The sequence below is a fragment of the Leucoraja erinacea genome, chromosome 33 (genome assembly GCF_028641065.1).
Source record: "Leucoraja erinacea ecotype New England chromosome 33, Leri_hhj_1, whole genome shotgun sequence".
NCBI classification, from domain to species: Eukaryota; Metazoa; Chordata; class Chondrichthyes; order Rajiformes; family Rajidae; genus Leucoraja; species Leucoraja erinaceus.
In genome coordinates this window covers 1,547,501-1,780,427 of record NC_073409.1, presented here as the reverse complement: position 1 = coordinate 1,780,427, position 232,927 = coordinate 1,547,501, and the positions used below count along the sequence as shown (strand labels likewise).

Sequence of the window (232,927 nt, the reverse complement as noted above, 5' to 3'; positions counted from 1 at the left end):
AGTGTCTATCTTCTTTTCCAATTAATGGTTATTGGACAATTCACTTGCACCTCATCAGCCCCACTCCTTATAAACCCAGGAGCCTTGGAGACGTGCATATTGTAGATCAATTCTGATATGTTTAAAAAAAAAAAATTAAATCCAGCTGCAGTTCTTAAAATTTGCTTTACGTCCAGGGTTGTGATATAATATGAGTCAATGAAGAAAACCAAAGACTCAAAGGTGGAGAGAACACTGCTCCTTGGTTCCTTGCTGTGTATGTTTGGGGTAGTTTGCCTGTTCACACTTGCCAATGAGTTTCACTTATAATAATACAGGTAATAATAATAGGTTTATTTATATAGCACATTTATAGTCAATTTTCATTGACCCCAAAGTGTTTTACATAATTTAAAAATCAGTTCCATACAAAGCATAAAGATGGGTTAACGAAATAATAAAATGCATAAACAGGACACAACATGTAACATAAACATCCACCATCCCGCTAACTGTCCTGGAAGGCACTTCCATGTGCCTGGGTCCTTCCCAATCTTCCCCCCCCCCCCCCCCCCAATTGGGAAAACCTAGTACAAAGTCCCCAATCAGTCCACACTGACTGGTACAAGGGAAGGACATATCCGAGATGCTTGTGAAAGGAACATAGGCAGGACACCCAAACGGGCACCTGTCAGAGGAACAGTTTCTTTCCGGCATGCTGTCACTTACTCTGACGTACATCTGTGACTGATCCATATCCCCTAATCCCCCCCCCCCCTATTATTAATCTTTCACAACGTTTGCTATGTGCTAAATAAAAATTTGTTGTCTCTGGACTGTACACTGACCATCCGAATGCTTGTCTGAAGAATGGAATCTGAAACGAACCTGTCCATTCCCTCCACAGATGCCTGGCCTGCTGGTGCCTGGCCTGCTGAGTTCCTCCAACACTTAGTGTTTTGTTCACAAATTCTGTCCTATTTTGATATAGATTAGACCATGACTCCTCATCAATTTACCAGATGAGTAGCAGAGATTTATGGATCTGGAGATTTATATTCTGGAAGATGATGGCTCTTAATGAAAGCTTCACATAGTCACACATTGAGGTTCACACAATGAGTCTCAGTTCTATGGAATGACCTTCTACTGATCTATTTGCAGCCAGAACCACATCAGTACTGCTGAACAAAATGAAAGAGCTCCTCAAAATGAATAGTTTTGGTTTCCTTTTCCTGGAATGCCATTGGGGTGCACCCTGTAATTTAGCATCTTGATTAATGTGTATCTGTGCTTTAGTTAGGCATACATTAAGCCAGCAACTAGTTTCACTGTCCTCCTGGTTAATTTTACTGTTTGTATGCCCTGTTGTCACCTTCTCCTCAGCCAACAATGAACCATTCTACATTTCCTTGATCAATGTCTGCTTTGATCTGTCGTTTTCACACCTTATCCTTCCATATCTCAAGTTTCCCTCTCCCTTGATTCTCGGTCTGAAATATCATATGCCTGACCCGCTGAGTTACATGTGACATGGGTGTCAGGGGTTATGGGGAGATGGCAGGAGAATGGGGTTAGGAGGGAAAGACTGATCATCCTTGGAGGAGTAGATTTGATGGGCCAAATGGCCTAAATCTGCTCCTATCATGAACTAAGCCAATGAATTGTTCCGAGAAGATGGCAAGAGCCTTCAGTGAGTAAACACTTCACTAGTGTGGTTAACAGATATGAGTTAGATGGCCAACATTGCCTTTAACGTATCTAGATCACCTCACATTCACTGAGTTCACTGAGAGGGGAAGGGCATTGAATGTGTCCCTGAATCTTTCCACAAAAGAAGTGCTTTACTGTTGCAATGATTTAGCTCCCATGACAAATAATTTGAGAGAGGCCAAAGTGGATTTCTTGGACAGAAATGCATTTCTAAAATCAGTTCACTTCACTGCTTCAAAGCTCCCCTTTCCAAGATTTTCTGTTCAAATTTCAAGCTTGGTTAATCACATGGACCTACAAATTCTTCTGCGCCTGCAAGCTGCACAGAACAGTTGGTGCTCCACGCACTAAAGACAACATTTCTCATGGGCCCGCTGGTGTAAAATCCTATTAGGCTTATTCCAAAATCATTAGTACCATAGTATCCATCTCGGACATTAGATGTGGTTACAGATGAATCAGAAAGCTGAAGAAAGGTCTTGACACGAAACATCACGTTGGGTTTCGGCCCGAAATGTTGCCTATTTCCTTCGCTCCATAGATGCTGCTGCACCCGCTGAGTTTCTCCAACACTTTTGTGTACCAGGCCATTCAATCATGGCTGATCTATGTTTGCCTCTCAACCCCATTCTCCTGCCTTCACCCCATAACCCATGGTATCCTTATTCTCATTGGCTACAAGTGGTTCTCCTTCTTTCCTTGCCATTTGCTGTCCAAAAACGATGTTATCATGTGTGCCGTTTATTGTCTTTTCCATGTCCACATTGTTTTGCCCTTTCTCATTTGTCTCAAATGGGCACGAGGTGTTCTGAAGGAAAAAATAATTTAAAGAGTTCACAAACAACAGAACTATTGTGTATTTAGAATTCTGACTCGTTCCTGAAAGTAGCAACGTTTGCAGTTTTCAAACCTGCTTTTCCACTTGCTGTGAAACATTTCTGTAGGGCTGTCATCCTTCACCACAACATGTCAGAGAAGACACAACGTGATTCCCAATGGGAATTTCTCGTTATTGTTGCTTTCGAAGAGGAGCATTTGATGGATGGTTGTTGAAGAGGTCCCAAAGGGTGAGGACATGGCAGGAACTGTTTCAACAAGGATAACAGCAACAGCCTGGAGTGAATGCTGAGGAAAACCCACTTCCAGCTCAAGGAGCGATCTGGCTTCTCTCAGACAGGCCATCTCCTCATGCCCTCCAAGTCTTCATTACTATTCAAAAGGTCATAAGTGATAGGAGCAGAGTTAGGCCTGCCTCTGTGGGCCGAAGGGCCTGTTTGGGTGCTGCATCATTAAAGTGTAAAGTCTAAAGGTGTAGTGGAAGGAGTAGTGGAACGCATATGTCAGTAGCATAAACCAAATTCTAAGTATTCATAAACCATAACTAAGTTTTCCTGAAACATATTACACTGAGACAATTACTGTACATAATTGTATCTTAATGGTACAAAAATGCCTGGGTACAAAAATGTTAGTTTCTGTATAATTTACCAAGCGTGGAAACAAATGATGTATAAAACGTTGTTTCAAATTTAATTGTCTAATTCGCAAGTAGACATGGCTCCATAGTTAATGAGGCATCGTTAGTATTTTAAATAATTCTAAACTTAAGCAACATTCAAATGTACAAAAGGATACCAAGTGCTGGAGTAACTGAGCGGGTCAGGCAGCATCTGTGGAGAACATGGATAGGTGACGTTTCACAGTGTGCTGGAGTAACTCAGGGGGTCAGGCAGCATCTGTGGAGAACATGGATAGGTGACGTTTCACAGAGTGCTAGAGTAACTCAGCGGGTCAGGCAGCATCTGTAGAGAACATGGATAGGAGACATTTCACAGAGTGCTGGAGTAACTCAGCGGGTCAGGCAGCATCTGTGGAGAACACGGATAGGTGACGTTTCACAGAGTGCTGGAGTAACTCAGCGGGTCAGGCAGCATCTCTGGAGAACATGGATGGGTGATGTTTCAGGTCAGGACCCTTCTTCGAATGTACAATATAATGTATCAAAATCTATCCTGCACTATTTTGCCAGAAACATTAACCAGCATATGTTAACCATATCTTGAAGGAACTATATTCAAGGTCATTGAAAGTGCCTCTTATAGTATCACACATAATTTCAGGGCAGCTATATGTACCTACAACAACAGATTAGTTAAAGCTAGCAAAGTAGAAAATATAGAGCTATAATTTGTCACACAGCTCTTGTTTGCTCAGAGGACCAATAACACAGTGAATAGCAGATCTTTAATTTTGTTTTTGATTGGAAAGTGGTTTGTACTATAGATATTAATTAGGAGTTATAACGACAGAATGTAAGATAAGCACTGTCTGTCGCCAGTGTTATGGGGGCTGTCATTTTTTACTCTGACCATGCATTTTAAAAACATAGATAATAGGTGCAGGAGTAGGCCATTCGACCCTTCGAGCCAGCACAGCTATTCAATATGATCATGGCTAATCATCCATAATCAGTACCCTGTTCCTGCTTTCTCCCCATATCCCTTGATTCCATTAGCCCTAGGAGCTAAATCTAACTATCTCTTGAAAACATCCTGCATCTAGCCTGTCCAATTCCTTAAGAATGTTATATTTTTTATAAAATTATATATTTTTGTAATGGAATCTGCTATTGTTGACAATTGTTCTATTTCCCTCACCCACATTAATAGAAGTAGCAAGGGACAACATAAATACAAGTTTCACATAGGCTGCTTTTAGCAGTAATTTATACGTGAAATAGAAACATGAGGTTAGAATTAGGAGATGAAAATAAAATAAGAATTGAATTATATCTGCACCCATTGGCCCAAATAACCCTTGAACTTTAACCTCATTCCACTTAAAAACTATAATTGGCTCCAAGATTCTGTGCACAATACCAGATGGGACTGATTAGCATTTTCCATAAATATTGTTTCTGGAAAGACAGGAAAAGCAATTATTGATCATCATGATTGTGAGAAAATATCGGTAAAATTATGCAGAATTTCATCACAAATCTATTTTTTAATCTTTCAAATAATGGAGATAGACTTATTTTAATTGTCTCTTTGCCCGTTTCCCTCTATCTCTGACACTGGGATTTCTGACAGCAAATTCCTTAATGCTACAGAGGACGGTTTTATTTGGTATTCCTTCTTTCTCTCCTTCGCTCCCTCGTCTCCTCCTCTGCATCTGTCTTTCTCTCTCTCCCCTTCCACGTCTCTGCATCTCTCTCTCTCTCACCCCCCCCCCCCCTTCTCTCTCTCTCTCTCTCTCTCTCTCTCTCTCTCTCTCTCTCTCTCTCTCTCTCTCTCTCTCTCTCTCTCTCTCTCTCTCTCTCTCTCTCTCTCTCTCTCTCTCTCTCTCTCTCTCTCTCTCTCTCTCTCTCTCTCCCTCCCTCTCACCTCTGTCTCTCTCTCTGTCTCTCTCTCCCCTCCTTCTCTGCATCTATCTCTCTCAGGCACAGCATTTCCGCTCAGAGAAATTCCTGTATGCTCTAGAGAATGGTGACTGCATTGTGTTTTATTGTCTTACCATCTCTCTGAGAACACTTTCTCACAAAGATATTCCTTTATGTTCTTAAGAATGATGATAGGTTACAATCTATTGTTTCTCTCCCCATTTCTCAATACCACTGCCACAGATTTTTCTCACAAAGAACTTCACTAATAATGCTCTAGAAAATAATGATAGAATGTACTTTATTATCTGTTTTACTCATTGCGATTCTACACACTCTCACAAAGAAATGCATTTCTGCTCCAGAGAATTGTGAGGGAATTGATTTTAGAATCTCTCTCTCCGCTTTTACATTCTATCTATGCATGTCTTACATTCTATCTATGCATGTCTTCCAATTTCTCTCTCCCTCTCTCTCTCTCTCTCTCTCTTTCCATAACTCTCTATTTATAGTGTATATGTTTAACCTTTGCAACAAGAGAGAGAGAGAGAGGGAGAGAGAGAGAGGGAGAGGGAGAGAGAGGGAGAGAGAGAGAGAGAGAGAGAGAGAGAGAGAGAGAGGGGAGAGAGAGGGGGAGAGGGGGGAGAGAGAGAGGGGGGAGGGGGGGGAGAGAGGGGGGAGAGAGAGAGGGGAGAGATGGGGAGAGGGTGAGAGAGAGAGAGAGAGAGAGAGAGAGAGAGAGAGAGAGAGAGAGAGAGAGAGAGAGAGAGAGAGAGAGAGAGAGAGAGAGAGAGCTCTTTCAAAGAACAACAAAGTAAATCATGCAGCTTTGTGTGTGCGCCAGAGATTTCTGTGCCACGCCTGAGTTAAAACCTCCCCCATAAATATGACGTTCCAATCTTTCAGTAAATACATTTGTTGCCATTATCGGTAAACATCGTATTGTTCTATTAATGAGCAATTTTCCTTTTCATTGATTCTATTAGCAAAGAAACAGAGAGTGTTTTATGAACACATGTTCCTGCCTCCTCAGAATGCAATGGTAGATGGACCTTGAAACTCTGACCTGTGATCATTGACATTTACCCACAGAATTAAAGGGTGGTCTTTTACAAAGGAGGTGAGGAGGAACTTCTTTAGTCAGAGGGCAGTTAATCCATGGAACTCATTGCCACAGAGGGCTGTGGAGGCCAAGTCTGTGGATATTTTTAATGCAGAGATAGACAAATTCTTGATTAGAACGGGTATCAAGGGTCATGGGGAGAAGGCAGGAAGATGGCAGAGAAGGAGGCAGGAAGAAGGCAGGAAGATGGGATTAGGAGGCAGAGATCAGCCATGATTGAATGGCGGAGTAGACTAGATGGGCCGAATGGCCCAATTCTACCCCTGTAACTTGTGAACTTGTGAATCTACAGTGGCTACATCAAGGTTCACTGTGTTCCCCAGCATGTGGTGTTGGAGGATGGAGTATACCAGTCGGCATCATATGGTTGTAAGAAGGTCCTTGTACTGAAACACCAGCAGGTTTCAGGCAGATACCAGAGCATCTTTCACCAAGTTTAGACTAGACTTTACTTTAGACTATACTATACAGTCGGCCCGTACACTAACCTACACACACTAGGGAAGATTTTACAACTTACCAAAGCAAATTAAACTGCATGTCTTTGGAACGTGGAAGGAAATCAGTGCATTAATCGATAATGTTATATTATTAATGTTTAATGTTTTATGTGTCATTCTTAATTGTCATGTTGTCACTTGTGAGCAGAGCACCAAGGCAAATTCCTTGTATGTGAACATACTTGGCCAACTTATTCATTCATTCATCCGGAGAAAACCCACGTGGTCACAGGGAGAACGTACAAACTTCATACAGAGAGCACCCGTGGTCAGGATCGAACCCTGGTCCCTGGCGGCAGCAGCTCCACTGCTGTACCACCGTGCCGTTCCTTGCATCACTGTACTGTCCTATCCACAGTTGTTAATCTTCTGGCAGCACTGGGCTCAGGGTGAGCTCCTGAGAAATGCCTGCATCACACAGCTGTCTGGAAGAAACTCAACAAACATGGCAACCTCCTTCAGGACCGTCTTGGCAAAAATTAATTCCAGAGAAAGGTAGTTGACCATCTCCTTCCCACCACTGTAACCGTGTGGTAATGGTACTGGTTCATTATTCTCAGGTATCAAGGCAAATAAAAAGCCTCTGTTTGCGTGCTATCCAGCCAAATCCAGTCTAATTCCAGATACAATCAGGATGCTTTCTGTTTCCCACTAATTGATCAGGTAGCTTTACATGGGTCTGTGTGAAGCTGTTATATCCAACTGATAATTCACTTAGTAAATTCAGTTTTAGAGGGGTGGGATGGCATGGTGGCGCAGCGATAGAGTTGCTGCCTTACAGTGCCAGGGACCCTGGTTCGATCCTGACTATGGGTGCTGTCTATATGGAGTTTGTATGTTCTCCCTGTGACCTGCATGGGTTTTCTCCAGGTGCTCTGGTATCCTCCCACATTCCAAAGACGTGCAGGTTTGTAGGTTAATTGGCTTCTGTCAGTTGCCGCCAGTGTACAGGATAGAACTAGTGTATGGGGTGACCGTTGGTCAGTTTGGACTCGCTGGGGCCTGTTTCTTCGCTGTATTTCTGAACTAAACTAAAGCGAATGAGCCCATTACATAGTCTGAAGAAGGGTTTCGGCCCGAAACGTTGCCTATTTCCTTCGCTCCATAGATGCTGCTGCACCCGCTGAGTTTCTCCAGCTTTTCTGTGTAACCACATATTCTGACATGCTGGACCAAGCCAAGTAAGAATGTGTCCATCCCCTAGTCCTGTGCAGACAGTCATATCCCAGAGCAGGGCAAGGCTACCAGCAACCATCCTGGAGTGTTGAGTACAGATCTGACCTGGGTGGATTATAAACTGCAGAGCAGAGCTGGTGAAGACCTTGAACTTACTGTGGCCAGACTGACAATTCCCATGCAGTGTTAACAAAATAAAACCACCAGCATGATCAAGGGTGAGTCTCACCCAGGTCGCTCCCTCTTCTCCCCTCTCCCATCAGGCAAGAGATACAGAAGTGTGAAAACGCACACCTCCAGATTCAGGGACTGTTTCTTCCCACCTGTTATCAGGCGATTGAGCTATCCCATCAACAACTAGAGAGCAGTCCTGAGCTGCTATCTATCTTATTGGAGACCCTCGGGCTATCTTTAATTGCACTTTATCTTGGACTAAACGTTACTCACTTTATCATTTATGTGTACACTGTGGACGGCTCGATTGTAATCATGTATTATCTTTCTGCTGACTGGGTAGCACGCAACAAAAGCTTTTCACTGCACCTCGGTACACGTGACAATAAACTAAACTAAAGTGAATTAAACTAAACTAAAAACAGCTGCCAAGTACGTTTTCGAGAGACGTCAACAGGCTATATATGACATTTTTACATGCTTCACAGCAAGAGCTAGTGAAAAGTAGTAGAAATTGAATCAATTTGGTCAAAGAAAATGACGGACGAAAAGCAAGAACTAAAATTCCTTCATAATATCTAAAAAGTCAACAGATTCATTTAAATGGAGGAAAATAATAGAGAGGGAATTGAGGGAAAATCGTTGAAGGCTAGAACAAATTGCTGGGAGTGATAGGGACGTACAATAATGTGTCACTTTACAAGAGTATAAACAAATGTTAAGACCAGAAGTGGTGGGAGAGTGGAAGAATGGGAAAAAAGAGTTGCTGGCGACGTTTTGGCAAAAAACGTAACTATGTTTATGTAAACTGGATCCAGAAGGGATAGAGCTGAAACTGGTGATTGTGACGAGCTAAAAAGAGGAAGAGAGGAGAAGGGGCCAGAGAAGGGGATCCAGTGAACTGGTGGAGGATTGAGAGAGTCAAAGGCTGAGACATGGAACAAAGAACCAAAACTGAAGGCCACAGATAAAAACACAGATTAAGGAGGATTTTTGAACAGCAGCTACTCTACAACATTTTAATTGAAGTAAATCATTTTATTACAATATATCAAGCAATGTGATTATTGAGCATATTTCAACATATTGTGATGCATAGTTTGTTTTTGGTCAGTTAGTAATATGCATTACATTTGCTTCTCTTAATTTTTTTAAAAAGCAGGCGGCACGGTGGCGCAGCAGTAGAGTTACTGCCTTACAGCGCCAGGGAACCGGGTTCGATCCTGACTATGGGTGCTGTCAGTATGGAGTTTGCATGTTCTCCCTATGGGACTTCGCTTTCCAGTCTTTGACTAAATAAACCTGTTTAACAATTCACACACAAGCAAAAATCTTATATTTTGTTGAATGATGAGAGGCATAGATAGGGTAGACAGTCAGAACCTTTTCCCCAGGAACCCAATTCCCAGGATTTAAATATCATAGACTAGAGGGTATAGGTTTAAGGTGAGAGAGGGAAAGTCAAAAGGAGATGTGAGGGGCAACATTGTTACACGGAGAGTGGTGGGTGTCTGGAACGCACTGGCAGGGGTGGAGGTGGAGGCAGATATGATTGAGGTATGTAAGAGGCTTTTTGATAGGCAATGAATATTCAGGAAATGGACGGATATGGATTGTGGCAGCCATCACAGATGAGTTTAGACCAGCTTGGCATCCTGTTGAGAGCAGACATTGTAGGTCACAGGGCCAGTTCCAGTGCTGTACTGTTCTATGTTCCATGTTTAGGACTACCTCATGTGTAACCAAATCCTCATATGTCTATGTCATCTGATAGAAATCTCAAATTAATTTCATCATAAAGTGAAACACACTCAAGGGCAGCAATGACGTAACGCATATCTCACATATATATTTACGCTATGAATAAATGTACCAGAACAGTGGTTGTTTATCCACTATATAATTATTTATACTGCTTGACCCAAGGATTGCCTATATTTAGATATGTATAAACATTTAAATTAATTACTCAATAGAGTGCATGATATCTGCTGGAGGCTGGGGTTTGGAGCACTGATATGTTTTCTATATTAATTTCTTAGCATGACTGCAGGACATAACCTTGTGGAGTGAATAACTGGTGATCAAGGTAGGATTCGTGTAAATAGGTGCTTGGTGGTCAGTACCACCTCAGACGGCCGAAGGACCTGTTTCCATGCTGCATGATTCCATACTTTGAAATTCTGAAGAGGACTGAAAGGTCCAATATGACAATGAGCCAGACATAAGCGGATTGCAGATGTAGAGGGGCAAAGAGGCGGCAATAAAACGGATGCCATTCAATGAAGAGGGTGGTGAAATTACACATTTGGAAGGAAACTGAGGTGGCTTAATGCAAGTTAAGTGGCACAGTAACTAGTGCTTATAGTGATTAACATATACATATGTTCTGGCAAAGGTACATCTTGACTTAAGTATCCCGGCATTATAAATAGGGTAGACACAAATGCTGGAGTAACTCAGCGGGTCAGGCAGCATCACTGGAGAGAAAGAATAGGTTACGTTTTGAGTCAAGGCTTTTCTGACAAAGGGTCTCAACCCTAAACATCACCCATTCCTTCTGTCCAGAGATGCCGCGCCATTCCTCCAGCACTTTGTGTCTGGCTTCGGTATAAACCAGCATCTGCAGTTCCTTTCTACACTATTGAACCTGGGACTTTCTTTACAAAGTGAGTGATTAGGATTTTAATTCAAATATTAAAAAAACCCAACCTCTTCTAGCTTTCACTTTTACTTTAGTCAGTCGAAAAAAAGGCCCCGCCACAAAACGTCGTCTATCCATTTTCTCCAGAGATGCTGCCTAACCCGGTGAGCTACTCCAGTACTTTGTGTCTTTTTTTAGTTGTAAACCAGCACCTGCAGTTCCTCATGTCTATCTTTAAAAAAAAGTGTTGGAAGGAACTGCAGATTCTGGTTTACACCGAAGATAGACACAAAATGCTGTAGTAACTCAACGGGACAGGAAAAGGAATAGGTGACATTTTGGGTCGAGACCCTTCGGAAAACTGTTAAAAGTAATGTGTTGACAAAGTATAAAGGGTTAAACTATGTTCACAAGGAGGCTGGTCGGTAATCACAATGAAGCTAATTTCCAAATAAGAAATTGCAGGAAGGAAATGGGAAGATATGGTTTCACTCAGCAAATTTGGATACTGAATTAGTGGGATACCCAAAATAGTGCAGCAGTAGATAAAATAAGAAGTGAATTACAATGTGCAAGGGGGTGGAATGCTAAGAGTGAAGGAGGAAATGTCCTTCTGTGCTGTGCGATTCGACAGGATCGAAAGTTTGAGTGTGTTTCTGATGAATGCACTCATGCCTTGGGCAGTAAATGGGAGTGGGCCCTCACACAAGGACGATAGACACAAAATGCTGGAGTAACTCAGCGGGTCAGGCAGCATGTCTGGAGAGAAGGAATGGGTGACGTTTCTTCTGCAAGGTCAGTATGGGAATGGGAGGGGGAGTTAAAGTGTCTGACAACTGGGAGATCATGGAGGAGAAATCAGACTTCCCCTCCCATTACCATACAGGCCTTTCTTTAGTCTGAAGAAGGATCTTGACCCAAAACGTCACCCATTCCTTCTCTCCAGAGGGCCTGTCCTGAGAGTTATTCCAGCATTTTGTGATTTCCCTGACTTCCAGTAACCCTTGCTTTCCCTCTCTCTCTCTCTCCCCCTCCCCCTCCCCCTCCCCACTCTCATTCTCCAACCAGTTCTGATGTCCTGCCACAGAAGGTAGTTGAGGCCAGTTCATTGGCTATATTTAAGAGGGAGTTAGATGTGGCCCTTGTGGCTAAAGGGATCAGGGGGTATGGAGAGAAGGCAGGTACAGGATACTGAATTGGATGATCAGCCATGATCATATTGAATGGCGGTGCAGGCTCGAAGGGCCGAATGGCCTACTCTTGCCCCTATTTTCTATGTTTCTATGTCCTCCTGACTAATTTTGCTGATTGTATGCCTCGTTGTTACTTCAGCCAACAATGAACCATTCTTCATTTCCTTGACCATTGTCTGTTTTGATCTGTGATTTTCACACCTTACCCTTCCTTATCTCTAATTCCCCCCATCTCCCCCCCCCCGACTCTCACTGAAGAAGGGTCTCGACCCGAAACGTTACCCAATCCTTCTCTCCAGAGATTCTGCCTGTCCCGCTAAGTTACTCTAGTTTTTAGTGTGTAAACCAGCATCTGCAGTTCTTACACATCTTTCTGTGTATGGAGAGAAGGCAGGTACGGGATACTGAGTTGGATGATCAGCCATGATCATATTGAATGGCGGTGCTGGCTCGAAGGGCCGAATGGCCTACTCCTGCACCTAATTTCTATGTTTTCTATGTTTTCTGCTCCATTGTCCAGAGACTGCATTTCGTTGTCTCTGTACTGTCCACTGACAATGACAATTAAAGTTGAATCTAAATCTGAAATATCCTCAAGGTATGTATGCCTACTTTGATGGAAGTTCTCCTCCTCTCTCTCCAAGGGGAGTTGTGCAGAGTCTGGAGAGGGATCTCGACTGGAAAAGTCACCCATGGCTCTTTCTCCAGAGATGCTGCCTTGCTGCCCTGGTCCCACTGAGTTCCTCCATCACATTGAGCGTCGAGCAAGTTCCTGCAGTTGACAGCCTCCCTCCCGTGCAACCTAACTTGACCCTGACCGAAATCCCGCCCTTTTGTGGGCGGCGGACAGCCCCGCGGCTGGGGGCGGGACATCGGCGGTGCGGACGCTGATTGGTCGCGGCTGCCGTCAGTCAGCTCGGCCCGGGGGCGGGAACAGGAGAGACGGGCGGGGATTGGCCGCGGCAGCTGTCAGTCACGGCTGACAGTCGGGTTTGGTTGACAGACGGCGGTGGCCTTCGCGTTCCCGGTGCCCGCCCGCCCGCCCGCCATGGGGGAGGACGTCGCCTCCACCAACGCCTCACCGGCCCCTCGTCATCATCATCATCGCCGCCTCCCCGCCGCCAGCTAGAGCCCAGGGCTCGGGGAGAAGGCGGACCAGGCTCGGGCCGGCCCCGGGACAAGAGGCAGAGGACCCGGCTCCCCTCGCAGCCTCCTCCCTCCCTCTGCATCCTCCCCGCCGGACCCGGACCCACTCGCACTGAGCGCGGCGGCGACGGTCTGTGTGAGGAGTGAGTGTGACTCTGCATTGAACAGGTCAGTGCCTCCTCCCCTCTGTTTCACCCTTCCTCCCTCCTCCCTCTGTTTCACCCTTCCTCCTCCTTCCTTCCCCTCCTCCCCGTCCCCTACCCCCCTCCCCCCACCCATACTGCCCCTTCCTCCTCCCCCCCCCCACCTCCCCCCTCCCCCCCCTCCACCACCTCCTACCCCTACCTCTCACACTCTCCTCAACCCTCCACCCCATCCCCTCCTCCGCCCCCCTCCATCCTCCCTCCCCCCCCTTCCTCCCCCCCTTCCTCCCCCCCTTCCTCCCCCCTTCCCCTTCCTCATCCCCCCCCTTCCCATCCCCCCGTCCTCCTCCCCCTTCCCTCCCCCCTCCTCCTCCCCCCCCCTTCTCCCTTCTTCCTCCCTCCCTTTCTTCCTCCCCCCTTCTTCCTCCCCCCCCTTCTTCCTCCCCCCTTCTTTCCTCCCCCCCCCTCTCTCCTCCCCCCCTTCTCCTTCCTCCCCCTCTTCTTCCTCCCTCCTCCCCCCCTCCTCCTCCCTCCTACCCTCCTCCTCCCCTCCTCCCCCCCCTCCTCCCCCCCGTCCTCCTACCCCCCCTTCCCTCCTCCTCCCCCTCCTTCCCTCCCCCCTCTCCTCCCCCCTCCTCCCCCCCTCTCCTCCCCCCCTTCCTCCCCCCCTCTCTCCTCCCCCCCTACCCTCTCTCCCCCCCTACCCTACCCTCTCTCCCCCCCTACCCCTCTCCCCTACCCTCTCCCCCGTCCTCCCTCCTCCCCCCTCCTGAAATTGTTTGAGGAAAATGGACATGGGAGAGGCAGTGGATGTAGTGTACCTGGACTTTCAGAAAGCATTTGATAAACATAGGAGAATAGTGGGCAACATTAGAGTACATTGGGGGTAGGGTACTGACATGGATAGAAAATTGGTTGGCAGACAGGAAACAAAGAGTAGGGATTAACGGGCCCCTTTCAGAATGGCAGGCAGTGACTAGTGGGGTACTGCAAGGCTCAGTGCTGGGACCGCAGTTATTTACAATATACATCAATGATTTAGATGAAGTAACATTAGCAAATTTGCAGGTGACACAAAGCTGGGTGGCAGTGTGAACTGTGAGGAGGATGCTATGAGAATGCAGGGTGACTTGGACAGGTTGGGTGAGTGGGCAGATGCATGGCAGATGCAGTTTAATGTGGATAAATGTGAGGTTACCCTCTTTGGTGGCAAGAACAGGAACGCAGATTAATATCTGGATGATGTCAGGAAGCATGTTGGCCTTCATAACAAGAGGAGTTGAGTATAGGACAAATAGGTCCTTCTGCTATTGGACAGCGTCCTAGTGAGACCACACCTGGAGTTTTGTGTGTAGTTTTGGTCTCCAAATTTGAGGAAGGATATTTTTGCTATTGAGGGAGTTCAGCGTAGCTTCACAAGGTTAATTCCCGGGATGACTGGACTGTCATATGTTGAGTGAATGGAGCAGCTAGGCTTGTATACTCTGTAATTGAGAGGGAATCTTATTGAATGTTCCCGATGTTGGGGGAGTCCAGAACCAGGGCCCCAATTCTCTGCCTCAGATGGCAGTGCAGGCCAATTGATAGCAGTCAGGCGATATGGGGAGAAAGCAGGAACGGGTACTGATTGTGGATGATCCTCTCTCTCTCTCTCTCTCCCCCCCTCTCCCCTCTCTCCCCCCCCCCCCCCCCTCTCCCCTTCTCCCCCCCCCCCCTTCTCTCTCTCCCTCCCCCCCTTCCCCCCCTCCCCCCCCCCCCCCCCCCTTCCCTCCCTGCCCCCCCCCCCCCCCCCCCCCCCCCCCCCCCCCCCCCCCCTCCCCCCCCCTCCCCCCCCCCCCCCCCCCCCCCCCCCCCCCCCCCCCCCCCCCCTCTCCCCCCCCCCCCCCCCCCCCCCCCCCCCCCCCCTCCCCCCCCCCCCCCGCCCCCCCCCCCCCCCCCCCCCCCCCCCCCCCTCCCCCCCCTCCCCCCCCCCCCCCCCCCCCCCCCTCCCCCCCCCCCCCCCCCCCCCCCCTCCCCCCCCCCCCCCCCCTCCCCCCACCCCCCCCCCCCCCTCCCCCCCCCTCTCCCCCCCCCCTCCCCCCCCCCCCCCCCCCCCCCCCCCCCCCCCCCCCCCCCCCCCCCCCCCCCCCTCCCCCCCCCCCCCTCCCCCCCCCCCCTCCCCTCCCCCCCCCCTCCTCCCCCCCCCCCTCTCCTCTCCTCCCCCCCCCTCCTCCCTCCCCTCCTCCTCCTCCCCCCCCCCCTCTCCCCCCCCCCCCCTCTCCTCCCCCCCCCCTCTCCCTCGCTCCATCTCCCCTCCCCCCCCTCTCCTCCCCCCCCCTCTCCTCTCTCTCTCGCCCTCTCTCTTTAACTTGGGGCCCCAGTCCCTCTCTCTCCCTCTAGCTAAACATGTCTTTCACTTCCACTTTCCCTCCTGCCACAGAGAGAGAGAGAGAGAGAGAGGGAGGGAGGGAGAGAGAGAGAGAGAGAGAGAGAGAGAGAGAGAGAGAGAGAGTGAGAGAGAAGTAAATGGCGTCTCCGCTGAGCAGACAAGAAGAGAATGGTTTGAAAGCTTATTCCTCACGACAGACAGGGTTGGAGGGAGGGGGTGAGAAAGGAGGCAATTTATGAAAACTCAAATTATACATGGGGGGGGGAAGAAACATAGTCTGTGGTTTTTCATCTTTTAATGAAGCATCTGCATGTTTTGTTGTCGCAATAATTTCTTTGTTGGGCCTGTTCAGTTATGGTAGTCTGTGTGGTTATTCCCAAAGTGAACTGAATTTTTTTTTTGAGGTAAAGGTTTTATCTTCAACATCTCTCTTTTCAGCTTTCTTTTGTGAACAATGTCTGCATTCTCTTTTCAAAGCTTCTCTTTCATTCACCCCCTTTCTGAAATTCTTTCTCTTTTGTCCCTCTACTCTTTTCTTTCCATCTCCCTCTATTCATCCCTTTTTCCTATTTTCCTGATTATTTTAAGATGGGTGAAGAGCTGTCAAAAAACTGGGGGGAGGGGGGGGGGGGGGTACTTTCCTGCCTTCATACAAAGCAGATGGTACCAATGGAGAGATCTTGAGTAAACTATATTTGGTAGTGGACTGGTCTGTAATGTTAATGGTAGGGTACAGTACCTGTTGACATAAGGATTTGGCTCTTTCATTCCAGTCGCATCAGCTTCTCACTTTCACCCAACAAACAGCTAACAAACTTAAGTGCAGTAGGCCATTCGGCTCTTCAAGCCAGCACCGCCATTCAATATGATCGTGGCTGATCATCCAAAATCAGTACCCCGTTCTGCCTTTTCCCCCCATATACCTTGATTCCCTTGCCCCTTAGAGCTAAATCTATCTCTCTTGAAAACAAAGGCCTGTTTCCTTTATCATCATTACTTTTTTGCATATCTTTCAATCATTGTTCTTTATTTCTCTACATCATTGTCTGTATCTCTTGTTTCCCTTTTGCCTAACTAGTCTGAAGAAGGGTCTCGACCTGAAACGTCCCCCCTTCCTTTTCTCCAGAGATGCTACCTGTTCCGCTTAGTCACTCCAGCTATTTGTGTCTATCTCCTTTCCATGTTGGGGTCAGTTGTTTAAATATAGGAAGTTACTGAGAGCTGAGATTAGTTTATTAAACAAACTGAAGTGGATGAGTCGAACTCACATTAGCAAATTTGCAGATGACACAAAGCTGGGTGGCAGTATGAACCGGGAGGAGGATGCTATGAGGATGCAAGGTGAGTTGGACAGGTTGGGTGAGTGAGCAGATGCATGGCAGATGCCGTTTAGTGTGGATAAATGTGAGGTTATCTACTTTGGAGGCAAGAACAGGAAGGCAGATTATTATCTGAATGATGTCAATTTGGGAAAAGGGGAAGTACAACGAGATCTGTGTGTCCTGTACATCAGTCACTAAAAGTAAACGGGCAGTGAAAAAAGCTAAGGGCATGTAGTCCTTCATAACAAGAGGTTGAGTATAGGAGCAAAGAGGTCCTTCTGCAGTTGTACAGGGCCCTGGTGTGACCACACCTGGAGTGTTGTGTGCAGTTTTGGTTTCCAAATTTAAGGAAGAACATTCTTGCTATTGAGGAAGTGCAGCGTAGGTTCACGAGGTTAATTCCTGGGATGGCAGGACTGTCATATGTTGAAAGAATGGAGCGACTGGGCTTGTATACACTGCAATTTAGAAGGATGAGAGGGATTCTTATTGAAACTTATAACATTATTAAGGGTTAGGACACGCTAGAGGCAGGAAACATGTTCCTGATGTTGGGGGAATCCAGAACCAGGAGCCATAGTTTAAGAATAAGGGGAAGGCCATTTAGAACAGAGATGAGGAAAAACCTTTTCGCCCAGAGTTGTGGATCTGTGGAATTCTCTGCCTCAGAAGGCAGTGGAGGCAGATTCTCTGGATGCTTTCAAGAGAGAGTGTTAGATGGAGCTCTTAAAGATAGTGGAGTCAAGGGATATGGGGAGAAGGCATGAAACTGGGTACTGATTGTGATTGATCAGCCATGGTCATAGTGAATGGCGGTAGTTGAAAAATGCTGGAGAAACTCAGCGGGTGAGGCAGCATCAATGGAGATGAAGAATAGGTGACGTTTTGGGTCCAAACCCTTCTTCAGACTGATATCGGGGGAGTGGGGTCTTGAGTTATTTCTTAAAAATGTAGATTTTTCCAGCATCTGCAGTTGTTTCTTAAAAAAAGATTGATTTTGCCAGCATCTGCAGTTCTTTCTTAAACAGTGAATGGTGGTGCTGGCTCGAAGGGCTGAATGGCCTACTCCTGCATCTATTGTCTATTCAACTGAGAGTTCTGGTTAAACCTGAGAAAAAAACAGCTCATAGAAACATAGAAAATAGGCGCAAGAGTAGGGTATTTGAGCAAGCTCCGCCATTCAATATGGTCATGGCTGATCATCCAAAATCAGTAATCCGTTCCTGCTTTTTCCCCATATCCCTTGAGCTAAATCTAACTCAAGGCAGCATCTCTGGAGAAAGAGCCATCTAACTAAATGCTTCCACATCGTAGTCTAAAGAGAAACGCATAAAAGCCAAAGGACTGATTTGGAGCAAGTAGTTTGTAGTTAAATACTGCAATTTATTTCCTCTTTTATTTGTCTGCTAGTTTAAAACAAACATGGTGCCACTGTTTTTTCAATGGTTGAATGAAAAGTCCCACAAAATAATAGTTTTGTTCAATAATTTGACAACGCTGCTCAAACTTTACTGAACCTCGGGTATAAATTTGTCAAGATTTGAATAGAGTTGGAGGTGGATGATATGGAGTTAAATCGTCATTCTAATTGATTATTCATTCTTATTAATTGCCTAGAATTTTGCTAAAATTCCAGTGTTTGTTAGTTTATACCTATATTCACGTTAGACATAAAATGCTGGAGTAACTTAGTGGGACAGGCCGCATCTCTGGAGAGAAGAAATAGTTGACGTTTCAGGTTGAGCCCCATTCTTCAGACTGATTTTATTCATTAAATTCTTGAGTGTGGAATTTAAGTACTCGGGGTATAGGTAATTGGTACTAATTTGATATTACCTTTTTCAGTTATCTGTATTTCAGAATTGTTCATTGTCTTTCCTCATCCTATTTTTAATCTACCGCAGCCCCAATGTTTCACCATCTTGACACTTTACTTTCTGCTGTTTGTCCCCTGTTTATCATTGCTTTACTATTAGTGTGATGAAAGTCCTAACTAAAATACTACGGATTCTGTAAACCTGTAATTAATAAAAATGACAGAAATATGTGTTGCGGGTCAGGCAACACCTTTGGAAAAGAAAACAGCTATTGTTTTGGGTCTGTGATCTTTCATGAATAATTTCACAAATAATTTATCTGAAATGTTAACGTGGTTTTCTCTCCATAGTTGCTTTTTGACGAGTATTTCTATTATTGTTTTGCTGTTTTAATTGGGTCATGTGAGTATACAAACAGAAACTACTGGAAGTACACTGTAGTTCAAATAGTATCCATAGTGAAGGAAATGGTCATTGACATTTCCATCAGAACTATGAAAAGTTAGGAAACTCAAAGTTAGGAGAAGGGGAGGGAATGGCGAAGGTAAAGGAAATGCCTATGATAGGGTGGAGCAGAGAGACTGAATGACCCACACATTGGTGGTGATGGCTGAGTGTGCAGTTAAAGCCTTGTTAATCACAGCTGATCCATCTTCTGCTTCCTGCATGTGCATGTCTTGCTCCAGTGGCCATAGGTTATTATACAATGTTAAAGGCATCATGTAAATGGATACAGTATCTTCAGTGATAAATAAACCAAGCAGTAGTTCAAGTATGATATTAAGAAAAAATGATTTTTACTGAGAAATTGAGGTTGTGTCCGTGAATTGAAGATTGAGATTAAGTATCAATTATTTTATTGTGTTTAATACTTCCTTACAATATGTGTATTGCTTTGAACTTTTCCAGTGGTAGAAATAATTTTTTGAAAGATTTGCTTCAAAATTGGAGCGGTCTCGACTCTGATTAAATGCATTGTGTGCCATTGCCTGTCACTCAAGGATGCCGTGAAGCTTATCCGGGCATCTTCAATTGAGTGTTTCTCGCTCTCCTTTGCAATCAGAATGCAGTATTGCTCAAATGGTCAAATAAATAATGGATGATTGTCTGTAGATAGACACAAAACGCTGGAGTAACTCAGTGGGACAGGCAGCATCTCTGGAGAGGACTTGGTAGAGATGTCAGGACTGGTGTGTAAGTTGAAGGATGAGATTGCAGATCTATTTATTAATTGGCTGGCTGTTCTCAGAACATTTGAAGCATTGGGTTCTTGCTCGTATGTTAGTCTTTGCTACTACTTCAACCGCTTAAAATTTCCAGTAAAATTTGTGTTTCATCTCTCAATTAGGGCACTGATTGCTTTTTTCCCCTCTTTTCTCATTAATCTTTTTCTATTTACACAACCAGACTAGTCAGCTGATCAAAGAGCTTTCAGTTGCCACCACTACTTGTTTCATTCAGTCTGCTTAGTTTCCACCCTATCGTAGACATTGCCTTTTGTCCCCTTTCCTATCTGCAACTTAAAATTTGATTTCTACATTTCCCAGTTCTGATGAAAGATCATCATCTTGTGTTAACTGCTAACTCCACAGATGCAGTCTGACTTATTGTTAAGTAAATACTTGGCAATAATGAATTCTGCAATATAAGTACCGGTACATAAACTCTTCTATTTCACCGTGAATTGATAATGATCATCCGTCCCAAATAAACGTAGAACTTCTAATTCTTGTGGTGTCTGCAGCAGCATTCTCCTTTATTCCTTTGAAGTGGATATTTTGAAGTAAAATAAAATATGAGACTATGAATAGATGTATGTTTGGTTTGGGATAGCTTTAGCAAAGTATAAATGATAATGCTGTCAAATGGGCAATGTAAGTAATCTTGTGAGTGGGATATCTTCACCTACGTATTATAATTCCTGCTTTATCTACTAAGCAATGCTCAAGAATATACATGTGGTAATGTTTTATCATCTGCAAAACCGTAATGTATCTAGCATACTATTGAACTAAGAGATCAGTGTCACTAATAATATATGAACTGCTCGAGAGTTAAAGAAAATGGAAGTTCTGGGTTTTTTTCCTATTACTTAATATAAATGTATATTGAAATGTCGAGAGAAAAATGTCCAGTATCCAGATATTCACCTGTCAAAAAAATGATGCTTTTAGTATCAAGATTTCAGTTTACCCATAATTTGTGTGGGCTAACTCAGCTGATCTACACGAGAACACAGGGTGACTGTCTTTGTCCTTTGTCTCTGACAATCAGATAGAATTTCTAGTTCTGAGTTCCCTTCAAAGTTCCAAGCCGGAAATGTAAGGAATAGAAGGCCATTTAACCATTCAAACCTACTTCATAATTCAGCACAATTCTGGCTGAACCATGATGTACCCACAAAGCTCTATTTGTCATGCATCCCTCCCTCAATGATGTGGGTTGCAGTTGACAGTGGTGTTTCCCAATGCGTAACTGCCCACCAAGTTTCACTGTTGCAGCTAATGGGTGCAGAATCTTGACAGTATGTTGAAAGGATGGGTGAACCATCATCCCAAAACATTTGCTAGCATATAATCCAAGTTTTCGAGATGGTAGAAGCCTGCTTGGGTCAGGGGTCTGACGGTGGGGAGTAAAGGTGCTTTACATTTCCCATTTCACAACTAAAACAAAGTTGCTCATTGTTGGGGATGAGCTGAAATTGATAACATGTGTAGGAAGGAGCTGCAGATGCAGATTTAAACCAAAGATAGACACAAAAAGCTAGAGTAAAAGCTAGGGTCAGACAGCATCTCTCCAACCAAAACATCACCTATTCCTTTTCTTCAGAGATGCTATCTGACCCGCTGAGTTACTCCAGCTTTTTGTATCTCTCTTCTGACAGTGATAACATCCGTGCACAAGTAGTCAACCCTCCTAGGTTGATTTGCTTCTCCATGCAGCTCCCCATTCCTGAATTCGTATCAATTAGTTGCAAGTAAATGTAAATGTACAACTTGTCGGCTATTAAACCTCAATGAAACAGTTTTGAGATTTAGTAGTTTGTGGTTAATATGGAAATGAAATGCTGCACTGATTTATAGGTCATCAATCATTTTATAAACCACACATAACTTTGTGTAGTTCTCCAGTTTCCATTAATCTTTCTACAACAACCACCTCATTAGTGTATTTTATCAATGTTTTAATCTATTTTTTTTTAATGCATATAACCAATTAGAAGAAGCTTCATGCATCCCTCCCCCCTGAACGCACTGCCATCGAATCACTCCGCAACAACCCAGATTAGGTTATCAAACCAGCCGACAAGGGAGGTGCCGTGGTAGTCTGGCGCGTCGATCTCTACAAAGCTGAGGTCACGCGCCAACTCTCGGACACCTCCTCCTACTTACCACTGGACCATGACCCCATTGACGAGCACCAGGCCACCATCTCTAGCACCATCACCGACTTCATCAACTCCCACACCCTGCCCGACCGAGCCTCCAACCTCATCGTTCCCCAGCCCTGCACGGCCCGTTTTTACCTTCTCCCCAAAATCCACAAACCTGACTGTCCCGGTAGACCCATTGTCTCTGCCTGTTCGTGCCCCACCGAACTCATCTCCACATACCTTGACTCCATACGATCCCCCTTGGTCAAATCCCTTCCTACCTATGTTCAAGACACCTCAGACGCTCTCCGCCGCCTCCGCGCATTCCATTCTCTAGGCCCTCACCCCCTCATCTTCACCATGGACGTCCAGTCACTCTACACCTCCATCCCCCACCAGGATGGCCTCAAAGCCCTCCGGTTCTCCCTCGACCAGCGGAGCAACCTATACCCAGCCACTGACACTCTCCTCCGCCTAGCAGAGCTGGTCCTTACCCTCAATAACTTCACGTTTGACTCCTCCCATTTCCTTCAAACACAAGGCGTAGCTATGGGCACACGCATGGGCCCCAGCTACGCCTGCCTCTTTGTCGGGTACGTCGAACAATCCTTGTTCAATACGTACCAGGACCCCATCCCCGACCTCTACCTCCGTTACATCAACGACTGCTTTGGGGCCACCTCCTGCACCCACACACAACTGACTGACTTCATCCACTTTACCACCAACTTCCATCCGGCACTGAAATACACCTGGACTATTTCCGACACTTCCCTACCATTCCTTGACCTCACTATCTCCATCACAGGTGATAGACTCCTGACCGACATCCACTACAAACCCACTGACTCCCATGGCTATCTGGACTACGCTTCTTCCCACCCTGCCTCCTGTAAGGACTCCATCCCCTACTCCCAATTCCTCCGCCTATGCCGCATCTGCTCCCATGATGAGGAGTTCCACACCAGGTCATCCGAAATGTCCTCATTCTTCAGGGAACGGGGATTCTCCTCCTCCACCATAGATGAGGCTCGCACCAGGGTCTCTTCCATACCCCGCAACACTGCTCTCTCTCCCCATCCCCACACTCGCAACAAGGGCAGAGACCCCCCTAGTCCTCACCTTTCACCCCACCAGCCGTCACATACAACAAATAATCCTACGTCATTTTCGCCACCTCCAACTTGACCCCACCACTCGCCACATCTTCCCATCTCCCCCAATGTCTGCATTCCGCAAAGACTACTCCCTCTGCAACTCCCTTGTCAATTCTTCCCTTCCCTCCCATACCACCCCCTCCACGGGCACTTTTTTTAATTTTTTTTTTTTTTAACTTTAATTGTCATTCAGGTATACACATAGACACAGTGCACATTGAACGAAATTTTGTTGCATTGACTCTTCAAAGTAGCAGCAGAATATAACATTTATATCAGACGATCAGTAAAAGTGCTTAGTGTGCCCATAAAAAGTGCTTCATGTGCATAGTTCTGTAAAATAGATATATAGGAAAGTTTTTAAAAGTGGCAATGTATAAGAAAGTTCCGTTGCAATCGCAAGAAATGCAACACCTGTCTCTTTACCTCCCCCCTCGACTCCATTCAAGGACCCAAGCAGCCGTTCCAGGTGCGACAGAGCTTCACCTGTATCTCCTCCAACCTCATCTACTGCATCCACTGCTCTAGATGTCAGCTGATCTACATCGGTGAGACTAAGCGGAGGTTGGGCGATCGTTTCGCCGAACACCTCCGCTCAGTCCGCAAAACCTACCTGACCTCCCGGTGGCTCAGCACTTCAACTCCCCCTCCCATTCCCAATCCGACCTCTCTGTCCTGGGTCTCCTCCATTGCCAGAATGAGCAACATCGGAAATTGGAGGAAAAGCACCTCATATTCCGCTTGGGGAGCCTGCATCCGGAGGGCATGAACATTGAATTCTCACAATTTTGTTAGCCCTTGCTGTCTCCTCCCCTTCCTTAGCCCTTGAACTGTCTCCTCCCATCCCCCAGCCCGCGGGCTCCTCCTCCTACCTTTTTCCTTCCTTCTCCCCGCCACCCCCTATCAGTCTGAAGAAGGGTTTCGGCCCGAAACTTTACCTATCTCCTTCGCTCCATAGATGCTGCTGCACCCGTTGAGTTTCTCCAGCATTTTTGTGTACCTTAGAAGAAGCTTCAGATGTTTTTCATCAGTATGCATCTAGTTTCCTGCAGTGCTAACAATTGCTGTTGATAGTACTTCACCTTCATATCGAAGATAGACACAAAAAGCTGGAGTAATTCAGCGGGACAGGTAGCATCTCTGGAGAGAAGGAATGGGTGACGTTTCGGGCCGAGACCTTTCTTCAGACTCTTTACCTTCATATTGTTTGGTTCAATTGTTAATCTGCCAGTAGTGGTAGCTTTACTTGTATGACAACATGATTCTGTCATACTTCCTCTTTTGTTTTTATACTTGAATATATCTTGATCTGTTTCCTGAATTTTGCTCTTGCACATTGCTCTGCAAATAAGAATCTTGCATGTGAACCTTTGATGCATCTAAATCTAAATTAATCTAAATGTTCCCTTTGCACATATTAAAATTAGATGCCATATACTACAATGAAGAGAAATAAAACCTTTGCACGGTCTTATTTTATTAAAATTGAGTGCATGAAGTAGAAATGAGTAAACTAATTGCAACCCGTTTTTGCAAATTTAAGTTAATTTCACTCTCTAACGCTCTCCACCCTCATCTCCTTTCTCCAGTGCAATTCAAGTACGTCTCACTACTTTCTTCAACCTATCTATCTGACTTGCGAAAAGGATTAAGAGATTGAAGGGAAGCAGAAAGGAATCTGTGCCATTGATCCAGAAGGAGCAAAATGTGATACGTTAAAATTAATATTTTAGTCTTGAGTTTGCAAATCATATAGCATACCTTTTTATTAAAATATTGTGTGGTCACTTTTCTCCCATGAGATTTGTACTTTTGTGTATATAATTGGGAGGTACAGATTTAGAATGTGTTCTCTTATTTTTGTGGTTAAAACAAGTTGACCTGTAAATTGTTTTATTGCACATAGTTTTGAATGCTTTAAGGAAATATCTTGATTTATTTTTCTTTCAGATATCTCTTGGAGAGTAGTCGGTAATGCATTGACAGTCATGGATCACCTTGTAAATACTGGAACCCAAACAGACCCTGTTGTGATACTAACTTTTGCGCAAGCAGTTACTTTGGGCCTTGTTGGTCAGAATGGCCCAATGAATTTTCCATTCAGAGAGAATGGAATGTATTATTTGCCAGATGGATCGGTTAACAAGAGCACTGTATATGAACACTTCACAGAGGAGCAGAACCCAGGACTGGATGTAATTAATACATCAGATTGTTTTGAACTGCATGTGGAAGATGGTTTAGAGGTGGAGAATGACTTTATTCCTTTTGAAAGGCAAGCTAGAAGGAGGAAAAGGCAGCCTGTGAAGCTAGTACATGCTGAAAAAAATGATGAAAATTGTAAGGAAGAAATTATAGAGGAGGATTACATCGCAGAAAATCAATCCAATACTGTTTTATACAGGAATGGAATTAAAATGATTGACATTAGTAACTTCAAAAGGAAACATCTGCATCGTCCCTTTCGTGAAAGAACTCTGGAGGTTCAATCTGTTGCCTTTCCTCCAGCTTTTAAGGAAAACCTCCACTGCAATTCCTCTGACCATCAGGAAAACATTGGCACTGAAGAAGAAAAAATAATGAGCAGCTATTTTGAGGCAAATAAATCAGCAAGTTTAAGCCAAATGGCAGATCAATTTTCAGATGAGTCGGACACTCAGGGGAATCGTAACTTTGTATGGCAGGGACAAGTGCCGTACGAGGTTGAGGTGTCTGCTTCACAGCAGGACGATCGGAACAGAAGAGCTCAGATAGACCGATTGGATATAAATGTACAGATTGACGATTCCTATTGTATTGATGCTGGGGAAGGACAAAAGCGGTGGCAGTGTCGGCTCTGCGAGAAATCGTACACTTCCAAATATAACTTGGTCACTCACATATTGGGCCACAGTGGTATTAAGCCTCACGAATGCCAACATTGTCATAAGCTTTTTAAGCAGCCAAGTCATTTACAGATGCACCTTCTCACCCACGATGGCATAAGGCCGCACAAGTGTGAGGTGTGTGACAAAGCCTTCACACAAACCAGCCATCTTAAACGGCACATGCTACTACACTCTGACATCAAGCCTTACAGCTGCAGAGTTTGCGGGCGAGGGTTTGCCTATCCAAGTGAGTTGAAAACCCATGAAGCAAAGCATGAAAACGGTAGGTGTCATGTCTGCATAGAATGTGGCTTTGATTTTGCGACACTCATTCAGCTGAAAAGGCACCTCGTTGCACATCAAGGCCCCACTCCGTATGAATGCACAGAGTGCGACAAAACTTTCAGTTATCGAAGCCAACTCCAGAATCACATGATGAAACATCAGAATATCCGGCCCTATGTCTGTACTGAATGTGGTATGGAATTTGCCCAGCCCCATCACCTGAAGCAGCACTCACTCACACACAAGGTAAAGCTCTTCACTTTCCAAATAGCGTCTGTGCGTGTAGGCTTTCATGTGAAGATTTGTGGAATGAAAATGTATGTGGTTTTCAATTCTCTCCTATATGTTCCTTGATATATAGCATTAGTCTTTTGCAATTAAAAAATTATACAAAAACACTCCTTGATTCAATTTTGAATTGTTTCCTCAGAAATGTAATTGAAGTACCACATTGTATTAGGGTTAAAGCAAATATTAAATTTAATAATATGTAATAACAAGGAACTGCAGTTGCTGGTTTATACCAAAGGTAGACACAAAGTACTGGAGTAACTCAGCAAGCCAGGCAGTATATCTGGAGGAAACGGATAGGCAATGTTTCTGGGGGCACAGTGGTGCAGCGGTAGAGTTGCTGCCCTACAGTGCTAGAGATCCGGGTTCGAGCCTGACCACGGGTGATGTCTGTATGGGGTTTGTGTGTTCTCCCTGTGATAGCGTGGTTTTTCTCTGGGTGCTAAGGTTTCCTTCCACATGCCAAAAACGTGCAGGATTGTAGGTAATTGGGTTCAGTAAGTTGTAAAATTGTCGCTAATGTGTAGGATAGTGTTAGTGTATGGGTGATCGCTGGTCGGCACAGACTCGGTGGGTTGAAGGGCCTATTTCCGCACTGTATCACTAAAGTCTAGAGGTCTAAAGCCTGAAGAAGGGTCTCAACATGAAACATCGCCTGTCTATTTTCCCAGGGACGCTGACTGACCAACTGAGTTGCTCCAGCACTTTGTGTCTATCTTTTCAGTTTAATAATAATATTTCATCCGAACAATCAAATTGGTCCAAATGCAACGACATAACAACTAGATGCTGCAAATGGAACTGCTTGGATTTTGCTTCTGTCAGTTACTGTAATTAGACATTTAGTAATTTAGTAGACATTCAGTAATCGCGTGTTGTAACAAGCATTCTAAATTATGTTCATTTATTATAAATTTTATTTTTCGTTAGATTAATGAGCAAAGCTAAGTCTAGTATTTGTGTATCAATTACTGTTTTACTGCAATGATTGTGACCCGAGGCTTGGAGGAAGATACCGTACAAGGATATTATTTTTTTTAACTTTTTAAAATGTGAACAGTAACCTTAAGTCTTCAGTGTGTTTGTGGATGTTTTTTTATTATTTTTTCTGCTGTCCTTGGGTCAAAAATGTTGTTTTGTTTCCTTGGCTGATGCACTATTTTCCAGCATAATTTGGCCATATTGAGGGTTCAGAGCCAATAAGAGTGTTTTCTCTTGGATTACCTCCGATCAGACTTTACTGGTTTTACCTTGCACTAAATGTTATTCTCCTATCATGTGTCTATACACTGCAAATGGCTCGATTGTAATCATGTATTGTCTTTCTGCTGACTGGTTAGTACGCAACAAAAGCTGTCACTGTACCTTGGTACATGTAACAATAAACTAAAAGAAATGTGATAGAAAAATATGTTAGTTAGTCTGTGCACTGAACATAGAACAATACAGCACAGAAACAGGGCCTTTGGCCCACAATGTCTGTGCCTGCCATGATACCAATCCCATTTGCTTACCATGTGGTCTATGTCCCTCCCCCATGGTCGATATCTGTCCATTCCCTATCTGTTCATATGCCTGTCTGAATCTTCTCAAATGTTGCTAATGTATCTGCTTCCACCACTTTCCCTGGCAGCCGGTTTTAGGCACCTACCACTCTGTGTATATCGGAGAAAAAATCAACTTGCCTTGTAAGTATCATTTAAACTCCCCCTGTCCTCCCCTCATCTTAAACCTATGCCCTTTAGTATTTGACATTTCATTCTTAGGGCAAAAAGCTTGATTGACAACCCTATCTACGCCTCTCTCAGTTTTACATACTTTTTATCAGGTCATCCTCAGGCTCTGGCATGCCATGCAAAACATCAAAGTTTGTCCAACCTCCTCATAGCTAATACTCTTTAATCTGGCCAGAACCTTTGTGAACAACTTCTGAATCCTCTCCCAAGTCTCCACATCCTTTTAAGTGTCAAAGAGAACTGCATACAATACAATGTGTCCTGACCAAGATTTTTATACAGCAGTAGCATAACTTACTCAGTTTTATACTCAAATCCCCAACTAATGAAGGCAACTATGCCATATTTTACTACCCCGTCTACATGCGCTGTCACTTTCAACGAGCTGTGGATTTGTACCCTAAGATCCCTCTGATTTGATCGACTTGGGTTCTTGAAACTTAATTGCAACAGAAGCTAATGTTTGTCAAACTCAGCATTTAAACGGTCTAATTGTAGTGATAGATCTATAGGCAATAGAATGGGTGGGAGATTTCAACCCTCACGTGGTCCGCCCTGTTTCGACGAATGCAATCAACCTGGCGTGCCCAATCAAATAATATCAATTAGTACAAGTTGTCCTACAACTTAGGCTGTGCACGCCATACGCAAGAAGCAGGCAATAGAAGTGATGTCTCATTTGGAGGAGCTAAATATGAATTGCAAGAGAATTTGGATGTCTTGCAAAGGAAAATGGTCATCTCTTTAAAGAATGAATAGAATCAGGAGCGGGGGTAGAAACAAGGAACTACAGATGCCGGTTTACAAAGAGCCAGTGTTGGAATAACTCAGTAGGTCAAGCAGCATTCGTGGAGAACATGGATAGGTGACATTTTGGGTCTTAATCCTTCAGACTTGGGTGACGTTTTGGGTCAGGACCCTTCTTTGGACAGATTGTTGGGGGTGGGGGGGAAACAAGCTGCAAGACAGGAGGGGCAGGATAAAAATAAGAAAGGTGCAAGTCGTCTGATGGGATTGTACTGTAGGCCCTCCAGTAGCAAGCAGAAGAAAGAGGAACAGATATGTAGACTGATTTCTGAAAGACATCAAGGCAACAGGGCTGTCTTAGTGAGTGACTAACTTCCCGAATATTGACTGGGACTTGTTCAGTGCCAAAGGGTTAGATAGGGCAGAATTAGTGAGGTGTATCCAAGAGGATTTCTTCAAACAGTATGTAGATAGTCCAACCCGAGAAGGTACCATACTGCCACCTGAGTGTTGTCATAACAGTCTCTCTGATTAGTCGTGCAACTCCTCCGTCTCTGTTGCCTCCCTCTTGATCACGTCTGAAACATCAAAACCCGGGAACATTGAACTGCCGTTGTTTCCCCCTAGCAACCTAGAAGCCTGCTCTAGATGCCAGAACTCAAAACTAATGGACAAAATTAGGCAACTTGGTCTATCAGCCTGTTTCAGACAAACCATTATGAAAGGTCGTGCTAATTCCTGAAAATAATTTATATTATTTCCTGAGTAATGAATGAATGTTTATTGGCCAAGTATTCAAATACAAGGAATTTGCCTTGGTGTTCTGCCCGTGAGTGATAACATGACATACAGTGACACATAAAACATTAAACATTAATAATAAAACATTATTTTTCAAAACATGTGAATTAAATAAAATACCAGAGCAAAAGGAGGCTACAGACTTTTGGTTATTGAGTAGAGCTACTACTCGTGGAAAAAAAATGTTTTTATATCTGGCTGTGGCAGTTTTGACAGTCCGGAGTCGCCTTCTAGAGGGAAGTGATTCAAAGAGTTTGTGGCCAGGGCGAGAGGGGTCAGAGATGATCTTATCCACTCACTTCCTGGCCCTTGCAGTGTACAGTTCAAGGGAAGGTTGCAGCCAATAACCTTCTCACCTGATCGGATGATTCGCTACAGCCTCCGGATGTCAACCATGATGGAGAAGGTGAGGACAGACTCTATGATGGCCGTATAGAATTGGACCATCATTGCCTGTGTCAGATTGTGCTTCCTCAGCTGCCGCAGGAAGTATATCCTCTGTTGTGCCTTTTTGACTGAAGTTGATGGTAGCCTCATTTACGGTCCTTGGAGATGATGGTTCCCAGGAACTTAAAATACTCCACAGATGTGACTGTGGTGTTGTTGATGGTGAGTAAGGGGAGGAGGAGCTCTCCTAAAGTCTACAATCAATTCCACTGTCTTAAAAGCATTGAGCTCCAGGTTGTTGCGATGGCACCAGGACGCCAGCTGTGTCACTTCATGTCTCTAGGCAGATTCCTCCACATTCTGGATCAGTCCAATCAGGGTTGTGTCATCTGCAAACTTGAGAAGCTTGACAGAGGTGTCTGTGGAGGTGCAGTCATTGGTGTAGAGGAGAGAGGGGAGAGTACGCAGCCTTGCGGTGCACCTAAGCTGAGGGTTTGCGGGTCCGAGATGTGCTTTCCCAGTCTCACATGCTGCTCCTGTCTGTCAGGAAGCTTGTGATTCACCGACAGAGGGGTTCAGGCCCAGTCAACTCGGAAAGTTTGGAGTGTAGTACCTCTGGCACAATGGCATTGAATGCAGAGCTAAAATCAACAAACAAAATCCTCGCATAGGTCCCCTGGCGGTCTAGGTGCTGGAGGATGAAGTGCAGGCCCAGGTTAACTGCGTCATCCTCAGATCTATTGACTCGAAATGCAAACTGCAGAGGGTCCAGCAGGGTCAGTGCGACAGAGGTCAGTGCGACAGGCCTGTAGTCATTAAGACCAGTAATCCTTGCGTTTTTGGGTAAAGGGACAACAGTAGAGACTTTGAAGCAGGCAGGGCCAGTACAGGTTGTGCCAGTTGTTCGGCACAGAGCTTGAGAGTAGAGGCGGAAACATTGTCCGATCCTGGAGATTTCCGGCTCTATGTAGTTCTAAAAAGTTATTTTAAACCTATGTATCTGGATCAAATTCATCAAGGGAGTCTTTGGTGTCACACAACATCCTAGCTGTAATTTTATTCAGTCTTGGTTGGTCAGGAGCTCCTCTTGCCCTCCTTACAAAGGGTCTAATGAATTTTCGCTTGCTGCATAAAGCCAACCATTTGTTCCAGAAGTTAATTACCCTCTTTGAAAAGAAGCACCTCAAAGGGAATGCTGCAGATGCTTGGTGAGTCTGGCAGCATCCATGGAAATGATCTACAGATGCTGCCTAACTTGCTCAGAATCATAAGAATTTGCATTTCAGAATTTTGGCATCTGCGTTTTTCTTCCCTTTCCCCCTCGAACTCCAACCTAGTTTTGAGTTTCTCTAATGTGCAAGCACAATCCCTTGTTCTCTTGGAAATGTATCTATGCATTCCATTGTTGTATTTAATAACTTGAATAAAACAGTCTCGTTTCTGGCAAAAAGAACACTCATTGCCCAAAGCGTTGACAATAACTCAAAGTTTAATCAATTAGTTAGCAATCTAATGGCCCTCGTCCAAATTTCTTCAAACATCTATTTAACTCGTGACCAGATCAAAATGTGATGGATTTTTAAATGAGGCCTGACTAAATACTTGGGGAGGAACATTATGGTGCTCTTTTTTTAAATTGGATTGTCCTTGCAATATTACTCATTACTATAAACTCACAGCATTGTTCATAACCCTTCCAAGTCTCTAACTCTCAAATGTAAATGCCATCCCAGCGGACTCTGTAACTAATTGGTGTTAGCTGTAATGATATTTTCATCAACGGGTTGGGTTCACTTTCCCCCATGCATCTAGAACCCCTTTCTATATAGGGTTCTGAAAGCACAATGCAATCATTAATGTTTAAACTACTATAAATAATTCATAAGGATTTTATGTATGTTTTTCCTTTTAAGCCACTGAATTTTAAAGCTGGCTGGCTACTGTTCAATTCACACACTCCATTTCACAAAGCATTATTTTTCTAATCTTCATCTACATTACCAAATTTAATTTGATGTGCTGTCATTTTTTGCTCTTGTAATCTTCTGCAGCAAAATGGGTGCATTTTTTCCCTCAATTCCAATACTCAGTGGTTATTTTCCTTCTAGTCCAATATTATTTTGCAAAGATGAATGTCTTATGTACAGTTGCATAGTCAGCGGATGAGATGGGCTTGCTATGTTTTGATGCTACTTTGAAGAACTTGTTGGCCATTTAAAATTATGGCCAAAGTATAGGGAGTGTTTTCATCTCCCTGTCGGGCAAAGGGGACAGAGAGGACTTACTGCAGTGTACATCCACTGAGATGATATGGGTGGAGCATAGAAATAAGAAAGGTGCTAGTACTCTGATGGGATTGTACAGTAGCAAGCAGAAGATAGAGGAACAGATATGTAGGCTGATATCTGAAAGATGCCAAAGCAACAGGGCTGCCTTAGTTCCCAAATATTGACTGGGACTTGCTCAGTGCCAAAGGGTTATACAGGGTAGAATTAGTGAGGTGTATATAAGAGGATTTATTCAAATAGTATGTGGATAGTCCAACCCGAGAAGGTACCATACTGCCACCTGAGTGCTGTCGTAACAGTCTCTCTGATTAGTAGTGCAACCCCTCCGTCTCTGTTGCCTCCCTCATGATCACGTCTGAAACGACAATACCCGGGAACATTGAACTGCCACTCGTGTGTCCCCCTAGCAACCACGTTTCTGCAATGACCACAGCATCATGGTCCCAAGCACTGATTCAGGCTCTTAAGTTTATTTACTCTCTCCACAATACTTCTTGCAGTGAAATAAACGGATTTCAACCTATCAGCCTTCCCATATTTCTTCACCTCTACCTGCCTGTCCTTTCCTTTTTGTCTTGCTGCTCCCAGTCTCCACCTTCCCACCACTCTTTCCAATTTCTGATCACCTTTTCTGGTTCTCACTTATTTATCTGATTACTGAATCTGCAGCCTGTTTTTCTTTTTGTCTCCACTAATAATGCAGCATCCGACTCTACCTCCACCCCCCTCCCCCCACCTGCCCCCTTCTCTCCTAATCTATGTCTATCTTTCACCTACTATCCGCAGTCTCCCAAATAATACATAGGAGCAGAATTAGACCATTTGGTCCATCAAGTTAATTCCGCCATTCGATCATGGCTGATCTATCTTTCCCTCTCAACCCCAATCTCCACTTTAAAAAAAGATGTTAGCTCTTTCTGATCAGTCTATTTTTCTTTCCTTGTTCTGTTTCCATTTTGTACCTTTCATTTTAATTATTTTTGTTTTCAATTCCAGTATTACCCATGTTCATTTTTAAAGAGATCTAATTTTTTAACTGATCATTTTATTCAGTTTAGTTTAGAGATATAGCTTCCGCACCGACCAGTGATTGCCCGTACACTAGTTCCATGCTACACACTAAGAACAATTTACAGAAAGCAATTAAACTACAATCCTGCACGTCTTTGGAGTATGGGACGAATTCGGAGCACCTGGACCAAACCAGGGAGAACATACAAACTCTGTACCGACAGCACCCATAGTCGGGATCGAACCCGGGTCTCTGGCGCTGTAAGGCAGCAACTCTACCGCTGCGCCACTGTGCTGCCGGTAACAAATTTGGATAACAACTTTATTTCAAGTCTTACCTGCTACCTCTTGTCCCTGCAGGGAGTTAAAGAGTTTAAGTGTGAGGTGTGTGGACGTGAATTCACCCTCCAAGCAAATTTGAAGAGGCACATGTTGATCCATACGAGTGTACGAGCTTATCAGTGCCACATCTGCTTTAAAACATTTGTTCAGAAACAGACTTTGAAGACCCACATGATTGTTCATTCACCTATCAAACCATTTAAATGTAAGGTAAGAGTAAAGGCTACCATTCTGATCCTCTACTCATAGTGACATAGAGCCAGCAACAGGCATTATGTAGGGACAGCTTTAGAAAAGGAATATGGAGCAGCTAAATAGTCATAGAGTGATACAGTGTGGAAACAGGCCCTTTGGCCCAACATGCCCACACCGGCCAACTTGTCCCAGCTACACTAGTCCCACCTGCCTGCGTTTGGTCCATATCCCTCCAAACTTGTCCTATCCCTGTACCTGTCTAACTGTTTCTTAAACATTGATAGTCCTAGCCTGAACTGCATCCTCTGGCAGCTTGTTCCATATACCCACCACTCTTTGTGTGAAAAAGTTACCCCTCGGTTTCCTATTAAATCTTTTCCTCTTCATCTTGAATAGTGTACTGATGAGAAAAGAATTGGTTATCTTGAGGATAGCTAGAGAAATAGCTAGATAGATTATGCCAGCTTCAAAGATCTTCACGTGACTGAAAAAAGAAAGCAAACACATCCGGCCCTTTTTCCCCAATTGACATTTTTTCCCCTCTGGCTGAAGCTGTGATACTGTTCTTAGTTCATTGATACAAGAAATCTGGGAGGAACTGAGCAGTGAAAAGGATGTAGGTGGAGTTTTAGGAGGAAGTATTCAATGAAGTATTCATTCAGATTAAATGAAGGGGCAGGGACTTGGCAGATGGAATGTGATGTGGGAAATTGTGCAATCTTTAGTAGAAAAATAATTGCATGTTGAGAGATTAAAAGGTGTGCTATTCAAAGAGAACTGGAAGTCCTTGTGCATCAATTACTAAAAGGTTAAAGTTTAGTACAGTGAGAAATCAGGCAAACAAATGGGATTTTGCCCTTTATTGCACAAAATAATGAGTACACGAGTGAATGTCTTAAAACAGTTATGGGACCTGCACATGGAATGTTGTGTACAGGTCTGGTGTCCCTGCCCAAGGAAAGATACACCTGTATTAAAGTTTTCACCATATTGATTCCCTGGGTGGTAAATGTGTTTTATGAAGATAGATTAAACAGACTAAGATTAAGTTGGCAAATTTCGAAGAACATGGGGTAATTCCATTGAAATGTACCAATTTCTTTGCTGGCTGGATGTTAGCAAGATTTAATCCTCTCCCTTTTTTAAAGTCGGCCTTTCCTGATTTCTAAAATGCTCCAAATCCCCCTAAATCTTTACTATCCATGTACCTGTCCAAATGGCGCTTTAGACATCATGCAAATATGTAACTGGAACCAAAGTAGTAAAGCTGTCACAATGTTTCAACAACAATACTGGTACATGGTTACTACTAGTGCCATGTAACCATCAACAATACAGATTGGTTATTGTTTTCATGCATACACGCACACATTCATGTGCATGAAAGCTACTACAATGTTGCTAATCAGCTTAGTTTCTAATTATGGAAACAACCAATATATAGTAAATTGCATCACCTGAAGGTGTAACTGCAGATTTTATTACCTTGCAATAGTGGGCCAAATGTTATTAGACTGAACCCTTGAACCACCCAAAATCTCCAGTGCTTCTACCTCCCTGGTTTGGTTTAGTTTAGGTTAGTTTAGAGATACAGCACAGAAACGCACCCTTCAGCCCACTGAGTCCGAGCTGACCAGCTGATCACCCCGTACTCTATCCTACACACTAGGAACAATTCATAATCTTTATCGAAGCCAATTGACCTACAAACCTGTACGTCTTTGGAGTGTGGGAGGAAACCAGAGAACCCAGAGAAAACCCACACGGTCACGGAGAGAACGTATAAACTCTGTACAGACAGCACCCATAGTCAGGATCGAACCCGGATCAACTGCACCACTGTGCCACCCCAGGCCTGGTGTGGGTGCAATGGGCAAACTGCTGGCCTCGAGAAAGGCAGTAGTTTTCTTACTAAAAAACACTTAGTAATTTAGTTCACTAAAAACATTGTTTGGTTTTAGATTGAAAGTGTTTGTAAATTTGTCAAAGAACAAAAGAATTGGAGAATTTTAGAAAGGATGACTTTAACAAAAGGAGACGATTAAATATTACGGAGCAAGACATAAAAATGGTTTGTAATTTCTCAAGGAAGAAGTTTTTTTTAAATGTTGGTCTTTTCAGAGTTCAAAAAGAGGAATTGATATTTTGTGTAAAGACAAATAATATTTAAAGCATACAAAAATATGAAGTACTACATTTAAAACGTACTGGGCAAACTAATGGGTTGAGGGTTGTCAAATTTTGATCCCATACCTATATCTTAGGGTTTAAGGGGTGAACATCATTATGAGAATTGTAACAAAATTTCCAAGATTCTGGTAAAGTCTCAGGAAATTGAACAGCAGTGTTAAGTTTGATGTTGAACAAAAGAATGTTGAATGAAAATAGTGATGGAAGTAGTTGTCAAAACAAATGATTGGGAAATGCTGTATCTGTGATATGGCAAAAAGAAGCACTGAGCATGATTAGGCAAAATTAATGTGACCTTATGAAGGGAACATTATTTAATCGCTTTTTTAACATTTTGTGGGTAGGGGGGTTATATAGATTTTTTAATTACATGGTTTTAGATTTTCTAAAGGCGTTTGATAAGATGAAAAAGTCACTCTGCAAGATGCACACTTAAAGGAAATATGTTTCATATACAGATAGTGGCGGAAGTGACAATAAATGGTTCATACAGGTTGGCAAAAGTGGAATGCCTTGAAATGTTCCTTGGGTTTTCTGCAATCTACAGTAATAACAAGTGAAGGAATTGTGAATACTGTATTTGGCTTCTTGATGTGATAGTGATATGTGGGATGTGACATTGATCAGAATCTCACATCGAATGATTCTGACTTTTAGGCATCAATTAGCTAGCACGTATTCTCCAATGGGTTTTCATTCTCTCAGAGGTATAGAAATTATCCAGCACTGAAATAGGCTGGACAAAGCAGACTATAGACAAGCCAACCCGCAACAAGGGACTGGCCTTCTAATTCCTGTGAACCTTTCTACAAGACACAGTCAGATGTGGGATGGAATACTGTCCACTTGGCTGGATGCAAGGCTCAGCACCATCTTGCACAAAGCCTCCCAATTAATTGATATCCCTTCCACTACAGGTGCATAGACTGTGTGCACTGAAGTTATTTGCCTTGACTACCCCGACATCTCCAAAGCCTCACTCTCTATTACCAGAAAGTACAATGGATACATGGGAACACTAATTGGTCTTCCAAATTGTACAAAATATTGACTTGGAAATATATTGCTGGCTCTAATTTCTGGAGCATTCTCCTCGACAGCAATATGAGATTACTCTCACGTGGACTGTAGTGATTCAAGAATGTGGCTCTCCCTACCACCTTGGGGGCAATGAGGCATGAGCAATAAATGTTGAGGTTCGCATCAATGCCCATATTTTGAGAAAAACAAAAATAGTTTCACTTGCCCATGCTTGCTATAATGCGAGTTTGTATATGATTTGACAATATCTATTCCATTGGATTAAAAAGAGGAAGCGAGCACTGAATGTGGCCAGAGTACAAACATTGAGTCCTGTCTATCCCTCTGTAGTGTATTGTAACCCTGTCATCTCTTCACCCACTGACCTTTCTGCAGACTTGGCTAATGATTGGGAGGAAGACTCAAATTTTCATTCATCTACAGTCTCTTGTGTCACAAATTTTAACGTGTTTTCCTCTGGTGCTGAATCTTTGTTGCCTGTTGTGTAGCATGTTGATGTTTAGTTATCTCAATTTATGCATGCTACCATCACATTGGAATAAGTACACTTGGTAATTCTTCATCGGGCTCAATGGTTTTATGGTAGCATTTTGTCTTTTTCAAAGCTATCAGAAAATTATAATGCCCTTCATTTTTGATGACTTTCTGTAACGTGTTCAGAGTTCAACTGCTAGGTATGTTGTAGTGTATGATTAACATCATAATATGAGAATGTTTAACCATAAGTTACTGTGGTAGTTCACCTGTTTCAGTCATTGTTTAGTACAATTGATTTGTAACAGTGCTGTGCCTTTTGTGCTTTTACATACAATCCAATGAAGAGTAGAGATGAATGAGAAAATTACTTCATGCAGTAGAAGCAAAGACAAACTGTTTCTTAGGGTGAGCCCCTCGAAGAATCATTTAATTTGGGGGGATTTTACCTTTAATGAGATTAAAGAACTTGCTGGGTTGTTTTTTCAGGTTTGTGGTAAAGAATTCAACCGGATGTACAATCTGCTGGGTCACATGCACCTCCACTCGGACAGCAAGCCGTTCAGATGTCCATACTGTTCCAGCAAATTTACCCTCAAAGGCAATTTAAGCCGGCACATGAAAGTCAAGCATGGTGTCATGGATATTGTTCTCGATGGACAAGGTACAGTACAGATGCTTGTACTCATGGCATATTATAAACTGAGATTGAGATTGAGATTGTTTCACTTGTTGCTTTTTAAAATCAGTCACAAAATCCTGATGCATTTCGTGAAACATGTAGTTGGTACTGTTGTAATCATCAATGTAATTTTACACAAAAGTTTGTTTTGTACGTCTGACTCTGCATTAGATTAGTGCTGTCTGAAGAAGGGTCTCAACCTGAAACACCCCTAGTTCCATGTTATTCCACTTTCATATCCACTACCTACACACTAGGGGCAATTTACAGCTGTCAATTAACCTTCAAACCCACATGTCTTTGGGATGTGGGAGGAACCGGAGCATCTGGAGGAAACCCACACGATCACAGGGATAACACGCAAATTCAATACACCCGAGGTCAGTTCGAACCCGGGTCCCTGGCGCTGTGAGGTAGTGGCTCTACCAGCTGCACCACCGTGTTTTCAGAATAAAATTAGAAGTGGGAGTGAGATAGTATAGTAACTGAAAAGCATTCTTGGATTCTGAAATGTAAAGAGAAAGTCATATCTGAGAGAATTTATTTGTGTGTCCCATCCTGAACTATTAAGTTAGTTTTTATGTTGTTTCCCTGTGGAAATCTCAGTATGTATAAGTGCTGATTATGTCTGTGTATCCATGTGTATGCAAGATGCAGCTGGGATGGTCATTGGAAACTTCAGACAGAAATTGTTCCTTCCGTATCACCTGCTGAATAATCCCCACAATGTACTGCCGTCAATCGGCGATGCCTAGATGCTTGTGCATGTCCATTCAGACCCCTGAATGTACAACGTAAACCTATCTCGTATGAGAAGAATTGGTGCGGAAAACAAAAAAATTGAGACAAACCGTACAACTGACAGTTTTAATTTTAAAAAGTACGAAGATGTTGGATGATTCGAGGAATCGGAAAATAAGGAGGTTGTTGACATTGACTATAATGTCGTCTCCTTGCTGAGCCCTTGATATGCTTACTATTGAAATGCAGTCAATTGCATATCAAGCATGACAATCAGTTTAGACAGGAAGATTCTACAACCAGAGAATATTGATCTGCTCTCTAGTCTTGGATGGTGATGAGCCGTCTGCTCTTTATTTTGAACAGTTGAAAGGGACTTTGCCAAATGTACAGCCTGTTCAAAATGGGATTGAGGGGAAGGTGTTAGATATTGTTTAGAATGAAACAGAATAAGCATTTGTAGAGAGAAGTGGTCCAGGGAGGCATTTTCTTATCTCAGAAGTAACATGCAAGTGAAATAAAGTAGAATAGAGGCAACAGGCCAACACACACGAGCTGAAGATTTGCAAGCTTTCAATCTCAAACTAAACATCTTTTTAAGGTGAGAAACTGAGACTTGTACATTAGTGTGATATAGAATATCAGAGGTTGTGATGCAAGCTTAACCAGGGGACAAGAGCATCTGAGCTCAAGGTGCTTCAATGCCATACTGAGGGTTTGTTGCAATTTTGGAGTTGCAAATGTGCATCTGAGGCAATGAGCAGTTAAATGACACATTTTCACACGTTTATTAATGTTTGGAATTTGCTTTAAACTAGTGATCCCTTCATTCCTTTGACACTTCCTTTTTTCTCACAGAAAGTTTATTGGACATTGGACATTCTGAACACATGGAAGGTCAGCAAGTAGACATTGATGATTATGAAGAAAATTCTTTTGATTACACAGCAGGGAGAAAAGGTCCCGATGACACTTCAGATTCAACAAAAATGTCGGATGAAGAAAGTATAAGAGATATATACTTTACTTTTGAAAAAGAAGCTGAACGATACGGAATGGACTTAAAACCGTAACTGAAGTGAAGCCAAAAATTAAATTGATCCTGTGCTTTGACCATTGTTAATTGTGCATAGCTTTTTATTAATGCTACAGTTGCAGATTTGAAATTACATTCCAACTCAGTCTATGTTCACAAAAACATTGTAATGTGAATCCATTTTACACGTTACTAATCTCAGGGTTCTGTGAGGATTTTTTCTTTAAGACGGTCTTTTCTGGACCAAAGCAGATGACTACTACCAAAATTATGTTGGTCTTTACTGTGTAAAATGTAACTTCAAAATAGGTTCTGTATATAAACATTAAACACACACACTTACTGGCAGTAATTCATTGAATTACATCGTGGAGTGGCTTTTGTGGATTTATTTTCTTACTGGACTATATAATCATCTACAATAGCAATAAAAATAACAAATCTGTTTAATGATTGTGTGAACGGAAGAGTTTCTTTGGCTGACCTGAAATTTAAATTCATTAAAATTGAAGAGAAGAAAAAAAACATGAAGTGACAAGGGATGAACCTGCTAAGGTGCTCTCCAAACCAAGATCTCTTCCAACCACCCTCATTTTATACCATTGGCAAATCACTATCTTTTCTGCTAAATTTCTCTTACACAAACATTCTGGATAGCATAAATGACTTGACTACAACTGGATTTAAACATCTCCCTGGTTTCCTGTGGATGGAGATGTTTAAAACTAGATGTAGTCATCAATTATCCCATCTCATAATCGACACATGAGCTTATGGACTCATTGGTTACTAAGCTTAAGACCAGCTCATTCTGACTTTCTCCTACCCCACTAGGTAAGATATATATATAGCTTTATTCTTAGCCCCAAACTTGCTTAATGTTCTATAATTCTTTCTTTAAGCTTCTCTATTTTTCTTTAAGTCACTCCTTAAAGGACCTACACTGAACCAAACGATTAGCTGCCCTAATAAGGCTCTGCATCACTTCTCTGTGAAGTGTCTTGGGTTGGTTGTGTTGTAGATGATTTGTTGAAGCTGTACAAATGCAAGTATTTAACAGGAAGGTTGGAAGAGAGAAGGTAAGTAAGTGTTGGTGGGCAGAGGGGATTATTTGGGACTGTTAATCTAATAGCACTTATGCAATATTAAATAATTTGGAAGACCAAACTAACCAACTTTTTGTCAACTATAAATTTTTGTCTCTGTATTGGAAGCCAACTATCTTATGGTTTAAGGAAATACTCAGATGACTAGGCTTAAAGTTCTGCAATTCTTGTGGGATTATATTATGTTGGTCTTTACATGGTAAATGGTAGGGAATTGAAGAATACAGTTGAACAGAGGGATCTGGGTATAACCGTGCATAGTTCCTTGAAGGTGGAATCTCATATAGATAGGGTGGTAAAGAAAGCTTTTGGTATGCTAGCCTTTATAAATCAGAGCATTGAGTATAGAAGCTGGGATGTAATGTTAAAATTGTACAAGGCATTGGTGAGGCCAAATCTGGAGTATGGTGTACAATTTTGGTCACCCAATTATAGGAAGGATGTCAACAAAATAGAGAGAGTACAGAGGAGATTTACTAGAATGTTGCCTGGGTTTCAACAACTAAGTTACAGAGATAGGTTGAATAAGTTAGGTCTTTATTCTCTGGAGCGCAGAAGGTTAAGGGGGGACCTGATAGAGGTCTTTAAAATGATGAGAGGGATAGACAGAGTTGATGTGGACAAGCTTTTCCCTTTGAGAATAGGGAAGATTCAAACCAGAGGACATGACTTCAGAATTAAGGGAAAGAAGTTTAGGGGTAATATGTGGGGGAACTTCTTTACGCAGAGAGTGGTGGCGGTGTGGAATGAGCTCCCAGTGGAAGTGGTGGAGGCAGGTTCATTGGTATAATTTAAAATAAATTGGATAGGCATATGGATGAGAAGGGAGTGGAGGGTTATGGTATGAGTGCAGGCAGGTGGGACTAAGGGGAAAAAATTTTGTTCGGCACGGACTTGTAGGGCCGAGATGGCCTGTTTCCGTGCTGTAATTGTTATATGGTTATATGTTATATGGTTATATGTAGAATGAGTTTTTAGTCACATTAAGACAAAGAAACAGTTTTAAGTCACATTGAGGAATACCAACTCTTCAGGTATAGTTCAATACAGATTTGTGGACAGGTTGGAGAATGGACTGCAAAAAGCCAGCCACCCACGCACACAAAGACATCTGTCACTTTAGAAAAGCTGGTAGACAGATTTGGGAGAAGAAAATGCTCAACAGCACTGAAGATCAGTGATGACCAAGAACATTTTTAGGGCTAAGAAAGCACCACTTTCACCACTTTTGTCTTCCTTTGGCTGCTAGGTTCCTTTGGTATAGGGAATTCAACTGTAGGTTATGTATTCACATGTTTAACCAAACCCTCGTATAGATGAGACAAAACGCTGGAGTAACTCCACAGGTCAAGCAGCATCTTTGGAGAACATGGATAGATGAGATTTTGGGTTGGAACCCTTTTTCTGACTGATTTAGAAGGGTTCTGACCCAAAATTATACTTATCTACGTTCTCCAACAATACTGCTTGACCTGCTTGTTGGTCTGTTTTGTGTCTTTGGTATAAACCAGCATCTGCTAATACTTGTTATTACAGGGGTAGGAAGGAAAACGGCAGATGCTGGTTTAAACCAAAGATAGACAAAAAGTTGGAGTAACTCAGCAGGACAGGCAGCATCTCTTGGAATAAGGAATAGGTGACGATTCAGATTGAGATCCTTCATTATACTGTAGGTAGACGGAGGGAGCCATTAACCTCTTCCTTATCCGTTATGTTGTGAGGTTCTTAAATGGTCAACATCCTCCAACTCATTTGATGTAAAGAAAAAACCTCTAATTGGTCCCAGTGTTGCCAGAAATCATTAGGTAAGATTATTTACAGATGTTGCCCTCCACTGAAAAGCAGCAATACCATGTTAAAATGTACAGCATTGTGACTTTCTACAAAACTATAGTATCAGTCGAATGACCAACAAATTCACACTAATGTCACATTTGTCTCAATGAGTTCCAAAACCCTGCCACTTGTGGTTAAAAAAATGTGTAGAGCGCCATCTGCTGGCTGTTACTTGAAACCTTTGTTTCCATGCATTGCATGTTTCCTTTGGTGTAGTAGCATCGGTCTCATCATAGTGATCTGAGCAACATACATTCGGCATTCATTTGCTACGAACGATTACAAAGCATTAGCTTGGGTGGTGCACTCGGGAGGGGACGGGGATGGCCCATCCAGTGGTGGTTCGCCAGTGTCAGAAACACGTGATCGATCCTGGCTGCGGATGAGGTGCAGGTCTGTGTCCATGCCGCCAAATGTTTTTCACTTGGAATAACGAACTCGCTTATAAATGCCAAATTTGTTACACCAAGTAATAATTATTTGTTTTGCCTGCACAGTTACTTTGTTGCATAAACTGTCCTTTGGAATGAAAATCAAAACAGTATACAAAGTTGCACTTTAAAATGTTTTTTATTGCTTCTTGTTAATTAATGCCAACTTCATTCCTAGTGACAAATATATTACAGATCTTGAAATGTTTCACAATACAAAACTCACATCAATTCCCAACAAACTTCTGTACAATGTCCTCCCAGGCAATACTGGGAAATCAGATCCTTAATAAATTTAAAACTTAAAAAAATATGTAATGACTGGCTTTTTCCCCTTCTATTTGATGTGACTTTATTCTTAAGTTAAAATGAGGTAAAATGGATCTTTTAGACCATCTACTTCTTGCCTAGGGCTTTTTCCAAGTTATTCTTTATAGCATCCAAGAAGTCAGTAGTGTTCACATAATGTTCGTTCAGTCGGACACTGCAGAAGGAAAATAGAAAAAAATCAATTTTAAGACAAATATTTATCTCGTGATTAAGTTCTCCTGCATCCTTATTTAAAAAAAAATCTAGGGCATATCTACATGAGGCCTTGCAATTGATTTTCCATTTGTTAAAAATCTGCAACCACCATATGTCACCACGGATTCCTTGGGTAACAATGACAATGCAATGGTTGACATGCTGACTCCCACTCCTAAATAGTGATACAGTGCAGAAAACAGGCCCTTCGGCCCAACATGTCCCACCTACACTAGCCAAATTAACTTGTCCTCTCACCCAGGCAACCCCAGTGCATTTACTCATCACGCTCACACCTTCACATAACCGACCGTATAAAAAGTGTGGGTGACAGTAGCAGTTCCCCATGCTTCTTGCCTTTATACCCAAACCTCAACAGCTTTAAAGTACTGTTAGATTTCCCCCTCTAACCCATAATCTATGTGAAAATCAACCTAAATCCCCATGTCCTCACCGTCTAGGCTACCAGTTTCTCTAATTCACATGGTGGCCATTCCAGTCTGGATTCTAATATGAATGCTCCAGGACAGCCCCCTAATAAATGCATACTAGTCAAGTGCTGAGATAAACCTAGCTGATAAGTGATTTGTGCACTCTCTTTGTACAGATCAAACAGTTCATCCTAAACAACCTTGTATTATCAGCATAATTTTAATTGTAAAATAGTAAATTAATCAAAATCTCAGAAGGACTTGGAATAACAATTGATGTAATTAAAACACTAAACTTACTGGCTGAGTCCATGGATACAACCAGCCAGATCCTTTGTCATGACACCACTCTCAACTGTTTCAACGCAAACCTGTTCCAATGTTAGAGCAAACCTTTAAAGGGAAAAATTATGTTAGAGTATCTGTATTAGCACATTTAAATATAACAAGTTACAATTGAATTGAATCCAATACTGTTGTTGCAGATAGAAGCTATACCTGAACAGTTCCTGGAGGATTAATACCAGATTTGGGACTGGTGAGCATTTTGCTAAAACACGGAACGTGGTCATTTTCAGGAATCTCTCTGATGTCAGCTGCAGGGTGCGATATGAATCAAGGAAGTGTTGCCCGAGACCAGGAAACACATTCCTGATGTCAGCTTTTACATTCACCTCTGCCAGTCAAGCAATGACACCCAGCCACAGGATGGATAAGGGACTACACCTGTACTTGAAAGGTCTTTCCCAGGCACTTATGCAGCCTGACAGTCAATCTCTTACTATTCAGGAAATCCTCCCAGTAAGGCCAGTTAAGAAATGAGTACTAGTTGTCAGGCGTTTGGGCGGCTAAGGCTATGTAGATGAAATCCACATGGTCCTATCTACAAATGTTTACAATGTTGTACAGCATTAATAAATCAGTCAGTGACCAAACTAAAACCATTTTAGGGCTAGATTAATTCCACAGGCTCCCCAGTGACCTCTGCAGTCAGAAGACAGTACTGACATGATTGGACTAATCACCGAGATGAATGCAATGGCTCCATAGGACCATTGATAAGCAGCTTGGATCTCAAACCCAAACTCATCCAGAGATACATTATTGAAATGGTAAAAAAAAAACAGGGTGATCAAAGAGTGCAACTGACTACACGCTAAATACATTTTTAAATGACTAAGTTATGCCAGTAGTTTCCTAACAGGTCACAGGGGACCCGTGGAATGAATCTGATCCTAAAACTATTTTAATTTGGTCACATGATCCATATCCTTCCAATATCTATATAAAAGCATCTTAGATACCACTGTAGTATCTGCGTCCATGGCAGCCAACACTTTACAATTTAACTGATTATTCAAGAAATATTTAACCCATGTCTTTACCTAATGAGCTCTTGATTGTCATCCAGCTTCCCACGGTGTTCAAGGCCTCGAGTCCATGCAAAAATACTAGCAATAGGATTGGTGCTAGTAGGATTGCCCTGCAAAAGGAACATTCAGATCAGCCTTTTCCAACCAAGAATATAGTGTAGTTGTTTCACCGAAGCCATGATATTAACACAGACTTAAATATTTAAAGATTTAACTCTGCATTATCAAAATTGTTTTTAGTTGAAATTAGGACAATCTAACCAGCTTTAGTAATTTCAAAGAGAATGGGTTAATTACTCAGAGGAACAAAATAGGGCTGGAGGATAAAAGCAATGAATGGAATTAATTGAACTTCTAAAGAGCCAATACAGGCGTGACAATGGCACCACAGGAAATGTAGATTGTAATTAATAAATTCAGAGTTTGAGATTAATTTTACAAAAGCCTACATTTAAAATCCTTATTTAAAAGGCTCCCTTTTGGATTAACACCAATGAGCATGGTAGTTAATGCAAGTTCAAGCCCAATTAAGCATGAATTATTGTAAGGATGCCCAGATAAATTAGGTTTATGATTGGGCTTACTCAGTATAAAAGGGCCCAATATTTATTTTTGGAATAGCAATTCTCAGAGGACATATTTGTGAAACCATTTAAGCACTGTTATACAAACATCGGGGTTGTGTGAGACAAAGCAGTGCAAAGGAAAAACAAAGCCCCAGTAATCTTCACTCCCAATGCCACAGCCCATTTTCCCCAACCATCAACCTCACTGCATACCTTCTGGTGTTCTCTGTAGTGACGCGTGACTGTGCCATGAGCGGCCTCTGCTTCAATTGTCTTCCCATCAGGACAAACCAAAACAGAAGTCATCAAGCCAAGAGAACCAAATCCTAAATAAAAACAAGAAAACATATATAAAACAGACCAGTTGATTATTCAGCATCACTTTAATTTGGGATCTTCAACATTGTCGTAAAGCACTGCGATCTGCCTTTGCAATAATATTTATATTATAGATTTACTGGCTTTACAACACAAATCATTTTCAATACTATTTTAAGCTTACTGGCACAAAGCAAATGGAGCACTCAAAGCAAGAAGACTTTCAATCCTTATAGGGTCAGAGAGGTTGAAACTGCACTTCTAATTTTGGTATGAAATTAGACATGTATTATTAGCACAGATGGTAGAATTAGAGCATGAAAACAGGCTCAGCTAACCTGTCTGTGCCGACTAAATCTGTATTCTGGCTGGTCACTTTTACCTGCACTTGGCCCATGTCTCTAAACCAGAGCTGCCAAGTTTTGTCAGAGCATTTTAGTATTCTAGTACCTGAAAACCAGTATTATACTGAGGAAATCAGTATTTTTACGCGGTGCCATATTTCTGAAAAAAGTTTTCTTCCTATGTGCGGTCACACCCATGTAAGAGTACAAGAATGCATAACTCTTCTATGCACCTAACTTGACAGTGCATTCATTGCCATCTCTTTGTATACTGCTGTTTGAACGGCTGCTTCCTGCTTTTAGCACCAAATGATGATGTGGAAGCCATTTTGGAAGCCCCCTTCTCTCTCCCTCCTTCCTTCCTTCCCCTCCCTCTCTCCCACCCCCTCCCTCTTCCCCCTTCCTTTTTTCTCCCTCCCACACTCTCTCCTTCTCCCTCCCCTAACAGTCTGTGACCTACAGCACTGTAGTCATTGCGCTCTGTGTATAGGCAATAGTGCACCAGCTGGGAGCGCTATTTTTAGAACCCATCGCGCTGTTCGTTTAAATTCCCACACGTTAAACTGACAACGCTGTGTAAACCTGGAGCGGGACAGGTAGATTAAAGTTTACAAAAATAATCATGCAGATCTTGAAATTTAAAATACTAATAGGTTTAATCTGCTATAATTATTAGAGGTACAGTATGACTTTTTATATCCTTGCATTTTTTAAGCAGCAAGATGAAACAGGAAGTCGGGCTGATTTTAAAAATAAAAATCCGTATTTTACAAAGGAAATCCGTACATCCGTATTCTGATCGCATTTCCGTACAAAATACGGAAAATCCGTACTACTTGGCAGCTCTGCTAAACCCTTCCTATCCATACACATGTACAAATGTTTTTAAGATTACCCTGGAAGATTCCTTGTGGCCTTGCTTTTAACAGATCTTGGCTGATCATGCTTTCAACAGAATCAACGTCCTCAGTATCTACATGGGCTATAAATGGACTCTCCAACCCCTGCATTTTAAAATTTCTCCAGCCCCAGAAATACACTACAAAGTCAAACTGGGTAAAAAAAAAACAAAAAAAAAAACATACTTTCCCCCTTTCCAATTTCTTCTCAACTGTCACCCTATGCTTTCTTCAGCTTCCGTGGACAGAGCCGAGTGAAATATACATTGTTAGATTTCAAAGACAAGTTTACTAATGATGGTTAAAATATGCAATCACCTTGAGCTAGAATATCAGACTGCACATCACCATCGTAGTTCTTGCAGGCCCACACAAATCCACCAGAGGATTTCAGCACTTGAGCAACCATATCATCAATGAGGCGATGCTCATACCATATGCCAGCCTTCTCATATTCTCCTTTGTACTTTCTGTGGGAGAAAATGATTAAATCCAAAATGATAACTCAACACAAAAAAACAATTTTAATAATCATACAACTCAGTTGATATTTTTAAGGCAGAGATAAATAAAAAGATTTTTGATTAATTCAGATATCAGAGGTTATGGGAGAATGCAGGAGAATGGGGTTAGGAGAGAGAGATAGATCAGCCATGATTGAATGGCAGAGTAGACTTGATTGGGGCAAATGACCTAATTCTACTTCTATCCCTTATGACCTTAGTACAATAAACAAAAAGGAACAGTGAATGTTTTCTGATGACCTGTTGAAAGTAATGGTTCCTTTATTCATTGCCACTTGTTCTGCCACTTTAAAAATGTCCCAAAACGTCATGCTACCCTCAACTATATTAGTAGCACAGTCAATTTAATAAACATGCAATTCATCATTTTTGCCATTGAACCTTCATCAGTTTTTCTCCACCAGATGAATCACAAATTGTAGGACAGCTTGGAATGGCAGAATTCCAATAGCTGAATGATAGTGGCTACAGGTACATGTACATTTTGATGTGATATCTCAAAGTTTAAAAATGTCATCCTTTATTTTGGACAAAGGTTGTAAGAGAAGCAAGACATACTTACTGCTGAAAAATCTCTTCAAAAATGTCCTTGAAACGCCCATCATAAGCTTTTAGAATAGTATTCTTTGTACTCATGTAAAGTGGCCACTTCTTCCGCAGAGCATATTGAAAGCAGCTGTGTGCAAAGCCACTGATGGACTAAAGAAAACAAGAGGAGTCAGTCTGACTGGAAGGTATAAACAGGCATTCTTAATTCAAATATTTCATTTCAAGCTCATTAACCACCCTGTCTGAATAATGGGCAGATGCAAAGAGTGCATCCATTGGAGTGTTTACATTACACCATGGAGTCAACAATCAAGCCATTTTTAAAAATAATTTTTCTTTAAATTAAAGGATTGGAAGACAGAAAAAAATACTCAGCAGCTCAAAATTGCCCTGATCCCATTTGCCAAATCTGCAGGTAACATTGCAAATACTGCACATCAAAGCAATGTTACACGTTGTTAGGGCCGAATGCCGATTCCAGGCTTGAACGTACCAGATTTGCTGACTACCATCCTCATGGCCATGTCATAACAAGACACAACTCTACCCCAAAAAGGGGAATGGGCACCCACTCAAAATACTAAAGGTAGGATTGCAACTCCATAGAAAACAACAGCCTTGCCCCAAGGAGTTGCACATTAAAGAAAATCCCACACTGGTCCTCCAGCAGACCTGTCTAGTTGTGAAAAAGGCATCATTAGAAATGGAGAAATTACCTCATCGGTGTTGTACATGCCCATTCCGACCCCACCGCCTGGAAAGTCAAACACCTCCCACTCCTTAACAGCACTGCCATCCTTTGGAGTGAAGACCAACTTGAATTTTCCTGGTTTGTCCACCACAAAGTCTACAGCTTTGTACTGTAAAATAAACTCAAGTTAATCGATTGGAGATACACAAACATCTAAATAATTTTAAAAAGATAGCAACTAAGAACAAAATTCTATAATATGAAATTGATTATTTCAACTCCAATTAAAGACTGCTGAATGCAAAACAAAATGTATGCATAGGTGTACTACACTGAATGAGAGAATAGAATTAAAATTGAAAATTACCCTTCGTAAATGACATTAAAAAAGGATATGCTGGACGAAAAATATTGGTCTGCATTGAGTGTTACCAAACAGGGCTCATCTGAATCAACCAGACAGGCAGAGGCAATAACATTCTTAATGAAATTAGACAAATAAACCGAAATGGCAATATGGTCATTCCTAGATAGATCACAATTTATGAATCACTTACCTGGTCACCATGTGCATGTCTGCCAATGGTAATGGGTTTAGCCCAACCGGGAACTAAGCGGGGGATGTTGTTGCAGATTATTGGCTCACGGAAGACTGTACCACCCAAGATGTTTCTGATTGTACCATTTGGACTCTTCCACATGTTCTTCAGTTTAAATTCTGCAAAATCATGAACAATAGAGGTATCAATTTAACAACTCAAAGAATGATCAACAGTCAAGGTGCATTCACATTTCAACATTTTAAATACAGAAAAGTCTTGCACCACTCGAAAAGTGAATTAAATGACCTTCTACATGCTTCCAGTTGTAGTTCAATATCTGACATTGCATTCAAGTTGTAATCGTAACTGCAACATAAACACAAATTAAACTGCTTCATAATGCCTCAATCTCTCTTTTGTGCTTTATAACACAAACAGGTGTTTCTGGCCATGTGTTGACTGCCACCCCATTTCACCTAACGACAATCAGCATCCTCTTCTGGAGACTGGAATCTTAAGCAAAACAAAGTACTGGAGGAACTCAGCAGGCCAGGCAGCATTGGTGGATGGAAAGGACAGAGTGTGCCAGGACAGGACTGAAGGGTCCCAGCCCAAAATGTCATCCGTCCATTCCCTCCACATTTGCTACCTGACCTACCGAGTTCCTCCAGGACTGTTTTGCTCAGCATTCACTTCCAATCCTTTCACACTGTGATCTCCACCTCACCAGTGCAATATACATCTTATTGGAGTGACAGTCCAACCACTTCTTGCAATAAAGCATTCATTAGTTTTACAGAGGAGACTATTTGGCCATTTGGGTTTCAAGGTCAGTTTATTGTCACATGTACCAATTAAGGTACAGTGAAATTTGAGTTACCATACAGCCATACTACGTGAAAAGCAACAAAACACACAACCACATAAAGTAAAAGTTAACATAAACATCCACCACAGCTGCTTACCACATTCCTCACTGTGATGGAAGGTAAAAAGTCCAATCTTCTCCCTCTTTATTCTCTCGCAGTTGGGGCTATGGAGCCATCCATAGTCGGGGCCATCAAAGCTCCAATATCCAAATCCCACTACACCCTTTTCTGCCACCTTGTGTCTCTAGGGTTTCAACTCATTTTCTCACATCCATCAACATCTCCAATTATTTTGCCCACAGTAATGAATAATTTATAGTCGCCAAATAACCTTCCAGCACGAGTTTGGGACATGGAAGAGACAAGTACCAGGTGGAAACATGGAGCCATGCAAGAACATGCAAACTCCACACACAAAGCACACAGTCATAATTAAACTGGGAACACTAGAAAAAGCTAAACGTCTGCCAAACAGACAGCCTTTATATAAATGCACTTTTGCAAAATACGAATATGCTATAAGAAAACTTGCATCCTTGCATCAACAGCATGGTTACATTATTGTAACAAAAGCAGTGCAGCATCAGGCAGCATCAGACTATGTCCATGGAAAGCAGTGCAGTTATGGTAATGCAGTACTTATCACTCCTACTAAATTTGGGCTAGTTTTGATGCTTCCATATATTTCTAATGAACGCTTTCAATTATAGGACACATCGGGATTTTTTTTCCAGCTTAGTTTATTTTTGAACAATTATCTCATGTACATATTTAACCTAGATTGACATCATCATGGCCACATCATCATCAATAAATTAGGCAATTTGTTTTGTTAATTGAAGGTTAAATATTGGCAGAAAATTAGAATCTGGTTTAGTTCAACCAAATAAGAGACTATTACATTAACTTAGGTCTTCTTATCACCAGTGCAGCAACATGGCAGGTCTAACATAGCTGACAACTACCAGCAGAGAGCAAATTTCAGAATTTCATCGAGGCAAAATTGATATTAATTAGACCAAGATAATGCAAATCTTGAGGCACTGAAACACGAACTATAGAAATACCAAGAAATAAAATTAATCAATAGTTATAGAGGTACTAACTGAAACAGAAAAGAGAAAAGGACGCATTTACCTACTACTCTGTCCTCATCAGGAGTAATTGTAGCACATTTAACCGCAACATGATACTTCTGGGTTGCTAGTGCAGAGTCAATAGTAACCTGATCATTAGTAGCATCGCGATGTGGCAATCCCAGGTCAAAGTACTTCATCTCCACATCAACATTGGAAAGGATGAGCTAAGATTTTAAAAAGTTTATTTTCAGATTAATAATTCTCAGACATGTAATAGCAAGAAAATTCAGCAGGTTTTCAGTTTTACAATATGTCAGCAACCAAATGTTTTAATCATGATATACAGTGCCAGTTTTGATGATTCAATAATAAACAGCATTTCACAGGAATAGACCCCAAAGCCCACATTATCGGCCCAGCTACTGCTCTACACACTGAATGCCCTTCACAGAGCATTAGAAATTAAAAATCTAAACCAGTTGTGTTGTGAGATGATACAGATCTAATTTCCATTTGTGGTCACTTGCTCAAAGTTTCTGACCTTCCACCCCCACCTCAACTCAACTTTTTCCAACATTTGTCCTTTTCCCCCCGCATATTTACATCATTAATCAAAAACAAAATCCTTGAACCACTCCTGCCTATCCATTAAATCTAACCCTCATATCAATACCCTCTGGCATCAGCAATTTGAAATAGCAGCAGAATCTGAAATCGTGCATTTCCCAATCTCCGATTACATGCCTATGACACACTCACTACAAACAACTATTTGCTAACATCTTGTTAGAAAAATATTTACCCTCGAATTCAAAGAAAATTGTTATAGTGTTAAATAAAAGCTCAAATCTTCAGCGGACTTACATTACACGTTATTTACTGATTAATCCCCACAGCCAGACAAGCACTGTCAAAATTACAAGACAAAAGATTCCTACCTTCTCCTTTATAAACGTCCAGATGATGCGGGTCATCTCATCACCATCCATTTCAACCACGGGGTTAGCCACTTTAATACGCTTGTCTGCATCTGTTCAAATAAAGGCTGCTTAGTCAAATAATCCAATCATTCAATCATTAAAATTAAGACCATCTATAAAGAACAGCTTATTCAATATGGGTTTAAATGCTGTAATTGTTCTTTCCATCTTCATTAAAATTGAAGTTTGTGCTGTCTTTGAAAAGAATCACAAATTAGGATTTCTAACTGCAGCAAACCAGATCTACAGTTGCCAATGAAAGGGCAGGATCCACAAATGAACAGTTTACAGTAATGTTGTTTGAAAGAGAGAAATGTAGTATTGCAGTTTGTTAAATTTGATTATAGAAACATAGACATAGAAAATAGGTGCAGGAGTAGGCCATTCAGCCCTTCGAACCTGCACCGCAATTCGATATGATCATGGCTGATCATCCAACTCAGTATCCCATCCCTGCCTTCTCTCCATACCTCCTCCTCCCCCCCCCACCCCCAATCCCTTTAGCCACAAGGGCCACATCTAACTCCCTCTTAAATATAGCCAATGAACTGGGCTCAACTACTTTCTGTGGCAGAGAATTCCACAGATTCACTACTCTCTGTGTAAAAAATGATTTTCTCATTTCTCGGTCCTAAAAGACTTCCCTCTTATCCATAAACTGTGACCACTAGTTCTGGACTTCCCCAACATCGGGAATAATCTTCCTGCATCTAGCCTGTCCAACCCCTGAAGAATTTTGTAAGTTTCTATAAGATTCCCCCTCAATCTTCTAAATTCTAGCGTGTACAAGCCGAGTTTAACCAGTCTTTCTTCATATGAAAGTCCTGACATCCCAGGAATCAGTCTGGTGAACCTTCTCTGTACTCCCTCTATGGCAAGAATGTCTTTCCTCAGATTAGGAGACCAAAACTGTATGCAATACTCAAGGTGTGGTCTCACCAAGACCCTGTACAACTGCAGTAGAACCTCCCTGCTCTTATACTCAAATCCTTTTGCTATGAATGCTAACATACCATTTGCTTTCTTCACTGCCTGCTGCACCTTATAGATTATAATCTAGGAAACCATTGATAAATTAATTTCAGGACTATCAATGAAAATAGAGGCAATTTTAATAAACTGTAACCTCAGAACTACAGACACCAACCTGAAAAACGAAAGCAAGATTCTTCCCAATATTTCAAAAACAGCAGAAAAAAAGTGTAATGGATTTCTTAGCAATGTCTAGACGCAAACCAAAAACCTCAGTAGTTTCAAGGTTATTGTGAACTTTGAGGGCAATTATATGCACAGAATGTGTCACTGCTTTGGCATACAGCCAATTTTACATGCCCAGGATTACTCGTGCTAGTTTATAATCGCCTACTCGTGGAAAAGGAGCAAGATATTTACAAGGTGACATTCGAAGGTCGCATTATTTGCAGCAAAAAGCCAATGTCCATACAAAGTCATTTAAAAGACTCAAAACAGAAATAAAGTAATTATAGAAAAGGTATTAGTTTTGATTCAACAAAATCAAGACGATGTTCTGAATCATGAAATGTGTGGCACGCAGAAAAGAAAGCACATTAAGAATATAAGAGATACGAGGAACTGCAAATGTTGGTTTATACAAAACAACAAGTGCTGGTATAATTCAGCGGGTCAGGCAGCATCAAACATGGATGATGTTTTGGGTTGGGTGCCTACTTCAAATTGATTTTGGTGGTGGGGGAGGGAAAGATAGGAGGGAGAAGTCAGAAGAGGGGTGATGGCAGAACAAAGCCTGATCTCCAGAAATACTAGATTGCATTGCACTGTTAACTACAAAAAAGATACTGCAGATTTACTTCACACATTACTCCTCAAGTAGAATGCAGTTACAGTTGAAGCAGCATGGTTTTGCACAGGCTGCATTGTTATCTGATTAAAACCTTTTATAAAAGCAGAGGGTCTAGTTAATGTTATAACTCAGCCTTGACCTACCAGCTAGGGACTCCACTTACATGATAGAAATCAAATAATCAGAATATTGTGAAGCTGAGCAGATATACAAGTAGGCAGATGCTAATTTCTTACAGTTCTACTTGCCCTTATATCTAAAAGCATGATATTGGCCTCTGATGACACATTGCAAGGTTAAACAGGGTTAAAGAGAAATTAAATGGGACAAATACAGAAGCTTTTTCCTCTGCCTGGGAGCCGAGAAAGAGATCAGAAAGTTTTAAAATGTCGACTTAAACCACTGAGAAATTAGAAAACACTGTACAAATGCAAATAAGAAAGTTTGCCCGAAAGTAGTTGATAAAATTTCAAGAAAGCAGATTGGTAGATTGCTAGGTACACAAACTGCTGGAGAAACTCAGCGGGTGCAGCAGCATCTATGGAGCGAAGGAAATAGGCAACGTTTCGGGCCGAACCCCTTCTTCAGACTTGCTAGTTTGATTAAGAATAATATCAAGGGACGTGAAGTGGCATAAAATTAGTAGAGATAAGATTGCCAGTAGTTTAACTTAGTGGCAGTGCGTCGATCAGAAGTTGATTGGCTTTCTGCTCCCATGAGAAACTAATGAGGCCACGGATAATAAGGCACGGGAAAATGGGAAAGCACAGATGTCTTCAATACCTTTCATACTAAATATTTATCAAGTTTTCCACTGCATTTCTGCACAAGTGGTGTTTTGAATATTCACATCCACTGCTGTATTAGAAATGCTAAAATTGGAATGCGAGAATGATTTGGATTTGAGTTTCACAATATTCCTCAAGACTAGCCAAAAAGTGAGAGAAAAACATGTGTCAGCCTATCGAAATGGACTAAAGTTAAATTTTAGCGATACTAAAAATTAATTTTATACTTAGTGGTAAATAACAGAAGAATTACCATTAAAATCTAAAAATTCCCCAAAGAAAAACGGTGACATAAGGAAGCCTTTATTTATCACTATGATCCAAATGCAACATCTTGCAAAAGATGGAAACAAGCAATAAAAAGACATATGATCATTTGTTGGTGGGTTAGGGTTTGGCTGAAGAGAAAAATGAAAATAATATTTCAGGTCAATGTCCCCCACAGAGGATGCAGATCGGTGGAGAGAAAAAATGTAACCCACAGCCAGTTATACACTCTTGAAAAAATAGAAGTCAGGGCTGCAATCAGGTTGAGAGGAGATTGCCAGCACGAAATCAGCAATTCGAGATAATTCTGGAAACCCACTTTAGCAATAACAACTCTTGATTTGAAAAATGCACTAAGAAGTCAGGCCTGCAGTCACGTGCAATCCAGAGAAAATCGTAGCAATCAAGCACCAACCACATTCGAGATCAGATTACAGAACTAAGCACTCAATCCGCAGCGCCCATATCAAGTGAGATTATGCGAAAGACAACCACGAATTTATTTAAACGATTTTCCAACTGATGCCACCAGAGAATCAGGGTAATAGCCACTGCCAATCGAACCAATCCAAGACATGTTACAAGATCAGATTTGTCCACACTTTGAACTTCAATCAAATAGAGCGACCGGGGATTGTGCTGCACATGTCCTCTCCTTTCATAAAAGGAGAGAGGGCATTGGGAATATAACATGCTGGGGAGTAGCGGAAGGGAAAGGCTCACAAAGCGGATTACTGCAGCAGATGCGGGAAACCGCTGAGCGAGACGGCCACGTCAACGGGGGAGGTCGGCTGGACAGGGAGGGGACGAAACTTCAAAGGAGAGGAGGGGGAGAGGAAAAGAGGGAGGGGGGGGAATTGAAATGAGGGGGGCTGGGAGGAGAGGGAGGGGGGGGGGGGGGGGGGAGGGGGGGGGGGGGGGGGGGGGGGGGAGGAGAGGGGAGGGGAGGGAGAGAGGAGAGGAGAGGGGAGGGGAGGGGAGAGGGGGAGGGGAGGGAGGGGAGAAGAGGAGGAGGAGGGATGGAGGAGAGGGAGCGGGAGGAGAGGGAAGGGGGGGGAGAGGAGAGGAGAGGGAGAGGAGGAGGGAGGGGGGGGGAGAGGAGGGAAGGGGAAAGGAGAGAGGGGAGGGGAGGGGAGAGGAGAGGGGAGGAGAGGGGAGGAAAGGAGAGGAGGAGGGGGGAGAGGAGGAGGGAGAGGGGAGGAGAGGAGAGGAATGAAGAGGGGAGGAGAGAGGAGAGGGGGGAGGAGAGGAGGGGAGGGAGGGGAGGCGGGGAGAGGAGAGAAGGAGCGGGAGGGAGGGGGAGAGGGGAGAGAGGAGAGGAGAAGGGGGAGGAGGGGGAGAGGGAGAGGAAGGGGGAGAGAGGGGGAGGGGGAGAGGAGAGGGAGGGGGGGGGGAGAGGAGGAGGAGGGGAGGAGAGGAGAGAGAGGAGGGGGGGAGAGGAGAGGAGGGGGGGGGAGGAGAGGAGGGAGTAGGAGAGGCGAGGGGGGGGGAGGGGAGGGGGGGGGGGGAGGGAGGAGAGAGAGAGGAGAGGGGGGGGGAGGAGAGGAGAGGGGGGGGGAGGAGAGGAGAGGGGAGGAGGGAGGGGGAGAGGAGAGGAAAGGAGAGGAGAGGAGAAGAGAGGAGAGGAGGGGAGGAGGGGAGGGGGGGGGAGGGGAGAGGAGGAGGGAGGGAGAGGGGGAGGGGAGAGAGAGGGAGGGGGGGGGAGTGTGAGGGAGAGGGGGAGGGAGAGAGGGAGGGGGGGTGAGAAAGGGAGGGGGAGAGAGAGAGAGAGAGAGAGAGACAGCGAGGGAGAGAGAGAGGGGGGGGGAGAGAGGGAGGGGGGGAGTGGGAGGGAGAGGGGAGGAGAGAGGAGGAGAGGAGGGGGGAGAGGGAGGAGGGGGGGAGGAGGGAGGGAGAGGGGGGGAGGGGGGAGGGAGGGAGGGGAGGGAGGGAGGGAGGAGGCAGGAGAGGAGGGGGGGAGAGAGGGAGGAAGGGAGAGGGGGGGGAGAAGAGAGAGGGAGAGGGGGAGAGAGGAGAGGAGGGAGGAGAGGAGGGGGAGGAGAAGGAGGAGGAGGAGAGAGGGAGAGAGAGGGGAGAGAGAGAGAGAGAGATGGAGAGAGAGAGGGAGAGGGAGAGAGATAAAGAGAGAGAGCAAGAAAGATAGAGAGAGAGAGAGAGAGAGAGAGAGAGAGGAAGAGAGGGAGAGAGAGAAAGGAAGAGTGGGGGGGGAGGGGGGAGGAGAGGAGGAGGAGGGGGGAGAGGGGAGGAGGGGAGAGGGAGCGGGGGGGGGGAGGGGAGGAGGGGAGGGGGAGGAAGGGGGGGAGGAGGGGGGAGGAGAGAGGGGGGCGGGAGAGGGAGGGGATAGTAGAGGGGGGGGGGAGGAGGAGGGAGGGAGGGGAGAAGGAGGAGGGGGGGGGAGGGAGAGGAAGGGGGGGGGGCATTGCTGGGGGGGGAAGGACAGTGGTTGGGGAAGGAGGATGGGGGGGGGGGGGGGAGGAAGGAGGAGAGGGAGGAATGTAGGGAGGTTGGTTCGAGGCGCCGCCGCCGCCGACCTTGAGTTGACCTACTGGGGTAGCAAGGACATTGCAGCGGGCCGGTCACTGCAGCTTCCGGAGCGCCGCTGACCCGACCCCCACCCCCCAGACCAAAGATCCTATAGCCCCAGACTAGCACCACCGTCGTCTCCCCACCACTACCCGGGCCTACCGGCTGCAAGCGCCGTGGGACGGGGTGAGCCGAGGGCGCAGGGAGGGAGGTGGAGGTGAATGGGCCGGCGATGAGCTGCGGGATGGAGGCGGGGAGGGAGCTGATGGCGGGGAGGGAGCTGATGTCCGTCCCGCCATAACGGGGCCCGGTTACCGAGGGACTGGGTCGGCTCCACAAGGTGAAGGAGGAGATGAGAGAATGCGGCAAACACACTCACAGCTGCGCCTCTGTACCGCCTGGCAGAGTGCGGGAGCTGCTGCCGCCGCCGCCACCGCGTTAGTGCTGGGCTGGCGGCTGATGTTGGTGTTGATGCCGAGCCGGCTCCATGCCCTGAGGTAAGCTGCCATCTCTCCCGCTGCCTTTGTCGACTACTCCGCTGTTGCCGCCTCGCGCCGCCCCCCCCCCCACCACGCGCCACGCGCGTGCTTTACACCCTCGGACCGGCTTGCGTGCGCGCGCCCGCCGACAGCGCTCCGCCCGGCGTGCTTACGTCAGCAGCCGACCACCCCATTGGCCTGGTATTCCGCTTGGATGGGGAGGGGGGGGGGGCAACGAAGGACGCTGACGTCAGCGCGCCGGGCGGTCCTCGGAGGGGGGGGGGGGGGGAAAGGGGGTCGCTGACGTCAGCGCGCCGGGCCCTCCTTGAGGGGGGGGGGGTCGATGACGTCAGCGCGCCGGGTACCCCCCTCCCCTACCGCCCGGCCGTTATGAAGACGCGCCATTTGCCCTGGAGCGGCTTTACTCACTCATCGACCCTCCTCACCACTCATCACACACCACACCACACAGACACACCTTTTGGCTGATGAAGAGATATCCAGGTAACATTCCTGGATGTTCTTAGAAGGTTCCTTGAATTTAAAAAAGAAAACATGAGGTAAAAAGGCATTTAGACAGGTAGACACCTAGACTCAGGTAGACAATAATTGCTAGCATATATTTCAAGAGGGCTAGAATTAGCAATGTTACAAAATTTTGAGATTAAAAAAATCAAGTCTGCAATTTATCCCATCAGATAAAGCATAACAATAAGTTTAATTTGACACCAAATTCACTTTCATATCTCAAGTATTAAAAAAGTTATGACCATTTTCATACTCGGAAATTAGCATCTTGTTCCCTATTGATTTTCAATGGACATTACAAAAAAGCTGTGATCTTGGATAGTCAAAAGCCCATTTCTTAAGGAAAGATTAACATTTTTAAATAGCCTAAGTGTCCAAAGATTATTCACAAATAATTCACAATATAACATGATTTTTATATCTAATTTACATTAATTTATAGGCCAAATGGAAGGAATTTAGTGTTCAATTGCTGTAAATAAATGCCCATTTAAATCGGCTTTCTAGTGGGTTCATGTGGAACGCGCTGGTTTAGAACGTTGACATAGCGCTGGATTAGTGCCCTCAAATGCCGAGAAAAATACTGCGGGATATAAAAAGCCCAAAATGAGCTACTCGCTATAGATAACTTGATATTCAGGGTTATATATATGCCCCATTTAATGTAAAAATAAGGTACATACCTTTAATTGTTTGCTCTATAAAACCCTGGGGCTGCGAGAGGTTGCGGAATCAGACAGTAATTTTAAAACTATTAGAACTATATTATCGAGGCCTATAAAACTAATAATACCTTTTGCGACCGGGTCTTGCAGCGATTTTTCGTTAATGATTTACTAGGCTGAACATGTGCGATTAGTACAGCCTAGTAAAAATCGCGTTTTAAACCCGCCCCCTCCAAACAGCGCCAAAATCGCCGACATGGCTGAGGGCAGATTCCTAATGACGATTCAGGTAGGTTTTGTAACATACCTACTAGAATACAAAAAACACAGGGATGTAATGATTTGTGCGGGTGTCAGGAGAATATGGGGAGAAGGCAGGAGAGTTCATTCATTCTTCCCCCGCACAATTAAAGCATGGAATAGTCTTCACCCTGCCATAGTTACTCAACCAGACGCAACTAAATGCAAGGTAGCCCTTCTTCTCCTTTTTTGTTTAAATCCACCCTCCGCCACCTCCAGTTTAAATTCCATTTCGAATATTTGAGGGCCAAGAACCAAGAATGGGGTTAGGAGGGAGAGATAGATCAGCCATGATTGAATGGCGGAGTAGACTTGATGGGCTGAATGGCCTAATTCTGCTCCTATCACCTATGACACAAAAAGCTGGAGTGACTCAGCGGATCAGGCAGCATTCGTGGAGAGAAGAAATAGAGCTCACTTCACAGTTGTATCACAACACCCACTGAAGAAATGTTCTGACCCGAAATCACCCATTCCTTCTCTCCAGAGATGCTGCCTGTCCTGCTGAGTTACTCCAGCTTTTTGTGTCTATCTTTATTGTAAACCAGCATCTGCTGTTCCTCCCCACACAATTTGGACAGGTACATTAATGGGAAAGGTTTAAAGGGCAATGCATATGGACCCAGTTGGTGGTGTACATTCAGGTTGCTGAACATTTGGACAGGTAAATGGATAGGACAGGTTTAGAGTGATATGGGCCAAATGCAGGCAGGTGGGACAAAGATAGATGGGGACATGTTGGTTGGTGTGGTCAAAGTTGGGCCAAAGGGCTTGTTTCCACACTGTATGACAATAATAAGAGAATGTGTGCTTATATATGGTGACAGTCTTGCTGAGCTATATGCACAAAGACATTTCACTGTGCCCTGGTGCCTACATGAAATGAGCTGGCAGAATGATAGTGGCGGGAAAAAAAAATTCTGCCTGACATGGTGAGTTTTGCCAACATTTTGTATTTTACTAAAGATTCCAGCATTGTCAGCTTGTGTTGCTTTGGGACAAGTACGTGGATTGGAAAGGTTTGCAGGGATATGGGGTATGTGCAGGCAAGTAGGACTAGCTCAGCAAGGCACCTTGGTCGACATGTTATATTGGGCTAAAATACTTGATTCCCTATGCTCCATGGCTCTATGATAGCACTGAAACCCCTAATCTATGCGTAAGAAGCACTCACGCCCAGGGTAAACGGCAATGTGCGCACCACCCATCTCTTCAGGCACCTCCTCCTACCTCTTGTTCAGAAGGGTTGGTTCATATCTGCCTCATTGACATACATCTTTTTCTTCCACAGATGCTGCTTGACCTGCTGAACTTGCAGGGTTTTAAAGACAAGTCATCTTCAATCTCGAGGGACTATCCAAGTAGAAGATCCAATAATTACCAAGATGAGGGAAATAGGTACAGGACGCTCTTCATCCCATCTAACATTCAATGGAAACAAAAGACTTTAATTTTTTTGACCAGAAGCCCTTAAGAAAAGTCCCAACCCAAAACGTTACTTATCCCTGCTGAGTTACTTCAGTACTTTGTGTCTTTTCTTACTTTAAATTCAGTAGTGCTCTACATAACAGGGATATTCCACAGCACATTACAGCCAAATAAATCAGGTCAGTGTTGTGTAAAATATCAGCAGTTAATTTGTGTTCATCAATCTTCCACAAACTTCAACAGATAGCACCAGATAATCTGCCTTAGTGATGTTGATCATATTAGCAGGATACTGCAGATAATCCTGATTAAGTCATGACTAATCCATATCTCAATTCCACTTCTACTCACAGTTGTTTATAATCTGTACATGGTAGTATTCCTACCTCTGAACTAATAGTTTATGGATTCAAATCCTAGTCTAGCATCTTGAAAGCTAAAATCTAGGTAGTCAGAGCAGTGAATTGCTGAGGGAGTGTTGGACTGCCAAAAAAAAAGTAAAAATCTAGGCCCTGCCTAGTTTCTTAGTTGGATTGAAAAGATCACATGGAATTTTTTTCCCCAAAGAATTAGAAATGATAGCAATTATTCTCAATGGTTAAACATGCCACCAGAAGAGTACTTTAAACATTGAAAAGTAAATGATTAATAAAACATAGCCAAATATTTGAAGATGGCTAGACTGGTTGATAAGGCATCTTAAAATGCATAAAAATCAGAAACAAATGAATAGATAGTGGCATTGAATAACAAAGGAAAGAGTCCATGATGAACCTTTATAATTTATTTGTCAGGCCTTATTTCTGGGCTGCACAGTATTAGAGTGGGGACAGAAATTTACCAGTATGTTCCTAATTTGAGAAACTTTATTAAGAGATACTAATTGTTTTCTTTGGAGCAGAGTAGGTTTAATTAAGATATTCAAACGTGGGGATTTCAATAAGATAGGAGGGGGGGAAATTATTTACATTGGCAAGAGAGTCAGTGAACATTTAATAAAATTGGGAATAAATGGAATTATTAAAGGAATTGATTTGCAAGGCATGTTCCTGCGTTCTGGAATTCACTACTTGTGGGCCAGTGGACAAAGTGATAGCAATATTCAAAGGGAAAATGAATAGCTGAAAAGAACAGGATGTGATGCTAATTAAATAGCTCTTTGAATAGCACCACAGAAGCAAATAACATTCTGTACTGCATGAAAGCATTGAAGGAACAAATCTGCCCAGCAAATGTGATCAACAGTTGGGAGTTGAGCAGGCTCGCCAAGACGTAGATTAGGCTTCACTTACATGGGTTTATGGTCTACTTATGTAAACAGAAGAGTGCTGCTGCAGCAGAAGCAGTTTGGAGGAGGATTATCGGACTGATATCTGGAATCGTCAGGCTGTCCTATGAGGGAAAGTTGGACAAGCTACACTTGCTGCTGCTGGAGTTTGGAAGAGTGAGAGGGAATTGATTGTAACTCAGACCATCCTGTGCCATCATGATCGGGTGGGTGTGGAGTGAATGCTTCCTCTTGTGGGAGAACTAAGGTCACTGTTTGAAAGTAGTGGGCCACCCTTTATTAGAGAGAAGAATCATGAATAGTTACAGAACTCTTCCTGAAAGAGCAGTGGAAATAGAATCTGGATATTTTTAAGGAAAAGGTAGATTGATTCTTGATAAACTAGTGAGTGAATGATAACTGTGAAGAAGTGTCTCGACCTGAAACGTCACCCATTCCTTCTCCAGAGATGCTGCCTGTCCCGCTGTCCTCCAGCAGTTTGTGTCTATCTTCAAGTGAATGATAACCACAGGTAGCAGGAATGCAGAATCCTGAAGAATAAAGATTCCTGCAGGTTGCTAAAATCTTAATAAGGGGCCAAATGGCTGTCCCTAATTCATATATTCTTATGTAAATTGTGATAAACATTGTTACCTCAAACTATCAGTGAACATCCAATTGGACAATCCATCCCAAAGTATTGGTATTGCATTCATGCCTCAGTTTCCACCCCCCCCCCTCCATTTTCTATTATACACTATTTAAATATCTGTGGTTAAAAGCACCTACTTTTCCACAGACATTCCCATTGAATCTCTGACCCATAATTTTCTAGTCTCAATAATATTTAACATCATAAATTGTTCCCTATTGTCAAAAACTATCAATCCTTTTCAAAATTACCAACATTCTTTTTTTAATTTTAAAATGTCAATGATTAATATTTGCAAAAATTTAAAGAAATTGCTGAAAAAATGTAACTGGTCAGGTCTGAAGAAGGGTCTCGACCCGAAACGTTACCTATTCCTTCGCTCCATAGATGCTGCCTCACCCGTTGAGTTTCTCCAGCATTTTTGTCTAGCTGGTCAGGTAGATCAGTGGGAAGAGAAACAGTTAATGTTTCAGGTCAAAGGTGTTTAGTCATCCTGAAAAAGAGAATAAAGTTATCATTCAGTTGCGGAGCGTGCGGAGAAGTGTTTTTTGCTTTGTTGTATGTTTCTGCTTCATGGGCATTGTTTCTTTCCTATAAAAGTATTTGCTTATTCTATCATTTCCCAGATCTGTTTATATTGCTCCCTTTTCCCTCCTTTGACATATGTTATGACATTTCCTATATTAAAGGTATTATTAAAGTGCCACGTTTTGAATTTAATAATGAGCTCAATTCAGTTTTGAAGAACATAAATTTATTTAAAATCTCCAAGTAACTATTCCAAATTAAAGCTATTAACATACAACATGGTGCTTCAATGGCACAAGAATATCTTTGTAGGATTGTTGAACCCATATCTGTTATCAATATTTAACTTTACCCACTAATTTAGTTTACTCTCGGCCGTTTTGAAGCTGATTTGTAAATCCTGAATTTTATCCGTGATTAAAATCTAAACATATTGAGGGATGGCAAATTGCCAAGTTTGTTCTCATTCCTTTCTGAATTGATTTGTGGTTTTTAAGAGATAATGCATGAATAAACTTTACAGAAAGAACTTTAGTTTTCACAACTTCAGTTGCAGTTTTAATGTGGGGAATGTGACAGGCTATTTGCACACAGAGGTTCTCATAAACAGTAATACGATAATGTCTGCATAATCTACTTTAGTGAAACCAATTGAAGGAAAATATAGGGCAGGCCACCAGGGAGAACCCTCCGTCAAATGACTGCAGTGGGATCCTTTGCAGTTACTGAAAGACGCATTGAAATCTAGTTTAACAGCTTACCCTAACAATAGCACATCCACCAGTTTAGCACTCAAACACTTTAACTTTTCATCAGTTTACTTTCAACCATAGTAACATATTTTTTATTTAATTGAAAGATACAGCATGGAAACAGGCTCTTTAACCCACTGAGACCACGCTGACCATCGATCACCTGCTCTACTAGCTGTTATCCCACTTTCGCTTCCACTCCCTACACACCAGGGACAATTTACAGAGCGCAATTAACCTACAAACCCGCACGTCTTTATGATGTGGGAGGAAACCTGAGCATCTGTAAGGAACTAAGGCGAACAAAGGGAGAAGATATAAAACCCACACAGACAGCACCCGAGGCCAGGATTTTTTAGTTTAGTTTAGATTAGTTTATTGTCACATGTACCGAGGTCCAGGGAAAAGCTTTTGTTGCATGCTAACCAGCTAGTGGCAGACAACACATGATTATAATTGAGCCATTCACAGTGTACAGATACATGATAAAGGAATAATGTTTAGTGCAAGGTAAAGCCAGTAAAGTCTGATCAAAGATAGTCCGGGGTTCCCCGATGAGGTAGGTAGTAGTACAGGTTCGCTCTCTAGTTGGTGATAGGATGGTTCAGTTGCCTGACAACAGCTGGGAAGAAACTTAATCTGGAGGTGTGCATTTTCACACTTCTTATACTAGGTCTCTGGTGATGTGAGGTGGCAATTCTGCCAGCTGCACCACCTTTGCTCAGAATAATTCCCAGGTAATAAGTTTAGTAACAGTCAGGCCTAAAAGGTAAGCTCACTGGGTAGATTGCTAGAAACATGAGTTACTCTTGCAGTCCATTTCTGCATGACGTTCTGCCACATGATGCAGGGAAACAGCATACTCCTGAGCTGAAAAAAACAATCATTCTGCCGCCATGACAACTGATTAGCAACAGCGTTGAAACTGTTGTATGGGAAGTACAGCGTTGCCAATTTTATGCGGTTGCTTGCTCAGTACAAACAGGATTAACACCAGTGAGAACACTTTGTGGATCATAACATTTACAGGTTAATGTAATGTTATGCTGTATTTTTGGATGAGTAAGTTCCCTGCAAATAATTATTGCTGATCCAGAAATCCATCAAGTATTGTAAATACAAATGTTTATCTTTTTTGTTCAGGATGTCATTCCTAATGCCGAATGCCATGATCACCATTCGATGGGACTTTGCCCAACAACCCCACCTCCTCAACTCCACCTCTGCTATTTGCAAAGCTGTGTATTATCTGATGGAATCCAGTGATAATATGTCTCCACACAATTTATCACAATAATATTGAAGTCTTTACTTCAATATAATCGTACGTCTTCAAACTGCTGTTTTAGGCACCAAAGAATTCTGCATATTCTGGTCTGGTCGCTGTTCAGCAGCCCTACTTGTGGTCAGCTGGCAATGACAGGATGTACAGCTTCCTATGGCTGAGCAGCTTGCTCACAATTTATTGCCAAAGGTCATTTAGATATTAGTGGAAGAGGTTAACATGTTCAGAATAGGATACCCAATAAAAGAATCTCAATGGTACTTATATTCTCACTTGTGGTAAAAACTAATACAGTGAAATACTTTTCATTACAAAAATCCAGAGTATTGTTATACCCCCGATTAGCAAATATACAGAAATAGTCTACTGAGCCTGCATGCATGAGACGCCATGTTTTGCAGCCAATTAGCAAAGTTCACACTCCAGTTCTTATGAGAGATGTCTGTTCCAGGCAAGTCCCAGGTTGTTGCAGGCAGCCAGCATCTCCTTTCTTGGACGCAACAGCCCTCTAGTCGCTCATCCACCTTTGGTCCCTGTGGGTGCCTTCCACACTGTGAGAAGCATAAAGTTTTGTTTCGAGCCAGTTTAGAGATGCAGTGTGGAAACAGGCCTTCGGAAACACGCCATTGATCACCCATACACTAGTTCTATGTTATCCAACTTTTACAGCCTACACACTAGGGCCAAGTTACAGAAGTCAATTAACCTACAATCTTTGGAATGTGGGAGGAAACCAGAGGACCTGGAGAAAACCCACGCGGTCACAGGGAGAATTGACAGACAGCACCCGAGGTCAGGATGGAACCTGGGTCTCTGGCGCTGTGAGGCAGTAACTCTACCGCACACTGAAAGTCAAAATAAAAGCTGAATACAAAAGTCTGAACAAGGCTTTCATCAGCATTATCACAGCTGCAGAGAATGTGGTTTTGATGCACATTTGATTTGTCAAGAATGTGCACCAAAGAAGCAACGCAGCCTGGCAATAACTGAAGCAAAAACAAATTGACTAAATGTGCAAAGTTCATGTCATAGTCACAGGGAAAAAGGGGTCTACTAAAGACAAGCGATGTGGTGCTGTGCACCATGAAACATCTTCGAGGGAGCATACACTGAATAAGTAGACAATCATTGACTTTTTCACTAAAGTATTACAGGTAATTGTGTTATAACGAGGGTTTACTGTAATAGGGTCATTACCAGGGATATTGTCATAAGTATTTAGAAAGCTTAAAGAACTAGGTCTCTACCTAAACTGATACGTAATCAGAACCTTGTCCCATACATGTCCCAAATCATGTTGGAATGTAGAATTTTTGTCCATTAGCTGTAAACTTGTGCTTTTATGACTCATTTTGCAATATAAATAGGAAAAAGGTAACAGTCACCGACTATGGAGGAAGGTTAAGAAACAAAATATGTCTAAAAAAAAAGAGGAAAGAAAAGCAAAGGATATAAATAGCCCAGGAAGTGGTCTAGAACAGCAATGTAATCAGCAAAGATCTTATAGCGCTATAAGATCTTTGGTAATCAGATGGTTATAAATACAGTGAAGAGTATCTGTTACTGAAACTGAGTTTAGCTTTTAACAGGGATGCGCATAGTGAATGTGATAAAACAGTGGAACTGTGGGCAACTACACATTCTAAAGAACCAGACACAGAAAGAATTACAGGATAGCAAGAGAAAAATCAGGGCAAGGAATTCAACATTGTAGTTTAAGATAGAGATGGAAAAAAAAGGAATGTGAAGTAGTGCTTTTGACACATAATGCAATCACTTTCTATGGGATCAAAGCTGATTTTGGCAGTGCCTTTCTTTTATAAATAGCTATGGAAACACTGTTTCTTTATATTTTTGACATGAATCTTTCAGTCATTCCTTGCTTTTTCTGTTTATAAGGACGTAAGGTCATAAATAATTGGAGTAGAATTAGGCCATTTGGCCCATCGAGTCTACTGCGCCATTCAATCATGGCTGATCTATCTCTCCCTCCTAACCCCATTATCCTGCCTTCTCCCCATAACCTCTGACACCTGTACTATTCAAAAACCTATCTATATCTGCCTTTAAAATATCCACCGATTTTTTTTTTTAATTGTTTTTATTTTATGCGTGAAATGTTTAAGTTTTTATGCGCGATGCTCCGGTATTCCCTGGGAAACGTCTTCTCATCATTTTACACTGTACAACTGTTGCTTTGCAAGATGACAATAAAGGATGATAATAATGACTTGGCCACCACAGCCCGCTGTGGCAAAGAATTCCACTAATTCACTACCCTCTGACTAAATAAATTTCTCCTCAACTCCTTCCTAAAAGAACGTCCTTTAATTTTGAGGCTATGACACCCACTCTTAACTGAACTGGAAAGCGTACTAAAAAGATTTACGAAGGTTTGTGGTGTACAAAAGACTTGATGGGCTAGGTGTTGCTATCCTGGAAAACAGAGGTGAGGGGTGACCTTACAGAGGTTTATAAAATCCTGAGAGGCATAGATACAGTGAATAGCCACAGTCATTGCCCCAGGTTAGGAGAGTCCAGAACTAGAGAGCATAGGTTTAAGATGAGAGGGGAAAGATTTAAAGGGGACATGAGGGACAGCTTTTTCATGAAAGGTGGGGTGTAAATTGAATGAGCTGTCAGAGGAAGTGATAGAGGTTAAAACAATTATGACATTTGAAAGACATTTAGACAGGTACATGGACAGGAAAGGTTTGGAGGGATATGGGACAGGTGCAGACAAGTGGGACTATCTCCATTAGACATTGGCAGTGATGATGTAGGGCTGAAGGGGGCGTTTCCATGCTCTATAGGTCTATTACACTACAATATGGTGAGTCCTTCTAAATGTTTCTTCAACCAAATTTGTCAGTTTTCCTTATTTCAACTGAAATACATGTGATTTTGAGGGCATGGAAGCAGAGTGTTACTGCTCACTGTTTGATAAAGACCATGACATTGCATTCCCCTTATTTCCTTGTCTGCAAACAGTTAAGAAAATGACACCAGGAAGTCCTCAGTGTCTGCTTGCTACCTCCCTCGGCTATGATTTGTAGCTTCATACGTCAGCATAAGGCAGTTTTTCTATTTGTAGCTTTCTGCATCTCTGCGTTACCATCTATTTTCAATTCCTGTTATCACTTGGCAAGGACATTTATCTCTGGAGAGGAATGGCTGATGTTTGCGGTTGAAACCTTTCTTCAGACTGAAGAAGGGTCTTGACCTGAAACGTCACACATTCCTTCTCTCCAGAGATACTGCCTGTCCTGCTGAGTTAATCCAGCATGTTTTGTCTATCTTTGATTTTAAAGCAGCATCTGCAGTTCTTTCCTACACAGGGACATTTATCTTATTGTTTCCCTGACCCTATTGTGTCAGGTGTGAGCCTCTAGGTTACCGTAATAGGATGCCAACCAAATGTACAGAGAAATAGCTTGAAGAGTTGATATAATTAACAGTGCTAAAACAGATGTGTGGGTAGGCATCTAGCATGATTGGTCTCCTCCTTATAGAGTTTTGCATCCGGCACAAAGAGTGCCTTTGAGTTTGAGTTTGTCATATGTACCGAGGTACAGTGAAAAGCTTGCATGCTAATCAGTCAGCGGAATGACAGATATATTCATTCATCATTCATCATCATTGAAAACATTAGTGATGCAGTGTTGCGGGTTTCTAGCAGGAATGGTGACGGATGCACTACAGATACATGATAAAGGGAATATCGTGAATAACATTTAGTGCAAAATAAAGTCCAGTAAAGTCCGATCAAAGATAGTCCGAGGGTCTCCAATGAGATAGATAGTACTCAGCAATGCTCTCATGTTGGTGATAGGACGGTTCAGTTGCCTGATAAAGGCTGGAAAGAAACTGTCCCCTGAACTGGAGGTGTGCGTTTTCAAACTTCTGTACCTCTTGCCTGATGGGAGAGGAGTGAAGAGGGAGAGAACATAGAATATGGAATTGTACAGCACAGGAACAGACCAGATCAGATGTCACCAGAAACCCACTGTAACCACTCTGGACACTGCTCTTCCAGGGTGCAGGACGTTACTCAGTACGTACCCTTCCAAAGGTTGTCCATGTAGACAGCAAGACTTAACCTGTTGGGGTCATGAGGACCAGTGGGTCTATTGTCCAACCAAAGAGTTGTTCGGAAGTCCTGACCTCCCATTCGTTTGCAGCAGGCGACTCAAATCCCACCCACCCTTTCAAAGGTCATTGTAAAAGTCACTAATAAAGAGCCGTGATCTTGTATATTGGTCTTTTTTTTATTTTGTGTCTCTGGAATTCTTGACTCTCAATACATCTCACTAAAGCTAAGTAATCTGGGTATGGTGTAACTGGGCGCAGGCACTGAATCCTACCGAGGTGAAACAAGAATCTGGTTTTCCTTTTGGAGGAGGGGCGGGGGGGGGGGGGGGGGGGGGGGGGGGGTGGGGAGATGGAGCATGGATTACAGTAAACCCTTGCTGTAGTGAACCACACTGGGCGGGCAGTGTTGGGGCCAACGTTCTGCTACAACCAAATAAAGGGCTTAATATGTACACTACTCTTGGAAAAAACCAGCAGATAAACATACAATAAATAAACAGTAAAGGGCACAAAATATACCATGGCTTGTGGTGGCACAGTGGTACTGCAGTAGAGGAATGTTTATTTATGATTAAAATTCTTGATTCTCTGCATTTTTTGCAAAACGAGCAGTGATTTGGTGAGAAATACGGCTCATCCTTTTTAGTCCCATTACGCCCCCAACCCCCCCCCTTCATCTCCCCCCCCCACCCCACTACCGTGTCCACTGAGTGCACCTCACACCCTGCCTCTCCAAAAAAAGTTATTTTTAAGAACTGCAGAAAAGAGCTCTGCCCTTTGTTTTACAAAGAAATATCGCTAATCACCAATTTCAGCCCTTCCAGCCCAGTGTGTGAATTGTTTTTCATAAACAGATTCATTGGTTGATTACGATAACACACTTCCTCCCTCAAAGACTTCGGCAATGATGTACCTGTAGTAATAACTGTTACACGGTTTGAAATCACAGAGCTTTGAAATCTTCACGGAATCACTCACGTGACTCCGAAGTAAAATAGTAAGATTAAACGAGAACTTACCAGTTTGAAGTTTGATCTGTATTTTATGCGGAGTTACGATGAGGGATTACGTGCCCTCCGCTCCCACCCTCAATAATATGGGTCAAATTCATAAACTGATGTCTCCTTGTCTTTACGATGTTTACTTCAATAACTGTGTCTATCTGTGATTCCACACCGCTGCTTTGAAGTATGCTGCGCATGCGTGCTGAGTGGGTTTTTCACGTAATCCCTCATCGTAACTCCTCATAAAATACAGATCAAACTTCAAACTTCTTGTTTAATCTTACTATTAAAGAATCTTTGCCTCAAGGTAGTGTTCTAGTGGTGAGATTTCAATCTCCATTTCATTGATACCTGGAGCAGCTGCCTCCATCAACCGTGCATGGTACAGATGTGCATCCATTAATGCTCAGTGTGGGCATCTGGGGAGCATCATTAATCAGAAATATACATTATCATGGGTCTGCAGTCACATTTATCTAAGTAGAAGTCGTTCCGTGAAACAGAAATATTTTCCACAAATTTATTTGACAATTCAAGAAAGCCTGCTGAATTCATCGTGGCAAAACACAAATGTTCTGGAGGACCTCAGCAGGTCAGGCAGCATCAATGGTGGGAATATGAGAGGAGCCAGTGGCCACAACAGGCCAGAAGGCACCATATTTCAGCCTCATGGGAGTTAACATAGAAACCACGAGGTATATTTGAAAATAGATAATTGGAGTTAGGTAATTACAATTTCTATTCACTGGTTTCCTTGTTGTCACGTGTACAGATATAGTGTTGGATGGTTTTATGCAAATTAAAATTATAGGTTATATAATAGACTTGTCACTTAAACTTTGATAAATGGAAAACAACTGTATTAAAAAATCAATGAGTTCTGGCCGAGATTTGAAATGCTTTTTTAAAAATTAGCAAAGGATTTCACAAATGGGCCTAGATGACTGATCTAATAAAAGATTTTAGATGGCAAGTATTTTCATTTTTAGTTAGGACTGCAGGGTTTTCATATATTTAGCCTTCATGCTAAACCCCCAGCAGAGGGAGTCATGAGCATAGATTACACGATAGTCAGAGTCTCACAGTGTTAAAACAGTCCCCTTGGCCCAACCTTCCCAAGCCGGCCAAAAACCCGCATCTACACTAGTCCCACCTGCCTGCATTTGGCCCATATCTCTCTAAACATATTCTATCCATGTACCTTTACAAATGTTTCTTAAACATTGCGATTGTACCTGCCTCAACTACCTCCTCCGGCAGCTCATTCCATACCCTCGCCATCCTTTGTATAAAAAAATTACCCCCCCAGGCTCCTATTAAATCTCCCCCCACCCGCCCACACCTTAAACCTATTTCCCCTGGTTATGTCAAATGGAAATCCATGTTGATCATGCATTATCTCCCCTTGAGCAAGTCTCAAATCCCTGTTGTTTCTGTACTGTACACTGCACAATGACAATAAAGTTGAATCTGAATCTGAAATCCTTTAATCATCTTCAGCACCCCAGTTAGATCATCCATACATCTGGCAGCACAAAATGGTGCATCTATGAGATACTGTGGACTATTAGCAAAGGGAGAAATGTTCACCAACACAAGCTGTAACCACATAGCCGGGCACTATATTTTAAAATGATTGTTAAAAGTATATTTAAAAGCAACAATGTCTCATATAGAAACATTTCAAGATGTTCGAAAAGCCTTTGTATGCAGTGAGCAGTCAATGTTAGTTGAGGATGGAACAGGATACACCTGAGGCCAACTCACCCAAGAGTCACTGGGTGTATGTACCCTGTGGGATTCCCACCAAGTGCCATGGTCAGTCTCACCCAGCCCACAGCTGGCAAAGGTAAATGCCCTGTGGTAAGTGTGGGCACCCTGCTGAAACAAGGATGGTTTGGCACATTGAATATGTTCATTTTCCCCTTCTGACTGGCGCAGCGGTAGAGTTGCTGCCTTACAGCGCCAGAGATCCGGGTTCCATCCTTACTACAGGTGCTGTCTGTACGGAGTTTGTACGTTCTCCCAGTGACCGTGTGGGTTTTCTCCGGGAGCTCCGGTTTCCTCCCGCACTCCAAAGACGTACATGTTTGTGGGTTAATTGGTTTTGGTAAAATTGTTCCTAGTGTGTAGGATGGTGTACGGGGATCGTTGGCCGGTGCGGACTCGATGGGCCGAAGGGCCTGTTTCTGCACTGTGTCACTAAACTAAACTAAACTAAGCTGATCCCAATAGGTTTTATAAGTTACAAGAAATTGCAATTTACTAAACTGAAAATATATCAGATTATAACTGCACATGCATCATATTACTTACCCATGCTGGCTCGAGGGGCTGAATGGCCTACTCCTCCGCCTATTTTCTATTTTTTTATGAAATGTCAAAGACTTGGGGACTGGAGGACATGGCTTTAAGATAAGAGAGGCAAAGTTTAAAAGTGATTTTCAGAGCAAGGTTTTCTTTACACAAAGAGTAGCAGGGGCCTGGAACGCACTACCAGAGGTGGTGGTGCTGGCAGATACGATAGTAGCGTTTAAGAGGCTTTTAGAAAGGCACATGGGTTGTTTCACCAACAGTCTGTTTGTCCCCTCTCTGTTTTTATGGTTTTAAGTATGTTTTAAAAGTATGTCTTGATGTTTCTTAAGTAGACAAAAAATGCTGGAGAAAGTCAGCAGGTGAGTTTCTTGGTCTGTTTTATGTGCGGGATGGGGGGGATGTTTATGTTAAATTTTATTTTATGTGGCTGTGTGTATTGTTGCTTTTCACTCAGTATGGCTGTATGGTAACTTAAATATCACTGTACCTTAATTGGTGCATGTGACAATAAATTCATGCTTGAACTTGGATATGTAGGGAATTGAGGGATGTGGTCCATGGGATCAGTTTATCTTGGCCTCGCGATCGGCATGAACAATGTGGGCCAGGGGCCTGTTCCTGTGCTGACCTGTTTTGTGTGTTTATTTCTTAGCCTACATGTCACACATAAACCTCTTCTGCATTTCCCTTGTTCCCTTGTCTAGCCTCATATGAAAAAGTCACAAATGTGTATGAAATAAAAGCAGAACGGCCGGTAATACCCAGTCGCACTGACACCATCAGTAGAGAGAGAAGAAGAATGCTTATAGCGCACAGCCTAAAGTCGGAGGACAACTTGTTCTATTTGATCTTATTTGATTGTGCACGCCAGGTTGATTGCATTGGACGAAACAGGGCGGACCACGTGAAGGTTGCAATCTCCCACCCCAAGAAAAGTGCAATTCTCTGCCGCAGAAGGCAGTGGTGGCCAATTCACTGGATGTTTTCAAGGGTGAGTTAGATTTAGCTCTTATTGGAATCAAGGGATATGGGGAAAAAAGCAGGAACGAGGTACTGATTTTGGTTGATCAACCATAATCATATTGAATGGCGATGTTGGCTCGACAGGGCGAATGGCCTATTCCTGCACCTATTTTCTATGTTGAGATTTTAAATTGATGTCCTTCATCTGCCCTTTTAGGCCATCCACCTGAAACATGAAATCTTAATAAAAAGCAGATTTGATATAAACTGCAGATGCTGGTTTATATCAAAGATAAACGCAAAATACTGGAGTAACTCGGCGAGTCAGGAAACATCTTTGTAAAACATGGATGGGTGACCTTTCGGGTCGGGAGCCTTCTTCAGACATGAAACATTAACCCCCCTTCTCCTTCCACAGATGCTGCCTGGCTGGCCTGCTGCGAGTTTCCATTTAGAAACATAGAAACATAGAAAATAGGTTCAGGAGTAGAGGCCATTCGGCCCTTCAAGCCTGCACCACCATTCGATATGATCATGGCTGATCATCCAACTCAGTATCCTGTACCTGCCTTCTCTCCATACCCCCTGATCCCTTTAGCCACAAGGGCCACATCTAACTCTCTCTTAAATATAGCCAATGAACTGACCTCAACTACCTTCTGTGGCAGAGAATTCCACAGATTCACCACTCTCTGTGTAAAAAATGATTTTCTCATCTCGGTCCTAAAAGACTTCCTTCTTATCCTTAATCTGTGACCCCTAGTTCTGGACTTCCCCAACATTGAGAATAATCTTTCTGCATCTAGCCTGTCCAACCCCTTAAGAATTTTGTAAGTTTCTATAAGATCCCCCCTCAATCTTCTAAATTCTAGCATGTACAACCCAAGTCTATCCAGTCTTTCTTCATATGAAAGTCCTGCCATCCCAGGTATCAGTCTGGTGAACCTTCTCTGTACTCCCTCTATGGCAAGAATGTCTTTCCTCAGATTAGGAGACCAAAACTGTACGTAATACTTCAGGTGTGGTCTCACCAAGACCCTGTACAACTGCAGTAGGACCTCCCTGCTCTTATACTCAAATCCTTTTGCTATGAATGCTAACATACCATTTGCTTTCTTCACTGCCTGCTGCACCTGCATGCCTATTTGTTTTGTATTGCTGCCAGCTCTGGTTTCCCTCATCAGATCCTTAAAGGGCGAGTAAAGGTTGTCGGATAAATAAATACCTGGGCCACAGGGTGAACGCACACACATTTAGCCTCAAAAAGGCTAACAGTATCATCAAAGACCCACACACTCATCTCCCTGCTACCTTCAGGTAGAAGGTACAGGAGCCTGAAGACTGTAACGACCAGGTTCAGGAATAGCTACTTCCCCAAAGCCATTAAACCTGGCTCGGACAAAACCCTGAACATTAATAGCCCATTATCTGTTTATTTGCACTTTATCAGTTTATTTATTCATGTGTGTATATATGTATATAATGGTATATGGACACACTGATCTGTTCTGTAGTCATGCCTACTATGTTCTGTTGTGCTGAAGCAAAGCAAGAATTTCATTGTCCGATCAGGGACACTTGACAATAAACTCTTAAATCTTGAATCATTTTCCTTTTTAACACGGGTTACTAAAGCTGGCCGTGCATGTAGCGTTTTTAATGTTAAAAGACACACCGTGCATGCAAATCAGTCCCACGCGTCTCCCTTGTTTGCAGCGACCCTTTAGTACAGAGGGACAGAGAGACACCCGCCCCTGTAAGTGACAACACAGCTGGCTGACGCACAAGGGGATGTGAAACCTTCTGACTTCAGAGATCAAATGTGATTATCAACGACTATAGCTCCAGCGCTCAGATCCCCAATCAAGGAGTGGCGACAACCCGCGGCACAACACTCCCCCAGCGTTATTAATGTTATTGTGTTGTTGCTTTGGTGTTGAAGGCAACGAGAGAGGGGAGTTTACTGATCTGTTTGGAGAGAGAACGAGCGATAACCTTGACCGGAGGCAGAGAGAGAATACAATCACCGGACTCTCACATACCGGAATCGCTGCAAGGAGAGATTAAAAAAGGATCAGACCGCGTATCTCTCATCTATAGAAACTATAATTTATTGGGGTTTTTTTGCAAACTATGGCTGCTTCATCTGCTACAAGGGTTTTTGTGTTATCCCTTGCGTCAATTCCAGTGGCCTATCTCTTTAATGCGTTGTCCACCAACAGCAGGTATGTATGTGTGTGTGTAGGTGTGTGTGTACTGTGTAGGTATGCGTTTAAGTATATGTGTATGTATGTTTGTCGGTATATGTGTATGTATGTGTGTAGGTATATGTGTCGATATATGTGTATGTATGTGTGTAGGTATATGTGTCGATATATGTGTATGTATGTGTGTAGGTATATGTGTCGATATATGTGTATGTATGTGTGTAGGTATATGTGTCGATATATGTGTATGTATGGGTGTAGGTATATGTGTCGATATATGTGTATGCATGTGTGTAGGTATATGTGTATGTATTTATGTATTGACTGTCCTGGACTGAAATGGGGCAAGATTGAGGAAGTTGTGTTGAAAGTCCATTAAAGTAAATGGGTGTTAGAAGGAACTGCAGATGCTGGTTCACACCGAAGATGTACAGCGACACAAAATGCTGGAGTGACTCAGCGGGTCGGGCAGCATCTCTGGAGAAAAGGAATAGGCGACGTTTCGGGTCGAGACCCTTCTTCAGTAAGTGGGTGGTGTGTTACCAATGTGAAGTGGAGCTCTGTTTAACCTGCGATGATTTTGTGGGATGTTACTAGTCGATGTGTATATTGAGGTTGTGTCTGTTTCCATTGTAGCAGATATTTATACTTCGTCTTTAAATTTTATTCTGGTCCCGCCTAAGTTTAGCTTTTATGTGTTGGGTGGTTTTAAACGTCGGGTTCGCCTTGTGTAGGGTAAACCCTTGTACATTTTCACAGTTGCTAGAACTGCAGCTTGGATCTGCTTTGTGTGGACCCACATTTGTCTGAAATGTTACACGCTAGAATGATGCATTTTCATTTTTAGAGGGGTTGTGATCAGCAAGCTTTGGTCAAGTTCCTCTGTGATCTGTAGCTTCACAAGCTGTTACAAGAAAGACAAGAGGTCTGAGGTCCAAGGGGAGGAGGGGAGGGGGTGGGATTGGTGTGTATCATCCATTGAAAGTGTATAGGAGGGGAACTGCAGACGCTGGTATAAACCAAAGCTGGAGTAACTCAAAGGATCAGACAGCATCGCTGGAGAAAAGGAATAGGTGACATTTCGGGTCTGAATTATCACATTCTGCACTGTCACCTCCCTGTGATGGAGACACAAGGAACTGCAGATGCTGGTATCTTGAGCTAAAACACAAAATGCTGGAGTATCTCAGTGATTTTATTTTTATGAATTCAACCAATCACCCTGTGCTGCTAATTCTTGTGAGCATTTAATTTGTTAGTATATTTTCCTCTCGCCTAATCTTGATGAAGTGTTGAATTTGTAGTACTCAACAAAATGTTTTTGTGTCAGTATGCTGGGTATATGGAACGAGTTGCCAGAGGAGGTAATTGAGGCAGGAATGATGACAACATTTCAAGGACATTTGGGCAGGTAATTGGAGGGGATATCCCACACAGGGCGAATTCTAAAACTATCTGTCACATAAAAGGCTGAGAGATGGGGGCTAAACGTGGCCAAATGGGACTAGTAAAGGTGGGGCATCTTGGTCTACTGTCATAGAGTCATAGAGTGATATAGTGTGGAAACAGGCCCTTCAGCCCATCTTGCCCACACCGGCCAACATGTCCCAGCTGCACTTGTCCCACCTGCCTGCGCTTGGTCCATAACTCTACAAACTTGGTGTTACTCATGTTAGCAATTCTTAATTGTACAACTGATGGCTTTCATTCAGCTGTCCAAGCTTTAAGATCTGGAATCCTCTCTCAAAGCATCTCTGCCTCAACTTCTCTCCCCTCTGTGATGCAGCCTCTTTATTGGTTGACCTTCTTATAATTCTCTATGTATTTTTGTGTCACATTTTCATTGGGTGTATTCTTCCTTTAAGAGTGTTGCAAAATGATATGTAATAAAAAGGAAATACACCTATTTTTAAATTGTGAATTTTATTTTCATTTTAGCAACCCATGGACAATCCTTATTGTTGCATTTTTGATCCTGATTTCTATTGCAATAGTGGCATTTTTCCTGGTTAAAAAAAAACCTCCAAAGGATCATTTATTCTACGGTGAGTAAAACATGACTCTGCTAAACGTACCCATGTGAAAATGCAACCCATCTGTGTAATTTATGCTGGTAAAATCTCTGAAATAGATCCCATAGTAACTGTACTATTTTCTTCCTGATAGTTTACACGGTGTTTGCATTCACTAGTGTGGTGGATCTTATTATTGGACTTGAGCAGGATGGACTTATTGATGGGTACATGACACACTACCTTAAAGAGGTAAGCAGATATAGTGTGTAATATTCAGAAAGTGATTACTGTAGAACATAGAACAATATTTCAATAATGTGTCTGAAGGAACTGCAGATCCTGGTTTAAACCAAAGATAGACACAAAGTGCTAGAGTAACTCAGTGGGGCAGTCAGCATCTTTGGAGAGAAGGAATGGGTGATGTTTTGGGTCGAGACCCTTCTTCAAACCTGTCTCGATCCGAAACGTCCTCCATTCCTCTCTCCAAAGATGCTGCCTCTCCTGCTGAGTTACTCCAGCATGTTATGTCCATATACAATACTACATACGGTGGAACAGGAGCACATTTTGCTTGTATAATCAGTTGCTGAGATTTGTGTGTATGAATTTAAACTCTAAAATAATAATATACTGCAAGTCAAACCTTCTTCATTGCATAAAGACTCTACTTGGGAGTTGCCTTTGTGACTCGATTGTTCACTATTGAAATAGTTGATACTGTCATTCATCTCTAGCAGTTTTGCATTGTGTTTTCAAATGACAATAGTGAAAGTTCAGCACCACATTTTCAATCTAATCTTGTAAGAGAAGATTAGTACAAAGTTCGTTTGGGATTAGGAAGGCAGTTTTCATATGGGTCTTAGTGGAGCATGTGTCATAGGAGATACATGCAATGAATTAAACCCTCCAATTATTTGGTGTTCATCCCACAGTCAAATGCGATTAGTCTGTTATCTTCATGAGTATTTTGACAGCTATGCTTGGAATTTTTGAAGTTGCATTAAAACAATAATGTTAAGTCAACATTGTATTGTTTATTGATGACACAAAGATTGATAAAAATGGAAATTATATTGGAAGTAGGAATTTGAAGATGGTTTAAATATACCATCTGGAAAACCTACCTTTTATTTTAAAACACCAAGTTCACTTAAAATGTGTTCAACTTGTTGTGAGGTTTGAGGATGCACTGAGACTGTAACATTCATTTTAGATATGCTAGTCCTTTTCCAATCAGTCTTTTTATGATATATTACAGCAGAGTTTAGTAAACATACAATTGCTCTTCCAGTTTATGAGTCTCTGGGCATCTTGAATACAATGTTCCTGTGAAGGTATTGCACTGAACACAATTCACAGATTTTATTTCATGCCTAATAAATCTTTTCAGCTGATGGAAATCTATTCTGAAATTACAGGTTCCAAATTCTCCTTGAAGAAGAGTTCAAACCGTATCTGAAGAAGGGTTCTGACCCGAAACGTTACCTATTCCTTCTCTCCAGAGATGCTGTCTGACTCACTGAGTTACTCCAGCACTTTGTGCCTTATCTCCTTCACTCAACCTCGGTCCCGATGATTTTTGCTGGCCTAGTGTTCTTCATTGCATCATCATAAGTAGTAATGAAAAAATGTAGTGCTCGTAAATGTGGAATAACGCATGTTTCATCTGGTTCAAAGCAAAGTTAGTTAGTGAACGTTCATTACCAACTTGCCTGTGACATTATTTATGGTGTCATTAAACCAATGCTGGACATCTAATACCCATGTAATCAAATACACTTCATTGGACAAGGACCAGACATCTTTTAGACACTTCATAATTAATAAGCTGAATTCTTACAGGATAAATAGCTTTAAAGTTATGATCTTGCCTTGAATATGTGATGCCACTGAGTATGAAAAATACATTAGCAGGGCAAGCAGTAAAGCCTAGTGCTAAATGTATGGGCGTGTGTAAATGCTATTATTGTTCATAAGTTGTAGGAGCAGAATTAGGCCATTCGGCCCAGCAAGTCTACTCCGCCATTCAATCATGGCTGATCTATCTGTCCCTCTCAACCCCATTCTCCTGCCTTCTCCCTATAACCCTTGACATCTGAACTAACCAAGAATCATTGGCCTTTTGTTTTTATTATACAGGGTGAACCGTACCTGAGCACAGGCCATGGCCACATGATTTGTTACTGGGATGGTTCAGCACACTACCTGATGTATCTCTTGATGGTTGCAGCGATTGCCTGGGAGTAAGTTGCATAAACGCCCCTCACATTAACACTATCCATAAATTCTAGCAGCAGAATTAGGCCCATTACGTCTTCTCCGCCATTCAAACGTGGTTGAGCTAACCTTCCCTCTCAACCCCATTCATCTGCTTTCTCCCTATAACCCCTGATACTGTCACTATTCAAGAATCTGTCAATCTCCGCCTTAAAAATACCCATTGACGGTCCCCATGGCAATGAGTCCCACATATTCACCACCCTCTGACTAAAATAATTCCTCCTCATCTCCGTTCTAAAGGAACATCCTTTAATTCTGAGGCTATGGCCTCTGGTCCTAGACTCTCCCACTAGTGGAAATATCCTCTCCACATTCATTCTATCCAGGTGTTGAATCCAAGGGAGGGAAGTTTTCTTCCAACTTTATAAACCCTTGAAGCCAGGCATAAAATACTGGAGTAATTCTCCAGGCCAGGCAGCATCCCTGGAGAATGAGAATAGGTGACGTTTTGGGTTGAGACCCTTTTTCAGACAAACCGTTGTCCAGACCTCAGCTGGAGTACTGGATGTAGTTCTTGTCACCACACTATAGGAAGGGTGTGATACCGCTGGAGAGAGTGCAGCGGAAATTCACCAGATTAAGAGTTTTAGTTTAGAAGAGGAGGAGTGGGCGCAGCGGTAGAGTTGCTGCCTTACAGCACTTGCAGCGCCGGAGACCCGGGTTCGATCTCGACTACGGGTGCTGTCAGTACGGAGTTTGTACATTCTCCCTGTGACCTGTTTTCTCCGAGATCTTCCGTTTCTTCCCACACTCCAAAGACGTAAGGTTTGTGGACTAATTGGCTTGGGTTTGTATACTTGTGTGTAGGCTTCTGTTAATGTGCGGGGATCGCTAGTCGATATGGACTTGATGGGCCTGTTTCTGCGCTATATCTCTAAAACAAAACTAAAAAAACGAAATTTGATCTACTTTAATTGGGTATCTGTGCTCAATTTATTTTAACTGGCACCTCATCGTCTTTCTAATTCCTTGCTTCTGGGAGAAAAAAAACCGTTGAGGTTTACCTTGTTGAATGGTTTCTTGTTCTACGAATCAAATGTTTGCACCATCTGGTGATAACGTGGTAGATAACGGGGCAATGTGAACCTTCATGCGATATCATTTAATTCTGGCTGCTTTTGGTTCAGTAGCATGCTCTTATTTAAAGCCTGTGGCATTTTCATTAAAATTGCAGCACAGACTAAACCAGAATGTTTATAATTCAACCTGATTTAAAGCAAGGAACAGCTTCTGTCAATATCTCACCTTATTTATTGCAATATCAGTGTTTCTTGGAAAATTGTTCGACTGAAGTTTTCTTGGTCAACCCAAAACATCACCCATTCTTCTCTCCAGAGATTCTGCCTGTCCCGCTGAGTTACTCCAGCTTTTGTGTCTATCTTCGGTTTAGACCAGCATCAGCAGTTCCTTGTTACACATAGAGCCTTACAGCGTGAAAACAGGCCCCTCAGCCCAACTTGCCCACACTAGCAAAGACCCCCCTTCTATTCTAGTCCCACCTTCCTGCGTTTGACCGATATTCCTCTAAACCTGTCCTATCCATGTAACATAGAAAATAGGTGCAGTAGGCCATTCGACCCTTCGAGCCATTCAATATGATCATGGCTGATCAAATGTCACCTGTCCAAATGTTTTTTAAACATTGTGATAGTACCCAACTCAACTACCTCTTCCAGCAGCTGGATCCATACACACATAATAAAACGTGGACACTTGAGAGGTTTGCAGAAGTGGGAACCTCAGCATGATTTAAGACCTTCAGGAGAGCAGAAGTAGTTATCGAAGGGGAACAAGAGGCACCGAGAGGCAAGACAGCAATGCAAAGTGTTCTATGAATGCAACCTCTGTTAAAACAAATCAGCACCATAACAAATATGTCTATTACAAAAGTTCTATTTTAAAGAAGAGGGGAATTTCTTTCACTGGAAATGTTCTGCTATATCTTTGTGGATGTTTGCTAAACAAGTCTTACTTGTTCAGTAATTTTTTACATGTTCTGCTTTTTGATGTTCCTAAGATCATACGTTCTAGGAGAGGAATTGGACCATTTGGCCCATTCAATCATGGCTGATCTATTTTTCCCTCTCAATCCCATTCTCCTGCCTTCTACCCATAACTCGACTCCGTTACTAATTAAAATACTATCAATCTCTACCTTAAAAATATCTATTAACTTGGCCTCCACAGCCATCTGTGGCAATGAATTCCTCATATTCTCCACCCTCTGGCTAAAGACATGCGTTAGTCTGGGATTGTGTATGAGATTGCTGCTTTGTTTTTCAGGCAGAGTTACAGGACTATTGGCTTGTTCTGGGTTGGATCGATTCTGATGAGTACTGTAGTATTTGTCTCTGGAAACCTTGTTGGTAGGAACAAACTTTTCACGGGTCTCTGTATCCTGCATTTGACCTTGCATGAGTTTTCTTTGCTATTTCTTTGAGTTATTCTGGATTAAATTAAAGTGTGACTATCCCCTTATCTTTCCCACTCATTCTCTCTATCCAATTATTTTATTGTTTGAACTGTGGGTAACAGAGAAATCCTTTTATGAAATATAGGATTTAAACTGAACGTGATCTAGAGGTTCTAAGGCTAAAATGTGGAAAAGGATGAAGGGAGAAGCAATTGTGCCCCTATTATTACATACTTTTAATAGTAAGTTGTAAGCCACACAACTCGGGCAGCACAGTGGCATGCTGGCATGATCTCTCACAGTGCCAGAGACCCAGGTTCGATCCTGACTTCAGGCGCTGTGGTGCGGAGTTTGCACGTTCTCCCTGTGACAACGTGGGTTTCCTCCGGGTGCCCCTGTTTCCTGCGACCCCCCAAAGACTTGCAGGTTTGTAGGTTAATTGGCCCTTTGTAAATTACCCCTGTTGTCAATAGTCAATTTAATAGTCAATTTAATTGTCATTTGGACCCCTGGAGGTCCAAACGAAATGCCGTTTCTGCGGCCATACATTACACACAAATCGACCCCAGACACAACATAACTACATTTTACATAAACCTCCCCCACATTGTGATGGAAGGCAAAATAAACTTACCTCTCCACTGCACTCTCCCCCCCCCCCCCCCCCGATGTGGAGTCAAAGTCAAAGCCCCCGGCTGGCGATGGCGATTAACGGCCATTAATGGATGATGGAAGGTCGCACACCGGGTCTTGGTGTTAGAGCCCCCAGCGTGCGCTCGCAGATTCCATTCCAAGCCGCGCGGGGCGGTGATGTTAGGCCCCGCTCCAGGAGCTCTTCGACCCCGCAACTCGGGCGGGAGAAGTCGGGGAGTGGATGAGAAAATGGGATAATGAATGGATGATGGAAGGTCAGTGTGGGCCAAGTGGCCTGTTTCCACACTGTATCTCTCATCTAAAACTTAGTTCTGAATCTTTGCTTCGATAGGAAAGTATGGCACCAAAGTTGGCCCTGCCAGTCTCCTGATCATCCCTTACTTTGTTCTTCCAATGTGGGCTGTTCTTCACATCTGCAACCAGCCTTTACCGAACGAGTCGACACCTAAGGTTAGTATCACGAGTCTGTGATTGCGTGTCTTCTTGTACTATTAACCTTGGTGCAAGTGTCAATGCTGCATGCGCTGAGAAGCAAACCCACTCTGTCCAAGAGGCATTCAGTCAACATTTTCAATGGAGAAGGGAAAATGACAGTAAATAACATGGGGTGGTTGGATTAATACTTATATACTATTATTAAAAATGCATGACCTAAAATGTCCATTTAGCTGCTCAATGTTCACCAGTCTCTGAATCCACCCCCACCTTGTGCAGAATTCATGGTAGAAGATTTTGTATCCTTACAAATAATTAAATCTATTTAAAATACTTGAAACTGGCCCCGCAGTGTGTGTTCTCCCAGTGACCACGTGGGTTTTCTCTGGGTGCTCTGGTTTCCTCCCACATCCCAAAAATGTCCAATATTTCAAATATTCGACAGTTAGAGTTTGTATTTTTCATTTTCATTTACTGTGACAATTATCTTATGAGGAAACAAAATGTGCAGGAAGGAACTGCAGGTGCTGGTTTTTACTGAAGATGGACACAAAATGCTAGAGTAACTCAGCGGGGCAGGCAGCATCTCGGGAGAAAAGGAATAGGTGATGTTCCAGGCATGAAGACTCGAAATGTTACCTATTCCTTTTCTCCAGAGATGTTGCCTGACCCGCTGAGTTCCTCCAGCATTTTGTGTCTATCTTCGTCTTATGAGGAACATTTGGACAGGCTGGGATTGTACAAGGGTGATGGAAACATATAAGATTCTGTGCTGGTTTGACAACATGGACGCTGAGAGAATGTATTCTTTAGTGGGAGAACATAGAACCAGCAATTACTGATTAAACATGAGGAACCAGTCAGTTGGACAGAGATGAGGCAAGTTCCTTTTCTCGAAGGTTCATCAGTCTGAGCTCTCTTCCTCAATAGGCAGTTGGTTATTTTTAAGATAGAGGTGGAAAGATCCTTGGGAAGTAAGATGTGAAAGGTTCCTATTGTACGTGAGAATGCAGAGTTGAAGTTATGGTCAGATGAGTACCAACTTTATACATTAGAGATACGGCGAGGAAACTGGCCCTTCGGCCCACCGAGTCCGTGCAGACCAGCGATCATCCCGTATACTAATACTATCCCACACACTAGGGACGATTTACAATTTTACCGAAGGTACTATTTTGACCTACAAACCTGTACCGGAGCACCCGGAGAAAACCTTCACCTTCACGGTGAGAACGTACAAACTCCATACAGACAGCACCCGTAGTCAGGATCGAACCCGGGTCTCTGGTGCTGTGAGGCAACAGCTCTACCCGCTACACCACCGTGCCGCACCTTGAGTCTTATATAGTGGAGTGTGCTTAAGGGTGCGAGTAACTACTTTATGTGCAAATTATGATATGCCTACATAGTCGTTTTAAGATTTAATGCAACATTATGTATTAATTCTAAATGTCTCGTCATGAACATGGTACTTCACACAGGGGAGATTGCACGGAATTGTTACCGCTAATGGTAACTTTTCTCACAGTCATTGTGCCTAGCCTACTATACTTCACCATTATCTATTACAATACTAACTTATTCCACAGTAAAAAATAGCCAGAACACCAGAGAATAATTCAACCAGAGAATAAGATCAAAATTATTTGCGATTAATTCAGCTTGGATTTAAGTCTATTCCACTCCTCGCAATGCTTTTCCACCACCAGACAGTTAGTATTGACGTGGCTGGTATGTGAACAATCTATTTTTAACATGGTCTGGGGTCTGGCAAGAAGTATTTAGAGTATTGTGTTCAGTTCTGGACACCATGTTATAGAAAAGATGTTGTCAAGCTCGATGGTACAGAGAAGATTTACGAGGATGTTGCCAGGACTAGAGGGTGTGAGGTTGAGTAGCCTGGGACTCTAATCGTTGGAGTGCAGGAGAATGATGGGTGATCTTATAGAGGTGTATACAATCACGAGATAAATAGATTGGGTAGATGCACAGAGTCTCTTGCCCAACGTGGGGGAATCAAAGACCAGAGGACATAGGTTTAAGGTGAAGGGAAAAAGATTTAATAGGTATCTGAGGGGTAACTTTTTCACACAAAGGCTGGTGAGTGTATGGAACAAGCTGCCGGAGGAGGTTGATAAGGAAGGGACTATTCCAATGTTTAAGAAACAGTTAGATAGGTACATGGATATGACAGGTGTGGAGGGATATGGGCCAACCACTGGCAGGCGGGACTAGTTTAGCTGGGACATGTTGGCCGCTGTGGGCAAGTTGGGCCAAGGGGCCTGTTTCCATGCTGTATCAGTCTATCACTCTAAGTCCCAAGTGAGTTTGGTGCTGATAGAGTGGTGCAACTTTTAGATGTACTGTCCCACACAATCTGACCTCATAATATTGTATTTATGCCTGCAGATGTAATTGTATTTCAGTTAGGGTGGGGGGAAATTGGCTGAACGGCTCACAGTATCAGCTGTTGCCCATACTCACCCCTTGGCATGCAGTGCTACTGAGGACCATGATCTTTGCAACAAAGGCTAAAGTGGCCAAGATTTTTTTTTTAATTCAATTTCAATTTCAATTTTATTTTTAATCTGTTTTATTATTTATTTATTATTTATTTATTTTTGTTATGATTTTTTTTTTTTTTTTATGATACTGCCTGTAAGGGAAATTCATTTCGTTGTCTCAAATTGAGACAATGACAATAAATTTGAATACAATTGAATACAATACAATACAAAGATCCACTTGGAAAACAAAACGGTGATTCTTGATGAGCAAGACTCAGCGCACCTGGTCACAGGGAGAACGTGCAAACTCTGCATAGATAGCACCTGAAGCCAGGATGGAACCCTGGTCTTTGGCACTGTGAGGTAGCAACTCTACCACTAAGCCTCTTTGGTTGTTGATTATCACCAGCGATCGTAAGCTTTAAATCGTGCGATGAAGTGTTTGAAGTAAAGCATGGTTTCCAACGTTTCAGGAGATTGAGATGGTCCATAAGAGGACCCTGATGCAGAGACCGCTGGACCTGGCGCTGGCCGTATCACTCCTCTTCACCACCAGCTTCAGTATCTTCAGAGGATTGGTGAGGAAAGCATCTTTACTCCCTAATCTCCACACCACCACAATATAATTAGAAGTCAAAGGTATAAGATTGAGCAGCTTTCAGCTTTGTGTTAACTTATTCAATTGCCATGGATCCAACCAGTTACTTTTTAAACAGTGTCTTTGATTTGACAATCAGTCTCCTCCACTCTGGTTTAGTGGGTTCTGTAATGGCTTCTAGAGGCCTAGAGAGAGTGGATATAGAAACATAGAAACATAGAAACATAGAAATTAGGTGCAGGAGTAGGCCATTCAGCCCTTCGTACCTGCCTTCTCTCCATACCCTCTGATCCCCTTGGCCACAAGGGCCACATCTAATGAATCTCCACACTATGGAGAGGATGTTATCAGTATCAGTTCCAGGAGCAGAATTAGGCCATTCGGCCCATCAAGTCTACTCTGCCATTCAATCATGGCTGATCTATCTGTCCCTCTCAACCCTATTCTCCTTCTACCCATAACCCCTGACACCCATACTAACCAAGAATCTGTCAATCTCCACCTTAAAAATACCCAATGACGTGGGAATGTATTCCACAGATTCACTACACTGACTAAAGAAATTCCTCCTCATCTTTCTAAAGGTATATCCTTTTATTCTGAGGCTATGGCCTCTGATCCTAGACTCTCCCACTAGTGGAAACATAAACTTTACATTCACTCTATCCAAGCCTTTCACTATTCGGTAAGTTTCAATGAGGTCCCCTCATCCTAAACTCAGTAGTGGGAGAGTCTAGGAGCATGGGGCCAAGTTAAACTGATCTCATCTGCCATATCCCTATATTCCATGGTAGACAAAAATTCCGAAGAAGAATTTGTCAGTCTGAAGAACGGTTTCGGCCCGAAACGTTGCCTATTTCTTTCGCTCCATAGATGCTGCCGCATCCCGCTGAGTTTCTCCAGCATTTCTGTCTACCTTCGATTTTCCAGCATCTGCAGTTCCTTCTTGAACATTCCCGCTATTCCATGCACTTCCATGTGCCTATCCAAAAGCCTCTTAAACACCACATCATATCTGCTTCCACCACCACCCTGGCAAAACTTTCCAGGCCCCCGTAAATTCTGAATTAAAATTGCCCCGTACATCTCCATTCAACTTTCTCTCCCTCACCCACCATCTATGCTTTCCAGTGTGTTACCTCATGCAGCTGCTTTCGATGGTGGGTGTGATGGTTTCTGTGATGGACCGCACTGTGTCCACCTCTCTCTGCAGCCTCCAGCTGGAGTTGCTGTACCAGGACATAAGCAACCGGTCAGTTCAATTCATGTGCTAAATGTTTCTTGTTGGTCCTAGGTGGCTTTAGACTGTCCCGCCAAGGTGTGTCGGCAATACCTGCAACAACAAGAGCCGTACCTGAGAGATCCTGCGGCTTATCCAAAGATACAGGTAACTCCAGGCCTGTCTCGTTATATGAGTGGCAATTGGTGCTGCTGCCTCATAATTCCAGCAACTAGCATTGGATCGTGACTTTGGATCATGTCTGTGTGGAGTTTGCACGTTCTCTCTGTGACCACATGGGCCTTCTCTCGAGTGCTCCGGTGGGTTTGATTTAGATTTGCCACTGTAAATTGCCGCCAGTATGTAGGGAATGGATGTAAAAGTGGAATGATATAGATCTAAACGGTGCAGGTGGTGCAGCGGTAGAGTTGCTGCCTTACAGCGTTAGAGACCCGGGTTCCTTCCTGACTACGGGTGCTGTCTGTACGGAGTTTGTACGTTCTTCCCCTGACCTGTGTGGGTTTTCTCCGGGTGCTCCAGTTTCCTCCCACACTCCAAAAACGAGCGGGTTTGTAGATGAATTGGTTTTGGTAAAAAAAATGTAATTGTCCCTAGTGTGTAATATAATGCTAGTGTATGGGGGTCGCTAGTCGGCACGGACTCAGTGGGCCGAAGGGCCTGTTTTCATGCTGTGTCTCTAAACTAATCTAAACTAGACTAAACTAGTGTGAACAGGTGATTGATGGTTGGCATGGACTCAACGGGCTGAAGCTATGCTGGTTGGTGAATTGGCTCTTGTAAACTTCACCGTTAGTTGAAAGTTAGTGCATATGGAAGATTTAGGACATTCTAGGTCTTTGTTGAAAGTGAGTTGGTAAGAGGAGTTCATTTCTCTGATGGGGGACAGAGTACTAGAGGACATAATCTTTACATCAAAGCTCGACCATTTAGTGCTGGAATTAGAAGGCATTATATTCGCAAACAAGTGGTAGTGTTGAACTGAGACTTTGGGATGATGAGACCTGAGATGTTGAGATAATGGGAGGTTTTCAAGACTCTTTCATGCTGAAGAACGGGGAGATCCACAGCACAGATGGGCAGTCACCTGAAACCGATAGAGGTACTTGTTTGGAAAGACCATTGAGCTATTTAATAGCCCTGTCACACGGTACGAGTTCATTCCAAGAGCTCTCCTAAGTTTTAAAAAAAATCAAACTCGTGGTAAATATATGGAGAATGAACGTAGCGGTTACGTCGGAGCTCGGGGACATCGCTTAGCGGCTCCTAACGCTAACGGCAGGTACTCGGGAAAACTCGCTAATTGCAGGTAAGCACGGGAAGACTCGTGAAGATTTTTCAACATGTTGAAAAATATCCATTAGAGCCCTGAGTACCGACGAGTGGCCATTACCGTAAATCTCCGAGTTCGAATCAGGGCAAACTCGGTAGAGCTCTTGGAATGAACTCGTACCGTGGGACAGGGGTTTAAGAGAGATAAGTGTTATCCACATAATGAAGGGTGAATTAAACAATTTTCAAAATTTTGTGATAATGTTCCAACTATTTTATTCCCACAAATATATTTTTTAAAGTGTCTGATACCCCCTAATTCAGGCAACATTCTGGTAAACCTCCTCAACATCCTCTCCAAAGCATCCACATATTCCTGTAATGTGGTGACCAGAACTGCACACAATACTCCAAATGCGGCCTAACCAAAGTAATAATTTTAGGGGCAGCCATCTACTCTTTTCATCCAGAGATCCTGCTTGACCCGCTGAGCTACTCCAGCATATTGTGTATATCATAAGGACATAAGGTCATGTGATAGGAGTAGAATTAGGCCATTCGGCCCATCAAGTCTACTCCGCCATTCAATCACGGCTGATCTATCTCCCCCTCCTAACCCAATTCTCCTGCCTTCTCCCCATAACCTCTGACACGCATACTAATCAAGAATCTATCTATATCTGCCTAAAAAATATCCACTGACTTGGTCTCCACAGCCTTCTGTGGTAAATAATTCCACAGATTCGCCACCCTCTGACTAAAGAAATTCATCCTCATCTCCTTCCTAAAGGAACGTCCTTTAATGCTGAGGCTAAGACTTCTACTCCTGGACTCTCCCACTAGTGGAAACATCCTCTCCACATTCACTCTATCCAAGCCTTTCAGTATTCAGTATGTTTCAATGAGGTCTCCTCTCATTGTTCTAAACTTCAGCGAGTACAGGCCCAGTGCCGTCTAAGTTTAACCCATTCATTCCTGTGATCATTCTTTTAAACCTTAATATCTTAATTATTGGTGACCTTTTTTCCTCATACTTTCTTTTGTCTTCCTGTCAGATGCTGGTGTACATGTTCTACTCTGTCCCTTTCAGCGGTGGAGCACTGTATGGTCTTCTGGTTCCTGGATGTTCCTGGCTCCCAGACTTGGCTCTACTGCACGCTGGAGGCCTTGCACAGGTACAATTGTCCCTCGAAGAGTCTGAAGAAGGGTCTCGACCCGAAACATCACCCACTCCTTCTCTCCAGAGATGCTGCCTGTCCCATAGAATTACCCCAGCTTTTTGTGTCTATCTTCGGTTTAAACCAGCATCTGCAGTTCCTTCCTCCAGCTGTCTCTCGTCTCCTCAATAAGAGCATGTTGTATTTCACGTGTAAACACTTTGCTTCTACTTCCTTGAGTTCTGAAGAAACACGTTCCACCTGAAACGCCACCTAATTATATTCTCCAGGAATGTGCCTGACCTGCTGAGTTGCTCCAGCACTTTGTGTCTTTTTGTGTATTAAGCAGCATCTGCAGTTCTTTATTTCTACAGAAATATATGTAATGCCGAGTTCTGCAGGGGCCAGTGTGGAATATGTTTAGTTTAGTTTAGAAATACAACATGGAAACAGACCCTTCAGCCCATTGTCCCCGCCAATCTACAATCACCTGTTCAATCCTAAACACAAAGGGCAATTTACAGAAGCCAATTAACCTGCAAACGTGCACGTCTTTGGAATGTGGGAGGAAACCGGAGACGCCCAAGCTGTCACAGGGAGAACATACAAATTCCGTACAGACAGCACCCGTGGTCAGGATTTAAACCCGGGTCTCTGGCGCTGTGAGGCAGCAACTACACCGCTGCATCACCGTGCCACCCTAAATACAACCAGCCTTTGTCTGTGCGTTTGCACGTGAAGGCTGTTGGGTTATTTGTCTACAAACTACTTAATAATCAGTAGATTGGTCGAGAACTAATAGTCTGAGGTGGGGGTGAGACAATCGTCTCTAAATTTCTCGGCCGTGTTAGGAGATTTTATGCCTAGCCTTGATGGAGTTTTTACAACACAGCAACACTCGCACAGCCACTGACGCCCAGAGACTAAGCACTCTGTAGAAACACTGTGCCTTTCTTCTTAAACTCCCCTCTACAATCAGTCTGAGGATGGGGCTCATATATGTTCTCCAGAGATGCTGCCTGACCCGCTGAGTTACTCCAGCACTCTGTGAAACGTCACCTATCCATGTTCTCCACAGATGCTGCCTGACCCACTGAGTTGCTCCAGCACTCTGTGAAACGTCACCTATCCATGTTCTCCACAGATGCTGCCTAACCTGCTGAGTTGCTCCAGCACTCTGTGAAACGTCACCTATCCATGTTCTCCAGAGATGCTGCCTGACCCGCTGAGTTACTCCAGCACTCTGTGTCCTTTGTCACAATGTTCCTTTCAAAGCCTTTGCGCCTGAACCGGTGGTAAACAGTCAAGTTCCAGCAAATCTAAGAGAGATTCGGACAGATTGACTCATTCCTAGAGTTGAATTCTGAAGACATCTCTATGTGATGCTTGTGATTTTTGCTATTTTTCATATCACCGTCATGTATAATTAGTGTATTCAACTTCATTCCTGAAACTGCCAGCTGGGTCAAAGGGCTTCTCTCTGTCGTTCTTGCCAAGTTTAAGCGGAGTAAAGTATTTAGAATATTTTAATTTGAATTAGTGACTGAGGGACTTTTGATAGATTGTCTGGATTTAATCTTTGTTTAATTTTGCTCTTGCTTGCATGAAGTCTAAATGACAGATGGACAATATGTTTACTGAATCACTTGGTCATTATTCCAGATTGCAGGCTCTCTGGTGTTCTTTATGTAACTGTGGTTTTAGTTTTCAGTTTTAGTTTTAGAGATACAGCATGGAAATTGACTTTTGGCCTACAGAGTCTGTGCCGACCAGTGATCACACCATGCACTAGTTCTATCCTGCACAGTTAGGGACAGCTTACATTATCCTACAAACCTACACGTCTTTGGGACATGGGAGGAAACAGGAGCACCCGGAGAAAACCCACGTGGTTGCAGGGAGAACATAGAAACTGCATATAGTACGTAGTCAGGATTGAACCTGAGTCCCTGGAGCTGTGAGGCTACAACTCTACCACTGCGCCACTGTGAAGGTCACTCAGTAAACGTCATCAGACAGAGTCAGATCTGTGGAAGGGTCTCGACCCAAAACGTCACCCATTCCTTCTATCCACAGATTCTGCCAGTCCCGCTGAGTTACTCCAGCGTTTTGTGCCTATCTCAGATTCAGATTCAGATTCAGATTCAATTTTAATTGTCATTGTCAGTGTACAGTACAGAGACAACGAAATGCATTAAATGCATAAACAAAATGCATCTTCAGTGTCAACCAGCATCTGCAGGTCCTTCCTATACATATAATGTTGTAGATACAGGAGTAAGCTATTCAGCTCCTCATCCTATTCCATAACATTCTGCAGTGATTCATTAAGTAACAGCCATCTCCAGCTCGACTAAATGTCAGGGAGATAAGAATCTGGGTTTGTATACGTATATTTTTACTGTTCTCCACAGCTGCAAATATGACTCATGCATTATCATTAGGGCTTTTCAGAAAATGTCACTTTATGTCATTTCTGTTTTTATAATGCGAAAAAAAGACTAATTATTTTTGGCAATCAACCACACAAAACATTGTCAATTTGCATAATTATCAAATACAGTTTCCAAGGCTGTCATTAAATCTCCGATTAGTTCTGCCTCCAGAAATAACGAGTGCTTCAAAGAAACAAATATCACTGCAAAACAGCAGTTCATTTACTGTAATAAAAAGGAACTGCAAGTGTTGGTTTATTCCAAAAAATGACACAAAATGCTGGAGTAACTCAATGGCAGCATCTCTGGACAAAATGGGCAGGTGATGTTTCAGGATCTCGATCCTGAGCCATTGAGTTACTCCAGTACTTTGTGTGTTTCTTTAGTATACCAGCATCTGCAATTCCTTCCTACGATATTCTTTGATATGAAATTCCCATCACAATGATAGATGACTCTTTCATTGACTGCACTGTTCCAGCTAGGTTATATCGACATTCTCTGATCATCCTTTTAATAAATCAGTCTTTACACTAAAAATATCTGTCTACTTGCTGCAACCTTAAGAATAATGCAAAGTTTAAAATGTATCTCCATCTCCCTAGAGGAGATCGGAGACATGGCCGCTCTTGCCCATAGCCCAGTAATACAGAATATTCCGATTCCACTTTCCAATATCAAGTCAACTTGGCATGGTTTACTTTTTAAAAAAACATTCATGAGAGGCATATTCTTGGCGAGACAATATTTATTGCCTTTAACAAGGAACTGCAGATGGCTGGAAAATCGAAGGTAGACAAAAGTGCTGGAGAAACTCAGCGGGTGCAGCAGCATCTATGGAGCGAAGGAAATAGGAAATCCTGAAGGAAATAGGTAACGTTTCGGGCCAAAACCCTGAAGGAAATAGGTAACGTTTCGGGCCGAAACCCTGAAGGAAATAGGTAACGTTTCGGGCCGAAATCCTGAAGGAATTAGGTAAGGTTTCGGGCCGAAACCCTGAAGGAAATAGGTAACGTTTCGGGCCGAAACCCTGAAGGAAATAGGTAAAGTTTCGGGCCGAAATCCTGAAGGAAATAGGTAACGTTTCGGGCCGAAACCCTGAAGGGTTTCGGCCCGAAACGTTGCCTATTTCCTTCGCTCCATAGATGCTGCTGCACCCGCTGAGTTTCTCCAGCACTTTTGTCTACCTAATATTTAATGCCTCTCTCTAGGTGGCCAGAGAAGGTGAAGCTGGCCAGAAATATGTGAAGAACAAATTTTGTTTTAATTTGAGATCCAAGCTCCAAAGCATCATAGAATGTTTCCCTGAAACACCCCAAAGAACATTCAACATCTGCAAGACCAGGAGCAGACGGGGTTTGATTTAGAGCTTGTATGGTGGACACTACAACTTTGAGAATAAACCTCCATAGCCAGAGTTGGCAATCAGTGTGTTAATGTAATAAGGAGAAACTGCAGGTGCTGCTGCTTAATACCAAAGATGGACACAGAGTGCTGGAGTAACTCAGTGGGTCAGGCAGCATCTGTGGAGAACATGGATAGGTGATGTTTCACAAAGTGCTGGAGTAACTCAGCGGGTCAGGCAGCATCTGTGGAGAACATGGATAGGTGACGTTTCACAGAGTGCTGGAGTAACTCAGCGGGTCAGGCAGCATCTGTGGAGAGCATGGATAGGTGACGTTTCACAGAGTGCTGGAGTAACTCAGTGGGTCAGGCAGCATCTGTGGAGAACATGGATAGGTGACGTTTCACAGAGTGCTGGAGTAACTCAGCGGGTCAGACAGCATCTGTGGAGAACATGGATAGGTGACGTTTCACAGAGTGCTGGAGTAACTCAGTGGGCCAGGCAGCATCTGTGGAGAAATATGTTTTTGCAGGTTCTCTGAATAAGACAGCAGGGTTTTTACAATGATTTTAATGTCTTTAAGGTTTGAGTCTTTTCCTTTAAATCAATCGATCCTTGAAGTATGAAGGTGACCTTTGGCCAGAGGTGATATCTATAATTACTTCAGGGTTTTTGATGATGTTCACTCTTGTATCCCAGTTCGGTGCTAACATACTTGTGTTATATTTGGACATGGTAAACCTCGGTGATACCTTTAAATGGTTGAGAACAAGATAACATTGGACACGCTAGAGGCAGGAAACATGTCCCTGATGTTGGGGGAGTCCAGAACCAGGGGCCACAGTTTAAGAATAAGGAGTAAGCCATTTAGAACAGAGGCGAGGAAACACTTTTTCTCACAGAGAGTGGTGAGTCTGTGGAATTCTCTGCCTCAGAGGGTGGTGGAGGCAGGTTCTCTGGATGCTTTCAAGAGAGAGCTAGATAGGGCTCTTAAAAATAGCAGAGTCAGGGGATATGGGGAGAAGGCAGGAACGGGGTACTGATTGGGGATGATCAGCCATGATTAAATTGAATGGCGGTGCTGGCTCGAAGGGCCGAATGGCCTACTCCTGCACCTATTGTCTAATGTCTATAACAGGAGAGATAATTGGCCCAGAGACTTCACTTACCAAAAATAATTTTGCTTCTTGATAATCTGTAAAATGAATTGATCCCTTTTTCACATGGTTGGGTGATGTAGTGTAAATCCTTAGCAGCTGCTGTAGATGTCACACCTCATCACTGTGGTCCTTTGCTTTCTCTTGCATTAATCTTCTGTCGGGACTGGTTTTGGATCAAGTGAGAGGTTAGAATTTTAAAATCTGTAATCTTATTTTTGGCTGATGTCCGTCATAACTAAGGGTGTAGTCGAATAACCCAACAGCATTCACATGCAGACACACAGGCAAAGGTTAGTTATATTTGGGACTGCATGGTGGTGCAACGGTAGAGTTGCAGCCTTATAGCGCCAGACAATCGGGTTCAATCCTAACTAACGATGCTGTCTGTACAGAGATTCAGATTCAATTCAATTTTAATTGTCTTGTCAGTGTACAGTACAGAGACAACGAAATGCATTTAGCATCTCTTGAAGAGCGACATAGCAAACGTTTGGGGAAAATAATAATAAGTGCAGGGGGGGGGGGGGGGGGGGGGGGATTGGCATCAGCCGAGGTACGTTGTTGAGTAGAGTGACAGCCGCCGGAAAGAAGCTGTTCCTCGACCTGCTGGTTCGGCAACGGAGAGACCTGTAGCGCCTCCCGGATGGTAGGAGGGTAAACAGTCCATGGTTGGGGTGAGAGCAGTCCTTGGCGATGCTGAGCGCCCTCTGCAGACAGCGCTTGCTTTGGACAGACTCAATGGAGGGGAGCGAGGAACCGTTGATGCGTTGGGCAATTTTCACCACCCTCTGCAATGCCTTCCGGTCTGATACAGAGCAGTTGCCATACCATACTGTGATGCAGTTGGTAAGGATGCTCTCGATGATGCAGCGGTAGAAGTTCACCAGAATCTGAGGAGACTGATGGACCTTCTTCAGTCTCCTCAGGAAGAAGAGACGCTGATGAGCGTTCTTGATCAGAGTAGAGGTATTGTGGGTCCAAGAGAGGTCATCGGAGATGTTGACTCCCAGGAACCTGAAGCTAGAAACACATTCCACCTCCGTCCCGGTAATGTGGATGGGGGTGTGCGTGCCGCCTCTGGACTTCCTGAAGTCTACAATGAGCTCCTTGGTCTTCTTGGAGTTAAGGGCCAGGTTGTTGTCAGCGCACCATGCTGCTAAGTGCTGGACCTCCTCCCTGTAGGCCAGCTCATCGTTGTTGCTGATGAGGCCAATCACCGTTGTATCATCTGCATACTTGATGATGGTGTTAGTACCATGTACAGGTGTGCAGTCATAGGTGAAGAGGGAGTAGAGGAGGGGGCTCAGATAGGTTACACATTCTCCCCCTGACCATGTGGGCTTTCTTCAGGTGCTCTGGTTTCCTCCCGCATTCCAAAGATGTGCAGGTTTGTGGGTTAATTGGCTTTGGTAAAATAGCAAATTGTCCCCAGTGTGTAGGATAGTGCTTGCGTGCAGGAATCGCTGGTCGGCGCAGACTTGATGGGCTGAAGGGCCTGTTTCCGTGCTGTATCTCTAAACAAAAATAAACCAATCTATACCTCAAGACGTGCTATACAGTCTCAGAGTCAGAGTCATACAGTGTGGAAATAGGCACTTTGACCCAACATGCCCACACCAGCCAACATGCCCCATCTACGTCAGTCCCACCTGCCTGTGTTTGGCACATATCCCACCCTATCCATGTACCTGTCTAAATGTATTTTAAACATAACGGTAGTGGCTGCTTCAAATATCTCCTCCCAAAGCCCGTTTCAAATACCTACCACCCTTTGTGTAAAAAATAAATTACCTCTCATGTTCCTATAAAATCTTTCACCCCTCACCCTCAACCTATGTCCACTAGTTGTTGATTCCACTCCTCTGGGTAAAGGACCCTGTGCATTTACCCAATCTATTCCTTTCATGATCTTATAAACCTCTTCTGCTGAACTTCATTAGTGTTATTGACTGAGGATACATTTCAAGAGAGAGATATTATCCCAAAGCATTGATTGCCATCTCCACGGTGATGTGTAGAAGAACAGTTGTCCCTTATCTGACATTGATAGAATATTCCCATTGTTATGTGTTATCTTGGCTGCCGCTTTATGTAATTACAGATTAATTAAACACATTCAGATATTCGGAGCTTGGAGAAGGTTTTATCTCCCCCCCACCCCCTGTTTTAACTAGGAAAATTAAGGCAAGAACGAAAATATTCACATCCTTAACTCCATCTTGATACAACATTTCTAATTGATTGAAGCCATGGTCTGAAACATGACACGAATTGTAACCTTTCATCTGCTGGATACAAGTTTCATCCTTGTTTCTTTTGGAAACATTTGGAAGAGGAAAATATTTAAGGGCCAGTCCCACTTGGCAATTTTTTTCGGCGACTGCCAGCATCATTGACTGACGTGTCAGGTCATCGAAAAATTCGCGACGTGACGCAGCGTGGTGTGTGTTTTTTCAAGTGTCGCAAATCTGCTGGATTTTGAAAATGTTCAAATCCTTTGACGACACTGATATGACGCTGGCAGTCGCCGAAAATAATCGGCAAGTGGGACAGGCCCTTTAGCAGGATGAGGTGGAACCCCATTATAACTCACCGAATAGTGAAAGCCCTGGATAGAGTTGATATGGAGAGGATGTTTCCAAGAGTGGGAGAGACTGGGATCAGAGGGAACAGCCTCAGAATAATAGGACATACTGTTAGAAAAGAGGTGAGGAGGAATTTCTTTAGTCAGAGGGTGGTGAATTACTACAGACGGCTGTGGAGGCTGTCAGTGGGCATTTCAAGGCGGAATTTGACATATTCTTTATTAGTACAGGTGTCAGGGGTTATGGGGAGAAGGCAGAAGAATGGGGTTAGGAGGGAGAGATAGATCAGCTATGATTTTAATAGCAAAGTAGACTCAATGACCCTAATTCTGCTCCAATTAATTATGAAAAGGTGTATATCCCCAGGTAAAACCTGAAGTGAGTTTTGAGAAATGAACCATTCTGATATATTCTGGGCGATTCTCCTATGTCATGAAAAGGCATGAAGCATTTTGGGGAAAAGCCTGAAGTAAGGAATGGTGCTGATATATTGTTTGCACTACATACGTGTACACTGTGGCAGTTGTGGCATGGAGAAAGATCACCATGGGAACCTGCTCCAGAATATTGAGCAGAGGCTATAACTGTGCAGAAACAAATCCAGCTTTGTGTGTGAATAATTTATAGAAGCTAGCCTCGCTGAGGATATTTTTAGAAGAGAGGAAGTTTAAAAAAAAATAATGATTTAATAGAGATGAGGCAGCTGATAGATGTGGAGGGTAGAAGCTGTTTCTACTCGAAATATCTAAAACTACTGGACAGAGCTTCATCCATCTGAGGTGAGAGGGGCAAAGATTTAAAGAGATGTGTGGGGTAGTGTCAGGAATCCGATGGTGGACACAGATATGTCTGAAAAAGGGTCTCGACCCAAAACATCACCCATTCCTTCTCTCCAGAGACGCTGCCTGTCCCGCTGAGTCACTCCAGCATTTTGTGTCTATCTTCGGTTTAAACCAGCATCTGCAGTTCCTTCCTACACAGGTACGATAGGTAGGGACTTTTGGATGGGCGCAGGGAATGGAGGGATATGGATTTGTGCATAAGGGTTGGTCGTGGTATCATGTTCGGCACAGACATTGTGGGCTGAAGGGCCTGTTCCTGTGCTGTACTGTTCTGTGTTCTCTATACTGCAGCAGGGTCAGTGACTACGGGGAACAGTAACAAGTTCATCAAAGTAGCAAACAAAGTAGCAAACAATTATGACACAAGGGCAGGTGTGCAAATTGAGAAAGTGAGTTATGTTTCATCGGAGAGAGTGCGTGCAGTGTTTATTGCTTGTCTTCCATGTTACGTTGTGCTGGAGTGCACTACCTGATAGACTGGTGGGTCTGACTCAATAACAACTTGCTATTAGGGACTAAAAGATCTAAAAGTACTTATTTTATCTGTAGCGAAGTGTGAAGACGCACGCCTCCAGATTCAGAAACATCTTCCCAGCTTTTATCAGGCAACTGAACCGTCCTCTCACCAACTAGCGAGCGGTCCTGACCTCCCATCTACCTTACTGGAGACGCGTGGACTGTAGTTAATCAGATTGGAATCATGACAATAGTACACTAAATCTAACTAAAGCTAAAACATTTGCTCCAACTGCAACACTATATTCTGTACCTTCTATATCTTCTCTTTTACATTACCTGATGAACTGTATGGTATCATTTGCCTGGACAGGGACTCAATACACGATAACAACACAATACAAAGCAGCTTCAGTCATGTCAGCCTCTCGTGAACATTGGCCACTAATGGGCAGCCCAGTGGCGCAGCAGGTAGAGCTGCTGCCTCACAGCGCCAGAGACCCGGGATCGATCCTGACCTCTGGTGCTGTCTCTGTGGAGTTTGCACGTTCTCCCTGTGATCGCATAGGCTTCCTCCCACACTCCAAAGACGTGCGGTTTTGTAGGTTCATTGGCCTCCGTAAATTGATCTGAGTATACAGGGAGTGGATGAGAGAGTGGGATAACATCTACTTTAAAATAGCGGAGTCAGGGGATATGGGGAGGTCGGGAACAGGGTACTGATTGGGGATGATCAGCCATGCTCACATTGAATGGTGGTGCTGGCTCGAAGGGTCAAATGGCCGACTCCTGCACCTATGGTCTATTGTCTATTGTCTAACATAGAACTAGTGTGAATGGGTCACCCATCGATTGTCGATATGGGCCTGTTTTCATGCTGTATCTCAAAACTGAACAATGAAGATTTTCAAGTGGAGAGGAATTGTTTCTGAGCTGGCTGCATGTGTGGATATCTCTAGACTCCATGGGGAGGAGGCACAGTACTTATTCCCTATTATACATTCTATTTATAAGACGTGGAGGTCACGTATGTTACAAACATGGATGGAATGTGAATCATGCATTCAGCTTTGAATGTCTGGCCCTACTTGGTGAAGGAAGGGTTTGGGGAAGGAATAAAATGAAGTTAGTTGGTTAACAATAGATGGGTGGAATGTGAAAATGCATGGAGGAAAAAATAGATTGGTGAACTGTTCTTTGCGAGATGGGTGTTCTACAGAATCTAGCAGTGTTGCGCTCCTAATTTAAGGATTTATTTGATCTCTTGCTTGCACTCAGTTGATGTTACAGAGCTAAGCAGTGGCCATACCCAATCTCAGAAACAATGATGCTATTTTAAACGTCAGCTGCCTGCTTTAAAAATAGCCGCAGAATTGTGTGAGCCCTGCAGCTTGATTGCAGCTTCCATGGAGACGAGACTATTCATCCAAATGCTCAGTATCACGCAAAGATTCATGCGAAGGCTGCAGGAGGGAAAGATGTAATTCACCAAGGACACTTCCTTGAGTCATAGAGTGATACAGTGTGGAAACAGGCCCTTCGGCCCAACTTGCCCACACCGGCCAACAATGTCAAGTCAAGTTAAGTCAAGTTTATTTGTCACATACACATACGAGATGTGGCAATGCTCGCGGACTTTGTGCAAAAAGACAAACAACCAAACAAACTATAAACACAATCATAAACACACACATATTCTTTTACATATTAAATATTGGAAGGAAAAACATTCAGTAAAGTTAGTCCCTAGTGAGATAGGAGTTTACAGCCCGAATGGCCTCTGGGAAGAATGTCCCAGCTACACTAATAATAATAATAATAAATTTTATTTTTGGGCGCCTTTCAGACATCTCAAGGACACCTTACAGAGATTAACAGGAATAAAAAACATATAATCAGAATAAAATAAATAATAAAGACATCACGGAAACACAAATTAAAAACAGAATTCAGTCCAAAAACAAAAAATCAAAAACACAATGTGAAGAGAGAGCAGCGGCAGCTAAAGCGCGCCAGCGTCCACTCTCCCTTCACGGCAGCCATCTTGGACAAAGACTAACAGGATTAAGTAACAGACAAAAAATCATCCCCCCACAATGGATACCACTGTCGGGGGAAGGCACAATGTCCAGTCCCCAACCCCAAGTTCACCCAAAGTCAGGCCTATTGAGGCCACCGCAGTTGCCTCTACGGAGGCCCGATGTTCCTGGCCGTTCTCACCGGGTGGTCTTGCCCTGGCGTCGGGAGAGTCCCACCTGCCCGCGTTTGGTCCATATCCCTCCAAACCTGTCCTATCCATGTACCTGTCTAACTGTCTATTAAACAATGGGATAGTCTCAGCCTCAACTACCTCCTCCGGCAGCTTGTTCCATACACCTACCACCCCTTTGTGTGAAAAAGTTACCCCTCGGATCCCTATTAAATCTTTTCTCCTGCACCTTGAACCTATGTCCTCTGGTCCTCGATTCCCCTTGACTCATCACTTGAAAAAAAAAACATAACTTCAATGGAATCAGCCATTAATGCAAATACCTACGAAGGAACTGCAGAAGCTGTTTCGACCAAAGATAGACACAAAGTGCTGGAGTAACTCAGCGGGACAGGCAGCATCTCTGGAGGGAAGGAATGGGTGACGTTTCAGGTCGTGAAGGGTCTGAAGAATTGGTCTCGACCTGAAGCGTCACCCATTCCTTCTGTCCAGAGATGCTGCCTATCCCGCTGAGATACTCCAGCATTTTGTGTCTATCTTTAATGCAAGTGCGCCAGGCTGCAGATTGTACATTGGTCACTTTATTGATTGTAAATATTTATAAATGCGTGTGTGTGTGTGTCTCTCTTCAATAACCAGGCCCAGTTTTCTCACATGGGAGCATCCCTCCATTCCAGGACCCCGTACATGTACCGAGTACCAGAGGACACCCAGCTGGCCTTTCTAATAATAAACGGACTGTACTGCATCCTGCCGCAGCTACTTGCCCTGCGATGTGTCCACTGCCCTGAGTTTTTCCTTAAAAGGAAAGAAGACCCAAAGACCAAGTAAACCCTCGTTGTATTAAATATTTTATTTTTCTGCCCCAAATATGTATAATTTGCTAATTAAATGGATCGGCAGATTGAATATTAGTAAATTTACCAGTAGGGAAATTGTATTAGTGCCTTGTAAATGAAGTTAATTTTCTATTTTGCTATTAATACTGTTTTATTAACTAAATGTACTGTTGTGCAAAGTTGTAGATTTGTGTATTTAAGAACAATCAATACATAAGTGCCAAACACAATGCACTTATGCTTCTGCCAGTGATTTTAGCTGCAAAATGCAAAATGCTTATTCTGTGCAGCCTACTTCTTGTGTGTGGCGTGCACAGCCTAAAGTTGTTGGACAACTTGTTCTATTTGATCTTATTTCATTGTGCACGCTGGGTTGCTTGCATTTGTCGAAACAGGGCGGACCACGTGAAGGTTGCAATCTCCCACCCCTTCTGTGCAATAGAGTTAGTTGGCAAGTTTCAGTGAGGACTAGGGAATGTCAAGGCGAAGATAGACACAAAATGCTGGTGTAACTCAGCGGGACAGGCAGCATCTCTGGTGAGAAGGAATGGGTGACGTTTCGGGTCGAGACCACCAGCTCAATCAAGGACCAGTCTCACCCCGGTCACTCCCTCTTCTCCCCTCTCCCATCAGGCAAGAGGTGCAGAAGTTTGAAAACGCACACCTCCAGATTTAGAGACAGTTTCTTCCCAGCTGTTATCAGGCAACTGAACTGCCTTCTCCCCACAGCCCCTGACACCCGTACTAATTAAGTATCTGTCAATCGCTGCCTTAAAAATATCTACTAATGACCTTCACCACCGTCTGTGTATCCATAACAATCCCTTCATTCTTCTGAATCTCTGTCCAACAGTAGACTTTCACTGAATGTTGTACCTTTGATCCTGAATCTACAGTGGACGGCTTGATTGTAATCATATACAGTCTTTACTTTGACAGATTAATGGTGGGAATGTTCATGTGATAGGGGCAGAATTAGGCCATTTGGCCCATCAAGTCTACTCCGCCACTCAATCATGACTGGTCTATCTCATCCTCCTAACTCCATTCTCCTGCCTTCTCCCAATAACCCCTGACACCCTTAGTAAAGAAAAACCTGTCAAATCTCTGCTTTAAAAATACCCAATCAAGTTGCTGGCCATATTGGACGAGGGGATGTTCTGAAACCGTTGTGTATCCAGGAGATCTGGCAGTCGGCAGCTCGTCCTCAGGAACCACCTTAGTTTAGTTTCGTTTAGAGATACAGCGCAGAAACAGGCCCTTCGGCCCATCGAGCCCGTGCTAACACTATCCTATATACCAGGGACAATTCTTACTGAAGCCAATTAACCTACAAACCTGTTCGTCTTTAGAATAAGTGAGGAAACTGGAGCACCCAGTGTGGTCATAGGGAGAAACGTACAAACTGTGTGTGGACAGCACCCTTGGCCAGGATCGAACCCAGGAGGCTGGTGTTGTAAGGCAGCAACTCTACCGCTGCACCACTGTGCCACCTCTTCTGCAGAGATGATGGTAAAGACATATCTCAGGAATCCAGCATACAGAGGTTAAATAACCACCTGCTTCCTTCAGCCAGATGTGCTCCTCAATCTCTATCCGGCCCGTGATCAGACAGGAAGCTGCGATGAGTTGACGGTGGGTTCAAGGCCGGACTCCTGGGCAAGATTTTAATCGCTACTCTGGCAAAAAGATTTTGAGCTAACATTTCTGCATATCCTTATCCGGCTCATGTCAAATGTTGGGTTTTACAGCTGCAGTTACTGCAACATTAAAGACTGTTGTGTTTGTATATCAGTGTGAGGTTGAATTGTTGCCTTGTGATTGCTGGAGGTACTGCTACCTTAAGGTACAGTGTTACGCAGGTAACCACTCCACCATTCTATGTACCAGTATCAATTGCTTCAATAAACCCATGTGTTCCCCTGATGCTCCTGGTTTGTGAATTATATTGTACTCACAATGCAAATATACTGCACTGGCAATGGCAGATTCACACAGATGTTGCCAGGACTTAAAGGCCTGAGCTAAAGGTGGTTGGGTAGGCTAGGATGTTATTCCTTGGAGCGCAGGAGGATGAGGTGTGATCCTATAGAGGTGTATAAGATCGTGACTAATTGCATTTTCATTGCAAAAGGATTTGAGTATAGGAGCAGAGAGGTTCTACTGCAGTTGTACAGGGTCTTGGTGAGAGACACACCTGGAGTATTGCGTACAGTTTTGGTCTCCAAATCTGAGGAAGGACATTATTGCCATAGAGGGAGTGCAGAGACGGTTCACCAGACTGATTCCTGGGATGTCAGGACTGTCTTATGAAGAAAGACTGGATAGACTTGGTTTATACTCTCTAGAATTTAGAAGATTGAGAGGGGATCTTATAGAAACTTACAAAATTCTTATGGGGTTGGACAGGCTAGATGCAGGAAGATTGTTCCCGATGTTAGGGAAGTCCAGGACAAGGGGTCACAGCTTAAGGATAAAGGGGAAATCCTTTAAAACCGAGATGAGAAGAACTTTTTTCACACAGAGAGTGGTGAATCTCTGGAACTCTCTGCCACAGAGGGTAGTTGAGGCCAGTTCATTGGCTATATTTAAGAGGGAGTTAGATGTGGCCCTTGTGGCTAAGGGGATCAGGGGGTATGGAGAGAAGGCAGGTACGGGATACTGAGTTGGATGATCAGCCATGATCATATTGAATGGCGGTGCAGGCTCGAAGGGCCGAATGGCCTACTCCTGCACCTATTTTCTATGTTTCTATGTTTCTATCTAATTGCAGCATTTTCGTGACTAATTGCAGCATGGACGAGGTGGCTATATTAAAGTCTGGGATGCTTGGCTAAGATTTTGGTTTTAGGGAAATCTGGCCTCAACTCCTCACTCAATTCATGTCTACTGCATCATACAAGTTCTAATTTTGTCGACAAGTGTAAGATTTATTTCCAGCCTTGTTAAAGGATTTGGTCATCCAGCATTGAAAGGGTTAAATAAGCCAGCAATGCCATTTGATTTGTTGAGTAGATTTACAATGAGCTGTGATGAAAGGAGTAACTCAGTACAGTGTGTCATTCAGCTAAATCACCTATCCATGTTCTCCACAGATGCTGCCTGACCCGCTGAGTTACTCCAGCACTCTGTGTCCTTCAGCTCCCCCCTGTGGTTCAAAGGAACAGGGACAACGTACTTTTATAACGTGGTTTCAACATGAGACACCAAGTCACTACATGTGAATGTTACACCAAATTTGACTTTGTGCAACATATTATGGCAGTTGACTAAAAACTTATTGAAAAAGATAATATCTTGCACTGAATGCTGTGCTCTGTACCTTGATTGTAATCATATTTCCCTGACTGGATATCCGCAACAAAGAAGCCTTTCCCATGTTTCTCGGTATACGTGACAATAGTCAGCTCAACTGAACTAGGATGCAACGAGTGTATTTAAGGAATAGAGAGAAAGACAGAAGGAACGAGACTGTGACGTGGAGAGAGATATACAGCAAAACGCAGGCAGGTGGGGGACTAGTGTAGATGGGGCATGTCGGCCGGTGTGGGCAGGTTGGGCCGAAGGGCCTGTTTCCACGCTGTATCACTAGATGGGGCATGTTGGTCGGCATGGGCAAGTTGGGCCGAAGGGCCTGTTTCCACGCTGTATCACTCCATAACTCTGACCTAAGGCTGAGTCTTGGCCCAATGTTTCGAACATTTCTATCAGCTTTAAAATAAGTAACACCAACATACGTGTATTCCATTAATTTTATTCTACCAGACAGTCATTTCTGAACAGCAGTAGAACAGACATTTTTGTGTAAAGATACTAAATAAATGCTTAAAAAATCCCGTAAGACAGATGGCACACACAAGAATAAAACTAAGCTGAGTACAAGAAAAGAAAGTTTATTTTTCACATTTAAAGCAAGCATCAAAAATAAATATTGTATCCTCTCTCAGTAACAGAACAGCGAGGCATTTATAAGAATGAAGTACAGTAAAGGGTGGATGGGATTCTGCTCAGAACAATCCAGAAAGAGGGAGAATATAAAATACATGATTTTTTTTCGTTGTGGTTTACTGATGGGCATGTGAGCAAAAGTATAGTTGGTAGCACAATGATGGGAAGCTGCACAGACTGCTGATGCCAACTTTGACAAAAGGAATGATCATATGTAAAATGTCCAAGCTTGGACAGCTATCTCCTGCTCCTCCGACATTAGTGGTCTGAATTCAGATGATCGAAGTCTGCAAGGAAAGATTTAGACAGTTAAATACAAATGCTACAGATGAAACAAAAACCAAATATCCCCGAAACGCCCCTAACGTAGATATAGTGTGTAGGAACTGAAGACTGACACAAAATGCTGGAGTAACTCAGCGGCTCAGGCAGTATCTCCGGGGAAAAGGAATAGGTGACCTTTCGGGTCGAAACCCTTCTTTCGACCTGAAACGTCACCCATTCCTTCTCTCCAGAGAGCATGGCTGACTGGCTGAGTTACTCAATCATTTTGTGTTTATTGTAGATATGGTGTCAGGAGCAGAAAGGGCTGGACACACTCAACAGATCAAACAACACCTTTGGAAAGAGAAACAGGTATTGACCTTGGAATCTATAGTGCAATGGCAGACATCATTTCCGTTTGAAGAAGGGTCTCAACCCGAAACGTCACCCATTCCATCTCTCCAGAGATGCTGCCTGTCCCGCTGAGTTACTCCAGCATTTGTGTCTATCTGTGATGACAGACATATCAGACTTAACCTTCAGTAGTTCCTGAAACAGGGTTTTACCGTGTTTATATCGAAATGTCATCATCTGGAACTTATTTCCAGTGAGTTGATGCAATACTGCAAGCTGTGTGTCTAATCTCAACAGAAAGGGGTTGCACAATGGTGCAGTGGTAGAGGAGCTGCCTCACAGAGACACAGGTTCAACCCTTACTACAGGTGATGTCCGTGCAGGGTTTGCCCCTTCTCCCTGTGACAGCATGGATTTTCTCCGTGTGCTCCAACACTCCAAAGACATGTAGGTTTGTAGGTTAATTGGCATGGGAAAATTGTAAAAATTGTCGCTAGTGTGTGTAGGATAGTGCGAATGTGAAGAGGTTGCTGTTCGGTTCGGACTTGGTGGGCCGAAGGGCCTGTTTCTACACTGTATCTCTAAAGTAAATGAACTAAACTAAAGCAACAAGGTTCACCGTACCACTGAAGAGAGCTCTGGGCCCCCTTATTGGTAGGAAGTTCATCTCTCTTGGATAACAAGGACTTAATATAAATAGAAATGAATGAAACAAAAAGTTGGCTCTGAATTATCAACGGTTTTTAACATTAAACAAACTGTTACGTATTAGTACATCACCAGTATAGTCCAGCTGGGACATTTCCCTATTCTATAAACGCTGTCAATATTTATTTGAAGGAGAAAGTTCAAACAGATTATAATGTATCCCCCCCCAGACTGGTCCCAAACCTCCACCAAACATTGAATAAATCTCTAAACTATAAAACATTTGTCAGGTCCTGACATCAATTCATAATTGTGTCATTCTTTGATGGTCTGAATGTGAAGGATAAATAAACAAACTAAATTAAATATCTTTCTTTGGTGTGCGTGGTGCATTTTGTTCTTTTGAGTTTATTCCCATTTATCTACTTTCTTTTCTCTGTGTCATCATTGTTTTCAGAAAGTTACTCCTTCAGTGGTATAGATAGAGTGGTCAGAATCATTTAAGGTGAGAGAGGAGATGTGGGGGGCTTGTTACTTTGACACGTTGGATGTCTGGATCATGTTGTCGGGGTGGTGGTTGAAACAGAGATGTTTGTGGCATTTAAAGGACTTTTGGAGAAGCTGATCTGAGGAAAGACATTCTTGCCATGGAGGGAGTACAGAGAAGGTTCACCAGACTGATTCCTGGGATGTCAAGACTTTCATATGAAGAAAGACTGGATAGACTTGGTTTATACTCACTAGAATTTAGAAGATCTTATAGAAACTTACAAAATTCTTAAGGGGTTGGACAGGCTAGATGCAGGAAGATTATTCCCGATGTTGGGGAAGTCAAGTACTAGGGGTCACAGTTTAAGGATAAGAGGGAAATCTTTTAGGACCGAGATGAGAAAATCATTTTTTACACAGAGAGTGGTGAATCTGTGGAATTCTCTGCCACAGAAGGTAGTTGAGGCCAGTTCATTGGCTATATTTAAGCGGGAGTTAGATGTGGCCCTTCTGGGTAAAGGGATCAGGGGGTATGGAGAGAAGGCAGGTATGGGATACTGAGTTGGATGATCAGCCATGATCATATTGAATGGCAGTTGCAGGCTCGAAGGGCTGAATGGCCTACTCCTGCACCTATTTTACATGTTTCTATGTTTCACATGGGTATGCAGGAAATGGTGGGACAGGGGTCATGTGCAGGTAAATATATATCCACGTTATATATGCATGTATCTGTACACTGTGAATGGCTCGATTGTAATCATGAAGCTGGTTAGCACGCAACTAAAACCTTTCACCGTACACGTGACAATTAGTGATGACCTTGGCATCATGCTTGGCACAGACATTGTGGGCTGAAGGGCCTGTTCTTGTGCTGTACTGTTATATGTTCCTTCGTGCTAGCACAAATTAACATGCAATCTAAAGCCTTAAATTAAACAAGTTAAACAGTTTCGGTTTGAAGAAGGGTCTCGACCGGAAACGCCACCCATTCCTTCTCTCCAGAGATGCTGCCTGTCCCGCTGAGTTACTCCAGCTTTTTGTGTCTACCTTTTCTCAATCATTCCTCTGGTGCAGCCGGGAGGATATTTTGTAAATAGGTGCAAGTGAGAACATCTACAATGTCCTTGTGTCAGTGGATATTTTTAAGACAGAGGTAGACAAATTCTTGATTAGAACGGACGTCAAGGGTTATGGAGAGAAGGCAGGAAAATGGGATTAGGAGGCAGAGATCAGCCATAATTGAATGGCAGCGTAGACTTGATGGGCCGAACGGCCTAATTCTACTACGAGAAACTGTGAACTTGTGGCGTTTGTGTTACCTCTTCGTTCATCTGCTGGTATTCAGCAGCATTCTTTGCATCCCCATCCGCTTCCCCTGTTTCCGAGCCACTCTTGTCCTCTTCCTCCTTCACGTCCTGGTCACCCTCGTCTTTTCCCTCTTGCTCAGCCGACTTCCGAAGCTGCTTCACTGACTTCTGGGAAACACAATCGCAGCGACACAGGAGATGAGCGGAGCAGAGAGGTCATTTATCCCACCCGCAACTGTGGAGATGCATCAATGCTTTGATGATCAGTACGGGGAGAAGGCGGGATAATGGGGTTGAATGACTTTGCTTGGTGAAATATATTATATATAAATAATACGAGGATGTTGCCAGGACTAGAGGGTGTGAGCTACAGGGAGAGGTTGGGTTGGCTGGGTCTCTATTCCATGGAGCACAGGAGGATGAGGGGAGATCTTATAGAGGTGTATAAAATCATGAGAGGAATAGATCGGGTAGATGCACAGAGTCTCTTGACCAGAGTAGGGGAATCGAGGACCAGAGGACATAGGTTCAATGTGAAGGGGAAAAGATTTAATAGGAATCTGAGGGGTAACTTTTTAACACAGAGGGGGGTGGGTGTATGGAACAAGCTGCCAGAGGAGGTAGTTGAGGCTGGGACTATCCCATCGGTTAAGAAACAGTTAGACAGGTACATGGATAGGACAGGTTTGGAGGGATATGGATCATGCGCAGGCAAGTGGGACTAGTGTAGCTGGGACATGTTGGCTGGTGCGGGTATGTTATGCCAAAGGGCCTGTTTCCACACTGTATCACTACATGACTCTAATACACATGTACAATATATATTTATTTATATATATTTTTCTATATGTATATGTAAATATGGATGTGTGTATATACACATACACACACACACACATATATATATATATATTATATATATACAATATCAATAATAACCAATAACACCATAATTAACAAAAAGGTACACACACACGTATGTATCTCAATCTATTTCTCTTTAATAGTTTAATCAACTATTAAAGGCACACGTGTCTTTCAATATTTCTATCATACAAAAATCTGTAAAAACTTAAAATTGAAGCAGATAATGAAAAAAAAATTACGAAGTTTGTGCTTTCTCCACTCCAGTTTCCTCCCACATTCCAAGGACATTCAAGTTGGTAGGTTAATTGGTTTTGGTAAAAATTATACGTAAAATGTGTGTGTGTGTGTGTGTGTGTGTGTGTGTGTGTGTGTGTGTGTGTGTGTGTGTGTGTGTGTGTGTGTGTGTGTGTGTGTGTGTGTGTGTGTACTGTTAATATACAGGGGTACTGTTAATATACAGGGGTCATTTAGAGATACAGTATGGAATCAGTGGGCCAAAAGGCCTGTTTCCGCACTGTATTTCTAAACTAAATTAAAATGATTAAGAATAGATTAATGAATAAATTCCAAAACATATATCATTACAAAAAACAAACTTAATATGAGGTGTTAAAGAGAATCATCTTATCTATCCTTAAATTTTTATTGAAATTAATAAGGTTTGGGATGTGGTGATTTTCCGGTATAAAAGGGGGAATTTGAGAAGCAGTGAGCTTGTTGGTCGATGTGGAGCCCAGTGCAGAGTGAACCATCTGATGTTCAGAATCTGTCCGTAAGCCCTTGATTTCTGCATTTGACAAGGAATGCATTGAAATGACCAAAGGGTGACTATTCCTTGCGGGAATGCTGGAACTAAGCCAGTGTGATCCAGCCAGTGTTTGTATCTCGGGAAAACATATTCTTTCCTTTTGTTCTTTGAGATTTACACATTAAACGTTGCAAGTGACCATTTTGAATCTGCTGCAAAGTGAGCTCAAAATGTCTGCTGATTTCTGTTTATGATGTTTACCATTATGCTGCAAGCTTTGTGTCCTGTACAGTGAATCGAGACACAAGCTTCAGTTCACGTCAAGCACAGTCGGTTTATAAATAATAATAGCTGCCCACACTGCTGCACACAACATGGTCTCTCGAAAGATTTGATCATTTGCTGGTTTATTCACCCGTCCAGAGTCTGTGGACAAAGAGGTTGCTTGATGGTATTATACTGAGAGTGCCAGCAGGTGGCAGCACCACTGTGCATCTTCATTGTAAACCATGACCTAGTGTTTCCTGAGAGAAACAAAATTGGAATCACAGCTCCTCAACTCAATCTGTTTATTGCCTGAAAATTACTGGACAAGATGATGATGGGGCACGTCAGGAATTTAGTGAATTACAGAATCTACCTCCAAATACGGTTCACAGGCTGGGAGAGAGGGGGGGAGGGGGGGGGAGAGAGGGGGAGAGAGGCGGAGAGGGGGGAGAGACAGAGGGGGAGGGGAGGGGGAGGGAGGAGAGGAGAGAGACAGAGAGGGGAGGGAGAGAGGGGAGAGGGGAGAGGGGGGGGGGAGAGAGGGGGGGGGAGAGGGGGGAGGGAGAGGGGGGGAGGGAAGGAGGGCAGGGGAGAGCGGGCAGCGCGGGAAGTGGAGAGGGGGAGAGAGGGGGGGAGGGGGGAGGGAGAGAGAGAGGGGAGAGACAGAGAGGGAGAGGGGCAGAGAGAGAGAGAGAGAGGAGTGTGTGAGAGAGAGAGAGAGAGGGGGAGGGAGGGAGTGAGAGAGAGAGGGGAGAGAGAGGGAGGAAGAGAGAGGGGGGGAGAGAGAGAGGGGAGTAGGGAGGAGAGGGGGGGGGGGGAGAGGGAGAGAGAGGGGAAGGGGGAGAGTGTTAAAGCTGCAATAAATAGAGATCTCAAACAGCAAGAAAGCATGAAATTTAAAAAAATGTTTCACTCTCATATACATTTATTATTTCCTAAATAGGTATTGTTATTGGGTAAGTTTGAAGAAGGGTCCCGACCAAAGCACCACCTATCCATGTCCTCCATATATGCTGCCTGACCCGCTGAGTTACTCCAGCACTCTGTGTCTTTTTTCTGCAGTTCCTTGTTTCTACATATGTGGTTTATTGTCAAGCCTACCGAGATACAGCGAAAAACTTTATTTGTGTGTTATCCAGTCAAATCATTCTACACACGTCATGTATGAGTCAAGCCACAAATGCAACAGGGTGGCACGGTGGCGCAGCGGTAGAGTTGCTGCCTCACAGCGCGGGAAACCTGGGTTTGATCCTGACTACGGGTGCTGCCTGTATGGAGTTTGTACGTTCTCCCCGTGACTTGCGTGGGTTTCCTCCGGGTGCTCCGGTTTCCTCCCACACTCCAAAGACATGCAGGTTTGTAGGTTAATTGGCTTGGTAAAATTGTAAAATTGTCAATAGTGTGTGCAGGGCAGTGTTAGTGTGCGGGGATCACAGGTCAGCGCAGACTCGATGGGCCGAAAGGCCTGTTTTCGCTCTGTATCTCCGAACTAAAACACATAGTGCAAAGAGAAACACATCTTTACACATCTATCGTAGAAACTCAGCGGGTGAGGCAGCATCTATGGACCGAAGGAATAGGCGACGTTTCGGGTCTCGATAGACGTTGCCTCACCCGTTGTTGAGTTTCTCCAGCATTTTTGTCTACCTTCCATTTTTCCAGCATCTGCAGTTCTTTCTTACACTTTACAGATCTATTGAAATGCCCATTCACTACTATTCCAAACTTTATGAACATCTGCAGGAATGAAGAGTGGTTTCACAGCTGGATAGATGAACAGAAGATGGTACTGGCTTGAATGTGTTGCTTTGCTATAAATACTCTGATTTGGACACAAAATGCAGGAGTAACTCAGCGGGACAGGCAACGTCTCTGAAGGAGGGTTCCAACCCGAAATGTCACCTATTCTTTTTCTCTAGAGATGCTGCCTGCCCCGCCGAGTTACTCCAGCACTTTGTATCTATCTTCGGTATAAACCAGCATCTGCAGTTCCTTCCTACACAAATATTCAGACTTATCCGGAGACACATCAAATAAAAAAACCCACAACAGCGTTATTTAGGAAACACTGCATGACACTGGGCAAGGCGATACTGGAGACCAAATACTTTTCAAACTCAGCACTTAAAATGGAGAGGAATTTAAAATGAGGTGATGAACTATTGTTGCAAGAACAGGAATTCTGAAGGCGACTCGGACAGCAATAAAGGGAATAAATGGAGAAATGCAAATGGCGACAGATTTTAAAAGGACCTTAGGATTTGCTGTCATGCTTTGACAGACTGATATCACCCCAACAGTAGATTAAATAAAACTTCAATTAAGTTGTTCCAAAGGTTTAGCACAAAACCATTTAAATATTAAATATTCCGGATGGGATCAATTTTTGAACATTCGTTCCATGCAATTCTCTTGCAAGCAGAATGTAATCTTACGCAGGCTTTCAACAGAAAATATTCAGACATTGTACTTGCTGCTATCATTAGAGAACATGGAAATTCACGCTCAATTTGTTTTACCTTAAGAGCAGCTTTTTTCCGTTTGGAGCCTGCTTTTTCATTTTTGCTCTTGGCCTTCCCTTCCTCATCCATTATCTCTGCCCCTTCACCATCACTGCTGGCATCTGCGGTGTTCCCCCCTTCCCCTTCCGTCTCCGAAGAGCTCTGCTGTTGCATCGCCTGAAACAAAACACGCAACAGGGTAGCAGAAAAATCACACACGCTCGCAAAATGAGCAGCAGCAAAAATGAAACCACCCATTCAGGGTTGAATAGGAATCAATATGGTCACATGTGGCTGGGTGGGAGATTGCAACCTTCACCTGGTCCGTCCTGTTTCGACGAATGCAATCAACCTGGCGTGCACAATTAAGTAAGATCAAACAGAACAGGTTGTCCTAAAACTTTAGGCTGTGCACACCATATGCAAGAAGAAGAAGTCACATGCGGTAAGTCACAGTGAGATGCTTTGATTGCACACCTTGCCATGGATGCAATTAGGTCCCTGTTGCTCTCCCCACCCCACACCCCCCCCCCCCTCCCCCCCGTCACCATGGTTAAATGTGAACCTCAGAAATCTATGCTAAATTTAAAACTAAAATTTAGTGCTTTTTCACTCCTGACATTTCGGATCGGGATTGATAAAGTCTGAAGAAAGGTCCCAAACCCGGGACATTGCCTGGTCAATCCCTCCACAGATGCTGCATGACCCGCTGTGTTCTTCCAGCACTTTGCTCAAGATTGCAGCATCTGCATAACTGCAGCAACGTTGGGATAGTCCCTGCCTCAACTAACTCCTCCGGCAGCTCGTTCCATACACCCAGCACCCTTTGTGTAAAAAAGTTACCCCTCAGATTCCCCATTACATTTTTTCCCCTTCACCTTGAACCTATGTCCTCTGGTTCTTGATTCCCCTACTCTGGGCAAGAGACTCTGTGCATCTCCCCGATCTAGTCCTAATGACAAACCCAGAGCACAAAAATAGAAGCACAATGTAAATAAACAGTGTGCTTCCTATAGAGGAGCATGATTGAAGACAGGAAATACAGGCGGAAAACCCGGTAGGGAATTAATTCTGTCAAAGAAAATATTTACAACTTCTATAATTTAAATGCAAAATGCTTCACAATAAAAAAAGTCTAATTTCAGTAGCAGCAAGTTATATTGAGTTGCAGAAATAATTAGTTTCAATAGTTGCAATCAACCTGATAATAGAGAATAAACCCCTGCAGGTAATATGGAGACAGGAGGAACTGCAGATGCTGGAATCTTGAGCAAAATACAGAGTGCTGGAGGAACCCAACAGTCAGGGGAGGAAAATGGACAATGGCATTTTGGATTGGGTCAACCCTCCACAGATGCTGCCTGACCTGCTGAGTTGCTCCAGCACGTTGTGCCTGGCTCCAGATTCCAGCAACTGCAGTTCCTCATGCCTCTAGTTTCAGGTTTACGTTATTTTACCAAGAGCATGTATTTGTAGGAAAGAACTGCAGATGCTGGTTTAAATCATAGGTAGACACAAGATTCCTCCAGCACTTTGTGTCTACTGTAGTTACTGCGTCCTGCAGCAGTTTGCTTATTGCCACAGGTTCAATAGATGTATTAAAATGAGTTTACCTTTATACTAATTAAGGGGCCAACAAAAGTGAACCTGGATATTAGGGAAGAAGCCTGCTAGATTTTGGATCTTTCAGTACTGTATTCTTGAGATTAGTTTGGAGACACAGCACCGAAACAGGCCCTTGTCCCCCCACCCCCTCCCCCTCAATCCTACACACTAGGGACAATTTACAGAAGCCAATTAACCTACAAACCTGCACATCATTAGAATGAGGGAGGAAACCGGAGAACCTGGGGCAAACCCACGCAGGTCACGGGAGAACGTACAAACTCCGTACAGACAGCACCCGTAGTCAGGAACAAACCCGGGTCTCTGGCGCTGTGAGGCAGCAACTCTACCGCTGTGCCAATTTGCCCATTTAAAGTGCCACCCTACTGTATTCTAGATTCTGAAAATGATCAAATCTTGCTTCACCAAAAACCCATGGCCCAAAATAATCTGATTTATGTGTGAAGGTGTATGCCTACAGTTGCTATGGTTAAAACTCTTGAGAGGCCAGGTAAAGAGATTTTCGAGAACTTGTGAAGTGGAACTAGATAATACAATTGGAAGATGTTACAAATGTTTCAAAGAACTGATTTTAGACGACCATGCTTCCCGGGGGTGAGTCAGCAGTGTTTGAGGCTGATAATTGACGGAAAATTGCCTTTCATTACAATTAATGCATTCATAAAATCCCCAAGAAAGCAGATGAAATAGTCTCTTGGCAAAAGAGTAAAGGAACCACAGGTGCGATGGCAAGGAATCAAAAAATCTGATTAAATGCTATGAATAAATTTATATGAGAAAATAAAAACCAATGAACAATAGTTCAGTTTCGTTTAGTGTTGAGATACAGCACGGAAACAGGCCCTTCGGCCCACCGAGTCCGTGCCGACCAGCGATCCCCCCAGCACTAACCTACACACACTAGGGACAATTTACAATCTTTTTTTTACTGAAGCCAATGAATCTACAAAAATGTATGCTTTTGGAGTGTGGGAGGAAACCGGAGCACCCGGGGAAAACCCACGCAGTTCACAGGGAGAACGTACAAACTCTGTACAGACAGCGTCTGTAGTCAGTATCGAACCCGGGTCTCTGGTGCTGTAAGGCAGCAACTCTACCGCTGCGCCACCGTGCCGCCCAATAGCTGAGACGATAATAAATATTGCAGAATGATACAACAGGGACGTACACTTTTGAAGAAGGTAAAACAGCAACTTAAAAACAAATGTTACCATTTGCTGAAAAGGGTAAAAATACTGAAATGCTAAAATTGTGTCCACAAATCAGGAAGAGCAAATGTTCAATTAATTCTTATTAAAAGTCTTATTGAATGACATTGTAAGACACAAAAAGACGGAGAATTGTGGACGCAGCCCAGACCATCGCACAAACCAACCACCTTTCCTTTGACTCCATCTACACCTCACGGAGCCTCGGCAAGGCCAGCAGCATCATCAAGGTCCAGTCCGACCCTGGCCACTCCCTCTTCTCCCCTCTCCCATCGGGCAAAAGGTACAGAAGTGTGAAAACACACACCTCCAGATTCAGGGACAGTTTCTTCCCAGCTGTTATCAGGCAACTGAATCATCCAACCACAACCAGAGTGGTCGTGAACTAGTATCTACCTCATTGGTGACCCTCAGACGATCCTTGATTGGAATTTACTGTTTTTTATCTTGCACTAGACTCGATTGTGATCATGTATTATCTGTCTGTTGACTGGTTAGCGTGCAAGAACAGCTTTTCACTGTGCCTCAGTACACGTAACAATAAACTAAACTCAAACTCAAAGTACTGGAGTAACTCAGTGGGTCAGGGAGAATTTCTGGACAACACAGGCAGGTGACATTTCGGGTTGAGACCCTCCTTCAGACTGGGTAAATACATATCAAGCGTTAAAATTTGCTGATACAAAGTGATTTTTTTCTGTTGGTCCAATGATTATGCATTAGCACATTACTTAAGAACTGAAGCCGCAAGTAATTGTTTTTACCTGATATCCTGTGAACTTGACACCAGGGTTGTTTTCAATCTCCCACAGACCTTCGTTGAAACCTTTTCGCTTGTTAGACTTCCCAAATTTTTCTTTATATTCTTGGTATGGTAAAAGGTCTTTTGGTCCCAGAAAGGCACTAGAATAGAAATCTCAGTGACTGATCTCAAATGATTTATTTCCAGTTTCATGGGTTACATATAGTACACATTGGAACATGGTCATGGCTGGCTGTCACATCCTGCTCAGCGGGAGAGTGGCGCAGCGGTAGAGTTGCTGCCTCAGCGCCAGAGACCCGGGTTCGATCCTGACTACGGGTGCTGTCTGTACGGAGTTTGCACGTTCTCCCCGTGACCTGCGTGGGTTTTCTCCGAGATCTTCGGTTTCCTTCCACACTCCAAACACATACAGGTTTGTAAGTTAATTGGTTTGGGAAATGTAAACATTGACACCAGTGTGTGTAGGAGAGTGTTAGTGTGCGGGGATCGCTGGTCGGCGTGGACACGGTGAGCCGAAGGGCCTGTTTCCGCGCTGTATCTCTAAACTAAACTAAACATGCATGTTGGGACACTCGAAGCCCTTGGACCAATTCGCTGCCATTTATTTCAATTGCTAATTTAATTTGTAGGGAGGTGCAGTGGTGCAGCGGTAGAGTTGCTGCCTTACAGCACCAGAGTCCCAGGTTTGAACCTGACTACGGGTGCTTGTTTGTACGGAGTTTGTACCTTCTCCCCGTGACCACGTGGGTTTTTGCCAGGTGCTCTGGTTTCCTCCCACCTTCCAAAGATGTACAGTTTTGTAGGTTAATTAGCTTTGGTAAAAATTGTGAAAAAATAGGATAGGGATCGTTGGTTGGTGTGGACTCGGTGGGTCAAAGGGCCTGTTTCCGCGCTGCATCCCTGTTTCTCTAAAGAAACATTTGCTTTTGGGGGAGATTTAAAACAGCAAGTTCTCTAGTTGTGTATCAATAACTTTCATCAGCAAACTGGAGGGGAATCAGCAGCCTAATACTTTTCCTCTGAGCTTGTTCGTACTGGGGGCCAATTTTAACTATGGCACCTCGAGTCCTGTCAGGATCAACTAATCTGTGGCAGGAGAAGGAAGCTGAGACCAATCTTGTTTGTACAAGTTAGTATATAGGTGAACATTTGTGGAATAATGTAAGCACAGTATACAACTTGAAAGCAGTACAGGAATTATTACCTACAAAGGAAATTCAAGCACACCTTAGAAACATACATTCTATAATTAATTGGTGCTGTTTATACTGAGCACGCTATTAATAATTGAGTACAGTCTCGGTCTGCAGAAGGGTTTCGACCTGAAACATTGCCTATTTCCTTCGCTCTATAGATGCTGCCTCACCCACTGAGTTTCGCCAGCATTTTTGTCTACCTTCGATTTTCCAGCATCTGCAGTTCCTTCTTAAACATTTTGTCTACTCCACTGTGAAATCTCCTCAAGGAATGCCAGCCTACTTTGAAGAAGTTCTCCTCCTTCCTCCATGAACCTACTTATATTAAGCTGTGAGGGGCAACACAGTGGTGCAGCGGTAGAGTTGCTGCCTTACAGCACCAGAGATCCAGGTTCAATCCTGACAACGGGTGGTTGTCTCTAAGGAGTTTGTACGTTCTCCCCGTGACCTGCGTGGGTTTTCTCCGAGAACATTGGTTTTGGCCCCACACTCCACAGATGTACAGTAGTTTAATTGGCTTAGTATAATTGTAAATTGCCCCTAGTTTGTGTAGATAGTGTTAATGCACGGGGATCGCTGGTCAGTGCGGACTCAGTGGGCCGAAGGGCCTGTTTCCGCGCTGTATCTCCTCCGAGATTGTGGTAGATTCTTCACCAGCGGCACTGCAATGGTTCAAGTAGGTAGAACACCAACACTTTCTCAAGGGAACATAATGGGCCTGTTCCACAGGCGATTTTTTAGGCGACTGCCGAAAATCTTTCAACTGGTTGAGCAATTTCCGCTGACAGTGGCGACAATTTGGGCTGTCGTAGGTTCTCACCGGTGCTGACTTTGGTGAATTCCATTGTCACAGTCGCTGGCAGTTGTCTAAAAAATCGCCTAAGTGGGACAGGTAAGACTGGGCAATCAATGCCTGTATCTTTTAAGCGATTAAATTAGAATATGCGTCTGTGTGGCCATCCATGGCGGATGTAAACATGCCATAAATTATCTGTCCTGAAACTCAAAAACCAGTTCTACCCCATCACAAAGCAGGCTATAATATCAATCCATTATCACAATATTTTTAAGGCAGATTTTTGATTAGTACGGGTGTCAGGGGTTCTTGGGCGAATGCAGGAGAATGGGGTTGAGAGGGAAAAATAGATTGAATGGCGGAGTAGACATGGCCTAATACTGTTCTTAGAGCTTATGAACTATTGGCACTATCTATGAAAGCCATCTGAAATTTTTTTTCTCTTAACTGATTTAATACAAAATCTACAAATTTTTTAGGTTTTTAGATTCACAGTAAATATCTGGCAGGAAATTGTTCAAAAGGATTTTATCAAATCTATTCCAGAACTGACCATCAAGATTTAGTTTTGGAACAATTTTACTTTTTCCTGTTACAAAATAAACATCACTGTCCATTTCATCCGTTACTTTTCGAGTGTACTTACGTCTCATGAGTTCCAAAGAAGAAAATAGGATATTTATTTGATGGAGGTTTCACAGCTCCCTCCGGCAGCTCGTCGATCTGTTCAAAAAGAGAGGATCACCATGAATGGGAGATTTAGCAGATGATGTGGGATGTTTTACAATCTACATGTTTGCACGATAAAACCTGTCTGAATGGCAAACTGGATCCATATTTCCTGACAGCAGAGAGAGAGAAGAAAGGAGGAGAGAGAGAGGGGAGAGTGGGAGACAAGGAGAGAGGGAGAGAGTTTTATTGCCATATCCCAGATAGAACAATGAAGTTCTTACTTGCAGCAGCACAAAAGAATATGCCGGAGGCCATTTGGCCCATCTAGTCTATGCTGGTTAACTGAGCAATTTGACCCCCTCCCCCCCCCCCCATTGATTTTCCCTGTTACCAACCCTCCAAACTTTATAATGAATGTTCCCACCCACCAGCATGAGTGATTTAGAATGGTCAACTAACCTGCCAACCTACACATCTTTGGGATGTGATTGTGAACTGGATCACACAGAATAAAACAGTCTCGGGGAGAATTACAACTGCAAACTTAAATCGCTTTTCCTTCCTTCTGCTCCGGTGCCTAACTTTGCGCTTACCAAATTGGTAAATGGCTGGAACATGATGACCACTGTAGGTTTGGATTGAACCTGACTTGTTTTGGGGTGGAACCTCTATTAGCTGTGAAATTGTTCCGTTCCTACTTATTGTCAATAGCAGTGGGCAAACTGCTGAGCCCCTTTCCCAGTTGGTTGGGACAAAATCAGGCACCAGAACTGAGGGCAGGAAAACTACTTTAAGTTGTAAGGTTTCAGTTGACAAAGTCACTACTAGTCTGAGAAGCCTCCAACCTGCCAGAAATGCTAGTTGTCATCATAGGTTCAAACAGAATGGAGAAAAGGGCATTTGGACCCATTTTCAATATTATTTTATAGTCATAGAGTGATACAGTGTGAAAACAGGCCATCCAGCCCAACTTGCCCACATTGGCCAACATGTCCCAGCTACACTTGTCCCACCTGCCTGCGCTTGGTCCATATCCCTCCAAACCTGTCCTATCCATGTTCCTGTCTAACTGTTTCTTAAACGTTGGGATGGTCCCAGCCTCAACTACCTCCTCTGGCAGCTCGTTCCATCCACCTACCACCCTTTGTGTGAAAAAGTTACCCCTCAGATTCCTATAAAATCTTTTCCCCTTCACCTTGAACCCATGTCCTCTGGTCCTCGATTCCCCTACTCTGGGCAAGAGACTCTGTGCATCTACCCGATCTATTCCTCTCATGAGGAACCATATATCTCATACGAGATATATCTCACATGAGAGGAATCTCACCTGTATCTGCCATTCAAAACTGGGTGTGATGACATTTAGCAGAAATATAAACCTTGCATCCAACACCTGGACAACGCAGCTCAAGAATCTGCTTATTCATCGATAAAACCTGAGGGGCAATATTCTGTAGAAATAATTCAACTCAGTGAAGATACAAGCAAGTGAATGTGCCTGACATGATTCTCATATGTCATTACAGCAAGCCTGCTGTGTCTTTATTCAACAGAAGATTTATTTAGCAAAAGCACCTTCAGGAAGCAGGAGGTGTTAAATATCAGGATGGAATTAAAAATATTAAACGATGACATCTTCACTCATGAATGGTTTCAATTATGTGAAAAACCAACAAAAACATCTGGATATAGAAGCAATTTCCCATTTGAAATAAAACTCTGATAACCAGCACACTGGTTGCTTGGAAAGCCTAATGGTTCAACATCTGGTTTACCTGCATAAGGGACATTCTGCTTCATTAACTAACTCATTTATATGGAAGATGATCATCTGCAGACCACGGATCACGTGTAAGCAGATGGGACCAGTTCAACTCGGTATCAATACACAATAGGTAATAGGTGCAGGAGTAGGATATTCGGCCTTTGAGCCAGCACTGCTATCCATGTTCGGCACAAACTTTGTGAGCTGATGTACCATTCATTCCTGTGCTGTGCTGCGTGCAGGAAGGAACTGCAGATGCTGGTTTAAAGCCGAAGATAGACACAAAAAGGTGGTGTGGCTCAGCGGGTCTGGAGTAAAGGAATGGGTGATATTCCGGGTCGAGACAAGAGTGTTCTATGGTTCTGCAGCTATGACGTTGCATTTGCTAATCTACACCAAGTTTCTCTCATTACTGAAGATGCCAATGTGTACAGTCACCCAGTTTGTAACTGTATACCTCACTGCATTGATTCCAACTGGCCTACAATCACTGGCTTCCCTCCCACACATTTTCTTAAGTGGCAGAGCAGTAAGCACAGTTTTCCTTCAATAGAAATAGTTCCCAAATCAAGAGACCTTCGAGAATAGACACAAAAAGCTGGAGTAACACTTCAGTCTGAAGAAGGGTCTCGACCTGAAACGTCACCCATTCCTTCTCTCCAGAGATGCTGCCTGTCCCGCTGAGTTACTCCAGCTTTTTGTGCCTATCTTCAGTTTAAACTAACATCTGCAGTTTCGTTCCACACGGACCTTCGAGAAATTATATTTGGGTAAACTAAATTGTTCCCATTTACTGCCTTCAAACACTGAAATGGAAACAGTTGTTTGGTTTAGAGATGCAGCATAGAAACAGGCCGTTCAGCCCATCGACAACCCGTTCACACTAGCCCTATATTATCCTACTTTCTCATCCACTCCCAACACACCAGGGACAATTTACGGATGCCATTTATCCTGCAAACCCGCAAGTCTTTGGGATGTGGAAGGAAACAGGAGCAACTGGTGGAAACCAACAGGAAAACGTGCAAACTCCGCGCAGACAGTAGCCAAGGTCAGGATGGAACTTGGGTTCCTGGCAGTGTGATGCAGCAGCTTGAGCCGTTATGCTGCATTATATCCGAGGAGTTCCCCATTGCTGGTATCTTGGTGAGTTACAACTTACTATTATGTAAAAAAATCCCCTGCAACTTACTATTATGTAAAAGAATATGTGTGTTATGATTGTGTTTATAATTTGTTTGGTTGTTTTGTTGTTTGTCTTTTGCACAAAAGTCCGCGAGCATTGCCACTTTCATTTCACTGCACATCTCGTATGTGTATGTAAACTTGACTTGACTTGACTTGAGTTAATTACAGTGGCCGTTGCCCTTTATGCCACCCTGGGAGCTGTGTCACATCCACTTCCCTCACTGTAAATATTGCTACAAAATAATATTTTAACATGTCTGCCATAAAAAACAATTGACATCATGACCATATTGTTTCCGAGCACAGTTGGCAGCACGGTGGCGCAGTGGTAGAGTTGCTGCCTCACAGCGCCAGAGACCCAGGTTTGTCTGCACGGAGTTTGCATGTTCTCCCCGTGACCTGCACGGACTTTATCCCGGCGCTCCGGTTTCCTACCACATTCCACAGACGCACAGGTTTGTAGATTGACTGGCTCCTGTAAATTGAAAGTTGTCCCTAGTATGTGGGACAGTGCTCATGCACATGGCAATCGCTGGTCGGCGTGGACTGGTTGGGCCAATGGGCCTGTTTCTCTAAAGTGTAAAGTAAAGCCACTCTCGTTTTCTTCACATAATTGCTAAGATTCATCTTACATTCAGTTTAATATCCCCTGCAACTTATGTTATGGATTCATGGCCCCAACCACGGATGAACTAAGGAGGGGGACTGACAAAGTTACTGCCTTCCACCACAGTGGAGAATGTTGATTCCACTGTGCTGGATGTTCATGTTATATTCTATTGCAGTGGTTCTCAACCTTTTTTCAGTGATGTACCCACTGTGAAATATTTTTTCAGCCAAGTACCCCCTAACCAGCGCAAAGCATTTTTGGTTGAAAAAAAAAAGACTTAAAACAGAGCACTGTGCCATCAGTGTCTGATTTATTAAACTTTGGAACTGATAAACACACACAAAATGCAAACATTTGAAAAAAAAACTATTTCGAACATTTTAAATGTTAATAATCCATGACTAAATTTATTGCAAATATTTCTTACCACTAAAATGTAGTGATTCAAACTAATGCAGTGAAAACAGTGACAATATAACCGTTTAAAACTATAAAATGAACCATTTAAAACTGCATAAATGCGCAAAACACTGCTCATTTGTAGCGGTCTCTCTTGAACTATTTGGAAATAAAAAGATATAACTAAAAAAAAGAAAGAAATAATTAACCTGGATTGGGGGAGACTCTGGGTTTTTAGGATAATGAAATTGAATAGCCTACTGAATATAAAATTCATTTTATGAACTTATACTTATGTTTTCCTGAAATATTTATTAAATAATTATTTTTAAAGGATTTTTGCATGGATGCTACTTTTTAAATATATGTAGGCCTATATTTTAAAATCTCACGTACCCCCTGGAGTGCCTTCATGTACCCCCAGGGGTACCCGTACCCCCCATTTGAGAACCACTGTTCTATGGTGTACTTTGCTCTTTTGTTTGTATGCCTGCATGGTAAATCAAATCCAACTGTACCTTAAGTGGTGCATGTGGCAATAAATGTGAACCTGAACTTTACACGCTCCATTGAACCAGTTATTCCCATCTGTTTCCTCACTTCCTCTCCCCCAACACTGGATCTTTTACTGGACTTTTCTTTTTTACACTTTAATTGACAACACATGTTAACCATTTGTGTTGTTCCTTCCCTCCATTGTCATCCAAAACGTCAGTGTTTATATTCTGCTCATATACACTGCTCTGCTGCAGTCTCACGGCTTAGCACACTTGGCTAGATTACAGTCTCAATACACTGATACTCGATACCATTCTGTCCTGGGCCTCCTCCATTGCCAGAATAAGGCCACACACAAACTGGAGGAACAGCACCTCATATTCCACTTGGGTAGATTACACCCCAGTGGCATCAACCTTGAATTCTCTGATTTTAGGTAACATACAAACACTGCCACTTCCTTCTACTAAATGCCAATTAATTAATTCCACAGTTTGCACCGATTTATCACTCTAGGGAATCGCACCATCCCTGGCCAACATCAGCCTATCAGGGAATCTCCCTGCTTGATGTCACCGTGTCACGGCCCTGATTTGTCCAGATCTTTTCTTGCTTCCAGTTGCTCCCCCTTACAGCCAGTTTGAAGAAGGGTCTCGACCCGAAACGTCACCAGGGTGGTGAATCTGTGGGATTCATTGCCACGGACAGAGATTGACACACTCTTGGTCAGTACAGGTGTCAGGGGTTATGGGGAGAAGGCAGGAGAATGGGGTTGAGAGGAAGTGATAGATCAGCCATGGTTGAATGGCGGAATAGACCTGTTGGGCCGAATGGCCTAATTCTACTCCAATTCCTTATGACGTCATGACCTTAATTGCCCACACCAATCAACTTGCCCCATCTACACCAGTCCCACCTGCCTGCATCACCTATTATGAACCTTTGGAATCTGGAGGATCAATTGCCTTGTCCATTCGAAACAAGAATGATTAGGTTTTTGGACATTAATGGAATAAAGGGATATAAAACTGACGAACATGGTGTTGAGGTAGATCAGCCATAGATAGTGATGAATGGTTTAGCATACTCAAGGAGATTGTTGGCCTAACCCTGCTCCTATTTTTATACTCTGACATTCCGAATGATTAGTTTAGTTTAGTTTAGAGATACAGCATGGAAACAGGCCCTTCTCCCACCGAGTCTGCACTGACCAGCGATCCCCGCACACTGACACTATCCTACATACACAAGGGATCATTTACACTTATACCGAGCCAATGAACCTACAAACCTGTACGTCTTTGGTGTGTGGGAGGAAACCAAAGATCTCGGATAAAACCCACGTGGTCACGGGGAGAACGTGCAAACTCCGTACAGACAGCACCCGTGGTCAGGATCGAACCTGGGTCTCTGGCGTTGCAAGCGCTGTAAGGCAGTAACTCTACCGCTGCGCCACCGTGCCGTACAAGGCCAAACTAGTTGTGAATCTCCACACCTGGCACACTACGCTTGCTAACAACCTTTCCATTAATGGCACAGAAATCTGAAGCACTCTCCTGTCAAAAGTAGGAATTCAGAAAACTCAAAATCCAAAATATTTGATGTGCAAGTTTCAAATTGGAATTCCAAAAATCAGGACAATTCAAAAAGACACGGGGAAACTACAATTTGTCAGAGTTCTTTATTCCCATGCTAAAGCAGCTGTAAGCATTATCTACAACATTACATTGACATTCATCTCAAGGCTAAACAATTCATCATAACTTGGGGACTCAACCTTGCTCAATTTGAAAAATGTAGCTGGAAATGACACATAAATTAAATGTGATATGCTGCTCCTTCTGTTATTTTTAAAATCAGTGAACAGGGAAACTTCTGTCTGAAGATTCTTAAATAACCCCAATATTTTGTCAGCATTATATTTAGAACACATTGATTTGTTGTTCAGGACCATGGATGTAAATTCTACACATGATATGGTTCTACTTGCATGCTGGCAGGATATTTATTTTTGAATGAATCATGTCACACTTCATGCCTGCTATAAATGAAAATATTAGAGTCTGCAAACTGTGATTACAGAAAGGAACACCTGAATTTAAATAATGATGCCAGGTCATTTTTATCCAGTATTTCTTTCACAATTTCACAGTGGAAAACGTTTGAAATGCTCCAACTAATATCCACAGAAAAGGGACAAAGTGCTGGAGTGACTCAGCGGGTCAGGCAGCATCCCTGGAGACCAAGGAAACCTCTGGTCCCAGACTCTCCCACTAGTGGCAACATCCTCTCCACATTCACTCTATCCAGTCCTTTCACAATAAACTCTTGTAAGAAAGACAAACGCAATGTGAGAGGACTGGAATATAAACGGGAGGATGTAACGCCGAGACAAAGAACAAACTAATGTGAAAAGCAAAGAACTGCAGATGCTGGTTTATGCCAAAGGTCGACACAAAGTGCTGGAGTGTCTCAGCGGGCCAGGCAGCGACTCTGGAGAAAAATCACAGGCGACGTGTCCCATGGTGCTGACGAACAACCCGATCTGAAACATTACCCGAGTTGCCCTTGAGGAGGCGATGGTGAGCAACCTTGTGGAACTGCTGCAGTTGGAGTGTTGGCTGAGGGACATGTAGAAACATAGAATGCGGAGGCGATGTGTCCACTAGTGGGAGAGTCTAGGATCAGAGGTCACAGCCTCAGTATAAAAGGTCATACCTTTAGAAAGGAGATGTGAAATAATTTATTTAGTCACTGGTTGGGTGAATGTGTGAAATTGTGTGTCTGGGTTATGGGGAGAAGGCTGGAGAATGGGGTTGAGAGGGAAAGATAGGTCAACCATGATTGAATGGCAGAGTGGACTTGGTGGGCTGAATGGCCTAACTTTAGGCTCCTAGGAACATAGACAATAGACAATAGGTGCAGGAGTAGGCCATTTGGCCCTTCGAGCCAGCACCGCCATTCAATGTGATCATGGCTGATCATCCCCAATCAGTTCCCTGTTCCTGCCTTCTCCCCATATCCCCTGACTCCGCTATTTTTAAGAGCTCTATCTAGCTCTCTCTTGAAAGCATCCAGAGAACCGGCCTCCACCCCCTCTGAGGCAGATAATTCCACAGACTCACCACTCTCGGTGAGAAACTTATGAAGTACTCCTGACTCACCCTGTGGGTTAACCCTTTGTGAATCTTGCACCAACACTTCCTTGTCCCTTTGCCTCTCCGATTTATGAGTTGGGACCCTGTTTGTTTTCTTAACTGCACTCTTAAATTACCCTCCCACTTTCAATGAATTATGCACATATGCCTCCAGAACTCCATTCTTGTAATCCTTTTACAATAGAGCCCTTTATACTACCTCTTCGCATTTTTTCAACCATAACATAACTATACACATTTATCAATAGAGTTTATGTGGCAACATTCCAGCAACCTGCAGTATCTATTTTCCCTTGAAGTCTAATGCTATCCATCTCACAGCTCACGACAGCTCCGAGTGCTGTGATATTGACAGGTATGGAAATTGTGCTCTGCAGGTCTCAGAACAAGTTATTAATATACACTGTGAATAGCAGTGTGTACAGAACCAACACAAAGACCTCCACCATTGTTCCCCTCCGCCCCCACCTCAATGAGTTCCCGGTTTGGCACATCAGTCTGAAGAAGGGTCTCGACCCGAAAAGTCACCCATTCCTTCTCTCCAGAGATGCTGCCTGTCCCGCTGAGTTACTCCAGCATTCTGTGTCTATCTACAAAGACCTCCACCGTACATTTCCCTTCAGTCCATAAAATATCTTCCATGACTACTTTCCGCCTACTGTTATTTAGCGGACTTCTTTCCACACAGATACAGATCTTTTTATTTGACATCATTCCACCCCGATTGCATAAAGGTGTCATGGTGGCGCAGCGGTAGAGTTGCTGCCTCACAGCGCCAGGGACCCGGGTTCGATCCTGACTACTGGTGCTTGTCTGTACGGAGTTTGTACGTTCTCCCTGTGACCTGCGTGGGTTTTCTCTGAGATCTTCGGTTTACTCCCACACTCCAAAGACGTGCAGGTTTGTAGGTTAATTGGCTTGGTATAAATATGTAAAATTGTAAAATTTTTCCCTAGTGTGTTTGGGTAGTGTTGATGTGCAGGGATCGTTGGTCGGTGCGGACTAGATGGGCCGAAGGGCTTGTTTCCTCACTGTATCTATATACTAAACTAGACTTATCATGTAGCTTTTTAATCAAACATATCCTGGAAGTCTCAACATTCCACCTGACCTGGATATTCACTTTCTTTGTTTATCGAAATGTTTGTTGTTAGTTTGACATAGAAACATAGAAAATAGGTGCAGGAGTAGGCCATTCGGCCCTTTGAGCCAGCACCTCCATTCATTGTGATCATGGCTGATCGTCCCCAATCAATAACCCATCCCTGTCTTCTCCCCATATCCCATGATTCCACCAACCCCCTTAGAGCTCTATCTAACTCTCTCTTAAATCCATCTAGTTATTTGGCCTCCACTGCCCTCTGTGGCAGGGAATTCCATAAATTCACAACTCTCTGGGTGGAAAAGTTTTCTCTCACCTCCGCCTTAAATGACCTCCCCTTTAGTCTAAGACTGTGTGGCCCCTGGTTCTGGACTCGCCCAACATTGGGAACATTTTTCCTGCATCTAGCTTGTCCAGTCCTTTTATAATTTTATATGTTTCTATAATGAACCTCCCCCTCATCCTAAACATGATCAAGACGCAGCTCTGTAAGACTTTGCTGAGGCCACATTTGGCGTATTGCGTGCACTTCTCGTTGCCCCATTACAAGAACAATGTCGGGGTTTGGAGAGGGTACAGAGAGTGCCTGGATTAATGAGTTTCAGCTTCAAGCAGCGAATGGATAAACTTGGATTGATTTCTCTGGAACGTCGGAGGTTGAGGGGAGACTTGATAGAAATACATAAAATTATGGGAGGCACAGATAGGGTAGACAGTCAGAACCATTTACCCCAGAGTGGAAAGGTCCAACATTAGAGGGCACAGATATAAGGTGAGAGGGGAAAGGTTTAATGGAGATGTGAGCGTCTAGTTTATTTTTTACACACAAAATAATGGGGGCCAAGAACACATTGCGGATGGTGGTGGTGAAGGCAGATACCATAGTGGTGTTTAAAAGGCTTTTAGATGGACACATGCAGGGAATAGAGGGATATGGATCACCTGCAGACTGATGAGATCAGTTTAACTTGGCATCATGCTTGGCACAGATTTGTGGGTCGAAATCTCTGCACTGTTCCATGTGTAGGAAAGAACAGTGGAGCTGTTTCCCTTGGGTAGCTTACACCCCAGTGGTATGAACATTGAATTCTCTAATTTCAAATACCCTCTCTCTCCATCTCCCCCCCCCCCCTTCCCAGTTCTCCCACCAGTCTTACTGTCTCCGACTGCATGCTATCTCTATCCCGCCCCCTCCCCTGACATCAGTCTGTAGAAGGGTCTCGACCCGAAACGTCACCCGTTTCTTCTCTCCAGAGATGCTGCCTGTCCCGCTGAGTTACTCCAGCATTGTGTGTCTACCTGCACTGTTCTCTGTTCCATCTGCGTTTACAGATCATGCTGGCTTTCTCTAATCTGTTGGAATGGTTCATCTGGTTTGCTTTCTCTTTCCAGATAATTCACGACACCGTGATAACATAATTATTGTCTAATCATTGCAATTTAAATGCGGAACTTGTTCCCCCAGCATTCATCAAACAAAGCCTGTTAATTTTGATCAATGGAATGAAGCGATTGAAATTTTATTTTTAGGATAAAGCACAAACCAAAAATGGCAAGTTTGTAATGAATATCAATAGAAATCTCATTGGCTGCTCCTCTGTTCTTCCCTAGACATAGTACAGTACAGCACAAAATCCATATTTTCCACCGTTCTAAATTAAAATGTATGACAGATACATTTTTCTACCATTTTGCAATTAACGAAATGCCATTTTCCTCTGTAGCAATAGAGTTTTAAATTGATATTTGGGTAATTGGGATGAAATTTAATTAAGGATACAGTCACACTATAATTATGGTTTTGAAATGCAAAATCATTTTGTGCTGCCTCAACAGTGCAGTTGGGGACCAAGCTTCACTTGAATGAGAGCCAAGACCTCCATCGGAACCGTGGCATGGACTTTGGTTCAGTTCAGAGATACAACGAGGAACCAAGTCCGTGCAGGCCAACAAGCCCCGTACACTAGCACTAACCTACGCGCCAGGGAAGATTTACAGTCTTTACCAAATTCAATTAACCTAGAAATCTTTGGGACATGGGAGGTAACCGGAGCACCCGGGGATAACCCACATGGACATGGGGAGAACGTACAAACTCCGCGCAGACAGCGGCCTTAGTCAGGATCGAACCCGGGTCTCTGCCACTGTAAGGCAACAACTCTACCGCTGCGCTCACTTGGAGGAAATTGGGCTCTCACTCCCAATTTACAGAAGACTGAGATTGATTTGTGATGCATGGCTTCAGGTTAAACCCTGCAGCTAGATTTGTAAAAGCTGGTAGACACAAAAAGCTGGAGTAACTCAACGGGACGGGCAGCATCACTGGAGAGAAGGAATGGGTGACATTTCGGGTCAGGACCCTTCTTCAGACCCGAAACGTCACCCATTCCTTCTCTCCACAGATGCTGCCTGTCCTGCTGAGTTACTCCAGCATTCTGTGTCTATCTACAAAGACCTCCACCATATATTTCACTTCCGTCCATAAAATATCTTCCATCACTACTTTCCGCTTTCTGTTATTTAGCTGATTTCTTTCCACACAGATGCAGATAATTGACATCTTTCCATCCCAATTGCGTGAGAGTGTCACGGTGGCGCAGCGGTAGAGTTGCTGCCTCACAGCGCCAGAGACCCGGGTTCGATCCTGACCGCGGGCGCTCTCTGTACGAAGTTTGTACGTTCTCCTCATGACCTGCGTGGGTTTTCTCCGAGATCTCCGGTTTACTCCTACACTCCAAAGACATGCAGGTTTGTAGGTTAATTGGCTTGGTATAAATGAATAAAATTGTAAAATTGTCCCCAGTTACTCCAGGATTTTCTGTCTATATTCGGTGTAAACCTTCCCTGCTACACATTGTCATTGGCCACCATCAGAATACTACTTGCTGATACCATCATCTATCTGGGCCTTTCCAATGTATTTCCAGTATATTTCTGACTCATGTAATTACTAATTCTCTCGCTATCATGGTGGTGACTAAGGGCATGATTAAATATATACAGCTACTTGGATATTATTCTCTGCAAAGTAGCAACACGATCAACTCATTCCCCTTTCCACTGACTCTCAGTCTGAAGAAGGGTCTCGACCCAAAACGTCACCCATTCCTTCTCTCCAAAGATGCTGCCTGTCCCGCTGAGTTACTCCAGCATTTTGCGTCTATCTTCAGTTTAACCAGCACCTGCTGTTCCTCCCTAAACAATACGAACTAATTACTAAAGCAAAAGGCTTTAGTTATTCTATGTTCTGTCTTTGGGGAAATAAAATATATTTCATTATTTAGCACATTGTTTATCTCAATAACATATTAAGTGAATTTCACATAACTATAGCCCACATTGTCATTTAGCAATAGTCACTCTGGACAAATTCATAGAAACATAGAAAATAGGTGCAGGTGTAGGCCATTCGGCCCTTCGAGCCTGCACCGCCATTCAATATGATCATGGCTGATCATCCAACTCAGTATCCTGTACCTGCCTTCTCTCCATGCCCCCTGATCCCTTTAGCCACAAGGGCCACATCTAACTCTCTCTTAAATATAGCCAATGAACTGGCCTCAACTACATTCTGTGGCAGAGAGTTCCAGAGATTCACCACTCTCTGTGTAAAAATTCATAGATTAAGACTGGTTAAAGGTCTGTCCCACTTTCACAACCTACTTCACGACCTTTTTTACTTGTGGACATTTTACATCAGGCTAGAAAAACGCCCCGACCTACTTCATGCCACGAGTATCTACGACTAGCATCACGATCTATCTACGACCTCGTGACGACCATGCTGTGAGTATGAGTCGAGGGCAAACTCAGCAGAGGTCGTGAAAGTGGGACAGGCCCTTTAACTCTCTTTGGTGATTCTGGTTAAGGAACAAATGTTGGCCTCTTAAAATTCTAAAAGCTAACCATGTGACAGACAAGCTGGTGGAACTAGGTTGGACCAATGCCACCATTTTTAATGAATTTACATCGCTCATTTGCTTGTAAAATTGAGTTTCTATTTACGTTAGCTATACATCAGCATTATCATTTGACAAAATTCCAACATTTGTAAAGATCAGATGAAAACAAAAAAACCCACTGTGCCAACATCACAATTAGTATCCATCATTTAAAATGCTCTCAAATTCTACGTCAATTCTACCGGCAGATAACATACATTGGAGAGAAAGGGAAATTAAATCACACAGTTTACAAAAGAGGCATTTGTTACAGGTTTTACTCAACAAATCCTATTTATCATTGATTCATTTGGACGGTATGCTGGCACAGCGGTAGAGTTGCTGCCTTACAGCGCTTGCAGCACCGGAGACTTGGCTTGGATCCCGACTACGGGTGCTGTCTGTACGGAGTTTGTACCTTCTCCCCGTGACCTGCGTGGGTTTTCTCCGAGATAGAAACAGAGAAACATAGAAATTAGGTGCAGGAGTAGGCCATTCGGCCCTTTGAGCCTGCACCGCCATTCAATATGATCATGGCTGATCATCCAACTCAGTATCCCGTACCTGCCTTCTCTCCATACCCCCTGATCCCCTTAGCCACAAGGGCCACATCTAACTCCCTCTTAAATATAGCCAATGAACTGGCCTCAACTACCCTCTGTGGCAGAGAGTTCCAGAGATTCACCACTCTCTGTGTGAAAAAAGTTCTCCTCATCTCGGTTTTAAAGGATTTCCCCCTTATCCTTAAGCTGTGACCCCTTGTCCTGGACTTCCCCAACATCGGGAACAATCTTCCTGCATCTAGCCTGTCCAACCCCTTAAGAATTTTGTAAGTTTCTATAAGATCCCCTCTCAATCTCCTAAATTCTAGAGCGTACAAACCAAGTCTATCCAGTCTCTCTTCATAAGACAGTCCTGACATCCCAGGAATCAGTCTGAGATCTTCGGATTCCTCCCATACTCCAGACGCATGGATATATAGGTAAATTGGCTTGGTATAAGTGTAAATTGTTCCTAGCGTGTGTGGGATAGTGTTGGTGTGCAGGGATCGCTGGTCGGTGTGGGCTCAGTGGCCCTGTTTCCGCGCTGTATCTCTGAACTAATCTAAACGTATCCATATTCTCAGTTTATGTTCATTCAGCCACATAAATACTTTACATTATTATAGATTTCCAACATCTGCAGTATTATGTACATAGGTTCCAGGAACAGAATTATGCCCTTCAGCCCAGCAAGTCTACTCCATCATTAAAATGTGGATGGATTATCTTTCCCTCTCAATCCCATTCTCTTGCCATTCACCACCTTCTGACTAAAGAAATTCCTCCTTATTTCTAAAGGTACATCCTTTTATTCAGAATCTGTGCCCTCTGGTCCCAGACTCTCCCACTAGTGGCAACATCTTCTCCACATCCACTCTATCCAGGCCTTTTTGCCTTTGTTTCAGAAGGCCTCAATTACAATGTTGTTCCCTTATTGCCATCTTTTGTTTGCTGTTATAACAGCCAGAGACTGGAACTCATCCCTGTCCTTTCTGAAGCCTTGCCCATTATATTAGCTGCCAACACACGTCAAAGACTGATCATTCTCTGCAACAAGGAAAACCTTCTGACTTTTAATCTATTATTGAAAATATATCACGTTCACTTGTTCCTTTTAGCTAATCTAATTAAAATTGCTTTTTCTTACGAACACGGACTAGTCCATTTATTATTGTAAAGATCTCAATTAAATTTCCATTATGTCCAGGTTTTTCAAGAATAAAGCTGCAGGCATTTACATTGACAATTACAATACTGAAAGCATCAATCTCTTGGGTCTCATCTGGACCTATTCCGAAACCTCACTATCATCTATCGAGTTAGGATATTCCAACAAGTCCCACTACACCAGTTCACATTAAACAACACAAAGCAAGTTTACTGCGATCGTATCTTTTATTCAATGTGATACATGTCAGGATTAAAATGGTTACAATCAATGCTTACAGTTGAGATTGTCATCACACTACTAGACTCCATCTACACTTCACGCTGCCTCGGCAAGGCCACCAGCTTTATCAAGGATGAGTCTCACCCTGGAGACTCCCTCATCTCTGCTCTCACATTAGGCATAGAAACATAGAAACATAGACAATAGGTACAGGAGTAGCCATTTGCCCCTTCGAGCCAGCACCACCATTCAATATGATCATGGCTGATCATCCACAATCAGTACCCCGTTCCTGCCTTCTCCCTATATCCCTTGCTTTCAATGGGTGATGTTTCAGGTCGAGACCCTTCTTTAGACTGAGATCCAGTCTGAAGAGGGGACCACCCAAAACGTCACCCATTCCTTCTCTCCAGAGATGCTGCCTGTCCCGCTGAGTTATTCCAGCATCTTGTGTCTATCTTCGAAGTAGACCAGCATCTGCAGCTCCTACACATATCTGTCTAAATGTTACTTGAACTTTGTGATAGTACCTGTCTCAACTACCTCCTCCGACAGCTGGTTCCATACAACGACCACACTTTGTGTGAAAAAGTTACCCCTCAGGTTCCTAATAAATTTTACCTCCCCCTCACCTTAAACCTACCTCCTTTGCTTCTTAATTCCTCTATTCTGGGCATGAGAAGGGATGGATATCTGCCGAATTGTCAGCTGCTTGAGGGAAGGTCTCCTATGTAATAATCACTCTCCACATACACTGTTGCTAAAAATTCTAATTGGGTTGTTATGAAGTGGAAAGCAACAACAGCGGATGTGGGTACTGCAAACCTATTTGCCATCAGTTTTCCCAAATTGTCCGCAGAATAGGCTAAACATTCATTTTCTTCATATTTTGCAATTGGAATATGTGTTTTAAATTGTTCCGTTGGTTTATATTTTTTTGAGAGAGTAAATTTTAGATAACAAAAAAATAATGTAAAATGACAAAATGCAAAATGACACAGTGGGAAAAAGCACATATATTTTGACCATTAATATAAAGATTAATGTGCAAATTGGCTCTGTGTCAAAATTATAAGCATAATGTTCTTTCAATTTTAAAATAATGTGAGCTTAACAATATGTAAGATTAACAACGAGGAACCAATAATTTAAATATTGTGACACTGTGTAATAAAGTTATTCTGTTTAGTTTAGAGATACTGCGCGGAAACAGTGAGTCTGCTCTGACCTGTGATGCCAGCACATTTACACCATCCTACACCAGAGACAATTGTTACATTTATTTCAAGCCAATTAACCTACATACCTTTGGAGTGTGGGAGGAAACCAAAGATCTCAGAGAAAACCCGCGCAGGTCACGGGGAGAAGGTACAAACTCTGTACAGACAGCACCTGTAGTTTGTCTACTAGACTCTGGGTCTCTGACATGGGTCTCTGGCACTGCCAGGGCTGTAAAGCAGCAACTCTACCGCTGCACCTCTGTGTCATCCTGTTATCATGCCTATAGTATTATTTTGTTAAACTGCTAATGGACTGGACATTTATCGATATGGTCTTGAATGAATTTGGGCAATGATCTATTTGCCAAGTCTATTTGCAACCACTATCTAGAATGCACACAGCATGTGAAGACAGAATGAGTTGCAGATTCTCCATGTACTTAAGTAATCTGTCAATACTCATTGTGTGTGGAGCTTCACATGTGGAAATCTAACCCAGTGATCAGACAGGCGAGCCCATGCAACGATGACATTGCAATATGTACCATGGTTTCACATTTCTGTCACAAGACTAAATTAAATGTCGAGAAACTATTTTCAATTCTGAGGGATTGAGTACTGATGAATCTTTCTTTGTGTTAAGCATGTTCATTAATTCTTCATTTAATCTTCGCTGAACACCATTGGCACATGCTGTATACCTCATAATGTGCAGGAAGGAACTACAGATGCTGGTTTAAACCGAAGATACACTCGACGAGCTGGAATAGCTCAGCGGGACAGGCAGCGTCTCTGGAGAGAAGGAATGGGTGACGTTTTGGGTCGACAGATGCTGCCCCCCTGCACAGATTTAAATGGGTGTGCAGTTTTGGTCTCCAAATTTGAAGAAGGACATTCTTGCAATTGGGGGAGTGCAGATAGGTTCACAAAGTTATTCAAGAGAGAACTAGATAGTGCTCTTAAAGATAGTGGAGTCAGGGGGTATGGGGAGAAGGCAGGAACGGGGTACTGTTTGGGGATGATCAGCCATGAACACATTGATTGGCAGTGCTGGCTTGAAGGGCCGAATGGCCTACTCCTGCACCTATTGTCTATTGTTATTTCAGGGATGGTGGGACTGTCGTATGCTGATAGAATGGAGCGGCTGGGCTTGTATCCACTGAAATTTACAAGGAAGAGAGAGGATCTTATTGAAACATATAATAAGGGATTGGATCCCTTATTATATCCTGCCTTCTCCCCATATCCCTTGACTCCACTATCTTCCAGAGCTCTATCTAACTCTCTCTTGAAAGCATCCAGAGAATTGGCCTCCACTGCCTTCTGAGGCAGAGAAGTCCACAGATTCACAACTCTCTGGGTGAAAAAGTTTTTCCTCATCTCTGTCCTAAATGGCCCACCCCTTATTCTTAAATTGTGACCACTGGTTCTGGACTCCCCTAACATCGGGAACATTTTTCTATGGCAGAGTATTCCACATAAAAGATAAAATCCTGCATAAAATACAGTCAAGCTAATGGGATTGAGAACAATTTCTCAGCCCGGTTAGAAGATTAGCAAAGCAGCTGGAAGCAAGAAAAAATGATAATGGACAGGTATGTCATTGGCATAGAGCCACTTTGCTGTATCCCACAGTGATCTTTGTTGTAACTGCTACGACTTACTATATTTATACACGCTATAAATAAGATAGATAGTCATTTGTTCAGACATGTCACAAAAACGAGCAACGCTCAGAGCAGTCACAGACACAAACTGCTGGAGTAACTCAGCGGGTCAGGCAGCATCTGTGGAGAACATGGATAGGTGACGTTTCACAGAGTGCTGGAGTAACTCAGCGGGTCAGGCAGCATCTGTGGAGAACATGGATAGGTGACGTTTCACAGAGTGCTGGAGTTACTCAGCGGGTCAGGCAGCATCTGTGGAGAACATGGATAGGTGACGTTTCACAGAGTGCTGGAGTAACTCAGCGGGTGCAGCAGCATCTATGGAGCTAAGGAAATAGGTAACGTTTCGGGCCGAAACCCTTCCGGGTTTCGGCCCGAAACGTTGCCTATTTCCAGAAGGGTTTCGGCCTGAAATGTTGCCTATTTCCTTAGCTCCATAGATGCTGCTGCACCATAACTCAGTGGGTCAGGCAGCATCTGTGGAGAACATGGATAGGTGACGTTTCACAGAGTCTGTGCTGGAGTAACTCAGTGGGTCAGGCAGCATCTGTGGAGAACACGGATAGGTGACGTTTCACAGAGTGCTGGAGTAACTCAGTGGGTCAGGCAGCATCTGTGGAGAACATGGATAGGTGACGTTTCACAGAGTGCTGGAGTAACTCAGCGGGTCAGGCAGCATCTGTGGAGAACATGGATAGGTGACGTTTCACAATGGTTAGATCATCTCTGAAGGACTGTTAGCTGTTCACAATGTCTCAGGGTGGTTGTATTCATCTTGCAGCAAATACAGAATGTATTTACCAAAATAATATTCAGATTCCAAAAGTTAGAATATATGAAAGAATACACTCAACCTAGAATTTCATCTCCTGGATTTCAGATGAATAAAGGGAACTGCTGAATGGATACACTGACGTTATATCTACTGGTTTTGAAACCGGGAATGACAGAACATCATCCTAAATATCAGCCAGACCTTTAGGGAATGAAGTTAGGAAACATCTCTCTGTACAGAGGTATAAAGTAGCTTCGAGGTGTCTCCTACAAACAGCTGATTCCAGATCATTTGACATTTTCAAAGCAAAACCGATAGATTATTGCTAACATTAAGGAAAATGAAGAAAGGATGGATATTTAGAGTTAGGTCACAGATCATAAGGTCCTAAGGAATAGGAGCAGAATTAGTCCATTTGGCCCATCCTCTACTCTGGCATTCAATCATGGCTGATCTATCTCTCCCTCCTAACCCCATTCTCCTGCCTTCTCCCCCAGATCAGCCATGCTCCGAATGACCTAACGTTTGGGAAGATAAATGTTCTACACTTATTCCTGTGTCAAACGTTAAATCCAAATAATGTCAAACTGGTCAACATTTCCATGTGCAGGAGGAAATTGCAAATGCTGGTTTACACCGAAGATAGGCAGTGAATTCTGGAGTATCTGTGGGGCAGGCAGCATCTCTGGAGAGAAGGAACTGGTGACATTTCAGGTCCCGGCCAAAAACGCCACCTGTCCGTCCATGTGTTGTCTAGACCCGCTGAGTTTCTCCAGCCCTCTCGTCTCTCTGCTGACTGGTACATGTGACACAACAAGAGCTTTTCACTGTACCTCGTTACACGTGACAATAAACTAAACTGAACTAATCTGTATCCAGCTTTGTAAACCAGCATCTGCAGTTCCTTGTTTCAACTGTACAAATATCACGGTGTTTTCTGGCAGCACGTTTCAGGTTGTCCTGCAATGAACAATGCATCCTACATCCCTGTACAGCTTACTCAGCAACCTCCAACCTAAACGTCACACGTTAGTTACACTGACAACTGGACCAAATGTCACTTTGAATGTCCTGCAGGTCATGTCTTTCTGTCAACATAGAAACATAGAAACATAGAAATTAGGTGCAGGAGTAGGCCATTCGGCCCTTCGAGCCTGCACCGCCATTCAATATGATCATGGCTGATCATCCAACTCAGTATCCCGTACCTGCCTTCTCTCTCCATACCCCCTGATCCCCTTAGCCACAAGGGCCACATCTAACTCCCTCTTAAATATAGCCAATGAACTGGCCTCAACTACCCTCTGTGGCAGAGAGTTCCAGAGATTCACCACTCTCTGCGTGAAAAAAAGTTCTTATAGCAACATCATGATGCAGGATGGGCATCTGGAGGTTATTACACAATTCAGAGTTGCACACAGGAAATAATCCACATTGAGGCAGGTAGTATAACAATGACACATAATGCTGGAGTAACTCAGCGGGACAGGCCGCATCTCTGGAGAGAAGGAATGGGTGATGTTTCGGGTCAAGACCCTTCTTCAGATTGACTTTGTCTGAAGAAGGGTCTCTACCCGAAATGTCCCCCATTCCTTCCCTCCAGAGATGCTGCCTGTCCCGCTGAGTTATTCCAACATTTTGTGTCTACCTTTGATTTAAACCAGCATCTGCAGTTCTTTCCCAATATAACAATGAGGCAGACACAATAACAACATTTAAAAAACATTTGGACAGGTACATGGATAGGAAATGTTTAGAGGGGAATGAACTAAATGCAGAGAGGTGGGGCCAGCGTAGTTTGGGGCATCTTGGTTGGCATGGGCAAGTTGGGCCGAAGGGCCTGTTTCTGTGCTGCATGACCCTATGACTCACTAATATCCTGACGAATCTCCTCTGCACAGAGCACTGCTGGAAAGCAGTGACACAACTGTGTTGGGCCAACTGACCAAACCCTACTGGGCTTGCATGACATCCTTCACGGCCATCATTGGTGTTATGTGGCTAAAGATCCTGTCATTCGAAGGTCTACATTTTCCAGATGCGATGGATATGATCTTTAATGGTTCTGTTTGTTGCAGTTTGTTATTTATTGTTTGCAGCCAGCGTGAGAATGTGGTGAAGTCATAGAAAACATAGAAACATAGAAAATAGATGCAGGAGTAGGCCATTCGGCCCTTCGAGCCTCAACCGCCATTCAATATGATCATGGCTGATCATCCAACTCAGTATCCTGTACTTGCCTTCTCTCCATACCCCCTGATCCCTTTAGCCACAAGGGCCACATCTAACTCCCTCTTAAATATAGCCAATGAACTGGCCTCAACTACCTTCTGTGGCAGAGAATTCCACAGATTCACCATTCTCTGTGTAAAAAATGATTTTCTCATCTCGGTCCTAAAAGACTTCCCTCTTATCCTTAAACTGTGACCCCTAGTTCTGGACTTCCCCAACATCGGGAATAATCTTCCTGCATCTAGCCTGTCCAACCCCTTAAGAATTTTGCAAGTTTCTATAAGATCCCTCCTCAATCTTCTGAATTCTAGCGTGTACAAGCCAAGTCTATCCAATCTTTCTTCATATGAAAGTCCTGCCATCCCAGGAATCACTCCCTCTATGGCAAGAATGTCTTTCCTCAGATCAGGAGACCAAAACTGTACGCAATACTCCAGGTGTGGTCTCACCAAGACCCCGTACAACTGCAGTAGAACCTCCCTGCTCTTATACTCAAAGTCACACCACAGCACAGTCGTTTTGGTATCAATGATGAATCCAAGAGGCCAAGATTGTCAGCAGCACACACACAAATATTGGTTTAGTATCTCTGTTGGTTGGAAAGATTTAAAGGCCTTAATATCTGCTCATCGTGTAGTTGTCTATAATGTGAAAGTGAAATAATTCTTCTACTTAAAATATGACGAGCTTTTGACGGCACTGGGCACTCACTGAGGTTTAGAAGGATGACAGGACAGCTCATCGAAAATTACCAAAAAATGAAAGGCCTGGATAGAGTGGATGTGGAGAGGATGTTTCTACTGGTGGGAGAGTCTAGGACTAGAGGGCACAGCCTCAGAATAAAAGGACACATCTTTAGAAAGGAGATGAGGAGGAATTTATTTAGTCAGAGGGTGATGAATCTGTGGAATTCTTTGCCACCGAAGGCTGTGGAGGCCAAATCAATGGATATTTTTAAGGCAGAGATAGATTTTTGATTAGTAGGGGTGTCAGAGGTTATGGGGAGAAGGCAGGAGAATGGGGTTGAGAGGAAAAGATAGATCAGCCACGAGTGAATTGCAGAGTAAACTTGATGGGCCGAATGGCCTAATTCTGGTCAGAGAACATTGATTTCTCCAGGACAAGGGGTCACAGCTTAAGGATAAGGGGGAAATCCTTTAAAACCGAGATGAGGAGAACTTTTTTCACACAGAGAGTGGTGAATCTCTGGAACTCTCTGCCACAGAGGGTAGTTGAGGCCAGTTCATTGGCTATATTTAAGAGGGAGTTAGATGTGGCCCTTGTGGCCAAGGGGATCAGGGGGTATGGAGAGAAGGCAGGTACAGGATACTGAGTTGGATGATCAGCCATGATCATATTGAATGGCGGTGCAGGCTCGAAGGGCCGAATGGCCTACTCCTGCACCTAATTTCTATGTTTCTATTTATGTACTGCTCTATACTACTCCAACAAATACAATTGTAATATAATTACAAATAAGTGGGATATACCAATTGGGTGGGTATTGTATACACCTGAAGCTGAACTGGATTTACATATTATAGATTGGTTATTGTATGTAAACCAATCATAGTAGAATAGCATCACTAATCCCACCTTACTGTGTGGTTCATCCTAACACCCACTTCCTAAAGCACAATTGCTAAATTAAGTTAAATAATAATATCAATTTAAGAATACCTTCCCAGCCCCTTCATCCATTCAAAATGGTCATTCATTATATACTGGTCGAGATGAGAGACGAAATTCTGGAAATAACACTTGTCAAACATCCTGATTTGAACTAATTGTACCCAAACAAAGCCTGCACGCGTGTGGTGTGAGATTGTTACACGGCAGTGACTGGTCGTTGCAGCGGCGTGGAGATAGAACAATCTTCTGGCTCCCACCCACCGCATGCATGATCGATGCTGATAGAACCTCTCACCCTGCATCCATCGGGGAGTTCTGGCCTCAGGCCAAGACAGTGAGTGATTGGCGGGTATCGCCCACTCATTCACAAGGCAACACTGCTCCGGCGGGCACCTTGTCAACAACACCTGACTTGTGTGAGTCAGAGTAACGTGATATATTGATTCAGGAACGGTGAACACCATCGATCGCTGCAGGAGGAGGTTTCTCGACCCGAAATGTCACCCTTCTCTCCGAGACGCTGCCTGACCCGCTGAGTTACTCCAGCATTTTGTGTCTATCTTCGGTGTAAACCAGCATCTGCAGTTCCTTCCGACAACATGCCTTGTCACAAACCAAGCGAATGATACACGAACACACAGCGAACCATGGATGTAAACGTGTAATCACCCCCCCCCCCCCCCCCCCCCCCCCCCCCCCTCCCCGTCACAAGAAGGGTGCAATATATATTGAAGGTGGACATAAAACGCTGGAGTAACTCAGCGGGACAGGCAGCATCTCCGGAGAGAAGGAATGGGTGACGCTTCGGGTCGAGACCCTTCTTCAGCCCAAAACATGATATAGACAATAGACAATAGGTGCAGGAGTAGAGGCCATTCGGCCCTTCGAGCCAGCACCGTCATTCAATATGATCATGGCTCATCCTCCACAATCAGTACCTCGTTCCCGCCTTCTCCCCATATCCCCTCACTCCGCTATCTTTAAGAGCCCTATCTAGCTATGAGCGTTGTGTAGGTATATTCCCCAACAGCGACTACTAACCCCCCCGACTGTAGGTGCCCTTGGTCGGCGCCGCCTCCCTCCTCGGCCCGTGTGGGACTGGGTCCCATCCACATAGATGCCAGGACTCCCCTCTGGTCCTTTCCCCAGCGACCAGGCCCTTCACCTCGGCCACGCCAGCCTGGTCCGAGCGGCCGCTGGATCAACCTCCCGCCTCCCATCCTCCAACCCGTGTTCAAATAAAACCAGCCGGCCTTGCTGTATTGTGGCGGCCAATGATATATTTTCATGTGAGGTGGTTATATAACCCGGTGGGACCAAGCGGCCTACACTCACTCGCTCACTAGCAGCGCAGGTAGTAGATAGAGTACCTGGTGGTTGGCTTCATGGCGCTAACATTAAACACACACACACACACACGGCAAACATGTCGTATCTCCAGCCCGGCCCGATCCCCACTCACTCACCCGGGCCGGCCAGTGCGGGTACCCCTTCATCTTGGCGAAGACCAGGTCACCAGCCTTGTAGTCTCTGGGCCGCGGTCGAGCCATGGGTCTCGGTCGAGCCCCCTCCCCGACCCCCGCCACCTCCACCTCCGCCTGCAGCCCGCGATCCGACCGCCCCACCGACCCACCGAGCGACACCCGCCTCCCGAGCCGGCGGGACTAGGAGGAGTGGGGAGGGGGGGAAGAAGGGCAGCGGAGGGGAGGGGAGGGGAGGCAAGGCAGGCAGGCCCCGGGATAATCACCTCCCTCCCTCCCACCTTATTTGTGTTTTTGTTATTTTAAATGATCGCACTTCACCAGTTCTCCCTCCTTCCCTCCACCCCTCGCTTCACGTTCCCCGCCCTCGAGCCCCGGAATCCCAGACCCTCCCGGACCGCGGACACCTCCCCCCCGCTTCCTCCCTCCGTCCCTGGTGTCGGCGGCTGCTCCTCAACGCTCACACCCCCCCCCCCCCAGACCCCAGACCCAGACCCAGACCCAACGCGGCCGGCCGGCAAGCACTCGCTGGCTCTCCGCTCTATCCCCTCTCCTCTACCCTCTCCTATCTTCTCTTTCCTTCTCCTCCCCACGCTCTCCTCTCCTTCCCCCTCTCTCCTCTCCTTCCCCCTCTCTCCTCTCCTTCCCCCTCTCTCCTCTCCTTCCCCCTCTCTCCTCTCCTTCCCCCTCTCTCCTCCCCCTCTTCCCTACCTCCTCTCCCCTCACCTTTCCTACCTCACCTACCCTCCCTTATCCCCTCTTTCCTCCTCTCTCCTCGTAGAGCCTCTTTTCTCCTCCTCTCTCCTCTCCTCTCCTCTCCTCTCCTCTCCTCTCTTCTTTCCCCTCTTCTTTCCCCTCCTCTTCTCCTCTTTCTCCCCTCCAGCCTCAAACACCGACCTTGCATTTCACCTTTATCTTTATTCAATGCATCAAATGCAATTCCCAGGGAGAATAAAGTATCCGCGGCAAATAGTTACTTTTATTTGCAACATGTTTAAGAAAGAACTGCAGATGCTGGAGGTGTGGAAGGTGGACAAAGTAGGTGGAGATACTCAGCAGGTGAGGAGGCAGCCTCATAGATCCCAGATGCTGCCTCACCCGCTGAGTTTCTCCAACTTTTTAGTCTACCTTTTATTTGTAACATGTGTATTTTCACTCCACCCCCAGGAAGTTCAGTCGCTGCCCTAATAATAATTATAATAAAAATAGTGACTGTTCCAAACCGCTAAGAGGTAAAGGATTATTATTTTATTTCCCTTTCCCCACCCCTTACGTGGACATTCTCGTGGATCGCATCAATAATAACCGAGGGTACACAAAAATGCTGGAGAAACTCAGCGGGTGCAGCAGCATCTATGGAGCGAAGGAAATAGGTGACGTTTCGGGCCGAAACCCTTCTTCAGACCCCCTTCCTTAACCCTCGAGCTGTCTCCTCCCATTCCCCCGCAAACGGGTCCCTCCTCCTCCCCTTTTTCATTCTGAAGAAGGGTTTCGGCCCGAATCGCCGCTCCATAGATGCTGCTGCACCCGCTGAGTTTCTCCAGCATTTTTGTCTACCTTCGATTTTCCAGCATCTGCAGTTCCTTCTTGAACACAATAATAACCGAGGTTTGTGTTTACAAAGAAAATACAAACTCACTATTGTTTGTGCATGTTTGACTAGCCAAGGAAGCGATGTTTACTCAAGCGTTGCAATTAAAACATAAAAAAGGCACCGCTCTCAGTTCAAGTCTCAGGATGAGGATCGCCCATTCATCCCTGCCCTACCAGGGGTCAAATACTCATCTCGCTCACACAAGGCGAACACAAACTCTGGCGATTCCAACTCATTTTTGTTTGCACTGGAATTATCCAATCGTTTGAATTAAGCAATATGAAGGATGTAAGGTTGAAGCCTTGTGTCGCCATTAATTATCAGCCAATTTCAATTAAAAAAATGTAAAGCAGTAAGTTCAGTTCATCGTTTTCACAAGATCATAAGACATAGGAGCAGAATTACATCTTACCTGGAGAGAGGTTGGTCAAGACTCAAGTCAACTCCAACCCCAACAAGATACTGGTCACAACAGGTCAACGAGGATACGATCTCACTGGCTTTCCACTCTGCACTGGGCCACTGGGAGTCAGGCTGTTGTTCAAAGACCACAGGTTGGAGCTCAACACAGTCGTGACTTCCAAACGGGGTACAAGCTCACAGAACTGTGTCTCTATCCTCCCCACAATTGGATCTGTGGCATCTTCAGCAACAGACCACAATCTGTACCAATTGGCAGTAACACTTCCCCCTCAATGACCAGCAGTACTGGACCTCCACAAGGCTGCGTGCTGAGCCCCCGCTATACTCACTCTATACTCATGACTGTGTAGCCGGGCACAGTGCCAACTCCAGCTTCAAGTTCACAGACGACACTACAGTTGTTGGACAAATCATAGACAGTGAGTGAGTCAGAGTATAGAAGGCAGATCGATCGACTGAATGACCTAATGGCGCCAAAACAAGAACCTTGCTCTCAACATCAGTAAAACCAAGGGACTGATTATTGACTTTAGAAGAAGAAGGAAAACCGATGATCCACAAACATGTCTACGTCGATGGGACTGTGGTGGAGAAAGTCAACAACTTCAAAGTTGTCAATAATCCATGTCTTTCCATAGCAACCATGCCTGTTATTGTGCCAGTCTATCATTTGAGCTAATAATGTTCAGTGGAGTCATACGGTGTGGAAACAGGCCCTTCAGCCCAACTTGCCCACACTGGCCAACATGTCCCAGCTACATTTGTCCCACCTGCCCATGTTTGGCCTATATCCCTCCAAACCTGTCCTATCCATGTACCTGTCTAACTGATTCTTAAACATTGGGATAGTCCCTGCCTCATCTTCCTCCTCTGGCAGCTCATACCATACCCCCACCACCCTTTATGTGAAAATAGACCCCTCAGGTTCCTATTAAATCTTTACCCCTTCACCTTAAACCTATATCCTCCAGTCCTCGATTCATCTCCTCTGGGCAAGAGACTCTTGGTGTTTACCTTATCATCCTTTCAGTAGCTTAATTACTAACAAAAGAAAGGATTCCCGGTTGCACATATATACAACTTCAGACTGTTTTTAAATTCACTGACAGCCTTTTATATAAGCCAGACATTGAACAATTTGCAACTATTCCAAATATATAAATTATCTTCAGCCTTCTAAAAATATGAGATAATGGAGAATAGAGAAGCAGCTATCCTTTGAGCTTATCCTGTCATTATCTAAAATAAAATACTTAAAGTGTTGGACGGGCGAGATGCAGGATAAATGTTCCCAATGTTGGGGGAGTCCAACAGGGGTCACAGTGTTTAGGACCAAGATGAGGATTTCGCCCAGAGAGTTGTAAATCTGTGGAATTCTCTGCCACAGAAGGAGGTGGAGGCCGATTCAATGGATGCTTTCAAGAGAGAGTTAGATCTAGCTCTTAGGGCTAACGGAATCAAGGTGATATGGGAGAAAGCAGGAACGGGGTACTGATTATGGATGATCAACCATGATGATATTGTATGGCGGTGCTGGCTCAAAGGGCCAAATGGCCAATTTTGTGTACCTTCGATCTTCCAGCATCTGCAGTTCCTCCTTGACCAATTTTCTATTTCTTTGTTTCTATTTTTCTCATGAAAGTTATAACATGCCTTTATCATTCATCACCATTTCCCTTACTCTTTTTAAAAAATAAAAACTAAATCTATTCAATTATTTACAATAATAATATTTACAAAACAAATAATAACAACACACCCACCAGCATAATACAAAAATAACAAATATTCTTATAACTAAATATTAAACGACTACGTTACAATTCTGATACTGAATATCCTTTACTCTCCGTTCTCCTCAACAAACAAAAGATACAATCCATTGCTGTAAAGTATCCATTTGCTTCAGGTGATCTGATCTGTACAATTTAGCCCAAGAGACACAAAATGCTGGAGTAACTCAGCAGGACAGGCAGCATCTCTGGAGAGAAGGAATGGGTGACATTTCAGTTTAAGACCCTTTTTCAGACATCAGTCTGAAGAAGGGTCTCGACCCAAAACTTCACCCATTCTTTCTCTCCAGAGATGCTGCCTGTAGAAAGCGAATGGTATGTTAGCATTCATAGCAAAAGGATTTGAGTATAGGAACAGGGAGGTTCTACAGGGTCTTGGTGAGACCATACCTGGAGTATTGCGTACTGTTTTGGTCTCCAAATCTGAGGAAGGAAATTATTGCCATAGAGGGAGTGCAGAGAAGGGTCACCAGACTGATTCCTGGGATGGCAGGACTTTCATATGAAGAAAGACTGGATAGACTTGGCTTGTACTCGCTAGAATTTAGGAGATTGAGGGGGGATCTTATAGAAACTTACAAAATTCTTAAGGGGTTGGACAGGCTAGATGCAGAAAGATTGTTCCCGATGTTGGGGAAGTCCAGGACAAGGGGTCGCAGCTTAAGGATAGAGGAGAAATCCTTTAGGACTGAGATGAGAAAAACATTTTTCACACAGAGAGTGGTGAATCTCTGGAACTCTCTGCCACAGAAGGTAGCTGAGGCCAGTTCATTGGCTATATTTAAGAGGGACTTAGATGTGGTCCTTGTGACTAAAGGGATCAGGGGGTATGGAGAGAAGGCAGGTATGGGATACTGAGTTGGATGATCAGCCATGATCATATTGAATGGCGGTGCAGACTCGAAGGGCTGAATGGCCTACTCCTGCACCTAATTTCTATGTTTCTATGTTTCTATAGAGCAATGAAATTCTTACTTGCTGCAGCACAACTGAATATGTAAACATAGTACACTGTAAACAATATAAAAAATATTAGAGAGTAGTAAAAAAAGTAGTAAATACTGCCCAGTCCATCATTGGCTCTGACCTTCCTTCCATCGAGGGGATCTATCGCAGTCGCTGCCTCAAAAAGGCTGGCAGTATCATCAAAGACCCACACCATCCTGGCCACACACTCATTTCCCTGCTACCTTCAGGTAGAAGGTACAGGAGCCTGAAGACTGCAACAACCAGGTTCAGGAATAGCTACTTCCCCACAGCCATCAGGCTGTTAAACCTGGCTCGGACAAAACTCTGATTATTAATAACCACTTTCTGCTATTTATACTTTACCAGTTTATTTATTCATGTGTGTATATATTTATATTATGGTATATGGACACACTGATCTGTTTTGTGGTAAATGCCTACTATTTTCTGTGTGCTTAAGCAAAGCAAGAATTTCATTGTCCTATACAGGGACACATGACAATAAACTCACTTGAACTTGAACTTGATAAATGAGAGAGAAAGAAAAAAGTTCAGTGTGTATATATACACATACTCACAAGTACACACACACGCACACACACACACACACACACACACACACACACACACACACACACACACACACACACACACACACACACACACACACACACACACACACACACACACACACACACACACACACACACACACACATATATATGTACATATGCACTTACACACACACGCACACACAAAAAACAAACAAGCAACAAAACAAGGGTAGTGTATCAGATGTTTCCACTAGTGGGAGAGTCTAAGACCAGAGGCCATAGCCTCAGCATAAAAGGACATAGCTTCAGAAAGGAAACAAGGAGACATTTCCTTTAGTCAGAGGGTGGTGAATCTGTGGAATTCACTGCCACAGAAGGCAGAGGATGCCAAGTCAATGAATATTTTTAAGCTAGAGATTGATAGATTCTTGATTAGTGCGGGTGTCAGGGGTTATGGAAGAAGATAGGAGAATGGGGTTGAGAGGTAGAGATACTTCAGCCATGATTGAATGGTAGTGTAGACTTGATGGGCCGAATGGTCTAATACTGCTCCTATCACATGAACTTGCTTACATCAAACCACACCTCCACATCGAAATTGTAAGAATATGCCAATGTCATCGGTTCTGAAAGATACCTACATATATCTCGTTTGACAACCTCACTGCAATCACAGTACTAAAATAAATGATCAGTACTTTCCAAAATTCATTGAATATCAAGTTCAAGTTCAAGTGAGTTTATTGTCATGTGTCCCTGTATGGGACAATGAAATTTTTGCTTTGCTTCAGCACACAGAACATAGTAGGCATTTACTACAAAACAGATAAGTGTGTCCATATACCATGATATAAATATATACACACATGAATAAATAAACTGGTAAAGTGCAAATAACAGAAAGTGCAAATAACAGGATATAAATTGGGTTATTCAAATGCAGTGGAGTTGACAGCCTTATTTGAATTCATATTTTTAATGCTAAACCCTTAATAGAATTAATGATAGAATAATACTATAATAACAGCATAATAGAACAATGTCAGGAAAACACAATCATAAATGTAAAAGAATACTTGGAGGTGAAAATGGAGAATTAAATGATATAATAGAATTGTGTTGTTGCTGCCAGCTTGTACACAGTGTTTATTTTTACTTGGTCAATTTATGATTTTTCAATTGTCTGCTTGTTTCTGCCCCCTATCTCATGGATAGGCAAGTGACAAAACAGTTTAAGATAGACAAAAAATGCTGGAGTAACTCAGCGGGACAGGCAGATTCACTGGTGAGAAGGAATGGGTGATGTTTCAGGTCGAGACCCTTCTTCAGACTGCCCATTTAGTCCCTTTCTACCCACTTAGTTTAATTTAGTTTAGAGATACAGCACGGAAACAGGCCCTTCGGCCCAAGAGTCCATGCCAACCAACGATCACCCTGTACACTAATTCTATCCTACGCACTCAGGACAATTTACAGAAGCCAATTAACCTACAACTCGGCATGTCTTTGGACCAGCAGTTATCACCTGTTCATGCTCTCCAGAGATGCTGCCTGTTTTGCTGAGGAACTCTAGCATTTTGTGGTCGTTGTAACTCCCTTACACTGTTGATTGCAACCATGACCATGTTACCATTCTAGGCATTGCCACAGAGAGGGCCTGTGATTAAATCTAATGGAGTAAAGGATTCTCAATCCCCAATGAGTTGCTAAATGGAAAGGGGTTAATGGGGTGATAGGAAGCTAAAGTCGTGAACACTGCCCAGTCCATCACCAGCTCTGACCTCCCCACCATCGAAGGGATTTATCAGATTTACAGGAATCGCTGCCTCAGAAAGGCAGCCAGCATAATCAGAGACCCACACCACCCTGGTCACACACTCATTTCACCCCTGCCATTGGGAAGAAGGTACAGGAGCCTGAAAACGGTAATGTCCAGGTCCAGGAACAGCTTCTTCCCTACAGCCATTTAGCTATTAAACACTAAAACCTCAAATAAGCTCAGATCTACATTGTTGCAGTATTATTGCACTATTCTTGTTTGTTTTGTGTGTGTACGTATGTGTGCATGTGTACACACACATATATATATATATATATAGTAGCCCCCCCCCCTCGGTCAGGACTGACCATGGGTGATGCATCCTAGTTTGCAGGTGATGTGTGGTCGGATGCAAGCCTGGGCGATCGATGTCATATGGAGGACAGGCTGTTGCCCATGCAGCCCGTCCCCCCTCTCCACGTCGCTGATCGATCCAAAGGAACAGCAGGGCCGTTACAGTTTGGCACCAGCACCGTCGCAGGAGCTGCCAGAGCGAGGTTGTAGACAACGACAAACTGCCTTAGGGGCTCCGACTTCCAGATTTTCTTGAGGTTTACTCCAGGAGCCTTTCCCATGACTGGATATGGCCACAAGGCAGTGGAGGTTTTAAATCAGAGTTTTCCCTCTCCTAGATTTCCCTCTCCCAGGCTGACGAGCCCCATCTGCCCGAGACTCGTGGGGGCGGGAGCGTCTACCTTCCCATGCGGGTCTATAGCACCTGCCCACTGCCCACAGTATATATATATATATATATATGTGTGTATGTGTGTGTGTATTTGTGAGTATGTATGTATATACACTCTGAACTTTTTTTTCTCTTGTTTATTATATTGTTTACAGTGTACGATGTCTACATATTCTGTTGTGCTGCTGCAAGTAAGAATTTTATTGTTCTATCTGGGACACATGACAATAAAACACTCTCGACGACTCTCTTCAAAGTGTGGAAAAAGCTGGAATAGTCAGCAAATTCCGGCAGTATTGTTGGAAACAGGCACTACGTCTATCTTTACTATCTCAGAAAGCAAGTTAACAATTTCAGCAGCAAGACTCAAACTACAGGTAAGTCAAAATGCAATAATCTGATAGTTGAGCTGCTAAATACAGGAATGTATGTTACAAACTAACACAGTTATAGAAACAAAGTGTTAATGTGGCAAAGAGAGCAAGAGTGTTTCACACTCGCAACAACAAAAGGGTTTAAATCTTTAAATAACAACGTTGCTTTTTGCTACTGGAAACAAAATACACTAAAGGCTAAATGTTTCAATGTTTAACAGTGTATCATTGTACAAGTGTCAATAGAAGCGATCGCCTGTCAATTTCAGTGACCACCAATGTTCAAGTAGCAGACAGACACAAAAAGCTGGAGCAACTCAGCGAGACAGGTCGAGACCCTTCATCAGACTGGGGCTTCAAGTAGCTTCAAGTAGCAGCTATTTTCTTAAAAGACTGTGGCACCTGATTGCTGTGGGAGGTCGCAGGGAAAAGGTTATATGGACGTTTTATTTATGTCAGAGACATTTTACCCTGAAGCCAACATTTTTTTCCTGATTGTCAATTTCCAATATGGCTTTTAAGTGGTTCGTTGTTCGTGAGTGAGATCAGATTATAATAAATTTGGATTGCCCTACACAGATAGTGTTGGAAGGAACTGCAGATATGAAGAAGGGTCTCAACACGAAACGCTGCTGTTCCTTTTCTCCACAGATGCTGCCTGACCCGCTGAGTTACTCCAGCACTCTGTGAAAAGTCACCTATCCATGTTCTCCACAGATGCTGCCTGACCTGCTGAGTTACTCCAGCACACTGTGAAACGTCACCTATCCATGTTCTCCACAGATGCTGCCTGACCCGCTGAGTTACTCCAGCACTCTGTGAAACGTCACCTATCCATGTTCTCCACAGATGCTGTCTGACCCGCTGAGTTACTCCAGCACTCTGTGAAACGTCACCTATCCATGTTCTCCACAGATGCTGCCTGACCCGCTGAGTTACTCCAGCACTCTGTGAAACATCACCTATCCATGTTCTCCATGACTTTGTGACTCCTATATTCAGTGCCTCTAGCATTAAAGGCACGTATAGCACATGCAATGAAATAATAGCTGTCCTTTCCAGCTCTTTTTCAGATGTTCTTATACACCCGGTTTAGACTTTAGAGATATAGAAACATGGAAGAGATATAGAAACACAGAAACAGGCCTTCAGCCCACTGAGTCCACACTGACCAGTGCTCACCCCAATATCCTATACACTAGGGACATTTTATAATTTAACCCAAGCCAATTAACCTACAAAACTGTATGTCTTTGGAATGTGGGCGGAAACTGGAGCCATGGAGAAACCCAGGCAGACCGTGCAAACTCCACACAGACAGTGCTAGAGGTCATGATCAAACGCGGGTCTGTAGCGCTGTGAGGGAACAGATCTACCAGCTGCATCACTGTGTTACTGTGAATGATAACGTTTCATCTTAATACACAGCATAATGAACGACGGAACGGTAGAGTTGCTGCCTCACAGCACTTACAGCACCAGAGACCCGGGTTCGATCCCGACTACGGGTGCTGTCTGTACAGAGTTTGTACGTTCTCCCCGTGACCATGTGGGTTTTCTCAGAGATCTTCACTTTCCTCCCACACTCCAAAGACACACAGGTTTGTAGGTTAATTGGCTTTCTATACATATAAATTGTCCCTAGTGTGTGTAGGGTAGTGTTAGTGTGCGGGGATCGCTGGTCGGTGCAGGCACGGTGGGCCGAAGGGCCTGTTTCTACACTGTTTCACTTGTATGACTAATAATGAACAAAGCAATAATTGGTTTTAGTGAATATAGACACAAAATGCTGGAGTAACTCAATGGTTCAATGGGTCAACTGGATTTTTGGAGAAAAGGGATAGGTGACGTTTCGGGTTGGAACCCTTCTTGAGACTGAAAGATAGAGAAACCTACAAGGCAAAACTTAAAGATAAGATAGAGAAGCTTGAAGATAGAACTTGTTTTTAGTGAAGCCCTCTATCCCTGCGTACAATGGCTGCTAACGTTCCATTATTGGTCAGGAAGTAAGACTTAATATCCTTAATCATTTATCAGAAACACTTTCCCATTTCCGTTAGAACAATCCCATGGATTTCCTTTGAAAAATAGCTACAGTTAATCTACAAAAACCCAGTTCTGTTGAAATTCAGAAATGACACAGCGTTTAATGTGCGTGCCATTTAAAGCCCCTTTGTGATTGACTGCGGCTCACACTTTGATAACATACAGAAGCTCAGTATCTCTCACATCAGGAGGCAGAAATGTGGCTGACTTATTCTTGGAAATGGCAAAGCCTGTTTTGCTTCAGAGTAAACACAAGGAGTTTCCTAAGCATTGTTCCAAGTTCATTTCCAAGCCCAGAACAGAGACCATTTCACCAAAAAATAGGAGCAGAATTAGGCCATTTGGCCCACCAAGTCTACTCTGCCATTCAATCATGGCTGATCTATGTCTCCCTCCAAACCTCATTCTCCTGCCTTCACCCCGTAACCTCTGACACCTGCACTAAGTAACAATCTATGCCTTAAAAATATCCACTGACAGCCTCCACCAATCGCTGGTCGGTGCGGACTCGATGGGCTGAAGGGTCTGTTTCCGCGCTGTATCTAAACTAAACTAAACTAAATTAGCTCAGTACTGGAGTAACTCAGTGGGTCAGGCAGCATCTGTGGAGAACATGGATAGGTGACGTTTCACAGAGTGCTGGAGTAACTCAGCGGGTCAGGCAGCATCTGTGGAGAACATGGATAGGTGACGTTTCACAGAGTGCTGGAGTAACTTAGCGGGTCAGGCAGCATCTGTGGAGAACGTGGATAGGTGACGTTTCACAGAGTGCTGGAGTAACTCAGCGGGTCAGGCAGCATCTGTGGAGAACATGGATAGGTGACGTTTCACAGAGTGCTGGAGTAACTCAGCGGGTCAGGCAACATCTGTGGAGAACATGGATAGTTTTCAACCCGAAACGTCACCTATCTATGTTCTCCACATTCTTCCTGTAATGGGCCAACAAGAACTCCAGGCAAGACTCCAAAAGTGGCTTGACCAACATTTCTTACAAGCTGTGTCTTGCCTTCCTGACTTTTACACCGGATCCTTGCCGGAGATTTCATAACTGTAACAGAAAGATTTTTGTCTTGATTCCAGAGAAAATCATCCCCATGATTAGTAATAAAAACAAAAAACAGTGACACCGTGAGGTTTCGGGAAGTATTTGAGGAGAATATATTCTCCAAGTGTGTTTGTATTTCAGGCTGAAGTGTTCCCATCACAACCAACAGATGTCAGTGGTGAACAGCTACATGTAACTTCAATGCAAAAGCCAGAGAGAGTGGAGATACACAAAAAGACACAGAGTGCTGGAGTAACTCAGCGGGTCAGGCAGCATCTGTGGAGAACATGGTCATGTTTCGGGCCGATACCCTTCTTTAGACAAGGTGATAGGTTAATTCCCCAGCCAATACAATTTGTGACTAATTTGCTGTACATAATACTTTAAGGATGGCACGGTGGCTCAGCAGCAGAGTTGCTGCCTTACAGTGCTTGCAGCACCGGAGACCCGGGTTTAATCCTGACTACAGGTACTGTCTGTATGGAGTTTGTATGTTCTCCCCATGACCTCGTTGGTTTTCTCTGGGATCTTCTGTTCCCTCCCAAAGAAGTACAGGTTTGTAGGTCTGTCCCCTCCCCTTCCTCAGCCCTCCTGCTCTCTCCTCCCATCCCCAGCCTTCGGGCTCCTCCTCCTCCTTTTTCCTTTCTTCTCCGCGCCCCCCACCCCCCATCAGTCTGAAGAAGGGTTTCGGCCCGAAACGTTGCCTATTTCCTTCGCTCCATAGATGCTGCTGCACCCGCTGAGTTTCTCCAGCATTTTTGTCTACCTAAGGTTTGTAGGTTAATTGGCTTGGTGTAAAAATGTAAAATTGTCCCTAGTGTGTGTGTAGGATAGTGCTAATGTGTGGGGATCGCTGGTCAGAGCTGACTCGGTGGACTGAAGGGCCTGTTTCCCTGCTGTATATCTAAATGGCACAAGCATCCAGATCATTCCTTATGCTGGTGTTTACAGCAGACCGGCATCCTATCAGCGGCTTAAGGTGGAGCGGACAAAATGTGTAGGAAGGAACTGCAGATGCTGGTTTACACCGAAGATGGACACAAAATGCAGGAGCAACTCAGCGGGACGGGCAGAGAAGAGGGTATGAAGAAGGGTCCTGACCCGAAACATCACCTATTCCTTTTCTCCAGAGATGTTGCCCGACCCACTGAGTTACTCCTGCATTTTATATCTGTAACCTGTTCATGGGCCAGATCCTCTGATTGTGAACAGTATCAGTGTGGACTACAGCCTTACACTCTTGTACTGAGTATGATTATGCCTAATGTACAGTAGGATTATTTACAAAAACAGAATTTTACTGAACGTAAGTGCACGTGGCAATGAAGTACCACAGAATGTTGGCACAAACATTGTGGGCCGAAGGGCCTGTTCTATGTTCTACATTGAATTGTGCAAAGGAGAAAATAAAAGTGGGCTTGATGCCATCAGAATTCACCTCAGCCTGATCTGGTGACTCGGACAAAATGCTGCTGAGAAATGATGAACCGTTCTCACCAGTAGGGGGCAGGCAGCTCTCACTGTTCTATGCATGAAGGGACTGCAGATGCTGGTTTAAACCAAAGCTTTTTTTAAGTTTAAGGTAGAAACACAAAGCTGGAGTAACTCAGCGGGTCAGGCAGCATCTCTGGAGAGAAGGAATGAGTGACGTTTCGGGTCGAGAAACTTCCTCAGTTTAGTTTTTTTTAGTTTAGTTTGGAGATGCAGCGTGGAAACAGGCCCTTCAGCCCACTGAGTCCACACACGGACTAGCAATACAAACTCCATACAGACTGCACCAGTAGTCAGGATCGAACCCAGGTCTCTGGCGCTACAAGCGCTGTAAGGCAGCAACTCTACCGCTGCGCCACCGTGCTGGAAGATAGACACAAAAACTGCAGTAACTCAGCGGGTCAGGCAGCATCTCTGGAGAGAAGGAATGAGTGACGTTTTGGGGTCGAGACCCTTCTGCAGACTGACAAAAGGTCACACTTTTCTCTCTAGCTCTGGTGCAACAAATCTCAAATTCAATACTGAATGATAACTTCAACTTGTAATGTCTTTTCAGTTGTAGCGGATGAGTATTATGTATTTTGTGTCCTTTCCTGTTTATTTTGTGTCTTGTTTAGCATATGTTTGTTGGCTGGTTTTCCATTACTGTATATATTTATCCCCCTCAGTTATTTATTTAGTTTAGAAATACAGCCCACCAAGTCTGCGCTGACCAGCCATCACCCTGTACACTAGTCCTATCCAACACACCAGTGACAATTTACAGAAGCCAATTAACCTCCAAACCTGTACGTCTTTGGAGTGTGGGAGGAAACCGGAGCTCCTGGAGGACACCCACGTGGTCCCAGGGAGAATGTACAAACTTGTACAGACAGCGCCCATAGTCAGGGTCAAACCAAGGTCTCTCTGCTCCATCTACTCTCTCAGTAAATTGGAAAATATCCTTTGTCCAAGAAACCTCTTCCCTGTGGTTCCGATCAATATTTATTTCTCAATCACCAGCATTTTCACATTGACTGGAGAGAACTTGCTATGCACAGATTGATTGCTCCTCTTGGTTCATGGCCTCCTTGGGCTCTTTAATTTTTCTGTGCCCCCCCCGACATTATTAGCGGAAAAAAGTGGCCCCCCTTCATTGAACCTGTGGCCCCTTAAATCCCCAAATGTGTCTGTGCCCTCCCTGAAATCTGCCATGGCCCCAGGTTGGGAATCACTGCTATAGAACATAGAACATAGCACCGTACAGCACAAGGACAGGCCCTTCGGCCCATAATGTCCATGCCAAACATGATGTCACGTTAAACTAATCTCTTTAGTATAGTTTAAGCTTAGTTTATAGTCATGTGTATCGAGGCACAGAGAGAAGCGACTGGTTAGCACACACGGTACATCTGACAATAAACTAAACTAAACTCTTCTGCCCTGCCTGCATGTGATCCATATCTCTCTAATCATATCTATGTGCCTTTCCAAAAGCCTTTTAAATGCCACTATCATATCTGCCTTCACCTCATTCCCAGGCAGCTTGTTCCAGACATCCTCCACCCTCTGGGCAAATAACTGGTACGTCTATAATATCAATACAAAATATTTCACTGGGACATTTTTGAAAAAAATCTGTGAATGGGTGAAATTCTTTATATAAAAATACAGTAGAATTCATTGTAACATTTTTTCCAAATGCATATTTAGTTCAATGAAATGGGAAGAAACTTTCGGACAGTCAAATATGGATTGTTTTAATTCCGCAATGTTTGGTACCACCAGGAGAGGGCAGCAGATACTTAGAGAACCAGCATTTAATACACAATTACTGCTGCTCCATTGTGTCTGTAACTTTGCTCACAGAGGGATCTGATCTATGTTTCTTATGGTATTGTTGTGTTTAGTTTAATTTAGAGATACAGCACAGAAACAGGCCCTTCGGCCCACAGAGTCTGTGCCGACCAGCGATCCCCGCACACTAACACTACCCTACACACACTAGGGACAATTTTACACTTATACATTTACACCAAGTTAATTAACCTACAAACCTGCACGTCTTTGAAGTGTGGAAGGAAACTGAAGATCTCGGAGAAAAACCACGCAGGTCACGGGGAGAATGCACCCGTAGTCAGGATCGAACCTGGGTCTCTGGCGTTGCAAGCGATGTAAGGCAGCAACACTACCCGCTGCACCACCGTGGCCACACCACTACTGTGGGTTATTATCAATAAACTATTGGTTTCCTTGGTTGTGATAAGACACCTTGGTTTATACTTCAGTGCTTTGGAGCTGAAAGAAGGCTAGAATTAATCTCATTCTATTAGCAGGAGGGTTGTGTTAACCACAGATTGAAGGTGATTAGAACAAGCCAGCCAGCAGCACAGGAGGAGAATGTTTCCTTTCAGACACTTGGATGTTTGATCTGGACTGCAATGCCTGTAAGGGGTTGTAGGAAGATTCAATCACAGCATTGAAAATGGAATTGAAAATCTCCTTGAAGATAATTACATGAAGTGCTCTTGGGAAACATGTGGGGACTGGGATATTTGGTTTGCTCTTTTTACAAACCATAATAGGTTTGATGAACTAAACAACCATGTTCTGTAATGGAATAAGATTCAGCAAAGTTGCATCAAGATTACAGGAATGATTTGAACGGGACATGAATATTTTGAAGCTGGCGACATGCCAGTCTGATACCGTCATGGGGTTACAGTTACTTTCTGGTCAACTAACGTGCTGTTATATTGCAACATATTCATACAATCCTGGCATCCCGTCCACATTAGGCTCCACGCCTGGGGCAGAAGCTGTTTGTTCCTTCTGTGATTAACCGCTCGGCCAAACTTGATCTATTTGTCCAGATATCCAGCATTAGTTTTTTGGAACATTGATCTAGCATTTATTTTTGAGCTGAGGAACAAGGAACTGCAGATGCTGGTTAATACACAAAAGGGCGCAAAGTGCTGGAGGAACTCAGCGGGTCAGGCAGTATCTCCGGAGAATGAGGATAGACAACGTTTCAGGTCAAGACCCTCCTGTAGGTTAGAGTTATTCATGTGCAGGAAGGAACTGCAGATGCTGGTTTAAAACAAAGAGTGACACATAAATGCTGGAGTTACTCAGCGGGACAGGCAGCATCTCTGGAGAGAAGCAATGGGTGATGTTTCGGTACAGAAGGTTCTCAACCCAATTCTTCTCTCCAGAGATGCTGCCTGTCCCGATGAGTTACTCCAGCTTTTTGTGTCTATCTAGAGTTCTTCATGCCATGCTCTGTCCTGTCCCATCTCACCACCAGATTTATTTCCTTTACCCCTACAATCGGTCTGAAGAAGAGTCCTGACCAATGTAGATGGATGTTGCCTGCCTCAGGAACGCAGGAATATAATGATGATAATCGCTGCTCAGGAACATGCCATTGTAAGCTGTTTGTAGGGTGAAAATGAGAAGCTGGTGCAACTTGGTTGGGTGGGAGAGGGGTAGAGAGAGAGGGAACGCCGGGGCTACCTGAAGTGAGAGGAATCAAAATTCATACCACTGGGCTGTAAGCTGCCCAAGTGGAATATGAGATGCTGGCATTTAGCCTCACTCTGACAATGGTGGAGACCCAGGACATAAAAGTCTGTGTAGGAATGGGAAGGAGAATTAAAGTGTTCGGCAACCAGGAGATCAGGTCGAATAAACTCTGATCTACATAGACTTGGGGACATTATTTTTGACTTTGCACGATGATTGTGCATTTGTGTGTTTTTATAATATATACCAAACTTTAGTTGTTGTTTATGATGGGTTTTGCAGAGTACGATGTTCACGTATCTATTGTGCTGCTGCAAGTAAAGGGCCTGTCCCTCTAGGCGACTGCCGGTGACTACGACAATGGAATTCACCGAAGCCAGCACCTGGCATCAACCTACGACAGCCCCTACGTCAGGAGAAGACAAGCTACGACAAGCCCACGCTCGCTGAAAAATTTTGAACATTTCAAAATCCAGCGGCGACCAGAAGTTTCAGTTAATGTGGATACAATGGGAACATTGGTAGCAATTTATGAACAGCAAAATTCCCAACTACTGTAACATACACTGATGGTGTAGACCAGTGGTTCCCAACCTTTTTTTGGCCATGCCCCACCTAATCACCTCTAAAACCCTGATGCCCCCCCCCATGTGGTGATATATAATTCTTAAATAAAAAATTATTTACTCAAAATAACATCTGAAACATAAACTACATATGTTTACCTGATGGAAAATCCATAAAAATAAAAATCGAAAATTTGGACCCAGACCTCCTCAGTCGCTCTCAATTGCCCCCCTTAAAAATCAAATTGCCCCCCTGTGGGGCGTACGCTCCACGTTGGGAACAACTGGTGTAGACTGAGACAAAATACTGAACATTTATCCCAGTATCACAACCTTCCTATAACCTCCCTGCGTGACTGGGTTAGGTTTGCCTTCATCAATAGGTTTATTGAGTACAAGCAAATCAAATGTCCATCAGTGACTGCAGTAGAATTAGGCCATTCGACCCATCAGGTCTACTCCGCCATTCAATCATGGCTGATCTATCTCCCCTAACCCCATTCCCCGCACTAATCAAGAATCTGTCTAACTCTGCCTTAAACATATCCATTGACTTGGCCTCTACCGCTGTCTGCGGCAATGAATTTGTTGCAGCTGTACAAGACATCCGTGAGACCATGTTTGAGGAACTGCACTAGGACTAAGCAAAGTCCAGCACATCCTCCTTCATCCCCCGCTTTATGCTCTTCAATCCCGTCAGCTTTCATTAATCCCCCCGCTCATCCCACGGGTGAACGACCCTCGATTGCGAATGCCTTGGGAAATGTTGCTTCATTTGAAGTACTATTTAACAAAGTTGCTGCAGCCTTGACTAAAGTAGTTGCCACAGGGAGTTCAGTTGCCATTGATAAACTGTTCCAGCTTTATCCTGCTGATGTGTGAGATCTCCAGAAATACACTTAATGTCTTACAGCTTGGTTATTAGTCTTTTTCCCAAACATGTTTCATAGCTTCGGGCAGAAGGTCCCCAGCGACACCCGGGCACTTAGGGTGGCGCTACGGTAGAGTTGCTGCCTTTCAGAGCTTGCAGCACCAGAGACCCGGGTTCGATCCTGACTATGGGTGCTGTCTGTACGGAGTTTGCACGTTCTCCCCGTGACCGCGTGGGCTTTCTCCAAGATCTTCGGTTTCCTCCCACACTCCAAAGACGTGCAGGTTTGAAGGTTTGCTCATATTTGGCCATAGTTATTTTGACTGGTATCATCGTGGCTATCCCTCGATGTCGAGGATGATGGTCACTGTTCGGTTGTTTTTATGGACTCTCAGGTGGCTTATGATCCAATCCTGGCTTTGAAAGCTCTTGGACATTCAGGACAGGTAATTCCAGACGGCAGATCGGGCTGTGGTTGTTCCGTTTTCTTCTCTTTTCCTCTAATTCTGCGCATCTCTTGCCTTCAATGGTCGCTGTTACTTCACGGATGATGGTTCCCCAGAGTTTCCTGTCCTTGGCATTGGTTTCCCAATTGTTGATTTCACATTTCTTCATGCTGGCTTTTAAGAAGTCTTTGAATCTCTTCTTTAAGCTGGGAGTAGAAGGTTTGCTTTGGTAGACGCTTGTCTTCAATCCAAACAACATGACCGACCCATCTTGGTTCTTGATGACGAAGGCTTCGATGCTGGATGTTTTCGCTTCATTTAGCACCAAGACGTTGGTTCTTCTGAGATTGGTATACAGGTAACTCTGTTATGATATGTGTTCGGAAAGACCCCAACAACTCTCAGCAACCTCTACAGATGCGCCGTAGTAAGCATTTTATCGGGAAGCATCGCAGCTCGGTTTGGGAACAGCTCCATCCTAGACCGCAAGAAATCGCAGAGAGTTGTGGACCAACACAAAGAACAATCTCACTTCCATTGACTCCATCTACACTTCCCACTGCCTCGTCAAAGCCACCAGCATAATCAAGGGCCAATCTCACCTGGTCATTCCCTCTTCTCTCCTCTCCCATCAAACAAGAGGTACAGAATTATTGAAACCACACACCTCCAGATTCAGGGGCAGTTTGAATTGCTGCGGATTCCGCAATCTGTTCCTGATCACCGCAGTAATGTAAAGGTGAGATTCGTAAGTTCTGCTGGTACATCAGCGATCAACATGCTCCATCTAAGCTAGTCCTACTTGCCCGCTGCTGGCCCATAATCCCTCTAAACCTTTCCTATCCATGTATCTGCACAAATGGGTTTTATATGTGACTGTGTTACCTGCCTCAACTACCTCCTCTGGCAGTTCATGCTATATATATTCACCATCATCTGTGTGAAGTTGTTGCTCCTCAGGTTCTTGGTTGGGGGGTTATCGCAACGAGTGACAGCATAGTCGGGGTGTTGAAGGGAAGTTGGGTTAGCTTGTTTCATTATTATTGTCACATGAACCGTGGTGCAGTGAAAAGCCTCTGTGCGCATGCTCTCCAGCCACAGAAAAGACAACACATGAATATAATCAAGCCATCCAAGCGATAATGGGTTCAACCTTTAGTGAAATGTAAAGTCCCATCAAGTCCAATTTAACATAGTTCAAAGGTCTCCAATGAGGTAGACGGGAGGTCAGGTCCGCTCCCCAGTTGGTGAAAGGATGGTTCAGTTGTCTGATAACAGCTGGGAAGAAACTGCCCGTGAATATGGAGGTGTGTTGGCCTACTCCTGCACCTATTGTGTGTGTTCTCACACTTCTGTACCTAACTACATCCACAACCCCCCCCCCCCCCCCCCCCCCCCCAAGGTGCTGTCTCTGGTGCATTTGTAGAGGTTTCAGGTATACAGTCATCTGGAAGCAGGAATTGTGCTCGCCGCTGACCTTGGAGAGGAACAGTACGCGCTTCACTTGGAGAGCACGCCACATGTTTGAAACCTGATGCTCACACCTTTCAAGTGTTTGGTGACTTCATTAATCAGTCTTGTGAAGCGGAGACCAAAGAGCTCAGAGTGTAAGAACTTAGCCCCTCCTGTTCCCATAGGACACGTGCGTGCGTGCGTGCGTGCTTCAACACAAGGTGGCTAGGTCACCCATCCTAGACGACATACAGTGAGGGAACTCGCTCTCATTTTCCAGATTCCCAAAAGGGATTGGCATTTTTCCCATCCCAGCCTGTTAGTTTAATGAAGATCTAACAGGCCTCTGTGATATCTGAGATGGTTTAATTTTTAAGTGCTATGGAAAATACCAGCTACTGCCAGTCAAGGGTTAATTAGGTTAAGTGCTTTCAACTAGAATTTCAGCCCATGGCCTCTTCATCAAAGGAGTTCTACCTTCTCATCTTAATTTTATATAATTAGCCAACTCTCTTTGAAAGGAAAGGAAATGTACTCAACAGTGTGAAATCTGGTATTCCTTTAACAGCCAGAAAATTTATGTGTCTGGAATTTTGTTTATCAGAAATGTATTATGTATTAGCTTTGAAATATTGAGGTAATCTTGGGCTTAGACAGATGCAACTTGGGTGAAAGTAACTTAAATGTCTGATGGGAAACATACCAGGAATTGTCCTATTGTTGTTGATTTAACTCATTCGTACTAATGGTGTCGACCACTTCCTTATCAATGTGTTGCACTGCCCATGTAGTGGGTTGTTCTTAACTCTCCGTTAAACTTTGAAATACTCTAATGTAAAAGGCTACGATCGTACAGTAAATGACTGTGAATGAGTTATTAACATCCAGCAGTAACAAGCATTTGTACATTCCTCTAATGTAATAAGTTGCACCAGACTTCACCAGAACACAAACAATGCTTTAGACTGAAGAACGCTAGAAATCTTCATGAACTGTAACTTTTAACGCATGTCTGACAGGAGGAAGGTGGAGAGATTTAGTGAAGGAATTCTAATGCCCTGGGTGTGTGTAGGGTTGGAGCTAGTACATTTGGGCATATGAAAAAGTTAGAAATGAAGGACAGTAAATGTTTAAAAATGTAGAAACAGCTGCAGAAGCCAGTTTATAGTAAAGATAGACACAAAGTCAGCAACTTAGCAGGTCGGGCTCTTAAGGAGTCAGTTTAGTTTAGTTTAGTTTAGAGATACAGCGTGGAACAGCCCACCGAGTCTGTGCCGACCAGCGATCCCCGTACATAACACTGTCCTACACACACTGGGGACAATTAACAATTTTACTGAAGCCAATTAGCCTACAAACCTGCACGTCTTTGGAATGTGGGAGGAAACCGGAGCACCCGGAGAAAACCCACGCGGTCACAGGGAGAACGTGCAAACTCTGTACAGACAGCACCCGTAGTCAGGATCGAACCCGGGTCTCCAGCGCTGTGAGGCAGCAACTCTACCGCTGCGCCACCGTGCTGTACTATAATAATCACTAAACTTCAAACACGTCGATCTTCATAAAGACCTTTGGGATTCACAGTGATGATGAAAAGCATTGAATAATTGTGAGTCTTTTATCATTTCCAATATTTTGAAAACATTGTCTTTTGCCTTGATGAGGAATTTGTGGCAATGCCTGTGCATGTTCTACCCCAGTGAGTGACTTGTGCGGTCTGTACTCAGTGTTTAGCTGTAGGGATCCAAGCACCAGTCTGCTTGCTTGCCTTGGTCTGATTCCCATCCTGGGTTGGACTGTGATGATGCTTTGCTGTGATATCCTTTTATTTACTGTGACACAAGCCCTTCACTGTCTGCAGGTGCAATACAGCCCCCTTTCATTCAGCTCAAAGTGTTCCTGGTGTTTGATCCACCTCCTGTGTCTCACAAGGACTCGGCACTAATGCCAGCTTGGCCCGTGTATAGAGGAATATTCAGCCGGGACCGATGGAGATGTAATCTCTGTTCATTCACAGAATCCGTATATGCTTCCATTCTTTGCTATTGCCATGTGTACCGTTAGTAGTGTCACCCATCCATTCACATTTCTGAACACTTCAGTGTTGTATCTGGCACCGCTGATGTGCTCCAGACCGCCTCTGCTCAGCCATTTACTACACAAACATAGCGATACTAGGACTTTGTATATACTAGGACTACATAGTAATCTGTGTAGTTTTGCGTGTGTGTGGGACTGTGTGTGTATATATGTATATATATACATGTATATATGCGTGTATATATATACACACACACACACATATATACATGTACATGTATATATATTTTTACACACACACATGTATATATATACACACACACACACACACACAGTCCCACACAGGGGGCAGCACGGTGGCGCAGCAGTAAAGTTGCTGCCTCACAGCGCTGGAGACCCGGGTTCGATCCTGACTACAGGCGCTGTCTGTACAGAGTTTGAACGTTCTCCCTGTGCTCCGGTTTCCTCCCGTATGTACATGTATATGTATATGTATAAATGCGCATATTTATAAATATATATGTATATGTGTTTGTACATGTATACATGTGTGTGTTCATATATGTATATGTATAAATGCGCATATTTATAAATATATATGTATATGTATATGTATACATGTGTGTGTATGTATATGTATATGCATTGTAATGTGCACGGTGACTTGTTGAGAGTGAGCATTTCCTGCTCTGTCCCTTATAAAGAGCTGTACAAAATCATGGCTGTGGAATAGATCGGGTAGACGCACAGAGTCTCTTGCCCAGAGTGGGGGAATCGAGGACCAGAGGACATTGTAAAAAGCTTGCATGCACATGATAAGATCATAAGTGATAGGAGTAGAATTAGGCCATTCGGCCCATCAAGTGTACTCTGCCTTTCAATCATGGCTGATCTATCTCTCCCTCCTTACCCCTTTCTCCTGCCTTCTCCCCATCAAGCTTATCAAGGCCCGTACTAGCCCAGGAAAAGTGTCTTCGGCCGACAAGGCCCGTGCTAGCCCAGCCCAGGAAAAGTGTCTTCGGCCCTCCAGAAACCAGGCCCTTCAGCCCACAAGGACCCTACTAGCCCAGAAACTAGTCACTTCGGACACCTGAAGGTACACATCTCCATTAAACTTGCACCTTATACCTATGCCCTCTGGTGTTGGACATTACCACCCTAGGCAGAGAGGTTTGACTGTGGGAGAAAGCTTCTGACTGTCATTATGTTGGGGGTTTGAGAAAAGGACGAGTCAGATTTACAAACCCCTCCACGGGTGCAACCCCCGGCCAGTTTATACACCAAGGCTTCACACATCAGAGACGGAATACAAGCCCATTCCCAGAGCTGCCTCTCTCAGCGTCGGGCGGGGAGAGTGAAGCTGGTTCACTGGAAGTACTGTCAGTGTAGGAATGCATCACAATTCTGTTTAAACAGGTGGTCTGCATTTATGGAAAATCTGGGAGCAGTGCTTTGTAAGGCTTTTCCACTTGTACATCTGCAGACATGAAAACCTCACAGCTTAATTCCTAGTGGGGATTGGAGGTCAGGCATTCACTGAAGTTGCTACACGGAGTGTCCCGTGGCTACTGGTGCCACATGACGATGTCCTGATAACATAAACACCAGCCACATGTGTTCTTTCTGGTTGGCTACAGAACCTAAATAAATATATCACACTGGACTAACAGTAGTGCACCATATCAATACTTCCATTGTAGATGGGCACAGAGTGCTGGAGCAACTCAGCGGGACAAGCAGCATCTCTGGAGAAAAGGAATAGGCGACGTTTCGGGTCAAGACCCTTCTTCAGACTGAGAGTCAGAGGAAAGGAAAACGAGAGATCTAGAAAGTACATGGGGCATTCATTCATTTAAATTCATTCATTTCAATAATTTGTTCTGTATTCAGAGGTAATGTGAACAAGCACACAGATTATCCTCTCTAGCATTTTTCACACAAAGGGTGGTGGGTGTATGGAACAAGCTGCCAGAGGAGGTAGTTGAGGCAGGGACTATCCCAACGTTTAAGAAACTGTTAGACAGGTAGATAGATAGGGCAAGTTTTGTGGTATACGGACCAAACACAGGCAGGTAGAACTAGTGTAACTGGGACATGTTGGCCGGTGTGGGCAAGTTGGGCCGAAGGGCCTGTCTCTACACTGTATCACTCTGTGACTCTGTGACTCCAGCTCTAGGTGAGGGTCAATGAGATTTTACACTCCACAGCCTAATCCACACTGATGTTGCCGACTGTGGTAGCACAGAATGCTGCCTTTCATATGGAAATGTTAATCGAGTCGCTTCATGCACTCCGGGGTGGAGAGAACAGATCTCACACACCCATTGGAAAAGCAGGAAAATTCTCCAGGTGCCTCTGCCAATATACATCGCTCACCCGACTACTAAAACAGATGTTCTTGTATTTAATTTCATTGCTATTTTCAGAGTTCTCCCTATGTGTGAACTGGCTACTTCATTTCCTTTGCTTCAGTGTTAATGACATTATACAAGCATTTAATTGTCTATTAAATATTTAACTGGATCTGGCATATCCTGAGCTAATGGAGGGGTCTGCATATTGCAATGCATTTGTTGATTTTAACAGATGCAGGTAGTTCTGCTATATAATGTGAGTGGTGTAACAGGGAACACCATTTGCATCGCGTGAGCTAAATAGTTTAGAACGCAATGCTACTCCGAAACTAGATGACCACTTAAAAAGTTACTTTGAAAACTCACATGCAGAAAAAAAGCTGTAGTGGATTTAAACAGTGTAGGGGGAAAAACTCCTTCCGTGTAACCTTCCTGCAGTAAATCAGACACAAGTGTCTCACGGGGGCTACTTAAACTTGTGCAAGCCATTGAAATTGGCAAGCAATCACCTCCTTATGCAACAATGCTGAACAATGTGATATACTGCCTTTAACATTTTTAGCTTGTTATAACTAAAATAAAGTTGATGCTATTGAAAATAATTTTATTTCTAAAAGTTTTGTAGGAAAAATGTTTGCTATTGTGAGTCTGAAACTCTCAAGTTCCCAAACTCTTTTTCCCATTCTCCAAAAGGGCGGCATTGTGGAATGGTGGCACGGTGGCGCAGCGGGTAGAGCTGCTGCCTCACAGCACCAGAGAACCGAGTTCAATACTGACCTAAGTGGAGTTTGCATGCTCTCCCCGTGACCTCGTGGCTTTCCTGCGGGTGCTCCAGTTTCCTCCTACATCACAAAGATGGGTGGGTTTGTAGGTTAATGCCCCTAACGTGTGGGCAGCGATGTGAAAGTGGTGTCAATGGGCTATCAGTGGTCAGCATGGACCCGGTGGGCTGAAGGGCCTGTGTCCATGCTACATCCTTCAATTGAAAAACTTTTGTCATTAGAGCAAGATTGTCTATAACACAAATTTTCTTTGGAACATCACTGTTCTGACATTGCAGTACTAACTTATATGACTTCAAGTTAATACAGTTGTCAATAGGTTGAAGATAGACACAAAAAGCTGGAGTAACTCAGCGGGACAGGCAGCATCTCTGGAGAGAAGGAATGGGTGACGTTTCGGGTCCAGACCCACCTTCAGATAGGTTGAGTTGTATTTCAAAGTATCTGGAAAGGATTTTTATAAAGACTAAAAATGCGAATTGACATTTAATCGTCCAAATTCTTTGTATCTTGGGGTTCCCTTTATTCTGTATCAGTGCAGAGTGGACAGAGTGGACAGAGTGCAGAGTGGACAGCTTGATTGCAATCATATATAGACCTTTCGCTGACTGGATAGCAGGCAAGAAAAACGGTTTCCGCTGTACACGTGCGAATAATAATCTAAACTAGACTGTTATTCATGGAGAGAGTGTTGCACCAGACAAGCATCTCTATCATATTTTAGACTTTAGACGTACAGCATGGAGACAGGATTTAGTCCCACTGTGTCCGCGCCGACCAGCGATCATCCCGTAGACTAGCGCTATCTCACACGCTGGGGACAACGTACAATTTACAGAAGCCAATGAAAACCTACAAACCTGAACGTCTTTGGAGTGTGGGAGGAAACCGGAGCCCCTGGAGAAAACCCACGCAGGTCACAGGGAGAATAGAAACATAGAAACATGGAAAATAGGTGCAGGAGTAGGCCATTCGGCCCTTCGAGCCTGAGTCGATCATCCAACTCAGTATCCCGTACCTGCCTTCTCTCCATACCCCCTGATCCCCTTAGCCACAAGGGCCACATCTAACTCCCTCTTAAATATAGCAAACTCCATACAGAATAGCACCCGTGGTCAGGATTGAACCCGGGTCTCTGGCGCTGTGAGGCAGCAACTCTACCGCTGTGCCACCATGCCGCCCCAAACCTTTCATGTTTGCAACTACTCTGCCTATTGTAATCTCTGATTGCTGCATCGGGTTTTAGAAAGACCCGCTGTTCAGCATTCTGATGCACAAAAGTGGTCCAAAAGCCTGTCTATCCAACTAGCCAATCCATCGTTCAGACCACCATCTATTCCAATTCCCACATAGACCCCCTCCCCAGGAAGGCAAGAAGCCAAAGTGAAACATCATCCCAAGACCAAATTCCTCACAATTCCCAAAGGCAATTGAGGAAACTTTAGGAGACTGGAATAGTTAGTTAATAATCCCTGGCTAGCTACCCCATGTACTAAACCACAAGCTGTCCTCCACTTTAACCAGGCTTCCCATCTTCCTTCTGAAGGGATACACAATGAACCTACACTTCACTAATATCTTCCAGACCTCCGCGCATAAAGATGTTCTTATCTGATTGATAAATGAGATCTTTTCACTGTTTCACCCATGATCAGACTCAAGTAAAATATCTTCAGGGCTTCTAGAAATACTATACATTCCTCTTCCAGTTTGGGAAAGATTTCACTGATCACTTGCTGATATTTTAGACTTGTTGCTGAATTACTTTGACTCTCTTTGTGTGCAGATGAAATATTTAAGCAACTCCTTAACACTACTGTTGTATTCTGACTGAGTGTAGAATAGTGGGAACAATAATAATAATGTGTTCACCAACTCCATGTTCAACAATGGCAGTTCCATATTATAGACAATAGACAATAGGTGCAGGAGTAGGCCATTCGGCCCTTCTACGTGATCATGTATTCCTTTTTCATCCAAACACTGGATTAAGCTAAATCTCATCTTTCCTTTAAGTTTAGTTTAGAGATACAGCGCGGAAACAGGCCCTTCGGCCCACCGAGTCTGCACCGACCAGCGATCCCCGCACATTAACAGTACCCTACACACACACGGGACAATTTTACATTTACACCATGCCAATTAACCTACAAACTTGTAGGTCTTTGGAGTGTGAGATGAAACCAAAGATCTCGGAGAAAACCCACGTAGGTCACAGGGTGTACGTGCAAACTCCATGGTCAGGATCGAACCTGGGTCTCTGGCATTGTAAGGCGGTGGCTCTACCGTTGCGCTAAACCTAAATCATCAATAAGACATGAAGACCTCAGATACATGGTGGCCAGTGTACAGAGAAGATTCAAGAAGATGTCGGGGGTCTGAGCTGGAGGGAGGTTGGGCAGGCTAGGACATTGTTCCTTGGAGAGCAGGAGGGTGGAAGGTGATCTTATAGAGGTGTATCAGATCAAGAGTCAAAGAGATACATAGAAACATAAAAAATTAGGTGCAGGAGTTTAGGCCAGTCGGCAAGATTTCGAGCCGAGGGCACCGCCATTCAATATGATCATGGCTGAATCCAACGGGCTCAGTATCCCGTACCTGCCTTCTACAATGACAACCCCCTGATAATTCCCAGGTTAGCCAACAAGGGCCACATCTAACTCCCTCTTAAATATGGCCAATGATCTGGCCTCAATACCCTCTGTGGCAGAGAGTTCCAGAGATTCACCACTGTCTGTGTGAAAAAAGTTGTTCTCATCTCGGTTTTAAAGGATTTCCCCCTTATCCTTAAGCTGTGACCCCTTGTCCTGAGACAGTTTTGATGAAACAGAGATAAGTTGAATGTACAGTCTTTTACCCAGACCAGGGGAAATCAAAAATCAGAGGGTGAGAGAGTTTTGTGAGAGTGGCAAGATTTACTAGGAACTCGAGGGGCAACTTTTTCTTTCATAGAGTGATGGGTGAATGGAACGGGCTGAAGGAGGAGGTAGTTGACTATGGTACAATGACAACATATAAAAGATAATTGGACAGGTACACGGCAAGGAAGTGTTTAGAGGGATAGGAGCCAAAAGCGGGCAAAAGTGACTCGCTTAGATGGGGCATTTGGGTCGGCATGGACAAGATGGGCTGAAAGGCCTGTTTCCGTGTTGTATAACTCTATGTGATTTGACAGCAATGGGTGAGTTCTCTGAAGTCGAGGGGCCAAGAAAGGTGTAATTGTTTTCGCTGGAGCAGGGGAACTTGTGGAGAGGTTTAATAGAAATGCTCAGAAGTCAAGTTGACTGAGCAACAGTGTGAAACAGAGAGAAAATCTACCCATAAAAACCTCCACTGAACCAGCCTTAAGATGCTTGGTGTAAGATCAAGAGAGGAGATGAGGATATTTTATTGTTACAGAAGGATTTACTATTATCCAGGGTACTCCGGCACCATGGACGTTGCTCCCTTCCAGCGCCAGAGACCACGGTTCAATCCCCACTAAGGGCGTTGTCTGTACGGAGATTGTGCGTTTTCCCCGTGACCAGATGGGTTTTCTCCAGGTGCTCAGGTTTCCTCCCACACTCCAGGTTTGCTTTCCTGTTAATTGGCTTGGTGTGTGTGTAAATTGTCCCTGGTGTGTGTAGGATAGTGTTACTGTGGAGGGACCGCTGGTCGGCACGGGCTTGGTGGGTTGAAATGCCTGTTTCCATGTTGTATCTCTAAACAAAAACCAACCTAAACATAGCTGTTATTTGAACTCATTCACAGGGTTTACATTTTGTGCGAGCTATGCTGGATTTCTTACTTCCAATGTCAAAAATATCCACTGAGCCACAACCGTTATTGGAGAAAGTATCTCAAGGTCAACTTACTTTCTCGACACACATTTCTGAGCCACAATTGAGACAAGTTCTGCAGCTGGACTGAAGGTGCAGCTCCCTGGATACCTGGCAAAAACGAAATCTTCATTCAGTAAGATCACACATTCCTGAAGTACATATTTACATCAGAAACCTGGCGTGGAGCAGATTAATCGAGAAATATAACCGCATGGTGTATTTTCCCCCCAACAGGCAGGCATTCAGATCCTGAAATCAATTTGTTAATTATTAAAAAAACGAAGGGGCTAATTAGTAGTAATTCTAGACTTTTAAATATTCGCCATTTTCCTATCTAGATGTGCAAACATGTAACGTACAGAGTTGCGTTTACTGTCTGCTTTGGGCTGCTACCTCAGGGAGTTAAAAGCCTTTCAGTACAATCTCTGGCTTGATGTTACTGATGGCTCAGTAGCCACAAGGCTACAGGTGTTCCAGCTCTGTGAGAGGAAATAAGGGACAGAAATGATTTAAAATTTAAATTTTATTAGAGATACAGGGTGGAGACCCACTGAGTCCGCACCGACCAGCGATCCCCACACATTCACACTATCCTACACACACCGGGGACAATTTACATTTATACCAAGCCAATTAACCTACAAACCTGCACGTCTTTGGAGTGTGGGAGGAAACCTGAGCACCCGGAGAAAACCCACGCAGGTCACGGGGTGAACATGCAAACTCCGTACAGACAGCGCCCGTAGTCAGGATCGAACCCGGGTCATTGGCGCTGCGAGGCAGCAACTCTACCGCTGCGCCACCGTGCCGTAAGTATTTACAGTAATACCCCAACTCCAGACGAGTACCCCCCACACAACAGCATTGTTCAGAGTAAGTTTCATGTTATTCTAACTGAATCAAATAGGCATTTGGAATGAATGAGTGGAAACGCATGTTGGAGACACAATAATAGTTGTATCTAAGTTCATTGATTTGTGCTGAGATTGGCAGGAACGTTGTCATTCTGAGGAAGAGAGTAGACATTGGTTCTCAAGATGACTCTTGTATAATTTCTCCAGACTACATAATTGATATTTTGAATATCATGTAAAAAACAGCCCAGCCTCAGAATATTTCCCATTGTCTAATAAGTGAATTATCATAACTGTATATGATAGCCATGACCATCTCAAGAGACATTTAGTTATCCAGACAGCAGTTAAATTGTCCAGGTTGCTACCATCAAAAGTCGTTTAGTTCAGTTCAGTTTAGTTCAGAGATACAGCGCGGAAACAGGCCCTTCAGCCCATCGAGTCCGCACCGACCAGCGATCCCCATAAATTAACACTACCCTACACATGCTAGGAACTATTTTACATTTGTACCAGTTAACCTACAAACATGGGTAAGGAAGTTGGTTTGTAGTGTATGTTGGTCAGAAGTCTCTCCCCTGCGATGGAGATGGTGAGGTCAAGGAATGGTAGGGAAGTGTCGGAAATGGTCCAGGTGTATTTCAGTGCCGGATGGAAGTTGGTGGTGAAGTGGATGAAGTCAGTCAGTTGTGTGTATGTGCAGGTGGTGGCCCCAAAGCAGTCGTCAATGTAGTTAGTTTGTAGTGTATGTCGGTCAGAAGTCTGTCCCCTGCGTTGGGATGTATGTATGTCTTTGGAGTGTGGGAGGAAACCAAAGATCTCTGAGAAAACCCACGCGGTCACTTGGTGAATGTATATAGTCCATACAGACAGCGCCCATAGTCAGGATCAAACACGGGTCTCTGGTGCTGCAAGCGCTGTAAGGCAGCAACTCTATCGCTGCGCCACCGTGCCGCAGTTACGTTAAGGCAACCTACAAGCAATATAGTTAACCCATAGTTAAAGCAACCTATAGGCACTTACAGTACCTATGTAATAGCAAGGAATTGCGAGATTGATCCCCAGGATGGCGGGACTGTCATATGAGGAAAGATTGAAAAGACTAGGCTTGTATTCACTGGAGTTTAGAAGGATTAGTGGGAATCTTATAGAAACATATACAATTATAAAAGGACTGGACAAGCTTGATTCAGGAAAATTGTTTCCCAATGTTGGGCGAGTCCAGAACCAGGGGCCACAGTCTTAGAATAAAGGGGAGGTCATTTAAGACTGAGGTGAGAAAAAACTTTGGGTTTCGGCCCGAAACGTTGCCTATTTCCTTCGCTCCATAGATGCTGCTGCACCCACTTTTGTCTACCTTCTCTGCACCCTTTCTGGCTAGAAAACCTCTCACCTGTAACAGGCTGAGCATAACTGATCACAAGCCACATTCATCCTCTGCTGCTGTTCAAAATGTAGATACAACAACCTGGAGTATGAATACATGAGGCATCACTACATAAATACCACAAAATCCATATTTGGACATTGCCTTTGGGATCGAATCAAACTGCCCTGGAAGAAACATTGAAAATGTACACCCCACTCCCAGCCACAATAACCATTTTTGAACATGACCCGTGAGCAATTTTCAGACTGAGTGCACCATTCATTAGTTGGTTTTGTTGTCTGGGTCGATGGTCAGAACAGGGCAGGAGATGCTGGCCAAGTTAAGAGTAAATTTCCATTGTGTTAGTTTTGAGAACATCTATGGCATGGCCCCTAATGCTTGTTAGTTTGAGAACATGGTGTGCGGCAGCGGTAGAGTTGCTGCCTCACAGCACCAGAGACCCGGGTTCAATCCCGACTATGGGTGCTGTCTGTACGGAGTTTGCACGTTCTCCCCGTGACCTGCGTGGATTTTCTCTGTGATCTTCGGATTCCTCCCACACTCCAAAGACATACAGGTATGTAGGTGTATTGGCTTGGTATAAATGTGAAATTGTCCCTACTGTGTGTTAATGTGTGGGGATCGCAGGTCAGTGCAGACTCGGTGGGCTGAGGGCTACATCTCTAAACTAAACATCTCTGGCATGGTCTTTAATCCTTGACATCATTTGGTCACAAGGTGTGATCTGTCTGTCTGGAGACTCCTTTGTATCCAGAAGGGGGTGATTCTCTGTAGGTAGTTTTAGGGAGTGGATGAGAACGTGGTCTAACCCAGAACTAATGGGTGGGAAGAAACTGTCCCAATCTGGAGGTGTGTTTTTTCACACTTCTGTACCTTCACCCTGATGGGAGAGGGGAGAAGAGGGAGTGACCGGGGTGAGACTGGACCTTGATGATGCTGCTGGCCTTGCCGAGGCAGCGTGAAGCGTAGATGGGGTCAATGGACAATATATTGGTTTGCTGATGATCTGGGCTGCGTTCACAACTCAATTCCTGCAATTTGTTGAGGTCCTGGGTGGAGCTGTTCCCAAACCAGGCTGCTACCAACAGGACTTGCAACACCTGAGAACCACTGTGCGCCTTAACTTGGTCATTTGTTGTAATTTGCTCATTTGCCTCCACACCTTCGGTGGAAGTGAAAGTCTACATATTTCTCCTTGAAAATCGCCACTAATGAACACTGTGGAGTGCAAATCCTGCAGATGTCGGTTTCACTGCCTCCAGGCAAGTTTAAATCACGATAATCACCAATTAGTCCCAAAAAAGTGCAGGCCAAAAAACAGATTTTGAAAGAGGCGGATCTTATTAGCAAAGTACCAACTTAACACTTTTCTTCCCCTTTCACCACAAGAGCTCAATGATATCTAAAACCAGAAGGGAGAACAATTAGAACCACCCAGTGACCCCAACCCATAGGTAGAGTTGCTGCCTCACAGCACCAGAGATCCGGGTTCGATCCTGACCACGGGTGCTGTCTGTACAGATTTTGTACATTCTCCCTGTGATCACGTGGGTTTTCCCCGGGTGCTCCGGTTTCCTCCCACACTCCCAAAATGTGCAGATTTGTAAGTTAATTGGCTTTGGTTAAAAAGGCATTGTAAACTGTCCTTAGTGTGTAGGATGGTGCCAGTGTACGGGAATTGCTGGTCACCGTGGATGCGATGGGCCGAAGGGCCTGTTTCAGTACTGTATCACTAAACTACGCCCGGACTATCTTTGATCGGACTTTACTGGTTTTATCTTGCACTAAGTGTTATTCCTTTATCTTCCACCTGTACACTGTGAACGGCTTCATTGTAATCATACATAGTCTTTCCGCTGGTTGGTCCGCACGCAACAAAAGCTACACGTGACAACAAACTAAACTAAACTAAACCCACCTCCCATTCGTGAAACAACCCGAAACGTCACCTATTCCTTCACTCCATAGATGCTGCCTCACCCGCTGAGTTTCTCCAGCATTTTTGTCTACCTTCCATGCGTCACTATATGTTGTGATACAGCATTCACTTTGCTAAGTGTAGTTACTCTATACAGATGTTTTGCCTACACAGCTTTTTAAAACTCTTTCTCTCCCCAGCTTCGCATGTACATGTATCGACATCTATTGGAAAATGTAATTGAAAGTAACTTTGGTTTATTTGTTGTTTATTTTGCATTGGTTATGTAGCGGGCTACAAATTGTTTTTTTTTGAAGAAGTCGCAAATTCATGTCCGCGTGAATTATTAAGCAGGGCCGCATAACATGAACATAAAGAACCGGGCCGTAATGATCTGCCTGATGAATACTCTGGTGGCATCATTAAGATTTGCTCCAAGGACTTTTTTCCTACCTTTTTGTACATTAAAGGAATTATATTTCTTGTTAATATTTACTTTTCAGGGTTGTGCTGCCTCTTGTAATGAGTAGCTAATCCATCAACACCATGTGGCCCACATATTGTTTCTAATTCTCATGCTGTATTATTCAACATGTTTTAACAATTAATAAGGTACACTCAGTCTTTTGGATTACAACCTAATCACCGTGGAATAGAACATCTTTGAAATTGTTGGTCCAGAATTCCTAGTGATGACTATTAGATATCTGGGTATAAATAATTTGTACTTGACTTTATTCATGCTTCTCTGGACTGGCAGCAGGCAGTCAATGGAAAAATAATGTCGAAAACGGAATTTTATATGAAACGAGAAGACAAAATGCTCTGCAGTATTGCGTACAAAAGAACTGCAGATATTGGTTTAATTCGAAGATAGACACAAAATGCTGGAGTAACTCAGCAGGACAGGCAGCATCTATGGAGAGAAGGAATGGGTGACCTTTCGGGTCAAAACCCTTCTTCGGATAGGTTGATTTGTCTGAAGAAGGGTCTCGACCTGAAACTTCACCCATTCCTTTTGTACAGAGATGCTGCCTGTCCCGTTGAGTTACTCCAGCAATTTGTGTCTATCTTTGCTCTACACTTTTGTTTCTTGAAAGTACCTGTGTCTTTGTTTAATAAAACTCAGTTCTCGGGATCAAATTGACCTTATACCTATTTATTGCATGTATTCCCTTGTCTCATTGTATTCCCTCAGAAGCATTAACTCACATTTCTCCAGGTTTAATCTAATTTCGCATTTTCTGCCCAACCAACAAGTAAGTAATCCTACCACAACGAGAGGGCAGTCCTGAACTACTACGATCTACCTCAGACTCTCGTTGATCGGACCGAGGTACAGTGAAAAGCTTTTGTTGTGTGCTTTCCAGTCAGCAGAAAGACTATACAAGATTACAATCAAGCCATTTACAGTGAAGATAGATACATGATAAGGGGATAGCGTTTAGTGCAAGGCAGCAAAGTCCGATCAAAGATCACCAAAGAGGTAGATAGTAGTTCAGCACTGTTCTCTGGTTGTGTAAGATGGTTCAGTTGGCTGATAACAGCTGGGAAGAAACTGTCCCTGAATCTGGAGGTGTGCGTTTTCACACCTTTTGATCAGCAGCAGCCCGGATTCCTGAGCCGAGGAATCTGAATGTGACCCTGACCCAGATCTCCGTGAGCAAACAGTCTAGCAACAGGCGTGACGTTGCCGTAGAACACAGGAGGTCACGGCTTCAGCAAGGACAAAGACAGTAGTGTGAGGGAGTACCGTTTCAACGAGAGACTGGATTTAAAAGTCTGGGTGAAACTCACACCAGAGCTGACTTTGGCTGGTGGATTGCTGTTGATGTCACTTGGGGGAAATTTACACTGGAAGAGAGATTCTTAGGCAAGCAAGAACTCAGGAGCCAAGCTTCACAATGTGAAGAAATGTGTGAGATATTGTTTATTCCTGGTCTAGCTCATTTTCAACGGCACAGTAGTTTATGGGGATGTTAAAGGTGTCTCGAGACAGGAGCAAAGAACACATGAGAGCGCGGTGGCGCAGCGGTAGATTTGTTGCCGCACTGCGTCAGAGACCCGGGTTCCATCCTGACTACAGATGTTGTCTGTACAGCGTTTGTAGGTTCTCCCTGTGACCGTGTGGGTTTTCACCGGGTTATCCGGTTTTCTCCCACTTTCCAAACACGTGCAGGTTTGCAGGTTAACAGACATCTGTAAATGCCCCTGGTGTGTAGGATGTGAAACTGGTGTGTGGGTGATCATTGGATGCCATGGCCTCAGTGGGCTAAAGGGAGTGTTTCCATGCTGTATCTCTCTAAACTCTGAACAAAGTAGAAGTGAGCTGTTCCAAATGAAAACCAAAAGCTCTGTTTCATGTTATGAATGATATTTCATAAGGTCAGAAGTTATAGGACTAGAATTGTAAATAGTCCCCAGTGTGTGTGTAGGAGAGTGTTAGTGTGCGGATATCACTAGTAGACATGGACTCAGTGGGACGAAGGTCCTGTTTCCACACTGTATTTCTAAACTAAACTAAAAGGAAATAACACAGTCCATTGTTTCTTGATGATTCACTTAAGTTGTTGTTGCTAAATACAGACCTCTTTGGAGAAAGAATTGCAAGCATGTGCGAATATTACCGCAAATCGTGCAGAACAAGAAGCAAAAGGTGCAGGAAATGTTTCAAGTACAATAAAAATGTTTAGTTTGTGATTCAGGCGATCTTTTTTATAGATTAGCGGCGTGCAAACAGGCCCTTCAGCCCAACGGGATCCACGCTCACCAGCGATCCCCGCACAGTTAAGGGCCTGTCCCACTGTACGAGGTAATTCAAGAGTTCTCCCGAGTTTCCCCTGATTCGAACTCGGAGATTTACGGTAATAGCCGCTCATAGGTACTTGGGGCTCTCGTGGACATTTTTCAACATGTTGAAAAATTTTCACGAGTGTTCCCGAGCTTACCGCGTTTCTCGAGTACCTGCCGTTAGTGTTACGAGCCGCTAAGAGACGTCCCAAGCTCCGACATACCCGCTACGTACATTCAACGTGCTTACCATGAGTTTGATTTTTTTTTAACTCAGGAGAGCTCTTGAATTACCTCGTACAGTGGGACAGGCCCTTTACACTATCCTACACACACTAGGGACAATTTACAATTTTAACAAAGCATATGAACCTACAAACCTGTACGTCTTTGGAATGTGGGAGGAAACCAGAGCTCCCTGAGAAAACCCACACAGGTCCCGGGGAGAACATTACAAACTCCGTACAGCGACAGCAGGATCGAACCCGGGTCTCTGGAGCCGTAAGGCAGCAACTCTACCGCTGTGCCACTGTGCCGCTGTACAAAGTAACAAGCAACAAAATATGAAGAGGAAGAAAAACGTTAAAACAAATGTTATCGGCACCTTATCCTGGGAATTATAATAATAATAATAATAACTTTATTTGTTAAGCACCTTAAAAACAACCAAAGCTGACCAAAGTGCTGTACAGAAAAAAAGAAAACAAGATAGACATCATAAAACAGGCAGAACAACAGAACATATAACTAACACGAGGCGCATAAATTACATACAAAAATCCAAACAATAAATTAAAAAACATAAAACACGAGTACGAACAACGCAGCAAAACCAAGCAAACAAAGTTAATAAACAATTCAACACCTCACTGGTCTACAAAGGCCATGGAGAATAGATATGTCTTCAGGAGTGACTTAAAAACAGCTAGAGAAGGAGCCTGTTTATGTCGAGGTTAAGTTTATGAAATGCACAAGATAGAACGTGAGAGACTGTGCGTGTAAACCTGGGCAAAATGGGAATGTGTAGAAATGAAATGTGAATTCAGAGCCAACTTCAGACTCAACATGTGTGTGTGAGTGGAGCCAAGGCAATGAGTATGGCATGATGTGTGAGTTTCAGACGATGCCGGACTTCAACATAATGTCTGTATGTAATTTTGCAAAACTTACCAGGCAGAGGCAGTGTAATTTTCTAATAAGTATTTCTATAATCAGAAGCAGATTTTGAGTTACATTATGTGAAACATAAACTTTTCCATTATATTCATACGTACAAAAAAATGGAGACTTTGAAGTGGTTTTCAACAGGAGAAATGAACCCACCTGTGAATAAGTACCAGTTGTGGCCACGATTCCCCATGTTTTTTCTATATTATGCAAGTACGGGCCAAGTTGTGCTGCAAGACATAAATAATTGATTCTTTATGAACATCAATTGCTCTTGTAACCAGGCCAATCTATGAAAGTTGCAACACAAGCTGCATTCATTCAGTCAGAACCTTTGCCTCTCGATCTTCATCCTGCAGATACTTTTGTGTCTTCACCCAACTAAAGAAAACTTTCACCTCATGAAAGGAGACCATTCGGCCCATCGTCTACATATACTAGCATCTGCAGTTCCTTTCCATATAACCATATATAACCATATAACAATATAACAATTACAGCACGGAAACAGGCCATCTCGGCCCTACAAGTCCGTGCCGAACAACTTTTTTCCCTTAGTCCCACCTGCCTGCACTCATACCATAACCCTCCATTCCCTTCTCATCCATATGCCTATCCAATTTATTTTTAAATGATACCAACGAACCTGCCTCCACCACTTCCACTTGAAGCTCATTCCACACCGCTACCACTCTCTGAGTAAAGAAGTTCCCCCTCATATTACCCCTAAACTTCTGTCCCTTAATTCTGAAGTCATGTCCTCTTGTTTGAATCTTCCCTATTCTCAAAGGGAAAAGCTTGTCCACATCAACTGTCTATCCCTCTCATCATTTTAAAGACCTCTATTGTCCCCCCTTAACCTTCTGCGCTCCAGAGAATAAAGACCTAACTCATTCCATTTCACCTCATGCAATGAGACCATTCAGCCCATCTTCGATATATACTAGCATCTACAGTTCCTTCTGACCCAATCAGCCCATGTCTGCTCTTTACTACAATTTAGACCATTTCCATTGCACAGTCCAAGCTATTGAACCTTTTTTTTTCAAATATTGATTTACTTTCCTCTTGAAATGTTAGCAAGTCTGATTTGAAGCATGATCCCATCTTTGCAAGCCTCTGGGTAAATAAATAAAACCCGGTGATACCTTTGTTCCTTTGACGATGACATTTAATTTATTTGAAAGTTGCTTTTCTCTTTCATTTGAATTTCTCAGCTTTGAACTGCTCTTCCCACCTCCCCAGCCTTGACTTTAATGCTTCTACAATCCCCTTTCATATCCAACATTATATCAATTATATCAAGATATGATTTTTAATGTAACATTTAAAATAATTGTTCACTTTTTGTTTAAGGAGTTCCAATCTGTCCATTGCTATCCTTATCTCAAGTTTATACTCTCTGGAATTTAGGAGATTGAGAGGGGATCTTATAGAAACTTAAGGGGTTGGACAGGCTAGATGCAGGAAGATTGTTCCCGATGTTGGGGAAGTCCAGGACAAGGGGTCGCAGCTTAAGGATAAAGGGGAAATCCTTTAAAACCGAGATGAGGAGAAACTTTTTTTTCACACAGAGAGTGGTGAATCTCTGGAACTCTCTGCCACAGAGGGTAGTTGAGGCCAGTTCATTGGCTATATTTAAGAGGGAGTTAGATGTGGCCCTTGTGGTCTAAGGGGATCAGGGGGTATGGAGAGAAGGCAGGTACGGGATACTGAGTTGGATGATCAGCCATGATCATATTGAATGGCGGTGCAGGCTCGAAGGGCCGAATGGCCTACTCCTGCACCTAATTTCTATGTTTCTATGTTTCTATGTTTCAAACCACACAAAGTGCTGGAGGGACTCAATGGGTCAGGCAGCATCCGTAGAGGGAACAGATATGTGATGTTTCAGGTCGAGACCCTTCTTCAGACTCGTGCACAAAACGTTAGCTATCCATTCACTCCACAGAGGCTGCCTGATCTGCTGAGTCCCTTTTGTTAATGCAGCTGGCATTCTTCCAATCGCAGAAGTTTATTACTGATCCATCCTTATCTTTCTCCGTAACCGATTTAAAATATGTGGAGTTATGGTCACTATCTCCAAAATGGTTCCCCCACTGACATTCCTTCCACCTGGCCAGCTACATTCCCCGAGATAAGGTCCAGTAATGCTCCACCCCTCTTTGGTCTGTCTTCCTTCATATTGTGCAAGAAGCCCTCCTGCACACACCTCAAAAATCCCTTCAAAGCCACAATATCATAACTCTATTGTTCCGTGCCAGGGAGTTATACAGCAAGAAAACATGGCCCTAGATTGCTAAGTACTTGCTGCTGCGATATCACCAAGCTGACTGAGCAGCCCAGGAATTGTTCGAAACAGTAAAGCAAGAAGTAAGAGAATAACATTTTATGACATTTCAGGGTGGCACGGTGGCACAGCGGTGGAGTTGCTGCCTCACAGCACCAGAGACCCAGGTTCGATCCTGACTACGGGTGCTGTCTGTGCGGAGTTTGCACGTTCTCCCTGTGACCGCGTGGGTTTTCTCCGGGTGCTCCGGTTTCCTCCTACACTCCAAAGACGTGCAGGTTTGCAGGTTAATTGACCTCGGTAAAATTGTAAATTGTCCCTGGTGTGTAGGATAGTGCTAGTGCATGGGGTGAATGCTGGGCGACGTTGACTTGGGTGGGCTAAAGGTTCTGTTTCAGCGCTGTATCTCCAAAACTAAACTGAAGTAAATTGCAACATTGGGGGCCAGGCCATGAGGGGCGGACTGTGGCTCTGTGAATGAGTGAACACTCTGCATCGATGATCGGAACTCAACATTCCAAAAAAACATGTCATGAGGGGCTCAGCCTCACAGCGGCTCAGATTACAGCTGAGATTAGATCAAAGATTTGCTGGATATGTCTAAGGACGCATAGACATGCACTTCAGTCTTACTCAGCGACCAGCCAGAAATGTGCTTCCTTCTGGGCTGGAGTCCATTTCTCCGCTGGCTTTCTGGTTCGACTGAGAGAGCGACTTTCACTGCCTTGTTCTTCTGCAATTGCTCTGGCTGATGGATTTCCTCTCTTCCTGTGGGGAAATCAGGCCCAGATTTCAACTTCCCCATTTAGTTCTTCACCCTGTGTAGGAAGGAACTGCAGATGCTGGCTTGCACCGAAGATAAACACAAAATAGGAACATGGAAAAATAGGTGCAGGAGCAGGCCATTCGGCCCTTCGAGCCAGCACCGCCATTCAATATCATCATGGATGATCATCTAAAATCAATACCCCGTTCCTGCTTTCTCCCCATATCCATTGATTCCCTTTGCCCTAAGAGCCAAATCTAATTCTCTCTTGAAAACGTCCAGTGAATTGGCCTCCACTGCCTTCTGTGGGCAGAAAATGCTGGAGTAACTCAGCAGGACTGGCAGCATCTCTGGATAGAAGGAATGGGTGATGTTTTGGCTTGAGACCCTTCTTCAGACATTCAGATTCAGAGGGCAGGGGTGATCTGTGAGGAGTTGCATTCTTTTCTCTACAATAGAGGACGTATTTGCTGGCATTGATTGACTTCCGCAGGTCAAGAAACTTAAAAAATAAATGAAAACCCCAAATACTTGAAATATTTAGCAGGTCAAGTAGCAACTTTAGAGAAGGGCGAGAGATATCCAGACTTAATAGATGGAACATACAACAAATAAATGTTTAGTCTGAAGAAGGGTCTCGACCCGAAACATCATCCACTCCAGAGATGTTGCCTGTCCCGCTGAGTTACTCCAGCATTTTGTGTCTATCATTAATTCCTTTCCCCTCTTGTTTCCAGAGAGTCCAGCATCTGTGACCCCTTCCAATGGGTGAGCTCAGGTTTGCTTCTCTCTCCTTTGCCCACATGAACAACACAATATAACCGCAAATTGTTCTTTGAGCCTTTTGAACCCATCACGATAATCACTGGAGATACATCAGAAGTCAAAAATGGAGCCGCAAACTGAAATAAGCAAAAAGGGCTGCCAAAAGGTGAGGCAGCTTCCGTGGAGAGAGAAACAGTCAATGATTTAGAATTGGAATTCTTCATCAGAACTGTTCTGATGTGGTTTCTGGACTTGAAGCATTGATGGCTTTACCTTGCACTAAACATTATTCCCTTATCATGAATCTATACACTGTAAATGGCTCGATTGTAATCACGTGTTGTCTCTCCTCTGACTGGTTAGCATGCAACAAAAGCTTTTCACTGTACCTCGGTACACGCGACAATAAACTACACTGAGATGCTGCCAGACTTGCTAAGGGTTTCAAGAGTTAGCAGGAGTTACTGAAACCAAACCAACTATCAGACTGCTCCTTCTCCTGCCTCCACATTCCAGTTTTTCCCCCACCAGTGTAATCAAGGACCAGTCTCACCCTGGTCACTCTCCCCTTCTTTCTTCAGACTGGCTAGCACGCAACAAATAGACATCACTCAACTAAACACTCACTCCCCGGAGTCAGAACTAAACATGGAGAAGCAGCGTTTAGACTTTATGCACCACATATATGGAACAAACTTCCTGAAAAATGCAGGTCCGCTCCAACTCTCAGTTCTTTTAAATTGAGGCTGAAGACGTCTCCGTTTGACTCTACCTTTAATTACATTTAATTTTAATTAAATAAAATAATTATTCATTTCTAACACTGCACGGCAATTTTTATTCTTGTATTTATTACATGTCTTATTTTATTTCAGCTAGTTTTTATTTTCTATTCTTTTTAATGAATGTTTTTAATTGCTTTTGATTGCTTTTTGATAATCTGTGTAAAGCACTTTGTATTGCCGTGTTACTAAAATGTGTTATCTAAATAAACTTGCTTGCTTGCTTACTGCAATCAGTCAGAAGAAGAGTCCTAAACCGAAATGTTATCTGTCCAAGTTCTCCAGAGATGCTGCCTGGCCTGCTGAGTTACTCCAACACTTGTAGTCTATCTTTGGTATAAAGCAGCATCTGCAGTTCCTTTTTACTACATTCTCCACATTCAAGTAATTGGAACAATGTTTTACTTACCTGTTTCACTGCAGCTCCCACTGCAGCTCCCAATGGTCCGTGTACAGACTGTGGAGTCTGTGGTTTATTGACAGAGGAAGTTGACTGAATGTGTTACAGTGGTGGGCAGCATATACTCTACTGCAGAGAGGCTGCATACCATGATGGACTGACACAAAAATCTGGAGTAACTCAGCGGGACAGGCAGCATCTCTGGAGAAAAGGAATAGGTCAAGACCCTTCTTCAGACTTCAGAGTCTGAAAAAGGGACCCGTCTAAAAACGTCACCCATTCCTTCTCTCCAGAGATGCTGTCTGTCCCGCTGAGTTACTCCAGCTTTTTGTGTCTTTCTTCAGTTTAAACCAGCATCTGCAGTTGCTTCCTACAACATGCTGTGCTGATAATCTTCCGGCAGAACAAGAGTAACGTCTGCACTGTGATGTTTCTGAAGCTTTAACCTCCATCTGGCTCCGAAGAGAGATGAGACGCAGAGCCAAATCTGCAGGCAAGCAGTCAGATCGGGTCAAAGATGTCGAGTCAGCTTTGGATTAAACAAAGAGCAACAAGTTGATGAAACAATTACACACAGCTGTGGGTGTGCTGGCAAGTACAGCACTCACTGGCCTCAACAAACTGCCCAAACAGGGAGAGCAGAGAGGATCAACCTTCTGAGCAGCCACAGTCCCTGTTAAGAACCTACTCCCTTGATACTGCTAACTAATGGGAGCCAGCCTGCCTAGGCCAAACCAATCTCCCGGTGGCTAAACGCTTTAACTCCCCCTCCCATTCCCACACTGACCTTTCTGTCCTGGGTCTCCTCCATTGTCAAAGTGAGGCCCAGCGCAAATTGGATGAACAGCACCTCATATTTCGCTTGGGCAGTTTACACCCCAGCGGTATGAACATTGACTTCTCTAACTTCAAGTAGCCCTTGCTTTCCCTCTCTCCATCCCTGTCACAACAGTGTTAAAGAGGGAACTGCAGAAACAACAGTGTTTTGTTCTCACCTAGCCCACAGCTAACAATGGCCTGGTTCCTTTATCATTGTTACTTTTCAGCATATCTTTCATTCATTTGTTCTATATCTCTCAGCATCACTCTCCGTATCTCTTGTTTCCCTTTCCTGTGAATTTCAGTCTGAAGAAGGAACTCGACCCAATACGTCACCCATTCCTTCTCTCCAGGGATGCTGCCTGTCCCGCTGAGTTACTCCAGCACTCTGTGTAATACACATTGACTTGCTTGTTAGGCACCTCATCACTTTTAGTAAGCCTGATGTTGCCCCAGCCCACCCCCTGCACTCCTCATTCAACCCTTACTTGATAACCATATAACCATATAACAATTACAGCACGGAAACAGGCCATCTCGGCCCTACAAGTCCGTGCCGAACAACTTTTTTTCCCCTTAGTCCCACCTGCCTGCACTCATACCATAACCCTCCATTCCCTTCTCATCCATATGCCTATCCAATTTATTTTTAAATGATACCAATGAACCTGCCTCCATCATTTCCACTGGAAGCTCATTCCACACCACTACCACTCTCTGAGTAAAGAAGTTCCCCCTCATATTACCCCTAAAGTTGATAGTTAATTGAATAAATTTATTAGCCAAGTATGTACACATACAAGGAATTTGCCGGTGCTCCGCTCACAAAGATAACAACACGATATGCAGTAGACAATTAAAAATAAAAGATTATCCAGGCAGCGTAAAGACAATACATGATTATAATCGAGCCATTTACAGTGTACAGATACATGATAAGGGAATAACGTGTAGTGCTTGCTTGCTTCTTGATTGTTTGCTGGCCAAGAGACTCACTGGTTTGTTGACTGTAGACGCAATGTAAACTGCATTCTTCATCACAAACTTCTGACCAAAGGATCAGATGAGACCCCCGAAAAAATAGTTCAAGTGAGAAATGTTGCGATAGGAATAGAGGTTTAAGAGTGCGGAGCGATTGTAATATACGTTTGTGGAGCTACCTCTGTGGCCAGCACGCAAACGGTCACCTGGTTTGGCCGCCAATCGTGCAAGCATTGTTTCACCATCAATGGATCCTGTCTAAAACCGCGATCCTTAGCTAACCTTTCTCCTTAACTTAAAGACACTGAAGCCAAATGCAGTTATCCAAAGCCTTTCCGTTGCTAAAATCAGCCAAGATTATAGCATTCTGGCCTTTCATTAAACCATGACGGATAACTGGGAATGCAGCAAATACTCTATTTGACATTTTATATCCATCATATATGGCACTCACCAATGATATGAATCCGATCACACACATTACTGCACGACTGCAATGGTTGAATTGAAATGGTATTCACCTAAATTCCTAGACTGAAAGAACTAAATAAACCAAAGTTCAAAGTGATTTTAAGAGCAATGAGATTGAAAGTCCTATTGCATGTGATGTTGAGTATTTTTACTTGGAGTATTTTTGCCTGGAGTATTTTGGTCTGGAGTATTTTTACCTGGAGTATTTTTGCCTGGAGTATTTTTGCCTGGAGTATTTTGGTCTGGAGTATTTTTACCTGGTGTATTTTGGCCTGGAGTATTTTTGCCTGGAGTATTTTTACTTGGAGTATTTTGGCGTGGAGTATTTTTGCCTGGAGTATTTTAGCCTGTAGTATTTTTGGTCTGGAGTATTTTTACCTGCAGTATTTTGGCCTTGAGTATTTTTACCTGGAGTATTTTGGCCAGAAGTATTTTTACCTGGAGTATTTTGGCCAGGAGTATTTTTACCTGGAGTATTTTTGCCTGGAGTATTTTTGCCTGGAGTATTTTTACCTGGAGTATTTTGGCCAGGAGTATTTTGGCATATTTTGGAGTATTTTTCATACGTAGACCAAATCAAGAGTTTAAATCACGATGCTAATATTTTTGTGCAGATTACTTATTTGACCTGAATTGAGCGGGAGAATAAAAACAAAGAATTCTTTGTCACTGGACTAATTATGTACTAATATATCCATCTATCTTTCCAGTCACAAGGTCTGCTAGTTGTATGGCACTTCTGTTGAAATGTTCATAGTTACAGTCGGTAGACAGTTCACACGAACACAGGCCTCAGTAAGAGGCTCCCAGCTGCCTCAATCAACAATTCCTGCTACCCAGGTGGTTATAATTATAATCAGTTCTTGAAGCCACTTTAACGATTAATTTGGAGGCTTTCATGCATTTCATTTCCACATTAATGCGATGTCATAGTGATGGAGTCATATAACACAGAAATAGGCCCCACAGCCCAATCTGCCCATGCCGACAGACGCCCCATCTGAACGAGCCCCATTTACCTGCGTTTGGCTCATATCCCTCGAGAGTTTCGCTATCTATATACGTCTGAAGAAGGGTCTCGACCCGAAATTTCACCCATTCCTTCTCTCTAGAGATGCTTCCTGTCCCGCTGAGTTACTCCAGCTTTTTGTGTCTACCAAATGTCTTTTTAAGTTAGGTTTAGAGATACAGCGCAGAAACAGGCCCTTCGGCCCACCGAGTCCGTGCCGACCAGCGATCCCTGCACACTAACACTATCCTACACACACTAGAGACCCATTGTACACACACACCAAATGGATAGGTGATGTTTCACTAAGTGCTGGAGTAACTCAGTGGGTCAGGCAACACCTACCCAGGTCATAGGGCTCTTTGCGACATCATCATTCGGGTGCTCCTAGGGTTATCTCGGGTTCTGTCAGGAAACCGCAGTCGAGGCTCCTGCGAACTTCGTGGAAAGTCTCAGAAACGCATTCGGTAGCTGTTGGGATCTGCAGAACAGAGCCCACTTGCTCGTCCTTTCTGCGTCTTTTGAAGAAACCGGGGGGGGGGGGGGGGGGGGGGGATGGATGGTGACGTCACTCCTGGAAAACAGTTGCCAGCGGGCAGCGCGTTGAAAACTGCGCAGCTTGTCGCGAGGAGCAAAGGCATTGTGACGTCATCCAGCTCGCCTCAGCACGTTAGATTTTTAAAAAAAAAAATCAGATTGGTGAATAATTTTAGTAAAAAACTCGGGAAATAATGAATCAAATTTTCAGACGAGCGGACTTTTGAAATCATGAGGTAAATCTTTACCGGAATATGTAAACATTTCACCGTTACTGAGTCGGGTTTTCGAGGAGATGTGAATCAAAGAAATAGTTCAAGCAAGCAAACATCCCCACAAGTAAACATTCAAGATCAGAGTTTTATAATATAATAGGTGTCCAAAAAGAAGTGGCTGGTAGGACAATTGAAGGTTAATTTTTTAAAAAATTACCAATAGTTCCTAGATTTGGGGCAATTCATAAATTTGAATATTAAACTTATTCAAAAAGAGAGGGATACAGAAAGTAGGAATCTATAGGCAGTTACCTTGATATCTGAAGTATGGAAAATGTTAGAAGATATTATCGGCTATCTTCTAGCAGGGCATTTAAAATATTTCACGGTAATCGGGCAAATTCCACGTTTTTGTTAATGCGGGTATTAGTGCTCTTAGATGAAGTAACCTTTGCTGCAGATGCAGCAGGTATCAGAGGTTATGGGGAGAAGGCAGGAAAATGGGGTTAGGAGGGTGAGATAGATCAGCTATGATTGAATGGCGGAGTAGACTTGATGGGCTGAATGGCCTAATTCTGCTCCAATCACTTATGACCAGAGACCACGTCCACTAGATTGCAAGCTTTCTCCTGCTGCCCACCACAATGGGTGGACGTCCTTAGAGTAGCAAGGCTAAGTGTCAGAAACACACTGACTTGCGTCTGGTTCTGTTCAACACACATGGACTTCATTTCGGCACAGCATTGTCTGTGTGAAGCACTTTAATCTTCTTCCAGACTTAATTCTTCCCTCAGAAATTTAAGCAGCATTATTGCAACTGCAATCATGAAGCAATGTGGCTCTTAACAATCACCCTGCACACCATGTCCAAAATTAAACACAGACAATTGAATGCAGGATAAATGCTGTTGTAATTGTCATCATGTGGAATGTTATTTTGTCATCACCTTTCATCATAGAATGCATGAATACAAAATGGAAACACAAGCCTGGGGCGTACGTTCAACTGAGATTGAGCGGCACGGTGGAGCAGCGGTAGAGTTGCTGCCTTACAGCGCCAGAGACCCGGGTTCAATCCTGACTATGGGTGCTCTCTGTGTGAAGTTTGTACGTTCTCCCTGCGACCACATGGGTTTTCTCTGGGTGCTCTGGTTTCCTCCCACATTCCAAAGACGTGCAGGTTTGTAAGTTAAATGGCTTCTGTAAATTGTCAGTAGAGTCAATAGGATAGAACTAGTGTACGAGTGATCGCTGGTCGGCACGGACTTGGTGGGCCGAAGGGCCTGTTTCCATGCTGTATCTCGAAAATTCCAAAAATTAAAAACGAAAATTCTAACGTGAGACTTGGGAATCAAAATAGTTGGGTTGCCATAAAGCACCTTGGAACCAATGTTCTGATTCACTCTGTTCCACTGGCCAGTTTTAAAGTAGCGGTTACCTTGACAACATTGGTGTGGATATTACTCCAGTTCCCCTCACCTTCTTCCCTCTGCAACTTCACATACAAGCGAGTTCTGTTGAAGATTCCATCGCCCGACTTATTAGCTGTTTCACTCCCACCGATGTCACATAGTTCACTGAGCTTTTTCAGTTGTTTTTCTGGTGTTAACACAAAACCAACATTAGTGAGAATGGGCCAGAATCTGATGTTCCTCGGAAGACTATCTCCAATAAGGAATTTTCTTTATTTTAAAATAAATATTATAATAAAAAATGAGGCAATTAACTTTTAAAAGGATTTATGTGTAATTATAATTGATAATTTGACTGAGGAGCCTGAAGAAGAATTCTGACCCAAAATGTCACCTATACGTCGTCTCTGAAGATGCTGCCTGACCCACTGAGTTACTCCAGCACTCTGTGAAACGTCACCTTATCCATGTTCTCCACAGATGCTGCCTGACCCGCTGAGTTACTCCAGTACTCTGTGAAACGTCACCTATCCATGTTCTCCACAGATGCTGCCTGACCCGCTGAGTTACTCCAGCACTCTGTGAAACGTCACCTACCCATGTTCTCCCCAGATGCTGCCTGACCCCCTGAGTTACTCCAGCACTCTGCAAAACGTCACCTATCCATGTTCTCCACAGATGCTGCCTGACCCGCTGAGTTATGGTGCAGCAGCATCTATGGAGCTAAGGAAATAGGCAACGTTTCGGGCCGAAACCCTTCTGGAAATAGGCAACGTTTCGGGCCAAAACCCTTCCGGGTTTCGGCCCGAAACGTTACCTATTTCCTTAGCTCCATAGATGCTGCTGCACCCACTGAGTTACTCCAGCACTCTGTGAAACGTCACCTATCCATGTTCTCCACAGATGCTGCCTGACCCGCTGAGTTACTCCAGCACACTGCGAAACGTCACCTATCCATGTTCACCACAGATGCTGCCTGACCCGCTGAGTTACTCCAGCACTCTGTGAAACGTCACCTATCCATGTTCTCCACAGATGCTGCCTGACCCGCTGAGTTACTCCAGCACTCTGTTCTCACATCCATGTTGGAATGATCAACCGACTTTGGTTTACGTTATTTAAGCAAACCGTTTGTGCTTTGATCGTGACTCATTGTTTCATTGATATCAATCCATTTTTAAGAGGAAAAATGAACTTGAAAACAGCCACATGTTACAATGATAGTTTAACCTTTTTTTTTACTGATGCTGCTTTGAAGATGAAATATTGATCAAAATATATGGAGAACTTCCCTGTTCCACTTTGATTTTTGCCATGGTACATCATGGCCCTCATGCCATGTTACACTACAACACTCACTGAGATGGCAACCTAGGTGTTGTAGCTCTGAGATTCTAGAGGCAGAGATAAATTGCAAAGACAAAATGCCCTGTCAAATTAATAGTTATAAAAAGGGAAATCTAATTTTGAGTAATTGAATGCAATACATTTGCATACATGAAATGGGAACACAGTGCATTTTTTAAATCATGTTTAATTTTACAAAGAAATATTTGTAGTTAACAAAAAATTGTTCATTTTTTTAAGCAGAATTTGTCGTCAAGAATATTACTTGCTGATTTATTTACAGATTATCACATTGGATACATCTTTGGCAAGCTGTGATTTTTAAGCTTCATGTGAGCATTAAGATGGCCCAAAATAGCAAATATCATTGCATATCACAAAAGCAAAATGTTTTAACATTCACAATGCTATGGAATAACTTAACTAAGAAACCAACCAGCCAGACACATTATACTCTTAATTTTCATTAAGTCCACAAAGCCTTACAACCTGTTCCAATTCCAGATTTCATTCCGAACCTTCATTTTGACTAAACGCACTCAACTGAAGCTGAGAAAACATTTAAAACAACAAAGGAAGCTTACTTAAATGGGGTTTTTTTTGCACGTTTTTGGGAATTACATTCACAGATTTCAGGAAAACTGTGACAACAGCATTTGGAATCAGACTTGAATGCTTTAGGTTATTTGAAAATTAAAATGTCTGACTGTGTTTATGGGTCTGGCCGACCTATCCATACATAAAGTTATTTCTTCAGACACGAAACTGGAATGTGAAAAAGATGGCATAAGTGCAGATGAAAAGGCATCTTTAATCAAACAGAACTCAAGCTAAAAGTTAGTATCAAAAGTGCCTTTTGATCCAGATAATCAAAGAGTCGCAACAAAGAACCTTTCATGCTATTAAAAAAATCTTATTCATAAAATGAGGTCTCGTGAACTCTGGGTTCCACTTGATTCCGATCTTCATCACCTATAAAACAGGAATGTTCGAAATCTGCATTCCATTAGTTCTGAGAACCAGAGAAGGGAGCAAAAACATGCCAACGTCACTGAACAACGACGAGGTCCTGGCAGTTTCATGGATGAAGGAGTTCAAGATCCTCTCTCCATCACCGCAACCAATATGAGAAGAGACAAATTAATGGTGACAAATTCAAAATCCATCGTCCCTATAAAGGGTTGGGAGGAGTTCAGTGACTCGTGGTGGAGCCACAGAACATGTCTTTGTGCAAATTAGGGTTCTGACTGTGCCGGTTTCGACTGCGAACAGAGGAGAACATGGTGTTACAGCCAAACACCTTGCACTTGTGGAGCTGACGAAGATGTACTGTTTTGTAATGGGCTCGGAAAGTCCCCTTGTTACTGTAGAGCTTCTGGCAAATGTTGCACATGATGGGCGAGTTGGCAGAAGGAGACTGCAGCAAACATTCAATGGGTTCTTCAACCGCAGAGGATAGTTGGTATAACTTATCTTTCCCCATTATATCATCCTGCTCGAAACCCTCGTCATTGTTCACAGGGATCCCTTCTTCACTCCCAGCATCTGACTCCCAAGAATGGACACTGCTTCCCGACTTGACACTGGATGTGGTGCTTAGATCCAGTACTGTTCCATTGTAAAAACCATCTCCTCCTTGGACCTCATTGGAAGACTCAGGGGTGCTGTGGAAAGGAAAGCCAAAATGTTCGCTTCTGTTCTTCCCTTTCAATATTACAGGAGTATGTCCCATCTGGGTTCTCACCAGAAGATCTTCACAGAACTCTGTTGATAAAGGTGTGGCGCTGAAGAAGTTTTTTTGGGTCTCATATGATCCTTTGGTCAGAAGTTTGTGATGAAGATTGATGTTTGCACTATGTCTACGGAAAACACAAGAGGACAACAAACCAGTGAGCCTATGGGCCAGCAATCAACCAACAAGCAACCAAGCACTAAACGCTATACTCTGATTCTGTTCTGTAACCGGTTAGCATGCAACAAAGGCTTTTCACTGCACCTCGGTACACGTGACAATAAACTAAACTGTACTGAACTGTTTGGATTTTGCCAGACATCAAAATATTAAAATTCACCTACAGATATTCTGCTGAATTATTTTATTGCTACAATAACCATACACAAGCATTTAGTTTATTTAGTCTGTATCAATATTGCTTGTGGAGGATATTCTCCTGTAGTCAATCTTACCAGTTGACGGATCTGCCATTTTAATTACCTTTCCACATGGTTTCAAGTGTTTCAGGTCAATAGGGATTAGGTAGACTTTTTAAAACTTGAATGTGACACAGAATTGTGCCACCAGGGCATTGGTACAATAACAGGCATAAACATACCAGATACAGCTTATATGGGACATCTTGGTTAGCACGGATAAGTTGGGCCGAAGGGACTGTTTCAGTGCCACATGATTCTAGAGAGTCATAGAGTCATACAGCATGGAAACTACACGTCCCACCTTCCTGCATTTGACCCATAACTCGCTAAACCTGTCATATCCATGCACTGTTTCTTAAACGTTGCGATGTCCCTGCCTCAACTATCTCCTCACGCAGCTCGTTACATACACTCACCACCCTTTGTGTAAAAGAGTTACCACTCAGGTTCCTGTTAAATCTTTCCCCCTCTCACCTTAAACCTATGTCCTCTGGTTCTCGATTTCCCTACTCTGGGCAAGACACTCTGTGCGTCTACCCGATCTATTCCCCTCAAGATTGTGTACGCCTCTATAAGATCAAGAGCTCTATGACTCTATCAGTGGGTTTCTCCAGCTCAATGCTTATTCACGTGAATCTTTTATGACAGTCTAACTTTATGATGAATGAAATATCATTCCATTATGATTATGTCCCTTTCATTTCAACAGAGACATTAATTGATCAATATCCTTTAACTTGGATTCAAGTTTTTGTCAAGAAACATTCCTTAAAAGTTTTTTTAAGGAAACTTTGAGGAATTTTTTGGGATTTCCAAATTTATCTCTGGGGGAAGATCTTTAATTGATGATTGGGGATTGGGTGGTTTGCCTTTTGCCCATGGAAGCTATACATGGTTATTGTCATTATATCTTCTCATACATTTGAATTTAACTTTCATTCCTTAGTTTAGTTTAGTTTGGAGATACAGCGCGGAAACAAGCCCTTAAGCCCACTGGGTCCAAGCCGACCAGCGATCCCCGCAAAGTCTACGAGTAAACCTAGCAATTATAGACCTGTTAGATTGACGTCAGTGGTGGGCAAATTAATGGAAAGGATACTTCGAGGTAATATATATATGCACCTGGATAAACAGGGTCTGATTAGGAACAGTCAACATGGATTTGTGCCTGGAAGGTCATGTTTGACTAATCTTCTTGAATTTTTTGAAGAGGTTACTCGGGAAATTGACGAGGGTAAAGCAGTGGATGTTGTATATATGGACTTCAGTAAGGCCTTTGACAAGGTTCCTCATGGAAGGTTGGTTAAGAAGGTTCAATTGTTGGGTATTAATGGTGGAGTAACAAGTGGCTGAATGGGAGATGCCAGAGAGTAATGGTGGATGGTTGTTTGTCAGGTTGGAGGCCAGTGACGAGTGGGGTGCCTCAGGGATCTGTGTTGGGTCCACTGTTGTTTGTCATGTACATCAATGATCTGGATGATGGTGTGGTAAATTGGATTAGTAAGTATGCAGATGATACTAAGATAGGGGGTGTTGTGGATAATGAAGTAAATTTTCAAAGTCTACAGAGAGATTTATGCCAGTTGGAAGAGTGGGCTGAAAGATGGCAGATGGAGTTTAATGCTGATAAGTGTGAGGTGCTACATCTTGGCAGGACAAATCAAAATAGGACGTACATGGTAAATGGTAGGGAATTGAAGAATGCAGTTGAACAGAGGGATCTGGGAATAACTGTGCACAGTTCCCTGAAGGTGGAATCTCATGTAGATAGGGTGGTAAAGAAAGCTTTTGGTGTGCTGGCCTTTATAAATCAGAGCATTGAGTATAGAAGTTGGGATGTAATGTTAAAATTGTACAAGGCTATGGTGAGGCCAATTTTGCAGTATGGTGTACAATTTTGGTCACCTAATTATAGGAAGGATGTCAACAAAATAGAGAGAGTACAGAGGAGATTTACTAGAATGTTTGCCTGGGTTTCAGCAACTAAGTTACAGAGAAAGGTTGAACAAGTTAGGTCTTTATTCTTTGGAGCGCAGAAGATTAAGGGGGGACTTGATAGAGGTCTTTAAAATGATGAGAGGGATAGACAGAGTTGACGTGGATAAGCTTTTCCCACTGAGAGTAGGGAAGATTCAAACAACGGGACATGACTTGAGAATTAAGGGACAGAAGTTTAGGGGTAACATGAGGGGGAACTTCTTTACTCAGAGAGTGGTGGCTGTGTGGAATGAGCTTCCAGTGAAGGTGGTGGAGGCAGGTTCGATTTTATCATTTAAAAATAAATTGGATAGTTATATGGACGGGAAAGGAATGGACGGTTATGGTCTGAGTGCAGGTAGATGGGACTAGGGGAGAATACGTGTTTGGCACGGACTAGAAGGGTCGAGATGGCCTGTTTCCGTGCTGTAATTGTTATATGGTGATATGGTTATATTATATTAACACTATCTTACACCCACTAGGGACAATTTTTACATTTAACAAGCCAATTAACCTACAAACTTGTACATCTTTGGAGTGTGGGAGGAAACAGAACATATCGGAGAAAACCCACGCAGGTCACGGGGAGAACGTACAAACTCTGTACGGGCAGCACCAGTAGTCGGGAATGAACCCGGGTCTCTGGCCCTGCATTCGCTGTAAGGCAACAACTCTACCTCTGCGCCACTGTTCCCTTCTTGAAGTCTAATGTGTCTTGAATTTTACAACAATACATCTAGAAACAGTGGGGGAAAATGGAAAGAAAATAGCTTCAATTTCCTTATCGCTCTGCCATGTCACAATTGTGAATGTTCCAACACCATCTCTGATCAAAGGAATGCCAATGTTGTAAAAATGGGAGGACTTTGATATTGTTTGCAGAGGAGATTCTACTCAGGGAAATACAGCACTGCAGAAGAGGTGTGTATCCTTCTATCCAAAGATGCTGGGATTGTCCTGCTGAGTTACTCCAGCATTTTGCGTCTAACTGCAGAAGAGGAATCTGACTGTTGCTTGAACTTGCAGATGGAATGTGTGTTTTGATTTACTGGGTGATTTCTGATATCTGCTTGTCATGGGAGAGATGTCAGAGTTTGGCAAGGCTGGGAGGAGAAGCAGATTCCTGGGGGGGGGGGGACATACTGTGGGAAGTGTCACAGGCTTGAGGGAACCAGAGAAGATCCAGCAGTGGACAGGATATGACAAAATCCCTGTATGAAGAAGAGCCTCGGCCCTATCCATGTTCTCCAGAGATGCTGCCTGTCCCGCTGAGTTACTCCAGCACTCTGTGAAACGCCACCTATCCATGTTCTCCACAGATGCTGCCTGTCCCGCTGAGTTACTCCAGAGCTTGGTGTATTTTTTTTTGTAAACCATCATCTGCAGGTCCTTGTGTCTACACTAACTGTAATGTTAAAATGGTGTTTGTGTCTCAAGCAGAGATAGGAATATTGGCAGTCCAGAAGCTGGATGGAGAAATCTTGGAAAAGAAAGAGGTGAGACATGGCAAAAGTGGGCAGGTAAACCACCTGTAACTTGCAGATGGAATGTGTGTTTTGATTTACTGGGTGATTTCTGATATCTGCTTGTCAGATTCAGATTCAGATTTGTCATTGTCAGTGTACAGTACAGAGACAACGTGCATTTAGCATTCCCTGAAGACATAGCAAACGATTTGCTTAATAATAAGTGTCCGGGGGGGGGGGTGATGGCAGACCGAGGACGTTGTTTAGTAGAGTGCTTGCCGCCGGAAAGAAGCTGTTCCTCGACCTGCTGGTTCGGCAACGGAGAGACCTGTAGCGCCTCCCGGATGGTAGGAGGGTAAACAGTCCATGGTTGGGGTGAGAGCAGTCCTTGGCGATGCTGAGCGCCCTCCGCAGACAGCGCTTGCTTTGGACAGACTCAATGGAGGGGAGATCCTTCCTGTCATGGGAGAGATGTCAGAGTTTGCCAAGGCTGGGAGGAGAAGCAGATTCCTGGGGGGGAGGGCGGACTTTGCCACTTTTCATTTCACTGCACATCTCATATGTGTATGTGACGAATAAACTTGACTTGACTTGACTTGTAAATGTTCTGCAGGAGGGCAGATCATGCACTCTGCACTCAGTAGGAGGAGAGGAGGTCCTCGTGACTCCATTTTAGTACATGTAGGAAGGCATTGCAGATGCTGGTTTATACCGAAGATAGACACAAAGTGCTGGAGTAACTCAGAATTTGAAGAAGGGTTCTGACATGAAACAACATATGTTCCATCTCTCCAGAGATGCTGCCTGACCCACTGAGTTACTCCAGCATTTTGTGTCTATCTTCCATGTTAGTTAGGTTTGATAACCAGGGAAGTGGTTCAACTTTTGGGATCAAATGTTGGAAAGTTCCATGGAAGGAGGCATTCTCATCTACCTGGAAAGACTTTACTGCAGACCTTAGAGATACAGTGTATAAACAGGCCCTTCAGTACACTGAACCAACCAGCGATCCCCGTACACTAACACTATCCTACACACCACAAACAATTTACAATTTTACCAAAGCCAATTAGCCTACAAACATGCAAGTCTGTGGAGTGTAGGGGGATCATCCAGAGAAAACCCATGCGGTCACAGGGAGAACGTACAAACTCCACACAGACAGCGCCTGTGGTCTGGATCGAACCCAGGTCTCTGGCACAGTAAGGCAGCAACTCTACCGCTGCACCACTCTGCCACCTCAAAGTGCCCAACCACTCCTCTGGAATGAGTAGGAAGGAACTGCAGATGCTGGTTTAAACCAAAGATAGGCACAAAATGCTGTAGTAACTCAGCGGGACAGGCAGCGTCTCTGGAGAGAAGGAAGGGTCTCGGCCCGAAACATCACCCATTCCTCTGGAACCTATTTTAAGCCTCTTCTGTGCTAATAGTTTATTTGGCAACTCTTTGCACAAAGGGAATGTTCAACTACAAACCATTCCGAATGGTTTTAGGCCAATGTTTGGGCAAGTGGCCCATGAGTCAGTGACATGAATCAAGTCATGTGATACGTGAAGTGGACTTGGCAGATAGGTGTGCAGTTTGTGGTTTTTGTGTTGGGCTCCTGCAGGGGTCACCCCTGAGCTAGGAGGCACGTGAAGTGTGTGGGGCCTTCTTTATACCCAAGATCAGATGCAAAATGCTGGAGTAACTCAGGGTCAGAACCTTTCTTCTCCCTGAAGCAGCTCTGACCCAAAAAGTCACCTATTCTTTTTCTCCAGAGATGCTGCCTGACCCCTTGAGTAACTCCAGCACTGCTGTCACCAGAAGCTACACACCCTTTCACACAGTCCAACTAATTTTACAAAATTAATACCCTGTACTGTAAAATATTATAAATTAAATATTTTCTCCCCCTCCTGGGTGTAGAGAGGATTGCTGAGGTGTGAATAAAACACTTTGAGTGATAATTGGTTTGTTGCCATTTTTTAAAGGAATTATCAAAAGCTTGATTAATATATAATTAATTTGTGTCAAAATTAATAGAGGATAACTCCAGAAGTGTGATGAATATAATGAATATGAAGTGCCAGATCCAGAATTAGCTGTGTAGTGGGTGCATCCATCTTCAGTGGAGGGGCAGGACTGAGAGGCAGTCTTTGGTCTCAACTCTACTGGGAGATTTGGAATGAAGAAATCAATCATTTGGGGCTCCAGCTGTAGTGGCCTCTGATGAGATATGTGTGTACATGAGTGTTGGCATATGTATGAATGAGGGAGCCAGAGGTAGAGATGCCTCTGTACTCCATCATTACTGACTGAAACTTGGCTCCTGGGTTAATGGTACCTTGTCTAACATTGACATTGCAGGTGGCACAGTGGCACAGCAGTGGAACTGCTGCCTCACGGCTCCAGAGATCCAAGTTCAATCCTGACGACGGGTGTGTGGAGTTTGTACCTTCTCCCTGTGACCACGTGGGTTTTCTCTGGGTGCTCCGGTTTCCTCCCACATTCCAACGACGTGTCGGTTAATGGGCCTCTGTAAAATTGCTTCTAGATGCCAAAGTGGGATAACATAGAGGTAGTGTACGGGGTGATTGCTGATCGGTATGGGCTTGGCGGGATGAAGGTCCTGATTCCATGTTGTATCTCCAGACATATTTTGATCTGACTATCCTTTGCATCACCAGGCTGCTCAAAATGTGCCGATTTCATCTGATCAAACCTGACCTGATGGGAAAGCCCCTCATCTTCTGATCTCTTCACCTTATTCCAAAGGGAAGAGTTTATTTAGTTTAGTTGAGTTTAGAGATGCAGTGCGGAAACAAGCCTTTCAACCCACCGAGTCGACACCGACCAGCGATCCCCGCACACTGACACTATCCTGCACACACTAGCATTAATTTTATATTTATACCGAGCCAATTACCCTACAAACCTGGACGTCTTTGGAGTGTGTGTGAAAACCCACGCAGGTCACGGGGAGAACGTACAAACTCCGTACAGACAGCACCCATAGACAGGATCGATCGCGGGTCTCTGGTGCTCCCAGCACTGCAAGACTGCAACTCTACCGTTGCATCACCAATTGCATGCTCTCAGTGGTACATGAGAACGTGGTGCTGATATTGGTGATATGGGTGAAGGGGAGTCCTCTACTCTAACCATTGATGATGGTTTTATACAATTGGAAGTAGGAATCTAACACATTGGTCTGGGATTTCCACAAAGGTCAGGATGAGTGAGGATGGTTTATTGTTTCATTTCAAAGAAAATCTGTGAACCTTTGGAATTTTCTAACAGCCTGATCACACAGCTACAAGTTCACACCCAAATATAACCCCTTGTTATTTAATAAAAGTTATTGCAATTGAAGATTTCAAATGTCTGCGTTCTCTATTCCACTGAGATTAACGCTATACCACACGTCTTGTGCCCTTCATGTCTCTCCTCCAGAATCATCATTTTCTACCTCCAACACCAAGGTGCCATTATTCAGCAGTAGTTCCAGCCTCAATAACAACATCTCCAAATTAAACTCCATACTCACTACCTTGGTTACAAGGTTCTGCTCTAACCGTGGGGTCCTATTTCAGCCAAATTGGTACTTTTAATATGATATAATTTTCATCAAAAAGACTTGGTTAAATTGATGGTACACAAAAGTGCTGGAGAAACTCAGCGGGTACAGTAGCATCTATGGAGCGAAGGAAATAGGCAATGTTTCGGGCCAAAACCCTTCTTCAGACCATCCTTCATTGGTTAATTTGATCATAGAGTTACACAGGCCCTTCAGCCCAACTTGCCCATGCCGACCAAGGTGCCATGTCTACACTAGTCCCACCTGCCTGCGTTTGGCCCATATCCCTCCAAACCTTTCCTATCCACATACCTGTCTAAATATCTGTTTCACGTTGATAGAGGACCTGCCTCGACTACCTGCTCTGGCAGCTCATTCCTTGCACCCATCATCCCAGCAAAATTAAGGAGAGATGCTGGAAGAACTCGGTGAGTCAGGCAGCGTCTGTGGTGGGAAAGGAACTTTCAGATTGAGATCCCTCATCAGCGTATCATTTTGGTTAGGCACAGCAACAGACAGGGAATGGAGGAATAGTGGATTATGTGCAGGCAGGTAAGAGTTGGTCATGGCATCATGTTCTGCACAGACACCGAGGAAGAGATGGTAAAAAATGTGTACAACAATTAATTTCCACTAAACTCCTGATCAATCTTTTCTTTGCGGCCCTCATGCCATCTGATGTTGCCACAGTTCCACATATCTCACCCGTTTACCTGTGGTTAACATTCACGTCAAAAATTCAACCTCAGCCTCTTCCCGTTTACAACCTATTTACCTATAAACAGGCCATTCAGCCCATCAAGTACATGACGGCCAGCAGTTACCCCATACACTAGCACTTTCCTACACACTACTACACACACTTAGAATTTTACCACAGCCAATTAATACAAACCAGCACGTCTTTGGAGTGTGGGAGGAAAGCGGAGCAGTCGAAGAAAACCCAGATACTCCGTACAGACAGCACCCGTGGTCAGGATCGAACCCGGGTCTCTGGCACTGTGAGGCAGCAACTCTATCGCTGCACCACCCTAGAACCTATCCTGGAAATACTCTGAATCTTTGTGGTAATCCAATCCAGAGGCTATGATTTACCGTTGATTGATTGATATTTTATTGTCTCGTGTACCTGGTATAATGAAATTCTTTGTTCTGCATACAGTGCACGGGTATGCAAAGAGTCGCCACCTATAGGGCACCGACATAGTTACTGTCACCTGCGAATGACCGCGGTCAGTTGGAACCGACCAACAGCGAACACGGCAAAAGATGTTCTCAATCATCTGTTTTTCTCTCTCCTGAGTCAAGGCTGTTGTAAGTTACCAACATTACACAGCGAATGTTAAGTTGCTCCAGGCTTATGTACTCATTGTCTACTACACTCAGTAAATGAGCAGGGAAACCCCTTAAAGAGACTTAAAAAAAAATATTTCACCCCATAGCTTAAATTATGCTCAAAGTAATTTTCTTTCCAAGACAATATAATCTAAGGCCTTTTTTATTTTACATCTGAGAGCAATTTGGTGAGGTTTGTTTTAATGTGATAATGAGAAGACAAAATTGCAGGTATGCTGTTCCAAGGTCTGATCTCTCTCTTTCACTCTCTCCCTCCCTCCCTCCCTCCCCCCACAGGTATTTAGTGCGCTCCCTGCTTGCACGGACTGCACAGCTGTGCCCCCCTTTGCCCCTGGGGGCCGTTACAGGTGGGGCGGCCAAGATTCCAACAGCGGCGTCTCAGACACACAGCTCTGCTCTCTGTACCTGTGCCAGACACAGCCCGGGGGCTCTGCCAAGGAAAATCCAGGCAAAAGGTTTTCAAAACATGCAAGCGAAAACGCCAGGACCAGGGCTTTGAGAACAGGACGGAGGTGAAGTGAATCAGAATGTTATTGAACCAGCCACCATCGGGGTTTTTTTTTTTCCACACAAATAAAACAAGACAAGAAGCAACGTTGCACTGACCTGTCCCTACTGCGCCTCGAGGGGAAAGCAGCGTTACACCCTCCTACTGTGCACATGTGCATTTCCTTTAGATGCACATTTTTGTAATGCAATTTAACACTGTAAGAACTTTTAAACACCTTCTTGCAGACATAGCAATAGTTAGGATTAGAAGTACCCTGATTATCCCTCTTCTCGGCGTCTGGCTGTAGACACGAGCAACTATTGACCGCCGGCCCGTCAAAGCAGAGTGGTCTGGCCCTCTGTTGCATCAGCACCCTGCCCAAGTCGCCATTCATCAGCCTCTGCTGCACCTCCTTATAGTTGGTCATCAGCAGGTCTGCCTGCAGATTTGTCCACCCTTGTGATTTGGACAGCAGGCTCTCGCTACTGTCCCCCTCGCTCTCCCTTGGCTCGTCCCCAAAGGATGATATGATTACAGTTCTTGCTTTCACCAGGGAATCACCGGTCTCCAAGTGTGAATCGCCACCCGCTTTGGCACTGGCATTGGCCTGTGCCCGGGCATCAGCGGCTGTTATCATGTCTTGCTGCTGCCCTTTGGGGGCCTGGTCTTCCACGTCGGACCCACTTTCTGTTCTCTCCAGGTCATACTTGATACTCTTGTACCCGTCCTCGCTTCTGGTGTCACAGTTGGACACGCCACTTCCTGCATCTTCCAGTTCCTCCATCATCTCGATCTCAATCTTCACCGGCATGCTGCTCTTGCGTGACTTCTTTTTGGGCACGGGATCCACCGCGGGTTCCCGGGCGGCGAAATACTCTTGGATGGAAGGGGCGGCGTGGGGCAGGGTCGGCAGCGCCACTTGGGGAAGGGCCAGCTCGGCCGGAGACACCAGGCTGCGGTAGAAGGGGAACACTGGCTGCACTGTCTTCAGGTTCGGGAAGGCTGCGCCGTGCCCGCTGTTGCCGATACCGATCTGAGCATTGGCCTCAGCTCTGGGATGGTCGAATCCAGCGAGGGAGCGGCCATCGCAGGCGTCAAGCCTTTTATCATTGACTTGGATAACTGTGGTTGAGGGGCAGTTTCTCAGGTCCTTGTCCCGGTTATTTTTCATGGTTGGCATGTGTAGCCTGGGGTTGGGGTTGGAACTGTGTCGGTTGCGGCTCCGTAGAGAGCTGAACACCATGTTGCACCCTCCCACCGTGCACTTGTGTTTAATTTTCAGGTGGACAGCATTGTAGTGGATCTTCAAGGTGCCTTTATCATAGAAGGTCTTCTCACAGGCACTGCAATAAACCCGGCCCTTGGTGGCCAGGCTGCCCGGTGTCTCCATCGACCTGTCCTGGCTGGGATGAGAACCCACCCGAGCTTGCTCAAGCTCTGCGCTTGGGGTAACGCTGAGCGAGGGGGATGTCACCTCACTGGACTCATTGGTGGAGTCATTCTTCAGGTCCAGGGCAAACTTATCTTGGGAATTTTGGCTATTTTCTTCAGCGCTCTGATAAGGGTCGGCGCCCGAACTTGCAAGGAAATTCTTGCTGATAGGAATCGGAATCTCTTGCTTGGCTTCCCTTGGCTTCTCTTGAGGCTGATCGAGGAGGAAACTATTGGGAGATGTCCCCAACAGGGGCATGGGGATCGGGTTGAAAAACTGGAAAGGCAACATAAAGGCCAAGTTGTTGACGATTTTCTCAAAGTGATGAATGCTGCTTGGGTTCACTTTGTCCAAATGTGTAGGCAGGCTGGGGCTCCGCGTTTGATTACTGCTCTCTATAAACGCTCGGATATCAGAGTTGCTCTTGGCTGATGGGACAACAACTGCATTTCCTTCCTTCTCTTGGATTGCCATCAGTTCAACAATGGACTTGGTTTCTCCAAAACGAAGGAACTGGTGCAGCGAGACCATTTCTTCATCATAGGTCATTATATTCCACCGATCAAGTACTTTTCCAGAGACATCCTAGGGCACAAGAATTGATGTGGATTAAAACTCTTACAGCTTCATGTTAACATAGAAAATAGACACATAGAAAATAGGTGCAGGGGGAGGCCATTCAGCCCTTCGAGCCAGCATTGGTATTGTCACGTGTACCGAGGTACAGTGACCATCTTTGTCTTGCATGCTATCCACTCAAATCAGACATCTCATTCATAAATACAATCAAATCAAACTCGAGTACAATAAATAGGGCAAAGGGCAAGATACAGAGTGCAGAATATAGTTCTCAGCATTGTAGTGCATAGAATTATTTAGCATGCATATAGGCCCCTTTCCAACTCATCTACACTAACCCATTAGACTTAGTAAAAACATAGAAATAGAACAAATTGTAATTACTTGATTATTATAACTAGTAAAAATGGTTTCATATTTTCATGCTTGTGAATTTTCCAAATATTCATATTTTCATGTACTCTTGATAGGAATGTGGAAATAAAGAACTGTAGATGCTGGTTTATAGCAGAAATGGACACAGAGTGCAGGAGTAACTCAGCGGGTCAGGCAGCTTATCTGGGTGGCGTTTTAGGTCGGGACCCTTCTTGGTTTCGACCTGAAACGTCACCCATCCCTTTTCTCCACAGATGCTGCCTGACCCACTGAGTTACTCCAGCACTCTGTGTCCATCTCTGTTGATAGGAATCCCTATGGAAGGGACATGTTTAAGTGTTGGACATTTTTTCGAACATGTTGGCATTGGGTAGCTGTGCACAGTCATCAGTAAAAACTCTTTAAAAATTGTAACCTTTACAGCAGTCACAGAAAACTATAGTGTTTAAGAAGGAACTGCAGATGCTGGAGAATCGAAGGTACACAAAAAAGCTGGAGAAACTCAGTGGGTGCAGCAGCATCTATGGAGCGAAGGAAATAGGCAACGTTTCGGGCCAGAACGTCTGAAGAAGGGTTTCGGCCCGAAACGTTGCCTATTTCCTTCGCTCCATAGATGCTGCTGCACCCGCTGAGTTTCTCCAGCTTTTTTGTGTACTACAGAAAACTATAGACTCGTTTATAAGCAAACAGACTGCTCAGCATTAAAGCACATTAACTGACTCTTGTTCCAAAAACCTTGCATCTCATACATCTTGTACAATCTATTATTTTGCTTTAGTTGGAGATATTTTCCGTTTATAATCGTGCTAGAGAGAATGAGTTGAAAAAACAAGGCAGAACAAGACAAAGCAAAATCCTGACATTGGTACTGCTTGTGCCACTATCTCTTCCTTCCATGCCATTGAACAAGTGCACAAAGATTCATCTAGTCTCAAGTTCTTAACTAAAGCATTGTGGAAAACAAAGCAGGAGACAAGTGAAACAAGATTGTTATTGGATAAGGTCTTGATTCTCCTCTCTGTGCATTGTTCCCCCACCCTAGTCAATGTACTAGTTTTAGAATTGTCCTGTTGAGTCTCTCTGTATAACTTGTTATCAATTATCCTACAACCAACAATGGACCATTGTGGGCTCCACCTTTCCTTGATTATTGTTGCTTTTTGCACATCATTTGTCCTATTTACCATTTATAACTCTCGTTTCCCTCTCCCCCGACTCACTCCGAAGAAGGGTCTCGATCGGAACCGTCATCTATCTATTCCTTCTCTCCACAGATGCTGCCTGGCCTGCTGAGTTACTCCAGCATTTTGTGTCTGACTACAGGACCTGAGCCTCCAATGCTAGCGCTGCTCCTCGGGTTAAGAGTTCAGTCAGTCTTGAACCCATCACCAACCTCCATGGGAGGACCATTCTTGATTAGTGCGGGTGTCAGGGGTTATGGGGAGAAGGCTGGAAAATGGGGTTAGGAGGGAGAGATAGATCAGTCTTGCTTGAATGGTGGAGTAGACGTGATGGGCTGAATGGCCTGATTTTACTCCTATTCCTTAGAACCTTGTGACCGTCTCTGGCTCCTCAACCCTCCTCCCAGTGGGTTGATTTAGTTGGAGTGCAGTAAGACCTCAGCTAATGGAATCGTAGCCTTTACAATGGCAGTCAATGCCGGCAAACCTTGAAGAATATAATAGTTCCTTTCCAATACAATCTCAACCAGATCTGCAAGTATCCATGAAGCCTCTCAGGCACAGCAGGCGACCAGGGAACGTTGTCGAGGGATAAATCATTATGGTGCTCATTAGCTCACGTAGATTTGATCTAGAAAGTGAATCTCCTCAGGAGATTTTCTCAGGCACTGAGCCAAGATTCTGAAATATTCCTAACAATATTTATACCCAGTAAGGTGGAAGTGGATGATTGGAGCACATGATTGCCAGACCACTGATGTCACTAATTCAGAATCACCAGGCACATTCAAATGACAATAATCAGCAATTAGGGATAAAGGTCTAACAGTGAGACAAGCACATCATTTTGGCACTGCACCCATTTAGTGTGTAATCCCACCTATCACCAACTTTATTTCTAAAGCTAAATCTCTTGCATAGAAAGAATATGTGTTTGGCCGGCTATATGTGACCAAGGTAGAGAAGTATAGAAGTGGGAGGTCATGTTGCAGCTATAAAAGATGTTGGTGAGGCAGGACTTAGAGTATTGTGTTCAGTTCTGGGCACCATGTTATAAGAAATATGTTCCAAAAGTTGGAAATGGTACAGAGAAGATTTACAAGAATGTTGCCAGGACATCGTGAGCGTGTGAGCTATTGGGAGGTTGAGTAGGCTGGGACTCTATTCATTGGAGCGCAGGAGGATGAGGGATGATCTTATAGAGGTGTATAAAAGCATGAGGGGAATAAATCGGGTAGTCTCTCTCCCAGAGGTGAAGGGGAAAGACTTTATAACAATCTGAGGGGTATGTTTTTCACACAAAGGGTAGTGTGTGTGTATGGAACAAGCTGTTGGAGGAGATAGCTGAGGCAGGGACTATTGTAATATTTAAGAAGCAATTAGACAGGTACATGGATAGGACAGGATATTGCCAAATGCAAGCAAGTGGGACTAGATGGGGCATGTTGGTTATTGTGGGCAAGTTGGGCCAAAGGGCTTGTTTCCACACTCTATGACTATGACGCTATGACTAACTTTTGTTTCTTGGTTAACTCTTCCATCTTAATAGTTCCAGTTTAGTCCTCAGCAAAGGGCACCCTCTCAGCTCAAACAGCATCCTCTGCTGTGTTATGGGTGGTGCCAACCAGATGCAAACAGATGCACCGTAGTAAGCATTTTATCGGGATGCGTGACACCTTGGTTTGGGAACGGCTCCATCCAAGACCGCAAGAAATCGCAGCGAATTGTGGACGCAGCCCAGACCATCACACAAACCACAATACACAATACAATTTATTTGTCATTTGGACCCCGTTGAGGTCCAAACGAAATGTCGTTTCTGCAGCCATACATTACAAAACGAAAAAGACCCAAGACACAACACAATTTACACATCCATCCATCACATCGCTGTGATGGAAGGCAAAAAAACTTATCTCTCCACTGCACTCCCCCCCGATGTCAGAGTCAAAGTCAAAGCCCCCGGCTGGTGATGGTGATTTTCCCGCGGCCATTAAAGCCACGCCGGGTGGTGCGAGGTCGCACACCGGGTCTTGTTGTTGGAGCCCCGGCGTGCGCTCGCAAAGTCCCGCGGCCATTCCAAGCCGCGCGGGGCAGGGATGTAAGGCCCCGCTCCAGGTGCTCTTCAACCCCGCAACTCGGGCGGGAGAAGTCGCTGTTGCGGAAGCCCCGAAAAGCGGTCTCCCTCCAGGGACCCGCGGGTTCCCGGTGTTGCCGTCCGCCAGACCCGCGGTTGCAGCCTCCGAATCTCCGGGGGTCGGGTCGCAGCAGCGCGCCACCACAGCTCCACCCGCTCCGGACTCGGCCAGCCCCGGATGGTGAGTAACCTCCCTTCCATTGACCCCATCTACATTTCACGCTGCCTTGGCAAGGCCAACAGCATAATCAAGGACCAGTCTCACCTCGGTCACTCCCTCTTCTCCCCTGTGTGAAAGTGTGAAAACGCACACCTCCAGATTCAGGGACAGTTACTTCCCAGCTGTTATCAGACAACTAAACCATCCTATCACCAACTAGGGAGCAGTCCTGACCTCCCATTTACCTCATTGGTGACCTTCTAACTATATTTACTGACTTTATCTTGCACTAAATGTTATATCCTTTATCCTGTATCAGTACACTGTGAACAGCTCGATTGTAATCATGTATAGTCTATACACTGCCTGGGTAACACACAACAAAAAGCTTTTGACTCTTCCTCAGTACATGTGACTATAATAAACCAAACTAAATGTGAAGAGGAGCACAGGAAATATGATCCCACAAACCCCACAACCACACACATCCAAACTCTCCTACCATATGGTTATGTTACAAATAATATGTTATTTCATAAGAACATAAATATTACACATACAGAATAAAATATTAATGTTATGCTGAATTGTCTCTGAAAACGATGTATTAACATCAGTAAACTGTGCGCTGAACCAATCAGAGTTTACAAGCTCCGGGCAGCAATTCAGCGGTTGATGTCACTCAGTATCTAATTGCGTATCATTTTTTACATTTATGATCAACTATCTGTTTTTTTCTTTGCTTTAATTTGAAAGGAAGTGTGCTGGTTTTATGTACTGATGATCTATTATCTGTTCACGCGCATATTTCTCTACATCTGGGTCTGGTTTACGTTGCAGAAAGAAACTGGGCTTGGTTTACCTGTAGTTGAGTACGTGGCTTGATGGGCAGAAGATTCAGAAGCATCGATATCGTTCGTAAACTCAAATGGAAGTTGCAGTCTTGGGTCAAACCTTCAGGGTTGGCCCGACCCACGACATCATTTAGCGGCATGGTGGCGCCAGAGACCTTGGTTCGATCCTGACTACAGGTGCTGTCTGTACGGAGTTTCTGAGATGCTTATGAACCTAAGATGTATCTAGGTGCTTATGTCCAGTGATACTTGTACGGAACTGTATACAAAAATGAATTTCATTTTTGACAAATAAAGTACCATACCAACATAAAGTACCCACCTACACTAGTCCCACCTGCCTGCGTCTGGCCCATATCCCTATAAACCTGCCCTATCCATGTACCTGTCTAAATGTTTCTTAACATTGCATTTAATTGGAATACTTACCCAAACACGGAACCTCACACATACACGTGTTGAGTAGTGCTCACCACTCTCAGCCCAGTTCCCCAACCATCTACTTTCAATAGGTAGACAAAAATGCTGGGGAAACTCAGCGGGTGAGGCAGCATCTATGGAATGAAGGAATAGGTGACGTTTCGGGTCGTCACCCGCTGAGTTCCTCCAGCATTTTTGTCTACCTTCAATTTTCCCAGCGTCTGCAGTTCTTTCTTAAACCTACTTTAAATAGTTCACTTCTCTTTTGTTTGCAGTCCCATCCAGTATTTTTTAAACAATAATCTCATACAACACACAATTCCTTCCCAGAAACCAATTGCTCCTTGATGCAAGCAATTTGTAATATCAATAAATCTTTGGCAGAGTTTTGTTAAATACTAATTGCCAAATATATTGAATTAAAAATTAAAGATATATTAAATAATTTCCAGATGGGGAATTACTTTACAAAACTAGATCAGAAACTAAGAAAACAATACCATATTTATGTCACTTTTTCACTTATTTATTCTACAATATAAAATGACTTGAAACTCTTCTGGAATGTTTTTAATTTAAATTATAAGCTTGACATAAAACAGGTGAAGGCCTTTCTCCACTAAGACAATGCTAATAAAATGAAGGAGCCTCAAACATTAGACAGACTCGCGTTCTAATCAGGAGGGATAAAACGTCCATAATTGACACTGATTTGAGAGAATAAGTCACTAGAAAAATATTCTGAATTTATTAAAAGCCTTACAACATTTAAAAAAATCACCCTAATATTCCAATGAAGAGTTTCATGTCACTCAGTACATGGAGTGCCACACTAGATGTATTGGCACTTCATTAGCCCGAATGATAAAGTTATCTGAGTTCCTCAACTAAGTATCATTGGCCTGAAATTTGTGGACGTAGGTTTATACTTTTAAACCTGCCGCTTATTGTTTTCTGTTGAGGGATGGATGCGGTCACCTCTGGCCAGAGTGGTCTACATTGTCCACCCTGGAGCAGATGTCCTACTACGCCAGTGAATGGACCATTTCATTGCTATTGGTCTGGAAATGCATGTGTCAGGATATCAAATTTCCTTCTTGAAGGGATTTAATGAACATAGGAAGTACGAGGAGGCCATTCGTATCCTAGCCCCTGCTCCACTATTCATGGTTGATGCTTCATCTCAGCATAATTTTCCTCCACTAACCTTCTAATCCTTGTTTCTCTTGATAATCTAAAATTCAATTGATTTTTGCCTTGAATAAAATCAGTGACTGGACTTCCAAATCCAAAGATTCGTTACGTACCAGGTGAGAAAATCTGAGGAAGGGTCTCTACCCGAATCGTCACCCATTCCTTCTCTCCAGTGATGCTGCCTGTCCTGCTGAGTTACTCCAGCATTTTGTGTCTACATTTGAGGAAATCTCTCATCTCAGTCCTGAATGTTTGGTCCTTAATTTGAGGCTGACAGAGGTTATGGGGAGAAGGCATGATATTGGGGTTCAGAGGGAAAGATAGATCAGCCATGATAGAATGGCGTAGACTGGATGGGCCGAATGGCCTAATTCTGCTCCCCGAACTTGAGGTGTTCCAACCTGGTGCTAGACACTCTAAAACAGAAGAAACTTCAGCTCTGCAAATATGCTGGGAAGCCTCATATTTTATCCCATATTTTAATGATATCCCCTCTCATTCTTCTCAGCTCCAGAGGTCATGGGCTGAGGGTCTTCAGAGAATCAATCTGGTGAACATAGTTTTCTGAAAGGGAAACGAGTTTGACAAATATGTTGGAGTTCCTATGTAACAAATAGGGGAGATAAATGAGACCCAGCGGACAAAGTATTTGCATTTCCAGATTCAATAAGGTTCAACATAAAACAATGTTGCACGGACACTGGATCGGAGGTAATACATTGGCTGGGATAGGCTTTGGTGAATTAGCAGAAAACAATGCATGGGGATGAATTAATCACTTTCTGGTTGAGATCCCAGTTGTCATCCATGGGACTGTAGTAACTGTTTCTAATCTACATTCATGATGGGAGAAGTAGTTATTGAGTGCAGAACCTCTACCGCTGCACCATCGAGAGCATCCTTACCAACTGCATCACAGTATGGTATGGCAACTGCTCTGTCTCCGACCGGAAGGCATTGCAGAGGGTGGTGAAAATTGCCCAACGCATCACCGGTTCCTCGCTCCCCTCCATTGAGTCTGTCCAAAGCAAGCGCTGTCTGCGGAGGGCGCTCAGCATCGCCAAGGACTGCTCTCACCCCAACCATGGACTGTTTACCCTCCTACCATCCGGGAGGTGCTACAGGTCTCTCCGTTGCCGAACCAGCAGGTCGAGGAACAGCTTCTTTCCGGCGGCTGTCACTCTACTCAACAACGTACCTCGGTGACTGCCAATCACCACCCCCCCCCCCGGACACTTATTATTATTTATTCAAATCGTTTGCTATGTCGCTCTTCCAGGGAGATGCTAAATGCATTTCGTTGTCTCTGTACTGTACACTGACAATGACAATTAAAATTGAATCTGAATCTGAATCTGTAGATACATTATGGGAGAGTCTGCAAAGCTTGTGCCTGGGCAGCATGTTGGTGCAGCAGTAGAGACACCAGACTTTGATCCTGACAGATTGCTGTCTGTACAGAGTTTGCACGTTCTCCCTGTGACCTCGTGGGTTTTCTCTGGGTGCTCTGGAACCATCCCACATCCCAAAGACGTGCAGGTTTGCAGGTTAAATAGCTTCTGTAAATTGTAAATTGTCCCCAGTGTGTGTAGGATATTGCTGGTGTGTGAGGTGATCGCTGGCCAGCATGGACACTGAATCTCTAAATGAAAGTAAAGTGATATATATACCTGTTATGGGAATGAACAAAAGTTGGAAGATGGCTTGTGGTGTGGGAATATCTGAAGTTATCCAATTTCAAAAGAAGGATGAAACATTAAGTTATTAAAATGCTGGAGTAACTCAGCAGATAGGCAGCTTTTCTGGAGAGAAGGAATGTGTGATGTTTCGGGTCACAAGGTTGAACATACAAACTCCGCACAGCCAGCACCCGTAGTCAGGATTGAACCTGGGTCAGTGGCGCTGTGAGGCAGCAACTCTACCGCTGCGCCACCGTGCCACCTGCCACGGTTCAGAGATTCCCAGATATTGATGGAGACGTTGCATTTCTTCAAGGAAGCTTTGAGCTCACCTTTGAATTTTTTCCCCCCTTTTGTTAGCCTGGCAACCTCTTCCTGTGACAGAGTGCTGAATGAAAAGTCTGTTTCAAGAGACTGGTGTCAGGCAATCTAATGATGTGCCCTGCCTGCTGGAGCCAAGTGTGAGCAATTGGAGCCACAGTGCTGGGGCTGTTGGCTCAGCAGCCTTTACGTGCCACAAGTATATTTATCAGTGAAGGTAGGACATCCCTGACTGATTTCTTTGTCTCTGGACATGAATTATTCTAACTCCAGATGATCAAAGGAGAAACTGCAGGAAACCTAACCTTGCCTGAGATAGGGATGGCAGCCTGCAAAAGACATCTGGACGTTGGGACATCCAAATTCCAAAGATCAGGTAACAAGCTTTCACCAGTGGAGCTTATGTTGCTTCACTTAAATCAGTGATGTCAAAAATGTTCAGCGTCATTCCTATCCCAAGGAAAACCAGATGAGGGAAAATGTTTGAAGGTTGCCACTATTTATTGATGTGGAGTAGGAATCCTGAAGGAGGCACATTTTTCACTTAGAGATGCATCTGGATGCACACCTGTGTCCAATACAGCACATACTGAAGCACTTTGCAGTCTGCAAACTGCTTGCCAGCAGTTGCAGCAGCGTTAACATTTACAGGAATCTAGATCATCGTGGCAAGAGACTCCATCATAATTTGCAGGTGGATAAACGACACCAAGTCCATCCAAAATGTACCAAAGATGGACACAAGATGCTGTGGTGGTTCAACGGGACAGGCAGCATCTCTGAAGAAGGGTCTCGACCCGAAATGCTCAGATAGTGACCATTACAAAGCTCACGAGATTGATCCCTGGGATGGCGGGACTGTCACATGAGGAAAGATTGAAAAGACTAGGCTTGTATTCACAGGAGTTTAGAAGGATGAGGGGGGATCTTATAGAAACATAAACAATTATAAAGGACTGGACAAGCTAGATGCAGGAAAAATGTTCCCAATGTTGGGCGAGTCCAGAACCAGGGGCCACAGCCTTAGAATAAAGAGGAGGCCATTTAAGACTGAGGTGAGAAAAAACACTTTCACTCAGAGAGTTGTGAATTTGTGGAATTCCTTGCCACAGAGGGCAGTGGAGGCCAAGTCACTGGATGGATTTAAGAGAGAGTTAGATCGAGCTCTAGGGGCTAGTGAAGTCAAGGGATATGGGGAGAAGGCAGGCACAGGTTATTGATAGGGGACGATCAGCCATGATCACAATGAATGGCGATGCTGGCTCGAAGGGCCGAATGGCCTCCTCCTGCACCTATTTTCTATGTTTCTATGTTTAATGATTGATAAGTGAATGCAGTATTAACCGCAGTTACAATAACATATCATCAGAAATGTCTTTGTAGTAATGGTCAAGGCTAACTAGACCATTTATAACCATAGAGTCTCACAATGTGGAAACAGGCCCTTCGGCCCAACTTGCCCATACCTGCCAACATTTCCCATCGACACTAGTTCCAGCTGCCTACATTTAGCCCAAATCCCTCCAAACCTGTCCAATCCATGTACCTGTCTAAATGTTTCTTAAACATTCCGATAGTACCTGCCTCAACTACCTCCTCTGGCCGATCGTTCCGTACATCCACCACCCTTTTGTAAAAAAGTTCCCATTAAATCTTCCCCCTCTCACCTTCAACCTATGTTGTCTGGTTCTAGATCCTCCTATTCTGGGCCAGAGAATGAATAGGGAGATCGGTTTCAAAATAAAGAATAAAAAAGCTCCTGGAACCGATCAGATTGAGATATTGAAAGCAGATTGAGAGGAAACACGGTTTCATGTCCCACTGCCGAATGTACAATGGTAGAGTTCAGGTCTCTATGTGCAGGGCATGGCTCATCTGAAGAGCTCAGTCCTGACAATGATCTCTGGTTTCATTCCCTCTGTTTGTAAAATTTATGAAGGGGAATGCACAATATTTTACCTACAGTGGAGGAATCGATGGCCAGAGAACATACGTTAAAATGAGAGGGGGGGGGTAATTTAACAAAAACCTGAGTGGTAACTTTTTTACACAAAGGGTGGTGGGTGTACGGAATGAGCTGCCGGAGGAGGTAGTTGAGGCAGGGACTATCATAACATTGAAGAGACCTTTGGACAGGTACATGGATAGGATAGGTGTAGAGGGCTATGGGCCAAGCACAGGCAGGTGTGACTAGTGTAGATGGTGCATGTTGGTCGGTGTGGGAGTTGGGCCAATGTGCATGTTTCCACACTGTATCACTCTATGAGGAATGCTATCAAATAATGTCAGACAGAATAGTTAAGGAAGACCTTGATAAGATATAGGGATATTTACAAATTAGCATGAAACATCTTTTGGCCAATTTCCTGCTGAGGTGTAGAACAACTACATAGGGTTCTGTGGCTTATGTGCTGTTTACTAGACACATTGCATATTCTGCAGAAATATTGATAAAGGAAGGTCCAAGAACATCTTGTACCAAGTTTGGCTTCAAAAGTTGAGTAAAAAATGCAGCTGAATTAAAACTTTCACGATGACATTGATCAGGAAGAATGGGCTTCGGGCAAAACACAGTGTACTTGTGTACTTAGCTGATCCAGCAAGATGTGTTCACACAAGTGGGAGAGAAAACCAGGGTGGACAGTTAAGCAACCAGGAGATATTTTGGCCAATTTCCTGGTGAGCTGTAGAACAATTTAGGCTTTAGTTTTAGAGGTAAAGAGATACAGCACGGAAACAGGCCCTTCGGCTCACCGAGTCCGCACTGACCTGCGATCCCTGCACATTAACACTATCCTACACACACTAGGGACATTTTTTTTTACACTGATACCAATCCAATTAACCTACCAACCTGTACGTCTTTGGAGTGTGGGAGGAAGATCTATGAGAAAACCCACGCAGGTCACGGGGAGAATGTACAAACTCCATACAGACAGCACCCATAGTCGGGATTGAACCAGGGTCTCTGGCGTTGCAAGCGCTGTAAGGTAGCAACTCTACCGGTGCACCACATTGCTGTCTATGTGGGTTATGTGCTGTTTACTAGACATGTTGTGTATTCTGCAGAAATCTTAATAAAGAAAGGTCTGGGAACATCTTGCGCCAAATTTGGCTTCCAATATTGATGGCAATATCTGCCGTGTTCATTTGATCAAATGAGCCCAACAGGGCATAAACTAAGTCTGTACGGTAAACCATTTGATCATGAAGTTGAATTCAAGTTGGACCCAGACTTCAGGAAGTAAACTAACCAAATCAAATCATAAGGTAGAAACACGGAATTGCAGATGCTGGTTTACAAGAAAAGACACAAAATGCTTGAGTAATTCAACAGGTCAGGCAGTATCCCTGGAGAGTATAGATTGGTAACGTTTCGGGTTGGGGGTCCCAACCTGAAACATCACCTGACCGTACTCTCCTGGGATGTTGCCCGACCTGCTGAATTACTCCAGCATTTTGTGTCTTTCCAAATCAGATCACGTCTGACAAACACCTTCTTAAGTTCAGAAATATGCAATCCAAAAGTTAATTCCACCTGTAATGAGGTTGAGAAAGTCCAAATACTGATTAGTGTGCTGTGTGTTAAATAGGTTTATTAATATGTGACTGTCAAAACGTCAAAAGTGTTTAGACAAAAATACATCTCTCATAGCAATGAATTCCACAAGTTCACCACCACTGTGTGAAAGGTTTCACCCCACCCCAGCTCTCTCTTGCACAGTAATCCAATAGCATGTCGCCTTGTTCTGGCCACGCTTGCTAGGAAGGCACGATTTGCTCACACACTGATGCATGCTAGGCTGAAGTTTCCAAGTTGCAATTAGTTCACCATTCATTCTTCACAGCTCTCGTGAAAAAAAAACCTAGCTAAATCTCCCCATAGAAGCATCCCCACCGCCTTAGGGAACCAGACTGGTGAAAGTTTACTTTCAATAACATCTGCTACAATTTTGCACAAGAAACTCTGATGTGAGATTTTATCAAAAGCTTTCTGTAAAAACAAGTCCACTGATTCCCCTTTATCTAATGTACTAATCACATCATCAAAAACATTCACGTAGGTTTGTCAAACATAATATCTCTTTTCATAAATCCATATTAACTTTGTCTTGTCCTATTGATACAGTACTTTCTTAAGGGATTGGACAGGCTAGATGCAGGAAGATTGTTCCCGATGTTGGGGAAGTCCAGGACAAGGGGTTACAGCTTAAGGATAAGGGGGGAATCCTTAAAAACCGAGATGAGAAAAACTTTTTTCACACAGAGAGTGGTGAATCTCTGGAACTCTCTGCTGCAGAGGGTAGTTGAGGCCAGTTCATTGGCTATATTTAAGAGGGAGTTAGATGTGGCCCTTGTGGCTAAGGGGATCAGAGGGTATGGAGAGAAGGCAGGTATGGGATACTGAGTTGGATGATCAGCCATGATCATATTGAATGGCGGTGCAGGCTCGAATGGCCGAATGGCCTACTCCTACACCTAGTTTTCTATGTTTCTAAGTGTTATCAATCCTTTATCATAAATTCTAGTGTTCTTCCCGCTTCACAAGTTCACAAGTTATAGAAGGAGAATTAGGCCATTCGACCCATCGAGTTCTCCGCCATTCAATCATGGCTGATCTCTGCCTCAAAATCCAATTTTCCTGCCTTCTCCAATAACCCTTGACACCCGTACTATTGAATAATTTGTCTATCTCTCCCCTCTGTGCAATGAGAACCACAGATTCACCCCCCTCTGACTAAAGAGGTTCATCCTCACCACCTTTCTGAAAGAGCGCCCTTTAATTCTGAGGCTGGGACCTCGGGTCCTAGACTCTCCCACCAGTGGAAACATTCCTTCCACATCCACTCTATGTGTGCCTTTCATTATTCTGTAAATTTCAAGGAGGTCCCCCCTCAACCTTCTGATGATAGATCAACTGCCCTGCAGCCTCTTATGTCCCCCTCCTCCCCCTCCCCCCCCCCCCCCCCCCACTTTTCCGTTTGTTGTGAATAGTGGGGTTAAAGCACGTGATATTGTGGGATAAAGTGGGATTAAAAAAATGCATTTCGTTGTCTCTGTACTGTACACTGACAATGACAATTAAAATTGAATCTGAATCTGAATCTGAATCTAAAGGCTGACTCCACTGATTCATAGGATAGCGGCAATGTTTATGAAGGAGAAATGAAATTACTGAGGTTACATTTGCCACACTACAATCTCAGGATCTATAGGTTGGCACGGGTTCAACCCTGACTAAGGGCGCTGTCTGTACGGAGTTTTACGTTCTCCCTGTGACCGCGTGGATTTTCCCTGTGATCTTCGGTTTCCTCCCACACTCCAAAGACGTACAGGTTTGTAGGTTAATTGGCTTTGTTGGGTAGTGTTAATGTGCGGGGATCGCTGGTCGGCGTGGAGACTGCGGGCGGAAGCGCCTGTTTCCACACTGTAGCTCAAAACTAAACGAAACTAAAGAAAGCTGGGAAATGATAACCAATGCATCCACTATTTCAATGGATACCTGCTCTGCCAACCTAAGGGTTACTAGTAACGTGAGGGTTACTGGGCTCTGGGCATCAATCATCTTTTTTCAGTGCTGTTACTTTTTTCTATGGTTTTGTTTTTATTCATTTGTAGTTTTTCACCTTCATTAGATTCTTCATTCCATAACATTTCTGACCGGTTACTCCAGCCCTTTTCCACATTCGCCTTCCTGGTGCTGTTCAAATGTTTCTAAAGTAACCAAGGTTGTTTTTCATTGGGGAAAAGGTCAGGTCACAATATCCTCTCACTATTATGGCTGCAGTCTCTACAAAGTCCTCCAAATTCATTGGAAGGATAAACAACCCATCACGGTGGTGCAGCAGTAGAGTTGCTGCCTCACAGCGCCAGAGACCTGGGTTCAATCCTGACTACCAGTGTTATCTGTACGAAGTTTGCACGTTCTCCCCATGACCACGTGGGTTTTCTCTGGGAGCTCCGGTTTCCTCCCACTCTCCAAAAACGTGCAGGTTTGTAGGTTAATTGGCTTTGGTAAAATTGTAAATTGTCCCTCGCATGTAGGATAGTGTTAGTGTACAGGGCTTCGCTGGTTGGCACCGACTTGATGGACCGAAGGGCATGTTTCCGCGCTGTATCTCTAAAGTCTAAAGCACCAGGGAATGCCTGTAGAAACAATGGAAGGAGCAGACTACCCCACAAAGTATTCACCCATGCACTCACCCCCATCAATTGCCACCTGCCTCAACATTTACCACTTTAGTCACCACATTGGTCTATGGAGCTGATGCTTTAGGCTTTAGAGATACAGAGTGGAAACAGGCCCTGTCGACCCACTGGTTCCACGCCGACCAGCGATCCCAGTCCACTAACACCATCCTACAACACGCCACAATGCTGGGAAGTATATTCTGCACTCTGTATCTTCCCCTTTGCTATCGCACATGAGTTTGGATCTGATTGTATCTATGTTGGCTATGTCTCATAAGATCATAAGGTCATAAGTTCTAGCAGAAATAGGCCAATCGGCCAATCCAGTCTACTCCACCATTCAATCATGGCTGATCTATCTCTCCCTCCTAACCCCATGTTTAGATAACATGCAAAACAAAGGTTTTAATTTTGCCTCGGCACAATAAACCCTAATCTAAACTCCACAATACCTTGGTGAAAGCAAGTCATCATTGATTTCAAAAGACTACTTAAGATGATTTAATCCAGCACTTCTAACACCATCAATAACAATGGTTTTGTAAAGTGTTTCAGGTGCTGAAGTTACTGTTGGTCATCAATTTGGTGTAACCTTTTTGCAAAGATCAGAGTGCATTGAATTACTCAGTGCATGTGTCGACCTATCTGGAACGGCCGTGTAATGGCCATCTGGAGTTATAGCCCTGCCTGTTCCCTTCATATGCCGAGGTTTCTCACCTCACCACTCATAAGGACCACAATTGATTGGTCTTAATGAGCTGGTCTGACACTTCAGGTTATGGGCTTGGAGGCTCTTCAAAGCTTTCTCCAAAATAGACAAATGACTGGCACAATATCACAGCTGCTAACAGGCCAAAGTAACAGGATAAGTTTTTTGATGCATTGAGAGACGTTGGGAAAACATATCATCTTACCTGGTATTGGTATGGGTTTATTAATGTCATGTGTACCGAGAAACAATGCTATGCTTCCTTTTGCCTGCCAGCAAGGCAGATTATACCATACAGGAGTAGTGCAGAAAGAGAAAGAGATCAGGGATCAAAAGCTTTTCACTGTACCTCGGAACACGTGACAATAAACTAAACTGAGGGTACAGTTTTGGTTAGAGTTAAGGCTATAAGATCATGAGGGATAGGAGAAGAATTAGGCCATTCGGCCCATCAAGTCTACTCCACCATTCAATCATGGCTGTTCTATCTCTCCCTCCTAATCCCATTCCCCTGCCTTCTCCCCACAACCTCTGACACGGTTCTAATCAAGCATCTATCTATCTCGGCCTTAAAAATATCAATTCACGGCCTCCACAGCCTTCTGTGCAAAGAATTCAATAGATTCACTGCCCTTGGCTTAGAAAAATCCTCAACATCTCCTTTCTAAAGGAACAGCCTTTAATTCTGAGGTGATTACCTCTAGTCCTAGACTGTCCCACTATTAGAAACATCCTCTCCACATCCACTCTATCCAAGCCTTCCACAATTCGATAAGTTTCAATGAGGTCCCCCCTCGTCCTTCTAAACTCCAGAGAGTACAGACCCAGTGCCATCAAACGCTCAACATATGCTCCTCAGATATGGGGCCCAGAATTGCTCACAATAGATCTGGTGCCCAAAATACAGTGTGGAAATAAGCCCTTCAGCCCACCGAGTCTACACCGCCCATCAATCACCCATACACCAGTTCTATACTACCCCAGTTTCGCATCCTACACAATAGGGACAATTTACAGAAGACAATTAACCTACAAACCTGCACGTCTTTGGAGTGTGGGAGATAACCGAAGCACGCGGAGAAAACCCACGTGGTCACGGGGAGAACGTGCAAACTCCGTACAGACAGCTCCGAGGACATAGCCGAACCTAGGTCTCTGGCGGGAACCCTACCGCTGTGATAACCGTGCCGTGCTTCCACCACGCCCACCCCAGCTGTTATCAGGCAACTGAACTATCGTCCCGGAACCAGAGAGCAGTCCTGAACTACAATCTATCTCATCGGGTACCCTCGGACTATCTTTGATTGGACTTTACTGGTTTTACCTTGCACTAAACCTTATCCCCTCATCATGTGTCTGTACACTGTGAATAGATCGATTGTAATCCTGTATTGTCTTTCCGCTGACTGGTTAGCACGCAACAAAAGCTGTTCCCCGTACCTCTGTACACGTGACAATAAACTAAACGCTTCCTATTGCAATGTGCCAGATGCCAGCTTGGTGTTACCTGTAGAATGTAACCACGGATGTAGTCTTGCATAGTCCACCCCAGCGAGTGCAAGATCTGCAGAACTTCGTCTTGCTTGAGAACACTGAACAGTCGGTCCAGCAGGATTTTGAGACGAATTGGAATGGCCTGGGTCCCATACAGCATTAGAGCCGACTGGTGTTCACCTGTCACACTAACACTATCCGTTGATATCCCACCCGAATATAAAACATTTGAGCACCTTTCCAAACACGCCCCTTCAGAGACGACCGACAAACACCTACCACTTCTTTTGAGTGTTGGACAGGGGAACACCACGGAGCAATCATACTCCTCTCCTGCAGAGACAAAAACCCACCACACAGCATACATATGAATCCCATAGGTGCGTAGAGATTAAACCCTGCAGTCAGCCAGGACGACCACCTTATGAGGATATACAGGATTGAACCTGTGTTTCTGATGTAGCTCCGTGGCAAAGTGAAGGCAATCAACAAAGAAGGCACATACTCACCTTATGGGACTTGTCATAGAGTAGACACAACGGGGATACCTCGCCGCGTAGACGGGTGGGTATTTGGGCCCCAACCTCGTCTCGGGCATTCTGTGCGCCTTTCAGGAACTCTCTCAGCATACAACAGTTTCATAAAGAGCTACTCAGATCTGCAGATCGCAGTTCCAGCCTATAGGGTCAAGGACTAACCCATTAGACACCAGATTGTCTACAACCCAGCAACTAGAGAACGCCGTGAACAGACACTGGTTTTGGGAATCGTAAAGGATTGTTGATGAGAAACATAAACCAAAGAGTATGAGCCTAATCAACTGCAACACGAGGGTTTCCTGGAGCACGGGGAGGAAAAAAAACAACATATTACAGCAAGCAAAACCCAGACATCCACGAGGTAACCAGTGTATTTAGATAGCCTACATAAGCCAAAGCGAGCACTGAAGCCCGGCGTATATGGGAACGCGCGGTGGGACTGCAGTGTCTTCAATGTCGTGGACCAGAGTGGGAGTAATACGAAATTTGAGACACCCAGACACTCCCGTTCTAACCACAATAAACAGGACCTAGAGAGTCAAACAAAGACTGGATACATAGGACTAGGACGAGCACATGCGCGGGGGTGTCGGGAGGCCGAGATAGACACGCTAGCTCGAGTTGTATCACGTCCAAACAAATGAAAAAAGGGGGGGGCGTGCGGAAGAGGAGAAGAACGTCGTTAAAAAGAATCAAACCTTGACCAACACACAAGACAGAAAAAGGAAGAAGAAAATCTCGATGCAAAGTCACCGGGGCACAGGACAAAGCCGCAGAACAAAAAACAGCTAGCTGCGTAGCGAACGCGAGATCCGACACCCAAGAACTGCTGCAGGACAACAGAAACACGCACAAATCAACTAACCAAGAACCAGCCACAAATTAACACACGGCCGACCGATGGAACCACAGCGAAGCACGAAAACAATACCGCCGCCAAGCGACATAAGGAGAAGTAGAGCAGCAAAGAAAGATTCGTGCAGCAAGAGGAATGTAAGATTATATAAAAAACTGACAAAGATCAATCGCAAAAACGACGACACCAGAAGACCAACATCAACCGGACCAAAAAAAATAGCAGTGTAACGGGCACCGCAGACGCAACACACGAAAGCGAGACGCCACAGCAAACCCATACCACCCACAACAGACAACGGCGAACGACGCGCAGAGATCTACGCTTAGCCGGCTACCACTCCTGCACGCCTGCACCTTCTTGGCGAACCACATAGAGCCCCACCTCCCGCGCTCAGGGGTCCATCGCATACCACCGCCCACGAACTAGCATTGATACAACAACCACGCAGCCCCCAAACATAGCGCCACTCGACACCCGACAAACCTCCACCCGCCAAGAGAAGGAACCGAGCATGCGACTCCGCGCCGCGCAAGACAGCAGACAGCTCCGCGCAGAGGATCCGGCCAGACCCGATCTCCGGAAGTCCCCTCAGCTGTCGCTACGTGCGGGAGGGGCCACAACCAGAGCTATCAAACCGAAAAATCAAAACTGGCGGCAAGCGAACAACCGCGTTGAACCGCCCGGTCGGCGGGCCCCCCTTTGCGCGTTCTGTTCGCTATCCGGTGACTTCCCCCCCTACGCACCAAAGATGACATCTGGCCTGGCACCGCGGAGTCCAGGACATCAAGTGGGTGTGGTGGGGGGTTAATTCCCGGGGCAGTCCCGCCACTCAACACCAAAAGGAAAAACGGAAGTCACCGGGGACCGTCGCCCTGACGGGGGGAGCATAAGACGAACAGACGGGAGAGGGGGGTTGCAGCGTGAGAGAGCACACATTCTCCTCCTTTTTTCTGAAAAAAAACTTGAAATACTGTCAAAACAAAAAGTAGGTAAAATCCCCCGTCGAGGGTAACACACGTACTCGACGATCGTATGTGAGGGTACGACTGCACGCAAATATTACATCACACGCTGTAATTGCGGTGGTAGTCCCCTTGGGGTGCGCACGAGGATGGGGAATAGGAGAAAAGGGAAAGTAAATCACAGGGGGAAGAGGGGAGGATATGGGAAAGAAGGCAGGAGCTGGGGAGACTTTTCATTCCGCGATACGCAACAGACGGGGTCGAATAGATATTCGCAGAAGCAGGGGGAAGCTAACGAAGCCCCCCTAGCGCTGTGCCGCCTAACACATTAGGGCACAATTAGAGGGTCCGGAGATGGGTGAGACACAGAAGAGAAACATCAGAGAGGATGTAAAATATCCAATACCGAGGAAAGGGGTAAACGAGGGAGGGCTCGCGGGGCCCCTCTCTAGGACCTAGCGGCAATCTGCAACTTTTGGGTCCCCACCCCCCCGTCTTCCGGGGGTGTAAATTTAATGGGCTTCTTGTAAGAATTGTAAAGATTGACGCTAGTGTTCGATAAACACCATCAATACGCATGTGCAAATATGATAGGACTCATGGGTGGCGGTTTCCATGCTGTGTCTCACACACACACCAACGTGCAGACGTACTCATCTGTACAACTGCCCACCCGCCAAGCAAAAAAAAAGGGAGGAGGGGGGGGGGGGGGGGGGGTGGGGGGGGGGGGGCGGGGGGGGGGGAGGAGACGTGAGTGCCCGCGTTCACACGCACAATCAGCAAACCTCATCCAGCCAATGGAACAACCTGAATATAATTTTAAGTTACTAAACGCACTAGTAAAAAACAATGCCAACGAGACAATCATCCAATACACAAAACTTGTACTTGGCAATACTAACAGGCCAACATAAAAAATATCCTGTTACGCAGGAAACGGCTACTCTCTTGAAGGAACTGAAGACCGGAGATGTAGCCTTTCTTCCACATGTAGGGTACACACAGAAAGAGAATGAATGCATGGATCACCCCAAAATTATAAGGCAAAAGACAGCAGGAAATGGGTAGCGGGTAGACAGTTCTGGGTCACTTTTAGCATAGTCTTAAACCCGGATGGCATGGACTGTCATATGCTGAGAGAGGGAGCAGCCAGCTTTACCCGCTGGAGTTTAGAAGATTAGTTCATCTCTTTGAAACATAGAAGATTGTAAGGTCTTGGACCTCTAAGGCAGAAACATGTTCCCGGGATGTTGGGGAATTCCAGGAACCATGGGCCACAGTTGGTGTAGAATAAGTTGGTAAAGCCATTGGGGTATAACGGGGAGACAAGGAAACCTTTTTTAACATACACAGAGAAGAGGTGAGTCCCGATAAAAAATGAATCTCTGCCCGGGGGGGGGGGGCACTCAGGAGGGTGAAGAAAAGAAAAAGGAGGGGGGGGAAAAAAAAAAAAAAAAAAAAAAGAGATGGGGGGCGGGGGGGGGGGGGGGGAGGGAAGGAAAAAAAGGGGGAGAGGGAAAAAAAAAGGAGAATCATAGAAAAAAAGTGAAGGGGGGGGGGGGGAAAAAACAAAAAAACAAAAATAAAAAAAACGGAAAAAAAAAGAAGAGGAAATAAAAAAAAAAGCTAGAGAGGGAAGGTGAGAAAGGAAGGAGGAGAAATAGGATAAGGGGGGGGGGAAAGCTCTAAAGGGGGGGGGAGGGGGGGAGGAGTGTATCCGGCAATTATTAAAACATACGAAGAACTGGTGGGCGCGGGGGAAAAAGGGGAAAGAAGGGGGGGGCGTGGATAATAGAGATGTCCGGGCTCTCTCAATTTCTCTGGATCCTTTGACACAAGAAGTGGTCTAATAGGACATGCTTATCACACAATAGCGAGAATTCATAGTGTCGGGAGAATGGCAGGAACGGATACAAGACACAACCTACACTGAGTCCTACCCAATTCACCTGGAAACTGACGGTGCTGTGACAAGGTGTCGAAGTCTACACAAAAATCGCCATCTACTCGCTGGCACCTATTGTCAGTGTCTATTACCGGCAAAGAGTCAAAAAGATTTACAAAAGAGAAAATTTCTGCTAAATTGGGGAGGGTGTGAGTGTTAGAGGAGTGATGATTCGGGGGACATTTCCATGGACGAAATCGTTTGTGTGAATCGTCTAGTGGAGGCAGACACAGCAATGACATGACGGTGAGGTTAGCGCACGAGGCGGGGTTACGCCGCAGGGGAGCATCAAAACTAGGGAACCCATTGATGTTTAAGAGGGCACACCCTCGGGCCTAACACAAAAGGCCTGCCGATTAAGTATAGGCAGGTAAATACTCACACTGGTGGACAAACAACCGTGAGAACCACAAAAATATGAAAAATGCGAAAAAAGATACAAAACCAAGTAACAGCGGGGAAACACCAAAAGCAATGTGATATCACAGACAACGGCAAACAGAAAATTGACAAGGAACAGTTACTGGAGGGTGTAGCAGTCCCGACGCACCAAGGAAAGACGGAGGCGAAAAAGGCCCCCCCCCACTCCGAAAAAAAAACCGCCCGTGAGGCCAAACGGCTGTCGGAGAAGCTCAAGAACGCCTAGAGCCCCACCAACTAGACGGCAAACGCCTCGCTCCAACATCCAAATCTAAGCATCACGAGACAGGGAAAAAGATGCCCAGAAAAGGAGCAATACAGTGTTCAGTGGATACAGGGCACGACAAAGACGAGGAGGGCGCGGGGCGAGGCGGGTAAACCTACGCAGCGTCGACAGGAGGCCAGGGCAGTCATAAAAAGCGAAAACCGCAGGCAGTCAGAGGGGCTGAGGTGCATTAGATGACATATAATTGATGTGGGCTACAGAGGGGTAGGGATATGAATCAACAAAAGAAGAAGTATGGTGAATACAAGACCGGAAACATGGGACTCGAGCGCCAGCATGTATAGAATGTGTAGTGATCAACACATAAAGAAGTGAAGGGCTCACTAAAGGAGACGGCAAAAGACGCAAGAGAAGAGGAACACGCAGGCAAGAACAGAGCACAGGAATAACTAAATAGCACATTCTACTAGTTCAAAGCGACAAGGCTAAAGCCATTTTCACAAAACGGGCAAAAAAACAGCAAGAAAAAGGAGAGGAACAAATATAAGAAAAGGGTAACGAAAAGGAAAAAGAAGAAAAGCAGTACAAAAAGAGACAACAAAGTCGTAAAAAAAAATAAACGAAAGAGGGTGGAAAAGGAAACGGACCGCACGTGGATCTTCCCCCTAAGAAAAACAGTCACCAGATAATACGAGATTGAGAAACCGGGGTTTGCGATACAGAAAAACGAAGCGAAGAAAAAAAAAGAGCGGATGCAACGGATACTAAAGTCCAAAAAGAAAGAAGAAAGCGGACAATACCAAGAATACCAGTAAAGATAGGACTAGAAGAACTAACCAGCTATAATAAAGCCCTCAGCACGAAGAAAAGAAGCGACAAAAAAAAGGAGGAGGCGCCACGTAGCAACAGGAGTGCCAGAAAGTAGTTTCCGAGGACTAGACGTACGTACTGTTGCAGAGACAAAAAAAAACCGCACACACAGCTGCGGTTTTTCTCCCAGAAAGTGAAATCGCATAATGAGGCAGAAGCACAATCGGACAAATGCTGGAGAACTCAGCGGTCAGAGCACATCCTGTGGAGAACAATGACATGCGAAAGGCAGTGTTGAGAAGGCAGAGAAGTAACACAAGAATTAGCTAAAAGGCTATGAAACAAAGCTAAACCACAACAGGTGCAGGGTGACAAGGGAGCAAGTGCGGTGTTGTAAAACGGTGGAAGACAAATAAGGAAATAACATAATCCAAGAGCCGCAAAAAGTCAGTTTAACACATAGCATGGCAGCATTAGTGCACAAAGAGATGTCAGACACGAGAAAGGAGATCAGAAGAAGGAGGGAAACGAGCTCGCGATCTATTGGAGAAAAAACAATGTTAGGGGGACTTTCACGAGTGCTGTCTCGGGGGAGGCTGAGGAAGGGGGGAGTGACGAAAATAACAGACAAAAGCAATAATAGGAGAACCTGCTCAAATATGAGAATACAAAAAAATTTTCAAAAGATTGTGATGCAGATCTATGGTGGGGGATGGGAAGTGTTAAACGAAGCTGCAAACTAGACAAGATAGAAAATTAGAGCCTAGCAGTCACATGGCTCGACAAAGAAAAAGCGACCAATTAGTATAGCGGGTAAAATATAGAGAATAGAATTAATGACTACTGGGCAAGATGCGATCAGAGGCATGTTCAACAAGAAAAGACCAAAGATACACTCAAAAATAGAGGTAGAGGGGTGAGGGAACAAGGCAGAAGAAAATAAGGAACGAAAGAACAAACAAGCGGAGGGGGCAGCGGTAATACCAGCTGCTAGCGGGCAGGAAAGTACCTCAGAAAAGGAGTAAAGAAGAGTATGGAGCGCATACCGAACATAAGACACTAAAGTGAATTCAAAGGAGAGTAAACTCACGATAAAAAAGAAGCAACAGTGTGACGCAGGGAACAAACCAGCTAGACAATTAAGAAAGTCGCTCTGCCGGAGTGGAAGGCAGACCGGGGCTTGGGTGTGCCGGGGGAGTTTGCTTTCTTAAGAAAAAGGGGGACCGTGGTGAGTTCGAAGTGGACATCGCCTGATACGAAACACCCCAACAAGAACCAGGCCACAAAAAAGAGGAGAAAGGAAGCACAAAAAAAAGGAACGCGGGTCGACCGCAAAAAAAAACGAGAAAAAAAACAAGAAAAACCCCCCCCCCCAAACCAAACCACACAGAGGGTCCCGGGAATTCAGGATGTAGTTAATGGTCCTCTTTATTGTACCCTAGATGGTGGGATGGTATGAGAACTGGAGAGTTGTGACAAGGTTCAAGGCTACTTGCCCGCTGGGCCTCATGGGCATCCGGCCCGCGGCTTATTGGTGAAAAAACGTATATTCCCCCATTTATTATGTTCTGTCTGTACACTGTGATGCTAAACCCATGATAAATACCCCACAATTCTTATTGTTGTTCTCGCGTGACCGCATGCGTTCCCTACTTATTCTCCCAGAGGTGAGAATGACCCATGTGTGACAATTATAAAGGAACCGTAGGGGGGGGGTTCACAGGGGGAAAAAAAAAAAAAAAGGGCAGAAACTAAAAGATCTCAGAGTGCTAAGGCGTTGCCACAAAGAAGACGTCGGGGAAAAAAGTGTCAACACACATCTATAAGGGGGGAAAAAAATCCAAAGTTCGCACAAAAAAAAAAAAAAAAAAAAAAAAGAAACAACGGGGGAAAGCCGAAGGGGGAGGATATTTGGTTGTGTTACACACGCGGCCCGCACGATGTTGCACTGATTAGTGCGGGGTCGGGGTCCTCTAGGGGCGTTTCGTGTACCGTGGGCCATGTGGTAGTAGACTAGCTATAATAGAGCCGTTGCGCGGATGCGGTGAACCCACATTAACTAGTGTTATATTTGCAAATGTATTGTAAAAAACTGGTGGTTAGTGTACGCTGGGTGGTTTGGATGGTATTATGTACTAGGTGTGTCCACCGAATCGTGCGCACCCAGAAATGGCCTAAAAACCACAACGCAATGAAGTCCAACAATTTTGCAACCTACCTGAAGCTGGCGTGGGATCTAAACTAAGAATGAGATTTACCGGGAACGGGTGCAAAGTCACGATTTACTGGCGTAAACTTAAGAGAGTCTCGCAATGAAGGGGATGATGATAATGGTCAGCATGTGGCTGAGTGAAGCAGGTGGACCGAAGGGCCTGTTTCCATGCTGTATCTCTAAACTAACCAACTAAATTAAATGAAAAACTGAACAAAATTAATTGAAAAACTAAACTAAATTAATTGTTCAGAAACCCCAATGGTTTTCTACTTTCCTCACAATGCCCTGTTTCCCAATCGACCTTTAAATTCACCACCACGGTCCTTTTAATCTCAGCAAGTTCACTGAAGAATGTATTATACTTCTATGCATCTTTGTAGAAATGAAATGTGTTGGTTTGTTAATAGGAATCAGATCTAATAGTCCTTAAAATCTGTGTGTAAACAGCCACAAGGTGTTGGATTAGCAAGGTTCAATTGTATAAAGACATATCTAAACTCCCATTGCACAGAAACTGCCCAGGATACATTTATGCAGCAAATATTTTGGATGCAGCATTTTCGTTTGCTTGTCCAGTGAAGTTTGTACTTTGGCAGAAACACGCCACAGTTTTCAGTCCAATTATCTCTCAGCTGCTTGTTGGTAGGATTTAGAGTAAAGGAAACATATGTAACTTTTGACAATACATTTTAGGAAAATGCTTCATCTTCAAAAAACTTGCCAAAAAAATATTAGAGTAAGCTTAGTATTAGATTTGCAACTTCCTGCGGATTACTTGTAATTATGGAACATGCTTTGACGCTTCAATTATTAATCAAAAATGACTCAATCTGCAACTTCCAACACCGCCTCATGTTCACTTTCCTGGAATTTAATTTCAAGTTTTAAAACTTCAGAGTTAACCATTGGACATGGGCTATTTCTGTGTTAGGACTTGTATGTTGAACTCATGTTCAACAAAGTGAACACACTACAAACAGTTTACTCCAGACTTTGTTTGCTTCTACATTCAACTTGTATTTACTGGAGTTTAGAAGGGTTCTTATAGAAACATAAAATTATAAAAGGACTGGACCTAGATGAAGGAAAAATGTTCCCAATGTTGGGCGAGTCCAGAACCAGGGGCCACAGTCTTAGAATAAAGGGGAGGTCATTTAAGACTGAGGTGAGAAAAAACTTTTTCACCCAGAGAGTAGTGAATTTATGGAATTCCCTGCCACAGAGGGCAGTGGAGGCCAAGTCACTGGATGGATTTAAGAGAGAGTTAGATAGAGATCTTGAGGCTAGTGGAGTCAAGGGATACGGGGAGAAGACAGGCACGGGTTATTGATAGGGGACGATCAGCCATGATCACAATGAATGGTGGTGCTGGCTCAAAGGGCCGAATGGCCTCGTCCTGCACCTATTTTCTATGTTTCTATGTTATTCCGTGATCTGTGCTGAACTACTATCTACCTCTTCAGTAACCCTCAGACTATCCTTGATCGGACTATGCTGGCTTTGCACTAAATATTATTCCCTTATCATGTATCTATGCTTTGTAAATGGCTCAATTGTAATCCTGTATTGCCTTTCTGCTGACTGGTTAGCACGTGACAAAGCTTTTCACTGCACCTCGGTACACGTGACAATAAACTAAACAGAGTGAACTGTTAAGGGCCTGTCACACTTGGCCATCATTTACACGACAGGCCGGTAGTGACTTACGCTCGACTGTCACGTATGTCC

At 43.9% G+C, this 232,927-nt stretch overlaps 5 protein-coding genes across 12 annotated transcripts in view; 2 read left to right on the top strand and 3 right to left on the bottom strand.

Annotated features, from left to right (window-relative positions):
- The first annotated feature begins 8,929 nt into the window (after positions 1-8,929).
- Positions 8,930-40,774, top strand: znf710a (zinc finger protein 710a). Of its 5 annotated transcripts, none has more exons than XM_055661022.1 (5): positions 8,930-9,075; positions 25,161-26,608; positions 33,984-34,175; positions 38,355-38,529; positions 40,147-40,774. In XM_055661022.1, the coding sequence occupies exons 2-5, from the start codon at positions 25,199-25,201 to the stop codon at positions 40,359-40,361; spliced, it is 1,992 nt and encodes a 663-aa protein (XP_055516997.1). In that variant the 5' UTR covers positions 8,930-9,075; positions 25,161-25,198; the 3' UTR covers positions 40,362-40,774. The 5 variants fall into 5 exon arrangements, with proteins under 5 accessions (XP_055516997.1, XP_055516996.1, XP_055517000.1 ...); XM_055661021.1 differs by lacking the exon at positions 8,930-9,075 and adding an exon at positions 12,916-13,198; XM_055661020.1 differs by lacking the exon at positions 8,930-9,075 and adding an exon at positions 15,612-15,712.
- A 3,043-nt stretch (positions 40,775-43,817) lies between these two features.
- idh2 (isocitrate dehydrogenase (NADP(+)) 2) lies at positions 43,818-59,358 on the bottom strand. Its single transcript, XM_055661026.1, has 11 exons — positions 59,167-59,358; positions 53,346-53,437; positions 52,466-52,631; positions 50,475-50,635; positions 49,943-50,086; positions 49,240-49,376; positions 48,472-48,623; positions 46,806-46,918; positions 46,039-46,136; positions 44,954-45,046; positions 43,818-44,181 (listed from the first exon to the last, which is right to left on the bottom strand). The coding sequence occupies exons 1-11, from the start codon at positions 59,294-59,296 to the stop codon at positions 44,094-44,096; spliced, it is 1,374 nt and encodes a 457-aa protein (XP_055517001.1). The 5' UTR covers positions 59,297-59,358; the 3' UTR covers positions 43,818-44,093.
- A 279-nt stretch (positions 59,359-59,637) lies between these two features.
- On the top strand, positions 59,638-105,618 carry LOC129712537 (transmembrane 6 superfamily member 1-like). Of its 4 annotated transcripts, none has more exons than XM_055661019.1 (11): positions 59,638-59,770; positions 62,051-62,157; positions 79,192-79,298; positions 79,420-79,517; positions 81,408-81,511; positions 83,832-83,914; positions 84,947-85,065; positions 88,031-88,135; positions 89,450-89,542; positions 91,720-91,839; positions 105,265-105,618. In XM_055661019.1, the coding sequence occupies exons 2-11, from the start codon at positions 62,051-62,053 to the stop codon at positions 105,361-105,363; spliced, it is 1,035 nt and encodes a 344-aa protein (XP_055516994.1). In that variant the 5' UTR covers positions 59,638-59,770; the 3' UTR covers positions 105,364-105,618. The 4 variants fall into 4 exon arrangements, with proteins under 4 accessions (XP_055516994.1, XP_055516993.1, XP_055516991.1 ...); XM_055661018.1 differs by lacking the exon at positions 105,265-105,618 and adding an exon at positions 103,531-104,886; XM_055661016.1 differs by lacking the exon at positions 105,265-105,618 and adding an exon at positions 103,493-104,886.
- Positions 105,619-107,430: 1,812 nt separating this feature from the next.
- LOC129712536 (hepatoma-derived growth factor-related protein 3-like) lies at positions 107,431-145,214 on the bottom strand. Its single transcript, XM_055661015.1, has 6 exons — positions 144,935-145,214; positions 121,324-121,400; positions 118,687-118,825; positions 115,107-115,265; positions 110,718-110,873; positions 107,431-107,927 (listed from the first exon to the last, which is right to left on the bottom strand). The coding sequence occupies exons 1-6, from the start codon at positions 145,016-145,018 to the stop codon at positions 107,913-107,915; spliced, it is 630 nt and encodes a 209-aa protein (XP_055516990.1). The 5' UTR covers positions 145,019-145,214; the 3' UTR covers positions 107,431-107,912.
- A 48,522-nt stretch (positions 145,215-193,736) lies between these two features.
- Positions 193,737-232,927, bottom strand: part of LOC129712496 (zinc finger protein basonuclin-1-like) — a 75,448-nt gene continuing 36,257 nt past the window's right edge. Inside the window, exons 2-5 of the mRNA XM_055660960.1 lie at positions 225,105-225,219; positions 223,237-223,556; positions 204,613-206,513; positions 193,737-195,350 (exon numbers count right to left, since the gene is read on the bottom strand). Of these exons, the coding sequence (XP_055516935.1) occupies positions 194,684-195,350; positions 204,613-206,513; positions 223,237-223,556; positions 225,105-225,219 (3,003 nt within the window). The 3' untranslated portion in view covers positions 193,737-194,683. The remainder of the gene's footprint in view (positions 195,351-204,612; positions 206,514-223,236; positions 223,557-225,104; positions 225,220-232,927) is intronic.

Coding starts and splice junctions, on each gene's coding strand:
- idh2 (XM_055661026.1), bottom strand. CDS start 59,296: ATGGCAGCTTACCTCAGGGCATGGAGCCGGCTCGGCATCAACACCAAC. Junction 48,624..49,239: donor TTTGAAGAGATTTTTCAGCA/GTAAGTATGTCT, acceptor TTTCTCCCACAG/AAAGTACAAAGGAGAATATG. Junction 45,047..46,038: donor GACAATCAAGAGCTCATTAG/GTAAAGACATGG, acceptor TTCCCTTTAAAG/GTTTGCTCTAACATTGGAAC.
- znf710a (XM_055661020.1), top strand. CDS start 15,679: ATGGCGTCTCCGCTGAGCAGACAAGAAGAGAATG. Junction 15,713..25,160: donor GAGCAGACAAGAAGAGAATG/GTTTGAAAGCTT, acceptor TTTTTCTTTCAG/ATATCTCTTGGAGAGTAGTC. Junction 34,176..38,354: donor TCAAACCATTTAAATGTAAG/GTAAGAGTAAAG, acceptor TTGTTTTTTCAG/GTTTGTGGTAAAGAATTCAA.
- LOC129712536 (XM_055661015.1), bottom strand. CDS start 145,018: ATGGCTCGACCGCGGCCCAGAGACTACAAGGCTGGTGACCTGGTCTTC. Junction 118,826..121,323: donor TTCTTTGGAACTCATGAGAC/GTAAGTACACTC, acceptor TTTCTATTCTAG/TGCCTTTCTGGGACCAAAAG. Junction 110,874..115,106: donor GGAAAAAAGCTGCTCTTAAG/GTAAAACAAATT, acceptor TGTGTTTCCCAG/AAGTCAGTGAAGCAGCTTCG.
- LOC129712537 (XM_055661016.1), top strand. CDS start 62,051: ATGCTGCTTGACCTGCTGAACTTGCAGGGTTTTAAAGACAAGTCATCT. Junction 79,518..81,407: donor TGACACACTACCTTAAAGAG/GTAAGCAGATAT, acceptor TTTATTATACAG/GGTGAACCGTACCTGAGCAC. Junction 91,840..103,492: donor ACGCTGGAGGCCTTGCACAG/GTACAATTGTCC, acceptor TTCAATAACCAG/GCCCAGTTTTCTCACATGGG.